The sequence below is a fragment of the Erythranthe guttata genome, chromosome 11 (assembly GCF_056151865.1).
Source record: "Erythranthe guttata isolate IM_541 chromosome 11, IM_541, whole genome shotgun sequence".
NCBI lineage: Eukaryota > Viridiplantae > Streptophyta > Magnoliopsida > Lamiales > Phrymaceae > Erythranthe > Erythranthe guttata.
The window spans coordinates 18687626-18909354 of record NC_142543.1 but is presented as its reverse complement, the minus strand read 5'-3'; the positions used below and the strand labels follow the sequence as shown (position 1 = coordinate 18909354).

The window sequence follows — 221729 nt, the reverse complement described above, 5'->3', positions numbered from 1 at the left end:
TATATCACATTTATTAAATTGTGTAATATTGACCAAAATTCTAAAAGCAATAAATCTAACCTAATTATCTATTTTGAACTATTTTAATTTTAAGACATATAGTCTAAATATTTGGACGATTATTATTTGTTGAACTATTTATGTTTAATTGCAATATATATGCCTCGTAATATTTTGAATTTTTTTACTTTGAATATTGGTGAACTAATCATATTTAATTTATAAAATATATAGTGTTGTAACAACTAATAAAATATTAAATAAAATTAAAAAATATTTAGATGGATGACCCATCAACCAAACCATCAACCGACCCACTAAATTGGTTTTAAACCATTACCCAACCCATGTAAACTGGGTCAATAACGGTTTCCAATATTGACCAAAGTTGGTTGGATGGGTTGGGTTGGTTTTATGGCTGGTTTTTAACCAAACCAACCAACGGACAACCCTAGTTCAAACGGATCCAAACCGAACCGAACCGAAACTTCGTTATAATTTTAATTTCAGCAAATAATTCCAAAGATTTTAAAAATATTAAAAAATATGGCTTCATTGTCAAAAGTGAGGTTACAATTAGTCACCCTCCCCATTGAACAAGTTTCATGCACATTTTCTCGTCGTTGAAAAAAATGCATCAAAGCCAGTTGACTACCGAAAAAAATCGTGGTTTGCTGATGTCAAGTAGTTGATTTCATTGACTTCAATTAGTGGATCTATATGATTTTTATAAATTACAAATAAATTATACAAAATTAATTGCTTCCACTACGTATTTTGAGAAAATCGACGACTTATACTTTGACTTTGACACATCATCTTTGTAATGTGACGTGATAAATGTCGTTTCAATTTCAAGAATATTATTTCAACTTCAAACGGGGATTTTGACTATTTTTTAGTTTGACTTTTAGAAAATTCAAATCGCAAAATTTGTAATTTTTCGAGTTAGCTTTCTAATTCAACTTGAATCACCAAGATTTGATATTGGTGAGAAAGATATGCATGAATCAACGTGTACTACCCACAAATTTGATTTTTTCAGTTACCAAAAATTTCTAAAATATAACTGATTCATGCATAACTTTGTCATTTGACGTACAATTTGGCTAATTCAAGTTAGAAAAAAAAAACTCAAAATGCTACAATTTGATTGTTTTGAATTTTGTCAAAATCAGACTACAAAAGAGATAAAATCACGATCGAAACCAAAATAATATTACTAAAACTGAAACGACATTTAACATTCAAGTTTTGTAATATAACCGAATCTTGCTAGATTTCAAATTCTCTTAACCGAGACCGATAGTGCGACATAAAATTACCAAACATAAATTTAAATTAGATTACGAAAAAGGGAAAAAAAAAAAAAAAAGAAGAAGATTGAAATTGACATCTATAACGGGATAACGGGCCTTGTATAGGTTTTTAAATTGAACATATTCGAAGCCCAATGGGCTAAATCAATATTATATATACATTATACACTATTATATTTTATTATAATAAATGAATTTCAGTACAACGTGCAATTTAAAAAATAAAAATCTTGAATGTTTTAATTTTAAATTTTTACCTACAATTTCTAAAATTTGAGAACTTGAAGTTATAATTTCAGAAATGTTTTCTTTTTTTTTTGTTGTTTTTTTAAAGGTTAATCTCGGAAGGAAAAACAATCTTATCAAAGTGAAATTAACCATATAAATTAGAATAATTAAAAGAAAGATTGTTAGATTCCACATGTTCGGCTGGGGTGGTCGAAAACTTATACGATAACTTTTTTCTTTTCTTTTTTCTCTTACTTTTAACAAGCTTTCATTTTTATCCACACAAAAAAAGTTGAATTGCAAAAAAAGAAAAATAAAAATAGTAAAAAGACTGAAAAGTTTGGGGACTTTTCAAACAGGGCGTCCGATCAAGGTTAATTAGAAAAAAATCCCCAATTAAATAAAATTAATTGAGGGCAATGTTGTCATTTCAAGTGCAATGGACTATAAGAATAAGGACAATATGCCATTTCAAGTGGATAAGGAGTGATTTGTAATAAAACTTAAAAAGTAGGAAGTGACAGATGTTTTATCCTGAATAAAGATTGAACGTGAACTGAAAAGGGACTTGGGTATTTTTCGTAAAAAAACAAAAAGAAATGAGAACGATAAGAGTAAATTACGAAAAATTCCCTAAATTTAGACTAAATAACAAAAATCATCCTCAATTATTCGTAATTATCAAAAATTCATGAGGTTTGTTTTTGTCTTACACCAACCTCTTACAATATGACTTTTTACAATTTTTTAATATTACGGTGAATAGACTTTACACAAGTTCAGATGTTTCATTTTATTTCTCACATATTTAATAAGAATGTATAATAGATTGTACACATTTTCTATTAGAAAAAACTTGATCAACATTTAATCAGAGAAGGATTTCGGTTATTACGGATATAATTTTTCGTTATTTAGCACAAGTTTGTGGGTTTTTTGTGATTTACCAAACGAATAAAGATGGATAAAATGCTTAGTCAGATTGAAGAGGTGGGGGGTGGGTCCCACAAGAATAATAAATTAAAAAAAGAAGAAAAAGAAAAGGAGAAAAGTGAAAAAAAGAGAGAGAACAAGATCTGAAGGCCACATATACAACGTGTGGCTGACAATTAACTTTCCATGCTGACGTGGAAATTAATCCTTAAACTCCAGCCCTCACACGTTGTCCCCCACAAATAGGAAAAGCTAAAAAAAAAACACGCAGTTACACACTCTGTGCGTGTCAGATCTCCAATTCATCGGTGCCTTATTTTTCTCTCTTTGTTTTTACTCTGTTTTTAGAGCTTTGGATATAGTGATAGAGAGAGAGAGAGAGAGGAGAGAGAGAGAAGAGAGAGAAATGGGTGAAGTAAAAGACCCCAAGATAAAGCTTTTTGGTAAAACCATTGAACTACCGGAGACTTCTGCTGCTGCGGCGGCGGCGGAAGAAAATTTTGTGGCAGCTCAGTCGTGTGAAGCTGCCGGAGATGATAGCTCAAACCAAGATCCACCTTGTTCATCTAATTCAAATGGAGATGCAGAGGATCAAGAATCTCTTAAGGTATGAGATTTTTTTTTTTGGAAATAATTTTTTTTAAGGCGAATATTTAATTTGTTGGTGTAATTAATTATGGGTCGATCTTAGTTTTGATTGTTGTTTCATGATTTTGTGTACTTTGGGGGAAACACTCTTGCTTTAGTGTTTCGATTTTAGGGTTTCTAGATGTATTGATTTGTGGATTAGAATTTAGAAGTTAGATTTTGGCATTTAAAAAGTTTTATTATAGGGCTAGGGGGGGCCATGGCCCCCCTCACCATTTCTGAAAAACCTTAATTATATGTAAAAATTTATTAGTTTTTTCGAGTTTTAGCCCCCTCGAAAAACACTATTTCGTCTGTGTAGAGCTGTAAATCTAATTTATAGAAATCACTTATTTGAAGAATAAAATGGAAACTTCAAATTCATAACGTTTCCGTGTTTCGGACACGTTTTTTGTGTCCGGTACTCGAAGATACCTGACGGACGCCTTTTGGGCCATTTTGTAATTTCTGAAAAGATAGAAACATGTTTGAATAGCAAATTTCCAAATATTTGTGTTGCTTCCTTAATTATTTACATGATTTAATGATCAATTGTAAATTGATAGTTGATAAAAATATTTATTTTGAATTTATTTGCATCAAAGTATATAAAGAGAATTTATATATAAATAAAAACTTATGTATGTTTACATAGCATATTTATAAATATGCCCCTATACATTTAATATTTACACGTATCCCCAGTTTTGGGACTTGCCGTTTTCCTGTATCCGTTTCCCCGCTTCCCCGTTTCATCGTATCGTTGTTTCTGTGTCCGTGCTACATAGATTATAGTATTGGAATTGCTTAAGTTTGTTTTTCAATTATCATATGAACACGTCCGAAAATTGTGTCCGAATTCGTCTTGTTCTTACATAGATGGCACCTTCTTTATTGTGTCTTTGGTCTGTGACTTCTCGTATGTATAATTATAATCTTTTTGCTGTGAATTTTTTATGTTTCTTATAAAGTTCAAATGTTCGATGTTTGTGTATGAATAAATCAGTTGTTATAGTTGTTTGGCATTAATTCGATTTATCTACGTAATTTTGATTAAAATTATTGCAGATTCATTCTGGTCCGAAACAAGATGATGTAAAAGAAAAAGATCAAACCGAACAAGACCAGAGCGAGACAGAAAACTCGGACGAAAAAGCCCTCAAGAAACCCGACAAAATACTCCCCTGCCCTCGCTGCAACAGCATGGAGACAAAATTCTGCTACTTCAACAACTACAACGTGAACCAGCCTCGTCACTTCTGTAAGAACTGCCAGCGGTACTGGACAGCTGGCGGAACCATGCGGAACGTTCCGGTAGGTGCCGGCCGCCGCAGGAACAAGAACGTGGGCCCCACACAGCTCCGCCACCAGAATGTTCCTCCAGAAGCTCTCCAAACCCTACGACCAAATCCCAATCCTAGTAATCCCACACTATGCGAATCGATGGTCTCGGTTTTGAACATTGCGGATAAAAAAATCCCAAATAAAGGAGACGAGCCCTCGAAGGGCGAAACGGGGCTGCATGAAAAATTACCAAATTGCCCCCCGTACTTCCCTGGAGCTGCTTGGCCTAATTACCCGTGGCAAGTAGTACCGTTGTATCCTACACCGCCGCCGCCTTTTTGGGGTTGTACCGTGCAACCCTTACAGCCTTGGAGTGTTCCGTGGGTAATTCCGCAAATGCCCTCGAGTAGTGGTGGTCCGAATTCTCCTACCTTGGGAAAGAGGAACTTGGACGAAGAAGAAATTCAAGAAAGTGAGGGTAAATCGGAGAAATTGCTGTGGGTACCGAAAACATTAAGAATTGACGATCCGGGAGAAGCTGCAAAGAGTTCGATTTGGGCGACGTTAGGTATAAAGAATGACGGAGGAGTTGATTCTAGTGGTGGTGGTCTTTTCGAGCCGTTCGAGATGGGAACGAAGAGCGATGAGAAGGTTCCGGAAGCTTCCACCACCGCGCTACAAGCTAATCCGGCGGCAATGTCTAGGTCGGTTAGCTTCCGTGAAAGCTCGTCGTAGTAAGATAAATGATTGTAGATGGTGTTGTTGTACATAAAAGTTTACTATGGTTGTAGTAGTGAAGAGGTAGAAGAAAGTGAGTTTTTTTTGTGGATTCAAGTTCACATGCAATGAAATAAATGTGGGATATTTTTGTTTTTTAATCTTATATTGGAAGATATGTTGGGCTTTGACCTAAAAGTCAACTCTTGCAAAGTCAACTCTTGCATCAAAAGTCTTTGATGTTTGTTGTGTTATTTCCTCAATGTAATAAGGGCAAATTGCGGGGCTATCTCTGAGGTAAGGTCAAATTATAAAAAAACTCTATTGTTTGGGTAGTTATAGCCACCTCCTTCGTTTAAAATATTTCAATAAAATTTATGTAATTCGGTTATTTACCGAACCAAATCATATATTCGGTTCGGTAAATGGTATGAAATGTTGGCGTACCGAAATAAGAGGGTTTTTTTTTCTTCATAATTTAACCTTAATTCCGGGGTGACCGTAATTTGCTTATGTAATAATGATAGGTTAGGGAAATTAGGGTAGATTACACACACCCCTGAGGTATGCTAAAATAACTTTAAGATCCATGTGGTATCGTTAATTACAATTACCGCCCGTGAAACATTGTAGAAACTCTACGGGATAATGCATTGGATATGTTATTCCGATCGAGTTTCGAACAATGTTTCAGGGGTGATCGTAATTACTGATACCATAGAGACCTTAAAGTTATTTTAGCATATCTCATGATTGTGGGTGTAATTTAAAAAAAAATTGAATCCAAAAATCACTAGAGTATATGGTGCAATTAATGTTTAACTCAAAATTCTACTCCATATCAAATTTTAAATTTCTATGAATCCAAAGAATAAATAGATTGATATTCTTTACATATATGGAATTTGTAATTAAAATAAACACTAATGAGGTATTTAATCATAAATTGAACTGAGTCCTTCTTTTTTTTTTTTTTTTTTTTTTTTGTAAATTAATCAAATTTAAAGGATAATCATAGTTACAATTTACCCTAGCTTAGTTGTGAAGTTTTACTTTATGAAGGTCAACAACATGAAAATTATATAAAGAAAAGGGCAAATCACGGTCACTTCCTGAGTTATTATTGAATTACAAAAAATCTCTAATAGGATAATTACAGTCGTCCCATCAACTATGTATTATTTTACGAAAAAATTCCATCAGAGGTAAATTTAGGGATGTTAAATCCGACCGAACCAAAATTTCAAGAATATACGATTTGATTCGATAAATAACCGAATTGAAAATTTTATGTAAAAATATATAAAAGGAGGGGTGGCTGTAATTACCCAAATAAGAAGAGTTTTTCATAATTTAGTCATACCTCATGTGTGACAGTAATTGTCCTAAAAAAAATAAAAATAAAAAAATTAAGAAAAGGCTAAAGAAAAAATAGATTAAAATGCAAAAGCAAAGAGAGTAGCTTGCGCTGGATTTTAATGATTTTCGATCCCAAGAAATAAAAAATTACTACTCTCCGTCTGGCAATCACATGCTTACTCGCACGTGCGTGCGTGTTTCTAAGATATACCATAAAAAGTATTACTGTTTTTTTATTAATTTTGTTTTCTAAGAAATTTAAATTCTTTATAAATGAAAAAAAAAACAACAGCCTATACAAACATTTCCGAAAGAGAAAGATGGGCGAATCTTTATTCAGTAGGGTTCTTCTGTTGAGTTTTCTTCTGCTCCTAATTTTTTCCAGTGGTAAATTGTTGTTATATTTCGTTTTATTAAAATCATATACATTAATTATTCATTTATTTATTTTTCTGCCATAATAACATTGTATTAGTTAATTTACCCTGTGTATACATATATATAGGATATGGAAGAAAAATGGTGCATAGATCTGAAAATGCAATTGCTGCTTCTGATCACCAGGTTTTACTTTAAAATTTAAATTAACCTAATTGACATTTTGATTTTTTTAATGATTATTTCGATTATATTTTCGTGTTTTTTTTTTTTTTTTTTTTTTTTTTTTTTTTTTTTTTTATCATAGGGAAAATCAAGGGAGATGTATGAGTTGGATTATGTAGATGCAGGGCCCAATTTTAATGGAAGATCCGGTTATCTTTTCTCTCCTCCTCCACCACCACCGCCGCCACCGCCGCCGCCGCCGCCACCACCACCACTATTTGGTTATTGAGGTTGAAGTTAGTTCATAGTTTTGAAGGATTTTCCATTTTGTTATATCCATTGAAGCATATATTTGGATCGAGTAATAATAATTATTATACACTTTTATATATTATTTACACATTTATGTGTGTGTAAAAATATATAATGAGATGTTATGTATGGATTAATATATATTGAAAAACAGAAATCTGAATTAATAAGAATTGTTGGCTTGCATCAAATATTTTTTATTTTTTTTCCCACTAATCTCTTATCTATTAATTTTATTTATGTGTTGATTTTCGTACTATATGATTTATTCGGGCAAGAAATTCAGCTCATAAAATATTAAAATTACGTTTATATTAATCACTTTAATTAGTACATTATGTAATTTTTTTTATTTATCAGAATTTAGAACATTGTAATTTAGGCCTTTCACTAATTAATTAATTTTTTTTTTGAGTAAACTAATTAATTAATATTTAATAGCGATTTGTTGCATTGGGTTTTCAATGCTAAAAAATCCATGAATATAAACTGGGACCTTGGCCCATCAATCTGTCATTAATCGGACAATAATCCTTTTTTGTTTTGTGTGAGAAAAAAAAATCATATATATAAGGTTTTACATAGTAAATTACGACCAACCCCTGAGGTAATATTAAAATACGAAAAAATCTTTTTTGTTTGATAATTACAACCACCATCCTTCAATTATAAATCTTCTTACATGTTCACCCTCAAATTCAACAGAGTATTCTAGATTATGTGGATGTTCTCAAACTGAAAATATATTAAATTGATATCGAAACCGTTAACCGAAAACTGAAAAAACCGATTAATAGTGAATTTGGACGTCCATTATATTTGTTTGAGAAAATTAACAAATAATAATCCAAAATTTTCTAATAAAAAACATGTCACATGAAGGGGTTGGAAGGATAGAGGCGCGCTAGGGGATGACGGTAAATATTTATACTATATATGAAAACGACGTCAGTTTGTATAAATCGATTCGGTTCGGTAATTTTTTTATTCTCCGTACACAAACCGATATTTTTGATTATTGTATATGCAATTTTAAGTCGGAACAGTGCTTATCAACTCGATTTTTTCGGTTTTTTCGATTTTTTCGGTTTCTCGATTTTTTTGCTCACCCCTAATTACCGATGCCACAGGAGCTGTAAAATTATTTTAGCATATCTCAAGCATGTGAGTGTAATTTATCCTAAATTTTTTTTCTCACCTATCATTATTACATTAAGGAAATAACACAAACCTTAAAGACTTTTGATGCAAGAGTTGACAAGCCCAACATATCTTACAATATAAGATTAAAAACTCAAATATCCCACATTTATTTCTTCACATTGCATGTGAACTTCAATCCAAAAAATACTCACTTTTTTCTACCTCTTCACTACTACAATCATGGTAAACTTTTATGTACAACAACACCATCTACAATCATTTATCTTACGACGAACTTTCACGGAAGCTAACCGACCTAGACATTGCCGCCGGATTAGCTTGTAGCGGGGTGGTGGAAGCTTTCGGAACCTTCTCATCACTCTTTGTTCCCCATTCTAATGGCTCGAAAAGACGACCACCACTAGAATCAACTCCGTCATTCTTTATACCCAACATCGCCCAAATCGAACTCTTTGCAGCTTCTCCCGGATTGTCAATCCTCAATGTCTTCGGGACCCTCAGCAATTTCTCCGATTTACTCTCACTTTCTTGAATTTCTTCTCCTATTTACTTTCACTTTCTTGAATTTCTTCTTCACTCGAGGGTAGTTGTGGAATTACCCACGGAACATTCCAAGGCTATAAGGGTTGTACGGTACACCCAATAAGGGATGTGGTGTAGGATACAGAAGTACTACTTGCTACGGGTAATTACGCCAAGTGGCTCATCTCCAGTCATGCATTTCCGTTGCACCCTTCGAGGGCTCATCTCCTTTGTTTTGGATACTCTCGATTTTTTTTATCTGCAATGTTCAAAACTGAGACCATCCGCATAGTGTGGGATTACTAGGATTGGGATTTGCTCGTAGGGTTTGGAGAGCTTCCGGAGGGACATTCTGGTGGCGGAGCTATGTGGGGCCCACGTTCTTGTTCCTACGGCGGCCGGCACCTACCGGAACGTTCCGCATGGTTCCACATAATCTAGAGAAATTTGATAAGGGTTAAAACTGATTTTAAATAAAATGCAACTGACATTTATACTATTCAACCTCTCTGATGTATAGTGAAAATTGATTTAATCATACAATTGACTGGTACAATGGAAATGTTTTTAGGATATCTTAGAATATCTACAACTTGACGACAACTTTCTACATATTTATAGTTAGAATATTTCTATTTACAAGTGGTCAATAAGCTGGAAGAGAGGGCGCCTCCTGCACTTGTTGCTGGCATAAGTCACCACTCGGTTGTCTCACCTCTTCTGAACAAAAAGAGCAACGGTCGATAGGGTTATCAAAGTACTCTGAGCTTTCTGTTCCGGCACACGCATAGAAGAAATGACAAATTCAGGGATTGGGCTTTTTCCCACACCGGAGGGCACAGCCCAAGAAAGTGCAGTCGAAGTTCCAAGTTCTAATAGAACGGTAGTTTTGGGTTTTATCTTTTGAGTTTGTTTTATTGGTCTAGTTGAAACGTATTTGGCTCTGCAATTTTTTTTCTTTAATTTTTTGGAACGGAATTAAAATTAGTTATTGATTTCTGAAATAGTTGTATATATGTTATCGAAAGTGTTAATCTTGCCCATAATCTTAACCTACTAATGTTAGAAAATCTAGTAGAGAACCCATAGAAGCAAAACATATAAATAACATAGGGAGATGTAGCGAATCAAATTAATTTATACTTCATCTCTAATACGGTCAAATACTCAAAATATAACAATTAATACTATTTAAATTGAACCAACTCTCGTTAGAAGAGTTGGTATCTACCCTTTACCAATAAAATAAAGGTTTATGGTTCGAGTCTCCCATCCCTTACTTCCCCTTGTAATGGACTTGAATTTACTGAAAAAAATTCTATTTAAATTAGGGCTGTGCGTTGGTTGGATTGGTTAAAAACTAGCTATAAAACCAACCCAACCTATCCAACCAACTTTGGTAAATATTGGAAACCGTTATCGACCCAATTTACATAGTGATGGTTGAAAACCAATTTCGTGGGTCGATTGATGGTTTGGTTGATGGGTCATCCATCTAAATATTTTTTAACTTTTTTTAATATTTTATTAGTTGTCACAACGTTACGTGACTAGTTCAACAATATTCAAATAAAAGATTCAAAACATTACGGGCATATGTATTGCAATTAAACATAAAGAGTTCAACAAATAATAATCGTCCAAATATTTATGCTATATGCCTTAAAATTAAAATAGTTCAAATTAGATAATTATGTTAGATTTATTGCTTTTAGGATTTTGATCAATATTAGACAATTTAATAATTGTGATATAAAATAAAAATTTGAAATTAAAAATATTAAAATTTTTAATTAAAAATAATAAATAATAAATTAATAAATAAAGTTGGTTGGCCAATATTATCCGAGTAACCAACTTTTTAGCATATTAGAAACCATTATCGACCCAACTATACATGGGTTGGTTGACATTATCGACCCAACTTAAATGGGTCGGTTGATGGTTGATTATCCATCACGAATTATGAGTCGAAAATGGATTGGTTGGTGGTTAAAACCGATCCATGCACATCCCTAATTTAAATTAATAAATATTACAATAAAACTCATCATACACAAAAGCTAGTACAAAGCTTTTAAGAAACAAATATCTTATATATAAAATAAAGAAAACGCTGGGCCAATCCTAAGAAAACCTTAATGACATTTCTGTAATTATTTATTTTTAATATTTTTTCTATAATAATTTTTCGTCCAGCTTCAATCTCCTATTTTTCATCAATATTACTCAAATCTTAACAGATTAAGATAGAAATTCAATTTGGTCGATCTTAACTTATTTGCTTGAATTATAAATCTTAGACCACATGTAATGTTTAATTCCTTGTTCACAACTAAAGTTTAAATGACATAAATTTAAGGTGACGGGAAGAATAGTTACCACACACAAGATTTTTCTTCTGTTATTCATTTTTTTTTAATTAACTGCCATTGTATTTTAGCTATAATTGTTTGCTTTAAACTTTTTATGTTACCAACATTTAATTATTTTACACTAAAAGTTGATATAGAATATAATAATAATTTATCAATTTAATTGATTTTTTTTATTAAAAGACCACATATCAAAATAGAGGTGGAAACTAATCGAATCGAAATGAAATTTTTGAAAATAAAAAACTCAAATCTATTTTGATTCAAATCCAAAAAGATTTATCTTCTAATTAATAAGAGAGAAAAATGAATTAAAAAAAAAAGAGTGATGGAGAGAGTTAAGAAGGGTATAAATAAGTAAATAATTATTTTTTGTATGAAAATTAGGTATTTGAATACCAAATATTCTTTTAAATTTGACTCTAAAATTGGGTTTGTAGTTTGTACACACCTCATAGATTAAAAAATAAAAAAAGAAAAAAAAAAGAAAAAAAAGAAGCAAATGCATCTCCACTAGGAGGGCAACATAAAATAATTTACTACCTATCTTTTTATTGTTTTAGATAAAAGAGGTTGCCAAGAAACCTCCACTTCCAAAAGCACTAATTTTTCTTGTAGAAGTCAACTTCACACATTCACACAATATATAATTTTTCTAGTCTATGATAACTTGTATTCATTCAAAATTTTCATAGACAAATTCACACATTCAATCAAATAAAAAAAAAACAAAAAGACTAAGAATAGAAGATCAATTTTATATTGGATGGGTAAATTACAATCTCCGCCCATGAGGTAAAGTCTATTTATGAATAAACTCATAATTTTTCCATAACTACATCCACCCCGTGCAATTTGCATATTTTTTACATTAACACTGTTTTATAGGGATGAATGTAAGAAATTTACAAACTGTAGAAGACTCGATGTAATTTGTCAAAAAGAAGGTGTTTTTGGGTTACAGTTTACCTATAAAGTAGATGATTGTAATTTATCCTTAGGGTGTACCCATAAATATGGTTGGGGTGGCCCCCGCCCCCTAAGAATTATTTTTAAGCTATTTTTTTTAATGTATTAGTTAATCTACTTGCCCCCAAACTTTTAATTTTGTATATTTCAGTCCATAAAAAAAAAAAAAAAAAATCTTCTCTTAAATTACCCCGATATTTCCGCCCCCAAGAAAACCCCTGGGTCCACCCCTGTCCTTGCGTAATATTACATTAAACTAGAAGGTAGATCATATCAAATACCATAACTTAAAATAATGAAAATTTAGTCAGAAAATTATCAAATATTTGAAAGTCATTGATTATCAAAATTAAAAATAAATAAAACAAACACCGTAAAAATAGGGGAAAAAAATAGAATAATAAATAAAAATAAATAAAAAGGGAAGAAATTTCTCAATTTGTCATGCAGTGACCTTTTTCTTGTCATGTTCGTTCCACCTTCTCCCCTTGACTAAGTTACCCTCACCACATAAGGCAACTTCCTCTCCCTTTCAAACCCTACCAAATTTCTCCCAACTTTTACTACTATATATATATATATATATATATATATATATATATATATATATATATATATATATATATCCCACCTTCAAAATATTTCTTATAATCATCTTTTTTTTCAAAGAATTCTTCTTCTTCTCCAAACATATAATATAATCAACCATGTCTCAAGACTATGCAAACCAATTTCCAATCGAAAACTCCCCACTAATAAACATTATTCAACTGGTTTTTCTAATCGTGGGATTAGTCGAATCCATCGTGTTCTTGTGTGTAATAATCGACACGAAGAAGATTCGAAACTTTTTCGTCAGATGCAACCGCCATCGTCACTCCGAGCAATTCCGATCCAAAGATTCCAAAGAAGATTCCGATCCAACGGTGGTGAAACAGTCGAAGAGAGCAGCCGTCGGTGATGACATCGAAATCGTGCTGAGACGCTTAGGAATGTTCGACGATTCGGACGAAACGAGTCTTCTAGAAACTTCGTACGCGGACGTAGTTTTTAACCTATTTGAAGAGAGGAGTCCGTGTTTGGATGAAGTGAAGCAAGCTTTCGACGTGTTTGATGAGAATAGAGACGGGTTTATCGATGCGAAGGAGTTGCAAAAGGTTCTTTGCGCTCTGGGATTAAACGAAGGATTAAACGAAGGATTAGAGATGGATAAGTGCAGGAGAATGATTGGGGTGTTTGATGAGAATGGAGATGGAAGGATTGATTTTGATGAGTTTGTCAAGTTTATGGAGATCAACTTTTGTTGAAATTTATTCTTTCAATTTAGTACTAATTTTACTCTTGCATATATAATTTTTCGAACGTCCTTGGCAAAAATCATGGATTCGCCAGCGGTTTGATTTAATTTGTATTTTTTAATTAAACTCAATTTCGAGCATCTCGGGGCTCTATCATCGCCATGTGGCAATCGGGGCCCCGCGTGCACGAGCTGCTTACATCAACTTTTACCGATTATTGTTTTGTTGTGTGGAATCTAATCGAAGGAGGTTTTGTTACATCTTTAAATTGTGTCGAAAACCCCTATTTTACATCTTTAACCGCAACGTCGATCAACACAAACCTTTTCCCAATGCGAATACGGAATACCCTCAATATCTTGTACGATTACGTAGATGAATATCGAATTTTAGTAGGGATTAATTATATATTATGTCCATGGAAAAACTCAAAAAAAGTGATAGCTGCAAATACCACACACACACATATATATATATATATATATATATATATATATATATATACAGTGAACATGTGATATCACTAGCTTGATTTTGTTTACACTTATTAAAAACGATTTAAGTTTTTACTCAAAACAAAATGCACAACGAAAATTCGATACTAGTCCAATATTATTAAGACGGAGAAAACAAAAATAAAATAAAAATAATAATAATTAAAATACTAAAATCAACCGCACACGAGTCCACGACGACATGATGGCCTATTCCGATTGCTGTTGTTCCATTCGTTTAAACATCTCGACGAGCAACTCCTCACCACCACCACGTGCGATGACTGGATTGACGTAAGGCGGGAGACCTAATTTCTCGAAATAAATCTCCATAGCCTTGTCCACTCGGGTGATGTACCGTTTTGATATAGACACAATCTTGTCATTGTGGATATGCATATGGGGGTGGACACCCTGTTGGATCATTAATCCAACGTTGGACTTATATGTGAAATATTATGTGTTGCAAGACTGTCACGTAAGATTAAGCCCGTTAAAGTGATCGACTAAAGTTTTTCTAGATTGGGCTTTAATGTGTCTAATAGGGTGTGGGCCTTTAATGTGTAGAGACATTAGGGTAATTTTATTATAGTGATGGGCTAAAATAAAATTACACAAGATAGCCCATTAGGTTATCTATATATATTGGTCATGGTCCCCGGGTCACATGTACGAATTCCATTCTCTATGTGTACCATCGACATACAGAAAACGAAGAGAAGTCTAAAGGGTTCTCGGGTTTCGGATGTACATGATGATCTTCCAAGATCGATGATCGTTTTATATCAATTCCACCGGAGTAAGGTACGCTTCCAATTTATGTTTATGCACAATATTCTTGATGATTCGGCATGACGGTTCCATGGAATTTATTCAAGTTTATTCCAACAAGTGGTATCAGAGCCGACCATGTTTGAATCATCGGGGATTTAGGTGTTATATGAGATATGATTTTATGGATTTGATTATGTAAATTGTTATCATATCTGAATCCATAATTGTGTTATGTAATCCTGAATTAAGATGTAAGAATTTTGGTCGGACATTGAATCTGAAATTAGGCTAGTATTGAATCTTAAATGCGTTTTAATTTCTGGATTGCATATCTGATTTTAGTCTCTGTCTCTTTATGCGAATCGAATCTGATATACAATTCAATTATTTGAAATTGTTCTATTGTTATTGATTGATTCCGTTTTGGATATAAGTTTTTATGGTTCAGTCAATTCTCATGAATTGAATTAAGATTGAAGAATTAAGTTTTACGGCAAAATCTGAAATTCCAATTCGCAATGGTAAATCAATGCGCGGCTGATTTGGTTTTCCGGCCAAGCCATCCTTCGGCACCCTATGGTTCCACCACCACCATACCAATATAGCGAACGCAAGTCATTGTCCTTCGCAATTCTTGGCGGCGGGGATTCGCTAATAAGGGATCTTTAGTGGCCGACGGAGAGAAACTGTGAGTTGTGTGTTTTCGGCGGTGGTGTTGCTTAGGTTACAGTCATGGTGGTGGCGGCGGGTCTGAAGAAAGAAAATTGGGTAGAATGGAATTTTGGGAAATTACAATTTAACCCCAGATTTAGGGTTTCTGTAATTTCAAATTTGGTCCCCTAGTTTAAGTTTGAGATATTTAGCATTATTTCAATTTGGCCCATATTTTGGTTATTCCTGATTTTGAGCCGGGGTCGATTTTAAATAATGTAAAATCTGTATTACAGCCCTCAAAGCTTTCGAAAAGTGCATTTCAGTCCCCAGCTTTAAAGTTTCTCTCAAAACTGTGATAAACATTCAGAAAATATATTTTTTAACCCCCAAATTAAGTATTTCTGAATCTTAGATCCCTTTTCACTCAAAGGCTTTCTTTCAAAATTTCAATTCAGTCCTTTAAGTTGAAAGATTTTCTGGTTTTGGGCAAGGGCAATTTTTTAAGGAATAAAAAGTTAATTTAAGGTTTTTTGGGGCCACTTGAAATTTATGTTTTACGAAGAATCAAACGAATAAGTGAATTATTTTTAATTCTCTTTAAGAACTTGTTTGGTCAATAAAGTGAGATTCAGTTTGAATTTCAATTTTAGTTTCCTGAGGCATTTTATTTTGGGGAATTTCAGATTTCTAAAGTTCGGGTCTTCTTGGATTGAAATTTGGATTAATTAGTCAAATTATGGATATGAATTATTATAATTCAATAGGTTTTGACTCATTAAAGTAATGGTTGTTTGTCAATATATGTATGGGTTATCATGTATAACTCAATAAGCTTTGACCCAATCGATATTTGGCACGTAGACTCGTGACTTTATTGTAACTTTGAGTCTTTATTGTTTTGTGAAAATTCATAAGAATATGGATTTATTTGTCCGAAATTTGTTGTTGGCTTTAAATCTAATAAGGTTGAATTTGTGAGCTCATTTTATTTTAATCTCAAATTCAAACAAATATGAATTTTACGATTTATGATTTAGGTTCATCTTTGGGTTATAAAGTGAAGATTTCTAGTTGACTTTATTTTGACTTTAAATCTAAATAACGTGGGATTTGGGTTCATAAGGTAATTTAATTAGGCCTCTGACTAAATTTGTTTTTTTTGAGAAAGTCTAAAGGCTTAAATTCAGTTAAAATTCAAATATTGGTTTGGTTTATGTATTTTGATTTGAATTAAGAGAAGCAGCATCTCGCCTAAGTGAGCTCTCCTGTGAAACTTAATTTATTTTAAAATACAAAAGGTTTTGTGCATGTAATAATGTGGGTATTGTGTCGGCCCTAAGGAAGGCCAATACTTTGCTGAATTGCATGTGCATATTGTGGTGGTAAACACGTGGCGATTATTTGGTGTTTTGCATGTGAATAATAGTTTGGCCCTAAGGTAGAATTATTATTTGATGTGCTCTTATTGTCAGTGTTTGATTACTACACCAAGATATCACTTACAAGTTAATATCATTGTCCAAAGATAAGTTATTAATGGAGTGCCCGATATCTTGAGATGGAATATACCTTTATTTGAATTTGTGGTTGATATATAATAAATATGTGACGGTTATTAGAATTTCATGTGAACTGTAAATTGGCCCTAAGGTAGATTTATTGTTTGACACGATAGTTTACCGTCAATATTTATTTATAAAAAGTTCCCGCTTAAAAGTTAACGAGTCGTCCATAACGTCAAGTTAACATTGGGCTAGGTATTTTATGATAAATGAACCCAATTCCGTTTAATTATGTCATACATACATAGATTCAATTTGATATTTTTATGACATAATAGTAGTTGTGAGCATGTCTTCTTGAATATGTTCTCTATTTAGTTCATGCTTCCGCTTCTGTATTATCTGTCAAAGTTAATTTTGGTTCTTGTGCGTTATAGCACAATTTACTTATTATTTAGGGTGCACAGATCTTGATTTTACCTTTTAAATAGAACGAACAACTAGTTTTTTCGGAATTAAAGTTTCCTTAAGGTTAAGATAAAAGGGACTTAAAGAATATGATCGTTCTAATTATAAGTATTAAGATCATTTGGTGCACTATTTAAGAAATCTTTAGCGGCATCAAGATTGATAGGGCAAGCACTAGAATATTTCTTAAGGCACTTTTTTGATACGTTTTATTATTAAAATGAGAAGTTTGAATCAAGTATAGTTTTGACTAATCTTGTTTCATTATTAATAAAAGAAAAGAAATATAAAGGAGTACATTCAGTATTAGTCTAATCTCACTTTCGGCTTAAGCACTAAAGTTACGATTTATTAACTTTAAAGTGCATATGGTTTGATTTTTCTTTCTATATCTATAGTCAACATAAGGTTTGTTTCAAAACCTAAAGGATAACTGAATTCTTTGTCAGCTCATGTTTGACTATGTGTAGGAATAAAATGACATAGACGAGAAAAGACTAAAAGTACGCAGTTAACTACTATCCCATAGAATGACACATTGTTGCAGTAGAGACATCATAATAGATTTTCCAAAAGTAACAGAATCATGTCCGCTTTATCTGTTATTTAAAGATATGAGTCTCCAAAGTATGTCAAATGACAAGTAAGGTTTTGCTTCTAATCTTAAGAGAAGCACTAAAGACTGCAACATATGGTTTTAAAGGATGTATAAGATCTCTTAAGGATATTGAGTTTAAGGGGGGAAAAGGGTTATACTCATTGTTTATGAAAGAGAGAATTTATTTTTCTCATTTTGTTGCTATAGACAATAATAAAAATAATTTCTTGTCCCACATAAAGGAAATTGCTCCTTAAAGATAAACTCAACAACCTTAAGAGAATACAGTATTAAATTGAGTTAAACTTAAGATGATAATGACATTTAAGATCTTATCAATTGTCAAAAGTGTGAAATCATTTGGTCACAAATGTATGTTTGAGACCGTTTGATTTTAATAGACAATGTTGAAAAAAGTTATAAACAAAGTCTAATCACCTAGAGTTTCACTCAATACGGACTCTATTTTAGAGTTTTAGGATTCCCTAAAAGGTGTTACAACTCATAATGATTATCTCATATTTGTGAGGTAAATAAAGTTAATGTTTGTATATACCATGTGATATGTGGGAGATAATGATGCACATCTCACTCAATGCCCAATAAAGATCTTACGGTAAAGAAGAATGCAAAAGGTTCCCTATGGCGTCAGCTTTGGGAAATTATATGCATACTTCGGTATGTACGCATTCGGCTAAATCGTACATAAAGTTTGACAGATATTTAATAACTCTTTAAAGTGGATCTTTGAAAAGGAACAAAAGGGTTATACAGTAATTATAGAGAATATAAGGTCATTTATGCTCATTTATCGAAATCAGTTCATTTGGGAGATCATTTGATTTTTTGATTTCGAGTTTGTATGATGCTTGTAAATTATAGATCCATTTAATGTATACCTATTTAAAAGAGAATTTAAGTAAGAGTGTTTAGCCAACACCAAAACTCTTTTAACTACGGTAACCAGTTTATAAAAGCATCTTATTTTGTAATATACAGAGTGGATAGGTGTCTATAAAATACGTCGATATAAACTCCATTATGTGTACACACTAAGGATGTCACCCAAAAGGTCTCATGAGCATATTGCTCGTATGGGTGTCATATTATTTAAGGATATTCGGTTTTAGTGGGAGTTTATAATAAATGTGTTATTTTGGCGTAGACACAATTTTTTGGGTTAATTCGGATTAAGGATACTCTTAGGATAATTTCTGCAGAAATAAGGTTTTGGTTTATTCACACTCTGATTTGTTAAGGTTTGATCTCGTTAAGGAGGACCAATTGGAAATAGGTATGTTAAGGTCACATTGCATGACATTTCCATGCTACACATCCACATCATAATCTATGTCATTCAATTCTGTTGATATTGTGACCATTGTTGGGTCCCGTTACGACTAATGTGAACGAAGGCCCCTTTGATTCAGTGTTAGCATGATTGATGGACGAGATTGGTTATAGACACACTTCAGTAATGACAGCAAAGTTGAGCTCAAAATTTATTTATGCAACCTATAATTATAAAGTTACACATATAGTCCAAGTGGGAGATTGTTGGATCATTAATCCAACGTTGGACTTATATGTGAAATATTATGTGTTGCAAGACTGTCACGTAAGATTAAGCCCGTTAAAGTGATCGACTAAAGTTTTTCTAGATTGGGCTTTAATGTGTCTAATAGGGTGTGGGCCTTTAATGTGTAGAGACATTAGGGTAATTTTATTATAGTGATGGGCTAAAATAAAATTACACAAGATAGCCCATTAGGTTATCTATATATATTGGTCATGGTCCCCGGGTCACATGTACGAATTCCATTCTCTATGTGTACCATCGACATACAGAAAACGAAAACGAAGAGAAGTCTAAAGGGTTCTCGGGTTTCGGATGTACATGATGATCTTCCAAGATCGATGATCGTTTTATATCAATTCCACCGGAGTAAGGTACGCTTCCAATTTATGTTTATGCACAATATTCTTGATGATTCGGCATGACGGTTCCATGGAATTTATTCAAGTTTATTCCAACACACCCCCCTTACCTAGAGCCAGGTGCCCCATCATCATCACAGTCTGCGTCATCTCCATCGACAGCTGGTCTCGCTCATTATCCAATTGTTCAAGCTTCTTCGACATCATCTCCACATACTCATCATCAATATCATCAATATCATCGTCGTCGTCGTCATCATCGTCGTCATCATTATCGTCGGGGATTAGGTCCGGAAACACGTCGTTTACGCGTGGGAGCGGGTGCTTTAGGAGTTTCAGTATGGCGGAAACATCTACGTACTTTCTCATATCCGTTTCCGTGATGTCGATTATTTCACGGACTTCCTTGATTAACTCTTCTGTTGCGGATACGTACTCTTCGTCGGAGCATAGTAATTTTCCCATCTTCAATCCCGCCTGAATTTATATATAAGACTTTTTATCAAACAAAAATTCTTATCAAATATATAAAGAAATTCAGATTGCAACAGACACAAAGAACACACGTACACACACATACAAATTCAAAAGAAAGATGAAATAAATTCAGAACAAATAAATTAAGATTATAAAACACTAATTGAGCAGAAAATCAAATTAATATAATCCTCTGGAGTTTACTCACCTTTGTTCAATTAGATTGTTCTTTAACTCAGAGATTAAATACACGGAATACATATATATATATATATATATATATATATATATATATATATATATATATATATATATATATATATATATATATATAGACGATTGTACACAATTCTATTTGTATTCTATCTAGTTTTAAAAGCCCAAAACATCACAAATATTTAGTTTTTGTAATTCTTTTATTGTACTAGGGGCAAGTTTGTAATTCTTTGATACTTCTTTTATACCGCCTACAACTTGGTCTAGTAAAAACCTATTTGGCTCCGCAACTCCTTTTTTTTTTTTTTTTTTTTTTTTTTCCTTTTATTACCTATTTGGAATTGATTTTGTACTTCTAATTTTTTTTAGAAATTTTTCGAAAAGACTAATTCCGATCCGATCCGATCCATCGGACTTTCACCCTAGTCTTACACCAACTCCTCACAGTGTGACTTTTCATGGTTTTTTTTTTGAATTTCAGGGAATATACTTTACACAATTTCAAATATTTTCTTTTATTTTTCACCGATTGAACATAAGGTATAATACACTGTACACATTCTTTGTTAAAAAACTCAATCAACAGTTAATCAGAGGAAAATTTTGGTTATTACGGATAGGTGGAGGTATTTTTCGTTACTTAGCCTAAGTTCAAGGGGTTTTTCGTAATTTACCTAATTAGTTATTCATCTCAGAAATTGTGTTATCGAAAGTGTTAATCTTGAACATAATTTTAGAATACCTAGGTGATCCGACCGGATTGAATGTTATTACAAAATCTATTTGTAATTCTTTTGGGTTTTGAGCTGTAGAGCTTGTATGTGTTTGAGGATGGCTGATTGCAGCAGTGCATAGAATAACCCCGACTCATGTCGGCTACGAGCGGGTTCGATCGACAATTCTTGGCTCGGTTGAATGATTGAATCCTCGAATCTATTTCGTCTAGGACCTGTTCGTCGTTTAACCTGCAAAAGGACCGGGAGAGGTGCTCCCGGCGTTAGCACTCCGAAGCTTAAGTCAGAACACCCCTCAGATTCATAATATATTCGATGTAATTTAAAGAGATAAAGAGATAGAGAAAGAGCATTGATTTCGTTATATCGTTTCTATTGCCGTGGTTCTATATCTTGAAGAAGATGATATATGTTTCTATTTATAGTAAAGATATTTTTGTGGATTCCAACGGGTTTATTCATTTTACTTAATAAAGTGACTTCAAGTCCAAACCTTAGTGATTAAGTAATGAGGTGGCACTTTCCACTTCCTACTCGTCAGCTATTACACGTCGCTCGTCGGTCGCCAGCTCACCTTGCTCGCCGCTCGCCTGCTCGTCGCCTATTGTCTCCTCGCGCTTATTTTCTCATCACCTATACCACGTGGCTTTATTTCCTCTTTGTACATGGGCCCAATTCGATTGGGCATGGGCCAGGTCAATTGGGCCTTGACTTGTTGGGTCATGCTAAATCTGACCGGATCACTAGGGAATTCATAATAGCAAAATATATGAATAGCATAGGCAGATGTAGTGAATCAAAATCATTCATACATCTGCAATACAGTCAAATACTCAAAAGATCACAATTAATACTATTTTAAATAATAAACATTACTATAAAACTCATCATACACAAAGGCTAGGTAGTACAAAACGAATACATTTATTTTTTTAAGAAATGAATTTTTTTTATTAAAATTAGAAAAAGGTAATATGTAAAGTAAACTCATACTTCAATATTATTGTTTTGGTATAACTTAAATAATCATTATTCAATATTTCGAACTTCCTTGGCAAAATGATGGATTCGCCACATGTTTGATCTAATTTGTATTTTTTTTAATTATACTCAATTTCAAGTGTCTCGGGATCGATCATCTCCACGTGGCAAATGGGGGTCCACGTGCACGAGCTGCTTACATCAACTTTTACCGATTATTGTTTTGTTGTGTGGAATCGAAGGAGGTTTTGTTACATATTCTTTAAATTGTGTCGAAAACCCCTATTTTCGCGAATGAGGGTCAAAGATTTGGTTTTCTTGTATTCATGAATGCTCTTCTTCAACAACATTTGATGAACTTTCCCTTCGGGAACACAATACGAAAACAGCTCAACATAACCGCAACATCAATCAACACAAACCTTTTCCAAATACGAATACCATCAAATTCTTGTACGAATACGCATGCAAATAACATGTGCAACTTAATGAAACCTCTTCTATGTAAAACAAGAATAAGACCTCGACAAAACAAATTCCCAACGTTCGAAACAAAATGCACTAAAAAAATACGACAAAGTCCAATATTATTAAGACGGAGAAAAAAAAATACTAAAATCAACCAATCCAGCATGATGGCCTATTCCGAATGCTGTTGTTCCATCCGTTTAAACATCTCGACGAGAAAGTACCTACTACCATGTTTGGCGATTGGCTTGATGATTGGATTGACGTAAGGTGGGAGACCCAATTTCTCGTGATAAATCTCGATAGCCTTGTCCACTTGGGTGGCGAACCGTTTCGATATTGACACAATCTTGTCGTTGTGGATATGCATATGGGGGTGGACACCCCCCTTACCTAAAGCCAGGTGCCCCATCATCATCACAGTCTGCGTCATCTCCATCGACACTTGGTCTCGCTCATTATCCAATTGTTCAACCTTCTTCTTCATCATCTCCACAAACTCATCGTCACTATCATCATCATCACCGTCATCAATATCGTCATCGTCATCATTATTATCGTCGGTGATTAGTTCCGGAAACACGTCGCTTGCGCGTGGGAGCGGGTACTTTAGGAGTTTCAGTATCGCGGAAACATCTACGTACTTCCCCATATACGTTTCCGTGATGTCGATTAATTCACGGATTTCCTTGATTAACTCTTCTGTTGCAGATACATAGTCTTCGACGTAGACTCGTGGTTTTCCCATCTTCCGTCCGCCTGAATTTATATAAGATTTTAATCAAACAAAAATTCTTATCAAATTGTATTTTTTTTTATTTTGAATTTTATTTTTTTGGCATAATTCGGCAAATAGATTATGTGAAGCCAAGGCCAAATTCAACACGCATACAAACTTAAAGCTAAAGAAATTCATTCAGATTGCAAGAGACACAAAGAACACACATACAAACGAGAGAGAGAGAGAGAGAGAGAGAGAGAGAGAGAGAGAGAGAGAGAGAGAGAGAGAGAGATTCTTGTAACCCTAGTTCATATCCTAGATCGGAACCAAAATCAAAAGCAAAAACAAATAAATTAAGATTATAAAACACTAATTGAGCAGAAAATAAAAAAATATAATCCTCTGAAGTTTACTCACCTTGTTCAATTAGATTGTTCTTTAACTCAGAGATTAAAGAAATGGACTATAAATATATATATATATATATATATAAAGACTATTGTACGTAGACCCTAGCCTTGGGGGCCTAAAACACAATTCTATGTCTATTCTAATTTTTATCTAGTTTTAAAAGCCCAAACCATCACAATTTATTTTTGTAATTTTTTTTGGGTAAATTACGGCCAACCCACGAGGTATGGCCAAATTACGAAAAAACATCTTTTGTTTTGGTAATTACAGCCACCCTCTCCTATTAAATATTTTTACATAAAATTTAAGTAATTCGGTTATTTACCGAACCAAGTCGTATATTCAGTTCGGTAAACGGTATGAAATGTTGGCGTACCAAAATTTCGATTTAACCGATTTAACAACCCTAAATTTAGACCCATAAGGATTTTTTCGTAAGATAATGCATAGTTGTAGGAGTGGCTGTAATTACCAAACAGGAGGGGAGTTTTCATAATTTGACCATAACTCACGGGTAGCCGTAATTTGATCTTCTTTTTTTTGTACTTGGGGCAAGTTTGTAATTCTTTCATACTTCTTTTTTACCGCCTACAACTTCCTACATGTTTACACCTAGAATATTTCTATTTACAAGTGTTCAACTTTGGGTTTTATTGGTCTAGTAAAAACCTATTTGGCTCTGCAACCAATTTTTTTTTCGGAATTTTTGGAACGAAATTAGAATTAGTTATTCATTTCTGAAATTGTCTTACCGAAATTGTTAATCTTGCCCATAATTTTAACCAAATAATTTTAGAATACCTACGGAATTCATAGAAGCTAAATATAAATAACATAGGGAGATGTAGTGAATCAAAATAATTTATACTTCATCTGTAATAATCATTGCAATTTAATAAAACTCATCATACACAAAGGCTATAGCTACATCAAAACCATAATATTTATTTTTTTAAGAAATGAAAAAAAAATATTAAAATTAGGAAAAAGGTAATAAGTAAAGTAAACTCATACTTCAATATTATTTCTTTCTGGGATAACCTAAATAATCATTATTCAATATTTATTTATGTTCTTTGGCATATATATATATATATATATATATATATATATATATATATATATATATATATATATATATATATATATATATATATATATATATGTACTTCTCACTAATTAATTACTTATGAGCTATTGATTTCTTCACAATATTTCAAAATTTGATGACCCTTCTCCTTAACTACATCACTACTCGTCTCCTTTTTCCTAATCGCAAGATGCTCGAGGCGCACGTGCATCTCGTTTCGGCACTCGTGCCCCATTTCAAAAAGCTTCGAGCAACAATCCTTGTCAACATTCGCGGCCACCTTGTTCTTGTCGAACACAATATCGAGAATCTGGGCCCCACATTTCTCCGTCAATTTCTTCTCGCATTCATTCAAGAATTTATTGTATCCTGGAAGGTATTGCCTTTCCGGGACCTTCGGATATTGTCGGTTTTTATGAACCGGTGTGATTTTCGAGCATCTTTTCCATAAGTCCTCGCTCTTCGAGATAATCACGTCGTTCTCTTTGTTGTCTTTCAATAAATCCCTTTCTCGTTGGATCATTATAGTGTGGCAATCGGGACCCATGTCGTCCACGAGCTTCGTGCAACAGTTTTCGCTGATTGTTTCGTTTTTGAATATCTCGTTGAAGATTTCGGTTGCGCATTCTTCGGTTATTCTTTTCTCGCATTCTTCCAAGAAATGTTTGTATTGGGGTGAGGGTATCTCTTTTTCACTATGTGTAGGGAGGGGTGAAGAGGTGGGCCCGTCGCTAATCGGTTTCATTTTCGTTGCTTCGGATTGGCCGAGGACGAATATTCCCACGTTGATTATGAGGAAGAATGTGATCTTGATTTTCATGGTGCTGGATTGTGACTTCTTTGATTTTATGTATAACTCTTAATTTATGTTTGATGAAGTTTATATTGGTGTGGATGTATATTTATATATGTGTTGATTTTATGTAAGAATTTAATGAAGGTGGGATATGTTACAACTCAAATTATTGGATCAAATTGAAACCTATGTTTGCTTTTATGGTTGTCTTAATTAATTTGGTTAAGTATTAAACAATTTGTTAATTAATATGAAAAACGGTTTTAACAACAATTGTGAGAAATTGGGTTGCACAAAAACCGAAATTTTTAGTGAAAATGGGTTTTTGGACACGCTTAATTGTGAGAAATCGCGTTGTGATCATAAGAGAATCTTGACCGGTTATTTCTCACCTTTCATTGGATTATTTTTCGGAAAAATAAATCCAATGATATAATTCATTTTACATCCCTGTACTATGCGAAGTATATCATTTATCTCTTGATATATATGGAACATCAAATACTCCTTTGCCGCTAGTCTTTTTCCTAACTCCGTAATCAAACCTTTTGGCCGACTTTTGCAAAGAGTTGTTCGCTTTTTTATTTTCGAAGAAAATAACTCTATAAAACCACAAAGAAAAGAAAACGAAAAACCCATAAAATCAGACACTAAAATGGATAAAAATATCTAATTTGAACTAACGCTAAAAATCGTCAACAATCCACAAAAAATACACCTACAAAATTAAAGGATTATATCGGTCATAAAGCGGGGCAAACGAGCCATTGCACATTCAAATTTAACACCGTTAAATTTTTTAACAACTGACCGTCCCAAACATGGGGACATTTGATATTTACTATACATTAAAGCCCCGTTTGGTTGGCAAAATAAGATTATCCAAGATAAGATTAAATAATCTAATGAAACCCAATTATTTTATTGGAGCTTGCAACGCCCAACAAAAAATACTTATTAGAAGACAAGATAAGTCATGATTATATAATTTTGGCGAATCGACCCGGCAATTTATTTGGGGATTCCAAACATCAAATTAAGTCCAACTATTTAATTAATAATAACTTATCTTGGTAACCAAACAGGGTCTAATGGTATAAATAATACTTTTTCGCATACTAGAGTGGTACAAAACCAATTTTACCCTAAATTACGTTGCGCAAACGAAGCCCAATCACAAGAAGCCACAAAGAGGGAGGGAGAGACTTGGCCAGAGGACGCCACGTGGCAATTGTTTTTTAGAAGTTTGATATATAATTATTAATTAATTAATTAATCCGTTGTTAATTCTTTTTACAAACCCTCGATATTAATTTCCAATATCTGCCATCGTCACTACTCAGTTTGTAAACAATCGAATGGGTCGTCGTCGTGCTCAGAAATCCCAATGCGTAATTTAATTTAATTTAATTTAATTCATATGAGTTTCCTTATATTATTTAAATATTTTCTTACTAATTTTGGTTTTTCTTTACTAATTAAAAAAATATATATATAATTGTGTACAGTTTGCTAAAAAGTTGGGAGAAGCATACGCCGATGAATTCACGCAGATCTTTATAGAGAAGTTTTTTCTGAGATTTGCAGAGAGATTTGCCGATGGAGTTGCGAAGAAGGTGGCGGAAATTCTGACGCCGCCGGAAAGGCTGGCCGCAGTGGTTGAGGCGCGTGCAGCTGAGAAGCGCGTGGTTGAGGCCGTAATTCCGACGGCTTTTGAAAGCCTGGCCGAAGTGGATGAGGAGCCTGCATCCGTGAATCTCGACCCTACGAATATAGCATTCAGGTTGTTACGTATTTCGTAGGGCCATGCAATTAATACTTCATACGGCAAATTACGAGAAAACCACTAAGGTAAGATCTGGTTATGAAAATCCTTCTCATATGTGCGTAATTACGGAAACCCTTCTGAGGTATATTGTCGTCTTAAAAAGTCCTGGTGCACTGTTATTTTTTATGGAATCTTTTTAATTCCATGAAATATTCCTCCAAAAATGCCGTCTTTGCTCTTGCGCGTAATTATAAGCATATTTATTACTTAGGGGTGAGTTGTAATATATTTAGCGGTTATAATTATTAAAAATAGAATATATATATATATATAAAAGAATGGAACATATTTTAATTTGTTTTTATTTGTTTTATATTTTGTTTTTATATTTTTATAATTTTTTATTCAATAAAATCGATTTTACATTTTGGAAATATTATTGTATTTTTTATTTTAAGTTACAAATATTTTCATTATTTTTTAATATTTTTTTAGTAATATTTCAATTTTAGAGAAATGAAATGCAAGAAAGTCTTTATCAAATATAAATAAATCATGAAAAAATAAAAATTGCAACCCAATGCAATCAGAGAATTAAGTGAGGGGAATACGATGCTACACCCAGTGATTTTCACCGGGTAACTCTTTTATTGACATGTGTTCTTTTTAATTTATTTTATAATTATTTTTCTAAAATCCAATGGGTCATAACTGAACCCGTAGTGGGAATCTTATCAATCTGGTGAAAATCACCGGGTGTAGCATCGATATTGCCATTAAGTCATCGCCTTAGTTCGTTCTTACGACAGTTGTTAGCTAGGGTAATTGTTAATATATTATTTTTTTTCCTCAAAAGAAACACCGTATGGGTTTATGTAAGACGACACATAGCTTGGAGGAGTTTTCGTAATCAAGCAAATATGGCGGATATTTTTGTAATTAGACCTTACCTCAGTGAGTTTATCATAATTTACCCTCTATTTGTTTCAAATAACAGAAGGGTAAAATGGACAAAACACGTGTTTTGTGAATTTAAACGGTCAATCACTGGTCATAAGGGTATTTTCGTAATTAAGCTTTATCTCGGTGTTTTTTTCGTAATTTGCACAATAATTTTTTTTTTTCTGAATTTGGTGCCATATAATTCTTTGAGTAATTAAATCATTGTTATGTTTAAGTGAATTGAATGAATATTCAGGCCGAGGAAAGACAAATCATCGGCGGCGGAGATCTCCAACGAGTTAGTTGTTTCAGTTACAGAACAGTTCGTTAAGGAATTCCAGCAACAGTTGGACACTTTAAGGAAGAACATCACCGCCTGTCCCAACCCGCCGCTGCCGCTGCCGCCGCCAGTTTCCACGATCGAGATGTTCCCACCACCGCCATTCCATGGCGACGGAACCACCACCACCACGGGTGTCGACTACAATGAGGACGACGTGGCGGCGGAGAAGAGACTCAAACAGTTGAATATCTATCATAAGCAACAACTTTTAGAAGTCGACCAGATTATAAAATACGAACACGCGGTTATCGATAATGATTACGACGAGTGGCACGACGAGATTTCTTCTGCATTCAAGCGGGCCAGGTATAACCACTTGAAATCGATAGAGTCTTATACGGTGAAACTAGGGTATAGCCCTTACGGTGAAGGCGCGGAAGAAAAGTGCGCGAGCGCGATCCTCGAGTTTCAAGAGGCTCAGCTTCCGTGTCGTGATTCGGAAGAATAAACGGTTCGTCTAAGTTGTAACAAATATTGCTTGAGATGTTCGGCATCCTCATAGTTCCCTTTGTTGCATTATGGATTGGAATAATAAATAGTAACGCCCTTTTTTTTAATGCAAAAAATGTACAAAAAATATTTTCTAGTGAATTTATATATATTTTTCTCTAATTTTCCCGATTTTATATATTTGAGCACGTTATTTAAAAAAAAATGAAAATGAAAATTGAAATTTCGAAAATTGAAATGAAAAAACTTGTTCTATAATGAAAAGTTTTCTGATCGGAATCGACGGAATTCAGAAATTCTCAATTTTTAGTCGCCTGAATATAAAATACATAATAAATACTTTTATTATAAATGTAATTTTTGGAAAAGAAACGTAATTTTCAGAAATTAAAATCGGGTTGGAAATTCGGATTTAAAATATATTCTAATTCTGATAAAAGAAACCGAAAAATTCAGAATGAAAAATATTGTTCCAATATCAGAAATATTTCGGATTGGAAACCGGTAGATTATAATTTTCCCAATCACTATTCAATACTTCTTTCCAGAGGCGGAACTACGTGGGGCTTGGGGGAGGCTCCCACCCGTGCAGAAAAAAAAAATTATCACCTATTTTTTATTGCATTTCGGCATCTATCTATTAATTTATTAATATAGATTTTGGCCTCCCATGATTTAAAATTTGTACACTTTTAGCCCATAAAAAATATTTTTTTCCTTCTCTTTATTGATCCCTATAGTTTGCCCCCCCCAACTAAAAGCCCCTGGGTCCGCCCTTAGTTCATTCCGTTCTTTGGCATGTATAGCTAGTACGATGTACGTATTCATCTACGAATTTATTCTCGTATTTATGCTTCATCAGTGTCCGTTTTAAAACAACAGCTCGAATCGAATCTCCGTAAATTAATCGACGAAAAACTGCATTGTATTATTAACACTACTAATCAAGAGCAGAAATTCATCAACATATATATAATAATATTATTTCTAACTAATTATGAGCTATGATTTCTTCACAATATTTCCAAATTTGAAGACCCTTCTCCTTAACAAAATCACTCTTCTCCTTTTTCCTATCGGCCAAACGCTGAAGACGCACGTGCATCTCGTCGTGGCAATCGTGCCCCATTTTCAAAAGCTTCGAGCAACAACCCTTGTCCACCGCGCTAGCGGTCTCGTTCTTCTTGAACACGAAACCGAGAACCTGGGCCCCACATTTCTCCGTCAGTGCCTCCTCGCATCCCTTCAAGAAGTTGTCGTACCCGGGAAGGTACATTCGTTGCGGGACCTTCGGATATTGTCTTTTTTTATCCATTGGCGTGATTTTCGAGCATCTCTTCCATAGATCCTCGCTCTTTTGTACGATTGTGTTTTTCTCGTTCTTGTTTTTTAATAAATCCTTTTCTCGTTGTATCATGATACTCTGACAATCGGGCCCCATGTCGACGAGCTCCGAGCAACAGTTATTGCTGATCGTTTTGTTTTCGAATATTTCTTTGAAGACTTCGTGTGCGCATTTTTCGGTTATTCTTTTTTCGCATTCTTCCAAGAAGTGTTTGTATTGTGGTGAGGGTATCTCTTTTTCACTATGTGAAGGGAGCGGTGAAGGTGTGGGCCCGTCGCTAATTGGTTTCGTTTTCGTTGCTTCGGATTGGTCGAGGAAGAATATTCCCACGTTGATTATGAGGAAGAATGTGATCTTGATTATCATAGTGCTGAATTGTGACATCTTTGATTGTATGTATAACTCTTTATTTATGTTTGATGAAGTGTGTATTGGTGTGGATGTATATTTATATATGTGTTGGTTTTATGTAAGAATTTAATGAAGGTGGGATTGAAACCTATGTTTGCTTTTATGGTTGTCTTAATTTGATTAAAGTATTAAACAATTCATTAATATGAAAAGAAGTTTTTTAATCAACAATGACGGTGCAAAATGCAAATGAGTGGTTGTAGCTTTACGTTTAAACTAAGTTTGGATCTTGATTTTTTGCAAAAACAATTGATAAATTGAAACATTTGACAAGTGTACATTTTGACGTTTTTTTAAATTAGGAAAAAATCCCTCTTGTATATATGGCCTTTATTCCAATCACCCCTCAACTATGTATTATTTTACGAATAATTCGAGAGGTAAATTTAACACCATAAAGATGAACGTGTAACACAATACATACTTCAGGGGTGGTTGTCATTACCCAAAGAAGAAAGGTTTTTTCGTAATTTGATATTACCAAAGGGTGTAACCATACTTTGCCCTACTTTTTAAAGGCAAAAATTATCATTAGGGGCAGGGACTTTACACATAATCTTTATTCTTCTTAAATAACAGCTTCATAATTTTTTAGTATTATCACTGCCCTTTAGAGAGGATAATTTTTGTCTTTAAAAAATAACATAAAGAAATGCTACATATGCAGGGGTAGAATTTGTATTTTCGGGAAATATTCACTGAATAAAAACAATTCCGTGAAAAGTTACACCGAAAAGGGGTCGGTGTAAGATGGAAACAAACGTCAGGTGACTTTTGATAATTATGGATAGATGGAGGTGTTTTCCGTAATTTAGCTTAATTTCAGGGGTTTTTTGTAATATACTCTAGAATATTCTTATTTAGTATAATTTTCCCATAATTTTTAATCAAGTATATTCATAAAGGGGAAATTGGCTAGACACCCCTTATTCTAGACTTATATAGGTGGAGATCCAATTTGTTAGATGAATATAGGTGTAGGTCCCTTGACTCAAAAAATTAATATAAATTAAATAATTTTACAAGTTATTAGACATAAATACCCTCAAATTATTAATTGTTTTATATGGAATTAGGTTTTTTACGTAAAGAAGTGAGAAAACAAATTCCACATATCACTATCTTCCTTCCATAAATTTCTCTCTCTCTCTCTCCTTCCTTCTCTCTTCTCTTCTCACGTATTTCTTTTTTTTCTCTCTCTCCTTTCTCCTCTCTTCCCTTCTCACGTATTTTTTATTCTCTCCCTCCTTTCTCTTTTCACGATTTTTTTCTTCCTCTCTCCTCTCTCCTCTCTCTTTCACGTTCTCTCTCTCCCTCCTTATACTCTCTTTGATTTTTTCGATGGAATACATAGCAAAACAAAAGAGAGTTTCTTTACATTATGAGATGATATGTTGGTGAAAGAGTTAATAGCCGACAACAAACAACTCATTGCTTACAAAAAGTTAGCTCTTTACTTCTCCCTCTCTGTATTTATTCGTAGTGATTTTATAATTTTTGTTTGTGTTTTCTAATTGATTTTGCTCATGCAAACAACAAAAAAATTTTGCAATGGCAAAATAAATTTGAAGCATATAACAGAAAACAACAAATTGCAATCCGTAACAGTTGATTTGTTGCAAACTGCAAATCGCAATTTTAGACATTGGAAGATTTTGTTGTTGTTTTTTACATTTGTATTATGTTTATTATTTTGATTAATGTTGTTATTGCGTTTGAATTCAGATGGTTTGGATCATATTTTCAGTTTGTTGTTCATAATTAGATGAAGTAGTTTGTAGTTTGCATTTGGTCGATTCATAGGTAGTCTACTGTTTGCACTTAAATAGTGCAGATTATATTTTTCAGTTTGCTGTTTGCAATTTGGTGAAATCATTGTGGAAGTTTTTTTGCAAGTTTGCGTTTTTCAGCGTATATTTTCTTTTACGACGTGATGTTGTTCTTTTATTTAAAATTGGGAAAAAGATGCTTTGGAGAATTTGATTGGGTGTTACTATTTGCAGCAAAACTTTTACTGAAATTGGCTTATTTGCAGCGGTACCTTTTTCATTTTATTAATTTTTTTCAATTTCTCTCTCCTATTCCCAAACTCTCTCTAGAAATTCGAATTTCGTAAATTTTTCGACATTCAAACCGTAGCAAACGAGGCTCGATTCCGGTAAATTTTCAATATCCTACTACTTTTAATTAGTTTTATTTCCAATTTAGGTAAAAACACATGTTTAGGATTAGATGTAGCAAAATTTCGAAAAAAAAATAAAAAAATTTAAAGCTCCCGTGTTATGAATTTTATAATTATTTGAGAAACATGATAACACATATTCGGATTATTGTACTCGTTTGTACATTCATCGTCAATTTTTTCGTCAAAATCACCATCTATCACCCTACCAAATTATAAATTTAATAATACAAAGGAATAAAGTAAAAAAAAAAAAAAATTGAAAATTCAGACCCAAGTTCCCATGCTGTACAGCACGGGTAAATTCAATTTTTTTCCTTTTTTTGATACTTCTCGTGCTGTATAGCACAATTACACCATCTTTTCTTTTTTTTTTTTTCTTTTTTCTTTTTACCATATAAAAGTTATTCGGATCAGCCATCGAATAAGTCGTTGTTCGTTTTTGAATTTGTCGAACGAGTTTCAAATTCTAAGTTTTCGACTTTTTTTAGTTGAGAGAGTTTCGGTTTTATTAGAAAGTTAAGAAATTGACAAATGAGACTACCGCTGCAAATAAACCAATTTCAGTAAAAGTCCCGCTACAATTAGCATTTCAGAATTTGATTTGATAGAGAGATTTTGGGGGGATTTAATTTGATAGAGATATTTTGGGTTGGTTTGATTTGGATTGATTAAAGGTATCTTTACCATAATAAATACAATTAATTTATTAAAAAGGGATTTTTATGCAAAAGTCCCTAACCAAGCATGTTTATTATTCTAGGTTTATGGAACATATCTCTTTCACCAATAAGCCCTTCCCTTTAATATTTATTATAACTAAAGGAAACATTCATGTATATCCCAATATTACCCTCAACCATTTATACACAATTCTTAATTGTAACCCCAATTTATCAATTTTGTCCACAAAAATCCAATTTTGACCACAAAATTCAATTTTGACTTTTTTTTTAGCATAATTTAATATGTTACAATTTCACCCTTAACTTAATTTACTCTCAATTTGACCCCAAATTTCACAAATTTCTCAATTTTAACCCAAATTTTTTTTTTTCAAAATTTTTTTTTTGCCGCCGGATTCCGGCGGTCAACGCCGGTCTCCGGCGTTGACTTTTCATATTTTATTTTTGTTTTTTTCTTTTTTTTTTCTTTTCTTTTCTTCCGGATTTTTTCGCCGGTTTCCGGCGGTCTCCGGCGTTGACTTTTTTTAGTGTTTTTTTAAGTTTTCTTTTTTTTTTGTTTGGTTTGTTTTGTTTTTCCACGTCCGCCGCTAAACGTTGACCGTAATTGTGCTGTCACTGACAGTAAATTAACGTAATTATACTGTCAATGATAGTTAATTAACGTAATTGTACTGCCGTTGACATTACATTTATGTAATTGTGCTGCCGTTGACAGTAAATTAATGCAATATTATTATTTTTTATTTATTATTATTATTTTTTTATTTTGTTTGATTTGTTGACAAGTCAACGTAATTATATTACTGTCGTTGACAGTAAAATAACTGTAAACACAATAATATTACTGTCAACAACATCAATATTAATATTTTTTTGGGGTTTTTGTTTTGTTTGAGTTATTCACGGAATAACGTATTAATATTACTGTCTATTATTGTAATATTACTGTAAACACAATAATATTACTGTGGTTGACGGTAATATTACTGTTGTTATAGTAATATTCTTGTCAACCACATAAATATTATTATATTGTTTGGATTTTTTGTTTGTTTGAGTTATTCACGGAGTAACGTAATAATATTATTGTCTACTATTGTAGTATTACTGTTGCTATAGTAATATTACTGTCACTCACAGTAATATTAATTCTTTTGGTTTTTTTTTATTATGTTTACATTTGTTGAACGGACAACATAGTAATATTACTTTATTACACAATAATAATGAGTTTTGTTGTGTTAATATTAATGTGCTAGAGATTAATATAGCAATATCACTGTGTTAAACTATAGTTTAGTTAATTTTACTGTGTTTAACAGTAATATAGTTAATATTACTGTCATTTACAGCAATATTGTTGTTTAAACGGAAAAAAAAGTTACAGAAAAAAAAAAATTAAAAAGTCAACGCCGGAATCCGGAAAAAAAATCCGGAAGAAAGAAAAAAAAAATTAAAAAAGTCAACGCCGGAGACCGGCGGGAAAAAAAAAGTTTTTGAAAAAAAAAATTTTGTGAAAAAAAAAAAACGTTTTGGGTCAAAATTGAATAATTTGTGAAATTTGGAGTCAAATGGAAGTTAAATTAAGTTAAGGATGAAATTGGAGCATATTAAAGTAAGAGGGGTTATTTTAGTCATTTACAAAAATCTGGACCATGTGTGGACTTATTGGTAAAGGAGATTATTGTCTGGATCTCTTTATGAATAAGCACCCACTGATGGACTTATTTGTAATATGCCCTATTAAAAATAGGATTTTTAACTAGGATTTAGAGGGTGTTTGGCTAAGCTTATTTTAAAAAGTTGATAAGTTCCTACGTCTGATAAGATGTTTTAAGAGCTGATAAGCTGTTACGTCTTATTTTTTGGATTAATTTTTAGAGTGTTTGGATAATTAGCTTATTTCCTATTTTTACTCATAATAAGATCTTAAATAAAAAGGTGGGGTAGAGGTATTTTTTTAAAAAGATCTTATTTGCTCTCCAACAGCTTATTTTTAAAAAAATTACCAAACACTTTGGAAGAGCTTATAAGCTCTAAAACATCTTATAAGCTCCTTTTAACATCTTATAAGCTTAGCCAAACACCCTCTTATTCACATAAAATAATATAACAGAGGTGAACGACTCTCTATTATAAATATTATTTAAAAAAAAAAAAAAAAAAAAAGGGAACCCATGCAGAGATAATAGTGCAAAAAGAAGCGGACTAATTAACCCTAATTCCGTTCCAACATTTGGCTTAGAGAGGGAGATTTGGTCTGAGCGCGCCACGTGGCTATATATAATTAACAGAGAAGCTGGATTTACCAGATAAGCAGGGTTTAATGCAACTAACTAACTAACTAATTAATCTTTATTATTTCCAAGTTTTTTTTTTATTTAAATTCGTAGTCTCCTTTTATCACTTCGGCGAAGCGAACTCGATCATCTCTTCGGGTTTTTGCTTTTAAACGCACATTTTCCTGTCCGAATATTCGAAACAAATAGAAAAAAAAAAAAGAAAAATTGAAGATCAAACGATGTCGCGAGGAAAATCCGATGATTCGAGCAATTTGATGGAAATTGAAAATCACCAATCGGCTACTAAGAAAGACGAATTTACCGAGAGTTATACGGAGAATCTTACCCGGAGATTAGGGGAGCTGGTGGCCGAGAGACGACGCGCCGCTGAGGCGCGTGTGGCTGAGGTGCATGCACTTTTCGTGCATTTGGAGGCTAAGCAGAAGGCACTCAGGTTATATTTATTTAATATATGCTAACATTTTTTCCCGTGCCTTTATTATTCAATTTAAGGTGCATTGTAAATGATTTATTGTGTTTTGAGGGTGCAAAATACTATTATTATTTTTCAATGGTGCAAAGGGCCAAAATGCTCCATTTCAAGGGTGCAAAGTGGGATTAAGTCATTTTGTAAACGTTGACCCGGAATCATAGGGGCTATTTTGGTACGTTTTGTAGTTTAAGGGTGCAAACTGTAGTTTCCCCTTAATTAGGGTATTTTCTGCAATTTGAATTCCTTGTTTTAATTTTCTTATAAAAGTATATACTTATAGAAGAATGTGATTGCAATAGATAATTAATCTACACACTACAATGAGGCTGCGCTGAGTTGTCGAGCTTTGATTGGGTTACATTAGTTCAAAAAAATGAGAGTTTCATGTTGGAGAAACGCGCGCAGCTGATCGGCGCGTGCACTATATATAATATCACCATTAATTTTGTATATTTCTTACTTAATTTGCCGATTGTTTATTATTTAATTTAATTTGCTTAATTCAAACACAACTTGTGCCATATATACAGTGGCGAGTCCAGGAATTCGGTACAGGGGAGGCTTCAATTTTCGGGGGTTCGGGGGCAGCGGTCCTGAGATTTTTTTAGGATTTTTTTGAAAATAGGAAAAAGGAGAAATGAAAAAAAAAAAGAGTTTCTTTTGTATTAATTTGGATTTTGGGTGGGCTAATTAATAAAATTTGGGACTTTTTTGTATTAATTTAAATTTTGGGTAGGCTAATTAATAAAATATGGGGCTTCTTTTGCATTAAATGAAATTTTGGGTGGGCTAGTAAATAAAATTTGGGTGGGCTAAATAAAAATATAGTATAATATAGGGGGCAAATTAAAAAAATGAGGGTGGGCTTGAGTCCACCCTTGCCCAAGGGTGGACTCGCCCCTGCATATATATATTTATACGATAAATTACAACCACCCCAGATGTATGGTCAAATTACGAAAATCCCTCTTTTGTTTGGGTAATTACAACTACCCTCAATTATAAATCTTCTTATACGTCCATCCTTCCAGTTTCAAATTTAGTGGAATCTTCGAGATTACATGGAATATTATCACTTTTGTACCCGCTTTATCCAATTCGAACTCCACATTTTGAAGCAAGATGATCGTAATATATTTTTTGGCTTGTATATATCAGATTGTGGTGCATCAGAAACTGTATTTTTACACAAAACGAGTACAAGCTAAAGGACATTTCCATGAAATCTAGATGATTATGTGAATTTGACACCATATAGATGTAGGTGTAAGGAAAAATCATAGTTGAGAGAGGTAGATGTAATTCTCCGAACAACAGGGGTTTTTTCATAAATTGACCATACCTCGAGGGTGGCTGTAACTTACCCTATATTTATTATATTCAGGAGGAGTGAGATGGACAAGAAATTGGCAGATCCGGTCACCAACAAAATCATTATTTCTGCAGCAGAACAATTCGTGGAGGATTACCAAAATGCTTTGGACTCTGTGAGAGAGGATTTCGCCAACTATATTTCAGCCGCCACGAACGAACCCCACCCGCCGCCGCCGCCACTGCCGCCGCAAATCGCATTCCCGGAGATGCTACCACCATCGCCGATCCTCGACGCAAACTCGGTTGACTACGACGACGACGTGGCGGAGACGAGATGCAACGAGCTGGATTGCTATCACGAGAAACAGAGTGCGGAGGCCGACCAGATTAGAGAATACGACAGGAGGGCGGCTGCGTTATCGAAAGAAGCTGACCAAAACCGCCCGCCATGGTACTCCGACGATATTGAGGATACACTAGTCTTGTTTACGTACAAACTCATATGCGCAACCGAGGCTTGTACCGATAAATTGGGAGATACGGGCGTTGTTAACCTAGCCACACATGAAGCATCCATGCGGTGGCTCCAAGTGTTTCGACAACTCATTGATCAATCGAAAGATCACGAAGATTAGTTAAATTAGTATATTGTAGTATACATTGTTTAATTTGTCCTAATTATTAGTGATGCAGCAAGCAAAACATCGATAAATTAATAACCTCGTTTCAATAATAATATTTTTTCATGGTCCCAACTAGCTAGAAGATCGACCATGTGTTGAATTTTTTTTTCTTTCTAAAATAATAGAATTTGGCTGGTCGAACTGTAATTATTATTAATAGAGGTTTAACTCTATATTATGGTCTAGCTAGTGACTCATCTTGGTTGCAATATTTGTATTCTCACTGATTTTCAGGTCTACCAAAAGAAGGTCACATTTCATAATTTTTTTTAGTGATACTATTTGTAATTAATTAGTGAATTAACTTATATATCTAGCAATTTTGATGGTTATATAATGAAAAAAATGATTGTGTTTTTAGTGAAAAGTTATAATTAATATTAGAATTTTATATATTTGTCAATAAAGAATTTAGACTTACAATATTTATTTATGTCAAAAGAAATAGAACATAATAATCACAAGGGTCATAGTTAAAAAAATATTATTGATAATTTTGTTAATATATAAATATATGTTCAACAATTATAAGGACTAATACAATAAAATTACATTATTCACATACAATACATTTTCAGTTATCAAACAAACTTAAACGTTCAGTGTTCTGCATTTCGACATTGGTCTTAATCATTCAGCCATGTATTTAACATTCAATGTTCATCGATTAATTTTGTCAAACATAAACTCATAACAGTCATTTACATTTTGCACCGATGTAAACATTATTTTCATATTTTACAAATGGTTTAATACTTCAACCCCAAGTTAATACAACCATAAAAGCAAACATAGGTTTCAAATTTGACCACTAAATTGAATCGTAACATATATCCAACTTCATTAAATTCCTACCAAAAAATACACATATAAATATACATCTAGACCATTACACATTTCCTCAAATCCATAAGAAACAAAAAAAAAATTATAATAAAATACATACAACCAAAATATGTCGAAATCGAGCACTATGATCAAGTTCATAGTCGTCCTCATAATCAACGTCGGATTTTTCCTCAACGAATCCGAAGCAACGAAACTCAGGAGACCAATTCACGGTGGGCCCACACCATCACCACTCCCATCACCCCGAAACCATACTCTAACAACACTAGCTCATAGTCCGCAAGAGAAGCTAACTCCTCAATACAAACATTTCTTGGAAGAATGCGAAAAACGAATGACCGAGAAATGCGCCGAAGAAATCTTCCAAGACATATTCCAAAACAAAACCATCACCAAGAAATGTTGCTACAAGTTGGTCGACATGGGGCCCGACTGCCACCGGGTAATGATCCAACGGGAAAAAGACTTAATCAAAAGCAAGAAAGAGAGGAACACAATCGTATCGAGGAGCGAGAATTTATGGAAAAGGTGCCTGAAAGTCACGCCGGTGAAGAAAAACAGACACTACCCGAAGGTCCCACCACGTCAATATCTTCCGGGGTACGAGAAATTCTTGCAGGAATGCGAGAACAAGATGACGGATAAATGCGGGAACGAGGTTATGGAAGTTGTGTTGGAGAAGAAGACGAAGAATGTGGACAAGGGTTGCTGCTCGAAGCTTATGACGATGGGGTACGATTGCCACCAAGAGATGCTATTGAGACTTGAGCATTTAGCGACCAAAATTAGCGACAAAAGTGGGGTTAAGAAGAGAGGTCATCAAATGTGGAAACATTGTGAAAAAATCACAGGTCACCACAAGTAAAAAACAAAAAAGGAAGAAAAAAGATAAAAAAAAAAACCATGGACAATGCGTATTCATATAGTTTTAATGAATTTATGCCCTTGAGTAATATTAATAATAATAAATAGATCAACAGTGTAAAGACATTTATTACTGTAACAGTTAAATCAACAGCTAAATTATGTTTGCAAAAGACTAGAAACTTCTAAAATTAATTTCGGGACATTTGTTGAAAAATATAAAACTTAACAAGCACGTATTCATTTTGCTCCAGCTGTCGAATCTGGTCGAGCATCTGCACACATTCTTCATGTGGGCCATCTCCATAAGGGATATTCCCCAATTTAACCGTATAAGACTCTAGTGCGCACAATATTTGGTAGATAAACACGTTTAGCGTAGAACCAATCTCGTCATAATACCACGTGGGATAATCATCCATAGCCGTCGTTTGGTACTCCCTAATAAGCTCGACCTCAAGCATCTGTTGCTTGTGATAAGATTCCAGCTGATCTATGATTCTCTCCATCGCCATGTCATCATAGTCAATGAAGGTTTGGTCAACGATCGGCGGTGGCGGTAGTATCTCTGCCGGCGGCACGACTGGTAGCGGAAGTGGAAGCGGCGGAGGTGGGTGGATCTTTGTGGCTGAACTATAATAGGTGCCAAGATTTTTTCTCGATGTGTTGCGTCCTGGAATTCCTTGACGAACCGTTTTGTAACTGAAATAATTAATTCATCTCTGCCGATTCGTCCGTCTTCTTTCTGAATATAAGAAAGAAACGCTAAGACAATTTAAAAACCTTAAGGCATATTTATAAAATATATATATATATATATATATATATATATATATATATATATATATATATATATATATATATATATATATATATATATATATATATCTCCAATTTTGTAATTATTTTTTTTTTGGAATTACTTTCACACCAAACCTCAATAAGTACAATCCTAATTTTTGTATATCTTTTTAATTGTTATTATTATTCTAATCTCCTATTTTCCAGTCTATTTTCTCTATTCTTATTTGCTTCATTTATTTAATGATCAATTTCATTTTATGACAATTAAGTTTAAATTACTTTTTGGAATGAGTTTGTAATATTAAATTGGTAAAAAAAAATTTAATGTTGTCACCGATATTACTAATAAATTTTATTATAATTGTTATTGTCATGTATTAAACTAATCATTATTTTCATTTTTGAAATGTTATCCACGCATCGCAATTTCACTTTTTTCATTGGTTTTTTTTTTCGAAATTCAAAATAACAAATTAAACTGTTATTTCCGAGCTTACAAAGTGCAAAAAAAAAAAAAATCGCACCGGATTATTAAACTTACTAAATAAAATTAAATAAACTTTTTTCGCTATATTATTCGATTGATGGATCTTTTATTGCAACTGGTGGAAATATTAGGTAAAAATATTTGGAATACATATGATTTTCAGATAACTTGATAACGAAATAGCTGAATGATTTTTTTTTCGTAAAATATTTTTTTGTGATAAAAAATATAATTTTTAAATACCACTAAAAATATTAAATTACATTTATTAGCTTTAAAAATCATATGGGGTGCATTATGCATGATATATTGTGTTTCGAGGTTGCAAGGTACTATTAATTTGTTTCAAAAGTGCAAGATGTCAAAATGGTATATTTCAAAGGTGCAAAAGTGGGATTAAGCATTTATAAAACTAACACCGTTAGTTTTCTTGTTCATTTACTTATTTGTCCTCAAACTTTAATTAATAAATTTTGACTTGCCAACCCACATTCTTTTCTTTTTCTTTCTTTTTTTAATAATTAATTTTTTTTTCCAGCACTGTATTACAATGGGCTGATAAAACTAGGTATATATATCTGGATTTTTTTTTGAATATATGTATTTGTTGGTAATATGATTTAATAATTATTAAGTACTAGTATTTCACCCGTGCGTTGCACGGATGTCAGTTTCAAAATGAGAAAAATAAACTTACGAAACGACTCTTTCTTTATAACAACATCAATTCAAGTAAAACAAAATGGAAGGAAATAAAAAAAAACATTAACTTTATCTCTTAATTCAGAGTAGTAACATATAAAATTCAGTTAAATATTAAAAAGAAGAAAACGTGGAGCGCACAAAACACGATATCAAGATTAAGTGAAATCATTTAGAACATATAGTATAACTCTATTTCGTTGAATGCAATCTACTACACCATGTGCTACAAAATAACTAAGTTAACATTAAACACGGTAGCAGAGAAGTAACACAATAGATTTCAAATAACCTGCAAGTTTATCACTAACAACGTTCAATTAGTGATGCACATTACTCAAACAACAATACAACTTATAAATATTGCAAAAGAGATATGATGTATACGCCACTACCAGTACTGATACCAATGTTGAAACTAATATCGATACCAATACGGATGCCGATACTGTTACCAATATTGATACTAATATCGATTATATTGATACTCATACTAATATTAATATTAATACTAATACTAATACTAATACTAATACTAATACTAATACTAATACTAATACTAATACTAATACTAATACTAATACTAATACTAATACTAATACTAATACTAATACTAATACTAATACTAATACTAATACTAATACTAATACTAATACTAATCCTAATATTAATACTAATACTAATACTAATACTAATACTAATACTAAAACTAATACTAATACTAATGTTAATACCAATACTGATACTAATACTGGAACTAAAACCGATACTAATAGTGATACTAATACTAATACTCATACTCGGACCAATACTAATAGTAATACTAATAAGAATACTAATATTCTTATTGATACTAATACTAATACTAAGAATAAGACTAACATTGATACTAATACTAATAATAATACTGATACTTACATTGATAATAATAGTAATATTGATACTAATATTAATACTAATACTAATATTAAGCATAAAGTAATACTGATATTAATACTAATAATAATACTGATACTTATAGTGATACAAATAGTGATATTGATACTAATATTAATACTAATACTAATACTAATACTAATACTAATACTAATACTAATACTAATACTAATACTAATACTAATACTAATACTAATACTAATACTAATACTAATACTAATACTAATACTAATAATAATACTAATACTAATATTCATACTGATACTCATAGTAATATTATATTAATACCAATATTAATATTGATACTGATATTGATAATAATACTGATAATCATAGCAATATTAATATTAATATTAATACTAATACTAACACTGATACTGATACTGATACTGATACTGATATTGATACTGAGACTAATACCGATAATCATATTGATACTCATACTAACATTGATACCCATACTCATACTCATACTGATAATACTATTGATATTGATACTAATACTAATATTGATATTGATAGTGATACTAATATTGATACTAATACTCACAATTATATTGATGCTCATATTAATACCCATAATACTATTGATATTGATACTGATACTAATACTGATACTGATAGTGATACTAATATTGATAGTGATACTGATATTGATATTGATACATATATTAATACTAATACTGATACTCATATTGATACAAATATTGATATTGATACTGATACTAATATTGATACTGATACTGATACTGATGTCGATACTAATGTCGATATTGATAATGATATTGATATTGATACTAATATTGATACTAATATTAATATTAATATCTTACATATAAAAGAAAGAAACGCTGGGCAACCCTAGAAAAACCCTATGGTATTTTGTAATTATTTATTTTTAATATTTTTAATACTACTAATTTTTAATTATGATTTTTAACAATTATCAAAATTGAAACTAACCCGTGAAGAATCCCACCATAATGATACTTCTGTAATTATTTATTTTTAATATTTTTCTCTACTAATTTTCCAACTATAATTTTCAACAATTATTAATCTCATATTTTTCATCAATATATCTCAAATCTTAAGAGATAGTTAAATTGATATTTTTTCACTTTTGAAATGATATACCATTATTTTGTATCAAAAACAATTCTATCCAATCTCGCAACTTTTATATCAAATTCCTTATGTGATGTAGCTGAAATATCAAAAAACACATATTAAATATATAAGAAATTAATATTTAATTATATTATCAAAGTGACATTAAAATTATTTAAAATAATATAAGGGTATATGCAAACGTTAAGACGTGAAAAGAATGATAAACGTTGTTAATATGATAAATTACGAAAATCCTCGTGAACTTAGACTAAATTACGAATATGTGGGAGTTTTTTTCTTAAATTAGCCCAAGTTCAGGGAGTTTTCGTAATTTATCCCTGTTAATATACAACTTGAATTGATTTACACGAATGTCTATATGTTAGAAACTAACATAAAGGCTGATGCTAATGAAAAATATCAATTTCAAGTAAACAAAAGTCACTACAAAATGCTTATATAAATAATAAATGCAAAAATAAAAATGAATTGGTTTTTTGTGTAAATTAGTCGAATAGATTGTGATTTCAAAAAACATAGTGATATAGAATCGATATTAGATTCTTATAAATATTATAAAATAAATAATTTTATTTTACAAATATTTAAAAAATGGAAATTAACAAAATAAATAAATCTTATTATATATGATGGGGAAATAGAAAACTTAAGAATATTTCACTAATTTAGATACATAACTTGTAAGTTAGACAAAAAAACTCATGTATTCCAGTGCCAAAATATAGTAAGACATATACAGTGTTAAAATATTTAATAATCAATTATTTACGCTATAATGCCTTACGTTAATATTTTTATTTTCATATGGTTTAGAATTTTAATTTTAAAAATTAGTCACAATATTTGTAGTTAAACATATTTTTTTTTCCATGATAGGTTGCCTATATTTTTACCCACTCTATAATGGATTGTAAAAATCTCATATAAGTTCGATATGGTACCAATATCGTGCCAAATGAAATGACAACCACTAATTTGGTATTTGTTAGATAATATTTTGGTGGTATATAATGATACTTGACATTTGATACTTTTCCATTCATAATCATAATATTGCATCAAACTTTCTCAATCTGGAAAGACACAAACATAATTATGCAATTACTTCTCGTATAATTTTAGTCTATAATGGTAATATGTAAATATCTTATTGAGTTTATTTGTAACTAAAAATGGATCGTATAAACTACTTATTTGTCGATTGATATTGTATTTGTGAATGTAAAATATTTAAAGTAAGAGCACCTTAAGTGTCGTTATTAACTGTGCTATCAAAACCTTTAACCACCATTTTCATACTCAAAAAGAGTAATTTTTAATTCCAATGGAGTTATGAAATGAGGGTTGTATTTTGATATTTCATCTTTCGGAATGTAAAAATACATCATGCTGAATAAAATAACAAACTTGAATTATGAATTTAACCACCTCATTGTCCATTTATAAAATGACATGTGGCAATTAGATATATAGATTATTTTAATTATTTTTAATTAACAACCATTTAATACCTATGGTTGGAGCAAATATAGTTAGATAAATATTAAAATAAAATATTAAATATTATATAAATATTTGCAAACTCATTTTGGCACTTTTGGGTTGGAGTTACTCTAGATATGTACTTAATTATATTTATCAAAGTTATAGAGAAATACTTATTAGTGTAATACAATATATATAGTATGTACGATCAGTATACATTTTAAACAAAATAATTGATATTCTTAATATTTGGTTTTAAATAAAGTGAATAAACAAATTTAATCCCAAAGATTTAGAATAACGTTGTTATATTTTAAAATATATAAAATCAATTCTTTTATTTTTTTAATCAATTGATTAATTTTAACTTATGTTAATCAATTTATTAGTATAATCATGGGAAAGTTTGTATTTTTATTAGTATATAATTAAAAAAGTTAAATCAATCATAAAATTTATTTTCATTGGATTCAGTGAAGAAAAAAGAGAAGTTAAAACAATAACATGAAATTCATGTAGTAAAATTTTCAAGAAGGTAAATAATTGAGAGTATATTATTGTACGCATGGCTGAAAAAAAATAGTGTCAATTTTTGCCATATAGTAAATTGGAACATGTATATTTCTTTTATGTAGATAATATTAATATATAATATTAAATTAGTAAAAAAAATAAACATATTCTCTGGCCATGTTCAAATCAAATGTATAATATTCCAATGATTTATTCTGCAATATTTTTTTGTATATAAATCCAAGTTTATGAATTAAAATACAAAATTTTCGTAACACCAGCAATCATGCAATTATAATAAGTGAAAATTTTAAATCGAATTTTAATAACTTTAAATTAAATTAATTAATATTAAAATTAAATTAAAAAATAAAACTATTTAGAGTTTCCAAGAAAGTTGATATATTTAGAGCATTTTATAAATGGTATGATATAAATATATAATAAAAATTTAAATATCTATTTAATTTTGGAAAATGGTGACATGTTTTTTGATGATTTATTTTCACCAATCAATTTGCCACATGTGATGAAATTGAATACATGTCACCATTTGAAATTGACAAATGTCAATCAATTAGGTGTGCAATTCAACTTTTATATATTATATAGATTTTAATGAACCTATGTGTATAAATAGATACAAATATAGTTAATTGAGGGTTAAAACGTAAAAAAAATATTGCAGCTATATAAGTGATTAAAAAATGAAAAAAGTCAACTCGCCACATCATCACACACAGACGGACCGAAAATGAAGGGACAAAAAATGAAGAGGCTATTTTATTACGATTTGTATTTCAAGGGAGGCTTTTGTGACAAACCCTATTTTAGATGTGTTGGTAATCAAGTAATTAAGTGAACGAATCTTGACCAAGTGTGTGTGTGTGTATGCAGTTTGTTATATTAATTATTAGGTGCAATATGCCAAACACCCTTCATTAAGATTTTAATTCTTGATAAATTCTTTTTCTATAAATGATATATGAGATAAATCCAATGGGTCTGAAAAACCATATATGCCCCCACTAACTATTAATTAGTATAATTATTTAATTTTAAAAAAAATTATACCCATAATCTACACCTAAATCTTCTCCAAAAATTATTCCCCTCATCAAGCCAATTCAGTTTTTTTCCTTTTCCTTTTTTTTTTATTTTGTTTAATGGTTTTCTTTATTTCGATTTAAAAAAAAGTTGTAATTATTTTTTTTATTTTCGGTTTTTTATTTTCATTTATTTTTTTTTATTTATATTTTTCATGTTTTTTATTTTAATTTAAAAAAAATGGTTTTATTTTTATTTTCGTTTTTTCATGGTTTTTCTTTTTTCTTAATTTCAATTTTTTTTAAATGATTTTTTTTTTCTTTCCAGATTTTTTAAATAAAAACCACTCTATATAAACATGAAAGCCACTATGTATAAACAGTTATATAAACATGAAAACCACTATGTATAACAACTATATAACATGAAAACCACTTTGTAAAACGACTATGTAAACTTGAAAACCACTATGTGTAACAACTATGTCAACATAAAAACCACTCTGTATATACAGTTATATAACCACTATAAAATTGTTGAAAACCACTGTAAATTTATCAAAGACAAAGCCTGACATTACGAAAACCACTCCGTATAATCAGCTATATAAACATGAAAACCAATTTGTATAAAACATCTATATAAACATGAAAACCACTTTATATACACAACTATATAAACATCGAAAATCACTATGAATTCTAACAAGAAAACATCAAAAAATCTGCGAAAAAGAAAATATAAAACCACTATAAAGGACACCATCTTCTCTCCAATGAACCCTAGAGCATAGTCCGTGTAATTATTTATTTCTCTTTTTCTCGTTATTTGAAACGTAAACCACTATTTGGAAAAAATCATCATCTTCTTCCTCCCATCAGCAATTTCGTCAAGAAAATCATTATAAAATTTGAAATAGATTTATGATTATCAGCGTCAACATCACTGGCATATGTGAACGTGTAAAGAGAGGAACTCATTTTTAGGATTATATACTGTAAAGACCAGAAACACTAGAATTGGAAATAGATGAAAGCAACAAACCTGTTATCGTCGATTTTATCAAAGGGTGTCTGGCAAGATTTATCAGATACTCACATTCTTCCTTAGACTGTTAATAAAATAGTTACAGAAAAAAGTTATGTCAAATCAGCCCGAAATTAACGACGGCGACGAATCAAATCAAAACAACTCTCCGGATTTCGAACTCGAAGATTCTCTGAAGAAATTGTTCAATTGCGACCAAAACGACGCCGTCAGAAGCAGCATTCATGCTGAGGTGGAGGAGGCGTTGGCAGAAGTCGCCGGTGGCGACAATTACTCGTCGCCGGATTTTAAACGGCGGCTGTGAAATATTAAAAAAAATAGGGTAAATTACAAACACCCCCTGAGGTATGATCAAATTACAAAAACACCCCTCTTGTTTGGATAATTACAACCACCCCCCTCAACTCATCAAATTTAGTGGAATCTTCGAGATTATATGGAATATTATCACTTTTGTACCCGTTTTATCCCATTCAAACTCTACATTATGAAGCAAGATGACCATAATATGTGATTTTTAGCTTGTATATATCAGTTGGTGGTGCATCGGAAACTGTATTTTTTACACAAAGAGTACAAACTAGAGCACATTTCACGGAATCTAGATGACTATGTTGAATTTGGCACCATAAAGGTACGAAAAAATCATAGTTGAGGGGGGTAGATGTAATTATCCAAACAAGAGGGGTTTTTTTGTAATTTGACCATACCTCAGGGGGGTTTTTGTAATTTACCCAAAAAAATAATAATAAAAAATCTTTATTTTATTCATAGGAATTCTTGTCCTCCAACTTATAATTAACTAGACTTAAACATCAGTTGACAACAATTGATAAGCAACAAAGATTTTACACGTAATGTCGATATTTCACCTATTTACTCTTAACAATTAATTTCTCATTAAATATTTCTCTGTTGCTTAAAGCATATCCAATTTTTTGATTAAAAATTAAAATATATATTAAACCTAAATTCTAACATTTTCTGCCGAATTTTATTAAAGGCATCTGCAAATCGAAGTGGGAGAAAAGCTGCCGGATTCCGTCGGGGAACTACGAAGATGAACTGTAGATGAATGAGCGGCGACGATTGATGTGGTGGATGACGAGGAGGCAGGCAGATGCGGTGATGATGGGGAGGCGGTGGAGAGGGATTTCTCACCCTCGGTGAAGAGGGCCGAGATTTGGAGAAGAGATCGCAATTAACGTAACGTGAGTTATAGGGTTAGGTAACTGGTATAAGTATAATAGTGAATTAAATTATTTATGATTAATTAAATAATATTTTGGATTTATCTTAAAAAAGGAAAAAAAATTTGGACCTCTCTTAATTGGACACTGCATATGAGGGGTGTTTGTGAAATAATCCCTAATTATTAATGACGTTGGGTTTACTAATTTCGGGGTGGGTTTCATAATCATTGTGGTTATTGTTTTCAAAAAATAAGAACGAAAAAAAAAAGAATAATCTGAAATTTCATTGAATCCGTTTACATTTTATTTACCAACAACAATAAAAAAGAATCGGGTTGTAAAATTAACATTGTGATTCCTATTACAAGTATCTTAATTGTTGAAATTAGGTTTTCAAGGAGTTGGGGTAATGTATATATAAAAAAAATTTCTTATTTGCAAATAACTATGAATGTGGTGGATTTATTTGCAAGACAAAAAAGATAAATGTCCATTTTTTTTTTTTTATTCAAGTGCTCTTGTCATGGACTTATTCGTCATTTACCCAAATAAAAAAACTTTGTTTAGACTATCTATAGATCTACAATTTCAGTGTGAGGTCAAAAAGGTTCACTATTTATGGGGAATATAATATGTGACTGAAAAAATCAAAATTCTGAATTTCGATGATTCCAATTTGAAAATTTCTGATTTTGAAACATTATGTCATTTAAAAATCCGAAATTTTGATTTTTTTCTCGAAATAATATTTTTGTGATAACTGAATTGATATTACTTTTTCAATTTTATTAAGAAGAAAAAAATTGAGAATTTTTATTCAATTGTCACCCAAAACAGTAAATATCTATTATTCGCATGGATTAATGGTCCAATTTACAACAATAACAAGAATAATGCATATATAAACCCCCAAAAAAATCAAACATTTCCTATTAATTCAAAAAAAAATTATTAATAACGTATATATTATTATGAGTTAAGTAATAAAACAAAAAAATGATGGGATACTATTTTTTTTAATTAAAGAATCCGCAGTCAACCATATGGAATACTTTAATTAATTATGTCGGTGTTGTCGAAGCCGGTGGAGTATCGACATACATTCTTGAAACGGGGCTTGTTCAAAATAGGAACTATCGCCCAATTTATCCGCAAAAGATTCTATTGCGCACATGATGTTGTAGATAAATACACATAGTGTCGTATGAATCTCGTCGGTATACCACGCGGGCATTGTTACCATAGCCCTAGTTCGGTAATCTTTAATCTGCTCCACCTCGGCATGCCGTTGCTTGTAATACAATTCCAGCTGCTCAACTCTCCTGTTCACGATGTCTTCATCATCATAGTCATCGTCATTGGCGATTGGTGGTGGTAGCATCACCGACGATGCAATTGGCGGCGGTAGAGGCGGCGGCGGTGGTGGGTGGTGGTGGTGGTTCGTGTTGGCTGAATAATGGTGATTATAATAGGCAGCGAATTCCTCTCTCACAGAGTCCAACGCATCTTGGTAATCCTCCGCGAATTCTTCTGCTGCACGAATACGGTATTTGCTGCTATTCATCACGAATACGGTTGAGTTTAGTTGATTCAAATTGAACCAAATCATTATAAACATTAATGTAAGTAACAACCGGTTATTTATATGCTACACCTGGTGAAGACTACATCATGTGATTCTTTACTATTGATCACAGGGGCGAGTCCACCCTTAGGCAAGGGGGGACTCAAGCTCACCCTCAATTTACAATTCCCTCCCTATATTATACTATCTATCTATTTAGCCCACTCAAAATTTATTAATTAGCCCCCCAAAAGTTCAATTAATGCAAAAGAAGCCCCATTTTTTTAATTAGCCTACTCAAAATCCTAATTAATGCAAAAAAAGTCACAAATTTTATTAATTAGCCCACCCAAAATCCAAATTAATGCCAAAACAAAAAAAACTCTGAAATTTGGTGTGTCTTTTTTTTTTTTCATTTCTTCTTTTCCTATTTTCTGATTTTATTACAAAAAAATCCTACAAAAATTCAAGGTCGCTGCCGAAAATTAAAGCCACATGTACCAAATTCCTGGACTCACCATTGTACACACACCAATGTGAATATGAGTGTGTGTGTGTGTATATATGAATGATAAAGATCTATCAGGTGTAATTCACTCGATGTAGCATAGAATAGACAAACCGTAACAACCTCAATTGCTTATCCGTAGATTTGACAAGCTCCTCAAATAAACGCGTCTCAACAACGCGCCGATCCGATCCCATATATAAGTCACTGATAAGATAATCAATCTCACGGACAACTTTTCAAGACAGACTGATAAAAAGAAAAACTTATATATATATATATATATATATATATATATATATATATATATATATATATATATATATAAAAAGAAAAGTTAAAAGTTGGAAACGACTAATTCAACTTCTCCCACATAAATAGCTTTTGTAACTCATGCAACCCAATCATAGCTCTACAATTCCTCATCTAGAGAGAGAATTCTAAAACATTTGAGCTAGTTTAGATGAGAGTGAGCATTAGAAATGGATCATCCGTTTGATGACACGTGGACAAAATTGACAACTAATTAATTTTTTATGGGACCCAGCTTTAAGTATATACCACTCCCTTAATTTAGTGTCCGAGAGGGATTGTAGTTTTCGGACCGTAATCAGCTAATAAAAATGCACCACATAGAATTAGTACGAACCCAGTAAAAGAAAGTACGATCCATGGGTTACTAGTAAAATTACATAAAAACTCCTTTTAATTAAACTTAAAGTTATAATTAAAAATCAATAATTTAAAAGTTTATTAAAAATTGAAATTTAAAATCGTTTAAATAAAAAGTTACGACTTATTCTTTAACGATCGCTTAACCCTAATCTCCCTAATGGCTTTTTTCATCATCGAGCTTTCCTCTTGAAAGAACAACATCGATCGTCTCTCGAAAAGAAAAAAGAAAAAAAAAATCATCAACGATCTTTTCCTCTGTTACTCATTATTTCCTCTCTGTGCAAAAAGGAAAACAAGAAACTAAAGGAGTAGGGTTTTGATTTTTCGTTTGTTTATCTAATTCAAGGATTGCAAAAAGGAAAACATGAATCTAAAAAAAGAAATAGTGGGTTTCAATTTGATAAAAAGCTTCGTATATCAATAGTATCTTGCTCATTTGATATATTGCTAATTGTGATATTCGGAGATTTAAACTTCAAGAAACTTGAGCTTCGAAAAAGAAATAGGGTAAATTCCACTTTACCCCCTTGTACTCTGCCCAAGAACCGCTTTACCCCCTCGTACTCTTAATTTCGTCGATTTACCCCCTTGTACTTATACAATTTCCCAATACAACCCTCTTCGTCAACTTTTTTCGATTTTGACTCTGACGCCATTTGGTCAGGAGTCAAAATATTGACGTAAATATTGAATTTTTTCGATTTTGACTCTCGAGATTAGAAAAGAGAAAGTTTCACACATTCATGTATTTTTTTCTTTGCACTGGGTGGAATCGATCAATTTTTGGGTCTTGATTTTTACTAAGTTAGGGGTTCAATTTGGGGATATCTTGGAAGGGGAAGTGGTGGGAGAAGAAGAAATGACAATATTGACGGAGGAGAAACAACGCGTTATAGGCAGTGGCAATTTACAGAGTTGACCAAATGGCGTTAGAGTCAAAATCGACAAAAATTGAAGGAAAGGGTTGTATTGGGAAATTGTACAAGTACAAGGGGGTAAATCGATAAAATTGAGAGTACGAGGGGGTAAAGTGACTCTCAGGCAGAGTACGAGGGGGTAAAGTGGAATTTACCCAAAGAAATATGGTGCAAATCTTGTTAACTTTAAATTGAGGTTTTCACTTAAGATAAAAACCCCTAAATAAATAATTTCCGGTGAAAGACCTTGTTTAACTTGCAAAAACCCCTTCATAAGGAGTACAAATTTTACCAGCCAACCAAAAACAAGAATCAAGAAATTTACACGACCTAAATAACAAGATTAAGAGATACCAAATATTTTTTTAAACACTGGTTATTAACTAAATTATCTAGAAATTATTGGAATTATGTCCCAACAAAAGTCTAATATTTGAGATAATACTTTATTATCATAAGAGAACAAATTCGTTCCACGCACACAATCGACTTGTTTCCTAAATTTCAAGTTATCCTCTGGCAATCGTAAATTTGCAATTCAATTAAAATTTAAAATGAAATAAACAAAAAAAAAATATTGTCGTTTGTCAAATGTACCGATAACCGCTTGGCGAACGCCATCGCAAAAGCTAATGATCTTAGTTGTAATGAAGGTTTTCTTGAATTTGGCTATATTTCTTCTAAATAAAAAATAAAAAAAAATTCACAATTATGCATTGAAATTCGTTACCTGGTGAATATAACCAATATGGTCGACGGTACCCAATTAAACCCTAGTTCATTCTCCCCATATTTAGCAATTATGCCAAATATCGTATAAGACCATAAGGGCCTACTTATTACGAATAGGTCCATAACACAATTTCTTCCACCTAAAATGACAGACAAGATTCTCAAGCCTTCGATTTCATCCATCAATCCATAATTTCAACAATTAATGAATTATTTAGTGTTTGTGTTGATCAATCGATACACCAATTTTGATGATGATGATAATGATGATGATGATGATTACATAAATTTGACATTTGGAATAAAATGTGGACGTAGAAAAATTGGATCATGGCAATGCCATAAAAGCTTACCTACATACTACAGCCCAAGGTTCATCTAATTAAATCTCCACAAGGCTTTCTTAATAAATCATATATTTATGGCGCCTTCTACTACAATTACTTTTATCCAGCCGCATTTTCTAAACATTCTATCTGGAACAGTTAATAAAATATTTATTACGAATTTAATTGATTGAGATGGCTAAGACACCAGCTGATAGTTTTTTGGTAAGTTTTCTTATCTTTTACTATTTTCCTTTTTCTACTATTTTTCTTTTATATTTTTTTTAATTAATTAATTTATTTATTTACAGGGAGATCTTGAAGTTGCAGAAGTTAGTTGATGTTGAGACAATCGATATTGTTGATAAACTTACGAAGAGTAAGGTTGAAAGAATCAAGATGACGATAGGAGTTCAGAAGGTTGTCGAAGATGAAGAGGAGGGAGATGAAATAGGGGAGGGGCTCGGAGAAGTTGAAAAGTGGGGTGTGTTGGGTCCCATCGGGATGCAACTCAACAATCCTCCACTCGAAAAAAGGACCAGATAGGTCGGACCATAAAAGACCATCGAGCCTCGAACAAAGGAATACCGAGTCTCTCACTTGGAGCTCGTTGAGTCACCTGCTATTTGCGCACCGGGAGCTCACCATTTTTCTTCGGCACCGAGGATTCGGGAATTTCACACAGATTCCGGCAATTTTCACCACATGGTTAGGTGGGTCATTGCTCTGATACCACTCACAAATTCCACATTGGTATGATGTTGTCTCAATTGGCTGGGCCTAACTGGTTTTGATCTTGGGTTTTCCCCAAAAGGCCACATACCAATGGAGATGTTATCCCCTCCTTATAAATGAGAGATCTTTCCTATATTAAACGGATGTGGGACATTGTTTGCACCTCAACAATCCTCAACTCGAACAAATGGCCACATAAATTGGACCACAAAGGACCATCGAGCCTCCCCACAATTTGCGCGTGGGGCTCACACCATCTTTGTTTCAAAGCGCACCGAGCCTCGAACAAAGGAACCCCGAGCCTCCCACCTGGAGCTCGTCGAGCCACCTGCCATTTGCAATCAACCACTGTAACAATTAGCAGGTTTAGGCACAAGTATCCACGTATGGTTAACATACGGCGATTTCATTTCATCATTCATAGCATTTAACCATTCGGTAGATTTATTAGATTTCAACGCATTTTTATACGACTTAGGCTCATTTCCATCTAATGATTCAAACACATTGAAAACATGGAAGGCAAGGTGAAAATCATCAAAGTGTTTAGGTTTCCTAACATGCTCACGTCTAGGTCTATCCCTACAAAATTGATAGTCAGACAAATCATCCACATTAGGCAAATCAGTTTCAACGGTTTGATCTTGCAGATTTTCAGATAATTCAGAATCACTCACATCATCAGATTTAATAACCAAAATTCCCTTTCAACCAAAGCCTATATCCCTTAACCCCATCGGGGTATCCTAAGAAAACACATTTCACGGAACGGGATTCAAGTTTATCACCTTTATGGTGAACAAAAGCAGCGCAACCAAAAACATGCAAGTTTGACAAATCTACTTTCTTACCACACCACACAGATTTGGGTAAATCGCCATTTAATGGCACAGATGGAGAACGATTAATCAAATAAGTAGCAGTCAAAATTGCTTCACCCCAGAACAATTTTGGCATTCCATAACTAGTTAACATAACCCTCACTCTTTCGAGAAGGGTTCTGTTCATTCGTTCGGCCACACCATTTTGTTGTGGGGTGTGCACAATAGATTTATGCCTTCTAATTCCAGATTCAGAACACAAAGAATCGAATTCAAGGTTGCAAAGTTCAGTTCTGTTGTTTGTCCTAAGTGTTTTTATCCGTTTACCAGTTTAATTTTCAATCAATGTTTTCCAGGTTTTAAGTTTGTCAAAGAAATCATATTTTTGCTTTGACAGGAAAACAAACACTTTACGAGAATAATCATCAATGATAGACAGAAAATAACGGTTCTCACCATGTGTAGGAACACTGGCGGGACCCCACACATCAACATGAATATATTTTAGGATTTATGTGCATCTAGATGGATTAGGGGAAGGGTTTTCAGGAAAAGGAACATGCGTTTGTTTACCTAGAATGCATGAATCACATAGAGTCACAGAAGACACTTTATCATTTCCAAAATACTGATTTTTATGCAATATACTAAGTCCTTTATTACTCATGTGACCTAGCCGTTTATGCCATAATTCTGATAAATCATTTTGGACCACATTCACAAATGCAGAAGATTGAGCAAACAAACATACATATTTTCCATTCTCAAAGCCTTAAACAAATAACGACTGCCCTTCATAATATTCATGTAACCATTTCCCCAATCCCCACGAAAACATCATCTTGAAATTATGACTTAAGCTATGAACATGCCTCACGTTTTTCATGGTTAACACATAGCCAGTTTCAATTTTAAGCATACAGTTCCAATGCCATTCACAACTATCTTAGTGCTATCAGCTAAAGTAACACCACCATTTTTCATTTGCACATAGTTCGAAAAAACTACCCTACGTGGAGTCATATGATATGAACATCCAGAATAAAGAAGCCATTCATTCTCACTAAGAGAGGCAAACACATAACTCACAGAAGCATGCATACCATTTAGCATAAATACATCACCAATATTTTCAAAAACTTGATTTACATTAGCAATTTTTTGATCTCTCCTAGGTTTAGGGAGCACATTAGAAAAATAGTTTAGATCAACACAATTATAGCACTTCCTAGGAGTAGTGAGTTTCACATTATACTTTCCATTCCACTTGCCTTTTTTCTTGTTTTGAAAATTTGAAGAACTTTGACCATTTTGATTTAAAGCTTGGTTTTTGTTTTGAAAACGATTTTGTTGCTTTCCTTTCATAAAGTTCACCTCACCAAAAGATTTGTTGTCGTTGTTCACTTTTAAATCCAACTCCTTACATTCCAAAGCATTTATAACAACATCAAAAGTCACAGAGTCCCTACCATATTTAATGGCAGATTTTAAATCATTGTAAGACTATGGTATGACATTTAAAAGAACAATCGGAGTATAATCATCTATATTTTTATCTCCAGTCAGTTTAATATCTTGAACAAGTTTTGTAAACTGATCGATGTTGACATCAATCTCTTTGTTCAAGTCAAGTTTAAATCTACAAAAAAAAATCAAGCAAAAATAGTTTTGAGAGCAAGGAAGTTTCAGTATAAAGTTCCTCAAACTTATCCCATAGACTTCTAGCAGAATCATGCTTTCCTAGTTTTCTAATCACATAATCACTCAAATTCAGGATAATATAAAGTTCATCAAATTTTTCACGTCTGACGTTAGCCATAAAAACATCTTCCAAAGAAATAGCTTTAAAGCATTTTTTTTTGGACTAAAATACTTTTCATTTTTTGTTGCCAGATTGAAAAATCACATTTTCCATCAAAAAGAACCACAAAATAAGCAGTCATAGAAGCCATTATCCAGAACACAGCCGGATAAACAATTACGATTGCGCATATAAACGATACCAAAATTAAAGTAAAACACGCAGTGAAGACTTGGCAGTCCTCCCTCGCATACCCCAACAAGTTCAAGACACACTAGCGGTTCCCGCGAGCTGGATTTTTGTGTAGAGAGAGGTTAAACTAAATTGAAAAATATGTAAATATATATATATATATATATATATATATATATATATATATATATATATATATATATATATATATATATATATATATATATATATATTTGGTATCGTTTAGACAGTTTAAATAAACAGCGGAATAAATAATCACAAATTCAGCAGCTAAATTAACATTAATGGACACACGGATCCAACACTTAATGGACACAGAGATCCAACAATTAACAAAGGTGGACACTCGCAACCAACCAAGAAACATGAAAATAAAAACCAACTATGGACAATTTGGATAATTTTGGCGGGATCGAATTCTTGGAATATGGAGTTGGAGAGGATTCTAGCTTTCCCGGTCGGAATTGCGTCGGTCAAAGATAAGTGGGTTTGGAACCTCTCGAACCATGGCGGCTACACGGTGAAGTCGTGTTACTACGCTATTCTAGCGTCCCTGTCGACGACGGGAAACAAACGAAGGCCTGAGTTGGGTACAAGCAGCGGGGGCTTATGCCGAGGGTGGAATCTTATTTGGAAGTCAGGCTATCACCCGTGTGTGATATGTGTAATAGTGAGGTTGAGACTTCACTACACGTCCTTCTTAAATGTAATGGCATGGATGCGATTTGGCAGCACTTCCTGCCAGAGACCTTGGATGGGGTCGGTTTCGACTCAGTTTGGTGCTGGATGGAGACGTTGCAGCAGGTTTTGAGGGGTGATGGATTTGAGGTGGCCATGACAGTAGCATGGAAAACATGGGAGAATAGAAACAAAACTTTGAACGAGTTACGTAGCTGGTGTCACACGTATATTGAAACGTATAATAGTGAACAATTGCGACCAAGTAGAACTCTACAAGAAGTACATCCGAGTGAGTGGAAACCACCGTCGGCCGGGGTTGTCAAATTAAATTTCAACGCAGCCTTCCCCTCCGAAGATCGAGCGTTTATTACGGCGGTAGTGGCAAGAGACCATAACGGTCAGTGCGTTGGTTGGAGAGTGCAGTGGCATTGGGGTGTGGTTCCACCTGTAGATGGAGAGGCCCTCGCGACATTGAAAGCAGTATAAATGGCCAACAAGAAAGATTGGAGGAATATTATTATAGAAGGGGACTGCATTCAAGTAATAATGGCTTTAAGGGATGAAGATAGGGCGGGCTTCTCATATGGTGCTTCCCTGGATGATTGGATGCAACATGGTGAAGATGTTTGACAGTGTTGCTTTTCAATTTATAAAACGTTCCGGCATCAAATTCAAGTAATATATGTGTGTGTGTGTGTGTATATATATATATATATATATATATATATATATATATATATATATATATATATATATATATATATATATATATATATATATATATGAATATTTAAATAAAAAAAATTAATTACATGACTTATTACATAACTTTTCACATAAAACAGAATTTTTAAGCCATTGTTTAGTACTTTCAGATGTTTGATCAGTACATGTAATAAAGCATCTTCATTTTGATTAAGGGTAAATTACGGTCTAACCCTTTAGGTAAGGTTAAATTACGAAGACGTGGGAAATGAAGAGAAACGAAGTAAAAAATATTAATAAATGGCGTGTAAGGATGAAAGTGATAGGAACAATATCGATGATTTGGTGGAGAAAGAAAGACAGAACGACAAATCTGCCATCTTTATGAAGTAAGCAATCAAGTTAACGGTCACTTGTTGAACTAAAAAGGGAACCAGGGTGCAGTTTGCCAAAATAATTATAATTGAAGGGAGCATAGTGCCAATGATATATAATTTGAGGGTCCATAATATAATGCCAATTACCCAAATTTGTATGATGAGATTTGAGACTTGCAAATATAAACTAATGAAGTATTATTAGTATAATATAACATAAAAAAGAAATGATTTTAACACTCTAATAAATTGGGGAATAATTTTTATCGAAACAATTAACTAACCATTAAAAAAAAACACCAATAATTCGTCTAACTCAACATCTTGAAAGTAATCATTAAAAATAAAATACGGCCGGTTCAAGTTTTTTATGCTTTTTCATTTTTTATTTCGGGCGAACCGCCGGGCCGGCCCGGCGGTTCACGATTCACCTATTTCAAGAACCGGGCCCGGTCCGAGGGACACGGACCGGTTCACGGTTTCAATACCGGTTCACCGGTCAACAGGCCGGTCCGGTTCGTCAACGAGCCAGTTCGGACCGAAAACCAGCCCATAGCCGTGTCTACTTTCAAGTCTTATCAAAAAGACCTGATGAAGAAGAAGACGGCTGCACAAAAGGTGCGAAAGACGAAAGAATGCCAAGATTCTTCAAGTTTCCAACGCTTGATTACAAAGACAAACGCAAAGGCAAAGACAAAGGCAAAGGCAAAGGCAAAGATAAAGACGAACACAAAGATAAAAATAATTATTAATATTTATATTTTATTTTCACTTAAGACTTTGAATTATTAAAGTTTTCGTAATATTTATTTGAGATTTTATGTTAGACTCTGAATTACAGTTTAGTAGTTTTTGTAATAACGGTCGGTTCATGTTTTTTATGCTTTTTCATTTCTTATTTCGGGCGAACCGCCGGGCCGGCCCGGCGGTTCACGGTTCACCTATTTCAAGAACCGCGCCCAGTCCGAGGGACACGGACCGGTTCACGGTTTCAATACCGGTTCACCGGTCAACAGGCCGGTCCGGTTCGTCAACGAGCCAGTTCGGACCGAAAACCAGCCCATAGCCGTGTCTACTTTCAGGTCCTATCAAAAGGACCTGATGAAAAAGAAGACGGCTGCACAAAAGGTGCGAAAGACGAAGGAATGCCAAAATTCTTCAAGTTTCCAACGCTTGATTACAAAGACAAACGCAAAGGCAAAGACAAACGCAAAGGCAAAGGCAAAGGCAAAGATAAAGACGAACACAAAGATAAAAATAATTAGTAATATTTATGTTTTATTTTCACTTAAGACTTTGAATTATTAAAGTTTTCGTAATATTTATTTGAGATTTTATGTTAGACTCTGAATTATAGTTTAGTAGTTTTTGTAATAATTTATTTTAGCGGCGCAAAATGTTTATTTTCATATTTAACCACAATAACAATTTAGGGAGTATTGATTGACGATGAACCACCTTCTTCAGCTTCTTCATACCCATTTCCAGTTTGGTATTTTTTTTCTCAATACGATTCGCATAGTCAATCGCCTTGTCTTTACTTCGCTTAACCTTTCTATACATACCAATACGCGACTCCAAGAGGTCCTCAGCTTCAATATACATTACAGATTAATTAGCCCAGACTAAATGCATGTATATGTATATGTGGGCCTTTTGAAATCTATTTTTGTTAATAATTAATGCCATGAAAATGTTTACTAGCAAAATATGTTGAAAAGGGGGGCTGAAAAGGGGGGGCGATGCTGGAAGAAGTTGAAAAGGAGGGTGCGTGCGGTGCTGGAGAGGCCGGTGCCGGAAGAAGTTGAGAAAGGGGGGGCCGGTGCTGGAAGAAGTTGAAAAGGGGGAGCCGGTGCCGGAAGAGGTCGAAAAGGGAGAGGGTTCGTCATCAAAGACTGCAAAGGCAAACGCGGGTAAGATTAAATTTAAATTTCTTTTTCAAAAGCCTTTTAATTGTGCGTGGGTGTGTGTTTTCGTAAATGTTGCTAATTAATTATGTTTACTGTAAATTAATTGTGAGTGTGTGTTTTGGTGACGGAGTGTGTATGGTGTACTGAATTCTCCAAGTTTTTTTTGCAGGGAAGAACACTGCTTACTTGGAGGAGGACTTCGAATATGATTTCTTCATTAAAAATATCAAATCTTTCAGGTAGACATGGTCATGGGCCGGTTCGGGGCCGGTTCACGGTTTATTTTTTCCGGAACTGGAACCGGCCTGTACAACACACGGTTCGGCGGGCTGGGTCGGCCCGTCGGTTCACTCCGGTTCCGGGCCTACCCCGATCGGTTACGGGTTGGCCCGTAAATATATATATATATATATTTGAAAATACTTGATGGAAAAATAAATTAAAAGAATTACTTTTTAAATATGAAAAAGACAGAAGAAAATAAATAAAATGATTTGAACTTAATTTTATAGGAAAAAATAGCATGTGAGTGTATTTATCCGAAAATGGGGGGGGGGGGGGGATTCAAAAAATAGCAAATAACGGCCGGTTCAAGTTTTTTATGCTTTTTCATTTTTTATTTCGGGCGAACCGCCGGGCCGGCCCGGCGGTTCACGGTTCACCTATTTCAAGAACCGGGCCCGGTGCGAGGGACACGGACCGGTTCACGATTTCAATACCGGTTCACCGGTCAACAGGCCGGTCCGGTTCGTCAACGAGCCAGTTCGGACCGAAAACCAGCCCATAGCCGTGTCTACTTTCAGGTCCTATCAAAAGAACCTGATGAAGAAGAAGACGGCTGCACAAAAGGTGCGAAAGACGAAGGAATGCCAAGATTCTTCAAGTTTCCAACGCTTGATTACAAAGACAAACGCAAAGGCAAAGACAAACGCAAAGGCAAAGGCAAAGATAAAGACGAACACAAAGATAAAAATAATTATTAATATTTATGTTTTATTTTCACTTAAGACTTTGAATTATTAAAGTTTTCGTAATATTTATTTGAGATTTTATGTTAGACTCTGAATTACAGTTTAGTAGTTTTTGTAATAACGGCCGGTTCAAGTTTTTTATGCTTTTTCATTTTTTATTTCGGGCGAACCGCCGGGCCGGCCCGGCGGTTCACGGTTCACCTATTTCAAGAACCGGGCCCGGTCCGAGGGACACGGACCGGTTCACGGTTTCAATACCGGTTCACCGGTCAACAGGTCAGTCCGGTTCGTCAACGAGCCAGTTCGGACCGAAAACCAGCCCATAGCCGTGTCTACTTTCAGGTCCTATCAAAAGGACCTGATGAAAAAGAAGACGGCTGCACAAAAGGTGCGAAAGACAAAGGAATGCCAAGATTCTTCAAGTTTCCAACGCTTGATTACAAAGACAAACGTAATGGCAAAGGCAAAGGCAAAGATAAAGACGAACACAAAGATAAAAATAATTATTAATATTTATGTTTTATTTTCACTTAAGACTTTGAATTATTAAAGTTTTCGTAATATTTATTTGAGATTTTATGTTAGACTCTGAATTACAGTTTAGTAGTTTTTGTAATAACGGCCGGTTCAAGTTTTTTATGCTTTTTCATTTTTTATTTCGGGCGAACCGCCGGGCCGGCCCGGCGGTTCACGGTTCACCTATTTCAAGAACGGGGCCCGGTGCGAGGGACACGGACCGGTTCACGATTTCAATACCGGTTCACCGGTCAACAGGCCGGTCCGGTTCGTCAACGAGCCAGTTCGGACCGAAAACCAGCCCATAGCCGTGTCTACTTTCAGGTCCTATCAAAAGAACCTGATGAAGAAGAAGACGGCTGCACAAAAGGTGCGAAAGACGAAGGAATGCCAAGATTCTTCAAGTTTCCAACGCTTGATTACAAAGACAAACGCAAAGGCAAAGACAAACGCAAAGGCAAAGGCAAAGATAAAGACGAACACAAAGATAAAAATAATTATTAATATTTATGTTTTATTTTCACTTAAGACTTTGAATTATTAAAGTTTTCGTAATATTTATTTGAGATTTTATGTTAGACTCTGAATTACAGTTTAGTAGTTTTTGTAATAACGGCCGGTTCAAGTTTTTTATGCTTTTTCATTTTTTATTTCGGGCGAACCGCCGGGCCGGCCCGGCGGTTCACGGTTCACCTATTTCAAGAACCGGGCCCGGTCCGAGGGACACGGACCGGTTCACGGTTTCAATACCGGTTCACCGGTCAACAGGTCAGTCCGGTTCGTCAACGAGCCAGTTCGGACCGAAAACCAGCCCATAGCCGTGTCTACTTTCAGGTCCTATCAAAAGAACCTGATGAAGAAGAAGACGGCTGCACAAAAGGTGCGAAAGACGAAGGAATGCCAAGATTCTTCAAGTTTCCAACGCTTGATTACAAAGACAAACGCAAAGGCAAAGACAAACGCAAAGGCAAAGGCAAAGATAAAGACGAACACAAAGATAAAAATAATTATTAATATTTATGTTTTATTTTCACTTAAGACTTTGAATTATTAAAGTTTTCGTAATATTTATTTGAGATTTTATGTTAGACTCTGAATTACAGTTTAGTAGTTTTTGTAATAACGGCCGGTTCAAGTTTTTTATGCTTTTTCATTTTTTATTTCGGGCGAACCGCCGGGCCGGCCCGGCGGTTCACGGTTCACCTATTTCAAGAACCGGGCCCGGTCCGAGGGACACGGACCGGTTCACGGTTTCAATACCGGTTCACCGGTCAACAGGTCAGTCCGGTTCGTCAACGAGCCAGTTCGGACCGAAAACCAGCCCATAGCCGTGTCTACTTTCAGGTCCTATCAAAAGGACCTGATGAAAAAGAAGACGGCTGCACAAAAGGTGCGAAAGACGAAGGAATGCCAAGATTCTTCAAGTTTCCAACGCTTGATTACAAAGACAAACGTAATGGCAAAGGCAAAGGCAAAGATAAAGACGAACACAAAGATAAAAATAATTATTAATATTTATGTTTTATTTTCACTTAAGACTTTGAATTATTAAAGTTTTCGTAATATTTATTTGAGATTTTATGTTAGACTCTGAATTACAGTTTAGTAGTTTTTGTAATAACGGCCGGTTCAAGTTTTTTATGCTTTTTCATTTTTTATTTCGGGCGAACCGCCGGGCCGGCCCGGCGGTTCACGGTTCACCTATTTCAAGAACGGGGCCCGGTGCGAGGGACACGGACCGGTTCACGATTTCAATACCGGTTCACCGGTCAACAGGCCGGTCCGGTTCGTCAACGAGCCAGTTCGGACCGAAAACCAGCCCATAGCCGTGTCTACTTTCAGGTCCTATCAAAAGAACCTGATGAAGAAGAAGACGGCTGCACAAAAGGTGCGAAAGACGAAGGAATGCCAAGATTCTTCAAGTTTCCAACGCTTGATTACAAAGACAAACGCAAAGGCAAAGACAAACGCAAAGGCAAAGGCAAAGGCAAAGATAAAGACGAACACAAAGATAAAAATAATTATTAATATTTATGTTTTATTTTCACTTAAGACTTTGAATTATTAAAGTTTTCGTAATATTTATTTGAGATTTTATGTTAGACTCTGAATTACAGTTTAGTAGTTTTTGTAATAACGGCCGGTTCAAGTTTTTTATGCTTTTTCATTTTTTATTTCGGGCGAACCGCCGGGCCGGCCCGGCGGTTCACGGTTCACCTATTTCAAGAACCGGGCCCGGTCCGAGGGACACGGACCGGTTCACGGTTTCAATACCGGTTCACCGGTCAACAGGTCAGTCCGGTTCGTCAACGAGCCAGTTCGGACCGAAAACCAGCCCATAGCCGTGTCTACTTTCAGGTCCTATCAAAAGAACCTGATGAAGAAGAAGACGGCTGCACAAAAGGTGCGAAAGACGAAGGAATGCCAAGATTCTTCAAGTTTCCAACGCTTGATTACAAAGACAAACGCAAAGGCAAAGACAAACGCAAAGGCAAAGGCAAAGATAAAGACGAACACAAAGATAAAAATAATTATTAATATTTATGTTTTATTTTCACTTAAGACTTTGAATTATTAAAGTTTTCGTAATATTTATTTGAGATTTTATGTTAGACTCTGAATTACAGTTTAGTAGTTTTTGTAATAACGGCCGGTTCAAGTTTTTTATGCTTTTTCATTTTTTATTTCGGGCGAACCGCCGGGCCGGCCCGGCGGTTCACGGTTCACCTATTTCAAGAACCGGGCCCGGTCCGAGGGACACGGACCGGTTCACGGTTTCAATACCGGTTCACCGGTCAACAGGTCAGTCCGGTTCGTCAACGAGCCAGTTCGGACCGAAAACCAGCCCATAGCCGTGTCTACTTTCAGGTCCTATCAAAAGGACCTGATGAAAAAGAAGACGGCTGCACAAAAGGTGCGAAAGACGAAGGAATGCCAAGATTCTTCAAGTTTCCAACGCTTGATTACAAAGACAAACGTAATGGCAAAGGCAAAGGCAAAGATAAAGACGAACACAAAGATAAAAATAATTATTAATATTTATGTTTTATTTTCACTTAAGACTTTGAATTATTAAAGTTTTCGTAATATTTATTTGAGATTTTATGTTAGACTCTGAATTACAGTTTAGTAGTTTTTGTAATAACGGCCGGTTCAAGTTTTTTATGCTTTTTCATTTTTTATTTCGGGCGAACCGCCGGGCCGGCCCGGCGGTTCACGGTTCACCTATTTCAAGAACGGGGCCCGGTGCGAGGGACACGGACCGGTTCACGATTTCAATACCGGTTCACCGGTCAACAGGCCGGTCCGGTTCGTCAACGAGCCAGTTCGGACCGAAAACCAGCCCATAGCCGTGTCTACTTTCAGGTCCTATCAAAAGAACCTGATGAAGAAGAAGACGGCTGCACAAAAGGTGCGAAAGACGAAGGAATGCCAAGATTCTTCAAGTTTCCAACGCTTGATTACAAAGACAAACGCAAAGGCAAAGACAAACGCAAAGGCAAAGGCAAAGATAAAGACGAACACAAAGATAAAAATAATTATTAATATTTATGTTTTATTTTCACTTAAGACTTTGAATTATTAAAGTTTTCGTAATATTTATTTGAGATTTTATGTTAGACTCTGAATTACAGTTTAGTAGTTTTTGTAATAACGGCCGGTTCAAGTTTTTTATGCTTTTTCATTTTTTATTTCGGGCGAACCGCCGGGCCGGCCCGGCGGTTCACGGTTCACCTATTTCAAGAACCGGGCCCGGTCCGAGGGACACGGACCGGTTCACGGTTTCAATACCGGTTCACCGGTCAACAGGTCAGTCCGGTTCGTCAACGAGCCAGTTCGGACCGAAAACCAGCCCATAGCCGTGTCTACTTTCAGGTCCTATCAAAAGGACCTGATGAAAAAGAAGACGGGTGCACAAAAGGTGCGAAAGACGAAGGAATGCCAAGATTCTTCAAGTTTCCAACGCTTGATTACAAAGACAAACGTAATGGCAAAGGCAAAGGCAAAGATAAAGACGAACACAAAGATAAAAATAATTATTAATATTTATGTTTTATTTTCACTTAAGACTTTGAATTATTAAAGTTTTCGTAATATTTATTTGAGATTTTATGTTAGACTCTGAATTACAGTTTAGTAGTTTTTGTAATAACGGCCGGTTCAAGTTTTTTATGCTTTTTCATTTTTTATTTCGGGCGAACCGCCGGGCCGGCCCGGCGGTTCACGGTTCACCTATTTCAAGAACCGGGCCCGGTCCGAGGGACACGGACCGGTTCACGGTTTCAATACCGGTTCACCGGTCAACAGGTCAGTCCGGTTCGTCAACGAGCCAGTTCGGACCGAAAACCAGCCCATAGCCGTGTCTACTTTCAGGTCCTATCAAAAGGACCTGATGAAAAAGAAGACGGCTGCACAAAAGGTGCGAAAGACGAAGGAATGCCAAGATTCTTCAAGTTTCCAACGCTTGATTACAAAGACAAACGTAATGGCAAAGGCAAAGGCAAAGATAAAGACGAACACAAAGATAAAAATAATTATTAATATTTATGTTTTATTTTCACTTAAGACTTTGAATTATTAAAGTTTTCGTAATATTTATTTGAGATTTTATGTTAGACTCTGAATTACAGTTTAGTAGTTTTTGTAATAATTTATTTTAGCGGCGCAAAATGTTTATTTTCATATTTAACCACAATAACAATTTAGGGAGTATTGATTGGCAAGATCAATATAGACTAATAAATTTTATTTTGCAAAAGCGATTACATATGATGCTATAGCAAAAATATTTCTTTTGCCAAATAAATCTTATATATAAAAGAAAGAAACCTTAGGGCAATCTTAAGAAATTTTTAGAAAAATTTTGTAATTTTTTTCCTCTATTTATTTTTTTATTATATTTTTTCTTTGTTTTTTCGTTCTTATCTCAGTGCGACGATTTGCATATTTCTTTATTATTCAGCATTCCTTTTAATGGCATCTTAAAAATATTGTTTTTCCTATTTTTTTCCTCTACGATTTTTTGTAAATCATTTATTTAACAGTCAATTTCATATTAGTAAAACTGAATTTATATAATATATTGCTGAATAGGTTTATATTATCGAATTTGTATGAATGTTGATGTTGTTCCTATAATTTAAATATCACTAATAAATTTTGTTATTGTAGGATGATGTAGTTTAATTATAATTGTTATTGCCACGTATTAAATTAATTATTTTTTCACTTTTAAAAGTATTATCCCGCACGGTGAAGAATACTAGTAAATAATAAAAAGATAAAACTGAGCTTAATTTATTAATTTTAGTTAAATAAATAAAAATTATATATTTCCTTATACGGTGTCGTATCGTGAGAGTCTCCCATTCATCTTCTCCAAAGCTGCAATCTTAAACTTCCCCAATTATCGAAAACGACACCGTTTCAGCCTTCTTGTCGAATGTTTCAAACTCTCAGTCGTCTCTCTACCAAAGATCCCCATCATCACCGTATACGGGTTTGTTCAATTCTAACCCAATTAATCAATTTTTGTGCCGATTCTTCCATTAAACCCCCAAATACACCTGTAACAAATCAGACCCACAAAAATTCATCTTCGATTAACTCATCCGGCATTGCAAGAACTGCGAAATCAAAGTGTTCTTCGCACCACCTTTCACTTAAGGATTACCTTCTCAGATTGTCGAACATATCCCCTGATATTATACGTAGATTTTGGAGAGTTTCTGAGCTTAAACCCCAAAATGTTCTTGAAATTTTGGTTGGTTTTGAATCCGACAGTGGGAAGTACGAGGTTGAGGTTGAAAAGGTTGAATCTTTATGGGGAATTTTCAAGTGGGCGAGTGGGCAAACTAGGGAATTTGAGCATTTTCCTATGTCTTGTAAGATCATGGCTTCGATGCTTGTGCGGGCGGGTTTCTTTATCGAAGTCGAGTGCTTGTTATCGCGGAGTGAAAGCCGAGGAATTCTGTTGGATTGTGATGGAATTTTCGGTAATTTAATCGAAGGCTATTTAAAGGAGTTTGAATTAGATAGGGCAATATCGGCTTACGAAAGAATGAGAGGGCTAGCATTGGTACCGTCATTATCGAGTTATCGAGCTCTTGTTAAGTATTTGGTTGGAGTCGACGAAACGCAGTTGATGTATCGTGTTTATTTGGATATGATTAATAATAAGGTGGGAATTGGAGGGAGTGTGGAAGAAGATGACATTCACGAGAGTGTTGTTCGAATGCTTTGTATAGATGGGAAAGTTCAAGAAGCCAGAAATCTCGTTAAGGAATTCTTGAATTATGGAGTTAGACCGAGTGATTTAGTCGTTAACGCAATTAGTTGTGGTTATTGTAATAAGAAGGATTACGACGATTTGTTGAGGTTTTTTGCGGAAGTTAAGGTTGCACCGGATGCCCTAATCGGGAACAAGATTCTCTTTTCTTTGTGCAGAGATTATGGTGTCGATGAAGCAAGCATTTTCTTGCAGAAATTGGAAGAAATAGGGTTCTGCCCTAACGAAATAGCTTTCGGGATTTTGATTGGTTCAAGTTGTCTCGAACGAAAATTGAAGAACGCTCTATTTTACGTCTCGGATATATTGTCAAGTGGCCTCAAGCCACATTTGTACTCTTACAACGCTCTTTTAAGTGCGATGTTCGAGGAGGGTATGTCGAAGCACGCTCGAGAAATACTCGTTGAAATGAGTGAAATGGGAGTGACTCCGAATTTGTCCACCTACAAAATTCTCGTAGCTGGATTTTGTAGAGCTCGACAGTTTGACGAAGTGAAGGCAATAGTATGCGAGATGTCGGATAATGACTTGGTGAAAATTTCGTCATTGGAAGATCCATTGACCAAAGGGTTTATGCTTTTGGGGCTTAGCCAATCGGAAGTGAAGATTAGAAGGGACAATGACAAGGGGTTTTCTAAAACCGAGTTTTACGATAATCTTGGTAATGGTCTTTATCTAGACACAAATCTTGATGAGTACGAGAATAAAATTACTCGCGTTCTTGATAATTCTATGTTGCTCGATTTCAACTCGGTTATAATCGAAAATCTTGAATTTCGAGATGTAGAAAGTTCTCTAGTAATGGTGGATGAAACGGCAAAATGGGGACAAGAATTATCTTTGAATGCCGTGTCATGTTTGTTGAGTCGCCTTTGTAGAGATTCCTTAAATGTCGAGACGATAAATTGTCTTTTGGAAGCTATGTCCAAATCGATTTATCAGCTCGATCGAAAGACACTAAATATGCTTGTTCAGACATTCGGCAAAACGGGGTTTACTTTTCGGGCAAGAACTCTTTTCGACGGAATGAAGCGAAGGGGTTACAATATCGATAACGATACCTATTCTGCCCTTCTGTTTGATGCATGCAAGAGAGGCGATTCTAGAAGCTTCCGGAAGTTCTTTAGCCTCGCCCGAGAATCGAACTGGTCGCCCGAAGAAAAAGACGGTAATGCCCTTGTTGTTTCTATGTGCAAGAACAAATGGTTCGATGAGGCGTGTGCTTTACTTGAGGAATTTTCGACTCAAGCCGGTATTTTCGATCACATGGCGTATAGCTGTCTTGTTAGTGGGTTTTGTCGGGAGAAGAGATTCGCCAAAGCATTGGGAATCTTTGAGAATATGCTTTTTCGGAAATTATCTCCACCTGTGGAAATGTACGCTCGATTGATTTCTCGTATTTGCAGGACTAACTTTGAGAAAGCTATCGAATTGAAAAATACGTGCTCGATGGATAATCAACCTTCTGCATTACTTCCAATCGATTGTGCTCTGATTAAAGGACTGTGCAAATCGAAAAGATTTCAAGAAGCGAATATTCTATTCGAGCAGGTATTATTTAAGGGCTTCGTTCCAAATTCCGATGTGTTCAACGCTTTAATCGAAGGCTATTGTGGAGAACGTAATTTCAAGAAAGTTAAAGAGTTCCTCTGTTTTATGATAAGGAAGAATTTACGCTTCTCGATTTCTACTTACGGTAATATTTTACGCATGGCATGCAAAAAAGGGAATTTTTTTCTCGCTATGAGATCGAAAGAGCTTATGCTTCGAATAACGGAATTTCCGGAGATTGTTTTGTATAATATTCTGATATTTCACATTTCCTCGACAAAAAATAGTTCCGTATTGGATTCCATGATCGAAGAACTTCGAAAGAAAGGACTGCAGTTCGATGATGTCACTTACAACTACGTTATTCGAGGGTTTCTTTTGTGTAATGATATATCATGTTCTCTACACTATCTGAGAAATATGTTAAGACAAGATCTTAAGCCGAGTAATCGCAGTTTACGAGAAATAATCATTTTTCTTTGTCGTAATTTGGAGGTCGAGTTAGCTTTAGAATTGAGTCGAGAAATGGAGTTAAGAGGGTGGATTTTTGGATCGGTTATTCAAAGCAGCATAGTCGAAGCACTTCTCGGGAAGGGTACAAACGTCAATAAAGCAGTGGAATTTCTCGACAGAATAGCGTCGAAGAGTCTGATTCCTGAGAACGTAAATTACGATTATTTAATCAAGCGGTTTTATGAACACGGAAGAGTGGATAAAGCGGTTGAACTACTAAACGTCATGCTTCGAAAGGGGGGTGGTGGCCCCCCCGAGTCAACTAGCTATGATTATATTATCCAGGGTTTGTGTAAAGACTATTGTAACCTGGATAAAGCTCTCGATTTTTACGGTGAGATGCTGTGCAGAGGATTGAAACCGAGTGTGGTTACATGGAATATTCTCGTTTGTGGATTGAGTGAATTCGGGAGAGTTGAAGAAGCCGAGGAGTTACTTAGATCGATGATTGAGTCTGGTGAAATACCGAGCAGAAGGGTTTTTAATGCTGTGATCGATAAATACCGTTCGGACAAGAATTTTGGGAAGACGTTTGAAATTGTGAATTTGATGCAAGAGAAAGGCTATGTGCCTGATTTCGAGACACATTGGTCTCTTGTCAGTAATTTGAGCGATTCGAGGAAGAAAGATGGTGGGAAAACGAGTAAAGGTTTTCTTTCGAATCTTCTAGAAGGTTTCGGTTTTTCCGCAAAGAAAATTGGGTGATATATAACAGGGTTTTTTTTTTTTTTTTTTTTTTGTGAATTTATATTGAAGCTCTTTGAATCTATATTAATCTTCTATACTAATCATGATATATTTTTGGGTAAATTACAACCACCACCTTGAGGTAAAGTGTAATTACAAAAAAAACCCCTTATTTTGAGAAATTACATCCAGACCTCTAAAGTTTGTAATTTTTTACATCCAACCCCAACAAAAGGGTGCCAATGTAAGAAATCTACAAATTGCAGGGGGTGGATGTAATTATATAAAAATGAGGGGGGTTTCATAAATATTCCTTACCTCAGGGGGCAGTTGTAATTTTCCCAATTTTTTGTAACTATAACTATAGAAAATAAATAAATAAAAATAAAAGTAAAATTAAATTAAAATTAAATTAAGATAAGTGGTTTAGTTGATCATATCACTCTATATTTGAGGTGGACTCTGACTTTCTTTATATGGAAATTAATTATAACAACTCCGGTGGAGTTGGAAACATAAAGTATTATTACATAATATCTATTTGGATCAATAATTCTGAATAATTATTTATTTAATACCAGAGCATGTACAGCAGGTATTTTATACAAACTTTAGTTAATTAAATACCCATTTTTATTTATTTATTTATTTATTTTTGCCAGCTTTAGCTAGTAAATAATGTACTAACCACTATGCAAATAATTATCTATTGATTTCTACACTATAAATTTGCCAAATCAAGCTTCATTTTAAGCACTCCACTTTTAAGCCAAAAATAGTATACATAAGTCATAAGTACTTAATCTTTAATCAAAGCAAATTTTGCTTAAGAAAAAAATATAATGGGTGGGCTTGAGCTCGAGCATGGCGCTAAGAATTACGGTTCTGCCACAACGAGACGCGGATTAGCTGCACTCGATTTCGTCCTCAGAATTATTGCAATTGTCGCAACGTTAGCAAGTGCAATTGCTATGGGAACAACAAATGAATCACTTCCTTTTTTCACTCAGTTCATTCGATTTAGGGCTAAGTACAGCGATCTCCCCACATTCACGTAAGTCTCGTAAAAAAAAAAAAAAAAGGCCCGAATTAAATTAATTTTCGTATATAATTGCATGCATGCTTAGATCATGACATTTTTATTATTTTTATTATTATTATTATTATATACAGATTCTTTGTGGTGGCGAATTCAATTGTAAGCGCTTATTTGGTGCTATCTCTAGCGTTGTCGATTTCCCATATCGTAAACGGGGGAGCAAAGAAGAGTAGAGTGGTCTTGATTTTCTTCGACACGGTATATATTATATAACATGAAACTACAATATTATTATTTAATTAGTTATTTATTTAATTTTTATTTTTATTTTTATTTTTCGAAGGGAATGCTTGCACTTTTGACTGCCGGTGCTTCGGCTGCAGCAGCAATAGTGTACTTAGCCCACAAGGGGAACACTCGTACGAACTGGTTTGCTATTTGCCAGCAGTTTAATTCGTTCTGCGAGAGAATTTCCGGCTCTCTGATTGGTTCGTTTGGAGCCGTGGTTGTTCTCATTTTATTGATCTTGTTGTCTGCTGCAACTCTGTCACGCCGTTGATTTTTTTTTTCTTCATATTAATTGTATTTTTCAAAGAAAAAAATATTCTAATGTTTTTAAGCAATTGTTTCTTGATATTTGTAATTGGTTCTACTTTTTATTTCAAAACTACCGTTTCTTCCCGTGCAATGCATGGGGTAGCATTTCATAATTATACAAATTTAATTGTCATAAAATGAAATTGATCGTTAAAAAACATAAGCAATTAAATAAAACATAGAGAAAAAAAAAAAGTAAAAAGAAAGAAAACGTGTAAATATAATTCGAGATGTATGATTGAAAAATAATAGATTGATATTGAAAGGATTCCAAACGATTTGATTTGAAATTTGAACTTCCTATTTACTCTTCTTTCGAGACCAATCGAAGAGTTATAATCGGAAATTTAATAAAGACAAGAAAAAAGATTTAAAAAAATATATAATTATAAAAATGCCGTTAGGGTTGCTAAGGGTCCATCCTCAAGAAAAATGATGCAAAGTAACGAGTTATTTATTTAGTAAGATGTTCGATTCTTTATATCATACCTAGTATTATAATTATTAAAATTTGATTCTAAATATGATTGATCCATAATATTTGGTAAAATAACTATTACATTAAGCTAAACAGATTGGCTGGCATACTTGATCTATTTGAAGGAGTCCCACTAATCAAACCTTTGTGTTAGGGTTGTTTGTCCCTCTACTAATTAACACTTAGCCTCGTTTGCTGTCGAGATAAAATTAAATAATTTAATGAAAATCTAATTGTTTTATCGGATCACAATAAAATAAGTTATGATAACATAATATTTACAGGCCGACCCGATAAGTTATTAGAATAATCAAACATCGGACAAAGTTTTATTTATTTAGTCAATAATGACTAATATCCCAAACTTTTTTGACCCACTATTCAAACCTTTGTATTAGGGTTGCCCCCTACTAATTAATTAATTAACTTGTTAGACCCACTAATCAAACCTTTGTATTAGGATTGCCCCCTACTAATTAATCAGCTTGGTAGACTTGTATTACTCATAATTCTTGTGGGTAAGGCAACATTTTCTTATTTACTAGTGATTTATTATGTTTTCTTAATTTTTTTTTTTTTTACTTTTTTTTTTCTTTTTGGGGTGGGGGGATTGTGGCATACTCAATTTTTCTTTTAATTATTTAAAAAATTATTAAAACACATGCACCTCACAGTATTAGCGTATATAAATAATTGGATTTTCTAGTTCTGGTACCAACACTTCTAATAATGGTTGGTTTCCCCTGAATTATGATTTATTACAGAAATCTGCACCGATCATATTTCGGAAAAAGAAAAAAGGGTTTCATTTTATTCAAAATGTCAAGATTTTGTTAAATGTTTCTAGACAAAGCTTAGTTTCTCCTAACTATCACTATTAGTTTCTTAATTTGTGGTTCATTATCCATCTTGTATATGGTTCATAAATCATGTCCTAAAGCAAAAAAATTTAGTACAAATTAACTTAACTAATTCCAATTATAACCCAAACCATGAACAAAGACACCTTCCCTCTTTTGGTTGGACAATTTTCAATCTAATTGTTCACTTGTTTGTTTGCATCAAAAATTTAGACAAACTAATTGATTGATCATTCTTTCCCCATTGTCCACTAGAAATGGCTTTTTTTTTTCTTTTTTAATCGGATATTTAAGTTTCGTCTGATTAATTTTGCAAACACGTGATTTTTTTTCTTGATTCGTCGGGTAAATGCAAATGTCACCGTGCCATGCTCGTGGGGCGCAAGTGTCTAATGTTTATCATATAATGTTTTTGTTTTGTTGTTTAGTTTTGTCATTGAATTTGCAATATATCCTTAAAAAAATATTATCATATAGTATTTTTTTTATGGGATCTTGATTAAACATAAGCTTAGAAGAATATGTTTGGTGTGATAAATTGGACAAAATTACAAACAAAAATGACAACGTCCTTCTGTTCTTGAATACGTGTCGTTTTTTTTACTTTTGCACAAGTCTTGAGAATTTCGATAAATTTGTCTCGTTTCACACACTTCTAACGTAAAAAAAAAAATTAAACTAATCAAATAAATAAGATCTAATTATCCAATTAATCATACTTATCCTATAAGAAATTAGACCTAATGCATCATTAAATAATTAATTGCACTTGGACTTTCTTTTGCCTGTTTTTTCAAATTCAAATTTTCAACTTCAAGAATTTCAATGAAATCGACCAACTCTAAATATTTACACATCTCATTAAATTGGTTGCCTAACTTTTGATTCACGTGGGCAAAACTAAGAAACCGTACGGACAAAATCGGGACTTCTCGACGAACCAAATCTTGCCACGTGGCTATAATAAAATGTCCGAACACTATGAAACATAGTCCAATGTGAAAAAGATAGTCTTAAAAGAAAAAAGACTCAAAAGTCACTAGTCAAAAAGTTTTATGTTTATTTTAGATTAAAGTTAGGCCGGTTTTAGCTTAAGCTCTTCATTATTATCTAATCATAAGATCATTAGATGTTAATTAATTAGTTAATTTTTTATTATATTTTTCCGGTGGCAGCATCTTAACCATCAATTTGCTTTGGTTCTAGCATTAAGGTCCCTGTAGAATTCCTAATTACAATTACCTCCCTGAAAGTCTGAAACATTGTTAGAAACGCTAACGGGGTAACGCATTGGATAAGTTATTTCGTTACGGTTCTAATGGAATATTAGTTTCAGGCAGTGGTGGAGACTTTATATAGAACTAGGGGGTGACATGATTCTCCTAACATTTATTAAATCCTTATTAATTTATATCAAATTCATAAATTTTCGTCTATGGTAGCATTAACGGCTCGCGCGAAACAAATATAGTGAATTTCGGTCCCCAGTACTTGAAATATTGGCTCCAGTAATTGTTTCAGGAGTGTGACTGTAATTACCGATACCACAGAGACTTAAAAGTTATTTTAGCATTCCTTAGGGGCGTATGTGTAATTTATCCTAAATGATGTATAAGTACATAAGATACAATATTACTTTTATGATCATATTTGTTTTAAGTAAGGGTATTACTATTTGCAGCGGTACTTTTACTGAAATTGGCTTATTTGCAGCGGTAGCTTTTTCATTTTAATTTTTCCAACTTGCAAATTCTCTCTCCTACTCCCAAACACTCTCTAGAAATTTGAATTTCGTAAATTTTTTTCGACATTCAAACCGTACAAACGAGGCTCGATTCCGGTAAGTTTTCGATTTCCTACTACTTTTAATTAGTTTCATTTCCAATTTAGGTAAAAACACGTGTTTAAGAATAGATCTAGCAAATTTCGGAAAAAAAAAAAAAAAAAAAAATTGAAGCCCCCGTTTTCTGGAGCACGGAGAACTCAAGAACATTGAAGTTCCCGTGCTCTGCAGAACGGAGAATTCAAGAAATCTTGAGATCTCCGTTCTGCAGAGCACGGGAACTTCAATGTTCTTGAGTTCTCCGTGCTCCAGAAAACGGGGGCTTGACGTACCCGTTCTCCACAAGACGGGAGAACCATGAATTTTAAATTTTTCGAAAAAAAAAAAAAAACATTTTGTGTTTCCCGTGTTCTGGAGAACGGGCGCCTGAAAATTTTTGAATTTCCCGTTCTGCAGAACACGGGAACTTGAAGATTCTTCAAGTTCCCGTGTTCTGCAGAACGGGAAATTCAAAATTTTTTTTTTTTTTTTTTTATTATTTTATTTAATTTTTTTTTTAATCTTTTACAGATGGCACGTCAGGACAAGGGGAAAGGGCTTATGGGTTCTTCTTCGAGTTCGGATAAATTTCCGAAGATTAAATTTCGGTACGGCGGGCAAGGCGCGACGGAAGCCGAGGCGGAAGCGGAGCGCATTCGTATGACTGCATCTCATCGTCGTAGGAGAGTTATGGAGCGCGACACTGGTTTACCGGTCGTGGACGAGATTCCCCACATAGATCAGAGTTCTAGATCTATGGCGGGTAGCATTCGATCTGTAGGGGCAGATTCTCGTATCCCCTACGAGGGACACGAGGAGGAGCATGACCATGTTGAGAGCGATTACGATGATGTTCCCGTCCCGGCCGCGCGCGCACGGAAGTCTCGGTACGAGTTTGACACTTTCAGTGGCCCACTTGAGTTACATGGTCCGGCTCCAGGAGGACCGACTGATTGGAGGATGATTCCTAGTTTCAAGAGTCATATTGCCTACTACATTTGGGCAGGACATGTAAGTTTAAATATATTTATTTTTATATTTTAAATATATTTATTTTAATATATTTTGTCTGATTAAATTAGAAATTCTACAGGAGCGCAGCGTGGGGCGATGTGAGTCAAGGATTACTGCGCTTAATGCTTTTAGGAAACATGAGTTGAAGCAACTCATGGCTCCTTACGGGCAGGATGAGTTAGAGCTACTGGAGGCATCTGGCCTAGACTCACTCGAGTACTTCTACATTAAAAATGTAGACAAGGGACTCATGGGGGCATTTATAGAGAGGTGGCAGCCGGAAACGAACAGTTTCCACATGCCTTGGGGTGAGATGACGATCACCCTACATGATGTCCATTTGATTTTGGGGTTGCGTGTTGACGGTTTAGCGGTGCACGGTGATTCTGTTGAGGAGAGGCCTATGAGTGAGTTGTTGCTAGCTGAGGTTCTTGATTTGGACATGGTCGAGGCGCATGCCAAGCTCGGCAATAGTGGGATAAAATGGTCGGAGTTTGTGGAGCGTGTGCGTAGTCGGTCCCGAACTTGTCGGCAGAAGGTGGTAGGATATTTGACGTTTTTGATCGGTATGGCTTTGTTCCCCGACCGGAGTGTAGACAGGTTCAAGCCAACGTGGATGAGATATTCTTCCGATCTCGAGCACGTCGGCGAGTATGCTTGGGGTGCAGCTGTATTGGCTCATTTATACCGACAGTTGGGCTTGGCTAGTAGGGCCCACGTGAAGGGGTTAGCGGGTTGCACGTTACTGCTCCAGGTATTTAAGTTAAATTTTAATATAATATATTATTATAATTAGTATAACGTAGGTAGTATTAATTTAATATAATATATTGTGATTTAAGATAATATTAATCTAATATAGTCTCGTTTATTTGTAGTGCTGGATTTACGAGTACTTTCGCCCTTTCCGAGCACCTATTAATTCGGATTATAGGGAGATGCAGCCTCGTTTCCTGAAATGGAAACCACGCAAGGGTATTTCGGACTTGCTCTCGGTCCGAAGGATGCTTGATGATATGCAGGCCGATCAGGTATGTATTTTAGTTGTTGAATTTATTTATTATTAATTATTATGTAAATGTAATTTTTATTACGTTAATATAATTTTCCAGATTGACTGGATGCCTTACGGGCCGCACGTACATAGACGCGTTCCGCGTACATTATATTATGGGTGCATACAGTTTATGGAGATTGTCGAGCCATATTTACCGGATCGCGTCCTTCGGCAGTTTGGCTTCAGACAGACCGTTCCGCAGTGCTACATCCAGTCCAGAGAGCCGTGCCTACGTGGTCCGCTTGGAGGACAGACGTACCAGGTACGGTATGATCCTCCAGTGCAGGAGTGGATGGACCTGGCTACCAGCTCGATTACGATGGACGGTAGGACATTAGCCTGGCCGCCGTCTGAGACTGCCACTCGGTACATGGAGTGGTACGTTCCTCGTACTCATCAGTACGTGATCAACCGGGATCCAGCGCCAGAAGGACCACCGCCAGTCGTACGCCCCCCTCCTATTCAGCCGGACTTTTATGACATTGTGCGTATCATCCATCCGCACATGCACGAGATACCCCAGCATCTACGTGTCCAGTTACAGCCTCGTGTGGAGCCACATGCACGTACTCGTGTGTCTTGAGGAACATCGTAACACATGTCGGGATCCTCGTACTCGTTGTACGCTTTGTCACGATTAGTTGTAAACTCATCGTCAAAATCACCTTCAGTACCCTATTAAGATATAACAAGTAATAATTAGTATATAAGTAACAATATTAAAAAAAAAAAAAAAAAAATATTTTTTATTACGGGTTCCCGTCCCGGCGGGCACGGGGGTGCAATGCTCCCGTGCCGTAGGGCACGGTGGTGCCCTACTCCCGTCCGCCAGGACACGGGAGACTCAAACCCCCGTTCTCTAAGGCACGGGAGCACGATGTTCCCGTGCTCCCCAAAACGGGGACCTGAAATTATTTTTTTTTTTTATTTTTTTTTTTGATTCTCCCGTTCTGTACAGCACGGGAATCCCTAATTTTTGGGATTCTCGTGCTACACAGCACGGTAACCCGACGAAAAACAAAAAAAAAACGCAACTTTCTTCGATTTACCTCGTAAAACTCGTTGGAATCGGCCATAGTGTTATATGTTGTCGTCGGGCAGTCGATTCATCAAATAAACACGAAAATCTTAATTCTCGACTTTTTTTAGTTGAGAGCGTTTTCAGTTTTCTAAAAAGTTTGAAAAGTTGAAATGAAAAGGTACCGCTGCAAATAAGCCAATTTCAGTAAAAGTCCCGCTACAATTAGCATTTCAGTTTAAGTAAACAAGATTCAATGAATGGCGTGACGATTTGTCTCCATTGTACACGTGTCAATCCTAGGTAATCCCACGTTTTGATAAGTAAGAAAGTACGAATGTGATTGTCAATTTAGATTGAAATTTAATGTAATAAGTAAATTTTCGATGAATACTTTACAAAGGTTACTATAGTACCATTATTTCAATGGAGAAAGTGACAATTTAAGATAAATAATCATATTAGAGCATGTTTATCATCACTTTTTCACCTAACTTTAGTAAAATAAAATAATCGATTAGAACTAAGACTTACAATGATTTAGCCTCTTTGTTTGCAAAAACTTATTTAAAAACAGAAGTTAGTCATTGTGAGTTAAGTAAGTATTACGTATTTATTTTTAAAAATTCGTGATTTTGCAAATTAATTGGAAAATCAATTTACATGGAAAAGGAAGGTACGTGCCTACGTGGGTGATATTAAAATTATAGCTTAAAGCAGCTTATTTTAACATAAGTAAAAGCAATAACGTGTTTGCAAGCTCCTAGTAACGATTTACGTGCAAAAAAGATGCTCAGAATCTATTTGTAAAAACGTGTGCTAACACCACCAAAGATTGAAATTGTCAAACACATGCCGATTAATATTACCTAAAATTACAAGTAGGTGTGGAAATCGAACGAATCAAATCAAAATCAATGTTTTTTCGAGAAAAAAAAATCTGATTTTTTCAATGTGTTTTAAATTTAATTAAGGAAAAATTACGGTCAAACTCCTGAGGTAAGGTTAAATTATAAAAAAAATCCCTCATGTTTGGGTGTCAAATCTACCTACTACATGAGAGGGGTTTTCATAAAAGAATATATAGTTGATGGGGTTATTTTGTAATTAGCCAAACGAAAAGAATTTTTCGTAATTTAATCTCAAGGGACTGGCCGTATTTTTCCTTTAATTAAAGCAATCTTCCAAAACAATTGGAAATTTGTCTGAATATATGAAAATCGAAAATTAATTTCCATTTTTTACTTATAATCAAGAGAATAACGCATCAACATGTGATTCAACCACCATTCTTTCATCACTTATCTAATTTCAAGAAATCAAAATAAAAATTAAATAACCTAAGTTGAAATTGCATTTTGTGGTCCTCGTAAGTTGGGGAAAAAAATTGCATACTATCGTTGTCTTATTATATGATTGAGGGCAAATAAGTAACTTGACAATTTTTTCCTTCCATTTAACGACAAAGCTAAATTTTGTGAAGTTAGTGAGTACACATATTTATAGCAACTTTTCGAGTGGATAAACTTTGGTTAAACGAATTGCAACCAACACGACTTTTATTGTTCCCCTATAAATTATTATTTACTATATTTGAGGAAAAATTAAAATAAAGTAATAAAATAATAAGATATGTGTCTTTTTGGTCAAATTTCTATGTATTTAGAATATATTATTAATTAAAAAAAAACCCATAATAAATTGCAATAGATAGTGCAAGATTCGACAAAATTCATCGCATTCCACCCGGGTGTAAACTAGAATGAAATTTTTTAATTAATCCAATATGCGAATATTTTCGATTTTGGAACAGTATTTCTCATTTCAAATTAGTATATATATTAGATTCCGATTTTTTTTTCTTTTGTTATGATTTCCGAAAATTCCGATTATTTTTTTTTTGAAAATGATACTTATAATATAAGCATTATTATGTATTTTATACTATATCCAACTTAGAAAAAAAAAATGAAAATTTCGAATTTTGCCAATTCCAGTTCGAAAATTTACGATATCAGAATTCATAACAAGTTTTTTTATTCAAATTTGTCATGAAATTTTCGGACTCTTTAGAATGGAATAGCAATTAGTTTTTCACTTCCGAAAAAATTGATTTTTTTTGAAATTTCTAATTCCGAATTCGATTTGTTTGATTTCCACTTCGTCCCACATTGACTTTGTGTTCTCTAAATCCAACTATTTCTGGATATTTGTTCCCAGGAGTACTTCTTCTTCCTTAGCAAAACCTCTCCTTTTTGTTAGGAACTCTCTCTCTCTCTCTCTCTCTCTCTCTCTCTCTCTCTCTCTCTCTCTCTCTCTCTCTCTCTCTCTCTCCCCATAAATGCAACCTTAGTTTCTCACATATCCACATACACTAGCTTTGATAAACTCTCTCATTCCATAAATGCAACCTTAGTTTCCTTCTCGCCTCCAATTTTTCTTTAAATACAGGTGAATTAGTCACACAATTCGGCAACACAACAAATCGTACTTTCCGATACGAAAAAAAAATGGAAAACTTCAACTGTATTAATAGTAGTAGTACAACCTGCGACGAGCCAATAGAACTGCCGCCCGGTTTCCGATTCCACCCGACCGACGAAGAGCTTATAACTCACTACTTATGTCCCAAAGTACTCAACACCACCTTCACCACCAAAGTCATCGGAGACGTCGACTTGAACAAAGTCGAACCATGGGAATTGCCATGTAAGTTCTTTATCGACACTACTTTTTATTTAATCGAAAAAAAAAAAAAAAAAAAAAAAAAGTAGCATGAAAATTTGGATGATTGTATATAATGTTCTTGTTTTGATATTTATAGGGAAGGCGAAAATGGGTGAGAAAGAGTGGTATTTTTTCTGCGTTAGAGATAGGAAGTATCCGACTGGATTGAGAACAAATCGAGCTACCGAAGCTGGATATTGGAAGGCAACCGGTAAAGATAAGGAGATTTTCCAGGCGAAGAAATTGGTCGGGATGAAGAAAACTTTGGTTTTCTATAAAGGAAGAGCTCCGAGAGGTGAAAAGACCAATTGGGTTATGCACGAATATCGATTAGACGGAACAAATTCCGTTTTTAATCTCCCGAAAACTGCCAAGGTTCGTAATTTCCCCTGTTTTTATTCCCCTGTTTTCCCCTGTTTTTGCCCTGTTTTTATTCCCCTGTTTTTACCCTGTTTTTACTCCCCTGTTTTTGCCCTGTTTTTGTTGGTTGTGATTTTCTCGATTCGTCGTTTGCAGAACGAATGGGTGATAAGCAGAATTTTCAAGAAAAGTCCGGGAGGGAAGAAAGTGCATATATCAGGGCTTATCAGAAGTGGAGATTTCCGTTCCGATTTGCCTCCACTGACAGGAATCGCGCATGAAGCAGAAAGATCACATGTGTCCTGCTTCTCCAATTCAATAATGGACGAAAAATCGGTCGAGGAATTCAGTTCTTGTTCGAAGAACAATGACTATTATACTCCAACGCCTCAATTTATTTTCTCCAAATCTCCCAATTGGAATTCGGGTACGGTGGTGAATTCGAGTTGCCCGCATTCCATTTCGTTGCAAGATCATTCGGTATTCGGTGTAAATGATGATATTTCCAATCTCGAAGTGGGATTTAAGCCTTACGACGATGACGTGGAGCCAGTGGAATTCGATTGTTTGTGGAATTACTAAATTCCTTCAATAATATTGAAGTTGTTAGTAAAATGTATCGTTAATATTTAAAGTGTAGATTATTTTATTATTAGCAGATACTAAGTGAGATTATTGTTTTATTATTATCTAAACATAAATATGTAACACATAAATAAGTAGCAAGATCATAGTTTTATTTTTATTTTTTATTGAATAATAATTATTTTTAAAGTGGATTTAATTACATCATGATGTAATAATTTGTTAGGCCACCAACCAGATTTGTGAGCAACGTGTCATGTGGTGATTGGACAATGAGAGTTCAGTTTTGGGCTGGCAAATTTGGTGGGCTTCCACTTCCTTCTGTTAAACTATCGAAACGTGTCTATGTGGGCCCAGGCCCCATCTCTCTCATTCCCACTAAACGACAAATACCAACTGACCTTGCTGATGTGGACCTTAGCCGCCATATTTTGCCACGTCATCTCACCGCCAGCTGTATATTTTTAAGCTTTCTTATCAGGAATCAGATTCTACAATATATTTTCTTTCTTTTAACTTTTTTATATAATAAAAATAATAATAAATAATAATAATAATAATAATAATAATAATAATAATAATAATAATAATAATAATAATAATAATTCCTCATGAAAAAAACTGGGCCTTTTCTTTCTTAGTGATGGGCTTGAGAGACTATGTGCTAAGCTAAGCCCACTTAAGTTGACGTTCGCCTCATAAATCATAATTGAGAATTTAAAATAGGGGCCTTAAGATATAGGTCCCTAGTGAGAAAACTTATTAGAACTAAATGACAAGCTTAACTAAATCTTTGCTACACACCCTTTGTAAAATTTATTCCAAAAATGCCCCTTACTCACAAATTCGAAATATGAATTAATTAAAATTTAAATTGCATTTATCATCTTTTTAGCCTGTATTATTTTAATTTTTCAATCTAATATTTTAATTTTTTTTACAAAAAACACATTTTCCTTTTTTTTTTGTTTTCTCTTTCTCCATTTAATCATTTTTTACAATATTATAAAACAAAACAAAATCCATTTTTCCTTTATAATATAGAAAATTACCAAAAAAAAACATGTTTTGATTAAATTTACATTTTTTTATTTTGTTTTACTTTTATCTGTTGTTAATAATATTATAGTAGACTTTGGTGTACTATGATATACTACGATGTACTATGGTTTACGGTGAACTATAGTATACTACGGTGTCCTATGGTTTACTACGGACCTACGGTATACTATGGTTTACTACGGACCAACGGTATACTATGGTTTACTATGGCGTAGTATTCCAAACCCTAGTATCAAAAAACAATCACACCCATCGGCAAACCCTAGCAGCGAAGAAATCACAGCCGCCGCCAACTATTATTCACCAACCCTAGCCGTCAACCAAAACCCTAGCGTCGTCAAAAAACTCTAGATTGATGCAATCGCCTCCCACCATCGATCTAATCTCACACCACCATCTCAAAAGGCCACATCCACCATAACCATCACCCTTATAACCATGACCACCATAGCCATCGCTGTAGACCCACCTCCGCTGCCCCCTTCCACCGCACCGTCGCCACGGTCTCCAAGAACCTCGAGATTTTCAGATCTATGTATCGTTTCCTTCACCCTCCTCTACTGCTCCGCGACGGATTTGTAATGGATCCTTTAAATCTTCAGATCTCGGCCGTGGCGGCGGCGACGACATCTTCAGTTTGCACTCCATCGATGAGAGTGAGAAGGGATGGGTTGGATCGGACGACAGAATTATGAGAGAAGAAGAAAGAGAGAGAGAGGCAGAGAGGGGGAGAGAGAACGGTTGAAAAGAAGAGAGAAAAAATTAGGGTGTGGCGGATGAAAAAAGAAAAGCGTGAGAAGAGAATGAGAGGAATGAGAGATAAACCTAATCTTTTATTATTTATATTAAGGGTATTTTCGGGTTAAACAAAAATAAAAGGATGTGAGTAAAATTTTATTTTGAATTAAGGATTTATTTAAAATATTTTATTTGAGGTTGTCATCCACTTCAATTTAAGTTTGTATTGAGGGGCTCCTAGCATATTACCCCTTTAAAATATCATTTTTTATATAATAATAATAATATAAATAACTAAATATACATGTTTTAAAAATACTAATAAATTAGTATAAAATGTAAAAATTACCCTTTAGGCATATTAAAAACGTTATGAAATAATTTCTTTATCTCCACAATACATAACACTCGTTAATGATAAATAGTCAAAATTGATAAAAAAAAATTAATTAATTAATTAAAATAATTATGCCGTCAAATTCTAAAATAGCACATAATATGATAAATAAAAAATATTTATTTTCACTGGGTCTACCATCAAATAATCCCCTATTATAGCATGGTCAAATGTATATTATAGTCGTTGTAGTGTAAATTAGGTATATCTCAAAAATCTTTATAATTTAGTAAATTGCGGTTTTCTGAGTCTAAATCATGAATATGAAGATCATTGTCCACAGAGTTAGATGAGGTGACACGTATGATATTTCTCGTTAAAGTTCACCAGGTGTAACATAAAATTAACCCTAATTGTATATTATGCGCGCAAGAAGTCATCAGATATAATGATTTTTTTGATCTTCATCAGATATAATGATTAATCACCATATAACTTTGAAATCCCACGTCTCAAAATGATTGTAAATATCATTTTTTATCGTATCAATTTATGTAATTAATTTTACCTAGGTAAGTAATTCAAGTTTTGTAACGAAAATAATTGAAATTCGAAATTTTAGAAATTGAAATGAAAAACTTCTACCAAATCTGAAAAAAGTTTATCGGAAGGGAGTTTAGAGATCCTTTTTTTTTTACATACATTTCAAAATATACGAGTTCTTAAAAGTACAATTTCAAAAAAAAATGAATTTTTGAAATGAAAATCAAACCGAAAATCAATATCATATATATTCAATTGCACTCCAAAAAATCGAAATTTTTTTTTTTTTTTTGGTACTTTGGAATGAAAAATATCATTTAAATAAGAAATTTTAATTGGAGGAATTACAAAGTTTCATTTTTAATATTACTGCATTCAGTGTAGCATATAACCTTATGAGTTACTATATTTAGTACGCTGAGTTAAAACTATGGTTAAATTACAACCGCCCCGAGGTAAAAAAAAAAATTAATGAAAAAATCCTTCATTTTTTCATAATTACGTTCACCCCATGCAATTCGAAGATTTCTTACATTAACACATTTTGTGGGAGATAGATGTAAGAAATTTAAAAACTTCAGGAGCTTGTATGTAATCTTTAAAAATGAGGGGCTTTCTTTTTAAAATTATACTACCTCAGGGAGGTGGTTGTAATTTACCATGACACTATCTTGGACCATAGCAATGACTGGAGTTGTCAGAATTCACATAAAATTTATTTTAGGGGGGCCGTTTTGTTATCACCCAAAGTTTTAATAAATTGGGCTTTTGTTCATTTCCAATTTTGTCCCTTGAGAAAGTTCAATGGCCCACGGCAGTAAATAGCCTCCTTTATTTATTTTTTTATTTTTATTTTCTTTTTAATACACTGAGTAATATTTTGGAAAAATTACGGCCAACCTCATGAGGAATGGCAAAATTACGAAAAAAATCCATTATGTTTGGGAAATTACAGTCACCCCTCATTTTTAATATTTTTACATTAAATTTATTATGTAATTTGTTATTTACCGAACCAAATCGTATATTCGGTTCGGTAAACGGTATGAAATGTTGGCGTACCGAAATTTCGGTTTGGTTTTACCAATTTAATATCCCTAAATTTACCTCTGGATAGGCCGGTTATTTTTGTAAGATAATACATAGTTGAAGGGGATGGCTGTAACTATCCAAACACGAGGGGGTTTTCGTAATTTGGCTATAACCTAGGACTGGCCGTAATTTGCCCTAATATTTTTGATATATGTATATAATATATGAGCTTCTATTTGGGAAAAAAGGAAATAATTACTATTATCTAGAGAAGTCTACATAAATTTAATGTTATCATAAACACTATTTATTGCAAGAGAAATAAAAGAATTAACCATTTATTGAATTCGATATAAATTGAATGACACCACTATTTACCCATTTGGGGACCAGAATATATTGATGGGATTTTAAAGTAGGGTGAAGTTCACCGCAAAAGAAGAACGATTTATAAATTAATAGAGTTGGGATCAGCCAAATTTTATTAATTTGTCGAATAATTTAGCGAAATATTTTTTAACACATTGCCCTTAATTAACCGGGATCAGAAGAACATATTAATCAAATAAGGTTATTAATTTATTAAGCATTAATTTATTGAGGTTCTAGTGTAGTATAATTATTTGTTGCACTTGTTGTGAATTTTATTGAAAGTAAATTTTATATATCAAACAAATGTATTGATAGTTATTTATTTCCAACGTACTTGAATAAATAAAGATAAACTCAACAAAATAAAATGGTTAACTTGATAGCTTAACTAACGGAAATATGTGTTCAAGCTTGGTTCCTTATGTTAACTAATCGAACTCAAAACTCTTTACGTTCAGTCTCAAATTAAAATAAATAATGGGCTTTAGGAAAAAATAAATATAAAAAGACTAAGAAGACTTTCTCATTAAATTATTTATAAGAAAAGTAGTGCAATGAATGCATTATTGAAAATTACTATTATAAAGTAACAAATAATTTGAAAAAATATATATTTTTCAAATATTTAGGCACGGATAAAATATTTAATATGATCCAAAGCCAATGAAAATGGGAAAAATAATTGACCCGAGTACTTGTCATAAATATGATACACTATTTATATGTAGTAGTTTATTAATCATCAAATAATTCATTGGCCACATTTTTTATTTCTTACCAAGAAAAGTGCTTTCATTTAATCCCTGGGTCCCTAGTAATTATTGAGATACTACACTGGGTCATATATATAGGGTGATTTTAATCACTATGTAGTTAAATAACTATCCACTAGCATACATACACACGAGTGTATGTGGTTATGTGCAGATCAACAATTATTAATCAGTCAATGTATTACATTGCGTATATCATTAAATAAATCGGTAGTATATATTGTATGTATGAAGATTTTGGCTATGGTTTAGGACCCCTAATCAAAAGAATAATATAATTGGGAGGCCGACTTGATGTGGAATCGCATGAATCACATAAAACAAATACGATCATTATATTTTTTTTTTCCAATTTTGCCCTTACTACTCATAAATTATTTCAGATATTAATTCTCACTAAACTCAACCAACATTGATTAAGTTTTTTTTATATGCGTGTGTGTCGGAAATTAAACTTAAACGAGAGTCTATATATATAGATAGATAGATAGATATATATATACAACTTATTCACCTACACTCTCCTCCGATCCCTCACTCGTTTATGTGTGTTCATATATATATATATATATATATATATATATATATATATATATATATATATATATATATATATCATGGTGAGCAAAAAAACAATGGGTAGAACGCCATGCTGCGAGAAAATAGGGTTGAAGAAAGGGCCATGGACAAGTGAAGAAGACGACAAACTCTTGTCTTATATTCAACAAAACGGCCATGGAAGCTGGAGAGCCTTGCCTCTCAATGCCGGTACACAATCTCTTTCTCTCTCTAGATCTCTCTCTCTCTCTCTCTCTCATGCAAATTAGCTTAATGTGTATTAATTAATAATAGGGTTGCAGAGATGTGGAAAGAGTTGCAGATTAAGGTGGACTAATTATTTGAGACCTGACATTAAAAGAGGCAAATTTACTTCCCAAGAAGAACACACCATCATTCAGCTCCACGCTCTTCTTGGAAACAGGTCTCTCTCTCTCTCTCTCTCTCTCTCTCTCTCTCTCTCTCTCTCTCTCATCATTGGAGCTAGCCAGAGTGAGAGTGTGTGTATAACAGAGCAAGAAGCTTTTTCATTGTTTTCAATAATGTGACAAAAGCTTCCAAAAACTAGACAATATAATTAATATTTGGGTAAATTACGAAACCCCCCCTAAACTTAGATTAAATTACAAAAACCACTTCCACCTATTTATAATTACCAAAAACCCTCTGAGGTTTGTTTCCGTCTTACACCAACCCCCAGTGTTACTTTTCACGGATTTTTTTTTTTTTTTGTTCCATGGAATAGACTTTACTCAATTTCTGATATTTTCTTTTATTTCTCACCTATTTAACAAAAGGTATAATAGACTTTACACATTTTCAGTTAAAAAACTCGATCAACATTTAATCAGAGGGGGATTTTGGACATTACGGATAGGTGGGGGTGTTTTTCTTTATTTAGCCTAACTTCGGGGGTTTCGTAATTTACCCTTATTTTTCATGATAAATTCTTGACATTTGGGGCTGAATTAATTAATAATTATTATGCATGTGCATTGAATTCCTGTCAGGGTTTTAGATATATCATCAGTACGTTGCAGCAGCATTTACTCTTCCCCCATGCACACTTGTTTGTTTGTTTCCATTTCTCACCAAATAAATCTATTTACGTACAGAGAATTTTGATTAAAACGGCGTCGTTTTATTGGCTGTCTTTTTTTTTTTTTGCTGTTTATTGATGACCTAAAAACGGTGTCGTTTCAATTGTCTTGATCGCAGGTGGTCGGCCATAGCCACACACTTGCAGAAGAGAACGGACAATGAAATCAAGAATTATTGGAACACACATCTCAAGAAAAGACTGGCGAATATGGGCATTGACCCGGTTACCCATAAGCCCAAAAACGGTACCCTTTTATCCGGCCCGTCGAAGAACTCGGCTAATCTTAGCCATATGGCTCAGTGGGAAAACGCTCGGCTCGAAGCTGAAGCCAGATTGGTCAGACAATCTAAACTACGCTCACCCACACTTGATTCCTTTCAGGTTTCATTAATTAATTTGTTTACATTATTTAAAATTAACGTAATATTTAGCAAAAAATTATAAGTAATTTGCTAAAATAATTGAAGCATTTAATATATTTTTTTTTCTATATTGCTTTTATTAATTTATTAAAAGATAATTAATGATGAAACAATTATTGAGAGGGGTATTTTTGTCACTTCATTAAGTTTTTCTTAAAATAGATGCACATTTATTAGTTTTATTTATACGCGTGCACCGGTTTAAAATGACAAATAAAATTAAAACGATAGAGTAATAAGTAGATTAATTAAATAGATGGTGTGAAATATTATTAATTCTTTTTTTAATTTAATTGTGTTGTAAATTATTTTATTTTATCTAGTTTGTGCCGTTAATTTTGTACATTTATAAACAGGCTCAAGACTCGGATTTCTCATCCGGGCCTAGCCCGGTCCATAAGCACGTCGGCCCGAGCCCGTACCCCGATGTGCTAAAGGAATGGACAGGTGGCGCGTGGGCAGAGACAAGCTCAACCGCTGGAATAGCCGAGACCTCCGCAACATTTGTGGAGCTCGTCGGAGAAATCGGAATCACGGATGAAGAAAGAGAAAACGACTCGGGAAATTATTTGGCGGCACTAAGAGACGAGGGGATCGATAATCCGGTCCAATTTACGCCGGAATTGCATGAGCCACCGCTATTCTCGACGGAATGGGCATCGGAATCAATGCTAGGGCATACTTCCGAGCACGTTCCTATTGACAATTTCGCCGAAACATTTACGGATCTTTTGCTCAACAATTCTTGTGATGAAGGTGACGGCGGAGAGTCGGATAATAGCAGCGGAAGCGGTGGAGAATGTTGTGAGGGTAACCGGAATTATTGGGATACCATTCTTAATCTCGTGAATTCTTCGCCTTCTGATTCACCGATATTTTGAATGAGTCGATTTCGAAATGTAGAAATCTTTATTTTTCTTTTTTTCCTTTTTTGTGTTTTCGAACCCGGGCGTTAGTTGGCACTAGTTAAATTTTATTCTATTATAATTCTCAATCGAATTCGTGTAAATTAATATAGAAAATACAACATAAGAGATTTACACAAGTTTCGCATCAGGAAAAAAAAAAAATCACAAGTTTTAAATCATTATCCATAAGTATATAACTTGTGAATGTGTCTTTACATGCAAAATTTTTATTAAAATAGTATTCGTTGCACTCTTATTTGTAACACATAATTTTCTCTATCTACAGTTAATAGCAAATAGTAGATTTGGTATGAAAAAAGAAAAAAAAAACATTATTTGACAAATAAATTATCGAGTAGTTTTTTACTTTTATTTTATTTATTTATTTATGAAATTGAACAATTACTTTTATATACACATTTCATACTATTTTCCATTAAATATTAAATAGCATGAAAAATGAGAACATGGTTTCTGTAGATCTTCGACAATTCCTTAACACAAATTCATTGCGAGTGTACACATACATATTAAAGGTTTGCCAAATGTGGTCCAATCATTTTTCTTATGTAATGTTCATAATGATTTAATTAATAAGTAAATAAAAAACTAATTATAATCTCAATGTGAGATATTTTTTCATGTACAAATTGCACTAATTATGTAGTAGACTTATGATATGTTTAATCGGGCCAACTCAATAAGCCTACAGTTTTTCTATCTATTGGGTCACGAGTCCGATTTAGAAGAATATTATTACGAAAACCCAATTACTTTCAAATAAGGTTTGAGTCCAACAAATTAACATCGACCCAATCAACAAGGTATAAATAACGATTTAATTCATTTATTAAAGGTACGCCATATTATCTGAATAATACTACAAGTCATATTCTCTCAACTATTTCTACTATCCGCACGTCTGACTTGAGCGTTGGAGGGGTTTCCGCCGGATCAACCCCCGATCTAGTTCACGTGTTCTCTGTTCGCAAGTATCTCAGGGTCATCTAGCACGTGAGTAGTGATCCACTTTGTTCTCACAGTTCCCTCTATCTCAACTACTTAAGGTGATCTATTTCTAGCATCATCAACTTATTAATTTTTTTCTAGAGTAAAAAGCAGTTTGCCCCCTAAACTATGGGCCGATTTGCACTTTACCCCCCAAACAAAAAAAATTTGCACGTTTTTACCTAAACTCGTTAATTCGTTGCACGGTGCCCCCTGAACTAATTTTTCCGGCAATTTTGACCGGAAAGTTCAAACATGTGCCTTGCACGTGACATTTGCAAGGCTATATTCGTCCATTCACTTAAATCTTTAATATTAAATATAAATTATTCTTTAAAAAAACAAAAAAAATAAAAATTAAAACAAAAGAAAGAAAACAAAAAATAAAAAAATATTTTGTATTTTTCAACTTCTTATGAGCGGCGACTTTGAGCGGCGACTTACAACCCTTGACGGAGTCCGGCAGCAGAAGCTCCGACGAGGAAGAAAACCCCAGCCCCTCCAGCGTGGCGGCGCTTATTGAATCCGTCATCGCCAGTATCGACCCGGAGACCACCATCGCCTCCACCATCTCCGGGTACATCTCCGCCATTTTGAACGCCACCATTCCGCCGTAGCTGAACCCCACCACCGTGCACCTCTCTACTCCCAGCTTCCTCAGCCCCTTCGCCAGGCACTCCGCCTGAAACGCGGGCGACCTGTCCGGGTTATCCGTGATCGACCCGCCGAAGAAGAGCAGGTCCGGCACGTAGACGGAGTACTTCTTCGCCAGCGAACCCACCTGGAACTGCCACGTCACTATTCCCTCGGCGGCGAAGCCGTGTACGAGGACGACTACCGGCTTCGTGGGCTTTGCCGTTTTGCAGCCGCCGTCGTCGGCGGCGGCGGTGGTTTTCTTTGAACTGGTTTTGAGTTTCTTGATTGTTTCGGAAGGGACCCAGATGGCCTTTTTCTTCTTCTCTCAATTTCATTTGTGCGCTCAATTGTTCGTCGATTTTGCTCAATTGTTCATCGATTTTGCTCAATTGTTCGTCGATTTTGCTCAATTGTTCATGGATTTTGCTCAATTGTTAGTCGACTTTGCTCTGTTGTTCGTCGATTTTGCTCTGTTGCTTGTCGATTTTGCTCTGTTGTTCGTCGATTTTGCTCTGTTGCTCGTCGATTTTGCTTAATTGTTCGTCGATTTTGCTCTACAGCTCGAATCCGGGCTGTTTCCTGGAGGATTCGGAAGTGGTTTGCAGGGAAGGATGATAGCTTCTTTTTCCTTTATTTATTTATTTATTTATTTATTTATTTATTTATTTATTTTTATTTATTTATTTGTATTTAATATTAAAGATGCAAGTGAAGGGACGAATTTACCCCTCAAAATCTCACGTGCAATGCACATGTTTTAACATTCCGGTTAAAATTGCCGGAAAATTGAGTTTAGGGGGCACCGTGCAACGAATTAACGAGTTCAGGTAAAAACGTGCAAAATTTTTTTGTTTGGGGGGTAAAGTGCAAAACGGCCCATAGTTTAGGGGGCAAATTGCTTTTTACTCTTTTTTCTAATTAAACTAATTCTGATTGGTTCTATTCGCAACTATCACCCGTTGGCCGTTAGTATATATTTTAGGACAAATTCCACTTTCTCCCTTATACTTTGGCTCGGTATCACTTTTGTCAGACATTTGACATTAATACCGTTTGGTCTAAGCTCTGAAATTACAAAAATGTCACCCTCTCAGTTTAAATAATTAGGAAATATATATACAATTCCAAAAAAAAAAAAATCAAAACAACGACAAAGCATAGTCCACGACGGCAACCGTAATTTATTTTCATTTTTTTATAATTATTTAAATTGAGAGGAGTGGTTTTTTTGATAATTTTCAGACCTTAGACCAAACGGTGTTAAGGTCAAAGATCTGAAAACTAACGGCGATGGCCACATTGAGACAATTTTTCAAGTGCAAGGGTAAACCGATGCAGTTGAGAATAGAAGGCAGTAAAGTGATATCGAGCCAAAGTACAAGAGGGAAAGTCGAATTTACCCTATATTTTAAGCCTTAAGTGTAAATCACAAAAATAATTCTTAAAATTTGATTTATTTATGTATATATAAAGTATATAGAATTCTAAAAATCTGATTAAGGTAAAATGAAGTTCCTTTATATTTTATATAAATACTCATGGCCGGTAATTAATTATATTAGAAATTAGATAGGAAAAATAAAATGTAAAATAGTTATTTGGGCATTAATAAATAGAGCATTTAAGAAGCCAGACTGTATTGAGTCCGTGGAGTGGAGTTAAAATAAATATAGACCACATTTTCTTCTTCTAAACAATATTGTACATGACGAGGCATTTACTTTTCATGAATAATTGGATCACATTTCACATGCCTGTCAATTCTTCAATTTATTATTATTATTTTATTATATTTGATGGTGCAGTATTCGCACCCTCAAGATCTACTTCTGAATCTTATTTACTTAATCGTCGGGAAGTTTACTTAACGCCGATCTTTCGTCAGAGAAGATGAATTAGACGGACGGAAAACAGAGAACTTTAAAGAAAGTATAAAAGTGTGTATTATTGATGTTAAATTGTTGTGACTATGTTGTACATTCATTATATAGAGAATTCAAAATTGTGTATGACTATTCTATTTTAGAATTTCTATATTCGTCGAGATTTACATTGATTGATCAATATCACTATTTCTAATTTACTTCCTTATCTATTTAGGGAGAATATCCTTCTTCTAATTCCCTCATTCAGCTCCGATCCATCGTCTCTTGCATAGTTGCATGTTCGGATGAGCTGGCAAGCTCGTCACCCTCATATATCTCAAGGAAAATTGTTTAGCGAACTTGAAACTAGCGAGCTACCAAAAAAACTTTGACTTTGACGTGTATTGGGGCGTTGGACCTAATAAATCTATTCGGACTCATAGGTTTTATCATTATACAATATAATAAGCTCAATATAGGGAGTTTGACGCAAGCTTGCCAATCTGACCCATCAATATTAAAAATAATATTTCCTTGCATAATTTTCAAAATAAATATTATTATATTACTCACTCCATTTCTCTTGAAGTGTTTTTTGCAAGAAAAAATATTGTATAACAAAGAATAGTTTTTTTTTTTTTGATTAAAAGTCTTAAAGAATTTGTTTTCCCCTAAAATCAACACTATTTAATATTTCCTTAATTGACGTAAATTTATCTTACACGATACTTAAAAGAAACGGATGAAATAATTATAGTATTCGAGTTTTGTACGACTAAAACTTGAAAGTAAATGATCTTTTTCGCTAGTTCATCCTCGTATAATTCAAATACAATTACAAATCTATTATGAGTTGTGTAGCCAAAAACTGAAAACGTAGTCGATTACATGTTGCGAGGTCCGATAACAATTTCCACGAAATGTTTCAGGGATATGTTAAAAATAATACATATTAAATAAATGCATGTCGATTATAATTGAAATATAATATACTAAAACATTTTTCATTTAAATGATTTAAAAAAAAGAAAAATAGATTTCTTTTCGAATAAGAAATTAAGTAGTATATTGATGGGCTTTAGAAAGACCCAATGTTGACGGGCTTTTCCACAAAATTGGGCCTTTGGGATTTATTTATTTGAAATATCTTTATAAACTTCTATTTAATTAATTTTCATTATTATTTATTTTTTATTTTTTAAAGACAATCGAAAAGTTAATTATTTCATAAATTAAATATGATTTTGTTATGTATATAAATTTATTAAATTTTAAATTTTGCAACGGTTCAATAAAACAACACTTGAATTTCTAAAAACCTTCACTAACCCTAATGGCCGTCTCTAGCTGCGCAAGGGCATTCTCGTCATTCGAGTGTCGCTCCGATCCCGATTTCTCCCGGCCGGAGATCCCCTCCGCCGGATGCGGATTCTCCGTCAAGGCTAAATCGCCCAGTCCTCGAGGCTCGGTGGCGGCGCGCGGATTGTCTTCGCTCATTCTCAAGTTCCCCCCTAATTTCGTCCGTCAGCTGAGCAACAAGGCTCGGAGAAACTGCAGCAACATCGGTGTTGCTCAGGTGGTGGCGGCGTCGTGGTCGGAGAATCAATCCACGCCGGCTGCTAAGGTGGCCGTCGACGCGGCGGTTGAGGCGGCTGAGGAGATTATTTGTAATGCCGATAATGTACAGCTTAACGGTTCCCCTTATTCCAATTACGCTTCCTTTTTGAGCTCCGATGGCAGCATTGCAATTCATGCTGGTAAGTCATTAATTAATTAAAATAATTTGATTTTGATGTTGTTTTTTTTTCATGATTTTATGAAAAGAGGATATATTACTGATTACTAGTTACTAATTTTCTATGATAATGCTGAATCCTCTTTTCGAGTTGATCGTGCTCTCCGATGTTTCGATTTTGGAAAAGATATGATTTGTAATTTTTATTTTAATTTTACAAATTTCTGATGATTGCTGATTTTGTCATACGTCTTACATTTGTTCTGCATTAGCCTTGCGCTCAATACTGGGCTTTTTCCGTTGTCTATAACTACGGGAATTCATTTTTCCAGGTGAAAGATTGGGTCGTGGCATTGCTACTGATGCAATAACTACCCCTGTAGTTAATACATCGGCTTATTTCTTCAAGAAAACTGCTGATCTCATTGATTTCAAGGTATTGTCAATCATTTCATAGGCATCAAGATTGAGCATTGTACTAATCCCTATTACACCACCTACTTATCAAGAGGGAATCGTCAAAATTCATAGAAATCCATATTGGAAGCCCAACCATTGACAAGAAAGTAAAAGGACTTAATTTATATGAGCTAGAGCACAAATTCTCTAATTATACAAAGTACGACCACTTTGCTAAGCATGCAAGACCCATTTTCTATTCGCCTTTTTTTGTAACAATTGGAGATTATTTAGCCTTAATCCTAACTTCGACCCAGTAGCATGATGCACAACTCCCTTTTTTTCCCCTAAAAATGTACAAACATGCACTTGTTTATCACAGTTGAGATGTACGTGATGAAAATAGAATCTCTTTATTTCTTTTGCAGGAAAAAAGACTTGCAAGTTTCGAATACGGGCGCTATGGAAACTACACTACTATTGTGGCAGAGGAGAAGATAAGGTCAGTTGATTCTTGCATTCTTTTTCCCATCTTCTAGTATACATCTTGGTATGAATTACGGGTAGCTAACACGAGAAACCACCTTTTGTCTCTTGCAAAAATTGTACTAGTGCGCTGGAAGGGGCAGAATCGACAATTTTGATGGCATCTGGAATGTGTGCAAGCACTGTCATGTTAATGGCACTGATCCCTGCTGGAGGACATCTAATTACTACCACTGACTGCTATAGAAAGACTCGGATATTTATCGAGACATTTCTTCCCAAAATGGGAATCACTGTATGAGCTTTCAAACCCACAAACTTGATCTTTTTTTCTTTTTTTGTCGCTATTGAGAACATTGAAAAAGTTTCACTACTCGAAAAACGAATTTTGGAACAAATACATAATTTAAGTTGAACAAAAGGGAAAAGGGAAGTAATACATTTAGATGAAGTGGAAAGATTTGTAGATACGTTTTCGGGTTTATTCATTCTTTTTTAGCACACAATCCCCCAAACATGGATACTAATTGCTAAAAAAATTAAATAATCGGGGGGTTTTTGCCAATAAAATAGCATGCGGTACTTTTAGCAATTCGGTATAACACAGGGGTACTAGTTGCAATAAACTTATGTTTTCTATGTATGATTAATTTTACATGATTAAAAAAATTGCAGGCAACTGTCATTGATCCTGCTGATATCGTAGGTCTTGAGTCAGCATTGGAGAAGAATAACGTAAGTATTGAATAAGAATGTCTATATATGTATAAATTCTCGTTTAATTTTCTTGTTAGTTCTAATTTGACTAAGCATATTTATTTTTTTCCCAAATAGGTGACACTTTTCTTCACGGAGTCTCCGACCAACCCTTTTCTGAGATGTGTTGACATCGAGCTTGTATCTAAGCTCTGCCATGACAAAGGAGCCTTGGTTTGCATAGACGGCACATTTGCAACTCCTCTCAACCAGAAGTCCCTCAAACTTGGTGCTGATATTGTACTACATTCTGCAACTAAATTCATCGCTGGTCACAATGATGTATGTTGACTCTTATATATATATATATATACCATTATAATTAGTTTTTTCGGTATTACATACTAAGTCTTACTGAACAAGGGAATTTTCTCGACAGGTTCTTGCAGGATCTATCAGTGGCTCTGAGAAGTTGATTTCAACTGTTCGTGTATTGCATAATATTATTGGTGGTGCTCTAAATCCCGTAAGTTAATTCCAGATTAAAATTCTTTGGCTTAATTGGGTTGTCTTATCTCTTCGCATAGTTTTATTATTTATTAAGTATGGTTTATTTTGTCGTTTCTTTTGTCAGAATGCTGCATATCTGATAATCAGGGGCATGAAGACACTGCATCTTCGTATACAGCAGCAAAACTCAACAGCACAGAGGATGGCCGAGATTTTAGAGGCACATCCCAAGGTACTTTATAGCATATAAAACCATTTATACATACAAAAAGCTTACGTAAACTTTCATTAATCAATTTCCTTTTTTTTTTTTTCCGCACGCTATTTTTTTTCTGCTTTATTTTGTGTAAAGTAACGTGCGAAACCATGAATGCAGATTACGCGTGTATATTATCCAGGCTTGGTTAGTCATCCAGAACATAACCTTGCTAAGAGGCAAATGAGTGGTTTTGGTGGTGTTGTAAGTTTTGAGGTCAGTATTAATTAATAAAAATAGAGCAAGCGTTTTTTTTTTCAAAAAATAAAATAAAAACAGATGTTTTCTTCCGTAAGTTGACCATAAGGGTAAATTTGATTAGGTTGATGGAGACTTATTGACCACTTCAAAATTCATTGATGCTCTAAGAATTCCGTATATAGCACCCTCGTTTGGAGGCTGCGAAAGCATTGTCGATCAACCGGCTATAATGTCTTATTGGTTCGTCTTTTTCTTTTTTGTCTTTTCGCTTTATTATAATAACTCAAGACTTTTCGATTCTTGATTTACGTCCCCACATAACACATGATGTGTTTGAACAGGGATCTTTCACAGAAAGAGAGGGCTAAGTATGGAATAATGGACAACTTGGTTCGATTCAGCTTTGGAGTTGAAGACTTTGAGGATTTGAAAACGGACATTCTTCAGGCTCTCGAGAAGATATAGCTCGTTTGCTGCTCAAGAGGTCGTGATATTTAATCGGTTAAAGATGGAGCTAATGATGGATTTAAGTATGGTTTAAACTAGTCACACTAACTCAATATTCAACAATATTTGAAGGATTGTGAATTTTGATTAGCTTTTAGTTTTATTTCGACCTAAATTTCGTTGACTACGATGGGCTTGTTCTATTTAGGGATGATGCGTTTGCCGAATACCAATAAGCAAGATACTAACTAAAGATCCTTTCTTGCCCAGTTTGAGTGCATTCGTTGAAATTCAACATTTGTTTAGTTATGTTAATAAGCAAAAATATAGTTAAAAAAATGAAAAAAAAAAATTTATGACGAGATGTATCCCACAACAAATACACAATTTACACTGACAATAATTTGCAAAAACATTATGTATTTCATATAATTTTACTGTGAAATTTGGTTAATTAGACAACTTAGAAGTTCACTTGCATAATTTAGTTACACAGCTTAGTTACATTGATAAGCAACAACTTAAATACTTAAATTTCGGGTGCCTAAATCACCACCAACAAACAATTGTTCATTTTTTTCCCTTTTTAATCCGGGTTGGCTCTAATGCCATTTGTAACGCTCCTGACTTTCCAACCGGTCCTTTAGCCAATCTACTGGTCCATTGGGCATCGCGGCAACAACGGGCCTATTACGAGCCCACCCTAAAAATCCATGAAATGTATTCGTGTCCAGTGGCAGTCCAGTGGCAGTAGGAACTTTCTGATAAGCTCACACGGAATCTCACATTTCTTTCGATGTGGAATGGAAGTGTTATTGTATGTGTGTATGCAGGTGTGTGATTTGGTGCGGCAGAGCTTCGACGATGACAACGAAAGTCAGGGGCGAGTCCACCCTTGGGCAAGGGTGAACTCAACCCCCTAAATGTATAATTTTTACCCTATATTATACCTATATATCTAGTTAGCCCACCAAATTTTTATTAATTAGCCCCACCCAAATTTAAATTAATACAAGAAAACACCTATTTTTATTAATTAGTCCACCCAAAATTCAAATTAATTCAAAAAAAGATCCAATTTTGATAATTAGCCCACCCAAAATTCAAATTGATGCAAAAAAAAGCTCTGATTTTTTTTACTTTTCCTTTTTTTCATTTCCTATTTTCTGATTTCGTAAAAAAAAAATTCGGGGGCGCTGCCCCCGTACTCCCAAAAATTTAAACCTACCCTCAACAAATTCCTGGACTCGCCATTGACGACAGTGGAACAAATTTGATGTAGTGCAATGAAACTAATTAATTTACCGGGGTGCAATTACTATATCTTCTTCAAATTATCTCGTAAATTATTAATAGGGTAAATAGCACTTAACCCCCTCGTGGTTTGGACATTTTGCACATGACCCCCTTATGGTATGAATTTAGGCACATAACCCCCTTGTAGTTTTGACATTTTGCACATGACCCCCTTATGGTATGAAATTAGGCAGATAACCCCCTTGTGGTTTTGAAATTTTGCACATGATCCCCTTATGGTATGAAATCGGTGTCACATTCCTCAACAAACCTGCAAATGCATTCGTTTACAAAAATTAGCATTTCAAATTTGTCCTCATCGCATCTTTACATATATCGGAACTCTTACTCGTGGTATATAACTTTGGTGACCTTTTTTACTAACATAAGAATATTGGCCTTGAGTTAAGATCAAAACCAATAATAAAATCAATCCATATTACATCTTTAATTGCTTAATCAATTAATTCATTATCATGAAATTGTAGATTTGTTGCAGCCTAACTCTAATAGGCCAAGTGCATATTATCTATCAGGATCCCATTCATTATATGTATTCCACCAAAAAAAAATTAGACAGAAAAGGAAAAAACTTGAATTTAAATTCTGATTGATTATTATCATAAAAAGCAACTTGTGATCTTGACAATATAATGAAGAACTTTCACAAGCTTAGAGTCAAAAGTACAAAAGAAAAAAACCGACGACGGCCGGCGTAGAAAAGGAGGAATTTCAGAGTAAGACCTAAAATAGCTTTAGCCCTCCTGCAATCTAAAAGATTACTAGAATGTGCATGATTCGATATGATACCTCAATAGTCAGACTATCACTATTTTACTAGAAGTACAACCATCTCGGACCCTAGACAACCCCTTGAGGGGAGACAATTTTTTTCAAGTACATGGGGGAAAATCGATGCAATTGAGAGTAGAGAGGGTAAAGTAATACCAAATCAAAGTACAAGGGTGAAAAGTGAAATTTACCCATTTTATTAATATGAATATGCGGGCAAGGAGTAATAAATAAATAATCTATTCTACTTCTATTATTTACATATTCCTTCTTATCCTAATTACATTCAACTACATTATTTATAATTTCTATACTTTTGTTGCCTTTTTTATTTTATTTTTGCCATTTCGTGCCACTTTCATTAGAAAAGGCATCTTAGACTGGGAATATTCCAACAGTTGTTGTGTCATGTGTGTGTGTATATTTAATCTATATATATACACACAATATATATATATATATACAGCCTGCAAATGTATTAATTAACGACGAACGTCTCTTGCTATCTGTCAGAAGTTAAGATTCCGTAGCAAATTCTCCACTAGTTTCTTCATCCCTGTCAAATTGCCCTTTCTTCTTCACAAATTATATTCGATTATTCCATTTCTATCAATTTCTCTCGAATCGCGGCTGATCGAAATCGAACCCTACTGCAGCAATCAATTTTGATTTTGCAGATAATTACAGACGAACAAAAAAAATTAATGAAATTCGGGAAGGAATTCAGGATACATTTGGAAGAAACCCTACCGGAATGGAGGGACAAGTATTTGTCGTACAAGCCCCTGAAGAAGCTCCTGAAGAATATTCCGGCCACCGCCGCTGATAATCCGCCGCCGGACGGACCTTTGCCGGAGATTCAGGAGTGGTTTGTGGGGATACTCAACGTTGAGCTCGACAAGTTCAACGATTTCTACGTCGATAAGGAGGAAGACTTCATCATCCGATTCCAGGTTTTTTTCCCCTCTTTTTTTTTTTTTTTTTCATGATTTTACGGATCGGATCAATTGATTTAGGATTTGAAGGATTTTGATTCGTTGATTTTGTTGATATTTTTTAGCTTATTTATAAATTAATTTCGAATTCAATTTGGGGATGTAATTGAAATCCAAGTAGGAAATTTGAGCATAGTATGACAAAAGAACTCAAGTTCATATTTCAAAAAAATTCATACAGAGAATGGAGTTTTGCCTGTATGTGTGTGTGTGTGTGTGTGTGTATTTACAAATGTGTGTGTGTGTGTGTGTGTATTTACAAATGTGTGTGTGTGTGTGTGTGTATTTACAAATGTGTGTGTGTGTGTGTGTGTGTGTGTGTGTGTGTGTGTGTGTGTGTGTGTGTGTGTGTGTGTGTGTGTGTGTGTGTGTGTGTGTTGAGTTTGACAAGATTTAAGAATTTACTGTACTGGAAAAGGGTACCATTGAGATTTCTTCTCCTTATAAACGTAGAAACCGTCGAACTTGTCCATTTCAAGAAATTGCACCTGCAAAACAAAAACATTATTCAAAGTACGAAAGGCGATATAGGAAATGTGGCAAGTTGTTTCGTAATCTTTGATGGTTTGTGAAATTTCGGAAAACAGATGAAAGCTATGTGATAGATAAGCTAAAAATGGAGATGGTAAACACGAGACGAGAGACTGAGGAAAGTTTAATACTAAAACATGTAAGTGGAGATCAATCTTTATGGAGTTGTATGGATGGTTCAAAAGTATCTCTTAAGGTATATTCTGTTTTCCATGGGGATTTATTTATTTGACCTGACTTCAATTTGCTAACTGGTACAGAGGCTAATATTAATTAATGGGATAAATTTGAAATCATGCGAATATCGATGTTGAAGCAAACGGCTACATACATTTTGCTGACTGGTTTCATTGGGGTTGTTGTTTAGGTTTCGAATTTCCCGAATGCAATTGTATTTTATCTTGCAAGTGAGAATGTATGGGGGCAAAATAGAACTTTGACGTAGGAATTTTACTTACATCTCGTCGGTTACGAAGTGTATGTTAAGTACTTGTCTAATTTGCCCAAGAAAAATAGCGATAAGCTTCTTCTACTATTGAAGCAAATGAGTCATTGAGCTAAAGGGTTGGTTTCGAATACTTGATTCATTAGTCGTTTATCACCCGTTGCTCGTTTTTAACTAATAAAATTACGATATGTTTCATCCGGAACGAGCGCAGATTTCAATTTATATTTTTCCCCACTAGTTGGGGTAATAATTCATATTTTATTGATCCCATTTAATTTCGTAATAACATCAAGTGTGGCCTTTCACCATTGCCGGCTGTTGTTTTATTCTCAGGACTTGAAAGAAAGAATCGAACGACTGAAGGTGAGAGGAAGTACCGATGGAGTATTTACCTCCGAGACCGAATTTAGCCAAGAAATGATGGAAATACGAAAAGGGTTTGTTTCCATACACGGTGAAATGGTCCTTCTCAAAAACTACAGCTCCCTCAACTTTGCAGGTAAACAAAAGTTAAACCCGTAATTTCTGTTTTCTCGTGTATCTGTGTATTTACTGAAATCGTCTTCTTGAAATTCTTAAATTAGGTCTAATCAAGATTCTGAAGAAATACGATAAAAGAACCGGGGAATTACTGAGCCTACCGTTTACCCAGCTTGCCTTTCATCAGCCCTTTTTCACAATCGAACCTCTCACTAGATTAGTTCGCGAGTGTGAAGCAAATCTCGAAGTTCTTTTTCCATTGGAAGCCGAAGTGGTTGAATCTTTCACTGTTCAAAATGTACAAACGGAGCAGACAGGGGCTGATAAATCGTCGATGCCCCTTGGGGAAGAAACGATGGATATTTACAGGAGTACCCTTGCTGCAATTAAAGCTATACAAGGTCTTAAGAAGGCGAGCTCTACTTATAATCCTATGTCGTTGTCTTATCTGTTTGGGAACCAGGATAACGACAGTACAGGGGCACTTACGGAAGAGAATTCGCCCTCGGAATCTTTTTTGAACTTGCATAAAGGTGAGGATGCAAATGAAGACGTTCGCTCCCCCCCTAAATAAAGTAGCGTGTTTTTTTCTCGAATATTTAAAAAATAAGTTGTAAGAATATGGTGTGTAATAAAATATGCCTACATACAGAATGTAATGTAGTGAAATTTTGGATTTCATATTTTGGATTGAATTAAAATTATGGTATTTGCAATTTTCTGCCTTGTTAACTTCACACACACACAATCTAATTGTGAATAATAGAATGAATTTTTTTTTTATTCTTTTTTATAAGTAAAATAAAATCAGAGCCAAAGTCTGCCAATTTTACAAACCATTGGCCTGTAACAAATAACAAGAAATCCAAACAATGCAAAAGAAGGAAGAATAATATATATCGATCTCTTGCAAAGAGATTTCTATCGAAAATCTCTCTCTCTCTCTATATATATATATATATACACACACACACACACACTCTGTCACATCGTCTTTTCGTCTTCGTAGTAAAACGGCAACGCTACAGGATTGAACGCTCGATAGTTTCCAACGTTGTTGAAGTGCTCGTTCTCCAACCTAACCAGACGTTAAAACTGCTGTCACTACCGTAATAAACAAGCAAATCCGATAGCCATTTCACCGATTTTTTTTATTTTTTTTTATATTAACCAAATTAATATACCTGAAAAAATTCCAAATCCCACGTCGAAGAATCTCCAAACAGGCCACAACAGTAACCATAGCTCTCCTGTGCAGAAACGGCAATTCGTTGAAATCAAGAACCAACTGCATCCAAACAAGCCTTAATAATATGTTCACCACCTGCAATTTTCCAAGTTAGAAACATTCACCGTAAAATCAAGAATTCCGAATTCCCGCCTTTTTCTTTTTTAAAATGGTTCGAAAAATACTCACTATGGCAACAAAATACACAGACTTGTATGGTATTAGAAGCTTATTTCTCAAAAATTTGTTCTTGGATTTCTTTTGGAAAAGACCCCAATCCATAACAATATCCCAATACGTATTGTAAATCGTCGTAATTCCGGAAGTCGAAGCAGCCATGACTCTCCAAAACGTTTGTCTCCTAAGTTCGAACATCGTCCTCATCACAAGTGCAATCACCGTCGAGAAATATTTCAGCCCGTTTAGCCCTTGCATCGCATTTCTCTCCTCGACTAGTCTTCGAATGCACTAAAAACAAATGATTCAATTGTTTTTAACTACATAAGATGAAATTAAAATTCGAAGATCGAAAATTTCAAAATCTTTTTTTACTAATTACCTGAAGAAAACGCAACCAAAACGGAATAATGGCGACGATTATATAAAAATGTTGGTAGGTTTCATTTTCAAGGCACTTATTCGATCTTCTTTTGAAATCTCCCCATCCGTAGTAACATATGTAAAACTGCAAACTTCTTATCGCTTGGATTTGGCTCGTTAATTGATCCGCCAAAAAGAAATCGACAAATGCAACCTACGATCGAAAAAATACACCCATAGTTGAAATATATATAAACACACACACACACACACACACACACACACACACACACACACATGCATGCATACCTTGTACAGAGGAGCACAAATACAACGCCATGCAGATCGAATGAGAAAGAAACGGCTCGAACGGTATATAATATTCAAAGGGCAGAATGTAATAACAAGCACAACCTAGAAAAATGAAAGTAAGTATTTATCAATAAATATTAAGAGAAATATTTGTAAGAAAATTACATAATTATTTGTATATATATATATATATATATATATATATATATATATATATATATATATATGTATGTATATATATACTTACGGCAACTAGAATGAGTGGGACCAGCTCCGCTATTGTCCGAAAACTTTGCGTTTCGGGGTCCATATCCATGTCGAGGGTAGACAGTACAGCAGAGAATGTAAGAACAGATATTCCGGAAGCAAGAAGAAGGATTTCTCGAAATCCCAATTCCGTCCCTTGTTTGAATCCGAATATAAAAGGGTAATTCACACGAAATCGCCTCCAAAAATACGTGTTTGCGCCGTACATAACCATGTGTAAGAAAATGTATGCGAAAAAACTATATAGTGGGAATATATTGTCCATATATTGGCCTCTTCCTTCGTGATCTAAAAGCTCTCGTGCGTGTAACGAGACGCTTATACCCCCGATTAGTGCTATAGAGCAACCGGCGAATAAACCTGCATTTTTTTTAAATAGTTGAATTTAATTTATATCTTTTTTTTTTTGTGTGTCTGATTTCTTGTTTTTAAAAGATAATTACCGGTAGAAAACGAGGTTAAGTGCTTCTCCTTTTTATCGATCGGTCTCAAGAATTTCATTCCTTTTCTTCGATTTCCGTTTGTGAAGTGCTTAATGAATGAGGCTTCTAATCTCTTTATGAGACTATTAACCTGAGAAAACCGATCGAAGAGTCGAAACTTAATTATTATGTGAAAAAAAAACGATATTTTTTTCATCTAATATTGATATGTTTAACGGACAAAACCTCGTCGGAGTTGCCAAGAAAAGATTGATCAACCATCGCTAAGTAAGATGTCGAAGCATTTCTTGAAGTGGTCTGCAAGTAATTAATTAAGTGAAGCATTTTACACCAAAAATTAAATAAATATTAACCGAAAAAACGATGTCTTGGTGAAGTATTTTATACCTTGTCGTATTTCTTCATAATCTTTGTGAAAGCAAGCGTATTCATTAAACTGTACACATTATACATATTACTCTTTATCGAAAAATTGCAGGGGAAACATTTATATACGGTTTTCTAAATTTTACCAGTAGCTTTTGAGAAGTCGAAGTTTGTGGTGAAATTCCACGAAGGCCCGTTTAAGTTTTTCCTCTGCTTTTCGAAGCTCGTCTTTACTAAACGACAGACTCGGTTTTGAAGAACTCATAATCACGGTTCTTAAAGTCGAAACGGGAGTATCTGGTTCGACATTGATCTTTACATGATCCAAATCTTTTTTCGGAGATTGCTTAAAAGTACTTTTACCCTCCTCATTGCTTATTTCAACTTCTTGAATTACATCCAAACTAAATCCACCTTCATATATAAAAAACAGAACCCACAAAAAAAAAAAAAAAAAAAAAAATCAAATGAATTAGTGGGATCAAGTTCATATGTACTTCAAAATTGCACGACGCCCCTCCATAAATTTCTAATTTTCGCACTTTACCCCCTCAAATTTAAAAAAAGTGAATGTCCGTCCCCCTTTGAAATATTATTCTTGTTGCACATTACACCCGATGGCAGAATTCTGATGGGTTATTCATCGGAATTAAAGTTTTCTAGTTGCACGTTGCCCCTTCAAATGTAGTTATATTGCGCGTTGCTCCTTTAAAATATTATTTTTCTGCACACTGCCCCTTTAAAATGTTCAAACTTTTGCAGAATGCCCACCAAAAATTAGCTTTCGGAGCAAAAGTGCAACCAAATCAACATTTCGAAGGGGGGGTTTATCCATTTTTTTCAATTCTTTTATAGGGAAAGTGCGAAAACGGAAAATCTATAGGGGGCGCAGTGCATTTTGTCCTACCATTTATGAGAAAAAATCAAGAAAATTTACCTTCATTCGTTTCGTTCAAGAATTCACGAAAACTTTTAGTCCCATTCTTGTTCATCTGAGGTTTCATATGTTCATTGCTCATCTCAACTTCTTCAATTACATCCATACTTACTCTTCCTTCACATCAAAAATAAAAAACAAAAACACTAAATAAATATATATACACAAAAAAATTAAACTAAAATTTTAAAAAATCAAGAAAACGAATTACCTTGATTCTTGGAATTGAATGAAGAAAAAGGAGATGAATTATTAATATTACTAACACCTATTTCTTGATCAAATTGATCCTCCACAAAATTATTATCATCATCAACCACTTTAATCCTCAAAGCAACAAGTGTGTCCATTTGTTTGTTCAACTCCTTAGCTTCTTCTCTAACTTGCTCAACTTTCGTCTCGTAAAACCTCAAAACCTTATTGAACTCCTCGTCGAGTTTCTTGAAAAACACGAGCTCGAATTCGGAACCTTCTTCGAACGATCTCAAGAACATCGTCTGGTAATAAATCACAGAGCCCTCCTTCTGCACCGGCCCGACTAAGATGACCTCATGATCGTTGCTGCTCTTCCTCGGCGAGCTTCCGGGCCGGCCCGTTAGCCCGCTGAAGACCCGGTGCATTATCTTCCTCTTGCGGAAACTTTTACGCGTCGAAAACGACGGTGCATGGTTGTTGTTGTTGTTGTTATGGTGACGGAATGTGAAGATGTCTTTTAGAAGCTTCTTGAGATGCTTGTAGTCCATGTATGCTTCTTGCCATTCTTGCACCATTTCTGCAGCTAATTCTCTCCCAAACTTCATTTTTTTTGTTGCTAATATTTTTTTTGTTGCTAAATTTTTGTTTTTTGTTGCTAATCCAACATTTATAGTTTAGTGTTTGTTCATTTGAGGAAGGAAGAAGAAAAGTAAGCAAACACTTCTGGCAGTGAGTTTGCAATCTACTCGGGTTTGAATCAAAGATGGCTGCTGAAACAAACATTATTGGATGTAATAGTTTTTGAGGTAGTGACAGATTTATTTAATTTTTTTTTTTTTTTGGTATTTATTTGGTGATAAGGTGGGGTAATTGACAGTGTTCATCCAGCAAATTTGCACAGTACATATAGATAGATACATAAAAGTGAGGCTTGGAAATGTCAATCAATCCCATATAAGATCTGAGATCTTGAGACCTCGTTTCTTTGGTTGGCGAGATTAGTCATAATTAACTAAATAATGTGATTTTATTTGATGTTTGGTATTTCCAATAACTTGTCGGGTTAATCCGTAAATAATATGTTATCATGTTTTATCTTAGATTTTAGGCATATTTTTTATTGGATCTTCCAATATTCAATAATAATGCAGTTGAGTCTTATTAGATTATTTAATTTTATGTTGGCTGATCTTATTTTGACAACCAAACGAGGTCTAAATGCATACATCATGCATAAGTAGGAGCAATTAATTTTATTTGAAGGATTTTTCTAGATGCTACAACTTTCTACTTTTCACACAAAAAACATTAGATTGTGTGTAAAACTCAATAGTGTAAGGTTGTCAATGATAACATAATATTTGTAGGCATAATATTTATAGGTCAACCCATAAAATTATTGGAAATACCAAAACATTGAACAAGATCTAATTATTTAGTTGAATAACGACTAATCTTGTCGATCAAACGAGACCTTAATCGGGAAATTAAGTTTCAAACATTTGATATAAAGGTGATTAATTTGGTGGTGTCAAACCTAATCTTGATTAGCAAACATAATCGGAATATTCTCACAATTATCAAGTGGACGCATTCCAAGACAGAATTTAAATGGTCCACATATATTGGCGGTATTAATGGGGACGACAGCTTCGTCAGAAGCTATTTTATTTTTTTGGCTACTTTTCTTATTTTTTTTATTTTTTTTTATTATTATTTTTTTGTTTTGTTTTTATTTTAATAAAAGGGATCTTTTATATATATTTCATTTATGGCAGTTGTTAGAACACCAACCACTAACACAACATATCTTTCATTTTCCTTTTTTTCCTTTGAGAAAGATCCTAACTTTAAGACATCTTTTTAATTTTTATTTTTTTGAAAGCAATTTAGTTGCTATAGACATTTTAATATAAAATTAATTTGCGTTTATTTTATCATTAATTTTCTACGTGACTGCATTTATCCTCTGTAATTTTCTACCCGAAACACCTACCTAAAAAACTATAAATTTCATATTCGATATTGAGTATAACTAAATTTTTACCTCACTTTCAGCCGAATTATCATCCAAAGATGATAAACTCATGTTCTTGGTGATTAATGGTGTGATATTCTCCTAAAATATTTTTGATGGAGACTTATAAAAAAATTGGAAATAAATAAAACAAGATATAACAAGTTTTGAATTTTTAATTATCACCAAACTCTTGTGTGATATTATCACCACCCTTTATTTAGATAAAGGTTATATAGTGAATAAAGTGAGTATGATGGATTGTTATAAAGTTGAATGGACAAATTCCTTCCTGATCAAATTGATACCAACCTTTTTTCAATTTTGAAACAAGTTTTGTCAATTCAATACCTCAAATTCAAAATTTAAGTATCTATAAAAAGGAATAAAAATTGATTTTAATTTTTACACCTTTCAATTCTTTCTATTAAAAAATGTTGAAACAAGTTTTGGCAATTCAATAGCTCAAATTCAAAATTTTAATTATCTAAAAAAAGGAAAAAAAAAAAAAAATTGATTTTAATTTTTACACATTTCAATTGTTTCTATTAAAAAATGTTAATTCATGTAAAGTAGAAAAGATGGAGATGCGGGGGATCGAACCCCGTGCCTCTCGCATGCAAAGCGAGCGCTCTACCATTTGAGCTACATCCCCAGAATGCGAAGTAATAGTTATCTTAATTTATTATATAAATTAAAAAATCATTTAAATGGATCAAATTCGTAATACCTATTTGATAATGCTGAAAAACAGGTAATATAAAAGTTCAAATAAACTTTCTGTAAAATAAAAAAGCTTAGCATATCTATGTCTAATAAAAACAAATACGAGAAACCAAAATATAAGTTAACAGTCATGCTTTAATAATGAGAAGATTTATGTTCATATTCACTGTGCCGTAAAAATTGATTTGTATATCACCCCATTTAAATTATTGAATATCATAATTTTCTTTACTACTATTAAGCTACAAAAGCTTGCTCATTGTTTTATATATTTAAGAAAAAAACTATTTCTTTTAATGGAGCTCTCATTTAAAAATAGAATCACAAGATGTTCAAATTTACAAATATTCGAAAAGAATAACAAACGAAACGAGCAAGTTTCGACTCTCACAACACTTTGAATAAACAAGATCAGAAAAAAAAAAAAACCCAAGAATCTCACACAAACACACACACTTGGTCTTAACTCACTTGATGAATTTAAAATACAAGACCACGAAAATAGCAATAATCAGCACTGTGATTATAGCACCGATTACCCACTTGTTTCGATCCATCCTTCTCGATATGTTAGTTATAATCTTCCTGCTCTTCCCTATGTTCTCGTCCACTCCATGCATCTAAAGCACGACAAACGAATGTTCAAGCAAAGCTATATTTATATACATAATATTATATTTTAAATTTTGTTTTAGAGAAGAATTGAATATAATGTTTTATTACTACCGTGTTATTAGAGTGTAAGAGAGACTGTCGTTGTTGGTGTAAATCTTGGAGAAGTGAGACGCCAAGCTCTTCTGTCTCAAGCATGACCTTTCTGCTATCCCTGATTCTGTTACTCGAGGTGTTCAATCTTTCGGTTGACATTTTAAGTCTGTCCTTTTGATTAGCTGATACCTGTGGCAATCACCGTAATTTTTCAGCAAATCGCAGATTATCAAATATTAGGGGTGGGAATTGGAACGGAATTTCCGATTCCGATCTGAAATTTTGGAACAATATTTTGTATTCCCAATTTCAAAATTCAGATTTCTGATTTTTTTCGACTTTTTTTGGACTGGAAAATTGGAAAATTGGAAAATATATGACATTGTGATGACAGATCCAATTTAATTTCCAAAACAATTCTGATTTTTTTTTCCCGGAAAATTACACGTATATTATAAAAATTATTAGGTATTTTACATTGTAGGTTGCTAAAAATTGGAACTTTCCAAATCATGCCGATTCGAATCCGAAAATTTCCAATTTTGGGACATGTTTTTTCAGTCCAATGTCCGAAATTCTGATTTCCGATTTTTTTGGAACGGAATTGGAATCGGGTTTTCACTTATGGGAAAAAATGGATTTTTTTCCGAAAGTGCAAATTCTGACCCGATGAATCCAATTTCCACCCGTAGATAAAATCCTAAAAGAGATATACGTACTGCTGCCAGTGTATTAAAAGAAAAGAAAAGAAGAAAAGAAAAACGTACAGCGAGTGAATCAGCCATTCCAGACTCAAGCAAATCATCTCGGGCAGCCTGGTTCAAATTGGTCGTTTCAACTCGCTTTATTTCACTCTTCAAATTGTTGAGGTCAGATTTGTATTCTCTCAGCTTGGCAAGAAGAACTGCCCTAACATTTGGCTGCAAACCACGGGCTTCAATATCCATCTTCCGTATCTGCAAAATAACCGGCCAATCAGAGTGGAAAGATATATATAGAAACTATAGTTTTGGAGGGAAGGGCTTGTACAAACCAAAGCTTCCGCCTGATCCAACCCATTTTTTATATCCGAAAGCTTCTGCTTCTTTTGCTCTGCGAAGAAAAAATATATTTTGATGTCTCAATTCTCGTGCAGTCAATTTCACCAGTAACGAAAATGAATATACCATGAAAAATGCCCAAAATGGCAAAGATTAACAACGAATCAAATAAGCAATCATCTCTCCGAGAGAGAGAGAGAGAGAGATGTTGAAATATTAATGCACTTTCTAGAATATCCACATGCATGTACAATGTATGATAGGATAATGAATAGGCAAATACATGAACTGTTAGATACATGTATATCTAGGATTCATGATGAATATATTTAATATGATGCATGTACTACATATGCCTAGACTAGTATAAATAGGTCATGAGTTTTTACTTGTAATTTAACATATATTAATAAGAGTAAAATATGAAGTAGGAGATACGTACTCCTCGATTATTTCCTAGTTAATCTTGTTCGCATACTTCCGCAATATATCCAACAAGAGAGAGAGAGAGAGAGAGAGAGAGAGAGAGAGAGAGAGAGAGAGAGAGAGAGAGAGAGAGAGAGAGAGAGAGAGAGAGAGAGAGAGAGAGAGAGAGAGAGAGTTGGCTATATCCCTCGAAAGGATAAGGATTTGAATCGATACCCTCAAAAAATCAAAGTCAAGTGCTAAAACAATACATGTAATCGCACAATTAATATCCAGCTGCAGTTATAATAAGCAAAAAGTTCCTCTAGAATTTATAAGCCACAAAAATCAACACAACAAATTCCGAAAAGATCGACGTTCGAACAATTAGCATAATAAACCCCTCATTTTGTACACATAATTAACAATTGAGCACGCATTAAATCACCACCATAACATACAAATTAAAAAATAAAATAAAGGATCGATAAAATTGGAATTAGGGCATGAAAAAACAAACCCCCATCAAGTAGATTCGCCGACGATGACTTCTTCGCTAAATTCGCAGAGAGCTCGCAGTATTGCTTCTCGTAACCTTCAAATACTCCGCTCATCGTAACCTATGTGATTGAATTTAGAGGAGAATCAAGATGAATAAATTAACCCTAGATCGAGCTTCTAAATCATCAAATTACTGCACTATATATATATACAAAAAAAATTACGATTATTGATTCGAATCGAAGTACGAGATTAGATATACAACATCAAAGAATAAAAAACAAACCTGGAAAATCTGGTGAAGAAATTCGTGATTCCGATTGGAATAAAGGTAGGATTTTTGGGATGGCGCTGCTTACGGCTTTGGTCAATTATTGAAAGAAATTAGAATTTACTCAACCGACTAATTTGAATTTGATGTAATGATTTGTGAAAAAAGTATTAGTGGCACGCACTATTTATCTATTTTATTTTAAATTTTCTGCGATTTAATATTTTCAAAAATAATTAAAAATAAGAGTGATAAAAAAAAAAAAAAAAATTAATAAGTTCGATAAATTTGGTATTGTGGATTTCAAATATACAACTCCAATTCACTTGAAAATAAGTCTTCCGGAACAATATTTGTCATTCCGAATTCCGATTTTCTTAAAAAAAAAATCGATTTTTTTTTATCAGATTTGGAATACATATGAGATTCCGATTTCCTATTCAATATTAGTTTCCTGAAATTACCCTTCTAATATCAATATTATTATGCATTTTGGATTTTAGGTTAATAAAAAACTGGAAGTTCTCGAATTCCACTATTCTCGATCCGAAAATTTCCAATTTTTGAATGTTTTTTTTTCCATTCCAATTTCCAAAATTCCAGTTTTTTATTTTTCCGATTTTCTTTATTGGAATGATTTTTTTCACTTCTGAAAAACTCGGAATTTCGATCCGATCGGTCGATCTTTGTCCCTATTTTTTTCTACAAAGACTGAACATTTGTTGGGCCAAAGACAAATAATTATAAGTCCAGTCCAAGATATTTGGTGGCCCACATTATAAGTTAGTAAAGGCCCAATTCAAAATTATGGTGGCCCACTTAACAATTCAATTTTATGAGCAAGCCAAGGTTTGAAGTTCTTGCAACTTAAGAGATAATATTAGGAAGAAATGGAATTTGTGCAATTTTAGGACCAATTTAATATCCAAACCAATCATATTTATACCCTAATAAATATAAAGACGCATCTTTTAATTACAAGGTCAGAGTACATATGCTCAAATTACGATGAAATTCTTTATGGTCGAATAATTACAATTACCCCATCAACTATATATATATTGTTTTCGTGTCAAATTTACATACAAAATTAGGAATTTTTTCGTAAGACAATACATAGTTGAGAAGGATAATTGTAATTATCCAAACATGAAGGGTTTTTTTTCGTAAAGCATCATACCTCAGGAGTAGTCATAATCGGCCTTAATTATTAATCCTATTCATGAAGTCATCTTTTTTGATAATGAAGCATTTGGAGGTTTAATTTCTTGTGCACTTAAGCCGCCTTAATCCCATTAGTGTAAGTCATGCTGGAAAGTGTATGTATCATATATTTTTATAGTCAAATTCCTAAGAGTAAATTAATTATCATTTATCACCAATGCATACGTTTGTATGATTGAAGACAATTGATTTAGTCTCAAATCTCCACGTGGTGCAATTACAATACTTCATTGACATCTTCCTTTGATAATATGTAGCACTCCATCTAATTTAGAGCCCGTTTGATTAAATTCAGCAGATAAACTCTAATATTTAATAAGTTGTTTTAAGAGTTGGTAATCAGTTATTTAAGTTTTATTTACTAATTTTTCAAAGTGTTAGGACAATGAATTTATAAACTATTTGTATTCATTGTAAAATCTTAACAAATTTCCTGTAAATCATATTAATTACCAAACACTTATAAGCAATTTTTAACAGCTTGTAAGCTTAGTCGAAACAAAAGTGAATAAACCAGCATAACAAACAGAAGAGGTGTACTTCAGCTACACAATGAAACCCTTTACATGTCTCATCTTTTGTATATACAAATGACCGTACGGCACATTCACACCTTGTCACCCCCACAAAATTACCCATTTGCCCTTCAATAATGTAATTCTATTTATTTTTCAAGATATAATGTTGCCTTAAGTTAACAAGAAAATGATACTTCCCTCCGTTTCTAATTAACTGTCGTCTTTTAGTTTTGCACAAGTATTAAGAATGTCAATAAACGTGTCTTGATTTTAGGAAAATAAATACATCAAAAAGATTAAAATAACCTTAATTATTTATGATGTGATAAAATAAAGTTAATACTTACTCCATCTGTTCCACAATATCTGTCTCTTTCAATAATTTTTTTTGTTTCATATTATCTGTCGCTTTACAATTCCAATGCTGCATTAATTACATATTTTTCAATTATTCCCTTATTTACTCGCAAACACTCTTTCTGCATTAAGTAGTAAACAAGGGTACTTTGGTCTACCTATATCTATTTTGCTAAAATCAAGACATATTTATTGAGATTCTTAAGACTCGTGCCAAGGTGAAAAACGACACATATTTAGGAACGGAGGGAGTAGAGTTCAGTTAATAATGTTAAAATAAAAAAGAAAAATGCATCTAATGGCAGTATTGGAAATCTAAAGTAACAGATAGTATGAATAAAAATATTGTTATTAGGGGGTGCAAATGAGTCGAGTTCGCCATATTTTTCGAGCTCGAGCTCATGCGTGAGACGACTCGTGAGCTCATAAACAATTAAAGATGGGCTAGCCCTCAGAAGACTCGAGCTTTGGTCAATCCAGCTCATCGACTCGTGAGCGGGTTCAGTTCATTTACTCTACTAGTTATTATGGAACAAATGAAGTATAGAAGATGCTACACTCTTGATGAAATATATTAAATGTTATCTAATTGCATACTTTAACATATTACTAATATTAGATGCTCCTAGAAGTCCATTTGTACTTATGCTAGGAAATGATTGGTCCGAATTACGCGTGAAATTTGGGAATGTCACTTTCTACACTTTTTATTGACGTTAAAAAATCTAAGTAAATTAATTAATTGATGTTTGCAATAATTTAATTGTCATTGCCATTGAGAAAATCGCTTTCCTTGACCTTATTCTCAATCACAAACGACAAAATATGGCTTTTCCTTTCATTATTATTATTATTATTATTATTATTATTATTATTATTATTATTATTATTATTATTATTATTATTATTATTATTATTATTATTATTATTATTATTATTATTATTATTATTATTATTATTATTATTATTATTATTATTATTATTATTATTATTATTATTATTATTATTATTATTATTATTATTATTATTATTATTATTATTATTATTATTATTATCTTTTTCCAAATCGATTTATACGATCACCACTGATATAATTACAAAAAAAATCCCTTCTGTTTGAGTAATTACATCCACACTCTTTGATTACGTATTGTCTTACAAAAACCTCTCTCCTTCAATAGATAAATTTGAGGAGGTGGTTGTAATTATCCAAATATGACGGAATTTTTCGTAATTTAATTTCAACCAGGAATTATCGTAAGAGATTTAAAACCCTAGTGACTTCAAAATGATACACGAATTGATGATATCTATGCCTTACACTTAAAACTAATATATATATATATATATATATATATATATATATATATATATATATATATATATATATATATATATACTAAACAAAAACAAGGGAAACTTAAGACAAGTGTTGATGGTTTAAGGAATGTTTTTTTGATTTTATTAATGATAAAAATATTACTAAGAAAATCTATCAAGGAACTGCACAAATCACCTCACATATTTGATTTCACACTAAATAAAAAAAAAAAAAAAAAAAAGCAAATATATATATATATATATACACACACACACTGGCAAAAGAAGAGAAGAAGCAAGAAACTTTCACCATTTGGCCAGGTCAAACATACACACATAGTATACAGCATAAACTTCATAAATTAATACAATCAGAACTAGCGAAATTCTATTAATTTAGCAAAATATTAATTTGTCGAATTAATAATTTAGTATGTTTTTATCAAGTCGGAACCGAAAGAGATTACTATTTAAACTAGTTTATTAATTTATCGAAATTCTACTATATACTACTATATTAATCAAATTATTATTTTTTAACATCTCTCTCACACACACACATAGAGATTTCCATTTGTAACAATCAAAAGAGTCCAAACAAAAAAAAAAAAAAAGAAAAAAAGAAAAAAAAAAAGACCAGTTCAACTCTAAATAATATTCCATTTTGACAAGATCTTCCCATTTTGTGCTAATATAAAACCAACCATCATTCCCCACACCAACAAAAAACACACTCTCATCCAAACCAACAAACAAACAAACAAACTAACATATGGCTAGGAAAAGAAAGTCCGTCGTCGACGAAAACTTAAACAACGATCACGAAAAACTCGCCTCGGACGGAGAAACTGCCGCCGACTGGGCCGAGGCGGCGGCACTCGGAGGAATCCGGCGAGCCCGGAAGCGGTTCGTAGGGGTCCGGCAACGGCCATCGGGGCGGTGGGTGGCGGAGATAAAAGACACCATACAGAAGATACGAGTGTGGCTAGGCACATTCGACACGGCCGAGGAGGCCGCTAGGGCGTACGACGAGGCGGCGTGTTTGCTTCGCGGGGCTAATACGAGAACCAATTTCTGGCCGTGCGATCCGAATTCTTCGTCTTCTAAACCGGCTCTTTCTTCGAAGATCACAAACCTTCTTCTTAGTAGGCTCAAAGCTAGAAACAATGCCTTAGCTCCGGCTTCGGCTTCTGCTTCCGCGATTTCCAATTCGAATTCGACTTCCTCTGCTTCTTCTTCGACTCCGTTTATCGATCAGAATCACGGAATTCGATACGCGGAGGATGTGCCCGATTACTCAGAATCCAACTTCACCGATTTTCTCAATGATACCGATGAAGATTATTACCCCATGATTAGTGATTACGAGTACCACAGTTTCGGCTCGGCATTTACACAAACGGAGGGCGGGCATCTCCAAACGGGCGGTGTCGGCTCTCCTGATTCCGCCCAAGTTTGCGGCGGTGATAGCGCGGGAACGTTGGAAATATCGGAGAATGGAATTGAGGAATTGGAGGTTGTGGATTTTCAGTTTGTGGACGAAATCGGTTCTTCGATCGAGTATTCGCCGTTCGATATAGCTGAGGAGATCTCGATTGAGGAGGAGGCGGCGGCAATGGTGAGCGAGGCGATGAAGAGGATCAACTACGAGAGGAAGTGTTCGGCTTCGCTGTATGCGTTTTATGGGATAACAGAGTACCTGAAACTGAAGACGAAACCGCCGGCGGCGGCGGCGGAAAGTTCCGATCAGCTCACCAGGCTACGAAACGCATGCAAATCGAAGCGAGAAGAGGCGGCGGTGGCGGCGACGAACAACGAATCCGAGAAGGTGGAAAATGAGGGTGAGGATTCGTCGAATCGCAACGGAGAATTGTCTCTCTGGAACTCCATCGATTTGCCGCCGATCTGCTTTGTTAGTTGATTTACCGATCATTTTACGACGATGACGACAATGATGATGTCATTATGATTATTCTTTTAATGTTTTTTTTTAGAATCTATATTTTCATTTTTTTGTATTAATTAAAATAAAATTATATTTGTTGCACTAAATTTCTTAAATAATTATTTAAAAAAGAATATCCATCAAATAGTATTACATAAAAACCTGGATTAATCTAAAACAAAAACACATCACAAAAATTTCCAGTTACCACAAAAAAAAAAAAAAAAAAACCGAGAAACGGTCAATGCAGAAGCCAACGACTCCTAATGAGTCAAACAAAAAAATATAGGCTTGTGCATCGACATTACATTCATCTCTACGTATATATACACAGCAACACAACTTCACAGAACACGAAGCTGAGCAAGAAAAGCTGCACAAAGATCGAGAAACAGAAACTGTGGCCCGTGAACTCTTTGCAGATCGAGCAAATATTTGTCGTCGCGAGTTTTGTAAAGCTGTAATAAATAGTATTACATACTATACTTGTATTTATTGCAAAAATTAAAAAAATGTACCCAAAAGAAAAAAAGATTAGTTTACCTGCACTTCGAATTTGATCACGTTTTGTAGCCTAGTATTATTTCCATCATTCTCGATTGTAGTAGATTCGTCTCCGAAATAGTTATTGACAATATTATTACTGCCACGCATCCATCGGCATTTCATGTTGTAGTGTCCGATTTTTTTCCAGAAAACATTTAATTCTTGCATAGCTTTGAGAACTTCTGTCATTATTTCACGGGGATGGGCTCGAGACTGTATATAAAAGCCCGATTATTGAATTTCATCCAAAAAAATGAATATATATATATATATATATATATATATATATATATATATATATATATATATATATATATATATATATATATATATATATATATATATATATATATATATATATTCCAAAAAAAGAAAAAAAAAGAGCTAATTACCTGGAGTCCAAGTGCCCATTTTTTATCGACTGGAAACTGCCTCACTCCAAATTGTTGATAATCAACGGCTCCAGGAGTTCGTTGACCAACGGGAGATGCTACAGATTGACTTTGATTCATGCTATTACTATAGTCGAATTCCTATAGAGAAGCCGTATTCAAGAAAATGGAAATAATAAATATAATAAGAAAGAAAGAGGAGCTGTATTAATTTATGAGCATAGAATTAAAAAAGCGGACCAAAGTCTCCTGGAATTCGGATCCAAGGTAGCCACTGGAAAGACGAAACCGATTGTCGAGCAGCAAATAGTACGTAACAGTACCCTGTGGAATAAAGTGCAAAATAAGAAAATTTGAATATTATTATTATTAATCATTTTACGTAAAATGATACAATCCACTAAAAAAAATTCAACCTCGTTTTGAAGCCTGTTCCGAATAGAATCAACGAGCATATTCCTGTCGAATCCCTTCCTAAGCACTTCCTGAAGAACCTCTTCATCGATCTTGACATTTAAAAAAAAAATAAAAAAAAAAACGTGTTAGTAACTCGGAATTTATAGCATACTTTCTTTATGGGTTTATTGCATTCAACACCCTGTGTTTAGTCTAATTGCTAAAACGATCCCTGTGTTATAAATATTAGCAAAAAGAAAAAAAAAAACTATGATGCATATTTTTTAAGCAAACTAACCCCTAAAAAAACTCACCATTTAGGGGGCTGTGTGCTAAAAAAATGCATTCTAGTGGGACTTTTGCTAATATTTATACCACGGGGAGTTTCTTAGAAATTCGATATAACACAAGGGGTACTAAATGCAATAAACTCGTTTCTTGATATATTACATATAAATTTATATTAAACCTTTTTAGCTTGCTGCACTGTATCAGGTGGCGGCACAGCCAAATAGCGCGGCAAATGAGCTTGAAACCAAGGGTGGGCACGGATTTCGGGTATTGTCATTCGTTTCATAGGATCAACTATAAGCATTCTCGGAATTAAATCCCGAGCACCACCAGATAAATGGCTGGGGAGCGTATATATTCCACCCTATATATATTTATATATTAAACAGAGAAAAATAAATGTTAATTTTCTTATAAAAATAATTAGCAATAATTAACAAGAATAACTAACCTTGATTTTCTTGAAAAGGTTAGGAATGTTTTCATCGTCAAACGGAAGGGTCCCACAAAGAAGTGCGTAGAGTATAACACCACAGCTCCATACGTCCACTTCGGGTCCCGCGTATAGTTTACCGGATATAACCTACGTAAAAGGTTCATTTGTAAATGTCGAAAATTCTCAAAAAAAAATAATAAAATAAAATAAAATTATCGTAATGGTCTTTAGTACTTCCGGAGCAGCATAATTGGGGCTTCCACAACTTGTCTTCAAGAAATGGCCGTCACGCATTATATTACTCAAACCGAAATCAGCAATTTTTACATTGCATTTAGAATCCAAAAGCAAGTTCTCGGGTTTTAGGTCTCTATGTACCACCATATTCCTATGGCAATACTCCACTCCCGAGATTATCTGCAATCATTAAAATAAATAAATAAATAAAATCATATATATATATATATATATATATATATATATATATATATATATATATATATATATATATATATATATATATATATATATATATATATATATATATATATATATATTGTTTTGCAGATTGAAAGAAGCAAGAAAAGAAATATCACCTGCTGAAAAAAGACACGGGCTTCCTCCTCGTGCAACCTGCCCTTCTCCACAATGTAATCGAACAATTCACCGGCTTTGACGTATTCCATTACAACGTATATATCGGAATGCGTCTCTACAACCTCGTATAGACGAATTATATGGGGATGCATAAACAGTCTCAAAATCTTGATTTCTCTTCTAACTGCAAATTAAGATAATCCCACTCATAAATCGAGAATATACAGTCGAGCAAAAAATGCAACCTAATTTTATCGAAAAACCAATCATCGGTTTTTTCTCCAAAACAATGTAGATGGATCCCACGAGTAAATATGTATCGTCTCAGATAATGTAAGGAACGAAAATAAAAAAGTTAATTCTCCAAATTCAAACAGCAACAGATCACTAGCTAATACAAATCTAAATTTTCGGTTTTCGATTTTTTTCAATAACGGATGTCGACTAACATATCTCGAAAAGCACGAAACAGACGTAGAACGAAAATTCAATAAATAAACAGTACATTTTTGCTCGTTGGATTGACTGACCTTTCTCTTCCATATCCATATTCTTTATTTTCTTGCGGTTAAGGATCTTCACAGCAACTTTGTGACCCGTCAACGTATGTTCGGCAATTTTAACTTTACCAAACGACCCGATTCCAAGTGTCTTTCCGAGCTTATAGTTCCGCAGGAATGAATCCACGCTACTACCCTCTTGGATTGGTCCATCCATTATCCTGTACAGACATATAAGATTGAAATCAAAGCAATGTATATATACATACATATATAGATATAGATACAGATTATAAAAACGAGCATATCGCATTCAACAATAAACGACATCCCACAAACATAATAACAAAGGAAACCACAAGTAAGAAAAATTAATTTCTTTCTAATTTCTGCTACAGTAAAATCCCCAATAAATTAATTTTTTTTATCAATATGAAATGCGCGCCATAACCTAAAGCAGTAAAGCTCGAACCTTTACACGAAAAATCAAACAATTTTACCAAATTAAAAAATTCTACAACTCAACAAACCCGCAGCAAATCGCTACAGATCTAGGAAATTGACGTTACAAAATTAAAACAATTGAAGCCCCCAAAAAAAAAAAAACAGAAGAGATCAATCAAACATACAGTCGTTGATTCCTACGGAAAACAAAAAAATAATAATAATAATTAGAAATGCTGAGAAAATCAATTGCAAATCATACTTACACGGATACAATACGACGACGACGACGATGATTGATGCAGAAATCGAAGCAACGGAATTTGTTCTTTTTCTTTATGTTATTATTATTTCTATTTTCATATTTTTTTATTATATTTTTAGTAGTGCAGAAAAAATATTCGTTTTAGTTAGTTTTTTTTAGAGAGAGTTTATAATTAATTAATTAATTAATTAATGATTAATGATCACACTAATTGAAGTTCTACTTTTTGTTAAACGGGGAGTTAATCATGTGGTTCGATCTCATGATTGGAGATCGAATCTTTGCCGTTGGGAATATTTGATTATTAATTTCTCAAACTTTTTTTTTCTTTAATTTTACATTTTCTAATGCATTCAAAAGATGAAATATAATAAATTTAAACAAATGATTTTCTTACTTACATTTTCGTATTTTGTCATTGTTCTATATTCATGGGTATTATTAGGATTTGTCTATTTGACAACACAAGTAAAAACAATTAATTAAATTACATAAGTTTAGATTCTCTTTTATTGAATGAAAAAAGAATATCAAAACTTACTTTACATAATGAATGATTCTCCAACAAATACTAATATAATTTATCCAACATACGGCACCGCAAAAAGTGGCGGAGCCCGGCTATAGGGGGCCATGACCCCCCGACGTGTAAGAATCGCACTATTTTATATAGAAATTTGTATATATTCAGTCATGCGAATACAAAATCCTGCCTCCGCAACTGTCTGCTAATAAACTTTAACCAAAGAATATACAAACATAACTTGGTTCTGTGCATACAAGAACAACATTACGCTACATGTTCTTACAACGAACTTTTAAGCTACATACGTGATGAAAAGAAAATGTCGGCGGTTGAAAAAACGAAAACCTCAATAATCGGGAATCGAGGCAAATCGGTATCCTTGCGCACCTCTCCACGAATAGTAGGCAATTCTAGTCTCGTAAAAGCCTGCAGCCATTTTCATTACAGCTAATCAGCAAACTTATTATAACTTCACACCAGGAAAATAAAAAAAAAAAAAATTACAAGGTTCTTATACACGCAAAGTTCACCAATACGCGTGTATCTCCACGTTTATATATCCATACAAGACTTGCACATAAATTCACATACATAGGAGTAAGACTACATGACAATAGAACTCGTCACAATTAAGAATTTTAGTAATAGAATTGACAATATGGATTAATCCCAATAATATAGAGGGCCCACATAGAACAAACTGGATAGTCGCTTAATCAAATATATTTGCGTAAACAAGGGGCAAAGAATGAAATGATTTATAAGGGGAGGCATTAATTAAGATACCTGGAATGAAGGTAAGAAACCCGAGTCCTAATAGACCGTACGCTTGGGAAAACTCCCCTCCCATATGACCGGTGAAGATGAAAACAGCGAGCAAGAGAAGTAGACATCCTAGGAAAAGCAAAAATAATGCGAGAACAATCGACTTCCAAGGAACTTTGTCGAAGGTTCTTGGCGTGTAATCGAATCTAGGATCGTGTCGACTTTGATTGCTACCGTCATAATAATCATCTTCATCCACAGCAAGACGACTGTACCGCATGTTTCTTTTCGATGCCATATTCTTCAACTAACTACACATGTTCGATAAAAAAAAAAAAAAGTAACGAACTGTATAACCGAATGAAACACCCAATGCTAGTACACCAGAGCAAAATAACGATAGAAGGAGTGAGCTAAAAAACCCAAAAGAAGAAGCACGTAGAAAAAACCGAAAACCGAAAACCATAAGAAGCAAAAAGTTTAGCTCCTTTGATTATCTACTTAGCCACCATTTTCAAGAAAGTAGTCACACAGAATAAATAAAAAAATCGTAAACTGTTATAGCTAAGCAAAAATCGATGATTACAATGTTTCGATTCACCTCAAAACAATAACGATTGTGCTCAAGAGTGAATATCTCTAAATACTTTTTAAAAAAATGAGTTATAATTTGGAGTTCATGGTGAAGAAATCAATCCCCACAGCTGTAGAATTATCGAAGTTTTTCATTTCAATCAATAAACGATCCTAGACGTAAATTCGAGCCATGGAAGTTACAAAAACCTATATTCAAACCGCATCCATGATTTCAATTTGAAACCCTAACCCTGGTTCCACAACAGAAATTCCCCAATTTGTTCGTGCATAATGGTTAATTACCAGATACACAAATAAACAAAAATTAAAAGTATACACATTAAAATCAGATGCAACAGTAATTACCAGCAATTACTAAATCAGGCAATCTGATAAACAATCGATTAATGAATCGCAGAAGAAAAAAAAAAAAGCATACAATCATCTAAAATAAATAGGAAACCGGATTTCAATAATTAATCTTCAGATGCGGAAATATTTACCACGGAAATTTGAAAAGTCGCCGGCGGCGGCGCAAAGTCAAGCGGACGGAAGTAGCTGTATGCTCAGATGGCAGCGTGTTGAATCAAATTTGCTGAATTTTCTGAATTATCAAAGATTGGAAAAAGAGAGACGATTATCAGAGAAAGACGAAAATTAATGGGGATTTTGAAAAAGATAAATAATAATTCATGTAATTGGGCTATTTTATGGGCTTAGATCATGATTTAATTAGTGGGCTTAGGCCCAATAACAATAATCTGAAATGTTAAGGTGGTGTTTGCAAATGATTATTTTAAAGAAGAAGTTAGTGATTGTGAATTAAGTCAGTTTTAAGTGCTTATTTTTAAAAGTTAGGGGTGTTTGCAAATTTTCCGGAAAATGAACTTAAATAGAAAAAACAGGGTTATGGGTGTTTTTAAGAGAAGCAAAAACAAAATTAAAGTTAATTTTGCAAACACCTGAAAACAGATTATGAGCAAAAAAAAGCTCATAATCACTTTCAAAAAGTGTTTGCAAACACCACCTAAATGTCGTTTCGAAATTTATTAACTACCGCCTTGACTTCGAACGTGATTCTTACCAATTTCTAATCTGATTTTAGCAATATTTGAAACACAAAAAATTGAATTAGGTAGATCGAATGTCGTATGAATAAATTATGCATGGACAAATCACGTTTTGAATTTTAGATAACTCAACACATCAAAGATGCGAGTGTTATTCATTGATACATTCATATTTTCTCATCCAGCATCCAATTTATGTGATTCAAGTTGGATTAGAAAGTCAACTAAAAAAATCTACAAATTTCATGTTTTATTTATTTTATTATTTTTTTTTTTTTTGAGAAAATGAAAATTTCATTTCAGAGAATTGATTCAACTATTACAATGTTTTGAATATCCAGTGGCAAAAAAATGGAAAGAGTCGGATCTTTAAAAGATAATTGAGCTAAAGCATGAGCAACACTATTCCCATTTCGACGTATATGAAGAGCAGAAAAAACCTCGAAACATGGTGCAATAGCATGAATATCCTCAATAAGATTTCCATACGTCGATCGATCCTCATCCTCGCCTTCAATCGCCTTGATGACCACGGTAGAATCGCCTTCAATAATCACTTTCCGTCAGGCCTTGTCCCGAGCAAATTTCACCGCAAGCAAAGCTGCTTTTGCTTCTGCTGAAGTATAGGATCTAGAGGCTGATGAATGCAAATCGACATCCAACAATCACCACAATGGTCTCGAGCAATGATCCCCACACCAACTAGTCCATCTCGAGCAAATTTCGTGTTTTGAGCTTTGCAAAAATTTAGCCTAAAAATTGTCAAGTTCTTGTTTAAAGTCAAAACGGTATTTTAAAACTGAAACGACGTGTATCATTACACCCTGTGAGTAATTGGATACTTCACTAATCACTCATTGTATTATAATACATTAAAAGGCAATAAAAATAGATAAAAGAAACCAAATGGCTACTGTAAATTTGTCTTTCCATTTTTTGGAAATAGTGAAAAGATAAAATTACAAGTACATATGATGAAACCTAATTTATTTTTTTCCCAATGCTTTGCATTTACTTTTGGTCCGAGTGGAAGTCTATTAAAGTTTTTTTGTTCCTTCTTGTTGTCATGAATCATAATTTTTCTTTTCACTATTCAAAGTTGAAATTCATTGCACTTTTATAAAATCTCATGATTACAAAAATAAAAAAATAATTTTTTTTACCAGTAAATAAAACATAAATAATTATAAAAATGCCATTTTTTTGGGCATGACGTTTCTCCCGTGTCCATTTCCCCGTTCTTATATCGACGTTTTCGTGGCCGTACTACATAGGTTGCTGACATATTAATTCATATCTTTGGTAAAGTAGATAGAATATATATATATATATATATATATATATATATATATATATATATATATATATATATATATATATATATATATATATATATATATATATATATATATATATATATATATATATTATAGCAAAAAGAAGAAAAAATCAACAAACCCAAAATAAAAAATAGGCCAAATTCCACATGACCCCCTAAAAATTTCTAATTTTTGCACTTTACCCTTTAAAAAATTTAAAAAGTGAATATCCCACTGTAAAATATTATTCTAGTTTGCTCATTGTCCCGATACAAAATTCCGATAGATTATTCATTGGAATTAGGTATTTTAATTGCACATTGCCCCTTTATATGTTATTTTTTTGCACGTTACCACCCCTTAAAAACACTAGAAACACTATTTTTTTTGCACACTGCCCTTTTAAAATTTTATTTTTGTTGCACAATGCTCACCACAAATTGGCTACTAGGGCGAAAGTGCAACCAACATAATATTTTGAAGCGGAATTATCTAGTTTTTTTAATTTAAGGGGGAAAATTGAGAAAATGGAAAATTAGTAGGGGGTCAAGTGCAATTTGTCCTGAAAAATATTATTATAAATAAAAAAAATAAAAAAAAACCCAAAATAAAAAGATTACATTTTGACGAAGCCCCTGAAACAATTCGGGAACGTTAATGGTGGTGTAATAATAACCGATAAAATCATTACAAAAAAAAATAAAAATGGAGAAAACAAGAAAGAAAAAAACTGAGATAGAGAGAAGAAGAAGGGAGAGATAACCATATATTTAGGATTTTTTTTCCTTTTTTTAATGTAGTAATAATACCACAACAATTTCTCATATTTCCACCTGACATAATTTTTCCATCTTCTTCCCCATTTTTTTTCTTCTGAGAAAAAAAAAATAAAAATAAAAAAAGAATTTGCAAATAGGAATCCACGTACGTTGGACCCATTTCTGAATTCACCCTTTTTTTCTTCAGAAAGAAAAAAAATAAAATTAAATAAAGCCTTTTTTCGAGGTCCCTTTTCTCTGTACATGCACACACGCACACGCATACGTGTGTGTTGTGTGTGTGTTGTACACGTTGGTATGTTTTTCTTTTTCTTTTTCTTTTTTCCCATGCGTAATTTTTTGTTTCTGTATTGTTTTTCACAGATTTTGATTAATCGGAATAGTTTTCGACGTTTGATTTACACACATATACGTATGGGTATGTGTAAAATACGTATGGATTTTTCGTTGATTTGATGGGGGCCCATAATATGAATCGTCGTCTTTGTTTTTCCAATATATCTGTGTAGTTTTCGACGTTTGATTTACACACAATCACATGTATATATATATATATACATATACATACATACATATTTCGAATTTGTGTAATTTTCAACGTTTGATTTACACATAGTCACACACATATACACGTGGTACGTGTAAAATTAGTATAGTATGGATTTTTAGTTGATTCAATAGTGCCCCATAATATGAATCATCATCTTTGATTTTCCCTCATATATATATATATATATATATATATATATATATATATATATATATATATATATATATATATATATATATATACTTTTCATTCGTGGTGATCTCTTTTATTACCACCACTTTCACAACAAATTATTACACAAAAGTACATAAAAAAATTAAAAAAAAAAAAAAAATTTAGTACTTAGTACGAAATCATGATTTTGCATTTTTTTGCAGTTTCTCGAGGGGGAAGTGAAGTGTGCAATTGAATAAACGTTGGTGCCAAAAGTTCGATAACCGAATTCTTGATTTTTTTTTTCAATAACTATTTTTATAGTTGCAATTTTCACGCTAAGGTATGTATGTATGCTCATTGCAATTCAAGAAAGTCCATTTTCTTGATTCTTTTATATAAACTCGTTGTTTGGTTGGATTTCATTCCGATTTTCGATTTTTTCCGATTTTTTTTTTTTTTTTACAGAAAGCTTTAACTTAGAGACTGAGTTGCTATTACAATGGGTGCTTGTGTATCTTCACCGTCGATAGCAACACCGTCGAAGACCATTAAAATAAGAAGAAAATACCGCGGACGCTCCAAAAAACGGGTCATCAACACAATTACCGACGGAAATAGGAAGCGGAATAGCGACGCCGGCGCCCGAGTGACGGATTTTGCCGTCAGCGAATTCGTCCACACGACCACCACTTGCAGAAGATCGTCGGTTTCGAATTCCACTTTCCATCTCACGCAGATGCAATGGCACCATAGCCAGATTGATGCTAATGGTATATACTTGCACATAAATATTCTTTGTTAATGAATAAAAAATGTTTAATTAATTGCATTCAACACCTCCATTTTACTATAATTGCTAAAAAAAACCCATTATGATTCAATTTTATTAGCTAACTACCCCTAAAACGCATAATTTAGGGGAGTTTTTTAGCAATTCGATATTACACGAGGGGTTGGATGCAATAAACTCGGAAAAAATCGATAACTTATATACTTTGTGTGGCTATAGGAGTTTACCAAGAAGATTCGTGGTTCGACACAATCAGCATTCTTGATTCCGATTCCGATGATGACTTTAGTAGTGTACATGGAGGTAAATTCATTCATTCATTCATTCGCGTTTTTCGACCATTTTTTTTTTGTTTTCGATTTTTTGATTTTATTTTGATTTTCGTTGGTTTAGATTTTTTCCCGAGCATCGCAAACGGAGGACAAGTACTTCAATACGAAGCTTCGTCGTGCTTCACCGATAGCAAGTGTAACATCAAAGAATTCCACGAGAAGTACGTGAAAATAGACAACGGTGGTACTAAAACGGAGTTGAACACGAAAGAGCGCAACGGGTTTATGTTGATCGATACCCAACGAAAAGAGCTCCCGTGTTTACCGATGATCGAAGAATCCAACACCATCACAAAAACAAAATTAGACCGTGCCTACATGAGTTTCAGCGGTCTGAAAATCGAAAGAAACAACGACAACGAGGAAAAAAATTCGGGAAATTTATTAAAATCCGTCTTACCTCAATTGGTTCCTTCGATAAGTTTCAACGACAAAATCTACTCCGCAACAACGGTGGGCCCACACCCACAATCTAATCGAAAGTCATCAACGGTCATTAGGCTCTCAATTACGAGGAAATCCATCGACGGAGTTGAAATAGACGACTCTCGTAAGTATCTATCGTATTAATTTTCTTACTAGCTAACTAATTATTCAGTTAGTAAGATGTTTGGCTAATTGCTTATCGGATCGATCACTATTAAAATAGTTTTTACTGAACAATAGCATTTAATTGCGGGCTTCAACTTTTTCAGTTGATTTAAATTTCGTCAACGGAAAATGTTACTACATCCTACTATTTAGTCAATACGAACCTCGAATCAAAATAATCGATTTTTAACGTAACATAAACATTTATGTACTATATAGGTGCATCGGCGAAGTATCTTTATCGTCCAAGAGCGGGATTACTAATCCCGTGTTCTTCTTCCGAAGGGAAGCCGATATCCGGAACTTGGTCTTTGGTCAATCCCTCGAATTTTAAGCTAAGAGGCGATACCTACTTCAAGTATGCTATCTTAACTAATAAAATAAAAATAAAAATAAAAATAAAAATCGCGACATATTTTTGTAGTATTTTTCGATTTTATCTAATAATTTTGTAATGCAGAGATAAGAAAAAGGCCCCGGCGGGGAATCTTTCTCCGTACACTCCAATCGGTGTCGATTTATTTGCGTGCCCGAGAAAGATTAATCACATAGCACAACATCTTGAGCTGCCTTCTGTAGAAGCAAGTCATGGGGTTGTACCTCCTTTGCTAATTGTTAATATTCAGGTGATTATTTATTTTGCCACAATTTTTTTTATAAGAACTAATAAAAGAAAAATAAAATAAATTATACTATATTGTAATTATTATTATTATTGTTACACAATTAAATTGGATTGTTTTGTTGCATGCAGCTCCCTACTTATGCACCTCCTATGTTTCTTGGTGATGGCGATGGTGACGGATTGAGCCTCGTTCTGTACTTCAAACTTTCCGAGACTTTCGAAAAAGATATTTCTCCACATTTTCAAGAAAGTCTCAAGGTAATTTTTTTTTTAAATCTTGAAATAAATTAGTATTGAGATGTGTATATATATGTAATTTATACTTCGATTTTTTTTTTTCCGTTTGTTTGCAGAGATTTATTGAGGATGAGATGGAAAATATTAAAGGGTTCGCGAAAGATTCGGTTGTTCCGTTTAGAGAAAGGTTGAAGTTCATGGTTGGAGTGGTGAATCCGGAAGATCTCGTCTCAACTTCCACCGAGAGAAAACTACTCTCGGCCTATAACGAAAAACCGGTTCTTTCTCGACCGCAACATAGCTTCTATCAGGTGGGGCCCTTTTTTGGTATTTTGTACCATGATGTCGAGTTCTTGTAATAAATCTTTTTTTATTTTTAAATAGGGTTCGAATTACTTCGAGATCGACCTCGACATTCATCACTTTAGCTACATTGCAAGAAAGGGACTTGAAGCGTTCAGAGAGCGCTTAGGGAACGGAATATTGGATCTTGGATTGACAATTCAGGTTCTCTTCTAGATGCTTCTAGAACTTATAATTTCATTCATTTATATTGGTATCAGAGCTAGATTTGACTTTTTTTCACTCTGCGTCTGATTGTTTTTTGCCCCAACGAACAGGCGCAGAAGCCAGAAGAACTTCCGGAAGAAGTACTCGGGTGCGTGAGATTGAATAAGCTTGATTTTGTTAACAACGGACAAATACCTAGGATTGTGAGGCTCGACGACGATTGATCTTTCGTACGTGTCAAACGCATTGCTAAGAAAAAATCATGGGACAAAATCAAAATGCTTGGAATTTTATTTATTTTTGAAATTGTAACATGTTGTTGTATTAAAATCAAGGCCTCCTAAGATTGTTTTGGGATGTAAATAATTCCTATCAGTTACTAATGTCTGCATATTATTATGTTAGAATAATTTGGGTATGTAATGTACAAGTTGGCGTTTGTAATTGTTATAGGAGGACTCCTTCATTATTATTGTTTTTCTATTTATTTCAATTAAATTTTTTGTTTTGTTTAATTTGTTAATAGGATTTTTCTTTTCCTCTTTTTATTTCAATTTTTTTTTTCTTTTCTTTTTTCCGTAGAAAAAAAGGTTTTTTTTCCCTTCTTTAAGTCATGTTGTTACGAGACATTTTTGTTTTTTAAATCAATAAATAAGCAATCAATGTAAATTTCGGATTAATAAAGAGATATTAAATTAGAAAATAGTCATATATATAACTCGGTCTATATAAATGAATATGTCAAACCCTATTAGGGTTGCGTTGCGACGCCATCAATAAACTTTATACTCTCTTTCGAGTTCCCTTTTTATTTTTACATTTTACGTCCGTTTAATTCATTTTCTCTGGCCAAAGATCGGTGTTAGGTGAACTTTTGACGGTCAAGAGAGTTGGATTTGGAAGGAACTCTTAAGGGTGCGAATAGTGCATCATCAGTTCCCGGGGTGGACCCATGTGTAAGCTTGAGGGACTTCCGCCCCTGCAGTTTTTTTTTTTTTATCAATGTTTTGTTAAATTTGTTTATTTTATTTTGGTATTTATCTATTCATTAATAGACTTTGCCCCCCTCCCCCAACCTTACCCCACCAAGATTTAAATTTTGTACATTTTAGTTCAGCAAAAAATATATTTTTTCTTCTCTGCCACTAGGTTCGCCCCTATCAGTTCCCCATCTCATTTTTTGGTCGTTGGAAGTAGTCCTACTCTATGGATACCATATGTCATGATTTTTCACCGATGAGGTTTTGTTGTTGAATTTCTATTTTAGAACACCATAATTTCGATCTTGAACTAGATAATAATATAGTATATTGATGAGAAAATTACCAAATTCATATAGTAAACATCGAGAAAATTATAATTGACAATCCAATTTTTATAGTTGACTTTCGTAACAATATAGTTTATACTGCCATTTTTTTACATTTGACATTGAAAGTTTGTGCGTCTTGCTGCTACTTTGCTTCATAATTTTTTTTCCAATATTTTTGTCGCTTGATGACTGGACAACAACGATCTCCTCCTTCGACCCCGACGGTGGTGAAATCAAAGTGAGTGTTGTCGTCGTCATCTATCTTCTTCGGCGGTGATGGAGAAGTTAATTGTGAGGCGAGATAAAATTAGCAGTTGTCCTCCGGGTGTATATTACAACCACCCCTGAGGTATCGTCAAATTACGAAAAAACCCTTCTTGTTTGGATAATTACATTTATCTCTCAATTATGAATCTTCTTACACATCCACCCTTATGGTATCAAATTCAACATAATCATCTAGATTTCGTGGAATGTGATATAGTTTGTACTCGTTTGGTGTAAAAATACAGTTTCTGATACACCAAAATCTGATATATACAAGCCAAAAAACACGTCTTATGATCATCTTGCTTCAAAATGTGGAGCTCGAATGAGATAAAAACAGGTACAAAAGTGACAATATTCCATATAATCAAGAGGATTACACTAAATTTGAAACCGCAAGGGTGGACGTGTAAGAAAATTTATAGTTGGGGGAGGTTGTAATTACCCAAACAAGAGGGGTTTTTTCGTAATTTTACGATACCTTAAGGGTTGGTTGTAATTTACCCAAAAAAAGGTGACAACTATAAAATAATATTATAGTTTGATGAATTTATACCTTTGGGACCAATAATGAAAAAAAATTATCCCTTTTATCCAAAATTACTTACAAAAATATGGGAAAATACATAAGGGTTAAATAATTTGAGGCCCTAATTATAAATATTTTGAAGTGATTTGTACATGAAAAGCATCATAACATATACAATTTTGGAATATATGAATAAAAAAATAAAAAATAAAAACAATAAAAAAAATTAAAAAAAAATAAACAAAAAATAACATTAAAAAAAATAAAAAAATTGTCTTATTCTTATGTTACAAGTGAAGTTGAAAATCAAAAGACATTTGGCTGATTCCTATTACTAAGCTGGTCCTGATGCAATGACAAATACATTCTTTTAGCAGCTTTTCTCCACTCAAAATTCTTCACATCTCAGCCAATTATATATATATATTGAATAAATCTACAGCTTTATTTCTCTGTATGAATATATATAACTGGTGCAATGCCAAAAAAAGCTAGAGCAAAAAAAAAACTACCTTGAGATGCTATATAGCCATTGTTAGAGATTCTCTAATTTCCGTTGGAGCTCGTTTAGCCGGCATTGCTTCGTCGACAAGATTGATCAGATCGCACCTGTTGGATCACAAATCTGCACACGAGTGTAACGATATTTAATTTTAAAGAAACGAGCTTTTTTCTCCAATAATCTTGAATATTTTGTTATAAAGACCTTTGGAGAAACGGGATCTTTGAGCGACGTGACGAGATTGGTCGTGCTGGATTGAATCGATTTCTTGCGACTGATATATCATTGGCCCGGAAAATGCAACCCTTCCTTTCTTCTTATTGCCATTACCCTATATAAGAATCACGCAAAGAAAGTCGTTTTAAGTTGGCGAAAGTGGCGGAGCTATGATATTTTGTCTTAGTAGGTCCAAATATACGCTAAATGTTACTTTCGAAAAAATTACGATTTTTTTCGGAAGTAACGAAATTAATTCCAATTCCATTTAAAAAACAATGGAAAAAATTGTTCCAAAATCGGCGGAATTCGAAAAATTGAATCACCTAAGATGTAAATACATAATAATATTGATATTATAAGTAATTTTCAAAAAAAAAAAAAAAAAAGAATTAGAAATTTTTGGAATTATTTTCGGAAAAGTTACTTGGTGCAATTATACAAGTAGATGTGGAAATTGGAACAGAATTTCCGATGTCTGCCGATTTCGATCAGAAATTTTCTGACTTTGAAACAATATTTTTCATTAGTATTTCTGAAAATTCTGATTTTCGATTTTCTTGATTTTTTTGGATTGGAAACCTGAATCTCATATGTATTCCATTTTCGATAAAAAAAAAAAAAAAAAAAAACCGGAAAAATTGGAAATCAAACGAAAATTTTGTTCCAAAATCAGAAAATTTCGGATCAAAATCGATAGAAATCGGAAATTCTATTCCAATTTCCACCTCTACATATAATATTGCTCCAAGTAACTTTTCATGGGGTTGCTTGCTTTAGTTGTTGATGCTATAATTCAATAAAGGGGCTTTACCTCATATAATTCTTGAGACTCGTAAATACCGGACGAATGTAAAGAATTGGGGCGATGCGAGTGCTCTTGTTCCCAAAGCATGGCCCGCCTGGCGGCCTCGTTTCGGCCCGTGGGCCCGTCGTTTTCCGAGTCCAAAGCATCGTCGCTTTCGTGGAGCGCGCTCGACGGTCGACTCGTTGAGGTGGATTGGAGTTGAAATCTTTGCCTTTTCGGCCACTCGAAATTGCTCGATGATGTGGCGGCAAGCACGGGAACCGAGCGGGTGCTCGATTGGTGGGAGGCTTGGGATTCCGCCGTCAGTTGAGACGCGTCCGACATTGTGTCGTAGGGTTGTTGCTTTAGTGTTGTGCGGGACCCGTGCCCGCTTCTTCTTCGGTACGCGTTCGCACTTCCCCCGTGGGTCCTACGCGAGACGTGGTTGACTTCGCCCGCCTTCAAGAAAACAAGCGTGGATATGAGAGAGAGAGAGACACACACACACACACACACAAACAAACAAACATACCTCTGTTGGAACGACTTTAAAGAATTCGCTCGGTTCTTGCAATGGTTTACGGGATCTCCTCCGTGATCCGGCTTGTTGTGCATGAGCCATGTTTCCCGCCTTTTTCCTGAAAAACAAAAATTAAAATAAAAAAATGAATAGTTCTTGATTTCGAGCCTTTTGAAAGTCGAGCTATACATAAATTATTGGTTCAAACCGTAACATTCGAAAACAATAATCACAAACTATAAATATCTAAAAAAAATTATGAAGCTACTATATATATATATATATATATATATATATATATATATATATATATATATATATATATATATATATATATATATATATATATATATATATATATATATATATATATATAATCATGAAAATGTAACCTTCTTGCATCTTCGCGGTATTTCGCATCGATCTCTTTGTTCGGTGGGTACTTCGGCAAACTTGCTGGATCACATGCATACGGTTTCGTCGTGAAGTACTGAAAAAAACAAAACAAAAAAAAAATAGCAAATCAGGCATAAAACGAGACACGATATGTACAATTAATCATCGTTCTAATATAAGATTTCACCTTAGAATCAAGAGCAGAAGAAGCTGTTCCGCGCATGTAAGGCTCGATAGAAAGAAAAGTTTCTATCAAGTTAACCGCACTTTTCGGTAATTCTTTACATCTCTCTCTAAGTGTACTTTCGTAAGGCTGTTGAGGTTTAAACATATTCGCTAGAGGAAGTCTCGTCACTTGCCAATAATCCTCCGCCGGAGAACCGCATAATTTAAATATTTTATGTAATTGTTCTACCTGCAAAAAAAAAAAAAAAAAAAAATCGATTTCAAATACTCTTTACCTCGTAAACCATATATATACAGTTAAACCTCTATAAATTAATACAGTCGGGACTAGCAAAATTCTATTAATTTAACGAAATATTAAATTATCGAGTTAATAATTTAATACATTTTTACCGACTCGGGACCTGAAGAAATTATTATTTTAGCGAGATTATTAATTTATCGAGATTCTACTGTATCAGAATTAATAACAACAATTTCAAACCTCGGTTCTTCCTTTAAAGAGTGGCCTTCCGATAAAAAGCTCGGCAAAAACACAACCAACGCTCCATAAATCGACCGCCTCACCGTAATTTGTGGACCCCATCAGAAGCTCGGGCGGGCGGTACCACAAAGTCACCACACGACTAGTCAAAGGTTGTCTGTTTTTCGGCCTCATAAAATTCGCAAGACCAAAATCCGCAATCTTTAAAACCCCTTCGTTATTTACCAAGATATTCGACGTCTTAATATCTCGGTGCAATATACCTCTCGAGTGGCAATGCTCGAGCCCACACAATAACTGCCTCATATAGCATTTAATCTAGAAAAAAAAAAAAAAAACCAATTTTGAGCACACAAAAAAAGATTAGACGATAAATTTTATATTTTTTAATTTGCGAAAAAAATACGAACGAACCTGTGAATCGGTGAATTTGATATCGGGGCATGATAAAAGTCCAGCAAGATCGTGTTCCATGTATTCGAAAACGAGGTATATATGACACGACAATCGAGAAGTAATTATACCCTCGAGCTTCATTACATTCGGATGATCGAGTTTTCGTAAAATGAGGATTTCACGGGCCATAAATCTCACACTCTCGGGCTGAAAATTGTCGAATCTGACCTTTTTGACAGCGAATATTTTACCGGTGTCGACATTACGCGCCCGGTAAACATCGCTGTACGTACCTTGTCCAATCTATACATTAACAGTACGTAATTAAGACATGCAAGACAACAATCAGAAACACATTTTTATATATATATATATATATATAGAGAGAGAGAGAGAGAGAGAGAGAGAGAGAGAGAGAGAGAGAGAGAGAGAGAGAGAGAGAGAGAGAGAGAGAGAGAGAGAGAGAGAGAGAGAGAGAGAGAGAGAGAGAGAGAGAGAGAGAGAGAGAGAGATGTATGACAACAATCAGAAACATTTTTAGAGAGAGAGAGATGTATGAAACATTTTTTTAGAGAGAGAGAGATGTATAACAACAATCAGAAACATTTTTCTAGAGAGAGAGAGATGTATGACAACAATCAGAAACACATTTTTACAGAGAGAGAGAGAGAGAGAGAGAGAGAGAGAGAGAGAGACCTTCTCTAATCTTTTGAACGATTCCGATCTCAAAGGAAGCCACCCATCAATGGCATCTCCGGCGACAGCGCAAAGCCACGCCGGCCACCCCGCGGCGGCGTGCTCGCCCTCCGTCAACCTCCCAAACTTAAGGCTAAAGACAGACTTTTTATTATGATTCGAAGAAGACCCTCCCTTTATCGCCTTCAAATTTCCGGAATAGCTCGAAAAATTCTTCCTTTTCCCCGCCGACGGTCCATCCTCCTCCTCTTCCTCCTCCTCCTCCGCCCCATCCTCGTTCTCCGGCTCCTCCTTTATCTTCTCCAACGGCCCACCGCGCACGTGCAGCAGCGATGATGGCGCGAGAACGCTCGGCGCATTGCTCCGGCTTGTGCTGGAAGACGAGGAGGCGGCGTAGTAGTACGGAGGCGATTCGGACCTTGCCTTCTTGGAGCTAATGCAACCCATATTACAGTGACCCACTAAACCCCATCAATCGGATCCAAACGCCCGCCGAGGATGTACGGAAAACCCGACCCGGATTGAGGGGGGAAAATGGGCCGGATGTTGGGAGGGGGTGGGTTTGAACGGACAGAAAATCACCCCCCTACAACACCAGCTTCATTTCCTTTCGTCGGAAACAACAATTATGGAGAAAAAAAATAAAATCTGTCCGGAAATTAGAAACAAGGAGAGGGAATTTTCTCTTTTTTTTTTTTGGGTTTTTTTTTTGGGGGGTGACGAAGGAGAGAGAAAGAGGGGAAGAAGGGGGAGTCCAACAAGTAATTTGTTCGTTGCCATTTCTTTCGATCGGAGGTGCTTTTTTTGTTTCCCGGGTTATTCGGAGGTATAGGTGTGAGACCCTCGTTTTCATTTTTTTCTGTTGGAAAAAAAAACCAGATATCAACCGACGTCGTTTTTTGGTGGGTTAGAAAATTGATTGTAAATTAGGGTTGGAAATTGGGGGCCCGAATTTTCGAATTCCTCCAATTGTGATTCGATTTTGGAACTTTTTTTTCGATTCGAAATCCTGGTTCGTTGAATTTACTCGTCCCGAATTTCCGAATTCCTCCAATTGCGATCCGATTTTGGAACATTTTTTTTTAATTCGAAATCGTGATGCTTCAAATTTACGGAACAAAATTGGAATACGTATTTGGAATTTTCGGTGTGATTTTTGACTTCTGAACATATTTCTGAAAAATTTCAATTTGTTTTCGAAAATTACAATTATAGTATCGATATTATTATTTATTTTATATCGTAGGAGGCCGAGAACTAGAAATTCCAAATTTCGTCGATTTCGATCCAAGTTGTTTTGAATTAGCAATTCAAGAATTGCACAATGATGCAATTATGCCCGAGTTCGATTTTTATTACCAACACTTTAAGGTCAACCTCGTCACACATAATTTGCCACATAATTTGCCGAGTGCAGTTTATACTTCTGGCGTAATTTTGCGAAGCACAAGAGCGAAGTATACCCAATATACATATACGACCGATTCCCTTTGTAAAAATAAAATAAAATCACACAAATTGCTAGTTTCCACAAAATAGGGGTGTTCTTGATATTTTAATAATTAGTAGTAGTTGGTTGTTTGGCAAAACATATTATCAAAATGTTAATTAAATAACATTAAAAGAATTATTTTGACAAAATACATTTAATTTACAATCAAAATATTATTTCCATCACATTCATGCTAAAAACATTGAACAAGTACAAACAAACTACTTGTTTGTCACATACAAAAACATTCTATATATATTCTTGCAGTGTACTAAAATATTTCACAATAGCTGCTTCATGCCTAGAACTAGAAATCCGGAGTTCATCAAAATTTGATCGGACGATCAAATTCTTGATCACTCCTTCTATATCTATATACATATATACTAAAAAACGTATTATTCGTGATTTTAGAATTTCATGTTGTAATATGTTCGTCTTTGAGATGTAGAGTGGTTGGTATGTTTCGTTCCTGTTTCTCATAATCCGTTTCTTTACTTGGCATAGGCTTCTTGGGTACCATCTTTCGTGTTTTCGACAGCTGACGATTTGCTGACTCATCGCTGATGTATCGTCCGATAGGGATTTCGTGATTATGCTTTCCCTCGTATGTAGTAACAACGGCTTTAGGGTCTGCTGATGCCCTCTCAACATGTTTTCGGACATTACACCCTGCATATGTACATCTATAGTAACTCCTACAAAAGAAAAAGAACTATAGAAATTACATGCATATTATTTGCTATTTTTATTAAATGAGAATTTTCATGAATCATCGATCAGACTAGGTAAACTATCTTGATTTAATGATGCCGGTGACATGTATTCAATTCCAAACCAGTGGTGGAAACTGGAACCGAAATTCCGAATACCGCTTACTTCTGAGTTTTTTCAGAATGAGTGTCAGATTCCGATTTACTATCCAATTTTAATCTCCAAAAATTATGTGTTTATTTTTTTTTTTTCTGCTCCGAAAATTACACTTATTATGTATCTTTCATACTATAGGTGACCAAAACATTGGAAATTTCCGATTTCAAACAATTTCGATAAAAAAGTTTCCGATTTTGGAACAAGTTTTGCATTCCAATTTCCAAAAATTTTGATTTTTTCGAATTATTTTGGAACGGGATTGGAAGTTAGTTTTCCACTTCCGAAAAAATTTGGATTTTTTTCTTCCGAAAGTGCTAATTCGAACCCAGTTTCCACCCCAATTCCAAAATAATCAAGACTCACCTAGGATGTGGATTTCCCTTAACAACTTTCTGCCCATATTTTCTCCATTTATATCCATCATCCAAAAGATCAACTTCACTTCTCGTCTGCAACACAATCTTTGCTTCTCCAACACTTTGATGATGTGTCGAAGCTGACACGGGCGCCTCAATTTCCAAGCTCCTGCAACTCGAAAATAAAAAAATATAAAAAAAATTAATTTCCCAAAAATAAATAAAAATTATTTAATCACCTTACCTTTTCTTCGCAACTCGTTCATCGCCACCCCCATCAAATAGCACTATTGACCTATCTCCCACTACATTATTTGCCTTATCGGTTTCTATCCGACCCTGCGAGGGTAAAACAGTCTTTTTCTCGGCCCGTTTATTATTGGGTGTAGGAATATCGTGATTGTGCTGTCCTTTATACGTAATATCCAATACAACACCATCCAAAGACTTTTCGACTTTCTTCTTCACCGGACAATCGAGATGCGTGCATTTATAATAGCTACGCGGGCATTCACTATTTTTGACATGCTTCTGTCCGTATTTTCTCCAGTTATATCCGTCACCGCCTCGTTTATCGTTCCTTTTACCGGATTGTGAAATTTCGGATAACTCTGTTTTGGAACTTTCTTGATTTTCATGCTTTTTCGATAGAGTTTTTTCAGTCGGTGCTTCCGTTGAAGAAGAACGGTGAAATTGTGATTGCATTTGTATGAAAGATTGGGATAGTGCCGCCTGAGCTGTGACGTGGGCCAGCGCTTGCTGATGGGACATTCCAAACGGGCTCTGATTGAAATTTCAAGAACCGAATATTGACCGTTTATTCATAAAATTTTATTTAGGTGAAATTAGTTTCTAAATTAGAAAAGATTGCAGTTTTAACTCACATTATGCACAAATGCATTAACTATTGAATTTCAAGAAACGAATTAAATTCATTCTTCTAAAGTTAAAATCTTTTTCCATCCCTAAATTCTACAGACAGCTAATAATTTTTGACTGCAAAATAATCAATTCAAATTCAAATGGAATTATTTGTTTATTATTCTAAATATAATCAAGATTCAAAATTCCAAAAAATTCCTCATCAATCAAAAAAAAAATCAATAGAAATATAGTTTTAAAATAGCTTTTACCTGAAGTGGGGATAAATACCCAGAAGGGCTTAGCCCCGGCGGAACCATAAAAAGAGGGCTCAGAGTCTCCGGCGGCGCCGCCACCGCCGTACTAATCGGCCGGGTAGAGTTTTGCCCAACAACCCTCTCACTATTTTTGCTATTGGCAGAAAAAATCCCATCTTTTCCAGAAATAGGAGTTGGTAGAAGATTCGGGGAAGCCATAGCTCCAGCTAAAAGCTGAGAGAAAGAAAACGGGCCCTGCTCCGGGAAGAGGCTCGAGACAAGAGTCATCGGGCCCGGGCTGAACCCGGGGCCCGACCCGTTCGCGAAGAGGAAACCCACGGGGACACGTGGCGGCACCAGGATCGTCGGTTTGGGTTTCGCGGCCGCCGGCGACGCATCTCCAGTAGTTTCACCCATTATTTTCTTGATTCTGTTCTACTTCCCTAAATTCGAAGAAGATGAAAGCACAGAAAAAGGGGAAAGTTCTGAATTTTTATTTTTTTTAATGTAATAATAATAATTGTTGAACAGTTGTTATTAGATCACGATGCAATTTTATTACATGTACTCTAGATTCTTGATTATGAGTCATCCTAGCAAAAAATAAATTAAACGGAAAATTGTAGTTTAGTCCTTTGTATTAACTTATTTAGGAATTTAGTCCTCTAATTTGTCATGTTTCGGTTTAAAAAATTGATAATAACATCTTATTATCGTAAAAATAATTAGGCGACAACCGATGATGCCAACCAACCGACCCATATTTTTATACCCAACCCATAGTGGTCGGGCCAGTAATGGTTTTAGTATTTAGCAAAATCGGTTGGTCGAGTAGGGTTGGGTAGGTAATTTTGCCGATAATTACCCGGCACGACTCATGCCCAGCCCTAACTCACTTTAAATTGAATAAAAATAAGTTTAAGTGCCACTGAAACACAAGATATTCATTTTGCTTAAATTTTAAAAGGGCAAATTACGACCACACCCCTGAGGTATGACCAAATTGTGAAAGAACCCGAATTGTTTGGGTAATTACAACCACCTCTCATTTTAAATACTTTTACATAAAATTTATATAATCCAATTATTTACCGAACCAAATCGCATATTCATTTTAATAAACAGTATGAAATACCGGCATACCGAAATTTCAGTTCGATTTTAACCGATTTAACATCCCTTAATTTACACCTCTGGAGGAGTATTTTCGTAAGCTAATACATAGTTGAGGGGTTGCTGTAGTTACCCAAACAGGAGGGGTGTTTCATAATTTAACCATAACTCAGGGGTGGCTGTAATTTGCCCATTTCAAAACAAATAGGGGCATTTCAATTCAAGGTTCCATAGAATAAACAAATACACAAGTTATTGTCTAGTTTCGAGAAAATAGGTCGACGAGACAGCTAAGCCTTCGACATCGTACGTCCGGACCAATCTCTGTCTCTTACCGGGCGACTCAATCCAACACAGCTCCAAATGGAAGGACTTTAATTCTTGCACACTCTTTGAAACATCAGACGGGCATTCCATGTATATCCCTCCTTGCAAGAAAGTCATCTGAAAACCACCATCATAGTTGACCAAGTTGTTCGAAATCTTGCCCGTCCATTTTACGGAGGTCGTTACATCGCTGCCGTCCAATTTTGTTCTCATATCCTGCGTCCACGTTTCGCAAAAACACGGAATAATTACCCGACAAATTTTCATGGTGCAATGCAAGGTTCCATAGAATAAACCAAGTAGAAATTTAGCAAGTAGAAATTTAGCGAGAATGTTGCCTTTCGTATTGATTTCTGAATTCCGGTAATTTCGATCCAAGCATTTTCGATTTTATAACAATATTCTTATTCTGACTTCTAAACAGTTTTGATTTCCGATTTTTCTATTTTTTTTTGGAACAGAATTGGAATACATGTTAGATTCTGATTTCCGATCCGATTGTAATTTCCAAAAAATTACACTAATAAATTATAATATCTATTTATAGTATAGGTGACTACAAAAGTGGAATTCCGAATTCCACCAATTCTATCTAAAAAAAGTCGATTTTGGAACGTGTTATTTCATTCCAATTTTTGAAATTCTGATTTTTTTTTTTTTTTGGGAATGGAACTGGAATTAGCTTCACTTCCGGAAAAAAAAAATCTTTTGTATTTCGAAAGGGCTAATTTCGATCCGATCGGTCCAATTTCCACCTCTAGGGACGACAATACTACACTATTTAAAAAAAAAAAAAAGCTCTACGTAAAATGCTAGAATTTTAGAAGTGGTGGGGGCCATGGCCCCCCAAGCCCTATGTAGGCCCCACAACTGGTTATGATTGATAAGAAGTGAAAGCCAAGAATCGAACGAACCTGAACGAGCTGACCGTTTTCGTCAATCTCAAGTACAGCTGTCGTATCTGCTTCGGATATTGTAGCTCCATAAACGCCACTGCGTTTGATTATAGAGCGACCCTTCCATGTCCCTAAATGTGGGGTAATCCTATCCGAATCCTAAGAAGCCAACATTAATTATTATTTAATATCAGATAATAATTAATTGACCTCCCAAGAATGCAAAAATTAGCCAAAAAAAAATATTAGTTTTTTTTTTTTGGTTAATGTTGGAGATAATAAGGTTGTTGTACCTTAGAGTTCTCAAACGAAGGATGAATAACAGCTTCACTCCCTCGTTTTTCGAGAAATACAAGAAGCATATCTAATATGCCTTGTGGATTCATAATATGGAAGCATCTTATTCTTAAATCTTGCTCAAGTGAATACAGACAGTTCTCGCATACAATTGCAGGTCTTCGCGAAGGTAGCTTTAAATTTCTGTTGTAAGAAATACGAGGAGCTAACCAGAATTAAAAGTAAAAACAGTATACTCGACATTTTAGTAATTATCTCATAAATTGAAGAATTTCCCTTGGGCAAAAAGAAAACACGAACCTGGGAGATTCTTCTCCGGCATCATCTTCACCTAGTACCCCTTGTCTTATCACGGTTTCCAACATGCCAGCTGTCAGGTACCTCAAAGCAAAGGCCTTCTCTTTCGGGAAAAACCCGATCTGAAAACTAAATTCAATAGAATGATCAACCAAGACATAAAGATTCTGCGAACTTATCATTTATGCCAAGAATTAATATTTTCAGACAATAAGTCTCGTCTCGTCTCGTCTCACCTGCTGATATTTGTCGACTGTGAACATGTTGGTTTCTTTGATTTTGTATTCGAACCATTCTAGCTCATCTTCAGGGTCTGAAGAAATCGATCGAGGCTGCTTTATATATAACCTAATTTTTTTTTTCAAAAACGAATAAAACACGGCAAGTATATTCAGATTATATCCATGTTTTTTTTTTCTTTTTGGGTGAATTCCGATTGTATCGAACCAAACGAAGAATTTGAACAAATTGTAGAACACGATGCAAAATAATCACAATGCAACAAACGACATGTATTCGTAACAGGAAATGATTATTTACGACGAGGATATTAAAAAAACCTACGATTGAATCAAACTCATGAGTTCATCTTCCCCATATGAGCTTGCAGAAAGCTTTGTGTTTATCTTATGCAGCAAATTCCCATCACAATCAAATTGCTGCAACAAAATCAAACCTATAAGATATTCTTAATCAATAGCAATACATTTTCTTAAAATTGAATAGTGAATGTGCACAATAGTTGATTTGGGGGAAAAAAATTGTGAAGACTAAGAATTAATAATTACATGGAAAGAGCCGATCCAGTTGCCCAAATTGAGGTCGATGAAGCGTTTGAGGACGTCAATGCTTATCGACAAGTCGCCGCTCTTCATCCCATCTTCCACCGTCGCCGCCGCGTCGCCGTTGACGGAGCACGGAGGTAACTTGGCTGAAAATGGTGGTGATTTCGTCTGAAAAGAGGTAACGAAGGGGCGAAGAAACGGTTTGGGCGCCCATAGAGCTGGAGGAGGCTTGTGCGATTTTGGCGGCGAGAAAGTATTGTACGCCGGTGGCGGCGATGCGGCGGAGAGCGCCGTCGCCATTGGAAGGAACTACTGAGTCTTCTCCGGCGAGAAAAAAAAGTGAAATATCTTATCCCAAAGCGCTAGCCATTTGGTACAACTGATGGCTGACGGTAATTAATACATATTAATAAAATTATTTTTTCGATAAAATGCAACTTTGCCCCCTAAACATTTTGATTTTTTGCAATTTCGCCCCTACAAATTGAAAAGAAGAAGAGATTATCACTTCAAAATTTTGTTCTAGTTGTATTTTGCCCCCAAATTATAATTTTCGACATATTTTTCATTGGAATTGCAGTGAATCCGTCCAATTGAAGGGCATTTGTGTCATTTCAGGAAGAATCATCATTGGAATTGCAGTGAATCCGATCCAATTGAAGGGCATTTGTGTCATTTCAGGAAGAATCGCCCCAATAAATGTCAGCTGAAGAAGAAATTGAAGATTCTCACAATTTTAACACCATAATAGTTTCTTTCCTTTTTCTACTGAAATTAGTGAAATGAGTTATGTTTTTCATCTATTAGAAAAAATAAGGATATTAGGATAGATATAATAAAATGACTCAAATGTCCTTGAAGTGATCGAATAAATGAAAAATACGCCAAAAATTGTGATTTCGGCCTAAAGTGCAACCATAACAAATATTTGAAAGAGGAGTCTCTTTTTTTTATTTGCAAGGGGGAAAAGTACGAAAACTAAAATTTCCAAGGGGCAAAGTGCATTTTGTCCTTTTTAAACAAAATGAAAAAAATAAAAAAAATCACACTTGATCATGAGATTCTCAGTGTTGCAATGCTAATATTGCTAACTTTGTTGCATTAATCGAGTCTTGTGAGTAAATACTGAACCTGGACTTGCTTCGTTAACGGCATAATCCATTTCCCGTATAACTCTGCAACTACGCTCGGATTTATTTTGTACACCGGATCACTAGTGCTATCATCTTCATGTCCATTCACCACTAAATCCCGTCCGTAATTTCGGGTTTTGATCTCCACCCGTTTCTCAATTGCTTTCTCCACTTCCGGGTATGTTAGCAAATCCATCAATTGTGCTCCATCCTATCACATTTTTAGAATATAAATCATTATTAATTTAAATAATTGAGCCCTTATTCGATGTTGTTGTTAGGTCAGGGACTCGGGGTCGACTCAAAAAATCTTGGAAATTTCAATCTTGGCAACCAAACAAAGCCTAAGGCCTCGTTTGGTCCAAACAAAGCCTAAGGCCTCGTTTGGTTGCCAAGATAAGATTAGCCAAGATAAAATTAAATAATCTAATGATCTAATAAAAAACATGCCTAGAAGGCAAGATAAGCCATGATAACATAATATTTGCGGGTCGACCTGGCAATAACTTGCGGATACCAAACATGAAATAGAGTCCAACTATTTAGTTAATAATGGCTAATCTCCCCAACCAAACAATGCCTAAGTGAATGGACATGGGGGTGTAAATCGGATGGATCGGAACGGAACTAGTCCTTATGGAAAATTTCCGATATTTTTTTTTCGGAAGTGAAAATCTAATTCCAATTCCATATAAAAGAAAAATACGAAAAATCGGAAATTGGAATTTCGGAATGAAAAAAAATTGTTCCAAAATTGGAAAAAATTCGCATAGGAATCGACTGAATTCGAAAATTGCCAACACTTTGTCACCTAATGTATCAAATACATAACAAACAATATTCGCATTTTAAGTGTAGTATTCCGAAAAAAATTAAGAATTTTCGGAATTGTTTTTTAAACTTAAATTCGGATCGGAAATTCCGATCCATAAATTTAGGAAAGATCGGAAATTGGAATTTCGGAATTCGAAATGAAAAATATTGTTTCAAAATCGGAAAATTTCGGATCAAAATCAGCGAAAATCAAAATTGTCACCCGTAAATAGACACATCAGAAGATATAAGCGCAATTTAAAAACTAGTCAATAGAAGCTTACTTGTGCTCTAATGGCAGCTTCATAGACATCAGGTGCGGCGAGAAACTTTGCCTCGGCTACAAATTTACCGTAATGAATTCTCTTCGAAAGGGTCTGCAATAAGAGAGTTGACCACTCATTTTCGTTCTTAATTAAAGCTAAAGTTTTATTACAAATGTAATTAGATTAGCGTTAATTTGTAATTACCTGCAAGCAAATCGTGTCGTACATTGCGGCCGAACCGCAATTACCATCATCACCTTGTCTGACAAATCTTGGAAGAAGATTCTTAAAGTACATGTCCCATACTTGGTCGTTGATATTTATCGAATCTGCTGTTCGATGAAGAACCTGTAAATATATATAAATAATATCATATTGTAAGAATCCATTCCACATTAATATTATAACCCCAAATAACGAAACTATTCACGTTTAGAACTTTAGATTCAATAGCACCACCAAGTACATAAATTAAGTAGGAAAATGCGATAATAATAGGGGTGGTAATTGGAACGGAATTTCTAAAATTGAAATACAAAAATCGAACGGTAATTGGAACGGAATTTCTCAATCGGAAATCGAATTTGGAACACAAATGAAATACATGTTAGATTCTGATTTCCGATTCGATTTAATTTTTGGAAATAATTCCAACAATTTCCCAATTTCTTTCCAAATTCCCGAAAGTTTCGATTTCCAAGTTCTCTGTTTTAATTTTTTTTTCAGAACATAATTTGAATACACATTAGATTCTGATTTCTGATTCGGTTTTTATGTTCACAATTCACAAACAATTCCAAAATTTTCCGATTTCTTCCCAAAAATTACACTTACATCATCAAATATTATTATGTATTTTATACTACAGGAAACTTAAAAAAATAGAAATTCTCAATTCCACCAACTCAAATTCGAAAACTTCCAATATTGGAACAAGTTTTTTCATTTCAATTCCTAAAATTCCAATTTCCAATTTTCTTTTTTTTTTTGTGGAACGGAATTGGGAATTAGTTTTTCACTTCCGGAAAAAAAAATCGGCGATTTTTCCGAAAGTGTTTATTCCGATCCAATTTCCACCAAAAAAAATACCACCGCTTAATAAAACAAGAAATTGTGAACGTGATAGTGCAAATAATCGAAAACGAGATCCACAAATTTACCTTCGGATACTCCAATGGAGGCAAAATCGGTTCAGGTAAGTTGTCCGGGAAGAAAGGATGCTCGTCCGGGCTTTTATATCTTCCAGCCTAAAATCAAATAATAACAATTAAAAAATTGCGTATTTGTATTTTTTTACTAGGAAAGATTCGATTTTTAATTACCTTTGCGTGAATCTTTTCGGTTTTCCTCACCATGAACTCAACCAAAGATCCACGAAAATCATTCGTGTCAATCAAATTCGGATCGTACGTCTCGGGATTGTAACAAAATTGCGATCTCTCCACGAAACTGAATATAATGCTGTCCTCTTGCCTAATCAACGAGCTTCTTATACCTTCGAGAGTGTACCTGTCAGTTTCGTCTACTCGCTTTTCCGATGCTGATCTGATAGGAAAATGGGATTGGTCAAAGTCCAAGGTTGACCAAATCGATTTTTTCTACTATATCAACGGTACTTCAAAAAATTACGAGTGCACTATTAGGTAATTTACTCGGCATTCATCTTGCGTATTTCACTTACTATTATCGAAACCGAAGAGAATAAAATCAGAGAATGAACACCCTTTAATCCAATTAACCAGATGAATTTGTACATAAAATCGGAGAATGAACACCCTCGAGTTTGCACCGATTTCACATTTGGTCCCCCATGTTCCCAAAAAAACACATTTAGTCCCTCATGTTTCAAAAATTCAATATTTTAATCATTTCCGTTAATTTTCTGTTAGTAATAACGAGATCAAGCATGTGTCCAACGATGTATTAACTGACGGACTAACGATAAAATTGACGGAAATGACCAAAAGTGTTGAATTAGTGAAACATGAGGGGCCAGATGTGTTTTCCGTGAACATGGGGACCAAATGTAAAATCGGTGCAAACTTGAGGGATCACCAAATAAGAGAAAGAAACAACGTAATTGAAATCCAGAAAAAGAGAAATAGATTTATACCCAACGGCAGGAGTGGAACCATTAATTGCGAAAATGCCATTATTTGGAGCTGCTAAATTCGGAAAACGAAGGCTGTAATACGTTTGACGGGCAAAAGGGCAACTGGGTCTCGAAATCTTGTAGCCGCTTGGGCTGAGCACGGCGGAGGAGGAGACGGCGGCGCCGCCAACAGCTTTGCCTCCATTTGTTACAACACCTGAAAACAAAGAGAGAAGAAGAGTGGAGTGGAGAAGCAATGATTGGTCTTCTTGCGGCGTTGACTTTATATATCTGGCCATCTGGGGTATTTAAATCGTGTTTAGGTTTTGGCTTAATTTAATTACCTCAATTAAAACGTCAAACCCCATTTAATTTAGGTAATCCCGTAATTAATTCTTCTTAATATTACCCCTTTCTCCGTATTAATTGCATACAGTCAATCATTTATATTCCACAGGTAGTAGTGTGTGTGTACGCGCGCGCGTGCGCGCGTGTGTGTGTGTTGATTAATTTATTTTTTTCTAAATTGAAGGATGTTGTTACTTGCTTTATTGTTGAATCAAACGTATATTATTGCTCAATCTTATTTGGAATTGAGCAATAATCGAATTTGAATTTGGCCATAATCGAATAGAGCTCGAGCGACTTTAGCCGATCTAGCCAAACACTAAAACGAGCTTGATTGGGCCGAGTTTCTTATATTTCATCATTTTTTTTCCTAATCAATAGAACTCCGGCCGAATTTTCATACTAAAGAACGAAATTATGTGTTTTTAGATCGATTCACTATTGACAAATCGAGACGTTTTAACAGTCCATCTCATACTTGAGTAGCTTGATTTTTATTTTAGACCTATATCTCTAGTGGTGGAAATCAGCCTGATCGGATTAAAATGTTTTCTTTTTCTTCAGGCTACATATTGGTTTGTCGTTCCAAAGCTATTAAGGAAAACCGAATAGGATAAATGATGGCTATTCTCCAACTTACATTCTTGCTCCAATTTCTTCCCAAAGTCTACCATTTCTTCGGAGACGAGTTGATCACGTGGGGCCTACGCCGCCCGTTTATCAACCGGCTTCCGATTTCATCTGCAATGTTCGTATGTGCACGATCGGCCGAAGCGTTTGCTATCGAAGCGGATGATTTGAGATGCATCACGGATCACTTCCCGATATTATTTTGCAAACGAGGGCCTCAAAAGGACCGCTAGGTATTATTCGTCGAATTGGAGGACTTGGGCCGCAATTAATTGAATTCAACAATTAAAATAAAATTAAAAATTAAAAATTAAAAAAATTAAAAGAAAAAAACATTATCACAGAATCAAATAGTACACAAAATTACCAAAATCCTTCACAAGGATTAAAGAATCTATATATGGAAAGACATTGAACTTATTCAAGATGATCATGAGGCCTAATCGACATAAAGAACGAAGCATATTGCCTTAGGCGCCTGTCACTATCGTCATTCACCGAGTGAAAGGTCACCGCCCGTCTACTCCTCTCAATGTAGCGCCGCCACGCCAGCTGTACATTAACTGCCGCCCAAGTCCTCCAATTCGACGAGTAGTACCTAGCGGTCCTCTTGAGCCTCTCGTTCGCAAACTTATACCGAAAGTGGTCCGTTATGTACCTCAAACTGTTCGCGTCGAGAGAAAAAGCCTCGGTGGATTCGATGCAAGTGAACGTGGCGGAAGATGCCGGAAGCCTGTCGGTGAACGGGCGGCGGAGGCACCACGAGAGAAGCTCGTCGCCGAAGAAGCCACCTGGCTCGAGTTGACTTGTGGCCACTATTCCTCGGCTTAGGTTTTGGCTACTCCCGACTCGGCCGTGGACTATGAATACTATTCGTTGCACGGGGTCGCCTTCTCGTATGATCTGTGAGAAAAAGGAAAGCGGTTATCTATTACCATTTACGAGCAATTCGGACAATTTGTAAGTACCTTTTCGTTTTTGGAGAAAACGAGGGGCTTTACGCGGTCGCATATGTTGTCGAGGATGAGGTCATCCAAGCTATGGAATAGAGGTACCTAGAGAGATGTAGATCCAAGTTAGATTCAATGTTAACTCTTACTAGTGGTGTAAAACTGTAAATTGGAACGCAATTTCCAATTTCCGCCGATTTTCGAACTGAAATTTTCCAATTTTGGAACAATATATTTCGTTCTGAATTCTGATTTCTGTTTTTATTTTTACTAAAATTGGAATATATATGAGATTCCGATTGTAATTTCCAAAAATAATTATGTTTTTATAATATCAAAATTATGATGTATCTTATATTCTAAGTTGCTAGAAATTAGAAACTTTTGAATTCCATCGATTCAATTTTAAAATGAGGTTTTTCATTCCAATTTCCGATTTTGTTTTGGAACGGAATTGAAACTACTTTATAACTTCTGAAGAAAAAAAATTGTTTTTTTTTTCCCAAGTGTTAATTTCAATCTGATCTGTCCGATTTCCACCCGTAACTCTATTATCCACACAAGAGGAGTTTTTGTCCAATAAAGGATTAATCACAAAAACCAAAATTTGTGATTAATCTCAATTTTTTTTGAATTTCGTACCTTTTTAACAAGATCGAGGCAAAGAAACCGTTTAATGTCTCGCCTAAGTCCTTCGGGCAAGTCCTGAATCAATTCCATCTCGTCATCACCGCCCATAACGGCCCACCGTTGGTGTTCGTAACGGCGAACTCTTTGTCTGAGCTCAGACGGCAATTGCCGCCGCCTCATCCACCATTCCATGTCCCGACACCTCAGCTGCATTTTTCTCTTCTTCGCCATAACCGCATGCAAAAATACCTATTCCCAAAAAAAAAAAAACGAATTTTCGGTCATATAATTCTTCACACAATTATACCATCTCGTGTATCATACAGTCAAACCTCTATAAATTAATACAGTCGGGACTAACAAAATTCTATTAATTTAGCGAAATATTAAATTATCGAATTAATAATTTAGTAGGTTTTTACCGAGTCGGGACCAGAATAAACTATTATTTAAGCGAAGTTATTAATTTATCGAGTATTAATTTATTGAGGTTCTAATAATTACCTGAATGTTACCAATTAACAAAGTGAACAACATTAGACCACTGAGCACAGTGATTATACTGAAGATCACTTCCAACCAATGACTCGTCGGCTCCAAATCGTTACCAAACGTGCTGACACCAAAACCCGAAAAAAAAAAAGTCGGTCAAATCAGTATGGAAAATCTACGCTTCATATACACACACCAACATGGATGTGTGTATTTTTGTGTGTGGATGACGACGAACGACGGTTGTTATTCACCATCCAATAATACATATCTCGTATTAATTGCAACTAGCACCCATGTATTTAGTCTAATTGCTAAAAATCTGCCCGTTTTATAAATATTATCAAAATGCAATTGTTTAGTCGAATTGTGTTTGCTAATATTTATAAAACTGGCAGATTTTTTAGCAATTCGATATAATACGGGGGTACTAAATGAGTTATAAAACATTTACCTCAGAGTCATCAATCCCCAAAAAATAGGATAAAGAATCTTCACGGCAGCGGAATTGCTCGACACAACGGGGAGGGCCCATTTATATATCCCGTAACGAAACGGGCCGTTGACATCCAAACACAGCGGCTTCCTAATCACGACCGTCGAATTACCACCGCCGCACGGATTATCCAACGTGCCAGATGGCAGTAGAAACTGATAACAAACCTCCTCGGAGCACGATAGCGACACGTCACAAGTCCCGTTTATATTACAGTGCTGCTTCAGACAAGAAGCCACACGCTGTATCGCTAGAACGTACCAGCATCCACCGGCAACCTTGAAAAATCGGTACACGAACGAATTGTCGAAAATTTTATATTTGAAATACAAAAAATATATCTAAAATTTTTGTTACAACTTACGTGAGAAGCGATGAAGTAGGCGATGAGATTAAGGCCGAAACCCCACCAAATGGTGCCGAAGATGTAACCGGTAACTTTTTGCATTCGTCGCATTAAGCAAATGATGTGGAAGACTTTAGGTAGGAATTGGAACAAGAAAATTAGTAGGAGAATTGTCATTATAAGCTTTATTTGCTCCTCTTTTATCAACTTCGGCACTACTAACCAAAACACGGCCTGCGGTTTAATGCAAAAACGAGACGAATAAATTCAAGAACGTTCGTCTTAGAAAAAAAAAATGAATTAAATTCGCATCATTCGTCGAGTAGAACATGAAATTCCATGTTGGGTGTTTGCAAAGAGTGAAATTCAGATGGATCGGATTGAAATTTGAACTTTCGAAAAAAAATATTTTTTTTTTCAGAAGGGAATTAAAAAAATTAAAAAAAAATGGGATTTTTTTCTTTTCCGGAAATTGGATTGGGAAAGCATGCTCCAAAAATAGAAATTCTCGGATCGGATTGAAATTAGAACTTTCGAAAAAAAATTAGAATTTTTTCAGAAGGGAATTAAGAAAATAAAAACCGGATTTTTTTTCTTCGGAAATTGGATTGGAAAAACATGTTCCAAAAATAGAAATTATCGGATCGGAATCGGGGGAATTAAGAAATTTTATTTTTTTATTCACCTATAATATGAGATACATAAAATATAACTTATTTAAGGATAATTAATTAATTAATTAATTAATAATAACTTATTTAAGGATAATTAAATAATTAATTAACCTGAGGAACAGGAAGAATGACGAAGATATCGAACCAGAAGCCCTTAAACGAGCGGAGATAATGGTGGGCGATGGCGCGTGTGTCCCAGACGAGTTTCCCGCAGCCAACAACCAGCGATTCTCTAGACACGTACGCCAGCCGGAACTGTAGCCACATGTGGCAAAGATGGACGGCGTCCACGCACGTGCGGAGCACCGTCACGATGATGGCCAATCCGCCGTCCATGTACAGGCACGGCCACCCGCCCCGCCCAATCGACAGCGCGTAGAAGAACAGCGGGTCCACCGCCAGCGCCATCCCACGCGCCATCAGGAACGCGCGGTTCCACCGCTGCACGCGCTTGGTCCGGGGGTCGTAAACCCCGGCGGAGGGACGCCGCCCGCCGGCGCCGGCGCCGTCGGTCCGGGTCTCGGAGGTGGATCGGTATTTTATCGGGAGCAGGGAGGAGCCGGCGGAGGCCTCCCACTCCGGCTGGTGGGCCTTGTCGCAGCTGGTGGAATGGAAGACCGGAGCTCCGACCTGAGTGCAGGCGTAGCATTCGCCGGAGTTTGGGGATTGGTTGCTGCTGGTGTCGTCGGTGATGTCAGATTCTCGCCGGAATATTCCAAACCACCGTGAGATGGAGAAATTGGGGTCTGGATTATTGGGAGAAGGCATCTTCGTGGGAGGGAAACCATTTAAACACTAATTAAAAAAATAATAATAATAATAATAAAACAAAAGAAACAGGATTTAAAAGAAAATATTATTTTGGAAAAGGGAATTAATTTTCCATGTTATATTACTGTACATTTGCGGAGTGAAGAAGACAACTTGGAAGATAGAAAGCGCACAAATATGTCGGGTCGGGCCGGGCCGGGCCGGGTCTACTGTTGAGAGAATTGAGCTGTCACCTTTACATGACCATGATATTAACATGAATATCTGTGTTATCCTGCATTAGCTGGCCCATCTTATTATTTTTATTCGACAAATTACAAAAAAACCTTCTATTTACGTTGTTACATTGATAAATTTAGGGGCGTTCATTTGTATGAATTGAACCAAAACTTCGGTACGTCAAAGTTCGGTTCGGCAAATAACTGAATTATCAAAATTTTATTAAAAATTATTTAAAAATCTAAAATTTTAAATGTTTTTAATTAATTTTGGTTTGAATTCTAATATTACATATATAATTATATATATAAAATAATAAAAAAAACTGAATATCGCACAATAATTACTGGTTCGGTAATCTGGGTGTACCGAATTTCCGTTTGGTTCAATCCGGTTGGTTTATAAAGCGGATGAACACCCCTAGGTAAATTTGACATTGTAATGGAGGACAAGTAAGACAATACATTGGGGGTTGTTGTAATTATGCAAACCAGAGGAGTGTTTTTATAATTTAATGTTATCTCAGGGGTGGCCGTAATTTACCATATTTTTTATTTTAATATCATCTCTTTTTCTCTTTTAATAAAATAAAAATTCAGTTTTTTCACTTAAAGTTTCAATATGATAGGTTTTCTCCTCGATCGATTTATTGTAATTTCGAAAGTGATATAACATATAGGAAAATTCTATAGTATACTCGATGATGTTCATTAACTATAGATATGCACATAATTATACACACTCATTCGTATGTGTACTTACTGGATACGCGATTAACAATCATCAGGTGTAGCATATAACTCCCTGTATGTGCAGCTCGTTATATATGCGATGTACGAAGCGTTATTTACCTAGTGCACGACATCTTGTAAATAAAAACTTGTTAGTGATTCCCAAAAAAAAAAAAAAAATAATAATAATAAAATAAATGTTAGTGAATAGTGATTACTATTTACTAATTACACTATAGTATGAGTACAAAAAGAGTGTCAATTAATCCACCTCATCTGGCTCATAACAATTGACTCCACACTATTGCAAAAGTCGTTTAATTTGCTAGCCACAATATATATATATATATATATATATATATATATATATATATATATATATATATATATATATATATATATATATATATATATATATATATATATATATATATATATATACATATATGCAGGAAAAAAGTGGTGAGCGAGTGAGTCCAATTGAGTGATGAACTTCAGTTGAGTTGTCCAAAGGGACAAAGATGAATGATCAATCATATATCATTCATTAATTTCCCTATTCATATTTTGAATTTATTAAAATAACAAATTAGGGAAAAAGCGATTGTTAATTTCTCAAGAATTAGTCGGACGAAGTTTGGATACGCTTGACGTCATACAAACATGGAAGAGTAATAGAACAAATCGATGTGTACCGGAACCTTTTCTCCGTGTACTCTCATACTACATCTACTCCTTGTAATCGTACCATGGTTTTAAGTTTAAAATTGAAGGTTTTTTTTTTTTCTGTTCTGTTAGAAAAAAATAGACGTGTCACGTGTTGGATTTTTAATTTCCCAATTTTCAAATGTAAATATTTTTTTTAAATAAATAAAAAAAGAAAAAGGGAAAAATGATAAGTAGAAGTAATAGATAGCTGGATTATGAATTAAGGGCCATGGTGTTTTTTTTGTCAGCAAGGAAGAGTGGCAAATATGGGTTACCTTAGAGTGTGATGTGCATGTGAACTGCTTAACCTCAATTATTCATCTTCTTCCTTTTGTTTTATTTTATTTTGTTTTATTTTCATTATTATGTGTTGGAATTGTTGACAAGGCTCATTGTTAGGCATCTATCACTTCATTTTTGCCCCATTTAATTCCAGCCATTTTCATTCCATTCCATGTTAATATATATCTTTTTTCTTCACCCTTAAAATATCTAGGGGTGTAAATGAGTCCAGCTCGAACAGAGCTCGTCAGATTTTTCGAACTCAAATTTGGTGAGCTCAACCTCATCGAGCTTTTATTTGATGAGCTCGAACTCAACTCATTTTAATTTTTTTTTCTTCTAATTTTTACATGATATTAATTTTGGTTTTTATTATAAATTATTTATATGAAAAATAAAAAGTTATAGAATAAAACTTAAATCTGTAACTTTTTAAATTTATCTGTAAACGAGTTGAGCCGATTCATGAACTCATAAACAAATAAAGATGAGCTTAAATTCAAACTCATCGAAAAGCTCGAGCTTGAACTCAAGCTTTTTTCGAGTCAGCTCATCAAACTCATGAATCGAATCAACTCATTTACGCCACTACTAATAATTTAAATAACCATACCTTAATTTCATTTTCGTGTTACTTCCGTGTTTCAATCTCATCACATTTGACGATTGAATGATCGGAAAACGTTAAAATAGAAATTTGTGGGGTTCAAAGAGATCTCTGTCATTTTTGTAATTCCGTACACCGCATATACATTTACGTACACACACTTTTTTCTTAATTATTAATTTTTATTATATAATTGAAAAGAATAATACAAGAACATCCTATTCATGGCTAGAAGAAACAAGGATGGCAATTTTTAATTGTATTTTTTTTTTCTTTTTTTTTTTTAATAAAGAAGGAACTTGTAGTTGATTATACAAGTCCACAATATATTTAGGCCTCGTTTGGCTGCCAAGATAAGAATAAATAATCTAATATTTGCGGGTAGGGGTGTGAACGAGCCGAGCTCAACTCAACATCTATTTTGACGAGCTCGAACTCGAGCTCTTTGAGTATTGTTTTTCTGAGCTCGAGCTTAAGCTTGAGCTTCAGCCATTTTATATTTTTATTAATATTATTAGAAATTTATTATTATGAATTATAATATAAAAATCAAAATTAAAAAAAAATGAACTGTAATTTTCTTCTTAAAGTATTGATATGAATTTATTATTTATTTTATATTAATTATATTTAAAATAGAATAAAAATAATAATTTAAAAGTTATAAAATACGTTTATTTTATTTTATAATAGTGTAATGTGCTTCAAGTATAAAAATTGATATAATTTTCATGTGACAGCTGTCAATTTGATTGAGCAATAAGGCCCAAATAACTTCGAATAGCCATTGGGCTACAAACTATAAGGCCCAAACAAAATAAAAAGAGTCTGCACTCTGCAGTGTATAGTAATGGTCGTTTTTATTTTTTTAATTTAATTTTAAAGAAAAAGAAAGTTATACAATTTATTATTTTACTTAAATGCTAGCCACTGTGCACGGAAACTTCAACGTCCTAATGTTTTCTGCATTTCGTGCCTGAAACTCGAGGACACCTGCCGGATACCTTATGGGTTATTTTGCAATTTAAAACAAAAATTAAAGACATGTTTGAATAGCAATTTTTTTAAATATTTTTGTTGTTTTATTAATTGCACCAATAAGGATTGGATTCTAGGACCTTGCACCAACTTACCACCTCCGGAACCAGTTGAGCTACACCCATGCGGGCTGTTGTTTTATTAAAATATATTTTGATTATGTTTGTATGAAAGTTAAAAAAAAATATTAATTTATATATAAATTAAAACTTATATATAGTATATTTTATAAATATACCCTTATATTTTTAATATTTACACGTTTCCCGCCGTATCCTCATTTGGGACATGCCGTTTTTCTATGCGCGTTTTCCCGTATCGCGTTTCATGTCCATGCTACATAGGCTGTTTTTTTGTACCCGTTTCCCCGTATCACGTTCCCGTGTCCGTGCTACATAGGCTAGTCATAAAAAGTACGAAAAAAACATACTCGAAGAATCATTTTATCTTTGTTAGTAGACATTATATTCGATAGTTATCTCTAATAATAAAAAACAATAGATTGATTCATAACTATTTATTTTATTTTCGTTTTTCTTAAATTTAAATTTAAATTTAACATGGGCTTAATTTTCAAATTACTTGATAACGAAATAGGTGAAGGATTTTTTTTCGTAAATAATTTTTTTTCTGATAAAAAGTATATTTTTAAATATGTTGATGAGATGTTTTTATTTTTATTTTTACAATTTATAGTTTAAAAATGATTGATGTATAAAAAAAATTTGATTTGACATCTGGCGTTCTAAAAAAAATACGACTTAAATTATTAAATTATCTTTATTAGCTTTAAAAATGTATTTGGGGTGCATTATACATTATTTATTGCGTTTTGAGGGAGCAAAATGCTATTAATTTGTTTCGAGGGTGCAAAATGTCAAAATGTTATATTTCAAGCATGCAAAATGCAAAAAATATATTGATTGCAGTTACTACGTCGTATAATACCTACGGTTCTGTCGTTTTGAGGTCAACAAAGTCTATAACGCCCCCAGAAAAAAATGTATTGATTTGCAGTTAGGATAAAACAACGAGCACCACTAGTGAGCGATTCGACCCGACCCGACCCGACCCGGAACCCCGATCCAGTTGTGGTTGGTCGGAGCCCCAAATACAGTGACGCCGGAAGAGAAAGCAATTTTACCCGGGTGTTTTTTCCGTCCGATCTCGCCTAGATCAGTCGGTAAATTTCTTCGTACTTCGCTGCCTCTTTGATTCTCTCGTTTGTTTCCATGATTCTCATTATATATAATTTTTTTTTCGATTCAATGGTTTGTAGGTATTCTCAGGATTTGATTTGTTTAATTATAATCAGTAATAAAATGTTTAGTGTCTTAATTCCTCTGATTTTGAGCTTAATTAGTGAGATTAGGTTATCAATGAGTGTTTATGAAGATTGATGATTTTGGTGGTTTAGGGATTTCATTTTATTGAATCTTTAATTATTTGGATCCAAATATTCGAATCCTAATGTCGAAAAATCGCTTTAGAACTCGAGAATTTTCCACCGCTTGATGTTCGAGATTCGGATAATATATATGTCATTGAAAATAAGTTGCTTCGTAAATTTGTTTTGATTCTTTATGATGATGAAAGGTTTTAATTGAAGCTAGCTTGAATTTTGTTTTTGTTAGCGGACATACGTATATTGAGCTGCAAAGATGTGGAATCGTGCGTCGAATTACATATCCGGAACTATAGGCCTGAAACACGAGGCGCAAAAGCATAAACACGATTCGACAGATTGCTCAGACGACGAAGCATCTTCGATCACAAGCAGAGACGAGGCCCTCGAATGCCCGATATGCTGGGAATCTTTCAACTTAGTCGAAAACATACCCTACGTCTTATGGTGCGGACACACACTCTGCAAGAACTGCATACTAGGTCTACAATGGGCCGTCGTAAAATTCCCAACTTTACCCCTCCAGCTCCCCCTCTTCATTTCCTGCCCGTGGTGCAATCTCTTATCCCTCCGTTTAATTTACAGAGGCAACCTCAGATTCCCCCGTAAAAACTTCTTCCTTTTGTGGATGCTCGAGAGCATGAACGGCGATCGTGTAAAATCACATTCCTCGGTTTGTGGGGACCACCAGTGTGTTACAGAAACGAAAGAACATAGGAGGGGGCAATATGGTCATAATAATCATAATAATCCCGAACCTTTAAGACACGGTGGTGGTGGTAATAACTTCGGCAGCTATCTTACAATAGAAAGACTGCATCTTTCTTTGAGAAGGTCGCTCGTTTTCTTCGTTCATCTGACAGCTAAGTTCCCTCTGGTATTGATTTTTCTTCTCATCATTTTGTACGCGATACCTGCAAGCGCGGCTATATTGGCTCTGTACATAATCATTACGGTCGTTTTTGCCCTTCCGTCTTTCCTTATCTTGTACTTTGCGTACCCGAGTTTGGATTGGCTCGTGAGGGAGATTATCACGTAGTAATGTTTCTCTTTCTCGTATTTTTTTTTATTGGATTTTTATGATGAAGAATATTTATTTGTAATTTAGTATTTGTATTGGTACAATTCAGTTAAGTAATGGTGTTTTTTATGTAATGTGGTGGTGTGAAGAATGTTTGGATGGACTCGATTTTTACGCCATCGCGTTTTCGGTTTTTTGTAAGACTCTTTTGTGCCTTTAAGTTAAATAATTCAGCTTTGACGTGCGACGGTTGATTTCTGATTTTGTGGAATTCGACTCGAGATTTCTCGCCGGGTTAACTGAATGGGGACAGTCCTTCGATGTGTTTGTTCCAAAACTTTCGGAAAAAGAAATATCGTCGGAAGTGAAAAACAAATTTCGATTCCGTCTGAAGATAAAATAGTAAAAAATCGGAAATCATAAGTTTGGATTGGAATAAAGAAACTTTTTCCAAAATATGAATTTTCTGATCAAAATCTACAGAAATTCAAAATTTTATTTTTATTCACCTATATAATATAACGTATATCATAACATTGATATTACAGGTGAAATATTCGGATTTATTTTCGAAAATTAAAATTGGATTAGAATCATATATTCCATTTCAGATCCATAATAGTTGAAAATAAAGAAAAAGGTAAATTACGTCCACCCCGAGATAAAGTCAAATTACGAAAAAATCCCTTATGTTTGAGTAATTACAACTACCCTTCAACTATAAATCTTCTTACCTATCCACCCTTGTGGTGTCAAATTCAATGGGATATTCTCCAGTTTGTACCCGTTTTATTCCATTCGAGTCCACATTTTGAAACAAGATGATCATAAGATGTGTCTCTTGACTTGTAAATATCAGATTGTACTGCATCAAAAACAGCATTTTTGCACAAAACAAGTGCAAACTAGACAACATTCAACGAAATCTAGAAGATTCAATTGAATTTATGACATCAAAATAACGAACGTGTAAGAAAATTCATAGTTGTGGGATGATTATAATAATTACCCAAACAATAGGGGTTTTTTCATAATTTAATCATACTTCAGTGGGTGAATGTAATTAAAAAAAAAAAAACAATAATAAATGAGAGTGACGCCTTTTCAAATATTATTCCCCCACTTTTAATATTCCCATTTATTTCTTAGCATGTAATTTTAATTTTAATTTTCCATAATTGAAGGAAACAAAATCAGGTGGGAATATACAGATAAACATGTATTTTGTCAACATTCGTTTTCCCCTTTATTATTATTATTATGCTTAAAACCAGCAATTAGGGGAAAATACAAAAATAAATCCAGGGCTTCGATCAACAACACAATCGTTTTCTTTTTCGCAGTTTTTTGTGTGATTAGGTAATCAATCGATCATGTTTTTTTTTTTTCAATTTGAATTATCTATTATTATATTATTCTTTTTTAAATCTGTTTCGTGACAGGGGTTTCGACAAATTGATTATTGTTGTCGTGATCCTATGTTCATTGTTTTGTGATTTTTAATTGTTTATTCATTTTCTGCGATCCGATTTCTGTCAATTGTTTCCTTGTTGATTTTTTTGGCTTTTTTCGGATTAGGTACGATTCTGATTATGGCTTGTATGTATATATATTGTATCTATCTGTATTTCTGTATTGAGATTTTTTTTAAGCTATTGCATTTGGTGGATTAATGGTGAAAAGTTTTTTTTTTTTTTTTTAATTGCAGGAATTTTGGTTTTTTTTTTTTTCCAGCTTTTCTTTGATTGTTCATTTTGTCATGGCTGAAGAAAGTATTGATCCATTAATAATAATTCCTGAAGAAAACGAATCCGTCATTAATAAGACGGGGGGCAAAACCCTCGTCGAAAATCCATCTTCTCCGAAAACTGCAAGAGGTAAAAAGCCGGATTCTTCGAAAATGTTGCCCATTTATCTCAGAGCATCGACCGGTTCTTGCCATGATCTCTGTAAATTCGGAAGAAAACATGCGTCCGATGAAATTACGAGAAAGCCCCTACGCCTAAGAACTGCGAAATCTGTCGAGATCGTAGTCGTAGATAAGCCAAAGGCTTGTGCGGATAATGTCAGGAAACATTCACTTGTAGTGAATGTAGTGAAGCCGTCTAGAACAAAAACGCGTTCGCCGAATTCACCTACCGAGAAAGCTAGTTCGTCGAACCCTCCTGAAATTATCAAGAGGGAAATATTACCTTCGTCTAGCGGTAATAAAATGTCGAGAACAGATAAAATATCGCACGATCATTCTACAAAGCGTTCTTCTGTAATGGCGAAACCTGTTAATAAGGTTAGAACATCGTTGGTTTCTGACAATACGGATCATGTGCATGGAAATCGGAGAAGATATAGCGATGTCCAAACGAGCAAAAAGATGACACCATCCTCTATGTCAGCAAAGAAAGCACTGCTGCCTATAACTGCTTCTTCTTCGTCTCCTAAGTTTTTTAGGGGTAAGATTGTAATATCGGGCAACACTAGGAAAACCAGAACATCGCTAAAATCGATGTCTCCTTCGAAGAATGGAAGTGGAACACACAGTGTTGGTGAGGATTGTGAGAAAATTTTGCATGTTGTAGAGAATAATGCCGTGGAAGAATCTCCGTCATTACCTAATTATTCGTCAAATCCGGACTTTGATTCTTCGTTATCTCGTGAAGAAGAAAAAGACGATGAACGGATTAAGTACGGTGAGACTGAATTCGAAGATGTCTTTGTCTCTGACAAAAACATAGTACAACCTCCGGCAGAGAGTCACGACTACATTGGTAATGAATTTGCGGCTGACGAAATTGTGTCCATTTCATCGAAAGAGATTCGAGAAGAGACTTTGGAAATGGGAGCAGAGAATAATGCAGTGGAATTGGAGTCTTCGTCTCGTTCAGACTCTGCATCTTTGTCTTCTTGTGAAGACGAAGACGAAGCAGAAGAAGAAGAAGAAGAAGAAGAAGAAGAAGAAGAAGAAGAAGAAGAAGAAGAAGAAGAAGAAGAAGAAGAAGACGAAGAAGAGATCAAGAACGGTGACGAAGAATCGAAGATCGAAACTACAAAACAGAATCCAAACAAGACACTCAGAAAGAATAAGTTGGATCTTTCCGAAGATAAAAATCGCTCCCCTATAAAGTTAAAGTTCCGCAGCGGAAGAACAGTGGACCTTCGACCGGAGAATAACACCCCACGAAGACTCAAATTCAGGAGGGCAAAACTCAACACTAACAACAAACCCGATGAATTTGTCTCCGACAAAAACAAGTCTATCGGGAGAAACAACAACAGTACACAAGATGCAAAAGTGAATCAAAACAAGACTTCAATAAGAAAGAATAAAGTGGCCGTTGTTTCCGAGGACAAATATCGGTCCCCACGCTCTCCCGTGAATTTATTCAAAAGTCAAAGAAAAGTTGACCAACAATCGGATATTACAAACACTCCAACAAGGCTGAGATTTAGCAAGGCCAGAGCTTCCCAAAGGGCCGACGAGAGCAAACCCGAAAATTCTAGAAGAACCCATAGAAAAAGTGGAAGCAGAGACGATGCTGGTTTTTCGGTAATTTCGTCACGAAAGTTGGTTCTGAAGCATCAAGATTTGGAAGGGAAGAAAGATGATCAAGGGTTATTAAACAATGTGATTGAAGAAACTGCGAGTAAACTTGTCGAAACGAGGAAAAGTAAGGTTAAAGCTTTGGTCGGAGCTTTCGAAACGGTGATTTCTCTACAAGAGCGTAAGCCTTCTCGACGCAGCTGAGTGATGAGAATGTTATATATATATATATATATATATATATATATATATATATATATATATATATATATATATATATATATATATATATATATATATATATATATATATATATTATATATATATATCATTAAAGCTTTGTGAAGTAGATGATGATCTTGAAATTTTAGGGAAGTAAAAAGCTGCTAAGTTTATTATATGCTTGTTTTTGTTGAATGCAGTGACAAAGTTTTGATTTTTGTTGTGGATATGCATTAATACGTGTTTTGTTGCTAATTATTATCATTATTATTATTATTATTATTATTATTATTATTATTATTATTATTATTATTGAATTATTATTAGTATTATTATTATTATTATTGAATTATTATTATTATTTAAAAAATCTAAAGATGTCATCAAATAAGTCAACCGTAAAACAGTTGATTATAATTTCCATGAATTGAATTTCGTCGACAAGAGTTTAAATAATAAAAAATAGCACAATTTGGGCTATTGCTAAAGGGAGTGAAATTAAATTAAAATTAAAATTAAAAGTAAATTAAATTTAAATAATTTCACCAAAATGAAGGCAATCTAACGTGCATATAGCAATCATGATATACGACCTGTGCTAAAAACACAACGAACGACCACTAGCTTAACAACACGTCATCCAAACAAACTCCACGTCAGCAAGAAAAAAACAAAATAGTATTATATTGTTTCAAGATTTAAGTGACAGCACGGTGGCTTTATCAAAACCCCAAATAAATAATAAATATATATAAAAAAATAAAAATTGTTTCTTTGTTTTAGATATGCAAATTGCAACCCCAAAGCCCTTCTTCGTTACTCCATTCTTAGCTTTTGCAGAGAATCCCTCAGCTCAAATTCTTCTCCGAATTCAAGATTGGGCTGAAAACTGATTCTTGAAATAGGTAAAATTCGAAGCATTTATTGCCAGCTCATCAGGTGTTTTCTTCAATTTTTATTTACGGTTCAAGATTTGCAAATCCCTAAAATCTTGATTTTTTTTTTGTTCGCAGCTCAACTTGTGGGATTGTGTGCTGAAAGCGAGCTGCATTTTGTACTGAGGTAGAATTTTTTGGGTTTTTAATTTCGAAGTTTGTTTTGATTTATTGTGTTCATTTCTTCTTGCTTTTAATTGGTAATTGTGTATATTTATTTTTTAATTTTAGTTTTTGTTAGAATAGTTCTTGGATGGTGAATAAATCTTGATTCTATGAGATTTTAAATGGGTTTTAGTTGGGGGAGTAATTAGGCCTAATGATTGTGGATTAGTGAGTTCGTTTGCTACTAATGCATGCAAATTTAATCCGATAAAATTTATGTAAGGATTCTTTTGGATGAAAAAAAGCCTCGATTGTTGTCTTCTTTTCGTTATTTTTATTGCTAATTATCTTAACTCGACTTTACTATAAAAAAATTAACGAATTGTGATTCGGGCTACACTTAGTTGTTAGATTGAAGTACTCCTACTCTTTTCTGTCCCGTTTTTCGTGTGATTTTCGTTGATGTGTTTGCATCTTGGTCAATGAGTTGCTCTACGTATGCAGTGCCAATAAGCTCTTTTATTCAATTTTGGTTGTATATAAATAAAACCGCAAGAGTGATGATAATTCGACTGTTTTGCTGCTACATTTCGTCAAAGAAAATCTTGATTCTCCATAAGAAGATACCAAAAGATATACGAGGGATGAGTAAATTTGCAACGGTGTGTAATTTACGTATTAAGAAAACGCATAGAGATGCTTTTATTTTGTTGTTCTTTGTGAAAGTTGTATAAGTCACATAAGACTTCGACACTTCGTACTTGCTAGAGTTCGATTTGTGATTTTTGCGCAAATTCATATTTTTCTATTTTCTAATTTTTCAGGCGAGAAAAAAATGAAACTCACGAAGCAATACCGATGCTCACACTCACCGACATGCGCATGCATGAAAGGCCACCTCAGCGAAGAAATTATATTCCTAGTCTTCAACCACCTCAACTGGAACCCTAAACTAATCGCCACCCTCTCATGCGCATGCAAATGGTTCGACGACCTCGCCAAACGTGTCCTCTGGAAAGAGTTCTGCAAGACGCGGGCCCCGAAAATGATGATCGATTTGCAGTCGAGTGGGTCCCACAGTGTCGACGGTAACTGGAGAGCACTAGGCAAGCTCCTCATTTACTGCTCCGGTTGCAAAAAAGACGGTCTTTTTAGCACCGCTCAAATTCCAGGCCATTTTGTTTATCGGACACGTTTTTCAAGAACTTCCGGAAAGAGCTTTTTATTACCGCAGTGTCGGTCGGATGTTTTGTACGTGTCTGATCCTTGTGAGCATCTTGACCAAGGTGAGGAAGGGGATGTGGGGTTTTTTCGGGGGGTGTTTAAGTCATTTGGCGCTTCGAAGGTGAGGAAAATGCTGATCAGGAGGAACGCCCCGCTGCACCCGACTGAGGTTTGCCCTTACTGTAAGGCGAAGCTATGGAATATGCTGGCGGCGAAGATGATTCCGACGAGCGCCAGCTGTCGCCTAGGCTCGTACGATGATTGCATAGAGTACTACGTGTGTCTGAACGGGCACGTGCTTGGGATTTGTACGCTTTTGCCCTTGTCTGATACGGATGAAGCTGCTTCGGAGGAGTGATGGTGATGATTTTTTTGTGCCTTGACTGTTATGTTTCGGTCACTGTTGTTGTTTCTTGCAAGTGTTGTTTTGTTACTATTAACTGTTTTTTTTTTTTTTTTTTCTTTTTCCTTTCTTTACAATGTATGTGACCTCCTCTGCAGTGTACTGAATCGGAACGAAGAAGCTTGTAATATAAGACGGGGATTTGTTCTGTATTTTAATGTCTTGCCGAGGGGGAAATTATATCGTTTTCGATGCTTGATTCTCTGTGTTTAGTTGTACCCGATTAATTCAATCTTGATAATTGATTGTATATGCACATGAAACTGATAATGTGGTGTAAATAATTTGCAGGATCTTGATCTCTAGTCTCCTGTTCTTAAATTTAATTTCGGATTCTCGATTGGTTCGGTAGATAAATGTACCATAATTAATTTAATACTGGAACTTTATTTCGTGATTTTTCAGTTAACCACAAAAATGATTTCGAATATACTCGACGAGATAATCAATCGTATTTATTACCGCAAAAATTAAATATCGAGACTCCTAATCGTTGACTAGAATTACAAACTAGGTATTTGATACGAGAAATACAAGGCATCTTCTCACATGGTCTGAGAGAAAGCTGCCTCTTGATCTTCCGCAGAAGCACCCGAACTCGAATCCAGCTTTCTGAAAACGAGCTTCTGCTGTGGAAGTTGACCGTTGGAGAAAGCAGTGACTTCAGTGTCGACATATATAGTTTCCTCGTCTTTGAAATCTCCTCTCAGAATTCCCTTGGCAAGCTCGTTTTCTACGTACTGTTGGATCACACGTTTTACGGGCCGAGCTCCGTAGTTTGGATCGTAACCGAGACTGCTTAGAAGTTGAACTGCAGCATCGCTCACTTGAATCTTCATCTTTCTATCTGCTATCCTCTTTTGCACTCTGTCCAACTGTTTTTCAGACACGGAAAAAAAAAGATTTAGTGGATCGAAGCCTGATTACACAAAACAAACAACTCTTTTAAAGGGGAACGTGAAACTAGTTAAGGCCTCGTTTGGTTGCCAAGATAAGATGATTAGAAAATTTTATGAGAATCCAATTGTGTGATCAGACTAGAGCTTCATAAATCAAGATCCTGTTTCTTCACAATTGCAGGTTTGCCTGAAAAAGAAGGGCTCGTTTGGTTGATAAAAGACAAGATTAAATAATCTAACACAATCCCAAGTATATTATCGGACCATGGGAGGTCCGAGATAGGCCATGATAAAATAATATTTCTGGGTCGACCCTGAAAATTATAGGGTTTACCAAACGTGAAACAAAGTCCAATTATTTCATCAATCATTCTCCAACCAAACGAGGCCTTATTATTTTTATATATCACCACCAAAGAAGAAAGACTAACCTGTAACTTAACAATACTGCCGATCTGATCACGATCCAACGGTTGGAATACAATGTACTCATCAACACGATTCATAAACTCAGGGCGGAAAATCGATCTCGCAGCCTCCATAACCCTCCTCTTAATCGTCTCATAAGCCATCTCCTTCGGAGAGTCATCATCCTCTGTATTCAATATATACTGCGACCCCACGTTCGAAGTCATAATAATCACAGTATTCGTAAAGCTAACAGTACGCCCTTGCGAATCAGTCACCCTACCATCATCCAATATCTGAAGGAACACATTAAACACATCCGCATGCGCCTTTTCTATCTCGTCGAATAAAATAACTGCGTAAGGCCTTCTCCTCACAATCTCAGTCAACTGCCCTCCTTCCTCATACCCAACGTAGCCAGGTGGCGCTCCGATCAATCTTGAAACCGCGTGCTTCTCCATGTACTCACTCATATCAATTCTTACTAAAGATTCTTCGGTATTGAATAAATATGCTGCTAATGCCTTAGCGAGTTCGGTTTTGCCGACACCTGTGGGGCCCATGAACATGAAGCTAGCGATTGGACGGTGTGGATCGGAAAGGCCTGCTCTTGATCTTTGTATGGCTTCTGCCACTGCTTTTACTGCAGGGTTTTGACCTACGACACGATTGTGAAGTTCTTGCTCCAGATTTAAGAGCTTGTCTCTTTCGGATTGTTGGAGTTTTGAAACGGGGATTCCGGTCCATTTACTGACGATTTCTGCTATGTCGCTTCCCGAAACTTCTTCCCTAAGCATGGACTTTCCGGACCTCATGTACTCGCCGAGTTCCTTTTCTGCGGTGGCCAGCTGGCGCTGTAGAGAATTTAAGCTTCCGTATTTTAATTCGGCTGCACGGTTGAGGTCGTACTCTCGTTCGGCTTGTTGGATCTCGAGATTGACTCTGTCGATCTGTTGAAAATTTGGTTAGTACTTTATAAATGAAATCGGACGGATCATATCAGAATTAGCATTTTCAAAAAAAATCCCGATTTTTTTCGGAAGTGGAAAACTATATTAAACTCCATTCCAAAAAAATTCGGAAAAACCCAGAATCAGAATGAAAAAAAATGTTCAAATATTGGATTAGGATCGGCGAAATTTACATAACCTAAAATTATAAAATGCATAATAATTTTTATTTTGCAAGTTTCTCTAAAAATAAATAAAAAAATCGGAAGTTTTGGAAATAAAATCTGGTTGAAAATTGAAATCTCATGTATATGACAATTCCAATCTAGAAAAAAAGAATTGGAAAAATCGGAAATCGGAGACGGTGGAAACTAGAAATTTTGTTCCAATTTCCAACACATATTTCTACTTATGATGGGAGAAAAAGATACGCATATTCCCCGTATAAACTTCTCCACCATGCTGAACTAAGTACTAAAACGATGCATTATTCGGGAAGAAAAATAACACTATCATGCTGAACTAAGAATGGAGCACTTACCTCTTCCTTAATAGACTGTATGTTTGTCATGACATTCTTTTCGTGTTCCCATTGCTGATTCAGCTCAGCTTGTCTCTGCTTTAAGAGAGATAGTTCAGCTTCAAGGCGATTCAACCTATCTTTTGTCGCCTTGTCAGTGTCGTTTGTCAGAGATAGCCTTTCCATCTCGAGTTTTAGAACAGTACGGTTAATCTCATCAAGAGCTGTTGGCTTCGAAGTAATCTCCATTTTCAGTTTGGCGGCCGCTTCATCAACCAGGTCAATAGCTGCGAAATTGGATTTTATTAGATTTGGAGAGTCGGTAATCTTTTTCTTTTTATAGCAACTGGATAAAGTTGCGTACCTTTGTCAGGAAGAAAACGACCACTAATGTAACGGTCTGATAAAATAGCAGCTTCCACAAGTGCACTGTCCGAAATGCGGACCCCATGGTGCAGCTCGTATCTCTCTCTTAGTCCACGCAAAATAGAGATAGTGTCTTCCACTGTAGGCTGGTCAACATAAACTTGTTGAAAACGTCTTTCCAAAGCTGGATCTTTTTCGATGTATTTACGATACTCATCTAAAGTAGTTGCTCCAATGCATCGTAACTCTCCACGGCCAAGCATGGGCTTTAACAGGTTGCCAGCATCCATAGCCCCGCTTGTAGCACCTGCAAAGAAACTTGGGTTAAGAAAAAAAGAAAAAAGAAAAAAGAAAACGAAAATCATACACGAATATTAACTATTTTAACTGTTTTGATAACTAACCTGCACCGACTACTGTGTGAATCTCATCGATGAAAAGAACTATTTGGCCATCGGAATCGGTGACTTCCTTAAGTACGGCTTTCAGTCTATCTTCGAATTCTCCGCGGTATTTTGCACCAGCAATGAGAGCTCCCATGTCAAGAGATATTAGCTGTGCATCAAGAAAAAAAAGGAACTTTTTGCTTCAACGTTTGGTGTTACACAAGGAAAAGCTAATACACGTACATAAGAGAAAGCAAAGCACCGTGGCATGTCAATACGGACAGTTCAACCTGACATGTACACACTACTTACTCACCCGACGATTCATCAAAGCCTGAGGAACATCTCCTTGCACAATTCTCTGCGCAAGCCTGCCATTCAGAGTCAAGAGTAATATTATAGCCCAGTATATAATTAATCACGAACAAGAAAAATGCTGTTAGAGCTCGAGTTTGAAGAGGAAAGAGAAATTAGCACATGTAAACCAAAATCCCATATAATTAACACAAGATAATAAATGATGTTTTGTTCGCTTACCCTTCGGAAATTGCAGTTTTTCCGACACCTGGCTCGCCGATCAGAACAGGGTTATTCTTGGTTCTCCTTGACAGAATCTGTATGCATCTACGTATTTCATCATCTCTTCCTATAACAGGATCCAGCTTTCCTGCTCTCGCCATGGCCGTCAAATCTTTTCCATATTTTTCTAGTGCTTCGTATTTTCCTTCAGGGTCTGCGGTAAAACATAGAGATCAGATTTGCTCGGTATTTTTACAAAGAACATGAATGGCATGAGCCATACATAGATACACAAAATTAGAAAACACAACCACCAAACTAATATGTTGGCTAAGATATCTTACGATCCTTGCCTGAGCAGTTCTTAATTTTCAAGAAAAAAATAATTTAATTGGGTTTAGAATCATTCAGCAGTTTCCAAATGTATGGGCACACAGTTTCTATCCAATTTTATAAACCTTCAACGAAATCTAAAATAACAATAATGTTGTTCAGAAGAAACATAAGGTAAAATTGAAAATACAGCTTCCTCAAGATGAATGCAAGAAGAATCCATAGAATCCCTCCATCAACTTCTTAAAAGCTGAGGCCCTATTTCGTGGAGTACGTGTGAATAGATACTACAAATTAAATAACTCAATTGCCAATATATCTGGTGGATAATGGCAATTCTGATATTTTTCCTCAGAGATCAAGATTATATCAATACATATCGGATCAAAAACATCTAATTAGACACTATGGCCAAGAAACTTAAGTGGAAGTATCAACAACTATTGACAGAACAGGTAATTTTACACCCTCCGTAATAACCTAACAAATTCGTATTACCCAAAAATGCATAATTTGCTGCAACAATGGGAAACAGGAGAAACAACAACTCAAGAAAAATGTCACAGAATATATCAGCACCAAAAAGAGAAATTGCTACCTTGGTCTATAACAGTTTGGCGTCCCCTTACGGACTGAATGGCATCCTTCACCGATTTTAGTGAGAGTTGAAAATCTTTAAATAATTGCTTCCCAAACCGATTATCTTGTGCAAATCCAACAACTAAATGCTCGACTGACACAAATGAATCACCAAGCTCTTTCTTGTACTCCCTGGCTCGCTGTATCAGCCCTTCCAGTTCTCGTCCTAACATTGATCCAGCTGAATCACCAAGAACCTAAAAATCATATAAAAATTTCACATCTCGTACTGTCACCCGATAAGTAATCGACATAAATCTAGATATTGACCAAAAATTGTAAATACTTGAAAAACCAGACCACTTAAACTGATGGCTGCTAGACATATAAAAACAGCATACGTGCTGAATACATGTGTTAATAATTGCCGATTATTTACGTTCCGGTCGCCGATTGCTTCGCTGATTACAAATTTTATTTAACAAATGGCATACAAATATAAAAACGGATAAAGATAACTAATCTCCTATCCAATCAATTCACACACAAGAGTACAAGTAAACTCATTAAAACTACCTTCGGCTGACGCTGAATGTACTTATCCGTAGCTTCGAGAAGTCGAGTATTATCCACACCGGCCTTGGAAAATATACGACGAGCAAGCCCATTCTTCTGCTCCAACAGAGCCTTCATCAAATGCTCAGTCTCCACAATCTGATGCTTATTCTCCTTCGCCACTTCCGGCGAAGCCACAATCGCTTGCCACGCCATTTCAGTAAATTCCGCCTGTGTAATCTGCTTACAACAACAATTAACAACAACAACAACGCATCCAATTACAACAAATAAAAAGGTTAAATCGAAAATGAACTCACTCTTCCATTGGACGAGGCATCGCACCGCACGCGGAATGAGCGCGAATTTCTGGTAAATTCATCCGATTTTCTGGTAAAGGCGGCATCTTTAGGTCTCAATTTCAGTGAATTGAGATTCCTCAGGTGTCGGAGCTTCGCGGAAAGGTTGATGGACACCATCGGACGGGGGAACAAGGCGGTTGTACTTGTACCCGGAGTATCAGGCCGCCGGAGATTAAGCTGCACGGCGGCGAGCGCCGACGTAGAAGCCATGAAACGGAACTCAGTAAAATCGAGGGTTTTGGAATTCACCGGCGAGAGATTTGAGGGAGATTCTGCGATGAGTTAGTTCAAATTTAATTTAAAAAAAAAAAAAAAAAAGTGCGAGAAAAATTCTAATATATTCTGGGAGGTTCGAGTTCGTATATGTATGTGTGAGGCTAAATTAGAGTGTTCCGGATGTGTGGGTTTTGCTTCGGTTACATGCGGGTGAGATAGGAGATTGGTACTACTACACTTATATTCAGCCACGTGGCAGTACGTGAATGTTACATTCTTTTCTCTTTTTCTCCCCCCTAGATTCGGCTTCAATCTTGTGAAGGTTTGTTATTTATGAGCATTTTATGGAGTTTTTCTTCTATCATTTATTATAGGGTAAATTACGGTTCAACCCCTAAGGTAAAGTTAAATTACGAAAAAAAAAAATTTGTTTGGATACTTACAACAACCCCATCGACTATAATTTTTTTACACGTTCAATCTCGCGGTGTCGAATTTACTGAAACCTTTTAAATTATGTGAAATGTTCTCCAATTTGTACCCGTTTTACCTTATTCGAGCTCCACCTTTTGAAACAAGATGATCTTAAGATGCGTTTCTTGGCTTGTAAATATCAGATTGTGTTTGTGGTACATCAGAAACTGCATTTTTGCACAAACAAGTACAAACTACAGAACTATCACGGAATCTAAAAAATTATATTGAATTTAACACCATAAGCGTGGACTTATAAGAAAATTCATAGTTGAGGAAATGATTGTAATTACCCAAACAAAAAGGATTTTTTTGAAATTTAATCTTATCTCTGGAGTTTGCCTTAATTTACCCTATATACAAATTATTTTCCCTCGTTTTTCAGTTAAATAATTTCAACTTTCAAATACTACTAATATTTTTTTATATGACAGAAGATAACAAAAATATATTTCAAAAAAAAAAAAAGAAAATGAAAGAATTAAAGTCTTATTGTAATGTGTATTCTTTTTTTTCCACTTTTTAAGTGAAGAAGGATGTTTCTTACAGGTGTAAAGGCAACAAATTTGCATTGAAGATATGATCTCTAACTTGATTCCTTAACCACACACACACACACACACATGTGTGTGTGTGTGTGTGTGTCCATTCTTTCTTTTGTCAGTTGTTTGATTCAGTAACAAGAAAGGAAGAAATTGGTGAAAAAGGAGACTTCAGTTTTACTCATCCAAGAACACCACTTTTCACACACACACACACATGTGCGCGCTTGCGCGCAGAAAATCTGGGAAATATTGCAGGGAAATACATTTCGAATAAACTAGGGGGCATCCCTTTGTTCGTTTTTTAAAAAATATACTAGAAAGTCGCAACGCATACCATCAAACATGGCCGTTTTATCGCCACAACAGTAACTAACAAATTAATCCGATAAAATGATTATTCCAAAACAAGGGAAAGAAATATTCAATCGAAGTAAAAGAAAAAAAAAACCCGGGAATCACAGTAAAATAATCTCCGTAAAGGGGAGAAAAAAAAAAGCTTTCATATCACTCGCTTTGGATATAATATTCAAGAAATTTACTACGCTTTCTTCGTTTTTAAAATAAATCGAGTAAAGTACCTAAAAATAGGCATTTGCGTCTTCTCGAAGTAACTCCGTCTTATAATATCACACAACCACATTTGTTCTGCTTAGGATCATCACTGTGCACTTTTTTTCTCTCTGTCACAAACATATAGCAAAAAAAGAAAAAATTCAGAAAAAGAAAGGAGAAAGAAGAAATTTCGTCAAGAAAAGGCAACCCCGAATGGGCAAAGTTGGAATTTTTAAAAAGAAATCGTTACCTTTTTGCGTGGGTGGTGGTTGAATGAGAACGTGCATGGTTGTGACTCCACCTGGAATATCGTATAACGGGTTCTTACATTCCCCTACGGTTCTGTTATTCTCTAATATTCGTCCGCCGCTAATAAGTTTGATGTCTTTAAGCGTGCGTGGAGCATTGCCTTTGTCTGTTTAAAATACGTAATATTACAAATCGTAGCATAAGATTAAATAACTAATTTATCTACGAGGGTTGTAAGTTGTAATTTGGCCATCTAGGAGGGGGTATACATGAAATTTAGTCTAATAATGATAATCAGTCGAGCTTGGTCGAATGAATTCATTTGAGAAGCAACTTCAAATTCATTGCACTAATTTCGAACTATTTTTTTGGAATCATTCGAAAATCATTCCCCTAATTAGTTATCCTTTCATCCCGTTGGAGATCCTATAAAAGATTACGGTTATAGGACGAAATGTAAGAATTGTAACTATAACTATATCTAAAGTCGTACGTACTTGGTCTAATAGAGGTTCTAGAATATGAAAAACTCTGATGTGAGACTACACAATATAAGAGATAATAGCATGTGGAAAATACGAGAGTTACGATATTGGCCAAATAAAAATTTGTATCTAGATGCCCATAACACTATTAAACGGCCATCAAATGAAAGATTCCGAATTTGCATTTCATCTTCAAGAAAAAAAATTGCGATTCGAGTATGACATAACCTATCAAGAAACGCAAATAGGCAACCATAAGTAAACAGAATCCCATTTCATCCCTTTGAACCATTACATCAATCTTCATTGAAATATACACAACTAAACAATTTAACTCATAGAGAATTACATATATATAGACACCATATATATATATATATATACACATATATATATGTATGTATATATAGATATGAAGAAGTTGAAAGATTGAACCTTTAGGCCATTGAGCTATGATATCCTCCTTCAAGGATGACACTCTTGTAGCACAAGCAAACTTTTTCGGGCCGATATCCGATCCATCGTTCAACCTAAACTTGATCTCAAGCTGATCTTCTTCAACAGACATCTTCAAATAAATGTCACCACTATACTTGAAAAATTAAAATTTAAAAAAAAAATTAAAAAAATCAAGAATCTTCAATCTTCACTTAATCACTTCTGCAACCCAATCAATTCATAAATCCCACTTCTCTAAAAAAACTAATCCCCCCAAAAATCAAGAACCTACTCGATTATTAAAAAAAATTATAAAAAATCAAGAATCTTCAATCTTCACTTGGGCCCTTTTGCAAACCAATCAATTCACAAATCCCACTTCCCTAAAAAACAAATCCCCCCCAAAATCAAGAACCTACTCAATTATTTAAAAAAAAAAAAAAATTGTTCTTGACTGTGATTCACTTCACAATATGAGTTTAATAAGCAAATATGAATCAAAAGATTGAAAAGAAAATCAAGAAAGAGGGGTGCAGTACAATCTTGAACAGCTTTTTTTCTCCACTTCCCCACAAAAAACTCAAGATGGTTTCTCTTTCTTCTCTCTTATAATTCTTTGAATGATTCAATGGAAAATAAAGATATAATTATATATATATATATATATATATATATACATAAAATGTTTGTTTATATCCGCTCGAAAATCAAATTAAAAAAAAGTCAAACCGAAACGATCTGGGATCCACTTACTTCTCTCTCTCTCTTTTTTTTTTCAAGAAACTATAAACCCCAAGATGATTTATTAAAAAGAAAAAAAAAAGAACTAATAGAATCGGCTTAAGGCGTGAAACGCGTTAATTACTTATTAAAAACCCATGATTAACAGATATTTTGTGCTAATTAATTAGTCAAAATCTGGCAGTAAATGGAAAGAGGAAATGCTGGTCGAAAGAAAGACTGAGGGTGTTTTAGGGTTTTCACATTCTGACGGTGGCAATTTTCGAAATCAGCGAATTTTATTTGAATTTCCAACTCTTTGGAATTTTTTTTCTAGAACCAACTGTTGGTCGAAAACCTACACGCAAGTGCACGTATCGTACAAGTAATATAGTGGACTAAAAGTCCGGATATCGAACCCACAGGGAATATTTAATTATCTAATCCTAGACGCTAAATTCTACCAATTATTATCAAGCCCACCCTACACAGTCGACTTTAAAGAGAATTAACTAAATTAAAATAAATTAAAAGACAGGCAAAAACAAGAAAGCAATTTAAAACGAAGATTTAATCAAGATAAGCAAGCCTAGGATTTTATTCTTCCCCCTATGTGATTATTACTCCCCCAATTCCTTCAATTATGCAAGCAATTAACCCGGATTATTAACCTGAGATGCTAAAATAATCATAACCCGCTTCCGCGTGTATTACGATTCTAATCCTCTAGATTCAATTACTATATTCCTATGCAATTAATTCTAGAACACAGCATTAAACACAAATCTCAATAATGGCTACCTAAGAGATTAACTATATTCCTATGTTAATACCACAAAGGCTCTTCTACCACAGTTCTAATTATTAACCCGATCTTCCGATTCATGCGATTAACAATAACATAAAAGCGCATAAAGTGGCCAGTTTCATGAACTTAATAAAACAAGTAGAAGAAATAATCCGGAATTAAAACTTGCATAAAATCATAGAATTGAGTTCATAAATCCCACATAGGGTTCCAAATAAAATCCTAGAAATAAAGACTTAGCTACTCGTAATTCTTATGATAAATAAAATAAAATAAATAAATTAAATAAGAAAAACTATGCTTGAATCTTCGTTGATCTTCTATGCTCTTGAATTTGCGTCCAAAGATGGATTCCCAATTGTGTGCTTGGCTTGGTCTTATATAGGGTGAAGAATTTGGGGAAGAAGGCAGTTTCCTTGTGCAATTAAAATTCCTTTACTGCGCAATTTCGGAGTCTCGGACGGGGGTCTCACAATTTGCACTAAAACTGGGACGGGGGTCTGAGCTTTAAATCTTCAGAATTTTGATATTTTCACTTTTGACCCATATTTTCGCCAAAATTGCAGTTTTGACCCCATACTTTTCCAATTCTTCAATTTGTACCTAAAATACAATAAATCAACTTTTTAAGCACTAATTATCGTTAAAACACACCAAAAGCTCAAATAAAAAGATACGATAAAGTGTAAAAATATACACTTAACACACCCCCAAACTTGAACTTTTGCTTGTCCTCAAGCAAAATCTACCAATAAGCAAATAACTCAACGATAACATCTCATCACATAGATCAATGGTCAACTTCACGTTTTCAGAACTTGTAATTATAATGACAATTCTTAGGCATTCGGAAGCTCAAAATTCAACAACCCTTAGTCACTCACCATTACCAAAAACCACAATTCATACAATTGCTTCAAGCATCCAATATTTGCAAATTAAAGATAGAAAGAATTTATACTTACATGCATATGCTTGACTCCAAATATTCACCAAATTATTCTACTCTACTAATATCGAACATTAAGCTATTGGGATCATTGGGGCTTTGTGGCTTTCAATTGTTAGGCTCTTTGGTTCGAGGTAGGAAATATGGGTATGTGTGGCTATTCTTCTTGAATTTAGGTGATTACGCCAAAATTTGAAAGATAGGCGTTTGAAACAATGAATTCACCTCTACGGACTTTAGTAAACTCGATTCTCAAAAGTTCAAAGGTCTCCACTTTTTCTTTTGAGGCAAGGGGTCGAGTTTTCAAAAATAATTCACCAACTAGTCCTTATTTCTCCCTTCTAGTCTCTTCTTCTTCTTCTTTTTTTTTTTTTTTTTTTTTTTTTTTTAATTTTTTTATTTAATATATATATATAGAAGCATATATATTTATCTCTTTTTTTTTTTCTTTTCTTTTTTTTTTTTCTTTTTTTTTTTTTCGAAGAAGAAGAAGGACCTTATAAAATTTTTTGACTGAACTCCAAGGGGTAATTTTCAAGAATCTCCACCTATTCTACCTTACACATTGGCTAAAAGAAAGAACACCTTTTCTCCGAGGCTCAAATCAAGGTTCTAAGGATAATTTCGATAAAAAGGTCGGCTTGAAAGGCTCAAACGGTTCAAAGAAGGCCCAAATCATATCCCAAATCACTCACTACTCAATACTTCGTATCATAAATTTCCTAAGGTGAGTTCTAAAACCGAACATAGCATGATCTAGCACAAATTAATTCCAAATTTAAAATACAAAACATTCAACCAAAGCAATGCACAAAATGTGATTCCTAGCAATAATTCGCTTCTAAGTTCCGTTGAATCGAAAGCTAAACAAACATCAAATCTTTATCACACAAGCACAAGCAATTTCATCATCAAACATTGATCATCTCTCATCATCATAAATCATCGATGCATTCGACTCAAGCAATTTTTTTTTTTTTTTTTTTTTTTTTTTATATTCCGGAAAAACGAGAAAAACAATAAAAACGAATAAAACCTAATGCATGCAAACTAAAACAATTAAGCACAAAAATAACATGTTTTTCACCCCCAAACTTAAAATTTTCGTTGCCCTCAACGAAATTAGCACAAAGTTTAAGGATAGAAAACACCTGATTTAGTCGGAGTCGATGTGATCGGGGTGTTCCTCCCTAGCTATCTCATGCTCCTCATCATCGGAAAGCTCTCTCGCTCCATCTTCATTCGGAATCGTCGATCGGTACGGGAGCTTGAGGCTTCGGGGTCGTCTCGGGCTTGAGGAGCGGCTTTGGAAGAGGAATCGTCGTTTTGGTGGCACTTTTCTTGCCTTTTCCTTTGCATTTAGAAGATGAAGCTTCTCTCGTGCGGCTTCTTTTGTTGGACAAGAAAGTTGGGAGAGAGGTTGGAATAGATTCGTTAAGAATTGGTTGACAATCGAACTCAAAATTTGGTTGGAGCAAATTATCGAACACCTTGTGGGCGTGTCTTGAAAGAGTAGATTTTGAAGATTTTGGTTCGATTCTCTTGCCTCCATTTGTGTGTGGGAGTTTGAGAGAAGGAATGAGGAGGGTTTAGGAAATAATGGGGGAGAAAATATGATTTTTAAACATTTAAAACGCCCCAAATAGGTTCGGACGGCCGTCCCGGTTTTTGTGCTAAATTTCGGACGGCCGTCCGAAATTTTTTCTCCTTACTGGTTGTGGGACGGGGGTCCCACATTTACACCTATTTGTGGGACGGCCGTCCCACAGGCAGTGGTGCAAATTTTTTTTTTTTTTTTTTTTTTTTTTTTTTTTTTTTTTTTTTTTTTTTTTCGGACGGCCGACTCGACCCTCGATCACGTTTTCGACCCTGAAAAGTAAAATTCAAATAGTGAATTAGAATGCATGCTTATGACAATAAAAAAAAAACGAAACGAAAAAATTAACGAAAACTACGAAAAACAATAAAGCTCGGGTTGCCTCCCGAGAAGCGCTAAATTTTAAGTCTTCAGCCGGACTTTGCTTCTTGAAATTGTTATGTCCAATCCAAAGCCTTGTAGATTGCGCATCCATCCATGAGCTTTGTCACTTCAATTGCAACCGATACAGGGATAGGATTGCAATATGTCAGGGTCCACCTTAGCTTGTAGTCTTTCTTAGTTGTAATCAATCGGTACGAAGCCAAGTAGGGATCTTCATCACCCGCTCCCTTAAATCGGTAAACAAAAACCTCACGTCCGCGTATAACCTCCACTTCAAACACATTCGCCTTCTTATCAACCTCTATTGATGCCTTCAAAGCCACGTCAGGAATAACAATAAGATCATCAATTTGAGTATTTGCATTAACCACATCCATCTCTTTCTTCTCTTGTTCCGAGACATCTTTGGAGTTGAGCTCGATTTCATTGTCTGATTCATCATCTTCAAGTGTCTTCGTAATTTCTTTTTCCCTCTCATCGACACTATTTTCTAGGTCTAAAGGATTTTTCTCATCACAAGTTTCAGACGAATTTTCTTTGTTGCAACCATTCTCGATATTGTCTGAAATATTTTCAAGAGACCTCTTGAGCTTCATCTCTTCCAACATTATTTCAAGTCTTCGGATAGATGCTTGAGTGGATTTCATAAAATCTTCAAGGATGGATTTCCTATAACACTCCTCAATAGTGGGTTCTCGTGGCTTTGCATAATAGGTTTGAAAATCATCAAATTGCGGCTCACGATGTTGAAAATTGTGGAAATCTTGGCTTGAATTGCTCTGCTCGTACGTGTTGGTGTATGTGTTCCAGTAACCTCTGTTGGTATTATCTATGAAATTATTCGCCTTCGGTGCATACCAACATTGGTTAGCGTAATGTTCTCCACCACATATTGAACAAAGGAACGGCATATTATAGGTATTTTGGAGGTATTCGCCAGACGGAAGCCATTCATATCCCGTTTGAGGTGCGCGGAAATTGTAACCTGACATGTAACCAAAGAAAAAAAATATATATTAAAAAAAAAATTAAAAAGAAAAATAAAAAAAAAAATAAAAAAATAATAATAATAATTTGGGTGAATCGTGAAAATTGTTCAAATTTAGAGCTAGAATAAAATAAATAATTAAAATATTCCCCGGCAACGGCGCCAAAAACTTGTTGGTCGAAAACCTACACGCAAGTGCACGTATCGTACAAGTAATATAGTGGACTAAAAGTCCGGATATCGAACCCACAGGGAATATTTAATTATCTAATCCTAGACGCTAAATTCTACCAATTATTATCAAGCCCACCCTACACAGTCGACTTTAAAGAGAATTAACTAAATTAAAATAAATTAAAAGACAGGCAAAAACAAGAAAGCAATTTAAAACGAAGATTTAATCAAGATAAGCAAGCCTAGGATTTTATTCTTCCCCCTATGTGATTATTACTCCCCCAATTCCTTCAATTATGCAAGCAATTAACCCGGATTATTAACCTGAGATGCTAAAATAATCATAACCCGCTTCCGCGTGTATTACGATTCTAATCCTCTAGATTCAATTACTATATTCCTATGCAATTAATTCTAGAACACAGCATTAAACACAAATCTCAATAATGGCTACCTAAGAGATTAACTATATTCCTATGTTAATACCACAAAGGCTCTTCTACCACAGTTCTAATTATTAACCCGATCTTCCGATTCATGCGATTAACAATAACATAAAAGCGCATAAAGTGGCCAGTTTCATGAACTTAATAAAACAAGTAGAAGAAATAATCCGGAATTAAAACTTGCATAAAATCATAGAATTGAGTTCATAAATCCCACATAGGGTTCCAAATAAAATCCTAGAAATAAAGACTTAGCTACTCGTAATTCTTATGATAAATAAAATAAAATAAATAAATTAAATAAGAAAAACTATGCTTGAATCTTCGTTGATCTTCTATGCTCTTGAATTTGCGTCCAAAGATGGATTCCCAATTGTGTGCTTGGCTTGGTCTTATATAGGGTGAAGAATTTGGGGAAGAAGGCAGTTTCCTTGTGCAATTAAAATTCCTTTACTGCGCAATTTCGGAGTCTCGGACGGGGGTCTCACAATTTGCACTAAAACTGGGACGGGGGTCTGAGCTTTAAATCTTCAGAATTTTGATATTTTCACTTTTGACCCATATTTTCGCCAAAATTGCAGTTTTGACCCCATACTTTTCCAATTCTTCAATTTGTACCTAAAATACAATAAATCAACTTTTTAAGCACTAATTATCGTTAAAACACACCAAAAGCTCAAATAAAAAGATACGATAAAGTGTAAAAATATACACTTAACACCAACTCTCTGGAAGTTCTTTTTAAATAATTTTTTTTTATTAAATATAAAGTAGTTATAGTTTTTTGTTACGAATTACGATAATACTTTTTTATCAAGGTATATAGTACTTCAAATTAGAATCGGGACGAACAATCAGGCTTTGGTTAGGTCCGACTCATAATTTGTTAGGCTCGATTTACATAAAATCGGGCCAAACAATCGAGCTTTGGATAGGCCAATTATTGGTCTAGATATTTGTATAATTTTAATATTTTTTTAACCTTTGAAATCAAACAATTTATGATGCAATCACTTTGGCAATTATTGCATAAATAAATATCCAAATATACCATGCCAGAATAAATATCCATCATGTGTAAGTAAGCATCTACCATTTATTTACAAACAATTACTTATTTTCTTACATGTAATGGATTATGAATTTACATTGATACACATTCACACAAGCACAACATATAATAAATAAGGGTAAATTATGGCCACCCCTCAGGTAAGGTCAAATTACGAAAAACAACCTCTTGTTTGGGTAATTACAACCATCTCCTCAACTATGTATTGAGTCTTACGAAAAAACCCCTCATTCAGTAGATAAATTGACACCATAAGAGTGGACGTATAAGACAATTCATAGTTGAGAGCTAGTTGTAATTACCCAAACAAGAGGGATCTTTTCGTAATTTGACATTATCTCAGGGGTGTCTGTAATTTGCCCTAATAATAATAACGTAAACAGGAATTTAAAAAAAAATAAAACATATATAAGATTTTATGAAAGAATAATAATCTGCACAATCTAAAATGTGTAGAACAAATTATACAATAAGAGGTACTCAACAAGTAAAACCTATGTTGTTTTCTAACTCAACAAGGTTTTCCTGTAATAATAACGACAACAACAACAACAACCTCGATTACCTATCGACGACAATAGCCATTAAGAAAAACATAACGAAAAAAAAAAAATGGTGGGATTACAAAAATTTCAACAGAAAATGGGAAACAAAAAAAAGGAAAAAAAAAAAAGAATATTTTTTATAGCCAATGGGGCCGAGAGTGGGAAGCCTTACAGAGAGACGACCTTCGTTAGGTCTTTTCTCTCGGTTCAACGATAAGATACGCTTCATCGAAAAGCTCGTATAACGTTTGTTTTCCTTTTTCGAAGCTCTAAGAAATAAGGTCAAAATATAGTGTCTTTTTTTTTTTTTTGGGTACCAACTGCTATTTTACAGGCTGAAAAAAATGACTCCACATGCCCAATAAAAGGTTTTCTTCTTCAAGAAACGGGGGACAACGTAATCCAAGATTGGGATATACCGATTAATATGTATATATATATATATAATTTTATTTATTTTTGCAATCCTTTTTTTTGTCCCATCATTTCATTATGGTGCGGGGTGTGTTGGTTGATTAACTAATACTACTCCAACACGTGGCAGTTCCTAATGAAATCATTGGAGTAGTTAACGTACTTGGTCCAAAACGGGCGGAGATGCTCAAAACCAATCTCGAGCCATGGTTTTGATGGGCCGTTGTAGTGAATCACCGCCGCCTTTTTCACAGACTCTACATCGGTCTTATTCTGATAGCCCAGTCCAAGCATGTGCCACGAGGGGTCGATTGGGTGTACGTACCCTTTGAATGCAATCAATGCAGGAGGAAGTGTTCCGAGTTTCCATAACGTCATATTTGACTTCAAATTCTGCAAAAAAGAACATGAAAAAATCGGAAATTTTCTTAAAAATAAAGTTCAAAATTTTTGATGTACCTCTTTAAGCCAAGAGTGGTAAGTGTCTCGAATATTTGTTTTTCTCCATGCACGTAAATCGAAGATATTCATTCCGTATGCCCATGCACATTCATCTGGATCCAGATTATTTGATATTAGTGGATGAGAGAAGTTGAAATAGTTCCTAAGCCTTTTGGACATGACCCAATCATCTACGCCTTTGCAAGTTTCGACTGCTCCGTTAATTTTTCCATTAAGGTCAATGTCCCAGAGAGGAGACAAATCGCGTTGAATCACGACGTCGTCGTCCACGAAAACCAGCTTGTCAAGGTTTGGAAATAGCTGCAGAACATAACAATTTTTTTTATTATTTGCATTGATTAAGAGAAACACAAATGAGTAGGATAATGGATTATATCAGATAAAATATTCACAGAGACGATTTTCAGTTCCAACTGTGATCTAACAACAACGTAAGGAAAACAACCATGTAGAACATGTTTCAGGAAAATTTCTACTCAAATTCAATCGATAAAGAGAAACACATACTCTAAGGCAATGTTTGGAAGCGTTTTGGAACTTATTTTGATTTCATTTTGAGGAAATATGTTTTGGGGGAAGAATTTGAGAATGAAAGTCATGTTTGTTTATATGTTGTCTGGGATAGCATGGAAAAAAAGCTCTTGAGCAAGAATTAGCAACCCTTTGTATAGAAAATGGAAAGTACTTACTTTGTGGACAAACAAACTAATATACTGAACACAACGTGAAAGAAAGAGTTGATCACTGAAATATAAATCGAAAGTCCAAGCTTCATCTGAAGGGGCTGATTAGCTATGTGTAAACTTTGAGATCATATCACTTGTTGCAAAAGAAAGTATCATGCTTAATGGGAGAAATATAAATTTCCCCCCTGCGTAATTTGTTTGTTTCAAAACCCCCATAGATATTTATAAAGAATGAACAACAACAGCTCAGTTTGTCTAATGGCATATCTGCAATATTACCTCTGATAGTTGCATAATGTTTCCAAATAAAAGTTTAAAATGACGTGAAAGAGCATATTCTCAGTATCAACTGATTACCTCGGGAAGATATATCCGAAGATGGTTGAGCAATGATATATACTTTGGACTTCTAGCCTGCAATTTCGAGGCAAATGCTCGGAGAGTCGTATCAGTAAGATTGGCTCCAGCAATGTGATTTCCGTGGTAGTAATTACGTATCCCGTAGTGGTTCTCGACAGCTTCAAGAACTGGGACATTTTCTCTCGTTAACCAATCGAACTGATGAATACCTTTCACTTCAACTATAGCAGGGTACATGGGATTTAAGGCAAACCACGAATGCATGCCTGCATAAGTTTTCTTGTCGGTTATGACATGGAAAATAATCTTTTCAGGGTTTAGAGATGACTGGACAGCAGATGCTACAACAACTGCAGCAGCAAGAATGTTGTCAGTTGACAACACAAAGTGGTGGTGGGAGTTGTCTGAAAGCAAGGGGAGCAACTCCGGAGATGGTAACTGCCTGCGTGCATGTGCATTGGAAGAATATTCATCGGTGAGCCTCAATGAAAGGCAGTGAATGGCCTTGGGAATTGCACTAGCTGCAAAATGTTTACTCATCAGCTCAGCAAGCTTGGATGCCCTGATCTCCCTTTCGGACCTCTCCATCTGTAGGACGAAAAATAAAATAAAAATTGTCAAATAAATTTTTTTTTTGCTTTGGAGAATCCATGAGAATTTACACTAAATATAGGAGACAAAATGGTTATAACAGTAGCAGTAAGGCAATACATGTTAACTGCATTGAGAGAAATAAATGCTTCAGTAATTCTTGTCGAAAACATCTACGCTGCATCATAGACATTAATTAAACAGGAAGAATTCCAGCAAAAGCATCTCGTGATCACAATAGCACAGCTGGTGAAATGAACTTCAACAAAACTGTGTGGAAGGACAAAAGAAAATATTTTTCTAAAGCCATCAAAACTTATCGGTATTAAGAGAAGCACTACATTTATACATAGATCATAATTTCCATTGCAAAATATTGTAATTTTGTAAATATAAACTATCCCGATCATCAAAAGATGCAATAACCTTAACTTGATGAATGTATTTCAACACACTCCAGCTCTTCTCAACAGTTAAATTCAAACACCATGGAAAAACTATTTCGTGTCCCAACAAAACCTGCTAGTTCATCAACGTGGAGAGCGTGTTTGTGTGGATGGTGGAGTGAAAAACTATGCAATCGTACATATTCGATGGTAAAATAACTCTTTGTTAGTTCAGCAAAAGTGTTCATGGAGACAAGGCTGGTGGAATAATTTCAGCAATGTATAAGTGAGTTTCTGAGATGGACAGTGGTCAGGAAACACTTACCATTCCTTTAAAAATCAAAGCAAACTCCTTGGAATTGTACTTGTTGCTTTTCATTTCGGAAACAAGTTGACTAAAAGATTCTGGAAGCTTTAAACTATCGGGGACTTCCTCGGAATTCACTTGATTCAGGATTTTAACAAAGTCCTTGACCAGCCTCTATCATAAGAACAACAAACATAAAGTTTCAGCAATGGTTTTAAACATGGATCACTATAAGTACTAGGTGCTAATAATGCACTAAATATATCAGATCAATACTAGTAGGAAAAATAATAGAGTTTACCCCAGAATCATCAGTTCTACCAAGAAGCTTGGGCCCCAATCTTCGCCCTAAACAATCTGAATATATAGAAAAGTAAATTTCAGAGAGTTTGCAGCTTTTTGATATAGAATGAACAAAATAACGTGACAATCAGATGGAGAAAGGGAACAAGCATACATAAAACACATATAAAGCAAGAGCCAGGAACATGGGCAGGTAATAAACTGCCCGTGTTTTTTCACCACTTTTTATCGCACATCCACAGACGCTATCGCACATCCACAGACGCAAAGACTAGCAATGGTACTCAATTTATCACCAAAAGAACATTATAAAATGATAGCTAGCTACAATGGGCTCTGGAGACAGGACACTATCGTTACTACAAATCACAGAGTTACACAGCAGAAGAACTAATCAACTGAAAACAAGAAGCAAATGATTATGCCCAAATATTTCAGCTTCAGACATGCACAAAAATGCAGATCAAAATGAGAGGTTGGAAACGAGAGCTGAAATAACATATTTCAATAGAAGATCGGAACTGCCGCCCAAAAGCACAAACCCTCCTAATCAAGATTAAACTAATCTTGAAAATCTATTCACATAATTGAGTATTTTTTTCGTTTATTTGTTTAAGCTTAGTCGTTACAGACAGGAACATAAGAACCATAGCATGAACAGCATAAATCAAAATTCAGATCCAACACCGACATATACAACTTCAAAAGTCAGAACACAGAACCAAATCAATATTTATACTCAATCAGTTAAAACAACACCAATCCAAATAAAACTATCATCATTAAGATCAAATTAAATCATAACAAACACGATACAAATTAGACATTGAGCGGACAAAGGGAAATGAAGGAGAGTACCGAACGAGGAGCACTTGTTGACACCTTCGAGTGTGACGAGTGCGGTGAGAATGAAAACAAACGGCAACAAAAAAGCAAGTATGAGAATGGTGTGGAAGAGCGTGCGATACGAGAAGTGGCGAGCTGCGACCTTGATCTTCATCAAATCCCCGCCTCCTCCATTTACATTTCCTCCGCTGCTGCTCGAAGATATTGTTATACTTCTCATGCTAGGTGAGAAGTGCAGCTGCATCTTCCTCCACCTCCGCCACTATTCTCCTCTTTCCTCCTCCTACCACCGACAAACCACCGCTGCCACCACCCGCCTCCACCGCCAATGCTAACAACACTCTTCGAATATAACCGCCCTGATAAATTCCTTGAATTTGACAATGAACTCTTCACCATCAGATCCGCCACCGCAGCTAATCCGACGATCCTGATTTCCCCCACCCACCGCCGAGCGGTCAATTCAACCGCATTGCAAAATTCCTATTCCCGAAGAAACCAAATCCAATCCAATCAAATCAATCACTAACCCTACCGATTCCGATTGCCTTCTCCGATTCCTGCATCTACAATAACTTCTCTCTCTAAAAAAAATTGCGATTAAACGCATCAGCTAAATCATCAGTCAAAATTCTCGGCGTTCTTTCTCTCTCTAAAAAAAACTTGTGATTTTCAACACCACTTCTTCGTGTTGAATTGATGATTGAATTCTCTGGTAATCTGGATCGGATGCCGGAGGGAGCGAATGTAGAGAGAGAAAATATATTTATTTTTTTATTATTATTATTTTTGGCAGCTCTTTAATTTGATTGGCTGATCGGCTCCGATCTACAATGATATTCCCTTTTTCTCCTTACACACACACTAACTTCGTAATTATGCACATAATTTTTGACTCAAATGGTTGAAATAAAATAATAGAAAAAATTATTTTATTAATGCAATAATTACTATATATTATTATAGATAAATATTAAATTTATTATGTTAATCAATAATTACCGTATCAGATACAGATATACAGATATGCAGATACAGATATTTCATTTGGTCAAAACCGTGTTGCGGTTAGAGAGAGAGAGGTGAGAGAGAATAGGTTTGACTTTTAGGAAATTTAGGGTGGAATTACTAGAATTATTGCCACTAATAGTAATTAATTTTTTATATTTTATTTTCAAGCAAGCAAAATTTTATATAAACAAATTTTGATGACTTTAATAATTGCAAATTTGACATTATTAACTTTTAGAATATCTAAAAGAATCTAAATATTTCAGCAACTTTTTCTTTGAATAAAATCGAGGGTAAATTTACGGCCACCCCTAAGGTAATATTAAATTACAAAAAAACCCCTCATATTTGAGTAATTACAACTTCCCTCAATTATTTTCTTACATTTAGATTCCGTAGAATGTTCTCTAGTTTGTACTTGTTTTGTGAAAATGCAGCTTCTAATGCACCTCAATCTAATATTTACAAGCCAAGAGATACATCTTATGATCATCTTGTTTCAATATGTAGGGCTCGAATGAGGTAAAACGGGTACAAACTGGAGAATATTCCACATAATTTAAAAGATTCCACTAAATTTGACACTACAAAAGTCGACGTGTAAAAAGATTTATAATTAATGGAGTAATTGTAATTATCCGAAATAAAAAGATTTTTTTTATAATTTGATCTTATCTCAGGGATGGATGATCGTAATTTAAAAAAAAATGAAAGTTAAAATAAGATTTTTAAACGATTCCCAATGGGCCAAAATTATAGTTTAAACATTCAAATGTATATATAAAAAAAAAGTACAAATGTTGTACACTTGTACTTGGTGTGTGTTGGTGATTTGTTTATTATTAAAATTTGATTCTGAAAAGTTATAATAAAGCTGTAATTAACTTTGTAGATTTTCTTTTTTTTGTTAATTATAATTAAGAGTCAAATGTTATTATTATATCAATTATTCCATGCCAAAATTAACTTCTTAAATAATAATTTAAAAACATTTTATTTCATTTTTTTAGTAAATATTATTTGAAATTAATTGTACTTAAAAGTTAAAATTATCTTTTTTTATGTTTATCATATATTGTAATAATAAAGTTAAAGTTTTGCAATATTGTAATTATATAATTATTTATTATAATAATCGTATGTATAATTGCACATAATATAATGGAATATTAATTATAAATTATATTAGTAAACATTTAAAAATAAATATAAGTAATTACTTTCAAAAAAGTCGTCGTAATATAGATGTCCTTGTAGCCTCCGAAAGTATTTCATAACATACACGAACAAAACTATAAGAGCTCATGAATAAACTTAACGGCCAAACAACTTATAAGATTCAACCTAACTCGAACAATTCGATGTTGTTTCAATCAAGATTATGATCCGGTAATTCAATACAAATCAAAAATCGATATTATTTTAAACAACTGATAAGCTGTTGATAAGCTCTTACGGCTGATAAGTTATTTTAATAGCCGAATGATCAACAAGAACATTTGAGCTTCAAAACAAACACTCCACCACACAACATTGATGAATTTCAAATGTTAATACAATGAGAACTAAGTAAGCAAAACATACAACATAAATGCAAAACTAAAACAAGAAAACCTAAATGCAACACAAATCCAAATCCACTAAATTTCATTTCAATTTAACCAAGAAACCGTAAATGTCATTTTCATTTCGTTCTCTTGTCACTTGAGTCGCACCTCTCTTTTCCATCTTCGCAGGCATCGGAGAAGAAAACACGAAGTCGTCATTTTCCGCATCTTCATACCTCTTCCTCTCAAAATTACCTCCACTAGTCGAATAAATTCGCGATTCTTTCTCGCCGTCATTTTCCAACCGATCTTCATCTTCTTCATCATCTTCTTCTTCGTCATCTTTAGAAGATGCTCCAATTTCTTCAACTTAATGACTAAAATCTTCATCTTCGGCATCAACCGAACTATCCCTATCATTGATTTCGTTGCAATAATCTTCAAGAATCGACTCACGGGCTTTCCTCAATACCCTGCAAACCTTCCCATTCTCCGCAAAGCTCACATTTTTCTTAACTTTCTGGTGGACCCCACCATGCTGCTTCAGCAACCCCGCGCGATTTCTTGTAATAAATTCGCTGCTAAGTTCTTCAATGACTTTGCCTTGCTCTTCTTCTTCTTCTTCTTCTTCTTCTTCTTCTTCTTCTTCTTCTTCTTCTTCTTCTTCTTTTTTCTTCTTCTTCTTCTTCTTCTTCTTCTTCTTCTTCTTCTTCTTCTTCTTCTTCTTTCTTCTTCTTCTTCTTCTTCTTCATCGAGCTCCTCGGCTAGTTTATCGATTCTTGAAACCAGAGCCTTCAGTTTCTCCATTTGAACTCTTTTTCGTCCTCCGTGTTTCACATCGTCCGTTTTTCTTACACTATCGGAAACAATAGATTTCACATTCACCCCTCTCGAGAGTGGAAGCCCCCTCCTTTGTACATAAACCCCATCGATAAAATCGAAGAATCTATTGAAACCTCTACTTACATAAGTTTTACCATTTCTAATCATCGGATCTCCACCCTACAAAATCATGATCACAATTACATTAACCTCGTACGATAACAAACACTATAAAGTAAAAAAATGCAGATGTTTTTAATGGTTTTCAGACACAACAAAATTATACCTATTACACTTCTCAAATAATTTTCTCAAAACAATCTCAAAAGTTTCTCCCTCCTTCAGACATGATGTGACTGCTACAGTAAAATGATTTGACTGCTACAGTAAAAAATATCTTCACTAAAAAACAAATAAATATCACTTCATCTTTCAATTTTTTTCTTCTAAAATATTTTTTTCTAACACTTTTAAACATGATGTGACTGCTACAGTGTATTTTGTCTCCTTCCAAAACATAAACAAACATTAAATCAAAATAAGTTCCAAAACGCTTCCAAACATTGCCAAAGACTCTCTCTTTTTTTTTTTTTTTTCTTTTTTACTTTTTACCTTAATGGTGTCGAGTTTCCATGGCTTTATGATATACAACGTCGTAATTGAAAAGGGGTTTCTCAAAAATAGAGGATTTGAGAATCCCGAGTGTTGACTTGATGGAAGCTAGGTCTTTGAGGTGGCGGAGGGTTGCCGATTTGCGGAGAAGGAAGGATCTGAAATGGGTCTGAATGGTGGGAGCGGCGGCGTCGCGGAGGGAATGGGCGGAGGAGCGACGACCGAGGGCTGCGATGCGGCGGAGGAGGGAGGAGACGGCGGGGTAGGTTTGAATTTCTTCTTGGAAATAGTGGTTTTGGTAGACGTTCGTTGTACTGAGGTGGGGTTGGGAGGTGGCATATGGGCGCTGGATAGGGGTGGGGCTGATGGGGAGGGTGGTGGTGGAGGTGGGTGTCAGGTGGATGGGTGTGGAGGTAAGGAGTGTAACAGTGGCAGTGACAGGTGGCGGCGGGGTGGTGGTGTTGAGCGGCCATTGACGTTCTGGTCAGAATCTTTGTAGATCATTTTATTTGGGGTCATTAGCAATAAACCCCTCATATAGTTAATAAATGGCGATATGTCCACCCCTTAAATCTTTCTTTGTGATAAACCCCTAGAAACTGTATTCCCAATTCTACCCTTATATCAATTAGCATAATTTCTCCCAATTATTCATTTTTTCTCTCTTTCCATAATAATAATTTAATTCCTAAAAATATGTTTCCAAATTCTTAAAAAATGCTACCAAATTAAAAAAAAATGATTTTTATTTTTTATGTTTTATTTTTTATTTTTTATTATTTTCGGATTTTATTTAGTCATTTTGTATTTATTTTTTATTTTTTAATTTTTTTAATATTTTTTTAATAAAATTTTTTTTAACTTCTTTTTTTAACAAAAAAATGATTTTTTTTTGGACAGTTTACAACGCCGAATATTACTATAGTTGAATATGACTATTTGTGACTATATCAATTGTAGTCATATTCTTTCTTTATATTGCACTTTTTTACATTTTTAGCTTCAAAATTCCGATTATATAGTGTTATACAGTCATGTTTACCAAATTATATAAAACAACTAAGATTTCCTATTGTTTAGGGAAACAATACAATCAACATTCACACAAAAAATCACAATTTGAATCTTGTTATTTCAAGTCAACTTGAAACGAGAAGATAGAACATATTCGAATATGACTACAATCATATTCAACAATAGTCACATTCAAATATGACTACAGTCATATTCGAAAAAAATACATAAATATGACTATAGTCATGTTGCTGCTACTGTACAGATCTGAAATTGTATTTTCAGATCTGGAGGAAAAAAAAGAGAGAGAGAGAGAGAGAGAGAGAGAGAGAGAGAGAGAGAGAGAGAGAGAGAGAGAGAGAGAGAGAGAGAGAGAGAGAGAGAGAGATCGAAAGTATATAAATAAAGGGAGAAAATTAACGAAAAAAATGGAGGGGGGTACGCTTCAATTCATCTAACTAAATACATAAATATGACTATAGTCATATTCGAATATGACTATAGTCATGTTGTTGCTACTGTACAGATCAGAAATTGTATTTTCAGATCTGGAGGAAAAAAAAAAAAAAAGAGAGAGAAATCGAAAGTACATAAATAAAGGGAGAAAATTAACGAAAAAGATGGAGGGGGAGTACGCTTCAATTCATCTAACTAAATACATAAATATGACTATAGTCGTATTCGAATATGACTATAGTCATGTTGCTGCTACTGTACATATTTCCAGATTTGTACAAAAAAACAAAAAAAACACAGAGAGAGAGATAGAGAGAGAGAGGGAGAGAGAGAAATCGAAAAATACATAAATAAAGGTAGAAAATTAACGAAAGAGAGTGAGGGGGAGTCAACGACAACGGCGATGGCGGTGGTGGTGAACGAAGATAGAGTGAGAGAGGCGGCGACGGTGGTGGTGGTGGGCAGATCTGAAGAAAAAAAAAAAAAAAAAACTGAGAAATCGAGAAAGATAACGAAAAAGAGAGAAGGAGCCTTACGTGGAAACGAAGGAGGCGGCGGTGGCCCAAGCGACCACGGTGGTGGTGAAATGTAAATCAATGTGTAGACGATGGTGGTGTAAAGAGAGAAATCGAGAGAGAGAACGACCACGAGAGAAAGAGATTATTTATGTGGAGAAGAAGGAGGAAGCGGCGGTGGCGGCGGACGATGAGCGGCGGTGGCGGCGCGGCGGCGGCAACGGCGGTGGATGAAGCTTGAAATTTTAGGAGTGTTTTGAGGGTTTAGGTGGAGAGGTGGAGAAGAAGATGAAAGTGGTAGGTGAGCAAATAATTAGGGTTATAGTAGTTGATGGTAGGTTTGTCTTCTCACACTAGTCTAGGGGGGTCTCACTAATTAAAAATGAAATTTGGGTGTAGGGAAAAGTCTTTCTAAGTCAATTGGGTTTAGTTCAAAATATTTTCCATTTGAAGGGTGTATTGCAAATTTCCCCTTTTATTTATTGGGTAAATTACAAACACCCCCCTGAGGTATGGTCGAATTACAAAAACACCCCTCTTGTTTGGATAATTACAGCCACCCCCTCAACTCCTCAAATTTAGTGGAATCTTCGAGATTATATGGAATATTATCACTTTTGTACCCGTTTTATCCCATTCAAACTCTATATTATGAAGCAAGATGATCATAATATGTGATTTTTAGCTTGTATATATCAGTTTGTGGTGCATCAAAAACTGTATTTTTTACACAAAATGAGTACAAACTAGAGCACATTTCACGGAATTTAGATGACTATGTTGAATTTGGCACCATAAAGGTGGAGGTCTAAGAAAAAATTATAGTTGAGGGGGTAGATGTAATTATCCAAACAAGAGGGGGTTTTTTGTAATTTGACCATACCTCAGGGGGTGTTTGTAATTTACCCTTTATTTATTTAAATTTTACCAACTGAGATTAGATATAACACTTGACACGTCATTTTACCTTTAACCTTATTGTAAATTACCATCTTTCACTGTCCAAATTCGTAATTTGTCAGAGGTGTACATATAATTAATACGTAATTAAATAATAAATTCATATAAATAATTAAAAATAAATAAATTACTTGTAATTTATTTTATTTTATTACAATTTAAAAAAATAAAAAAAATAAAAAACTAAACAAAAAAAAAATTACTCATTTCAAAATGGAATCGACATTTACACCCCCTAATTGGGGTTGATCTGATTTTTTTTTTTTTCCAGTAATGAAGGGACCCCAAGCCAACCAACCACGTAGGTACACTGTGTAATTAGGGGCTGATCTGTATCTTGATACACAATGCATAACTGGTTAAATGGAAAATACACTTTGACAATAATTATTTTATAATCATTAGAATAAATATTCTTTTATTACTAATGTTCACAGTGCATGCATGCGTAAAATTAAAGTGTGAATCACATTATAATAACGAACGAAATCATAGAATGCATAATATATCCAATAAAAACTAGGCGGAGGCAGAGCCGGAAGGTGGTGGTGGTGTTGTGGGGTCCGCCGGAGGAGGAGGAGGGAAGATCTGCCAACCGAGAGGAACACTTTGCCAGGTGGGGGGCATGAGCTTGATATCTTTAAGACAGGTCTTCCACCCTGGCGTAACAACACTCCATAACAATGGTAGCATCCTCCAGCCATGTGGCATAGATTCATTGGACATAATGATCTTTGGTGTAGGGAGGACCACATTCGCAGGTGGATGCTTAATAACAGGGACACGCGGTACCTTAACACGAGAAACCGGAGGCGGGTTGGTCCCATCGGCCGGAGGTGGTGGTGCAGCGCTCCAACCGGGAGGAATTGCCCTATACCCTCGTTCAACGCGTACCCAATCCGGAGGATAGGCCTTAAAGCACGGCCGCATCACACTGTACTCTTTTGGAACTGCCAGACAACGCGGTCGTGGCGGCGTTTCAGCCTCTTCTTCCTGCTTGTAAGCAACCAACCAAGTCATTACTACTACTACTACTCAAAAGTAAGATATATATATATATACACACACACACACACACACAACATGAACCATCTGCATTAGTACCAGAGAGAAATTAGGGTGTGAGATAAATAGGTCATATCTTATGCTTCTGATATTAGCTAGCTATTAGAGATCTCAACTAAAATACACTACCCTCGGCCATTACACATAATTGATAGGAAAGGGATACATACGACCTTTACGGTAGTAGTAGGGGGGAAGAGCTGCCAGTTGCGGGGAACGGCTTGCCAGGTGAGGGGCATGATCTCAGCGCTACGTGGACAAGGAGTCCAACCGGGTAGAAGGATATTCCAAAAGGGTGGACAAAATTTCCAGCCCGGTGGAATAAGTTCACCTAGCTTAAGGATTTTGGCTTCAGCAAGGACAGTATCCTCTGGCATAACATAAAAAGGAACTGGCACTTCAACATGGGAAACCGGGATCCCTTCCGTCGGAGGTGCAGCCGTCCACCCTGGCGGAATCGGCCTACAGTCTGAAGCCACGGGTATCCACCCGGGAGGACAACCCTTATACTTCAGCGGCACCGTATCGTACTCTTTTCGAATTATATGAAAACAACGTCCCCGTGTTCCACCACTAGCCTCAGCCTCAGCCTCAGCCTCAGCCTCGGGTTCAGGTTCGGGTTCGGGTTCGCTCTGCTAAACAAAACAAACATACATTTCCAGTTATGATTTCTAATCATGTTTTCAATGAAGATCAAGTCATATATATATATATATATATATATACCCACCCACACATAACAATTCAAGGGTTGAATCTAGCTAGGGTCGGTAATCGCACGAATCGAATCCAACAGGGAATTTTCGGAATCCGATTCCGATTTCTGAATCCCAAAAATTTTGGAACCCTAAAAGCTGTTCCGATTGTTGGAAAATTAGAAAACTGATCAAAAGCTTGCAAAAAAAAAAATTGTAATTTGGGGAAGGAATGTTACCATTAGCGTAATCTTCATTGCTTCTTTTACAGTGAGAGCCATGGCAGAGCGAGAATTGTGTTGGGAAGTTTGTGGGTGAAGGGTGCCGCGGCGGCGCGTGGGGAATACGGGAATGGGCACCTGGGGCTTTATTTTATTGAAAGGAATTCATGAAATTACACTTTAGTCCTTGCAGTTATAGCTTTTTGAGATAAATCCATTTCAGTATTAAATAATAAAAAATAATAAATTATCACTATTTTACCCCTAACCTAAAGGTAACGTCTATTTTATGATTGGAAATAAAAAAAATTAAAAAAGATTTGTAATATCTTTTCCTATTATATCGCAATTAATTACGAACAACGCCGGCTTCTCCCCTGCAATCATTCGTCAAGAAATCCTCATCGCAGCGGAAATATCTCCATTCTCCGCAGCCGATCCGCCTCAACATCTGCATCCGCCGCTCCTCCTCCCCGCCGCTGCCGGCCGCCACATCCGCGGCGAATTTCATCGTGCCTAATCATTGGGATGCCGACACCGTAATCTTTGTTGCTAACGGTAATTATATAATTATTAATTACTCAATTTAGTTAAACTAATTATATTGATAATATAATTATATGTATGTGGTGCAGGAAGGGGAACACTGAGCTTAATGAGAAAAGAAAGGAGAGAGAGCTTCAATATAAAACAAGGTGACATATTCAGAATCAATGCTGGAACGACGGCGTATTTGATCAACAGGGACTCTAACCAGCCTCGAGATCGATGCCCACTTGTTCCCAAACTCGGCATGCCCCTTGAGAATAGTCTCGTCCTCCTCCGCCGTGAACGGGCGGTGCTTCACCTCCGATGAGAGCTGATTGCACCACCGCAGCCCACAGGACTCCCCCGATCTCCCCGGAATCGACCGGCATATCAACGACCAATTCCTAGCGCCGTGCCGCTCAACCAATTTCTTCAACAACTCGTCCTCCTCCGTACTCCACGGCCCCTTGATCCTGTCGCGAACTTCCTCCGCCGCCATTGATCAATCAACACACACACAAGCCGGTAAATCCCTAATCGAAAAAAATCTGAATATTTTATTCGAGCAATTATATAGATACAGAGTCCTTCTATATGTACTAGGGGTTAGATTATAGGGATTATATGTCAAAAGCCCCTCATTACACAAGGCTTTTTGGTTCAAGTTCTTGGGCAACCGAAGTGATGCCGAATTTGTTTGTATACATTTGGTAATAGTGGTTTTGGATGAACATTTGTTAATAGTGGTTTTGGATGAACATATACTGGATTACACTCATGTAACAGTGGATTACACTAATTTAATAGTGGATTAAGTTATTTTTAATGTGGATTATGCTTATTTTATAGTAAATTTTACTTCAATTCTATAGTGGTTTTCGATAAATTTATGCTTATTTTATATTAATTTGTACTTTTAACTTCATAGTGGTTTTTGATAAATTTAGTGGTTTTCATGCTATATTGTTGGTATACAGAGTGGTTTTGATGTTTATATAGCTGTGTTATATAGAGTGATTTTCATGTTTATATGAGTGGTTTTTATTTAAAAAAAAACTGGAAAGAAAAAAAAAGAACCATTTTTAAATAAAATTGAAATTAAGAAAAAAGAAAAACCATGAAAAAACGAAAATAAAAATAAAGTCATTTTTAAATTAAAATAAAAAGCATGAAAAATATAAATAAGAAAAATAATTTAAAATAAAAAACCAAAAATAAAAAAAAAATAAAAAATAAAATAATTACAAAATTTTCTTTTAAATCGAAATAAAGAAAATCATTAAACAAAATAAAGAAGAAAAGAAAAAAAAACTGAATTACCGTGATAAGGGAAATAATTTTTGGAGAAGATTTAAGTGTAGATTATGGGTATAATTTTTTTAAATTAAATAATTACACTAATTAATAGTTAGTGGGGGTATATATGGTTTTTCAGGCCCATTGGATTTATCTCAAATATCATTTATAAATAAATGATTTATCAAGAATTAAAATCCCAATGAAGGGTGTTTGGCATATTGCCCCTTATTATTATTACCGGAAATCGAAAGTTCCATTGTTTTCACAATACTGGAGAACCTCGATAAATTAATAACCTCGATTAAATAATAGTTTCTCATAATTCCGGCTCGGTGAAAATGTGTTAAATTATTAACACGATAATTTAATAATTCGCTAAATTAATAGAATTTCCCTGATTTCGACTGTATTAATTTATAGATATTTAACTGTATATTTATAATAATGGACCGTTAGTTCCGATTATCGGGGCTCGATGTCTGACCTAACAACCCTACCTTAATCTTCGGTAGCCACGTATTCGGATTCATTTTGGTGTTTATGAAACTGCCCGCCGTTTCAAATAAACATGCATAAATAATTAAAGAAAATGCACTTTACGGTTTAACTATTGCTATTTACCGTTCAAAGCAAAAAACAGTTTATCTCTCTAAAACCCCTAAAATTCGAAAATCTCTCCAAAACCACCCCATTCCAAAATTTTCAGATTTTTTTTTTCGAAAAACATCGAATTCAACCAATTTCAGGGCTTGGGCTTCGATTTTTTCAGGTAATTTCAACACCTACATGTGTTATATGCAATGGGTAACTCGATTTTGCAACCAATTTCATGTTTAAAAGCCCTACAAATCGATTTGTAGGGCTTTTAAAATTTTCGAACATAATGCACGAACGCCCAAGTCGGGCGCCGGCTGCCTGAACGGACGCATGCCCTGACCGATCCCTCTGTGTAGAGTTCGTCTGCGGTCTACCTCTCGGGCAGTCTAGTACTCGTGGCTCATTCATTTCCATAGCCCCGGGATGCTCGTTCAAAAATGACATCTGTCACGTCCGTGATCTCAATTTCTGACCGCTCACGCAAATCATTCATTAACCCTTCTAGCCTGCCAATAGCCTGTGACCTGTGGTCGGGAACAGAACCAACACTTTCATGTAGGGAATCCCCGAATCCCGAAATAAATGTCTTCCAAAAAATGTGGACATCCTCTGCATAAAACACACCACGTCGTGCATTCATCTTTGCACGAATTTCATGTCTGCATGGGAGTCCAAGACATTTCCTCATATAACAGACGCAACCGTCTATGTCTTCATCCTTCTCATCGTCCAACATCTGCAGAGCATTATGTGTTACAATTCCACTGGACAATATTTTAAATACGGGCACGTTGATCGTCTGGGCCCGAATCCTCTTTGATTTTGCAAAATCGGCTAGTATTTCGTTAAATTGATCTTTCATCTGTGAGTGATACTGTGCCCAAAATGTGTCGAAGCCACCCGTGGACGATTCCAACCATCTCTTCAATGCTCTATGGTTGCTCTCCACCCTAATATGTTTAGAATATGCTATGTTTCAATAAACAACATGACAGTAAGTTAAGTATATATATTTAACCACTTATAAATAAATACCTGCTTGTCGATGTATTACCCAAATGGAAAATTAGATCCGTCCATGCTTTTACAAATTTCTCTTTGTATACGAGCCAAGTGTCTTGGAGATACTCAATCAAATCTGGATAATTCGCGTACTCGTCCATCAAAGCTGTGTAATTCCTGGCGAAATCTTCTTCACACACTGATTTTACCAAAGTTTGCCACGTACCAAGTACAAAAGCCGTGCCACGACGCCTACTATTGCCGAGACATCTTGAAGCACGACGCCCCACATTCATGTTAATGTGCCAAAGACATAAGAGATGAGGTACGGTCGGAAATACATTCTCTAGCGCCTTTATGAGCCCTAACTCTCGATCCGTCACGATGGCACTAGGTAGAGTCTGAGGGGGGAAAAGTCTCTTCAGCTTTTGCAACACCCATGTGTAATGGTCTTCATTTTCATGGCGCAAAAATGCGACTGCAACAGTAATTTTTTTCCCGACAGGAGTAACACCAACAATCTCCAACAAAGGCAATTTGTACTGATTGGTTTTGTAAGTACTGTCAAGTAGTAATACGTACGGAAACTTACTTAACAATTCGACAGATTGAGGGTGAGCCCACATCAAATCAGTAACTGCATGTGTTGTTTCATCAGTACGGAACCACTTGTAATAGTTATGCTCCTCAAGCAACCCAATCAAATGTTGCATCACTGTACGGTCACCCCTAGATAGTCTTTTCAATTTCGCCTTCTCATTGTATATTTGTTTCGAATAAGCATCGAGACCCAAACCATTTTGTCTCAAGTTAGCCAAAATCTTCTTGGGCGGCACATGACTTTGTGACAGATCACTAATGATCTTCGCCTCCTCCTGAGACAATGCACTCATCCCATGCCCGGACTTGTATATCGGAACATGATTATGCTTCCCGTATATTACTCTGACCTCTCATCTATCATCCCATCGTAGCTCTCCGACAATTTGAAAACCACAGTCTATTTTTTTGCTACCGGTCCTTCTCGGGCGCGCGTCTGGGTTAGTTGATGGACATTCTCGTTTTCCCCCGTATAGGTCACAAGTCAAAAAAATCTTTTTTTTAGGACTGCTTCTTTTTACTATTTTCACAAAAGACCTCTTGCAACGAACCTCACCCAAACCACTACCTCATCCTTCGAGTCAAACAACTGAGTAGTGGTAAAATAATCGGTATGATCAACTTCAATTGTAGACGTATCGTCCTGAAAAAAACGTAAAAAAATTGATTTAAACAAAAAAAAAAAAAGGGTTTAAAACCCAAAAGCCCAACTCGGGCGCCCGACGGTGCAGTGCACGCCCATGTTGGGCGTGCAGTTGGCCTACAAACGCCCATAATGGGCGTGTAACAGCCAACTGCACGCCCAACATGGGCGTGCACTGCACTGTCGGGCGCCCGAGATGGGCTTTTGAATGTTTAGCCCATTTTTTTCGATCGAAAAGACGGAATTTTTACCTCGCTGTGTCCGCTATCCAGATCTTCATCCGATGAACTCATTTATGTTCGTATATCACACCAATAAGAATGATTTGTGAAGAAATCTTCTTGAGAGCGATTTTTTTTAGAGAGAGAGAGAGTCTTTGAACGGTAAATAGCAATTTTCAAACGGTAAAAAGCAAATCCCATAATTAAACGTCATAGCTCAAATATATCATTTTTTTATTGATTAAAGTTGAATTAAAATCGTTAAATTAATTTCATTTTTTTGTATGTTGTTGTTTTTAAATTTATTTAGTTGAATATGGTATGGTTAATATTTATGGGCGAATGACAAATAGGTCCATGACCAGGGACTTAAATGCACATAAGTCCAGATAAAAAACAGGCTTGCAATATACCCATCTTATGTCTTTTGTTTACAATACCCTCCATGATATAAATTTTATCAATTCCATCCATTATACTCTCTAACTTCAACAATATTATACATTGACCCCGGATTTGAACAAATATATCACATTAACCCTCATTTTCATAAAAACAAAAATTCAGAAAATGTTTTTTTTTCCGGCATGATTTTTTTTTTTTCTGAATTTTTTTTTCTGACCGGTCTCCGTCGTTGACCTTTTTTTTTGAAACTTTTTTTGTCTCTCTAAATTATTGTGTTAACTTTTTTTTTTTTTTTTTTTTTGGTTTTTTTAGGCAAATAACGACCACCCCTGAGTTATGGTCACATTACGAAAACCCTCCTCCTGTTTGGGTAATTACAGCCACTCCCTCAACTATGTATTATCTTACAAAAAGACTCATCTTAAGCTAAATTTAAGGATGTTACTTCGGTAAAATCGAACCAAAATTTTGGTACGCTAACATTTCACTCCGTTTACCGAACTAAATATACGATTTGGTTCGGTAAATAACCGAATTACATAAATTTTATGTAAAATATTTAAAAGGAGGGGTGCTGTAATTACCCAAACAAGAGGGGGTTTTCGTAATTTAGCCATCCCTCAGGGGATGGCCGTAATTTGCCCTTTTTTTAATAATTATTTAAACGGGAGATGTGGCGTTTTTGCAATTTCAAAGTTTAGATCAAGCGGATGTCTAACAACTAACAACGAGAGCCACATGGAGACAATTTTTCAAGCACAAAACCAAAGGAAAAAATCGATGCAATCAAAAGTAGAAAGGAGTAAAGTGATACAAAACCTAAGTAAAGGGGGAAAAGTAAAATTTACCCTTTTTTTCCCACACAATAGCCACTAAACAAATATTATAGCATCAAAACAAACACTCCACCACAACATTGATGAATTTCAAATGTTAATACAATGAAACCTAAGTAAGAAAAACATACAACATAAATGCAAACCTAAAAACAAGAAAACCTAAATGCAACACACATCCAATTCCAAATCCACTAAATTTAAATTCAATTCAACCCCCCCAAAAAAGAAAAAAACAAGTCACAAACAACCTTAAAATGTCATTTTAGTTTCGCTCTCTCGTCACTCGAGTCGCACCTCTCTTTTCCATCTTCGCAGGCAGCGGGGCAGAAAACACGAACTCATCAGTTTCCTCATTTTCATACCTCTTCCTCTCAAAATTACCTCCACTAGTCGAATAAATTCGCGATTCTTTTTCGCCGTCATTTTCCAATTGATCTTCATCTTCATCATCATCTTCTTCTTCTTCCTCATCTTTAGAAGATACTCCAATTTCTTCAACTTCTCGACTAAAATCTTCATCTTCAGCATCAACCGAACTATCCCTATCATTGCTCTCGTCGCAATAATCTTCAAGAACCGGCTCACGGGCTTTCCTCAATACCCTATAAACCTTGCCATTCTCCGCAAAGCTGACATTTTTCTTCACTTCCGGGTGGACCCCACCGCGCTGCTTCAGCAACCCCGGGCAATTTCTTGTAATAAACTCGTTACTAGGTTTTTCGATGACTTCGCCTTGCGCTGCCTCTTCTTCTTCATTGAGCTCCTCGGCTAGTTTATCGATTCTTGAAGCCAGAGCCTTCAGTTTCTCCATTTGAACTCTTTTTTGTCCTCCGTGTTTCACATTGTCCGTTTTTCTTACGCTATCGGAAACAATAGATTTGACATTCACCCCTCTCGCGAGTGAAAGCCCCCTCCTTTGTACATAAACCCCATCGATAAAATCGAAGAATCTATTCAAATCTCTGCTCACAGAAGCTTTACCATTTCTAATCATCGGATCTCCACCCTACAAATCATGATCACAATTAAATTAATCTCGTAAGATAACAACATTAAAGAAAAATGCAAATGTTATATATTTTAGGCACAAGACTCTGTTTTTCTTCTTTTTTCTTTTTTTTTTTTCTTTTTTTTTTACCTTGATGGTGTCGAGTTTGAGAAGCAGGTCCATGGCTTTGTGGTAAACGACGTCGTAATTGAAAAGGGGTTTCTCAGAAATAGAGGATTTGAGAATCCCGAGTGTTGACTTGATGGAAGCTAGGTCTTTGAGATGGCGGAGGGTTACCGATCTGCGCAGAAGGAAGGATCTGAAATGGGTCTGAATGGTGCGAGCGGCGGCGTCGCGGAGGGAATGGAAGGAGGAGGAGTGGGAGGAGCGACGGCCGAGGGCGGACTCGAGGGCGGCGATGCGGCGGAGGAGGGAGGAGACGGCGGGGTAGGTTCGAATTTCTTCTTGGAAATAGTGGTTTTGGTGCTGGGGTGGATTTGGGAGGTGGGGTATGGGTGAATGGGGGTGGGGCTGATGGGGAGGGTGGTGGGGGTGGGGGTGGGGGTGGGGGTGGGGGTGGGGGTCCGGTGGATGGGGGTGGAGGCAAGGAGTGTAGGATGGGGAGTAACAGTGGCAGTGACAGTAGGTGGGATTGGCGGCGGCGGGGGGGTGGTGACACGGGTGGTGGTGAGCGGCCATTTTGGTTGTGGTCGATCGGAATCTTTTGCAGCGGTGATCTGGATTTTGGTGGCGATGATAGGAGGAAACAAGGGTTTTGAATTTTGATGAGATGTTGTTTTATTCCGAGTGACGATTTTACTAACCCAGATTAGATATTGACACTTTTACACGTCATTTTTTTACCTTCAAACCCCACTCTAGACACAGCCACGGGCCGGTTCCGGGCCGGTTCATACCGGTTCACGGTTCACTTTTTTCGGAACCGGAACCAGCCTGTAATATGCACGGTTCGACGGGCCGGGTCGGAACCACCTAGGGTTCGTGCCCCAGAGCATGAGATCCTTGGTAGTTCGTGTGTAGAGCACGAGACCACCTTTTAATTTAGGGGTTTTAAGATATAGGTCTCTGGTGATAAAACTAATTAAAACTAAATGACAAATCCAACTAAACATTTGTTTCACATCCTTTATAAAATTCATTCCAAAAGTGCCCCTCTACTCATAAATTCGAAATTTGCATTAAGTAAAATTCAAACTGCATTTATCATTTTTTATTATGCATTTTTAATATCTTTATTTTTTCATTTAACATATTTTATTTTATTTTTGCACACTTTATCATCTTTGTTTTTTCGTTTTTCACTCTAATTTTTTAATTATTATAAACATCTTATATGGTTTTCTTATTTTAAACATTTTATTGATAATTACTAACAATTTTTTTTCGTTTTTGTTAAATAATACATCACATTTTTAAAATACAATGGTATATTATGGTATACTATGGTGTCCTATGATGTACTACGATATACTATGGTGTACTATTCTGAACCCTACCGCCAACAACTCCCAACCGTCGCCAACCCTAGCAGCCAATGCGGCCGCCGCCAAACCTTAGTCGGCCGCAGCAGCTATACTCACCTACTACATTTGGGAAACCCTAGATCTGCTATTTTAAACCCAAATAAAAAATAAAATAAAATAAAATAAAATAAAACCAGATTCAATTAGTCGAACATATGGTTTCAAAGGCATAACCACAGCCTCCCGCACCGCACAACCACCGGCGCCACCACCTGCACCACGACTCCATCTGCCGCCGCCCGCTCCACCACGACTCCACCCTTCATCGCCGACCTTCGTTGTTACTGGAGAAAACGAGGAAGAGATATATGGGAAACCCTAGATCTATTATTCTGAACCCAAACCAAGCAAACATAACCACAGCCCCCGCACCACACAACCACCGCCGCAGCCACCTGCACCACGACTCCATCTGCCGCCGCCCTCTCCACCACGCGCCGGGCTTTTGCTACTGGATAAAACGAAGAAGAGATAGATGGTTGACAGAGATAAAGAGAAAAAGAAAACAAAAGAGAAAGAGATACAACGAGAAAACGTGAGGGAGAGAGATGGAGAATTAGAGAACGTGGGAGAAAAAGTAAAAATAAAGAGAAATAAATGTGAAATTGAAGGAACGTGAATGTATAGGTTAGATAATTTAGGGTATAAGGGCAATATATGAATAAATAAAAAATTAGGTATGTGGCTCATATATTAATTCAAACAAATGATTTAATTAAAAGATTGGATTTGGACTTGTCATTTAATTCAAATTAAGTTTCCTTTGAGGGGCTCCTAGCATATTACCCCTTTAATTTATAGGGGCTCTTTGAGAAAACCCCCTCATTATTTTTTTTAATTGAGGGAGGCCCAAAATATTTTAGTCCATTTGAGAAAAGTCCACACCCATTTTCAGCCATTATGCTTTCCAGCTTTGCCCCCACCCGCCACATCATCACTGGGTCACGCTCAGCGATTTTTTTTTTTTCGTTTTTTTTCTTCCGTCTTTTCTGTATCAGTTTCCGCCTTAATCGACTATGCTTCATAGTCGATTAAGGAAATTATTTAATTATTTAATTTTTTTTTGTTTTTAATTTTTGTTTTATATCAGTTATAGTAATCGACTATGATGTGAAGTATAGTCGATTAAGAATCTGCTTCTAAAAATAACAAATCACAACTGCGAAAAAAATACAAAATCAACTATATATAACAAAAACAAAAAAATATACGAATATTATAAATGATTTATACAATTGAAAGCAATAAACAAAAAATCCAAAAAAAATAAAAAAAATTGGAGTTGATGAACCTTAATCGACTACCAGAGCATAGTCGATTAGCTTAATCGACTATGAACATGTACATAGTCGATTAAGGTAACAGCCTGCGCGAAATTCTCTACACGCGCCTTCATCCGTTCAATCCACCAAAAAACCCAAAATCTGCCTCCCCATCGTCACCACACCGCCGTCACAACACACATCATCACCTTACTTTGATATTATGATGGTTTTTTAATTACAAATAAATAAATAAAATCACAACTCGCACCACCAACCAAATAGAACCACCACCCATCAAAAATCCGATTTCGATGACAAATCGACAATTTATGGCTTTTGTTAAGATCTGCCGACGACGACCCCGACCCGACTTCGTCAGCGACGGCGAAGGAGACGGCACCGACGACAATGGCTTCAACGGAATTAGCATCGTTGTTCCGTTCCGGTTGGTTCTTCATCTTCCGATCAAGAGAGAGTAATCTAAGAATTGAGAGAGAAAAGTATAAAATGGAGAAAAAAAAAACAGAGAATGGACGGGGAAAGAAGAGACGGGAGAGAAGAGAAAATAAGATTAGGGTTTGAAAGAGTATAGTAGACAATTAAGGGTAGTTTTGGAATTATGAAAATATCACTTGAGTGGAATATTAGGTAAGGGGGTTTTCTCTAATTATTTTTGGAAGGAGGTGTTTTCTTAACTCATTTACCTGGATGAGGGGTTCTTGCTAATTATCCCTAATTTATATTGAAGGTCTCATGCTTTAGATCACGATTCCTTGAAAAAATTATATGTAATCATGCTGCAGAGCACGATACCTCCCTTGTTTTTTTTTTTTTTCGAAAATTATATAGTTCTAGTTCTAATCGTAAGTTTTGACCTAAATTGTAAATGAAATTAATTGACAGTAACAGGATTTGAAAAAATTACTGGAATCGAGACTCGTTTTCTATGGATTGTAATGTTGAATGTGTTGAGAGAGTTTACTAGAGGGAGAGAGAATTTCGAGAAAAAAAATCCAATGAATGAGATTTCGTTGTATTCAGTAATAATACCGCTGCAAATAGCAACACCCATTTTTTCGCTGTCAAAATTTGTCATTTGTTATTGGCCGTAGAGGTGTAAATGAGTTCGCTCGACACAATCTCATCGGGCATCTCAAAAAAGGAGAACATGAGAAACGGGGTTCCCGTCCGTCGGAGGTGAAAGTTCTGTCACTGTTATTGCAACTGCCAGCATTCATTTCCATAGTTAGGTAGCCTCAGAGGCTGTGCTTTTGACACGTGGACAGTAGTTGATTCTAAATTCTAGACAGCTTCTTGTTCACACAACGAGTATTCGAACAAAGCTCGTGTTCTTGATCGATTCGAATACACGTCAAACAGCAGAGGTCGATTATAATTCAACCAACTTCAACAAAAACACCGAACTTATAAAGTTAATATTACTTGGGATGCAATAACACAATTGAGTAAAAATAGTTTCTAAATTTATCACCTTACAACAAGAAATGAAGATATAGGTAAATAGACAAAAAAAGCAATGTCTTCAATACAAATGTAATAAAGTAACATAAAGCTTCCGACTTCTGCCCCCATACACGAGAGCAAATTCGAAAAAAATCCAAATATTTAAATGACAAAAAAGAAGACAAAAAATACGCTGTTGTCTCTTGGTTCGAAAAAAACACAAGCCAAATCTCGTTAAATAAAAACCTCGATTTTATGCAATAGCTGGCATGTCCTTGAGCCAAGCATCGAGCGGCTTCCCGATCGAGTAAACAATGAACCCAATCTCCCTCATCTTATTCGCATCAACAACATTCCTCCCATCGAAAAGAAACGCGGGTTTCTGCATGTTGTCGTAAATCTTCTTGTAATCAAGAGTCTTGAACTCGTCCCACTCTGTAAGAATACAGACAGCATGCGCGTCCTTAGCCGCCGTGTAAGCATCCCAAACCGCCTGAACTTTCTTCACAGTGGTGGGGCTCGTCGGCTGGAGGTGGAGCGGGTGGTCCCAGTCGAACTTTTTCATCGAAAGATCCCTCTGGATTTGATCCTCTGTTACCTGTGGATCGTATATGCTCAGTTGCGCCTTGTCACCCAACAGCCCTTGGCAGACATCAATAGCTGGGGTTTCTCTAGTGTCACCCGTGTCTTTCTTGAATGCGAAACCTAGTATCGCGATTTTCTTGTTCGCAACTGTGTTGAACATGGAAGCAACCAATCGGTTCACGAATCGGCTTTTCTGATAATCGTTGATCTTAATGACTTGCTTCCAGTACTCTGCAACTTCAGGTAGACCGTTGCACTCGCAGATGTAGACCAAGTTAAGAATGTCCTTCTGGAAACAGGATCCACCGAAACCGACACTCGCGTTCAGGAACTTAGGACCGATTCTTGTGTCCTTACCGACAGCGTAAGCAACTTCGGTGACATCAGCACCGGTTGCCTCGCAGAGTGCTGACATGGCATTGACGGACGAGATACGTTGGGCCAAGAACGCGTTAGCAGCGAGCTTCGACAGCTCAGCGGACCATAGATTGGTGGTCAAGATTCGATCATCGGAAACCCAATGGGCGTAAACTGCCTTCAGTGTTTGAACCGCCTTATTCCCTTCTGGGGTTTCCCTTCCTCCGATTAGGACTCTGTCGGGATGAAAAAGATCTTGAATTGCAGTACCCTCAGCGAGAAACTCCGGGTTGGAAAGAATCTGGTAGTTGATTCCTTTGCTGTTGTGGGTCAGAATCTTTTCGATGGCTTCAGCTGTTTTGACCGGGACAGTTGACTTCTCAACGACGATCTTGTCGGATTTCGACACGTCAGCGATCATGCGGGCGGCGCTCTCCCAGTAGGTCAGATCCGCGGCTTTGCCAGCTCCGAGTCCACGAGTCTTGGTGGGGGTGTTGACCGAGACGAAGACTATGTCAGCTTCGAAGACGTGCTTCTCCACATCTGTACTGAAAAAGAGGTTCTTGCCTCTGCACTGCTTCACTACCTCATCGAGACCTGGCTCGTAGATAGGGAGCTGGTCGCTGTTCCATGCACTGATACGAGGGACAGAAATGTCAACAACTGCCACTTCGATCGATGGGCACTTGAGTGCTATCACTGCCATGGTTGGACCTCCCACATACCCTGCTCCAATGCAGCAAATCTTCACCATCTTTCACTTGTTCTTAGTGACCTGCAAAATTTCGAATGTACACATTTAAAAAAAAAATACCCTCTGCTTCAACATTAACACAAATAAAGACGCGGAATTTACGTCTACATATCAGGATACCAATTTTTCGACAGCATTCTCACGACAGGAAAGAAATCATAAAGTCATTCACTGACACAGTGCTTATAGAAACACATCATTGGACAACATCTAACTTCAGTAGTATCATTTGTTGATGATACAATCAAAATAGAATCATAGTATTTCGTAAGGAAATCGTTTTTCGGAAATCAGATCTGATTTGTTGGAACCAAAACAAGAACAAAACCACGACACCTCGAAGACGCAAAATTTATCACGAAACCAACACACCACCCATTTTTTACACTAATCAGAAATTAATCAGGTTAAATTACAATACATTTTTTGACCAGATCTATCACACAAATACAGCCCACTCTCACAAAACAGCTCCAAATCCACTACTTGCAGTTAATTTACGTAAAAACCACACATTAATAAAAATTCGAATCAGATGCTATACTTCATCAAATTCACATAGATCTACCAAAATTCGCGCAATCAAAACAACTAACACCAGAATTACGCATCAAATGAGAGATCAAATCAATAAAATTAAAATAAAAACCCAAATCAACAAAGATCCCGTAAATTTCCGACTGCTCGTCTCAGATCAACAAGTATTAAACTCGAACATAATCACGCAGACAGAAATTCAATCACGAATCAGCATCTGCTAACACACACAGCTGTGTCTGAATAAATACGTTCTACACAAATCAATGAGATTTAGCATCTACACACAAAATGAAGCTCCGAAATCGGAAAAAAAAATAATAATGGAAGATATTTTACCTCTTGATCGCGCGTCGGTAATCCTGAAAATCAAATTCAGAGAGAGGAGAGAGAGATCTGTGATGAGAAAATATGGAAGAATTGTTTTTTATGAAAGCTGAGTGAGCGGGCAGCTGATTATATATAGTCGTTGATATTTCCAAGATCTACACCGTTGGACGATAATACCCCTCGTTTAATCGGTCTTACTGAAAAGACGGTTTTGACCCTACCTATAACGGGGTTTGGTGAATGGAAAGCCGGTTGCAGCTTCTCGTGTCACACTCGATTCGTGCTGCTGTCGTTATTTGATTACTTTCAACCTTCCAAAATTGTGTTCTATTAATTTATTGGGCAAATTGCACTTCACCCCCTTAAAAAATGCCTGTTTTGCACTTTCCTCCCTCAAAATACAAAAATAAGAATGTCCCCTTTAAAATATACAACTCGATGCATTTTGCACTAAATATGTATTTTCGGTCCAATTATCACCTAGTGAAGGGTGTATGTGTCATTTTACATCTTCCGCTTGAGAATAAATTAACAAGGTTCTCTTCCCAAATTGATGAAATTCGCTTTCAAATTCAACAAAGTTTGTCTTGTTCTTCGAAATAATCATTGTAATGTAGAGTGAAAAAAAGGTTAAATGACATTTACAGTCTTAGAAGATGAAATTACCCTTCCAATTTACTCAAATCGGACAAGAATCCAACCGAAAATAAACATTTGGGGGCAAAGTACACCAAGTTGTATATTTCAAAGGGGGACAATTTTGTTTTTGTATTTTGAGGGGAAAAGGTGCAAAAAGGGCCTATTTTGAGGGGTGAAGTGCAATTTGCCCTAATTTATTTTATTTTTACAATTAGAATTTTCCAAAACTATGTTGTATAAAATATCCTATGCTGCACGGACACGGATACGTGGACACGGTGATACGCGGATACGGACACGGTGATACGGTATTTCTAAAAAACTAGGATACGGACACGCAGGGGATACGCGTAAATATAAAAAATATAGGGGTATATTTATAAATAATAAAAATATAGAGGTACATTTATAAATTGGAAAAAATATGTATAAGTCGTCATCGCATAAGAGAACTGCTCGCCCTTGTTGCTCGTGTTCTTGGTCGCCGGCATGCTAGACTTTTGGAGTTTTTGGTGAATTCACAAAGAAAACAGAGGAAATGTGTATTACAGAGAAAAGAAAATGCGCATTTTTTTTATTAGGGCTCTTTCTTCAAACGTAAGAGAGGTGTCCCAACTTCATTAAAATTGTGGACACTGCCCGACACGGGTGTCCTACTTTTAGCGAAATTATGACACGGCTCGACACGGGTGTCCGAGAAGTATTCGGGTGTGTCCAAGTGTCCAGGTATCGGATACAAGGACTCTTCACCTTCTAGAAGTGTCCGTGCAGTATAGAAAATATCTAATCCTATAATTAATATAAACTAGGAGTGGAAATCGTAATGAAACTATCGAATTGTTGATTTCAATTCGAAAATATCCGATTTCTACAGTTCTGATTTTTCGATTTTGTTTTTAATGGAATCGGAATAATTGCATATGAAATTACAGGACAATACTATGGAATCTGATTTTAGTTTCGTATATTCCAGTTATTTTTCGAGATGTATAATATAACTTTATGATATATTTTGTAATTCCATGATATTATATATGTTATATTTTATATGAAAAATACAAGTACCAAAGAGTCAAGTATAAATTAAAATTAAACTATTTGTTACATTTTTCCTTTATCATAAACTAAATATGGGTTTATTTATTTCATTTGTTGAATTCTCTTTTGAATTTTCTAGCATTTTGTTGGAAAATTTATTACAAAGAGAAAACAAATATGTGAAAATCCTCAATATATTCCAATTTTGAACAATGGATTATATATTAATTCAATTCCAATTCAACCGATTCCGAGATATTCCGAAATCGGACAGTGAGTTTTTTGAACTCCGATCCGATTTTTTGAAACGGAGATTGGAACCCATTTGAACTTCCGAAAAAGTTGTTTTTTTTTTCCAAAAAATACATTTGGGATCCATTTCATTGATTGTATTAGTATTAGTAGTAACATTCAAATTAGTTGAGTGTGTTATATTACATGATTTACTTTTTCTTTTTTTAATGGTAAAAACAAACGGAAAACGGGGAGTGAATTGTGTTTTTACTTTTTAATTTGGTTAATTTTCAGAGAACCGCGTTTTTGTGCGTGACGGTGCATGCACCGTTTTCTTCAGGCACGTGCAGATAATGATGTGTACGCTGCGCTTCTTGGGTGGTGCTCCAGCAGATTATTAATTATTATATATATTTTTTTTTATTTTTTTTTAGTATGGGGACAATAATCGCTAATGATTCGTAATCAAGCAAAGAAACAAATGATTAAATAAAATTTAAGACCTTTAAAAAATTGTTTTTTTATCAACTTTAAGTGTGGTTTACTTAACCTTCGAATTAATCATCATGTTTATTCAATATTATTAATTTTATTTCTCTACTATTTGATGTGCAATGCGAGATCTACCGTATAATTTTATTTATTCAAAATATTTTTTATACACACTCACGTACAAATGTTTGTAAGTATAGTTTTATATTTGGGTCTATGTAGGGGGTGTAAACTCGATTGATTGGATTTTTTTGAAGAAAAGATGATGCATATTATTAGGCAATATGTGCCAAATGGGTAGGAAGTGTAACACCTTCCGTACAAGAGTGACCATAACATTTAGCTATCGCATGGGCCAAACAATTACCCGAGCGTTTAATATATTCAAAACAACAAGATGAAAAGGAAGACGCAATCACAATACTATTTTCAATGTACGCACCAAAGGATGCCGAGTTGACGGAGCAGTCACGTAGGTTTTGGATAACCGAGAGATTATCACCTTCAATGATAACTTTGGGCCATTCAAATTCTTTAGCTTTTACCAGAGCTCGGAAAACCGCATGAGCCTCTCCGTCTATCGCCTTTGGACGTCCATGAATTTTATATGCCGCCCACCAGACACATTTACCACTATCATCTCGAGCAATACACGCTAGGGAGTAGAATGTTTCTTCCACCGGAAACGCGGCATCTACATTAATTTTTATCACTCCTTTTTCCGGTGGCTTCCAATGAGCTGGATGACTTCTACTCCGAAGCTCGAGGGGTTTAGTCATTCCCTGCATAAACTCCGCTAGATAGACAATGCTCCAGCTCCAGACCTCATTTAACGGGGTCCCGTTTTCCCCGTGGGTTTGCTTGTTCCAATTGTCCCACAACTTCCACATAGCTATCACCACCAAACAAACTTCATCAACTTTAAGCTCCTTGAGTAAAAAGTCAACCCAACCCTTTGATGACGCCATTTTATCCTCCGCGAATAAAGCCAGCGGTAGTGCCCTCCAAACCACCTCCACCCCGCTGCATTTGGTGATAATATGGAGGAATGATTCGTGAGCAGCTCCACATTTGCGGCAACGAGGATCTGTGACAATTTTTCGACGGTACAGTTCCAAGTTAGTCGGCAAAATGTCGGAGCATACACGCCAAATGAAGATTTGAATCTTCGGAGGAATAGTTAGCTTCCAAATTTTCCTCCAGTCGAAGTGTGGTAATCCGCTAGTCGAAGACCCATCTGCCCCACGATCATGCTGGAGCGGCAAAATAGACGTCAAAATGTGATGGTAACAAGAGCGGACCGTAAACTTACCGTGATTTGAGAACCGCCAGACCCAACGATCTTCAACTTGAGGGCAACCGATTGGGACTGCCATTATCCGATCCTGATCCACCTGCCAAAAATTATCTGCAATAATTTGGAGATCCCATGAGTTCGTCAACGGATCAATAAGATCCGACACTTTATTCGGGAAAGAAGAATCATTTGGTCTCCTCGTAAAAATCCTAAAACGGCCATCCTCCATCAACCATGGGTCTGCCCAAATGGATGTAGACTGTCCGTTTCCCACCCTACGACGTAGCCCTGACAAAACATGTTCTCGAACCGACCATATGCTCCTCCATGTTGCCGAGGGTCGATAGCCCAAATCTGCCGAGAATAAGGAGCCATGCGGGAAGTATCTTGCTTGTAGTATTCGAGATAGAAGAAGCTCAGGTTCAGTCATGATTCTCCAAGCTTGTTTAGCAAGCATGGCCAAGTTAAAGCACCTCATATCTCTAAACCCTAGACCGCCAAGATCCTTCGACTTGCACAACTTTTTCCATGCAAGTTAAATCACTTTTTTTTCGAAGTGAAAAACTAATTTCAGTTCCGTTCCGAATGGAAATAGGGATTTCGAAAATTGGAACGAAAATACTTGCAAAATCGAATCAGAATCGGTGAAATTCAGAATTTTTGCTCACCTTAAGTATAAAATATAAATACATAATAATATTGGTATATTAATTGTAATATTCAGAAAAAAAAAATCAAAAATTTTGGAATTATTTTCGGAGCTGTTATTGGATCGGAAATCGAAATCTCATGTATATTTCAATTCCGATCAAAATAAATTTCAGAAAAATCGAAAGTCAGAATTTTGGAATTCGGATTGAAAAATAATGTTCCAAAATCGAAAATTTTCGGATGAGAATCGGCATCAATTTCATTACATTTTCTACCCCTAAGTTTACACGATGCTACACCCGATGAAATACACTGGATAATTTTAAATTAAACGTAGATCAATTAAAATAACCACCCACTAAACACACATATACACATGAATATGTGTGTTATTATGTATAGATCTACAATTTAAAATCACTAAATATAATTAACCAGGTGTAACATCTGCTAAACCATATATTTGAATACATAGTTAAATTCTATGATAATACTACATTTAAAAATTTTAAATATACATTTTACACACGTGGCACCTAACTTAGGAACAAAGAATGCCCCTCAATGTGGGCTCCACATATATTTGAGTGAAATTCAAGCCAATAAAACGTGCAATAACTATTCCCTCATTTTCCTTTGTTGGAATAAATAAAAAATTAATTATTAAGAAAAAAACAAAGAATTCATACCTACCAGTCTAATTGGACAATTGACATCTAGCTTGAAGAAATTTCATACTTCATGGGTTTAAAATAGCAAAATTTGGCTTTTGACTTTTCAAATAATGATATTTCTAATTATTATAATTATATATATATATATATATATATATATATATATATATATATATATATATATATATATATATATATATATATATATATATATATATATATATATATATAATTATATATATATATATAATTGCCGGGCCAACCACCAACCCGACCATTATAAAAATGGTAAATTATATATACATCCCTGAAATATGCTGAAATAACTTTAAGGTACATATGATATTAGTAATTACTTCCACACTCCTAAAATAATTACCGAAGCCAAGATTTCATGTCTTGGGGATCGATATGCGCTATATTTGTTTCCCAGGGGCCGTTAATGCTACCATAAACAAAAATTTATAAATCTAATAAAAAAATATTAAATATTTAATACATGTTAGGAGAACCATGTCACCAGGCCCGACCCTAGGCTATAGACAACTTAGGCCTTTGACTAGGGCCCCCAACTTATAAGTATTATAATTAGGGCCCCAAAATTTTTGTTTACTATATCCAAAATATTTACTTTAATATTAAAAAATAATATTATATCCAAAATATTATATCCAAAATATAATATCCAACTTAATATTATATCCAAAATATAATATCCAACTTAATATTATTTCCAAAATATTTAATTTTATATTAAAAAATAATGTAAAGGGCCCCAAATTTTTTTTTGCCTAGGGCCCCATATGGCCTTGATCCGGCCATGCATGTCACCCCTAGTTCTCTATGTTGTCTCCACGACTACCTGAAACTAATAGTGCGTTAGAACCATAACAGAGTAACTTATTCAATACGTTATTCCGTTAGGGTGTCTAACAATGTTTCAGGGGAGTGATTGTAATTACTGATATTACAGGCTGAAACTACAAGGACTTTAAAGTTACTTTAGCATATCTCAGGGGTGTAGATGTAATTTATCATTTTTATAATAATTACAAGTTTGGGCTCACAAATTAGTCCGGTTGGATATTTATAATAGGGTAAATTCCACTTTACCCCCTTGTACTCTGCCTGAGAGTCACTTTACCCCCTCGTACTCTCAATTTTATCAATTTACCCCCTTGTACTTGTACTAATTTCCCAATACAACCCTTTCCTTCAATTTTTGTCAATTTTGACTCTAACGCCATTTGGTCAACTCTGTAAATTACAAAATTGCCACTGCCTATAACGCGTCGTTTCTCCTCCGTCAACATTGTCATTTCTTCTTCTCCCACCACTTCCCCTTCCAAGATATCCCCAAATTGAACCCCTAACTTAGTAAAAATCAAGACCCAAAAATTGATCGATTCCACCCAGTGCAAAGAAAACAATATATGAATGTGTGAAACTTTCTCTTTTCTAATCTCGAGAGTCAAAATCGAAAAAATTCAATATTTACGTCAATATTTTGACTCTTGACCAAATGGCGTCAGAGTCAAAATCGAAAAAAGTTGACGAAGAGGGTTGTATTGAGAAATTGTACAAGTACAAGGGGGTAAATTGACGAAATTAAGAGTACGAGGGGGTAAAGTGGTTCTTGGGAAGAGTACAAGGGGGTAAAGTGGAATTCACCCTTTATAATAATATTTCTTCTGTAAAATTCTCGTAATACATATTTCAGTAATGGTTTGATTAAAACTATTTAACCATAAGCAAATAAAACCCTAGGGTAGCCTTTTCTATCTTTCTTCACCCACACGTTTCTCTCACCGCCATGGATGTAACCGTTAAACACGAAATAAAGACGGAAATCGCAGAGGTATATATATATACTTTTGCCAAATTACGAAATTTTCCATATGTGTTTTTGTTTATGAGTTTTTAGGGTTCCAAAGTTTTGTAGAAACTTCCGATAATACGAACCATGTAGACATGGCCGTTCCTGAGATTTTGGGAGCCCTAGGCGAGATTTGAAGATGGTTGAAATATGGGGCCCTTCTACAATCTACGTTAAGACTCAATTTTTTTCTAAACAGATGATAAACTCTATGTTAACTCGTTTTTGTAAGGTATATAGCAGAGGCAAGGCATATAAAGTTCCGGGGGTTCGGGGGGAGCGCCTCTGAATTTTTTTTTGGATAATTTTCATTAAGTAACACTAAAACAAGTGTAAATATATAAAATTAAATAGCTAATGCACTACAAAATTTAATAATTGGGGGCCCAATGATTAGATGAAATATAGAAGCAAGTAAAAATTGTTGATATATCAATATCTATTTATGAATTAGGGTTCGCAATAATATAATATAATATATTTTTCTTAAATAAATACTAATATATAAAGGGTATAAAAAAATTTGAGGGCCCTAAATTTTTACAAAAATTCGAGGGTCCTTGGCGACAGCCTACTTCACCTCCTCTTAGAATCGGCCCTGCATATAGATTGATTTTCATACGGTGCTGCAAATAAGTTTTCTAAACTGTGTATTTCATGTTATAAATATGTATCGCATGTACAATTTAAAATGATCAATAGATATCATCGTTTTTCTGTGTGTTTTGTAATTTTTCAGATTAATGATGTGGTTCCGAATCAGAATGTAAACGCTTATCCTATCTTTCCCGGTAACGCGTATCGTCTAGTGCCTCTGCTTCCTGCTAATGGTGGTGTCCGACACGTGAATAATGGCCCTCGTGATGCGAGGAGGCCGGTAATAAAAGCTATTGTATTTTGTTTCAAAATATTCTGCTAAACGATCCATCTACTGCTTGTCATTTCATTAAATTAGCAGCACCTCTTCCCTTAAGATTAATTTTGTTATTCTATCAACAAAATTATATCGTAATTTTGTTATATAAGAGGTTTTATAGACAAATCACATCTAATACTAGAATTTAATAATTTAATGCAAGATCTAATCTAAGGAATCGAACATCTTATTAACAGAATAATTAATTAGTCAGTAGCGGATTAATCCAATATCATCTAATCTAGTAGCGGATTAATCCAATATCATCTAATCTGAACAATCCGATATATGTAACCGAACGAGTCCTAATTTTTTTTCTCTTGACTTGGTAACTTGTTGTTTTATTTGCAAGGATGGAGAAGTGTTGGAAGTGACTCGTGTACCTGACGGACATTATGCCATCGTGGAAGATAATATGGTTCTAGTTCCTCCAAGCCACATTCCAATTCCCCCAGGAGAACATATTGTACAACCCGGCTGGAAAAAAGTTACTATTGGTTCAATCGTGGAGCCTCCCCCAAATCCGAGGCCTTGTCGATCCCGATCACGTGATCCTGTTTACCCTCGAACGCCTTCAACACCACAATGTATGTTTCAAGTCGTTGTTCCACCTGGGCGTAAGTTGGTCCCATCTGGGTATGCAGTGGCCCCCCCTGGTTGGACGGTAGCCCCGTTTGGGGTCACGGAGACGATGAACCCTAACACCCATTTTACATGTCCTAAAAACTGGACCGTTCGTCATCCGCACAACGTGTAGCCAGTGATTCAATGCATTCAGGAAGCCACCGGGCGAACAATGTGTCTTGTTAAATTGAAGTGTTGTTATTTAGTAATTGCTTCGAAGTTTAAATTAGTTAAATCTTTAGGCTCTTCATTTGATTAACATACAGTTTCATTACTCTTATGTGGATTATGTAACATATTTATGAAGTATCAATCGCAGTTAGAAGAGTTGGTACATAACCTTTGCTATTAGAGTAGATGTCTAGGGTTCGAATCATTTGTACTTTTGAGTTAGAAAAATGTGAGAAACATGTTAGTAATATATTGGAAGAAAGAGTTTTTAAAATTGATGAACATTTTATATGTAAATAACAAGAGATCATACCGTCAAATATTTATTTTGATTTACTCTTTTTCTTATAATTATACATTGTAAACATAGTAAATAATAAGAACCATAATTTTCTTACCTCGTCAGATTTATCGTGAACTTTAAAAATGATTTCTGGATTAATAATCAAATTTTACATCTAAGAATAAGTTTTCTATATAATTGAAAACTTAAAAATCGATTAGTGAAAAGAATATGACCCTTTTAGAATATTAATTTTCTATTTTAACTAAGTTTAATCAAAGGGGCCTTTTTGTAATTTTCTTGTTACCCATGAATCACACATTTTTTTTATTGGGTACACACTAATTTTACATGTCACATTTTTTTTTCGCCGATAATAGTCCGAGAAATACGGCACTCTCGAACTCTAGACAACCTTCTTAGAAAAATTGGTACCTAATATTTAAAATACATTATATAAATATGGGGCAAATTACGGCCACCTCTGATTTATGGTCAAATTTTGAAACCCCCCTCCTGTTTAATAGTTTAAGTAACT

At 34.9% G+C, this 221729-nt stretch overlaps 36 protein-coding genes, 1 non-coding gene and 1 pseudogene across 44 annotated transcripts; 16 read left to right on the top strand and 22 right to left on the bottom strand.

Annotated features, from left to right (window-relative positions):
* Window positions 1–2645: 2645 nt before the first annotated feature.
* Window positions 2646–5269, top strand: CDF2 (cycling DOF factor 2). The gene is made up of 2 exons (XM_012985174.2): window positions 2646–3087; window positions 4176–5269. Exons 1-2 carry the CDS (start codon window positions 2887–2889, stop codon window positions 5124–5126), a joined length of 1152 nt encoding a protein of 383 aa, XP_012840628.2. The 5' UTR covers window positions 2646–2886; the 3' UTR covers window positions 5127–5269.
* A 7713-nt stretch (window positions 5270–12982) lies between these two features.
* On the top strand, window positions 12983–13908 carry LOC105960859 (putative calcium-binding protein CML46). Its single transcript, XM_012985069.2, has one exon. The coding sequence runs from the start codon at window positions 13060–13062 to the stop codon at window positions 13657–13659; it is 600 nt and encodes a 199-aa protein (XP_012840523.2). The 5' UTR covers window positions 12983–13059; the 3' UTR covers window positions 13660–13908.
* Window positions 13909–22909: 9001 nt separating this feature from the next.
* Window positions 22910–24132, bottom strand: LOC105960953 (uncharacterized). Its single transcript, XM_012985173.2, has 2 exons — window positions 24093–24132; window positions 22910–23713 (listed from the first exon to the last, which is right to left on the bottom strand). The coding sequence occupies exon 2, from the start codon at window positions 23700–23702 to the stop codon at window positions 23127–23129; it is 576 nt and encodes a 191-aa protein (XP_012840627.2). The 5' UTR covers window positions 23703–23713; window positions 24093–24132; the 3' UTR covers window positions 22910–23126.
* Window positions 24133–27265: 3133 nt separating this feature from the next.
* Window positions 27266–29632, top strand: LOC148767160 (uncharacterized). Its single transcript, XM_088825480.1, has 3 exons — window positions 27266–27363; window positions 27481–27755; window positions 28939–29632. Exons 1-3 carry the CDS (start codon window positions 27331–27333, stop codon window positions 29471–29473), a joined length of 843 nt encoding a protein of 280 aa, XP_088681606.1. The 5' UTR covers window positions 27266–27330; the 3' UTR covers window positions 29474–29632.
* A 746-nt stretch (window positions 29633–30378) lies between these two features.
* LOC105960858 (uncharacterized) lies at window positions 30379–31283 on the bottom strand. Its single transcript, XM_012985068.2, has one exon. The coding sequence runs from the start codon at window positions 31202–31204 to the stop codon at window positions 30467–30469; it is 738 nt and encodes a 245-aa protein (XP_012840522.2). The 5' UTR covers window positions 31205–31283; the 3' UTR covers window positions 30379–30466.
* Window positions 31284–36488: 5205 nt separating this feature from the next.
* On the top strand, window positions 36489–38943 carry LOC105960951 (uncharacterized). Its single transcript, XM_012985171.2, has 2 exons — window positions 36489–36835; window positions 38259–38943. The coding sequence occupies exons 1-2, from the start codon at window positions 36621–36623 to the stop codon at window positions 38821–38823; spliced, it is 780 nt and encodes a 259-aa protein (XP_012840625.1). The 5' UTR covers window positions 36489–36620; the 3' UTR covers window positions 38824–38943.
* An 837-nt stretch (window positions 38944–39780) lies between these two features.
* LOC105960950 (uncharacterized) lies at window positions 39781–40731 on the top strand. The gene has a single exon (XM_012985170.2). It carries the CDS (start codon window positions 39827–39829, stop codon window positions 40583–40585), a length of 759 nt encoding a protein of 252 aa, XP_012840624.2. The 5' UTR covers window positions 39781–39826; the 3' UTR covers window positions 40586–40731.
* Window positions 40732–50814: 10083 nt separating this feature from the next.
* LOC105960857 (uncharacterized) lies at window positions 50815–52250 on the bottom strand. Of its 2 annotated transcripts, none has more exons than XM_012985067.2 (2): window positions 52128–52250; window positions 50815–51485 (listed from the first exon to the last, which is right to left on the bottom strand). In XM_012985067.2, the coding sequence occupies exons 1-2, from the start codon at window positions 52199–52201 to the stop codon at window positions 50990–50992; spliced, it is 570 nt and encodes a 189-aa protein (XP_012840521.2). In that variant the 5' UTR covers window positions 52202–52250; the 3' UTR covers window positions 50815–50989. The 2 variants fall into 2 exon arrangements, with proteins under 2 accessions (XP_012840521.2, XP_088681585.1); XM_088825459.1 differs by having other exon boundaries at window positions 50815–51488; window positions 52128–52240.
* Window positions 52251–68739: 16489 nt separating this feature from the next.
* Window positions 68740–72528, top strand: LOC105960801 (Pentatricopeptide repeat (PPR) superfamily protein). The gene has a single exon (XM_012985012.2). The coding sequence runs from the start codon at window positions 68828–68830 to the stop codon at window positions 72440–72442; it is 3615 nt and encodes a 1204-aa protein (XP_012840466.2). The 5' UTR covers window positions 68740–68827; the 3' UTR covers window positions 72443–72528.
* A 132-nt stretch (window positions 72529–72660) lies between these two features.
* LOC105960856 (casparian strip membrane protein 1) lies at window positions 72661–74142 on the top strand. The gene is made up of 3 exons (XM_012985066.2): window positions 72661–73478; window positions 73598–73721; window positions 73807–74142. The coding sequence occupies exons 1-3, from the start codon at window positions 73267–73269 to the stop codon at window positions 74020–74022; spliced, it is 552 nt and encodes a 183-aa protein (XP_012840520.2). The 5' UTR covers window positions 72661–73266; the 3' UTR covers window positions 74023–74142.
* An 8385-nt stretch (window positions 74143–82527) lies between these two features.
* LOC105960855 (NAC domain-containing protein 92-like) lies at window positions 82528–84183 on the top strand. The gene is made up of 3 exons (XM_012985065.2): window positions 82528–83018; window positions 83134–83411; window positions 83553–84183. Exons 1-3 carry the CDS (start codon window positions 82820–82822, stop codon window positions 83976–83978), a joined length of 903 nt encoding a protein of 300 aa, XP_012840519.2. The 5' UTR covers window positions 82528–82819; the 3' UTR covers window positions 83979–84183.
* Window positions 84184–89456: 5273 nt separating this feature from the next.
* LOC105960949 (transcription factor MYB16) lies at window positions 89457–91914 on the top strand. Its single transcript, XM_012985168.2, has 4 exons — window positions 89457–89606; window positions 89691–89820; window positions 90615–90879; window positions 91277–91914. Exons 1-4 carry the CDS (start codon window positions 89474–89476, stop codon window positions 91799–91801), a joined length of 1053 nt encoding a protein of 350 aa, XP_012840622.2. The 5' UTR covers window positions 89457–89473; the 3' UTR covers window positions 91802–91914.
* Window positions 91915–92942: 1028 nt separating this feature from the next.
* Window positions 92943–95189, bottom strand: LOC105951631 (uncharacterized). Its single transcript, XM_088825977.1, has 2 exons — window positions 95178–95189; window positions 92943–93794 (listed from the first exon to the last, which is right to left on the bottom strand). The coding sequence occupies exons 1-2, from the start codon at window positions 95187–95189 to the stop codon at window positions 93138–93140; spliced, it is 669 nt and encodes a 222-aa protein (XP_088682103.1). The 3' UTR covers window positions 92943–93137.
* A 1405-nt stretch (window positions 95190–96594) lies between these two features.
* On the top strand, window positions 96595–100336 carry LOC105960948 (cystathionine gamma-synthase 1, chloroplastic). Its single transcript, XM_012985165.2, has 11 exons — window positions 96595–97094; window positions 97405–97508; window positions 97900–97973; window positions 98084–98252; window positions 98633–98692; window positions 98792–98995; window positions 99093–99179; window positions 99288–99395; window positions 99540–99635; window positions 99742–99860; window positions 99962–100336. The coding sequence occupies exons 1-11, from the start codon at window positions 96671–96673 to the stop codon at window positions 100083–100085; spliced, it is 1569 nt and encodes a 522-aa protein (XP_012840619.2). The 5' UTR covers window positions 96595–96670; the 3' UTR covers window positions 100086–100336.
* A 2060-nt stretch (window positions 100337–102396) lies between these two features.
* On the top strand, window positions 102397–105325 carry SPX4 (SPX domain-containing protein 4). Its single transcript, XM_012985164.2, has 3 exons — window positions 102397–103108; window positions 104463–104628; window positions 104714–105325. The coding sequence occupies exons 1-3, from the start codon at window positions 102860–102862 to the stop codon at window positions 105181–105183; spliced, it is 885 nt and encodes a 294-aa protein (XP_012840618.2). The 5' UTR covers window positions 102397–102859; the 3' UTR covers window positions 105184–105325.
* A 40-nt stretch (window positions 105326–105365) lies between these two features.
* LOC105960946 (phosphate transporter PHO1 homolog 8) lies at window positions 105366–109817 on the bottom strand. Its single transcript, XM_012985163.2, has 12 exons — window positions 108914–109817; window positions 108703–108819; window positions 107912–108179; window positions 107787–107835; window positions 107625–107696; window positions 107400–107529; window positions 106937–107316; window positions 106687–106791; window positions 106397–106591; window positions 106027–106305; window positions 105794–105933; window positions 105366–105687 (listed from the first exon to the last, which is right to left on the bottom strand). The coding sequence occupies exons 1-12, from the start codon at window positions 109500–109502 to the stop codon at window positions 105594–105596; spliced, it is 2418 nt and encodes an 805-aa protein (XP_012840617.2). The 5' UTR covers window positions 109503–109817; the 3' UTR covers window positions 105366–105593.
* Window positions 109818–111496: 1679 nt separating this feature from the next.
* On the bottom strand, window positions 111497–111569 carry TRNAA-UGC (transfer RNA alanine (anticodon UGC)). The gene has a single exon. It is a non-coding gene; the product is annotated as a tRNA-Ala (tRNA).
* Window positions 111570–111927: 358 nt separating this feature from the next.
* On the bottom strand, window positions 111928–114736 carry VTI13 (vesicle transport V-snare 13). The gene is made up of 6 exons (XM_012985161.2): window positions 114581–114736; window positions 114314–114413; window positions 113382–113440; window positions 113116–113304; window positions 112367–112537; window positions 111928–112260 (listed from the first exon to the last, which is right to left on the bottom strand). The coding sequence occupies exons 2-6, from the start codon at window positions 114405–114407 to the stop codon at window positions 112108–112110; spliced, it is 666 nt and encodes a 221-aa protein (XP_012840615.1). The 5' UTR covers window positions 114408–114413; window positions 114581–114736; the 3' UTR covers window positions 111928–112107.
* A 3965-nt stretch (window positions 114737–118701) lies between these two features.
* Window positions 118702–119993, top strand: LOC148767158 (uncharacterized). Its single transcript, XM_088825306.1, has one exon. The coding sequence runs from the start codon at window positions 118757–118759 to the stop codon at window positions 119903–119905; it is 1149 nt and encodes a 382-aa protein (XP_088681432.1). The 5' UTR covers window positions 118702–118756; the 3' UTR covers window positions 119906–119993.
* Window positions 119994–120036: 43 nt separating this feature from the next.
* LOC105960800 (SNF1-related protein kinase catalytic subunit alpha KIN10) lies at window positions 120037–123993 on the bottom strand. Of its 2 annotated transcripts, none has more exons than XM_088825304.1 (11): window positions 123798–123993; window positions 123118–123308; window positions 122587–122771; window positions 122225–122407; window positions 122006–122137; window positions 121733–121918; window positions 121284–121373; window positions 121108–121191; window positions 120868–121008; window positions 120473–120688; window positions 120037–120387 (listed from the first exon to the last, which is right to left on the bottom strand). In XM_088825304.1, the coding sequence occupies exons 2-11, from the start codon at window positions 123302–123304 to the stop codon at window positions 120274–120276; spliced, it is 1518 nt and encodes a 505-aa protein (XP_088681430.1). In that variant the 5' UTR covers window positions 123305–123308; window positions 123798–123993; the 3' UTR covers window positions 120037–120273. The 2 variants fall into 2 exon arrangements, with proteins under 2 accessions (XP_088681430.1, XP_088681431.1); XM_088825305.1 differs by lacking the exon at window positions 123798–123993 and adding an exon at window positions 123717–123760.
* Window positions 123994–124443: 450 nt separating this feature from the next.
* LOC105960854 (transmembrane protein (DUF872)) lies at window positions 124444–126326 on the bottom strand. Of its 2 annotated transcripts, none has more exons than XM_012985062.2 (3): window positions 126167–126326; window positions 125109–125398; window positions 124444–124748 (listed from the first exon to the last, which is right to left on the bottom strand). In XM_012985062.2, exons 2-3 carry the CDS (start codon window positions 125383–125385, stop codon window positions 124669–124671), a joined length of 357 nt encoding a protein of 118 aa, XP_012840516.1. In that variant the 5' UTR covers window positions 125386–125398; window positions 126167–126326; the 3' UTR covers window positions 124444–124668. The 2 variants fall into 2 exon arrangements, with proteins under 2 accessions (XP_012840516.1, XP_012840517.1); XM_012985063.2 differs by having other exon boundaries at window positions 125109–125394; window positions 126167–126324.
* Window positions 126327–128694: 2368 nt separating this feature from the next.
* On the top strand, window positions 128695–133137 carry LOC105960944 (uncharacterized). Its single transcript, XM_012985160.2, has 11 exons — window positions 128695–129126; window positions 129759–129877; window positions 130003–130307; window positions 130547–130630; window positions 130721–131209; window positions 131470–131608; window positions 131711–131876; window positions 132005–132133; window positions 132229–132423; window positions 132497–132619; window positions 132733–133137. The coding sequence occupies exons 3-11, from the start codon at window positions 130037–130039 to the stop codon at window positions 132844–132846; spliced, it is 1710 nt and encodes a 569-aa protein (XP_012840614.1). The 5' UTR covers window positions 128695–129126; window positions 129759–129877; window positions 130003–130036; the 3' UTR covers window positions 132847–133137.
* Window positions 133138–134834: 1697 nt separating this feature from the next.
* On the bottom strand, window positions 134835–139710 carry LOC105960943 (protein IMPAIRED IN BABA-INDUCED STERILITY 1). Its single transcript, XM_088825431.1, has 10 exons — window positions 138914–139710; window positions 138236–138520; window positions 137822–138139; window positions 137339–137566; window positions 137148–137245; window positions 136768–136873; window positions 136263–136694; window positions 135437–135563; window positions 135243–135355; window positions 134835–135075 (listed from the first exon to the last, which is right to left on the bottom strand). Exons 1-9 carry the CDS (start codon window positions 139358–139360, stop codon window positions 135348–135350), a joined length of 2049 nt encoding a protein of 682 aa, XP_088681557.1. The 5' UTR covers window positions 139361–139710; the 3' UTR covers window positions 134835–135075; window positions 135243–135347.
* Window positions 139711–140543: 833 nt separating this feature from the next.
* On the bottom strand, window positions 140544–143354 carry LOC105960941 (putative WRKY transcription factor 3). Its single transcript, XM_012985156.2, has 4 exons — window positions 142768–143354; window positions 141879–142417; window positions 141642–141803; window positions 140544–141103 (listed from the first exon to the last, which is right to left on the bottom strand). The coding sequence occupies exons 1-4, from the start codon at window positions 143167–143169 to the stop codon at window positions 140824–140826; spliced, it is 1383 nt and encodes a 460-aa protein (XP_012840610.2). The 5' UTR covers window positions 143170–143354; the 3' UTR covers window positions 140544–140823.
* A 666-nt stretch (window positions 143355–144020) lies between these two features.
* On the bottom strand, window positions 144021–147015 carry LOC105960942 (glutamate NMDA receptor subunit epsilon-1, putative (DUF3598)). The gene is made up of 7 exons (XM_012985157.2): window positions 146471–147015; window positions 146247–146341; window positions 145919–146030; window positions 145686–145804; window positions 145382–145568; window positions 145107–145247; window positions 144021–144408 (listed from the first exon to the last, which is right to left on the bottom strand). The coding sequence occupies exons 1-7, from the start codon at window positions 146765–146767 to the stop codon at window positions 144118–144120; spliced, it is 1242 nt and encodes a 413-aa protein (XP_012840611.2). The 5' UTR covers window positions 146768–147015; the 3' UTR covers window positions 144021–144117.
* A 379-nt stretch (window positions 147016–147394) lies between these two features.
* On the bottom strand, window positions 147395–150991 carry LOC105960939 (chorismate mutase 1, chloroplastic). The gene is given in 7 exon segments (XM_088825429.1): window positions 147395–147811; window positions 148698–148790; window positions 148884–149027; window positions 149840–149926; window positions 150002–150277; window positions 150846–150950; window positions 150953–150991. Coding segments are annotated over 7 exon segments (972 nt in total). The 5' UTR covers window positions 150977–150991; the 3' UTR covers window positions 147395–147568.
* A 1077-nt stretch (window positions 150992–152068) lies between these two features.
* Window positions 152069–156244, bottom strand: LOC105960938 (cyclic nucleotide-gated ion channel 2). The gene is made up of 7 exons (XM_012985153.2): window positions 155449–156244; window positions 154682–154897; window positions 154276–154595; window positions 153834–153945; window positions 153342–153578; window positions 152718–152804; window positions 152069–152652 (listed from the first exon to the last, which is right to left on the bottom strand). The coding sequence occupies exons 1-7, from the start codon at window positions 156103–156105 to the stop codon at window positions 152167–152169; spliced, it is 2115 nt and encodes a 704-aa protein (XP_012840607.2). The 5' UTR covers window positions 156106–156244; the 3' UTR covers window positions 152069–152166.
* A 4549-nt stretch (window positions 156245–160793) lies between these two features.
* LOC105960937 (uncharacterized) lies at window positions 160794–162353 on the top strand. The gene is made up of 2 exons (XM_012985152.2): window positions 160794–160876; window positions 161328–162353. Exon 2 carries the CDS (start codon window positions 161355–161357, stop codon window positions 162135–162137), a length of 783 nt encoding a protein of 260 aa, XP_012840606.2. The 5' UTR covers window positions 160794–160876; window positions 161328–161354; the 3' UTR covers window positions 162138–162353.
* Window positions 162354–163186: 833 nt separating this feature from the next.
* Window positions 163187–165890, top strand: LOC105960936 (uncharacterized). Of its 2 annotated transcripts, none has more exons than XM_012985151.2 (2): window positions 163187–163478; window positions 163828–165890. In XM_012985151.2, exon 2 carries the CDS (start codon window positions 163879–163881, stop codon window positions 165859–165861), a length of 1983 nt encoding a protein of 660 aa, XP_012840605.2. In that variant the 5' UTR covers window positions 163187–163478; window positions 163828–163878; the 3' UTR covers window positions 165862–165890. The 2 variants fall into 2 exon arrangements, with proteins under 2 accessions (XP_012840605.2, XP_088681754.1); XM_088825628.1 differs by having other exon boundaries at window positions 163391–163478; window positions 163854–165890.
* Window positions 165891–166655: 765 nt separating this feature from the next.
* LOC105960935 (EID1-like F-box protein 2) lies at window positions 166656–168851 on the top strand. The gene is made up of 3 exons (XM_012985150.2): window positions 166656–166784; window positions 166893–166941; window positions 167744–168851. The coding sequence occupies exon 3, from the start codon at window positions 167755–167757 to the stop codon at window positions 168499–168501; it is 747 nt and encodes a 248-aa protein (XP_012840604.1). The 5' UTR covers window positions 166656–166784; window positions 166893–166941; window positions 167744–167754; the 3' UTR covers window positions 168502–168851.
* Window positions 168852–168913: 62 nt separating this feature from the next.
* On the bottom strand, window positions 168914–175056 carry CLPB3 (casein lytic proteinase B3). The gene is made up of 10 exons (XM_012985149.2): window positions 174382–175056; window positions 174083–174301; window positions 173526–173763; window positions 172613–172808; window positions 172392–172446; window positions 172094–172244; window positions 171688–171996; window positions 171345–171610; window positions 169877–170803; window positions 168914–169421 (listed from the first exon to the last, which is right to left on the bottom strand). Exons 1-10 carry the CDS (start codon window positions 174631–174633, stop codon window positions 169092–169094), a joined length of 2943 nt encoding a protein of 980 aa, XP_012840603.2. The 5' UTR covers window positions 174634–175056; the 3' UTR covers window positions 168914–169091.
* A 933-nt stretch (window positions 175057–175989) lies between these two features.
* Window positions 175990–178181, bottom strand: LOC105960933 (membrane-anchored ubiquitin-fold protein 2). Its single transcript, XM_012985148.2, has 3 exons — window positions 177380–178181; window positions 176461–176625; window positions 175990–176338 (listed from the first exon to the last, which is right to left on the bottom strand). The coding sequence occupies exons 1-3, from the start codon at window positions 177510–177512 to the stop codon at window positions 176277–176279; spliced, it is 360 nt and encodes a 119-aa protein (XP_012840602.2). The 5' UTR covers window positions 177513–178181; the 3' UTR covers window positions 175990–176276.
* Window positions 178182–184934: 6753 nt separating this feature from the next.
* On the bottom strand, window positions 184935–190227 carry LOC105960932 (putative galacturonosyltransferase 13). The gene is made up of 6 exons (XM_012985146.2): window positions 189433–190227; window positions 188573–188628; window positions 188290–188445; window positions 186985–187575; window positions 185939–186241; window positions 184935–185872 (listed from the first exon to the last, which is right to left on the bottom strand). Exons 1-6 carry the CDS (start codon window positions 189662–189664, stop codon window positions 185591–185593), a joined length of 1620 nt encoding a protein of 539 aa, XP_012840600.2. The 5' UTR covers window positions 189665–190227; the 3' UTR covers window positions 184935–185590.
* A 2121-nt stretch (window positions 190228–192348) lies between these two features.
* LOC148767157 (uncharacterized) lies at window positions 192349–193885 on the bottom strand (annotated as a pseudogene).
* A 2848-nt stretch (window positions 193886–196733) lies between these two features.
* Window positions 196734–198534, bottom strand: LOC105960931 (uncharacterized). 3 transcript variants are annotated; one of them, XM_088825495.1, is made up of 3 exons: window positions 198357–198534; window positions 197596–198057; window positions 196734–197350 (listed from the first exon to the last, which is right to left on the bottom strand). In XM_088825495.1, exons 1-3 carry the CDS (start codon window positions 198396–198398, stop codon window positions 196877–196879), a joined length of 978 nt encoding a protein of 325 aa, XP_088681621.1. In that variant the 5' UTR covers window positions 198399–198534; the 3' UTR covers window positions 196734–196876. The 3 variants fall into 3 exon arrangements, with proteins under 3 accessions (XP_088681621.1, XP_012840598.2, XP_088681622.1); XM_012985144.2 differs by having other exon boundaries at window positions 196734–197347; XM_088825496.1 differs by having other exon boundaries at window positions 197596–198054.
* Window positions 198535–201162: 2628 nt separating this feature from the next.
* On the bottom strand, window positions 201163–202657 carry LOC148767156 (protein FAR-RED ELONGATED HYPOCOTYL 3-like). Its single transcript, XM_088825976.1, has 2 exons — window positions 201798–202657; window positions 201163–201712 (listed from the first exon to the last, which is right to left on the bottom strand). The coding sequence occupies exons 1-2, from the start codon at window positions 202655–202657 to the stop codon at window positions 201163–201165; spliced, it is 1410 nt and encodes a 469-aa protein (XP_088682102.1).
* Window positions 202658–204501: 1844 nt separating this feature from the next.
* On the bottom strand, window positions 204502–206302 carry LOC105960929 (uncharacterized). Its single transcript, XM_088825466.1, has 2 exons — window positions 205611–206302; window positions 204502–205478 (listed from the first exon to the last, which is right to left on the bottom strand). The coding sequence occupies exons 1-2, from the start codon at window positions 206157–206159 to the stop codon at window positions 204735–204737; spliced, it is 1293 nt and encodes a 430-aa protein (XP_088681592.1). The 5' UTR covers window positions 206160–206302; the 3' UTR covers window positions 204502–204734.
* A 3429-nt stretch (window positions 206303–209731) lies between these two features.
* Window positions 209732–212482, bottom strand: LOC105960928 (UDP-glucose 6-dehydrogenase 1). 2 transcript variants are annotated; one of them, XM_012985140.2, is made up of 2 exons: window positions 212306–212482; window positions 209732–211450 (listed from the first exon to the last, which is right to left on the bottom strand). In XM_012985140.2, exon 2 carries the CDS (start codon window positions 211427–211429, stop codon window positions 209987–209989), a length of 1443 nt encoding a protein of 480 aa, XP_012840594.2. In that variant the 5' UTR covers window positions 211430–211450; window positions 212306–212482; the 3' UTR covers window positions 209732–209986. The 2 variants fall into 2 exon arrangements, with proteins under 2 accessions (XP_012840594.2, XP_088681226.1); XM_088825100.1 differs by having other exon boundaries at window positions 209732–211600; window positions 211645–212397.
* Window positions 212483–221729: the final 9247 nt, after the last annotated feature.

Coding starts and splice junctions, on each gene's coding strand:
- LOC105960856 (XM_012985066.2), top strand. CDS start 73,267: ATGGGTGGGCTTGAGCTCGAGCATGGCGCTAAGAATTACGGTTCTGCC. Junction 73,479..73,597: donor AGCGATCTCCCCACATTCAC/GTAAGTCTCGTA, acceptor TATTATATACAG/ATTCTTTGTGGTGGCGAATT. Junction 73,722..73,806: donor TCTTGATTTTCTTCGACACG/GTATATATTATA, acceptor TATTTTTCGAAG/GGAATGCTTGCACTTTTGAC.
- LOC105960943 (XM_088825431.1), bottom strand. CDS start 139,360: ATGGGTTGCATTAGCTCCAAGAAGGCAAGGTCCGAATCGCCTCCGTAC. Junction 137,567..137,821: donor TCTTTAAAGGAAGAACCGAG/GTTTGAAATTGT, acceptor TTTTTTTTGCAG/GTAGAACAATTACATAAAAT. Junction 136,874..137,147: donor TACCGCGAAGATGCAAGAAG/GTTACATTTTCA, acceptor TTTGTTTTTCAG/GAAAAAGGCGGGAAACATGG.
- LOC105960935 (XM_012985150.2), top strand. CDS start 167,755: ATGAAACTCACGAAGCAATACCGATGCTCACACTCACCGACATGCGCA.
- LOC105960928 (XM_012985140.2), bottom strand. CDS start 211,429: ATGGTGAAGATTTGCTGCATTGGAGCAGGGTATGTGGGAGGTCCAACC.
- LOC105960946 (XM_012985163.2), bottom strand. CDS start 109,502: ATGAAGTTTGGGAGAGAATTAGCTGCAGAAATGGTGCAAGAATGGCAA. Junction 107,317..107,399: donor CTTAACCTCGTTTTCTACCG/GTAATTATCTTT, acceptor AAAAAAATGCAG/GTTTATTCGCCGGTTGCTCT. Junction 106,792..106,936: donor TCCCACTCATTCTAGTTGCC/GTAAGTATATAT, acceptor TCATTTTTCTAG/GTTGTGCTTGTTATTACATT.
- LOC105960929 (XM_088825466.1), bottom strand. CDS start 206,159: ATGGCCGCTCACCACCACCCGTGTCACCACCCCCCCGCCGCCGCCAAT. Junction 205,479..205,610: donor TCAAACTCGACACCATCAAG/GTAAAAAAAAAA, acceptor CATGATTTGTAG/GGTGGAGATCCGATGATTAG.
- LOC105960936 (XM_012985151.2), top strand. CDS start 163,879: ATGGCTGAAGAAAGTATTGATCCATTAATAATAATTCCTGAAGAAAAC.
- LOC105960859 (XM_012985069.2), top strand. CDS start 13,060: ATGTCTCAAGACTATGCAAACCAATTTCCAATCGAAAACTCCCCACTA.
- CDF2 (XM_012985174.2), top strand. CDS start 2,887: ATGGGTGAAGTAAAAGACCCCAAGATAAAGCTTTTTGGTAAAACCATT. Junction 3,088..4,175: donor AGGATCAAGAATCTCTTAAG/GTATGAGATTTT, acceptor AAATTATTGCAG/ATTCATTCTGGTCCGAAACA.
- LOC105960938 (XM_012985153.2), bottom strand. CDS start 156,105: ATGCCTTCTCCCAATAATCCAGACCCCAATTTCTCCATCTCACGGTGG. Junction 153,579..153,833: donor TGTTAATTGGTAACATTCAG/GTAATTATTAGA, acceptor TTTTGGGAATAG/GTATTTTTGCATGCGGTTAT. Junction 152,653..152,717: donor TTTTCTCCAAAAACGAAAAG/GTACTTACAAAT, acceptor TTTTTCTCACAG/ATCATACGAGAAGGCGACCC.
- LOC105960937 (XM_012985152.2), top strand. CDS start 161,355: ATGTGGAATCGTGCGTCGAATTACATATCCGGAACTATAGGCCTGAAA.
- CLPB3 (XM_012985149.2), bottom strand. CDS start 174,633: ATGGCTTCTACGTCGGCGCTCGCCGCCGTGCAGCTTAATCTCCGGCGG. Junction 174,302..174,381: donor ATGCCTCGTCCAATGGAAGA/GTGAGTTCATTT, acceptor TGTTGTAAGCAG/ATTACACAGGCGGAATTTAC. Junction 169,422..169,876: donor GCAGTATTGTTAAGTTACAG/GTTAGTCTTTCT, acceptor TCTGAAAAACAG/TTGGACAGAGTGCAAAAGAG.
- LOC105960933 (XM_012985148.2), bottom strand. CDS start 177,512: ATGTCTGTTGAAGAAGATCAGCTTGAGATCAAGTTTAGGTTGAACGAT. Junction 176,626..177,379: donor CATAGCTCAATGGCCTAAAG/GTTCAATCTTTC, acceptor TATTTTAAACAG/ACAAAGGCAATGCTCCACGC. Junction 176,339..176,460: donor ACCACCACCCACGCAAAAAG/GTAACGATTTCT, acceptor TGTTTGTGACAG/AGAGAAAAAAAGTGCACAGT.
- LOC105960855 (XM_012985065.2), top strand. CDS start 82,820: ATGGAAAACTTCAACTGTATTAATAGTAGTAGTACAACCTGCGACGAG. Junction 83,019..83,133: donor CGAACCATGGGAATTGCCAT/GTAAGTTCTTTA, acceptor TGATATTTATAG/GGAAGGCGAAAATGGGTGAG. Junction 83,412..83,552: donor ATCTCCCGAAAACTGCCAAG/GTTCGTAATTTC, acceptor CGTCGTTTGCAG/AACGAATGGGTGATAAGCAG.
- LOC148767160 (XM_088825480.1), top strand. CDS start 27,331: ATGGGTCGTCGTCGTGCTCAGAAATCCCAATGC. Junction 27,364..27,480: donor GTGCTCAGAAATCCCAATGC/GTAATTTAATTT, acceptor AATTGTGTACAG/TTTGCTAAAAAGTTGGGAGA. Junction 27,756..28,938: donor CCTACGAATATAGCATTCAG/GTTGTTACGTAT, acceptor ATGAATATTCAG/GCCGAGGAAAGACAAATCAT.
- LOC105960931 (XM_088825495.1), bottom strand. CDS start 198,398: ATGGCTCTCACTGTAAAAGAAGCAATGAAGATTACGCTAATG. Junction 198,058..198,356: donor CAATGAAGATTACGCTAATG/GTAACATTCCTT, acceptor TGTTTTGTTTAG/CAGAGCGAACCCGAACCCGA. Junction 197,351..197,595: donor CCCCTACTACTACCGTAAAG/GTCGTATGTATC, acceptor GCTTACAAGCAG/GAAGAAGAGGCTGAAACGCC.
- LOC105960953 (XM_012985173.2), bottom strand. CDS start 23,702: ATGGGAAAACCACGAGTCTACGTCGAAGACTATGTATCTGCAACAGAA.
- LOC105960800 (XM_088825304.1), bottom strand. CDS start 123,304: ATGGATGGACCAATCCAAGAGGGTAGTAGCGTGGATTCATTCCTGCGG. Junction 121,192..121,283: donor GGAACAGGCTTCAAAACGAG/GTTGAATTTTTT, acceptor TTTATTCCACAG/GGTACTGTTACGTACTATTT. Junction 120,388..120,472: donor TGATCAAATTCGAAGTGCAG/GTAAACTAATCT, acceptor TATTTATTACAG/CTTTACAAAACTCGCGACGA.
- LOC105960932 (XM_012985146.2), bottom strand. CDS start 189,664: ATGCAGCTGCACTTCTCACCTAGCATGAGAAGTATAACAATATCTTCG. Junction 187,576..188,289: donor CTTTGATTTTTAAAGGAATG/GTAAGTGTTTCC, acceptor TTCGTCCTACAG/ATGGAGAGGTCCGAAAGGGA. Junction 186,242..186,984: donor TTCGGATATATCTTCCCGAG/GTAATCAGTTGA, acceptor TATGTTCTGCAG/CTATTTCCAAACCTTGACAA.
- LOC105960801 (XM_012985012.2), top strand. CDS start 68,828: ATGTTTCAAACTCTCAGTCGTCTCTCTACCAAAGATCCCCATCATCAC.
- LOC105960948 (XM_012985165.2), top strand. CDS start 96,671: ATGGCCGTCTCTAGCTGCGCAAGGGCATTCTCGTCATTCGAGTGTCGC. Junction 98,253..98,632: donor TTCCCAAAATGGGAATCACT/GTATGAGCTTTC, acceptor AAAAAATTGCAG/GCAACTGTCATTGATCCTGC. Junction 99,861..99,961: donor CCGGCTATAATGTCTTATTG/GTTCGTCTTTTT, acceptor GTGTTTGAACAG/GGATCTTTCACAGAAAGAGA.
- LOC105960854 (XM_012985062.2), bottom strand. CDS start 125,385: ATGGCATCGAAAAGAAACATGCGGTACAGTCGTCTTGCTGTGGATGAA. Junction 124,749..125,108: donor GTTTCTTACCTTCATTCCAG/GTATCTTAATTA, acceptor AAATGGCTGCAG/GCTTTTACGAGACTAGAATT.
- LOC105960944 (XM_012985160.2), top strand. CDS start 130,037: ATGGGTGCTTGTGTATCTTCACCGTCGATAGCAACACCGTCGAAGACC. Junction 131,609..131,710: donor AGAGGCGATACCTACTTCAA/GTATGCTATCTT, acceptor TTTGTAATGCAG/AGATAAGAAAAAGGCCCCGG. Junction 132,424..132,496: donor CGCAACATAGCTTCTATCAG/GTGGGGCCCTTT, acceptor ATTTTTAAATAG/GGTTCGAATTACTTCGAGAT.
- LOC148767158 (XM_088825306.1), top strand. CDS start 118,757: ATGGCTAGGAAAAGAAAGTCCGTCGTCGACGAAAACTTAAACAACGAT.
- LOC105960857 (XM_088825459.1), bottom strand. CDS start 52,201: ATGGGATCGGATCGGCGCGTTGTTGAGACGCGTTTATTTGAGGAGCTT. Junction 51,489..52,127: donor TCTACGGATAAGCAATTGAG/GTTGTTACGGTT, acceptor CGTGATGAATAG/CAGCAAATACCGTATTCGTG.
- SPX4 (XM_012985164.2), top strand. CDS start 102,860: ATGAAATTCGGGAAGGAATTCAGGATACATTTGGAAGAAACCCTACCG. Junction 103,109..104,462: donor ACTTCATCATCCGATTCCAG/GTTTTTTTCCCC, acceptor TTTTATTCTCAG/GACTTGAAAGAAAGAATCGA. Junction 104,629..104,713: donor CAGCTCCCTCAACTTTGCAG/GTAAACAAAAGT, acceptor TTCTTAAATTAG/GTCTAATCAAGATTCTGAAG.
- LOC105960949 (XM_012985168.2), top strand. CDS start 89,474: ATGGGTAGAACGCCATGCTGCGAGAAAATAGGGTTGAAGAAAGGGCCA. Junction 89,607..89,690: donor AGCCTTGCCTCTCAATGCCG/GTACACAATCTC, acceptor AATTAATAATAG/GGTTGCAGAGATGTGGAAAG. Junction 89,821..90,614: donor CACGCTCTTCTTGGAAACAG/GTCTCTCTCTCT, acceptor TCTTGATCGCAG/GTGGTCGGCCATAGCCACAC.
- LOC148767156 (XM_088825976.1), bottom strand. CDS start 202,657: ATGAGTGCATTGTCTCAGGAGGAGGCGAAGATCATTAGTGATCTGTCA. Junction 201,713..201,797: donor GGTAATACATCGACAAGCAG/GTATTTATTTAT, acceptor TAAACATATTAG/GGTGGAGAGCAACCATAGAG.
- LOC105960941 (XM_012985156.2), bottom strand. CDS start 143,169: ATGGGTGAAACTACTGGAGATGCGTCGCCGGCGGCCGCGAAACCCAAA. Junction 142,418..142,767: donor GGTATTTATCCCCACTTCAG/GTAAAAGCTATT, acceptor AATTTCAATCAG/AGCCCGTTTGGAATGTCCCA. Junction 141,104..141,641: donor AAGGGAAATCCACATCCTAG/GTGAGTCTTGAT, acceptor TTTCTTTTGTAG/GAGTTACTATAGATGTACAT.
- LOC105960950 (XM_012985170.2), top strand. CDS start 39,827: ATGTCGAAATCGAGCACTATGATCAAGTTCATAGTCGTCCTCATAATC.
- LOC105960858 (XM_012985068.2), bottom strand. CDS start 31,204: ATGTCACAATTCAGCACTATGATAATCAAGATCACATTCTTCCTCATA.
- LOC105960942 (XM_012985157.2), bottom strand. CDS start 146,767: ATGGCGACGGCGCTCTCCGCCGCATCGCCGCCACCGGCGTACAATACT. Junction 146,342..146,470: donor ACTGGATCGGCTCTTTCCAT/GTAATTATTAAT, acceptor ATTTTGTTGCAG/CAATTTGATTGTGATGGGAA. Junction 145,805..145,918: donor CAGTCGACAAATATCAGCAG/GTGAGACGAGAC, acceptor TTTAGTTTTCAG/ATCGGGTTTTTCCCGAAAGA.
- VTI13 (XM_012985161.2), bottom strand. CDS start 114,407: ATGAGCGGAGTATTTGAAGGTTACGAGAAGCAATACTGCGAGCTCTCT. Junction 113,305..113,381: donor TGGATCAGGCGGAAGCTTTG/GTTTGTACAAGC, acceptor GTTATTTTGCAG/ATACGGAAGATGGATATTGA. Junction 112,538..113,115: donor GAATGGCTGATTCACTCGCT/GTACGTTTTTCT, acceptor TGATTGCCACAG/GTATCAGCTAATCAAAAGGA.
- LOC105960951 (XM_012985171.2), top strand. CDS start 36,621: ATGTCGCGAGGAAAATCCGATGATTCGAGCAATTTGATGGAAATTGAA. Junction 36,836..38,258: donor GCTAAGCAGAAGGCACTCAG/GTTATATTTATT, acceptor TATTATATTCAG/GAGGAGTGAGATGGACAAGA.